The sequence below is a fragment of the Saccopteryx bilineata genome, chromosome 1, assembly GCF_036850765.1.
Source record: "Saccopteryx bilineata isolate mSacBil1 chromosome 1, mSacBil1_pri_phased_curated, whole genome shotgun sequence".
Taxonomy (NCBI): Eukaryota; Metazoa; Chordata; class Mammalia; order Chiroptera; family Emballonuridae; genus Saccopteryx; species Saccopteryx bilineata.
Window position 1 is genome coordinate 227,842,956 of NC_089490.1, and position 215,235 is coordinate 228,058,190.

The 215,235-nt window shown below is 45.2% G+C and overlaps 1 protein-coding gene, 1 long non-coding RNA gene and 1 other non-coding gene across 7 annotated transcripts; 1 reads left to right on the forward strand and 2 right to left on the reverse strand.

Annotated features, from left to right (window-relative positions):
- Positions 1 to 5,138: 5,138 nt before the first annotated feature.
- CNIH3 (cornichon family AMPA receptor auxiliary protein 3) lies at positions 5,139 to 146,160 on the reverse strand. 4 transcript variants are annotated; one of them, XM_066237509.1, is made up of 6 exons: positions 146,061 to 146,160; positions 44,457 to 44,525; positions 41,112 to 41,159; positions 13,964 to 14,076; positions 9,877 to 10,020; positions 5,144 to 6,462 (listed from the first exon to the last, which is right to left on the reverse strand). In XM_066237509.1, exons 1-6 carry the CDS (start codon positions 146,106 to 146,108, stop codon positions 6,435 to 6,437), a joined length of 450 nt encoding a protein of 149 aa, XP_066093606.1. In that variant the 5' UTR covers positions 146,109 to 146,160; the 3' UTR covers positions 5,144 to 6,434. The 4 variants fall into 4 exon arrangements, with proteins under 4 accessions (XP_066093608.1, XP_066093606.1, XP_066093607.1 ...); XM_066237510.1 differs by lacking the exon at positions 146,061 to 146,160 and adding an exon at positions 51,707 to 51,763 and having other exon boundaries at positions 5,145 to 6,462; XM_066237512.1 differs by lacking the exon at positions 146,061 to 146,160 and adding an exon at positions 86,735 to 87,245 and having other exon boundaries at positions 5,147 to 6,462.
- On the forward strand, positions 87,899 to 106,833 carry LOC136320319 (uncharacterized). 2 transcript variants are annotated; one of them, XR_010728304.1, is made up of 3 exons: positions 87,899 to 88,018; positions 89,756 to 89,893; positions 106,698 to 106,833. It is a non-coding gene; the product is annotated as an uncharacterized lncRNA (long non-coding RNA). The 2 variants fall into 2 exon arrangements; XR_010728305.1 differs by lacking the exon at positions 106,698 to 106,833 and adding an exon at positions 105,737 to 105,837.
- Positions 146,161 to 202,988: 56,828 nt separating the features above from the next.
- TRNAA-CGC (transfer RNA alanine (anticodon CGC)) lies at positions 202,989 to 203,064 on the reverse strand. The gene has a single exon. It is a non-coding gene; the product is annotated as a tRNA-Ala (tRNA).
- Positions 203,065 to 215,235: the final 12,171 nt, after the last annotated feature.

Here is a 215,235-nt window from a genome sequence, read left to right on the forward strand (position 1 = left end):
GAAATGCAAATCAAAACTACAATGAGATACCACCTCACCCCTGTTAGATTAGCTATTATCAACAAGACGGGTAATAGCAAATGTTGGAGAGGCTGTGGAGAAAAAGGAACCCTCATTCACTGTTGGTGGGACTGTAAAGTAGTACAACCATTATGGAGGAAAGTATGGTGGTTCCTCAAAAAACTGAAAATAGAACTACCTTATGACCCAGCAATCCCTCTACTGGGTATATACCCCAAAACCTCAGAAACATTGATACGTGAAGACACATGTAGCCCCATGTTCATTGCAGCACTGTTCACAGTGGCCAAGACATGGAAACAACCAAAAAGCCCTTCAATAGAAGACTGGATAAAGAAGATGTGGCACATATACACTATGGAATACTACTCAGCCATAAGAAATGATGACATCAGATCATTTACAGCAAAATGGTGGGATCTTGATAACATTATAAGGAGTGAAATAAGTAAATCAGAAAAAAACAAGAACTACATGATTCCATACATTGTTGGAACATAAAAATGAGACTAAGAGACATGGACAAGAGTGTGGTGGTTACCAGGGGTGGGGGGAGGGAGGACATGGGAGGGAGGGAGGGAGGGAGAGAGTTAGGGGGAGGGGGAGGGGCACAGAGAACTAGATAGAGGGTGGCGGTGGACAATCTGACTTTGGGCGAGGGGTACGCAACATAATTTAATGACAAAATAACCTAGACATGTTTTCTTTGAATATATGTACCCTGATTTATTAATGTCATCCCATTACCATTAATAAAAATTTATTTAAAAAATAAATAAATAAATAAATTTACTTGGTCTTTATTTTAAATATTGTATTTGTTCCTTTTTTTTTTTTTTTTTTTACTTTAAAATAAGATATGTGCAGTGTGCATAGGAATTTATTCATAGCTTTTTTTTTTATAGTCCGGCCCTCCAACAGTCTGAGGGACAGTGAACTGGCCCCCTGTGAAAAAAGTTTGGGGACCCCTGCTCTAGAGCTATCTGGGCAGAATTTAACAGGAGCGGAAATGATCATAGAGGGGGTGGGGGCAAAGCCTGGAAGATACTATTTTGTGGCTGTGTCAATCCTGGTTCTATCACTGATCACTAGAAGCAATAGAATTCCAATTCAAGGTGTCAGTACTAAGGTCTTTTTCCTGCACAAGCGCAGCCGTGCCAAATAATTCCATCATACACAGAGCTCCTGCAATGAGGAAACTGTTTCCTGCTCCCAACCGACACTAAGCTAACACATGTCCCCACCATCTTTCCCTAGGAACGTCAGGTTGTGTCCTGAAGAACCACCCCTCTGCCCACCTCAGTCTCCCCTCTGCCTAGGGTAAGACAAGTCCCAGGGCACATCCCAGGATACCACCCCAAACACCCACAGCAGTTACAGACATCTGCGCAAGCCTCAGGAGCAGAGGCAGCCCCGAGATGTCCATCCAGCTCGGATAGGCAGCCCTGAAAGCTGGATTGCATCTGCCTGAGCGCATCCCGCAGTACAGCAGCCCAAGGCCCAGAGAAGAAAGGGTACGGAAAGGGACCTGTTCAATGACACAGCGTGAGCACCATTCATTATTGTCAAAGCACTTTGCTGGCTGTATTCATCCTTTATGGAGAACAAAACTGTAATGACGGTGACAACTTTATTCAACATTGGTGCAATTACCAAGCCTAAAAATAGGGAGAGGGGAGATTTTCTCAAGAGGGCTGAGCTCTGTTACCCACCTCTTGTGTCTGGGACAATCTGCCCCCCAGGATTGAGCGCGGAACGGAAGGAATCTAAGATTCATTGAACACTGCCATCTGTTACTATGAGAAGCGTTTCACCGCATTATTCTACATAATCCTTTTAACTCCGTGTCTGGAGGGGGAGTGGAGAGGAGCACTGAGCACCAAGATGTGTTGAGCGGCCGTGATGAGTTACTTTAATTATCACAACCACACTCAAAGGGACGATGTCATTACCCCCACTTCAGAGCTGGGGAAGCTGGGTGTCAGGAAGGTTAAGAAGCTTGCATGGGGTCCCACAGCGCAAATCCTTCTGATCACAAAGGGCTGTGAAACACGAGGGGCGAGCAGAGCCGTGCTTCGGGGGCAGCCCACGCCCGCCGCTTTCTTACCCCCTTTCTCTTCTTCCTTGTGTCCCTTGCCCTCCCTGTACCATCTGACCCTTTCAGGAGTACAAAGTGGTCAAGGCCTGGAGTCCCAAAGACTCAGACTGGAGTCTATGCACCACGACTGACCAGGAAATATGACCTCGGCTCATCTGTCTAACCTCAATAAGCTTTAGGATTTCGACTATAAATTAGGGACAGTCATCGTTCCTACTCCATAATGTTGCTGTGGGGATGAGCTGAGAACATGCATGTCCTAGGCTTTGCACAGGGCCTGCCCTGTAGCAAATATTTGATGGTAATTATCATCACTGGCTAAAGAACACGCCAGTGAAAGAGGTCTCGGGTCCCAGCCTGCCCTCCACTCCAGACACTGTAGACGGGAACAGTGCATCAGGAAGGCAGGTGGGCCCAGGGTCTTCAGTCCTTTCCCACATGGCCAGGTGGCTCCCCTCTGTTCGGAGGACCTTGCCCTGGAGGGGCAGTGGGCACAGGAAGGATGACGAGGAAAACTCGACCCTGCAAAGAGTTGGGTAGTGCTTACTGTGGGTGGGGCTCTCTTCTAAGTTCTCTGTAAATACGGACTCATCTCATCTTTATAACAAGTCAGTGCCCTGGACACCAGTATGCACTTCACTTAGCCAAGTGAAAAGTGGGCTTCAGGGACGCCCCCCAGGTCCTGCTCTGAGTCTGTGGGCACAACCATGCCAGGTTTGCAGCTCTGTTTCCCTAAGGGGAGAGAAACCAGAGCACCAACACGGCCTTCAGGTACTGTCCGTGCCCCCCAAGAGACTCTCTCCTGGTGCCCAGACTCATGCTTGCCAGGGAGAGCTCTCTGTCACCCAAGGGGCCATTCCTTGTGTGATTCATCCATGGGGCCACTGCCTCACCTCTTTCCTCCCTTTGGTCATTCCTGTGCAATAAACAGGGAGAGACAAAGAGAGTCAAGCAGATGAAATTGTGTGAGAAGCAGCAGACCTGGGTTTAAGGTTCACCCCTGACTAGCAGTGGGTCTCTGCACGTGACTCATTATCACAGGGTTTCCTCATCTAGAGAGGCAATAACATTGACCTCACGGTATTGTTAGGAGGGTCAGACAAAAGCATATGATGTTTATAGAATAATTTATAACTACTGTTATTAATGGCCATTTATTTGTAGCACTGAGTTTACGTCTGGCTACATCACCTAGGGAAGACGCACTGGCCCTGAGCCTCCTCAGTTTCCTCATCTGTAAAGTGGGGGCAGAAATCTCCTGCTTTATAAGATCGTTGTGTCCGGTGAGATCATGCATAAAGAATTCACTTAGCACAGTGCCTGGCACATGACGTGGGCTCCACCAACTGTGCCCATTTTTCTGACTCTTATCACAGTGATTGGCTTCTCCAGGAGTTAAGAACTGGCTCAAACTCCAAACTAACTACTTGGGGATTTTGTTTTGTTTTGTCTTTTTTCTTTCCCCAGTGCAACCTGTGGGAGGGAAACCTCTGATGCTTCTCTTTTAGAAACATAAGAACTGCCTAAGAGGCTCTTGCAGCTCTTTTAAAAGCTTTCAAAGGACCACCTTGGAGAGCCTCCCACAACACAGCAAGTCTGGGGCTGGCACACCAAGGAAAAGAAAAGTAGGCACTTCCGCTATAGCTTTATTTTAAAAAATCTTTTCTCAAAAAGTTAATGTTACTAATCAAACCTTAATAAGACCCTGAGCTACTGTGCCAGCTTTCAGGCGCGATGGAAAGGACACAGGGTTTTTAAAGTCATGCGACCTGGCTTCAAAGGTGGGTCTGTGGCCCTGGCCGGTTGGCTCAGCGGTAGAGCGTCGGCCTAGCGTGCGGAGGACCTGGGTTCGATTCCCGGCCAGGGCACATAGGAGAAGCGCCCATTTGCTTCTCCACCCCTCCGCCGCGCCTTCCTCTCTGTCTCTCTCTTCCCCTCCCGCAGCCAAGGCTCCATTGGAGCAAAAGATGGCCCGGGCGCTGGGGATGGCTCTGTGGCCTCTGCCCCAGGCGCTAGAGTGGCTCTGGTCGCAATATGGCGACACCCAGGAGGGTCGCAACATGGCGACGCCCAGGATGGGCAGAGCATCGCCCCCTGGTGGGCAGAGCGTCGCCCCCTGGTGGGCGTGCCGGGTGGATCCCGGTCGGGCGCATGCGGGAGTCTGTCTGACTGTCTCTCCCTGTTTCCAGCTTCAGAAAAGATGAAAAAAAAAAAAAAAAAAAAAAGGTGGGTCTGTGACCTGCTGTGTTGACTATAGGTAAGTTACTTACCTTCTCTGTGCTTCCGCTGCCTTACTTAGAAAACAAGAAAAAGACCGGTATCGACTTCATAGGATTGTGAGGTGGGTCAATCCTGAGAAATAGTGAGAGCAATCTATAAAATGTTAAGCACGGTGTGAATGTGAATCGCTACTATTTGCTGTTTGCAGAGATATTGAATGTAATGCTCGGTCACCATACACAAAGTATCTCAGGAAGTCTGTGACCTCTTTTTTTAAGTTTGAATTTCCATATCCATTTTAAAGGTCTTTGTGTACTGGTGTTCGCTATTATAAGCTACTTAAAATCTTTCCAGAAGGAGGCAAACTATACCACAAACAAAACAGCTCCATAGTGAGGATTAACCTGGACCATGTGCCCCCTCCAGTCAGTTGTATTTGCGAGGTGGCTGTGGTGTTAGGTTTGCTCTCAGCAGCCTGGACACCAGGGCTTGTCTCTCTGGATGAAGGTAGCGGGTCTTCTCGGGAAAGGCGTTGAAGATAAGGCCAACCAGCCCTAATGGTAACTTTCTGTAGAGATTTAACGGCCGGGACCATGGGGACCGGCCAAGGGGAAGCCTGCTCCCCAAAATACCACTTCGGTTTCTCATGTTTTATATATTCAGCTAAGAGCAAAAGTCCGTATTTTGTTTTCTGCAGAATTTTTAGAAGCTGCCTTTTTGAAACTTTGCTTTTTTACATACCAGATTACCAACTATATGGCGACAAATGCAACCAATAATGAGGTTTAAATGAGACAGCCAGGTGGGCGAGACATTCAAGTTGTCACTGCGTTTTAAACATAGCACACGATGTGTTACACAAACACCATTCATAAGCCTGAGTCACAGGTTCCTACAGGAGCTGGGAACATGTATAAATAGCCTGTGTGTGTCACACAGAAAGAAAGAAGGGGACCCCCAGGGGACAGAAATCATTGTGCCCGATTTGAACATCAGAAACATCCTGGTCTCTCCATTATTTACAACCTCCCAGCACAAATTCCTACTCAAAAGGGAGAGAGAATGTCATATGGAAAATTCTAAATGAGCGGACATCCTCGCATTGAACTAAAATAAACAGTACAAATGATGCAGCATCATAAAATGAAACTGTGATTATGTTGTCTCATGTCTCAGCTGCTGATGTCCACAGTTCAGAACACCCATTCTAGCATCTTCTGACCTTGGAGCTGTGTGCGGGTACTTAAAGACAGTGACTTTGACCTGTGCTGACCAGTTGATTTGCATTCAATGACTCTGTGATGGCTCTAGGTGGCAACAGTTAGTTTGTTGCGCTAAAGGACTAACACCTTGAACATGTAGTAAATGTTTTTTAAAATCATTTTTTCCCTAGGATTACCCCTTCCCAGCCCAAGCCCCAACATCTGTGACTTTGGGCATAATTTATTACCAACATATTGCCCCAAACCCAGCTCAAGATATCACTCAGCTGAGCTCTCACAAAGCAGAGAACGAACAAGGACACCCTGCAGGCTCAAGATTGGCTACAGCTGAAAACAGTCCACACCTTCCAGACCCGCCCATTGAGGTGAAGGGCGTGGCCACGGGTTGGAAGAAAGACCAGAGTCTTGGTTATCCCGCGACGACCCTGAGGCCTTGGGTGGGTCTCACAGGCTCAGCCTTGGCTCTTGGTCACTGCGGTCCTTGGCAAGCACCTTCCAGCCCTCTGGCCCCTGCTCTCACGGTCGGGAAAGCGGAGTGAACTTGGTGGGAGATGTTTGACGAAGCAGATTTGGGAAGCAGCGATTCTTGCTCAAGGGCGGTGGAGTGTCCCTGTGTCCCTGCTGCTCTGAAGGGGCCTGCCACCCGAAGGGGGGTGTGGACACTGAAGCCAAGATACATGGGGCGACAACACAGGTGCGTGGTAAACTCAGCACAGCGGCTGCTGCCTGGTTCCCGTTCTGGGGCAGTCGGGTCCACCAGTGTCTTTCTCACACATCCCCACTCCGGTCCCTTCTCCCAGTGCCAGCAGCAGTGACTTCTCAGCCTCGCCTCTCTCCCATCCCCGCCTCTGGTGGCACACGTGGTCTTTGAGTTAGGAGCTCACTAGAGTGTAGATCATGCTGGATGCAAAAGGAAGGGGAGAGAAGCATTAGTGGGAACCCGCGGAGGACTCAGGTGGACCCTCCAAAGGGGGACCTGCGTCATTCCTATCACTTTCTCGTTCCTGTCCCTAGGGCATCTCATTGAACTAAACCTTTTTTTAGGAGGGCATACTGTGTCTCTTAGAAAAAGGACGTGCTTCTCTGCGTGCCTGTTATTCTCATTATGCCTGCTAGTCCTCTTTTCTGCGATTGCAGGCTGGTCCTGGCGTGGCGTGGCAGTGGAGTCCTAGCCCACAGCCCCACGTGCTGACAGTGTGGTTGCATCCAGCTGCTCCCTCCCGGCTTAGGCTGGACAAGAGGTTAGTGCATGCTAAGTCTGCAAGCCAGGAAATGCTTTGCATCAAAACACATACTTTGTTGATTTGGCAGAAAGAAAAACAGAGCCCTTTCACATGGTAAAGAGAAAAATGGACAATCTAAGAAAGAAAAGCAAAAGAAAAAACCTGAAGTGTTTTACTTCTGACCCCATCCTGCTGCCAAGCCCCAGGAAGCGCTCCTGAGTAGCTAGCCCCATTTTTGAGAACTTGGCAAGGCCTACTCCACCAAAGGCTGGGAAACAGTGGTGGGTGTGCAGCCCCATCCTCGCTTCCAGGGTGGCGAACACCCACCTGACAGCCACATCAAGGGTTCAGTGAGCACCTGCTGTGTGCACCCTGGCACTGCAGACACAGAGGGGAATAAAACAGGCGAGGTCTCCACCCTCAGGTAAACCGTAGGACTGGGCAGGAGGGTGGGGCTCCCTCAGCCAGGTGAGATGGGCCTGCTTCACACTCTTGACTCGAAAAGATCTTTATACTGAGTAGAAAGAGTCCATACTGGACTAACCAGCTAATATTAGTGCAAGTACATTAGTATTAATATCAGTATTAGCATTAGCTAGTCCCCATCCTGTGTAACCTGGAAGTTAAACATGTCTCCTGGTCTGAGGAGGGGGTGGCTCTGGGGACCAGGATGGTCAGTTAGTGCAGTATAGTGGGAAGAGCCCACGCTCTGGGGGACCAGATAAATAGCTGTCAGCTAGGCCCTTAGACACATTTCTTAACCTCCCTGAGGTCCTCAATAACCTCAACCCACATCGACAGCGTTCGTTCCCAGCTGCTGGCACTGGAGCTCCATACCCACGGGTCCCTTTCCCTCCCTAGGACGGTGGCCTGGGCTGACAGACCTGTGCTTCCACCAGCTCTGGGTCTGAGGGGCCAGGGTTCCTGCTGCAAGAGAACCCGGTCTTTGATGGCCCAGAAGAGCCCCCAGAAGGTCAAGTTCAACAAGGAACGGACTCTGGCAGCCACCAGGGGCCCAGTACGGCCCAAGGAGCAGTTGCTTCCAATACTGTTTTGGAAACAAAGTAATTAATGAATGTCACATGAAGCAGTGCCAAACTGAACTAAAAAACAGACAGTCAAACAGAATGTCTGGAACATCAGTTACATAATAATCACATCCAACACCATGCCACATGGCCCTCCGCCCCTCAGCCCAGCAGACAGAGTGGCTTTGTTCTGTCTGTGAATTTCTACGACTTCTTTCCCACAATGCCTTGGGCTCGGCAGTTACTGCAACAAAACTGAAATGAGAGAGATTGAACAGGGATCAGGTGGATTCCAGGCTAATGGGGCAGAAAATGTCCTTGTTCCTCTGTCTTTGAGGAAGGGCAGTGCTGCCTCTGGGGAAAGGCACCTCAGTCTGTTACTTTGCTGTAGGGAAAGAGGTTGAGCACATCCAGCAAAGGAACCTAACCTCCGGGTTAGCCCAGGAGTCATGATGCCAAGAGGGCTTGGGCTACTGCTAATAGGTTTCTCAAGACAGGAACCAGCCTAAGCAGGCTTTGGTGGCTGGACAGTTCAGACTTGAAGCCAGAGGACTTGGGGAACCTGCTGGTAGCTCAGAAATCTCCAGAGGGGCTTCAGAGACCCTCATGCTCCATGCAAATTGAAGCAGGTGATGTTTCAAGACACTCCATCTATCTAAGAGGAGGGAACAGGTCACCCTGAGCATGCACCAAGCCTTGACCCCAAGAAAAATGTGGTAAAATAACTGAGTCTCCTCCAAGCCTGAGTTATTCCAGGGGAAGCCACCAGGGCCTCTGGGTCTTCTGGGCACAGAACGGAGAGGGGAGAGGAGGCAGAGCCGCGCAGCAGCCCAAGGAGGCGGACCTTACCCTCAGGTGAGCTGCCAAGCTGCAGAATTCTGCATCAGCAGATCTAGGCCTAGGAATCTATTACATGTTAAGAAAGCATTCCCTCCTAACTCCCTGACTGTGATGCAGGAACTCCAAAGACCACACTAGGATCAACACTTTTCTACAGGTTTCCTAAGACAGGCAACAGTTAAGAGCTGAGTCATTGGGATCAGATTTGAGATGGACTTACAGCTGTGACACTATTAGCTGTCACTAGGAAAATCATCTAATTATCTCAGATTCCACTTCCTCATTGTTACTATATGGGCAATGATGGCATTTAGTTCATAAACTTAGCAATACACATCAAGCTCTTAGACCAAAGCCTGGCTCGTTTTTAAATGCCAGGCAAATGCAATCACTCCTCGGCCTATTCTAGCCCAACTCGAATACTGAGTCTTGGAGTCCAACACTCCCCACCCCTTCTTCCTCACCCAGTTACTGTCAGCCATGGCACGCTGGAGACAGCACAGGGATACGTGAAGATATCGTGCCCTGCCACAGGTACCACATGATAGCAAGGTGACAGGTGAGACGCCTCAGAGATGAGCCCAAAGAGGAACAGGAAGTAGGAAGAGATGTTTCCAGAAAAGGCACTCTCTGGGGTATGAAACCAGAAGACAGTCTGTTTATAGCCATCTGCTTAGCTCGGATGTTCGGGGGGGGGGGGGGGGGGGGCTGCCTGAAACAGAATTGCAAGGTCAGCATGTTTTACTTAATTAGATTATTGTTATGTAATATCGGGAGAATTGAAAGTGTAAGCATTTAACGACCCACATGCCCCTTTGTGAAGCGTGATTGCTGCCAGGGTCTCTGTTGTGGTCCCAAGAAGGCCTGCACACAGACATGGGGATGAGGGGCAATGGGGTGTGCACACAGACCAGAGGTGAGCTGACTGGCTGGACTTTGTAGCCGCCATGCCACGCCCTGTGGGGAGCGGGCCTGCAGTTCCCAGGGTCTCCTAAGAGCTGTTGGCAGGAGGTGTTCTTGGTGAGTGCCCTAAGGATGCACGTGTCAGCTGGCAAGGCCTCAGGTAGGACCTCTACCCCATCGCTGCTTCCTGCAGAAGCCCATGCTCCGAACCCCCATCAGACAGTGGGCATCATATCCAATGGGCTCACAGGCCACCTCCCAAGGCCTGAAATCCCCCCTTCCTGCAGGAGACAGCCCCACCAGGAGGGGTGCAAACTCACCAGTACAGGTAGTAGAAGAAGGAGAGGAGATAGAAGGCCAGCTTACACCAGGCCTCCTTCTGACAGTAGCTCAAGGTGTCTGCATTCATGACCACCGGCGGGTCGTAGGCTAGTTCGGAACTATCTGCTGGACAGTGGAAATACCTGCAGGGGAAGAGGACATTGGAAGTCATCTAGGCCAAGCCCTCCTGATGCTGGACGGCTCCCAGGAAGCTCTGCTAAGCAGGTGTCCGCCTTCTGCCTGAATCACAGACTGGGCACTGCTGAAAACAGCTCGGCCACCTTCCAGCAGGTGGTGACCCTCCAAGTACTCAGATCTGCCGGCATCCTGGCGATTTCGCCCACAGACACAGCCGCTCCAACAGAAGGAACACCTGTCACCTGGTGGTACCAGGGAGGCCCCTTTGCTCAGGGCTGTGGTGTACCTGCACAGCAGACACAGGCAGAGGCGTGGGTAGACGCAGAGTACGTCCCACTGCCTGGGACCACTGTACCACACTTCTACCCTAATCACTTTGGATTAAATATTGTCCTCTAGCCAGACCCTCTTTTAAAACCCTGAATACTCTAGAAGGGACATCGTATTCCCACTTGAGTGTAGAGTAGTTTACAGGTACCTTCCTTCTTGATAGAAGGACGAGAACAGCAACAAGAACACTGGCCATCGCGGGGAGAGAGCCACCAGAGGGATGCTGGGTGCACACAGACTAGTGTGGGGGAGACGGGACATGAGGGAGCAAACCTTACACTCTACCAAGTACCGTGTCAGCTCAGTGTGAACAGGCCTTGTTCACAGCAGGAGAGAACTCTTGGGAAACTGGGCAGGAGCCTCTTTGTAAGTGGTCAGGCAGGAGGTGAGGGCTGCCCACAGGATGTCCTCCGGCCCTTGGGTACTGCTACTGTCCGCCATGGCCCCCGGGGCCTCAGCCACAGCCTCCTTCAAAGGAACAAAGTGTGGCGAGATTGCTCAGAGTTTGTTTTTCTGTCTGTCTGATAAGGACATCTGGAGGCTGGGGAGCAAAGTAATAGCCCTGCAACTTGGGGACAGGCCATGGTTCTGGACAGTGGCAAGACCAGGAAAGCGGACTCTGACCAGATTAACCACACTGCTTTGGACCCTGAGATGCGGCAGCTTACGAAGCTGGTATTTCGGTTCCCTCTTCCCTCCCCTTCGCAGGATTGCACTGACGTGATCTGTCATCGCCACTATGCAGAGAGGAAATCACAAGCTGGGTACAATGACATCTGCCAGCTCCTACCCCACCAGGCCACTCGTCTCTCCTCTTCCCAGGGGCAGATTTCAAAACCTATTTGCTTTTGCAGTGGACTTGTTCCCAAGTGACCTCAATAAGTGGAGGCAAGGGTGTCAGGGTGGCCAGTGGCTGTGTGGAAAGAGCCAGGGCTCTGCTGCTCACTGGTCACGAGCCTGACCTTCTTCAGGTCAGTCATTACCCTCTCTGAGCCTCAACTTATCCATCTATAAAATGGGGATGGAGTTGATTACTCCAAAGGACTATTATGATCATTATATGAGGAGATGGAGTCAAATCATCTGCAAAGAACAGGTACTGACTTAAAGTTCTATGGTTCTACTTCTACTTAAGTGGAGAGGTGGATCAGAGGGGCTTTGTCTGCATGAGAAATGGCTGGGTGGGACCTGTTGGAGGGGGGACAGGTGGGAAACAGAAAAGAAAAATAGAGGGCATTTAAGGACTCCCTTGTTTATAAAGGACTCCTCCCTCCTTGTTCCTTTTTCTTTTATTTTCTGAGCATTTATGAATTTCCAGAACAAGGCTAGGCCCGGTCAGGGGTTCAAAACCAGTACGACATGGCCCCTACAGTGGCTCTCATGCCAAGGGAGCATTCCAAGTCTAACGTGTGGCTGCCTCTCCCCTTCTTCCTTTGCAGGGAGCAGCCCTAAGCAGCGATGCACAAGTCCAGATTCTATAAGTTAACTACATCTTTGAGACCCCAGGAGGATGGCACACTATTCCAATGACCTTGGGTTAGATTCCTTTTACAGGGAGAAGAGTCAGCCCTCTGGGCCAGCATGCCAGGTGACAAGGACACAAACTATAATCCTGAGGCTGATCCCTGGCCCTGTCATGTCATAGCTGAGCGACTCTGAGCAGGGACAACCTTTGTGAGTCTCTGTGTCCCCAAGTGTAAAACAGAAAAGGAACCCCTATGCACCCATCTATTGTGGATGCTGGGTGAGGGAAGGCATGGAAAGTTCCTCAGTGGTTATGCAGTACATTGCAACTGACAATGGCCCTGTTTGATGTCTCTCTAAGTTCAGATTTTAATGGACTACCTGTACGTAAAGCAGAGCTTTCCTGTGTTACCGAAGCATTTCCCTTCCTGCCTAAACCTCATCCCTTCTCTTCTGCTCTTGGCCAATGACAGTGTCCCCCGCCCAGCCACCCGGCTTATTGGCTCCCTCTCCCACACTGCCTGCCCCCTGTCATTGGCCAAGGCCCGTCCATATTACCTCCACGAACCCTCTCCACTCTCCATTCCAACTTCCACTCCCTGGCTCACATCTCCCTTATCTCTTCACCTGGAATTTCATCATAACCTCCTAACTGGATTGGGTCCCCAAAACTTCACTCTCCAACTCATCCTTCCCACTGCTGCCAGTGTCACCTTCCTAAAAAGCAGATTGGGGAATGTCATTTTCCTCTTCAAAAGTCTGAAGGCCACTCATTCACTACAGAATAAATTCATGCCAACATCCCCACCCAAGTGTTCAAACCTCCACGCCTGACCCCAGCTGTCTGCCAGCCTATCTCTGCTCACTGCCCTGCACCAGCCCTGCATCCAGCCACACCGAGCAGTTCCTCAAATTCACCAAGTGCCCTCTGACCTATGAGCCTTTGTTATGCTGGTCCCTCAACCTGGAACCTGCTTTTCCAGAATTTCTGGTATCCCCCTTCCAGTCTCATCTAAATGCTCATTTCCCTCTATTCCTATACAGATTCCTTATATAGGTTTCTCTCTGCGTCTAGGGTGTATATTCCTTGAGGGTAGAGATTACATTTTACATTCATCTTGGATTCCCCCACGATGTCTGGCATGTGGTATGTGTTCCCTACGGTTTGCTAAATGAAGGAGTGAATACTCAAGATGTGACTAAATACAGACTATATTTTATGGTGAAATGACAATGAAGAGATGTTTTGAGAGGCCATAGTTCTGGGAACAAGTGGTAAAAGAGTGGTTAATTTATCTGCACAATTGCATTCTTTGCTGCTTTTCTATCCCCTGCTGTCCTGCCTCCGATATCCATATGGTGACTATATTTCCCATACAGCCTAAATATCATGATCTGATGCACAGTCTTAGCAGGAAATAGAATATTTAAAATCAGAACTGTCCCAGAAAACCTAGCCCACCTGGTAATTGTTTTTCTGTGTGTCTGGTTGTTGTTTTTTAATTAAGATACGATTCACATACCAAAAAAATCCACCTTTTGAAAGTACACAATTCAGTAGTGTTTAGCATATTCATAGAGTTGTACAACCACCACCAGTATCAAATTGCAGAACATTTCCATCACACTAAAGAACAAAACCTGTCCCCATGAGCAATCACTTCCCACTCCCCCTCCCTTCCAGTCCCTGGCAATAGCCAATCCCCTTTCTGTCTCTATAGAATGGCATATTTTGGACATTTAATATCAATGGCCTTTTGTGACTGGCTTATGATGTTTTTGAGGTTCATGCGTGTTGCAGCACGTATCAATACTTCACTGTTTTTTATTGCCGGACAATATTCTGTTGTAAGGATAGACCACGTTTTGTTTATCCACTCATTGGTTGATAAACATTTGGGTTTTCCTACTTCTTGGCTATTTCAGATTAGGATTATGCTGCAGCTGCTACTTATACTGACTGACAGGGTAGAGCTGGAAAGGCCCATCTTTTGGTGGACTTGCTGCCCAAGAGTGGCGAGGGGTGAAGGCACTGGAGAAAGGTTCTCCCAAAGGGAGAGGTAAGAAGAAGACCTAGGTGGCCGGGCTGTGCGGTGGACCTCGCCTCTGGAGGGCAGAAGAGGGAAAGAACAGACCAGTCACAGGCTGACTTACCTCCAGAAGTGATAGAACAGCAGAGGGACATTCAGGCCCAGGGTGAGCCACTCCTGGGCACACAGGAACATGATGCAGAACAGGCTGTGGATGGAGTACTCTGGCAGCACCAGCTGGAGGGGGCAGAGACAGGGGACCACGTTAGAGAGAAGGGCAGTCCCTCCTGCTTCCATGGCAGTGGGGCCCAGAGACTGCCTCCAACATGCTGGGGACACAGACCCTCCCTGCAGCAGCCGTTACTGCCCGAGATGGTGATCCAGTTCTGGTAAATTCTCTTTATGGTGCCAGCCTAGGCTTTATACCCAACCCCAAATGGACACAAGCCCACAGCACCCTACTTCTGGGGGCAATGTGTTTCTGGGGTCACCCATGTGAAGCCTGGGCAGACCGGAAGAGCCTGCCCCACCCCTGTGAGGTCTGACCTGAGGCAGGCCCACTAGGAAAGCACTGGTAGGGGTTGTAGTGATGCCATGGCCACCCAGCCCTGTTTTTCTAGCCCGTGTCCCCCTACAATACAGGAACTCACAAACCTAAAGCAAATGTGTGTGTTTACTGCAAATAATAGGAGGGTTGGGGAAAAACTGGAAAACAGCATTTTGCTTGAGGATGCTTGGATTGAATGGAACCCAAGCGAAAGAACATGTCATGATGACCAAAGAGGGAAAATGCCCCCGGAGGAAGGGCATGGCCCAGACCGAGAAGGGTCACCTAGTAGAAGGTGGCCAGCAAGAACACTAAGCTCTGTCACCCCCAATCCACCCACACAGGTATAAATGGGTAAGAAGAGCTTGGAATGATTGTGAAGCCTCTCCCAAGGGTGTTCACATCTTAACAGACATCAAAGTTGTAGCAGAAATTGAAGTGACTGTAAAGGAGAAAGGTGGTCCAGCCCAGTCGTCAGGAATCCCGAAGATAGAGATACAAATGCACCATCATGCCCAATCACATAAGGGTGTGTGTGTGTGTGTGTGTGTGTGTGTGTGTATGTGTGTGTGTTTTAGCCTTTGTGCACTGCTTAGACTATCATGAATGCTTTGGTCTTCCTAGCAAAATCTTTCTACCCATCCTCCAAGGCCATCTCAAATGCCACTTTCTAATGGAGACTCTCCCCAGCCTACCCCACCCCGCCCTGCAACTCTGAGCCCACGCATGCTTTCTGACCCTCTCCTAGCGGGACTTTCCATACCTATCCACTACGGAGTCATTACCCCTCTCCCGCCTTCCAGCTCACATGGATCCATTCCCCTGTTACATAAGCTGTCTTGGCCAAGCCCTAGTCTTTACTCATCTCCATTTGCAAAGTGCTTTTTTGCATTGTTGACAAAATGATTTAAACTGACCAAGTGCATAGGTTGCAGCATGGCTGCCCAGTGTGTGGGATGCAGCCTGTGGTCCCAAAACAAGATCCCAAGGCACCAGGCTCCCTCCTCCCATTCAAAGAGTAAGCCCACATTCTTGGAGCTGGTCGTGCCAGCCCAGGAGGTGGTGGCAGTGACTGCTACTGTGCACATCTCTTCTTTTCCTAAATTGTCAGTTTCAGCCACTTATGCAGAGATAATTAACATGGTTAGAGACAGCCACCCTAGGCCTGAATCACCCGTGATGTCACCATCCCTGTCTCCAGCTCCAGGGACAAATCTCTGACTGATTACAGCTTGGATTTCAGGTCCCACTATTAATCACCACTGCTTCTCCCCTCTTCAGGGCTTGATTCATAGTGGAAGCGGCAACCTCCCGAGCAGGGTGGATTCGTCACTGTCACTGTCACTGTCTGTGCACAGGAAAACTGCTCAGCGGAGGCCAGCTAGTGCTGGAGGTCCCCAGCCTGTTGGAGGGGGAGGGGAGAAGCTGAAGAATTCATCCTGCTCTCCGAGTGGCTTCCCTCAACTGCCTCTTTCCATCACAGAGCAGTATCCTTACCAGTGGGAGCAGCTCCTCCAGTTCGTTCGGGAGACTTTGGGGAGCAATGATGCTCTTTGCACACACACACCAGTTTTGCTATCCGTGCCATGATGGTGTGGAAGCTGGAGGGGACCTATTCCTCCCTGACCAGCTGAAAAGCAGCCGGGCCATCCGCCCCAGGCCCGCAGGGTAGGGCACTACGGCTGCCCCCACACTTCCATAGCCCTGCCTTCGGGAACAGTGAGACCACATCACTAGGCTCCCCTCCTTGGGTGGGGCTGAAGGGTTGGGCAGAACGGATATGCAGAGAAGTCTGGAGCATTTACCAGCCCATGCAAAGCACTCCAGAGTCTCCCTCCCTCTCCCCTCTCCCCCCTGCCAGAGCGAGAATCTTGTAGGGTGGTGGGTAGGTATGCCATCATCCTGAAACTGTAAGTGAGGGGGAGAGGCCCCAGGGTGACCGGTGATGGACACAGAGCAAGAAACCTGGGGTTATTTTAAGCTACTGAGATTTGGGAGTTATTTCCTACCATGATATAATTTAACCCATCTTGTCAGATACAGGATGAGTCATCAGTGGGGAAATGTAGGTAGAGTTCATCTCTCTTTATCCTCCTCTGACCATCCACATCCAGACTTCCTTCCATGAGCACTGGACATGCGTGGGCAGGGCTGAATGACCACCGGGTGGGGATAATGCTTATTCATTTGTGGGGATGGTTGGACGAGATGTCCCCTCCCAATGCTGGGCTTACACACCTGTTGTATAAAGACCACCCCAGAACCCACCAGGCAAACTACAGAAACCCTGAGTGAAGCACTGGCCACCCCCCCCCACACACAACCCTCATCATCCCTCAGACCTGGAAAACACTAGGGCTTTTTTGGGGGGAAGATAAACTGTTGAATGGTGCTAATCTCATTCTTTCACACAATAAACAGAAACAATGACACACAGGCCGCGATCTATTAAATTCCCGTTTATTATGCTCTGCTTTATAGCGCTATTGATATTAAATAAGTGGTCTCAATATAGGTACTGTGGGACTGCTGGAAAGACTGCAATTCATTCCAACCCAGGGGCGCATGGAAGGTTGTTTGATCAAGGCGGAGTCAAGGAGGGTTTAAAGGGGGGGGGGGGTAAAGCCAGATCCTGCAAGGGAGGCAGAGGCCAGAATTTCCGGAAGAAAAAGCAATGGAGCAAAAGCAGAGAGGTGACAGTCACTGCCTGGGGGATGAGGTGGGGGTGGGGGGCTGGTAAATAAGTGGCCATGTTCACTGATGCTGGCATTACGGCCAGGCCAAACGAAAGCCAAGGGCTGAGTAAAAGTTAGTTTTATTCCCCTCCTGTATGAACCAACCTTCTCAGCTCCTGGTGCTGGGGCCTTTGTGTGCCACCATCATAAAATGAAGAGCAGGAGGATCTGTCAGGAGAGTGTGATGACAACACACCCTCCTCCTTCTGTCCCCCTGCCCTGATGCATGGCAGAGGTCAAATGCCAGGTCAGATTCGCAGAGCACACTAGCAAAGCTCATACACTTGGCAGTGAGGATCTCAAAGACTTCACCTACTGCTTGGCTTCTTCGTCACTTCTGAGAGGATGCATGTGGCCTTGCGAGAGGACCACCTGTTTTCATTTCCTGTCCAGATTTTCATCTTCAATTTCCATTTCCTGGCAGACATTTCCATCTGGAGAGTCCACAACCACTGCATACTGAAACCACTGCATTGCTAGAAGCTCCCCCAGCACCTGCAAACTATCTCCTAAATTACAATGTCTGCTAACAACAGCTGTCTCTGATTCTTCCTCTCATCAGTTTGCACATCTGTTTCCAAATGTTGCCATTTTCTCTTTACCTGCCACTTGTATTTGTATCTCCTTTTTTATCTCCACTGTCTCCTACTGGTCTGGGCCCCTGCACCTCCTCCCAAGGCTGGTACAAGGACCTCTGAGCCGGTTTCTAACCCTGTAGCCAATCTCCTGCCATCCAACAGAGCAGGCCCCTCCTCTCCCTGAGCAGCTCTAAGCCTTCATCCACATCCCTGTTTTACCAGGAATTTAACTTTTATTTGCATTCAAAATGTTTGATTTCTATTTATGCATCTTCTCAATTCATTCGTGTATCATTCATTCACTGCTTCGGCCCACAAATGATTTTCTATATGTATATATTGTGAGAGAATAATGTAACGATGCATCAGCATCTGCCTAACTTCACTGCTGTGGTGGAGAGGGGCATCAGGACTGGGGGGAGAACCCTCCTAACCCCCAAAGGGACAGCAGGGGTTGTCGGAGTTGAAGTGAAGGAATGAAGCTCCCAGGGGAGACTGAGGAGTCCTGAGACAAGGGGACAGGGAAGGTGGCAGAGACTGAGAGGAGTCGGCAGGTGGCCCTCGTGGTGGAGATCTGCTCCCGGCTCCCACCACGCATGCCAGGGGACAGCTTCTGAGGGGCTCATATAGGCATGCCTGGGACCAAACACAGTAAGAACCAAGTCACAGAAGCCATGGGCAAGGTCCCAGGGCTGAGTATAGCTTAAAACAGCAGTTCTCAACCTGTGGGTCACGACCCCAGCGGGGGTCGAACGACCAAAACACAGGGGTCGCGACCCACAGGTTGAGAACCGCTGGCTTAAAAGGAGTGGCAGTTGGGAAACCCAGCTCTCCATCCACCTCTGGATGGGCCCTGTCCACCCAGACCACAAGCTTTTCTGCTACTATCCACATTGGGCTAAAAACATTGGTCTGCTTTTGTAAGCAGCGCCCTGGGCATCCCTGAGAACTGGCTCCGCAGAGTGTGGTCCCAGGACCCGCAGGACCAGCACCTGGGTGCTTGCTAGAAAGGCACAGTATTAGCTCTACGCTAGACTCACCAAATCAGAACCTGCATTTTCACAAGATCCCCAGGTGGTTTATATGCACATTCAAGTTTAAGAAGTGGGTGCTCAGCCCTGATTCCCGAAATAGGGTTCACCAGCCACCTATATCCAAATCGCCGGGGGCCTTGGTTTAAAATACTGATTTCTGGGTTCCACCCCAGTCCACCCCAGTCCACCGAGATAGACTCTCTGGGCCAGCAATCTGCATTTCTTAGAAGCCTCCCCAACTATTTTGTTAAACATTTGAGCTGAAACTCATAGACCAGAGGTGTGAAGAGAACACAAGGCCGACACTTTCTGAAGATCTTGGGTACCAGTCCTCACCTCAGTCCCCCAGTAGGGTGACTATCCTGAGCTCATTGCTTACTGTTTGCTCATGGACAGGCAGCATCTGCAGGCAGGACCTGGAGTGTCTGCCCCCAGCTCTCCCAGCCATGACCACGTGGAAGAACACCTATGAGGCTCCCTGAGTCCCAATGACCAGCGGGCTCATCCTTGCAGGGTTGGCCTTGGCTTCTTCCCGGGATGCAGGTCAGCTCTCCAGGCCCTCCTGTGTTTGGAACCCACAGCCTGCAGGTCCTGCCACCTTCAGCCTGTCCTCCACGTCTGGTCCTCACAAGCTCCTTCTACCTGTCCCCGCCCCTGGGGCTCACAGGACCTTCCTGGGAAGGGACTGGTTCCTCTTAGGACCACACCTTGGGTTCTGGCTCTGCCTTGGCCACACCTCCAGCCTGTCTTTTATCATTGTTTTCATGCAACTTCAAGACACACTTGACTTTCAAAAGCCTGTCAGTTTCCTCACTAGCTTGTTCAATTGCTGAACTACCTAGGAGCCCACTCAGGGAGGAGGTGAGAATAAAAGGACGCTTTCCAGTGTGCCACATTTCTAAAGGTGCAGAATTTCCAGACAACCTGCTGGCAATTCAGAGACGACTTAAGCGAACACTAGCAGCTACCCACTCCTTTTCTTTCCTTCAAGCCAGGGATCTGGGAGGGGGAATCGTGTTCACAACACAGGGAACGATTAGGCAAAAGTTGCGATCGTTTGAGAGGAGAGACACCAGCAGAAGGGAATGTTCTAGAATAAGAGGGCAGAGGGGTAAGGGTTTAGCAGGCTTTCCAGTGCTGCAGAGCCCCACTACGGACTCCTCCACCGGACATTCACCATAAGCAATCACGGGGCGGTGGGTGCAGAGCCATCTAGCCGGGGGACCGCAGTGACGACGGTCATGTCTGTCATGGACTCTGTAGCATAACCAGACAGATGGGAACCAAAGCTCCGGCCAAGATAGCCCTGAGGCACGTGATGTGGGAAGAGGGGAGAGGGGGTCTGTTCCTTCTGAGGGAGGACAGGGGAGGGGGCTCTCACAGGAGAAGTGTCCCTGAGTGGAGGTCTGGAGGAGGAGCTGTGTGGGGGAGGCAGTGCGGAGGCTCAGGGCGTCCCCGGGGCTCTCACTGTCACCCTTCATGGAGATGTTTGAGAGAAGTGATTCCCCTCTGTGTCCCAGACAGATCTCAGATCTCTCACAGAAATGACACTGAGACCAGAATCCTCCACACCAGCCTCTTCTTACAGCAGGGGGGGCCTTCTAGGGAATAGTCACAATGACTTCACCTGTCCAGGGAAAGCCACATGACAGGAAGTGAGCCAAGGGCAGAAACAAGTCATCCTCCGCCTTTATTTGAACCATGGCCTGAGCACGCAGTACATAACAATTAGGGTCCACGTGGGACGCACCATCATCAAGTCCACCAGTGAATATCAGCACAGCTGCTGGACCTGCCCCCCTCCACTAGGTCCCACTTCTGCCCCCCCCCAGCTTGAGGGAAAGGAACCCCAATTCTTGTTGGGAGAAGAAGGTACCAAAGCCCCGAGGCCACACCTTTCTCATGCACTGCTCTCCTTGGTACTTCCAGGTGAGGCCTCGGATGCCACCCTGCTTCTGTGACAGGCAGCTGCTGTTGTCAGGTTCCGGGTGAGTTCATTGCACCCCGGATCCCTCCTTAACAAAGGAAGCCCAGCAGCAGCCTGGATCTTGAGCTGCACCACTAGCTTCCAAAGGAGAACCTTCCCCAGGCTAAAAAAAAAAGATGATTATCCTACTTAACAGCTATGAAGTGGTGTTAATTACCTGTTGCATTCAGCAGGTTGCAGAAATTTTGCTCCAAACAAGCAAAAGAGGGTGAGGAATGAGAAAACAAGTCTTGATACTTGGGAAAGGAGAGCACATTGTGACAGTCACGTCACTGTCAGCGAATGTTTATTGAGTGCCCACTGCTACGCCCAGGGGGAAGCAGGCCATTCGCGAAGGTGAGACCCGTGAACAAGCTCTCCCAGACCACCCAGGTGAGGGCCGTCCGAATGTGACGGTTCACAGGCGTCTCTCCAAAGTCAGCTGGCACGTGCCAAGCTTTCCCAAGAGCATAATTGAGCAAATGAACATTGGGAAGAAAAAACAAAATAATATTGTAACTTTTGCTTCCAGTAAGGGCCTGAGTGGCAGTCTTAGTGAAAAGGGTATTAGATTAAGAAACAAGAGATTCGGGCTCGAGACCTTGTAAACTACAGAAACTTGGGTAAGCCATGTCATTTCAGCGGGCTCAGTTTCCTTACCTATAAAATGGGAGTAATAATAACATCTACTTCATAGAACTTTTGTGAATATTAAATGAGATAATAAGTGTGAAGACCTTCAAATAGCATCTGGCACAGAGTAACGCTCCAGAAACAACAACTATATATTATCTATAAGACGCATTTGACCTGCACAATCCCTACTGTTCTTTTCAGCTCAAATATTCCAATTGGTCACTCGACCTAGAGCTTCAGTGGAGGCCAACTCATTCTTTCCATCCACTCATTCGACAGACAGACATCCTTGAGGGCCTCGCTCGCACCAGAGCCCCGTGCCAGTCAAACACCGGGCACAGTGAGGGTGGGTGGCACAAGCAATGCCTTCAGAGCACGGCCTCGCCCCCCAGGCAGTGCAAAGTGAGGGTCCACAGTGTGTGTCCACCCCCTTGCAGGGAGCAAAGGAAACAGGCCAGAATTATCACTACGGACCCCCTAGTACCTTGTACATTTTCCTTTGTGCTGTGTGAGAAATGGATGCTTTGTGCAGCCGTTCGGATAGAGAACTCTGGAAATGTTCAACTGGAAGATAGGACTACATGTTGGCTGTGGCTCCCAAGATAATTTCTGGCAGCAGTTTTAATCAGGAAGATCAGGCTGGTAGAGGCTGCTGAGGAGACACGTTGCATGAACGTGTCTTGTGTTCCAGACCAATGAAAAGTTCTCTGAAAGCAGAGCAACACCCAATCTGGGCAAAGTGCTAAAACAAACAGGGGAGGAGATAATGCGTGCTTTTCTTCTTCCTTCGATACAGCGGGGTGTGTGTGGATATGTTGGCTGATGATGACAATAATATAGCTAAGATTTCTCCAGCCCCAACCACTGCTGAGCGCTCTTTCTCATCTCATTCATTCCTCACAGTGACCTCTGAAGTTGGTGCTGCTCTAACCTAATCATTTTACAAAGCAGGAAACTAAGCTCAGAGAATTCAAAATAACTTGCCTGAGGTCATAGAACCCTTTAGTGACTCAGCCAGGACTGGTGAGTGTGGACTTACAGAGGCAAACCCCGCCATGTTCACATATCACACACCCATGGGTGAGGCACGCTGACCACACAGAAGGCAAGGGCTGTCACGTTCACAGTGCTATGCAGAACCGTGCATAGACTTAGCCACGACCGTCACATCCACACCTCCGTCTCAGAAGTCCCATGCTTTTTTCTTCTCCTGACTTTTCAATAAAACCAGAGACACATCAACAGTAATTGAAAATTTAAAAAAAAAATTTTTTTTAACACAGACATGTTCCGGAAGTCACAGGTACAGTGATTGTGTTTTAAATAAACTGTCAGTCTGCAGAGGAGGCTGCCGGGCAGCGTGTGCTGGAGAACTGGTTCACACACCACTGAAGATATTTCCCTGAAGATCAGGGTTCAGTACCAGTACCGTCATGAAAGGGACACGCAACAATGATGATAAGAATGCTGGGGCCTTTTGAAAATGTTTTAGGAGATGTAGTTAATTACACAAGATCACTTAAAGTTAGCCTCTCAGTCAGGACATGACTAAACACCAGTGTAGCAGCTAGAAAATCTGAGAAGTTTGGAAACTGAGGAGAGAGCCTTCCACACTTTCAAGGTGGTTGCTGGGACAACCTCAGGAACCAGATCCTGGAAGAGCTGAAACATTCTATTTTAAAAACACCCAGTTGATCATTAGAAAGCCAGACATGAAACAACCAAATAATAAGGTACACACTGGAAATTCTTACAAAGACGAACATGTTCCAGAAACTGGAAATAATTCAATCTGTGAAAAACATTTTGACCCTGCAAGCAAACAGATTTCAAAGTGACTCCACAGAGTCCTGATTATTACCTGCTTTTTGCACAAAATATTGAAATTAAAAGCTCCTCTGTCCACTTGAATTTGCCCTCAATTCCTGGCTACACTACAAGTGCCTCCTACCATTCACATTTCACCTCTCCACAGAAGTCCTTCATACATGCATGCATTCAATCATTCATTCATTCACTCAACAAACACTCTTTGAGTAATATATCATGTTACTGTGAGAGCTATCCTGCCAGGTGATCCCAAGGCAAGATGACACAAGGCCGCCTTTGGGAGGAGTCCAGAAGGAGAGATTAGGTAGATACATAAATACTTTCCAGTACAAGGCCCGATGAGATCCTATCAGGTGATGGTGGGGTCACTGGCTTCCCAAAGCTGCTGAACATCTGAATCTTTTGGTAGAGCTTTATAAAATGCAGATTTCCAGGCTCCACTTCAGAATTTTCAGAGGGTGGGGCCCAGGGATCTGTATTTTAAATGTTGTGCATCTGAGTCTGATGAGCTACCAGGTTTGGAAATAGCTGCTAAGGGCAAGAGGAAGAAGAACCTACCCCCCGGCTGAAATGATAGTTAATGATTTCATGGAAGCAGATGGGCTTTTTTTTTAAGTTTTTTTTAATTTTATTTATTCATTTTTAGAGAGGAGAGAGAGAGGGAGAGAGAGAAACAGAGAGAGAGAAGGGGGGAGGAGCTGGAAGCATCAACTCCCATATGTGCCTTGACCAGGCAAGCCCAGGGTTTCAAACCGGCGACCTCAGCATTTCCAGGTCGACGCTTTATACACTGTGCCACCACAGGTCAGGCCAGGTGGGCTTTAGGCGAGACTTTAGAGCCCAGGGAAGACGTGGCACCCAAACAGTGTGGGGTGTCACCTGGCTGGCCCGGGTCCGAGCCTGGGAGAAGTGAGACACCAGCCTAGGGAAGGCCCTGGGGAGGGTCATGAAGGTCACGAGAGGAAGTTGGGACTTGATACTACAGACAATGAAGAGCCACCAAAGGCCTCTGAGCGCAGGGGTAACATGCACAGCGATGTTCACAAAAATAACTTGGCAGAGGTGTGATAAATGGATTGGCAAAAATTGGCACCTGAATTTAGAGAAATCACTAAGGAAACCTCCATTCTTAAGACTAAACAGATGAAATAAAATCTATGTTGGTTGCAAGAAGGATGACAAGGAAGAGATGAAAAAACAGTATTGCACATTTCTATACACTGCTTGATTTATAGATAAATTGTCGGGGTTCACCAATATGTTGCTAATTAATTGTGACATAGTTGTCTCTGGGCAGCTATATTTAGTAATACGTAGGATCATGCTTTATTTGTTGTGTTTCAGAATCCTTTTCTCTGGGTTCATTCCATTTCCTACTTTGGCAAAAATGCAGTTTTGTAAACAGTCCTTGATCAAGTGCCTCCCTTGTGCTGCGACTGCAGAGATGCCACAGGGAACACTTGGTGAAGGTGCAGCTTTGGCCTCAGGTAGATTGCAGCCAGGTGAAGGAATCAGACATGCAGACAAGACACCACTATGTGGGAGACCATTAAAATAAAACAAAGAGATTATTTCCTGTTTGGTGGATTGGAGAAGGTTCATGGAAGAGGTAGCATTTGAAACTGAAAGATAATATTTTAGCCAACAGAGAAGAATGATCCAAGTGATAAAATAGTGTGAACAAAGGCGTCCACTCCTCCCCTCCTGTTGACAACGGCCTGCAGGATATGGTTCTGACAGTGCCAGATCCTGCACATTCTCTCCCAAAAGAAACTGCAAATCTGGATTTCTGTGTGAAATTTTCAGATTCTTAAAATATTAAATGGGTCAAACACAACAAAACTGCAGGTCCTACATGACCCACAGGCTGCTGATTGCAACTTTTATCAGAGAACAAGAAGAAAACAAGGTCAGGGGCAGAACAGGAGTGAACCTCTGTATTTGGGGTGTGAAGGAAGTCTAGTCAATGGAGACAGAAATGAACGTGCACAAGACAGAAAGAAAGCTAAGATGATCACATGCCAGGAAGCCAAAAAAGACAGCGGTGACTAGGATGTCACACTATAGCAAGGTGGAGGGGGTTGAGAAGAGAGAAGTCATTCCATTGGATCTGGGAATTGAAACATCATTGGTGACCTTCAAGATATCTTTCAATAGCATGAAAGGAGCATCTGCCACAATGCAAGGGATTCTGAGATGAGTAAGAGGAGAGGGAGTTTTGGCAAGGCAAGCCGATGACTCCCCGCTTCATGCTATATGAAAGAAAGAAGCAATGTGTGGGCTGGTAGCGTGCAGGGTTACCAAGGGCAATGAAAGATTGTAGAACAAGGAAGAGTAGATGTGTTGGAAGATGGGGAGAGAGCTGGAGAGCAATGAGAGAGAAGCTACTCCAGAAAGAGGGGGCTAGTTTGGGTCTGGTCCAGCTTGAGTCAGAAAGAAACCGAATTAAGGGACCTCGTGAAATGGGGCAGAGAGGGGACCTGAGACAGAAGAGGAGGATCCGGGAGACAAGGTTGTGAAGCAAAGAGGGAAGAGACAGGGAACCCAGCATCCCTGGCCCCCACTTACAGGCATACGTGATCCCTGTTGAGAAACAGCAGAGGAGTCGGGACACTTACGGATAGTCAGGAGCAGCCCACAGGTCAGTGTGACAGGACTGGGGGTGAGCAGGGGCATGAGTCACAGCCAGCTGCCAGCAGCGAGGACCGGCAGCAGTGAGAGGGCAGGAGGCGCGCAGAGAGAGGTGGCCTCTGGTGGAGCCCGGGGTTCACTCAGGAGAGGGGACCTGGCGCGTGGGAAGGGGAGGCTGATCAGGGTGAGGTGGTCTCCCTGCTGCACCTCCGACAAGGCTGCCTGCAGTGGGCACTCAGTTAGTGCCAGAGGCCAGTGCAGAGGTCAGCTCTCCCTCAGAGCCGGGCTCTTGGCCATTCTGCCCCAAACAGCATGCACACCCAACTCCTGGAGGTCTTGTTAAATGCCGAGTACAATCCCCTCAGTCTGCTGGGACCCAAGACTGTGCTTGTCACAAGCTCCCAGGTGATGCCACTGCAGCTGCTCCGTGGACCATGTCAACCGCAACATTCTAGGAGCGGTGCCCTCACCCCAGTGTGACCCTGCAGGACCATGGGAGTAGGCAGTGAGCGAGAGGCTGCCAGCCGAAGGGAAACCTGCTGTTTCTAGTAAAACTCCCACTGCCCTGCGAGGAGAGGACCCTGCAGAGGCGGGTAGGAGGGACGGGAGCGAGAGGCAGGTTAGGACACTGGGGTCTGCAGAGTCCCCCTCAGAAGCTCACAGGCCATTCGAATCCTCTGGGGAGCTTCTGAAACCACCTCTGCCCTTTCCCCCGGTGACACACCAAGACTCTCTAGGGTGGCACCTCATACCGCGATTTTAAAAGCTCCCCAGGAGATTTGAATGTGTGTCGACTGAGCACCTCAATTTTGCCTCCGCCCGGGATGCCCCAGGAACTGGGAACAGCAGGCCAGAATCGGGGCTCCCCGACAACTCATCATGGGGACAGCCATGTGGGAACAGATACCTCTTTCTCCACATGAGGAATAAAAATTGCGTCAACCATTTGGGGAAAGTAATCTAGCAATTTTTAGAAAAGTACACATTCACATACTCTTTAACCCAACGATCTCACTCCTGGGACACAAATGCATAGAGGTGTTTATTGTGGGTTACTGGTAGGGGCCTAATAAAACTACAGACTGATAGGGTGACCATAAATATGGAAACGACTCAATACATTATGGGTACTATGAACTAGTATGAAAGTGTCTGCAATTATTTTTAAGAGTTAGATCTATAGCTACTGAACTGGAGTGCTGCCTATGTAATGGTATGTGAGGCCAAAAACAAGTTATAGGAAACCAGCTTTTTCATTGTTGGGAAGAAGAAACAAACAAACAAACAAAAAGCCAACCCTAAGCAATTGTAAATGAATACAAGTGTGGGGATGTATTTGTGTATGAACATGCGTGGAGATGTCAGCAGGACGTGGACCCAAGCTTTTAACACGAGTCATGTTGGAGAGTTAGGAACAGAGAGAGGTAAAGAGCTTAGCAATATTTTCTTTATATTAGGTTTAAGTTGGTCAGTCAAAACGAGGACGTACTACCTTTATAATTAAAATGATTAATGAAAAATCAAAGAGTGAGCTCTGGGATGAGACTTCCTAGGTTCAAATCCTGCCTCTGCATGCACTAGCATTCGCCCCTCCACCCTGCTGCTCTCGCAATCCTTGTCTGTGGAAGGGGACCACAGTGATGTCCACACCGTAACGATGCCCACACCACAGGGAATTAAGTGAAATGATACATTTAGGTATTCTGCACAACGTCTGGCATATTCCAAACCACATAGGGTAACTCACACATTGTGTTTAAGGAGAAACCTTTTCCTAAGCCACTAAGAACCAACCTTCAAAGTCTAGGTAAGCTCGCCTCCTCCAGAAAAGAAAAATCCCCCGAGCCCCCTCTTTGCATGGCGCAGGGATGCCTCATGCCGGTCTTCCCTAGAGCCAGAGCCAGAGCCGGGATGTGATGATGACACTTTTTGTCCAGCCTGCACAGCACCATAGGTGGACGGTGCTCATTAGCACTTCCTCCAGCCCAGAAGAGGTCAGGCTGGGTACTAGCCAGTGACAATTTCTGGGCAGGGAAGCGCCTGGGAATCTCCTGGGAAGGGATGTCCTACAAACAAAGATAGTTACAATAATTGCATAACTTCAGACCACCTCAGCAATTGGCACTTCTGCAAAAGTTCACATCGCCCACATGGATTTGGTCCTGACTCTGGGCCTGCTGGGGAGTTAGGAGCCGCAGCTAATTAGAGCAATGAGCAGTCCATGCCTGTTCAGCGTGTGCTGAGTTAACTGTCCAAGCTTGGGGGATCAGCTTTGCACGCTGCTTCCTGCAAGGGATGTGGCACTATGAAGAGGCAGGGTCCAGTCCCCTGAGTTCGGTCCATCTTCCCTGGAAGGTGATCCTTTTTTTTCTTGACATATAATTGACCTACAATATCAGTTTCAGTTTTACAACATAAGGATTCAATATTTGTATATATTGCAAAATGATCACCACAACAAGTCTAGGTAACATACATAGTTACAGAACTTTTTCTTGTGATGAGAACTTTTAGGATCTACTCTCTTAGCAGATGCGTAGCAGATGCACGATACAGTGTTACTAACTGCTATACGTTGTCATGGCTTATTTATTTGATAACTGGAAGTTTGTATCTTTTGACTTCCTTCATCCATTTTTCCCCCAGGGCCCTGCCTCTGCCCTCTCTATCTATAATTTGGGTGTTTTGTTTTGGTTTTACATTCCACACATAAGTGAGATCCTACTGTATTTGTCTTTCTCTGTCTGGTTTATTTGACTTAATTTCATCAAGTTCCATCTATGTTGCAGCAAATGGCAAGATTCTGTTCTTTTTTATGGCTGAATAATATTCTATTGTATATATATGCCACATTTTCTTTATCTGTTCATCCTCAGATGGCCATTAAGGTTGTTTCTGTATCTTGGCTTTTGTAAATAAGTGATTCCTCATAGGCTTTGCTCACAATACGTTTGCTTTTTATTCTGACAAATGTACAATAATATCCAACAGAGGATCAAAGTCTTGCCCTCTTTTTCACAGGATCACACTGTGGATGATGGGAAACTACTAGTAAAGTCTAAACCAAGGGGCTCACTATCCACTCTACTTCCCATTCGTCAAAAAGCAGAATTCAAAGTCTACTGAGGAAAATAAACATTTTACGGACTGCCACACCTCTGACTTTCCCCTCTTACACTGCCTTCCCTTTAAAGTCCGGAGTAGTGGTGCTTGAAATATTTCATCAGTAACGTGAGACAACCCAATAGCCACTACCTGTGGTTTCTGTTAGCGGGTGGAGTCACCACAATCAGAAGACATTTGAAACCCCATGGCGGCATGTATGTACATCTCGCTTATACACGCAGGATTACACAGAGCCTCATAGGAGACGCACTGTTTGGCATTTGAGCAGCACATCCTGCTGACGTCATCTGAACAATATGTATATTCCCCGAGGAAGGAACCTTGCGTACGTGACTGTGTTATTTGGTTCCTATCAGGACACGGTGGCACTGGCGCCATTCCACGCTGAGTGCTAACAGCAGTGATGCCACTGCTCGAAGGCCACAAGAGCAGAACTGTGTCTGCTACTTGCTCCCCGGCCACCTCCCTGAGCTATAATCGGGGATCATTGTCCTCCAGGATTTCATCACGGCTGTGACCATGTGGCAGATACAGAAAGGGAACAGCATGCTTTTTCTGTCTTTTTGCATAATGGCACTTTGCATTTGTATAGCAAATTATACGTATTCGGTGCATTTTTCTTGTCTGCTGCCGGGTCTGATCCTAATGAAACAAAACTTCCTGTGTTTTGCAATTGTCTGTGCCACAGAGACAACAGGGCCAGTGACACTCTGTGTTGGAGGAGGACCAGTGCCCCAAATTACTTAAAGAATAACAAATCTCATGCAAGTTGCAAATGAAGGCAGCGTGATAACATAGCGGCACAGCTACTCCCTGGAGACACAGCTACTCCCTGAGGGGAGATACATCTGGAGCCTCCCAGTTGAGTCAGCAGAAGTCAGGAGTCCAGGGGAATGCTCTCTCTGTGGCCTCTGCCTGGGAACAGGCTGCTGCCTGGCTTTAACTCTAAGGAGAGGCAGAGACTGGGAATAAGAGGCTATTAGGTTTTGGCAATTATTGGCATATATTGTGGCCTAGAAACATAACCCAGAAATGTTTTTTGCTCTTTCAGCAGTCTGGGAAAGGGCACAAAAGGGGAGTATTTGGAGGGCTGAAAGATTTTTTTCTTTTACTTTTCATCACATTTTGGAGAAGAAAGCCTCTGGAAGCAAAGCTCCCACCAGAAAAAAACAAGTTGTCTGCGGATTACTTGCAATGAGTCATCCTGCTGGGTTGACCATCTCCCGAGGAAGTAGGAAGTTAGGGACTTGCTCCTTCGGTCCACTTAGGCACCCGTTAGCAAATTACTGCTTTTACTCTGGTACCATTTAGAAAATTATGGCTCTCTAAATCATACCCTAGAGAACCAAGCAAGGGAAAAGGCCTCCCACCTGCATTGCTGAAGTCTGGCAAACCCTCCAACTCAGTGATTTGCAGCCTCACTGCACATTAGAATCGCCAAGGGGGGGGGGGTGCTTTGTAAACCCCAATGCCCAGGCTGCAAACCAGACCAATGAAATAGCAGCTCTGGGGCTGGGACCCAGGAACAGTAGTATTGTTTTAGCTCCCCAGGGCATTCCAGCACAAGGCAATGCAACAGATACAAAAATTGGGCGGACGTGATGCCTGCCTTCAGGAATACAAATGTGTACAGTGCGTGTACAAGCGACTATACTATAGGAGCAGTGGGATCAGGGCTTTCAGAGACTCTTGAGCAGGAATTCAGAGGAAAAACCAGATTGCTTGTAGCTGTACTGAGCATGTGTACAGAGCACACACATACACACACACACACACTTATCCTCCTCAGCACGTAAAGTACATAGCAGGTGCTAAATGAATGGATTCCAATTGAATAAATGAATAAATTCAGAGCAGTGCTCATTGGAACCCAGCAAGGCCAACGCCAAGGACTCCATAGCGCCATCTCCAACCCCCATTTTTGCGCAGCCTCCTCCAAGTACCATCAAACATCATTCCCCCTCTAATGTCCAGTCTCTTCTCCCCTGTTCCCACACCCACCACCTCTGCCCAGGTGTTTCTGGGTGTGCATCGGCAGCTGTGTGCCCTGCACTGACTGCTCGGTGACCCAATTCCTCCCTGAGACCTGAAGGAATGCAACCCCTGAGCATATAGCTCTACAAAAGAAGACCAGGAGTGGCCACTTGCCTCCAATCTGGCCAATGAGCTAAGTGGACATGGTGTGTGCCAATTCTGGGCCACTACCTTCACGGAAATGGCCTTCTCCTCGTCTCCCCTCTGTCTTGCTGCTTGAAGGGGTGCCATGGTGTGATGCCCTCATAACCACGTGAACAAGAAAAGCCCTAATGGTGGCAGCGCTCCAAGAGCAGGAGGAGCCGGGGTCCCCAGGAGACCCTGTGAGGCGGTGCACCCTACATTCCCCCATCACCACAAGCTCCCTCGTCTCTTTTACTCAAGCAGAACCCGTATCCAATACACGCTCCTGCCACCCATCCCGCAATACCTCGAGTTACTTTTTATATTAATGAGAAGAGAAAGGCATTATGGAAAACCAAATTATTTCTGTCTGAATGGTCAATGGTTTGACGACTTCTCATAGTGAAACTGCCAAAAGTCCATAAATCTGTACTGCTTGGCAGGTCAGCCTGGGAGAACCAGCTTTGCTGATGAATGCAATAAGTTGACTGGCCTCTTTTCTCCTGGTCTGCAAAGTCTGTCGGGACTACCGGGGAAATCAGGTCATTCTTGGGTGGTGGCCTGCAGAGACTGGCCCGTCATGTAGAGGACAAGAAGCTCTGTGGACGGTATGGAAAGTCACTGGCTCCTGTGTCTAAAAAATAATGGAAACAGCAAGGGGCAGAGCGAGAGCATGAGCTCTGCAGCTAGACCCAGGGGCCAGTGACTGTGAGCAAGGTGAAGGCAGACAATTTCACCCAACTCACGGGGGTGCTGTGACGACTTCGCCACACAGCTGTCCCAGGCCCCTCTAACACTTGCTAAACCTGAGCTTCCCAGGACTGGGAGCGGGGGGAGTCTCAGTTAGGGCTCTCCAGGAAAACAGAACTGACAAGAAATAGCTATATCTACCTATATGTATCTTTCTATGTCTGTATGGGGGGGGAGGGTATTTCCAGAAATGGGCTTATGCAGTTTTGGTGGATTGGTAAGTGCTGTTCCGCAGGGTGGGCCAGCAGGCTGGGGACCCAGGAAAAGCCAATGTCACAGTTGAAGTCCAAAGGCTGTCTGCTGCACAATTCCTTGCATGGGGGTGGGGGATGGGGGTCGGTCTTTGTTCTATTGGGGCTTTCGACTGATTAGATGAAGCCCACCCACAGTAAACAGGGCAATCTGCTTCATTCCTAGTCCACCAACGGCACCGTCACAGTACCGTAGAGCACCACACACCTGCGCACTGTAGCCTACCAAGTAGACACGTGAAGTCAGCCATTATAGGGGATGGGCATTCAGAAATCCATATTTTTAATAACCTTTCCAGACACAATGTGAGCACAGCCAGGTTCGGGGCCACTCTCAGTGACACACTCTTAGGTCACTGACAGGTTCAGGGCTCTTTTCCTTACTGCCATGAGGGCTACTGGACCTCTTCCGTTTGTGGCGCTGGTTGTGCCAGCCCCATGCTTAGCTCAGAACCACTTCTCTGTCATGCCGTGGGCCAATGAACTGCTCCTCTCACACACAGCCAGGACACAGCAGGCTGGGGCCGGCTCCCCCAGTCCTGGGCTCAGCTCACCTTGAGCGGTCTTCAATGGAGTTGGCAGCTGTCCACGTCTGCCAGCTGACTGCCAACCTCTGTGGTTTGAAGTCCTTCTCTCTTTCTTCTCTTCCTCAGCAGATCCATTCTTCAGACCCCAGGTAGGCATTTTGGGAGCTGCTTTAGAGTCATCAGCACATCCGTCGACCATTGAAGTCACCTATGACTCCCCAGGGTGTTTCTCTACCTCAGCCACCCATGAGAAGCACATGTGCAGCACTTTGAAAATACAGACAACTGGACCTTCCCTCTAGCCACACCCTTTGTCCTGTAACACTGTAGTCCCGCCCCCTATGACCATGTGGCTCACTTTGATGAATAGGTCACTAAACTAAAGCTTGGAAACTAAAGTTTGAAAAAGAGCTTGAGTGTGTCCCCATCTCCTTTGGCTGGAGGACGAGATGCAGAACAGAACCCAACACCCTACCTGAGGACACCATGGATTCACTAATGGTCTCTGGATGGCCAGACATCTGAATAAGCCCCAACCAGGGCTAGAAGAACATGTCCTTCTCCACATAAGCCCAGGATCTGTGGAACCAACCAGATGACCCATACACTGGTGAGAAATATAAATGATGGTTGTTGCACACGGGTTTAATGCTCTATTAGCATGGCAGTGGGGAACCAGCTGCCCAGCTCTCAGATGTTGAAGAGATGCTGGGAAGTCCTCGGTTCTACTGCAGCAGCCTCGGGAGCAAAGTGAGGAAACAGTCTTGCTCCAGCGCCCTCCAGTCGCTAGCTCAGCAACCCCGAGACAGAACCACTACTTAGACCACAAGTGAAATGTCCCATCCTCCCCTCTACTAACAAGGAGTCTGCCACAGAAAGTATCTGAAAATAAATTATACATGAGACACGTTTCTGAACTAGTTACGAGTTTTGTTTCAGGATATTTTTACTTTTCTTCAAACGTTCCCTCCAGGAGTGGTGAACTATCCTACCAAGAAGTTAAATGGAATTAGAAAAGAGCTGTAAAGGAATCCACATGGCCCCATCATGGTGAGCCAAGCATACTATCGGGTCCCCGAGGCCCTATGTGGCTCCTGGTATTTGTATCTTCCCTTTAAAATAGCTGAGCAATATTACTGTGGTAACGGTCCTTAAGGAGAATGCTTCAAAGAGAACCAATAATTTCCCCTATAATGTGGTTGATTAAAAAATGTGGACTCTGGTTAGATAGACTTGCCTTCAAATCCCAGTTCTACTAACTTAAGAAGTGTGAGACTCAGGGATACATGCTTAACCTCTCCCAGCCTTGACTGCTTCATCTGTTAAGTGGGGCTACTTCAAAGGGTTTTGAGGCTCAAAAGAGTTCATACTTTTTTTTTCAATAATTTTATTTTTTTAATGGGGTGACATCAATAAATCAGAGTTCATACTTTTAAAGGTGTGTAGTTGCTCAAGAAATGCAAGCATCGGTGACCACCACTATCACGCTTCAGAAATCCCCAGGAAACACAGAACTCGGACCTGGAAAACTTCTGGGTCAAGGCTGGCTCTCGAAGGTATTCCAAATGAGTGCCTCTGAGTTCATGTGTCTTTTCACTGTATTATGTCTCTCAAGTAAAATACACTATCCCATCCAGATGCCAGATGCCGGCAAGGAGGACTGCATTGAGCAGATAAAAGCACTGGCAATCAAGTCAGTCCCTGAGGCAAAGAGTCCCAGTAATTAGAGACAAGGCTCTTTCTTCACCATTTTTCCTACGTATTTGAATATTCCTGTGATAAACATTGTGCTCCAAAGCAACATGGGCCTTTCTGTGGGTTGTGGTAGATAAACACATTTTCTAGCTTCCTCTTAAGTCATGGGGACAGAGTTTGAAATGATCTACTTGTAAATTTGTACAGTTAGCAAATAGCTCATCTCTGGCACCAAATAAAATCACTTTTTTAAGAAAAAGTTTTCCCTCTTATAAAAGTAGCATGTGTTTATAGTATTAGCTAGCTATAGCCATAATAGTACTGCGTAACAAATCACTCCAAAAGTTCAGTGCCCTAAAACAATAATCATTTATACATGCTCACGCATCTAAAGGTTGACTAGCAATCATCTGATTAGTGGGCTTGGCTGGCTCCAAGCTACAAGTGGGTTCAGGACTATTCCCCATGCCTCTCATGGTCCTTGCACCTGTGGGTTGGCCTTGGTGATGTCAGAAGTGCAAGAGGAAGAGCAAAAACACCTGGTAACTCTTAACGCCCCCGACCACACTCATGTACCTGCTCACATTCCAGCAGACAAATCTCACCACATGCAGAAGCTGACATCAATGGGGAGGGAAATACACAAGAGGAACTACAAAGTCACATGCAAAGATCATGGACAGGGGCAGGGCAGCTTCGGGGGCATGTGACCTGTGCAGTTGCACACAGACCACACTCAGGAGGGCCCCACCTTTACTTGTACGTTCTGCCATCAACTGTAAAATCCTCAGTGTGACACAGAGCCTCACACTTTAATTTCCCAGTGGGCTTTGCAAATTGTCTAGCTGTAGCCAGTCCTGGATGTGGGGTGGGGGGCAGTGTGTGAAGAATTAGGAACAATACAGCTGTCCCTTGAACAACACAGGTTTGAACTGCGCAGGTCCACTTATATGTGGGTTTGTTTTTTTTTTCAATAAATACCTATAATGTCTTTGATCTGAGGCTGGAAGTCCGCAGATGCAGAGAGCTCACTATAGTATGCATTGATCTGCACCATTTCATATCGGGAACTTGAGCATCTGCAGATTTTAGTATCCGTGAGGGGACCAATCCCCTTTGAATACCAAGGGACAACTTAAGTTTGAGGGAAGTCAAAATTACATGCAGAATTTCAACTGTGTGAAAGGTTGGCACCCCTAACCCCCACCTTGTTCAAGGGTCACCCCATCTCCTCCAATAATTCTGTACAATTGCAGAATTGTCACGCCAGAAAGGACATCCCAAACTATGCAACTAGGAACCACCCCCTATCAGGTAGGCTCTCTCTAACCCCAAACCATCTCAGATGGGAGGTTGTCTCCCCTGCTCTAAGGGAGTGAACAGTTCATAGCCAAAGACTTGAGGACTGCCGCTTATAAAGAAACGTTCTCCTTCTCATTCTAATCGCGGGCTTTCACGTAAGTAAGTTCATTTCCTCTCACCATACCCTGAACTTAGAGGTGCAACAGGAGACCCCTCGTCAGTCTACTCCCCACGAGGACCCTCTAAGTGCCTGAAAGCAGCCCTCGAACCACCCTCTGCGTTCCTGGGGCCTCTTGCTCCCTAATCTGCGTTCACAGGGACCCACGCTGCTGCCGCACGCTGGGGGGAAGAGCAGCACAAGAAGCAAGTGGCTCTTACCACCAAAATAAATGAATCATGAATACAAGCTGACACATGACTCCTGCAGTTCAGATAATTACCCAGAGAACACACTTTCTGATAATTACGAAGCTAAAAATGGATCCATTTTGCAAATCCCTTCCTTTCTCCAGAGAAAGCTGAGGAGGTGGTTTAACGACAGTCAACTGCTGGGCTGCATCACGTTCTGGGGTGTTGTGGAGATGAGTTTCAATACATTTCTTGGAAGATATGCTTCCCAGAAGGTGGTGATGCTAACTAGACCCATTAACCCTCCCTACCATCCCCAGCAGGCACTCAGGGCTCATTCAGAATGAAAGAGACGGGAAGGAGGAGGCTGGGCCCATTCTGCCTTATGACACTACTCAGACATCAACACTTCCCTAAGAGACTGGGAGGGGGCATGAGGGGGATGCCATCAGCCAAGGATGACCCCAGCCTGCTTGAAGGCCAAGTCTGTGATCAGGGACGTTATAAGGAGGTTTGGGCAGCAACTAAGGGTCAGGATGATGATAAAGATTATGTTTAATACGTGCTGAGCGTTTATAAGCTAGATGTGCATATATTATCTCATTTAATTCTCACAAGTCTTTGAGGGGGAGGTTGGCTGTTCACATTACCCCCACGTTAGAGTCACACTGAGGAGTGTTTAGCTCATCAGGGCAAAGGCAGCAGAAGCCTAAGTACCTGACCACCTCCCTGCACCACTTTCAGAAGGAAGGAACCAGAATTGGCAGAGAGAAGACACTGATAAGGTTAACACACCAACAACAAAGAGGGCAGGAGGCAGAAGCACCAAGGAAAGGAAACAGATGGAGAAACTGTAGGTTAGAGACCTGTGTCCACAATGAATACAGCAGAGTTCTAAGTGATTGCAAAATACAAACTGACTTAAGTAGTAAATGTACTAAAATATGTAAGTTGTATGCAATGTTACAGACACTACTGAAAGGATAAAGTAAAAGATTATTGATACCTGGCCTGTGGTGGCACAGTGTCGACTTGGAATATTGAGGTCACCGGTTCAAAACCCTGGGCTTGCCTGGTCAAGGTACATACGAGAAGCAACTACTATAAGTTGATGCTTCCCACTCTTCCAACCACCCACTTCTCTCTTTCTCCTCTCTTCTCTCTCTAGAGCCAATAAATAAAATCTTTTTTAAAATATATTTTTTAAGAGAAGTGAAGGCAAAAATTAATGAATGGGACTACATCAGACTAAGAATTTTTGCTCAGCAAGAGAAACTGATAACAAAATAAACAGACGGCCAACTAAATGGGAAATGATATTTTCAAACAACAGCTCAGAAAGAGCCTAATATCCAAAATATACAAAGAACTCATAAAACTCAACAACAAACAAACAAACAATCCAATAAAAAATGGGAAGAGGACATGAACAGACACTTCTCCCAGGAAGAAATACAAATGGCCAACAGATATATGAAAAGATGCTCATCTTCTTTAGTTATTAGAGAAATGCAAATCAAAACTGCAATGAGATACCACCTCACACCTGTTAGATTAGCTATTATTAACAAGACAGGTAATAGCAAATGTTGGAGAGGCTGTGGAGAAAAAGGAACCCTCATACACTGTTGGTGGGAATGTAAAGTAGTACAACCATTATGGAAGAAAGTATGGTGGTTCCTCAAAAAACTGAAAATAGAATTACCTTATGACCCAGCAATCCCTCTACTGGATATATACCCCAAAAACTCAGAAATATTGATACGTAAAGGCACATGCAGCCCCATGTTCATTGCAGCATTGTTCACAGTGGCCAGGACATGGAAACAACCAAAAAGCCCGTCAATAGATGACTGGATAAAGAAGATGTGGCACATATACACTATGGAAAACTACTCAGCCATAAGAAATGATGACATCGGATCATTTACAGCAAAATGGTGGGATCTTGATAACATGATACAAAGTGAAATAAGTAAATCAGAAAAAAACAGGAACTGCATTATTCCATATGTAGGTGGGACATAAAAGTGAAACTAAGAGACATTGATAAGAGTGTGGTGGTTACGGGGGTGGGGGGGAAGGGGGAGAGGGAAAGGGGAGGGGGAGGGGGAGGGGCACAAAGAAAACTAGATAGAAGGTGACAGAGGGCAATCTGACTTTGGGTGATGGGTATGCAACAAAAGTGAATGACAAGATAACCTGGAGTTGTTATCTTTGAATATATGTATCCTGATTTATTGATGTCGCCCCATTAAAAATAAAATTATTAAAATATATATATATATTTTTTAAAGATTAATGATTATCCCAGGTTTCCCAGCAAGGATGCAGGTTATAGAAGGGCCAGAAAGCTAGCTTCAGTCATTAACTCACTGAAAAAACATTCACTGCACACCAAGGGCAGGCTCTCTCTGTTCTTCCCATCAATGAAAACAGCCTTGAGGATCCAGGGCACAGAGACACAGAGGTGAAGAGCTAACAGAGCCAGCTGAGTGGCAAAAAGATGGGCATGCTCACAGCAAGAGGACTGGGGCAGGAAGGAAAGCTGCAGGCATGTGGCTCGTTGCTGCCCCAACATGGTCCAGAGGTGCCCGCCACCCCGGGGCGCTGCGTGGGAGCCAGAACGCTGTCAGGCTGCAGAACATGTGATCAGGTACAGTTACAACACCTAGAGTCTCCAAGTGAGTGTTGCTTCAACCTTGAACTTTCCTCCCTGGCATTTCCCACTACAACAAACAGCATTCACGTGTGACATCACAGAAGCAGCAGAGGCAGCAGTGTGGGAAGGAGGAGGATGGGTAAATAAAAAGGGGAAAAAGCGTCAGCCTGGCATGCGGAAGTCCCAGGTTCGATTCCCGGCCAGGGCACACAGGAGAAGCGCCCATCTGCTTCTCCACCCCTCCCCCTCTCCTTCCTCTCTGTCTCTCTCTTCCTCTCCCACAGCCAAGGCTCCATTGGAGCAAAGATGGCCCGGATGCTGGGGATGGCTCCATGGCCTCTGCCTCAGGCGCTAGAGTGGCTCTGGTCGCAACAGAGCAACGCCCCGAAGGGGCAGAGTATCGCCCCCTGGTGGGCATGCCAGGTGGTTCCCGGTCCGGCACATGCGGGAGTCTGTCTGCCTCCCCGTTTTCAGCTTCAGAAAAAAAAGGGGGGGGGGACAAACACCAGGAAAAGGTACGTGCAGCACTGTTTCCTGCAGTAAAATGCCTCAGTCTACTGTTTATAGAAACTTATGCAAAGTATATGCAAATTTGCAAGTGATAATGCTAGTGCTTGCACCGCCTGCCTACTTTGATATTCTTGGCTTTGACTCTGAAAGGTCTAAGGGTGTGGAGGGCAGGACCCTGGCAGAAGCAGCCACAGGCCATTGCCTACTGTCTGGCCAGAGTCAACGGTGAAGCCATTCAGAAGGATGAGCAGAGCTAAGATGTAATGTGCATGGCCTAACACTCAGCCAGAAAATTCAAGAAGGTATATTCAGCATGGGGGGCAAAGAGCAACTTGTAGTGGGAAAGACACTTAGAGTCTTTTTTTTAAAGCAAGAGAGACAGAGAGAGGGACAGATAGGGACAGACAGACAAGAAAGAAGAGAGATGAAAAGCATTAATTCTTCGTTGCGGCATCTTAGTTGTTTACTGATTGCCTTCTCATATGTGCCTTGACTGGGGAGCTACAGCAGAGTGAGTGACCCCTTGCTCAAGCCAGCAACCTTGGGCTTCAAGCCAGAGATCTTTGGGCTCAAGCCAGTGACCATGGGGTCATGTCTATGATCCCACGCTCAAGCCAGAGACCCTGAACTCAAGCTGGTGACTCCATGCTCAAGCTGGATGAACCCATGCTCAAGCCGGTGACCTCGGGGCTTTGAACCTGGGTCCTCAGCATCCCAGATCAATGCTCTATCCATTGAGCCACTGCCTGGTCAGGTGACACTTAGAGTCTTAAAGAACAAACCAGAGACTACAGAAGTGACAGCTGGAGTGGGTTAATGGTGACCAAGATATCATCTGAGAAAATAACTTACAAATTCGTGAATTATCCTTAATACCAAAGGTCGTATGTTATTTCTTCATCACTCTTTATTCCTGGGACCACTAGTATATTCATATGGACTTTCATTCTCTGAACAAACCATCCCTGCTATGACCCACGAGATGTGGAACTCCGACAGATTGAGTTTAAAGGGATGAGGAATAGCTAGAAAAATTATCTATTTCCCGATTAAGTTCGCTTTCCTAATGAAAACCATCATTGCTGAAACAAAAAATTTCAAAAGCTTGCAAAATTGTTTCCCTTCTATCAGCATTGGCCTGGCATTTGGTTTCTTTTCTATTCAAATGAGGCTCAAAAAACTCCCTTTGAGTTGACAGGTAGCTTTCCTATGGCCTGTAGCCCATCTGCTCTGGACAGAGGTCAGGGATGTGCTTTGGCTCAAGCCTATAGACATTGCTTATTTTACCTGCAAGTTGCTGTTTTCTATACTTTGCTGCAAAAGACACAGATTTTCCTGACTGGAGAGTGACAGACTGGTCTCTCTAGCCCTCCAGCAATGTCACAGAGTTGTGTTAAATACCAAGCTTGAGCTGTGCACACACACACGTGAACATGTGTGCACACGTGTGCTTCCTGAATGTGTTCAGGGAAGTTGTGACCCGTGGCCAATCCATTTAGAGCAACACTCTGAACACTTGGCTCCGCTTTTAATAACACTTCCCATCCCACCCCTCCGACACTCCCAATGGTGCTGCCAATCAAATTGCAAAGCTGAGTGGCAGGTGGAAACCTCAAAGGAAACCCGTCACCCAGTGACAAACTCTCCTAAATCGGGCAGGAGTGTTTCTGAGCCCAGTTCCACCAGGAACAAAGGCTGTGAGGCAACGTCAGCTGTAAATGCCAACCATTGTTACGCCAAGATAAAGAACCTCTGAATCCAACCAGAGAGCACTTTAAACATCCAGGGCTGTCCTGACACTTTGATTGATGGCCACCCCTTTTAATTAGCTCCTCCTGTCTCTGGAGGCTTCCGAAGAGCCCATCACTGCCCCCCCCTTCCCTGCCACCATTTGCCCTCCTAGGGAGACAGCACAGGTGCAGACGTTGAGCCTCGCTGGCCCCTGTCACTGCAGAACCACACATGACCACGGGGCTCTTGAACTGACCTTTCGCAGAAGGAAACAGATGCGCTCGATGTTTCTCAGTCGTTCCCTCTAGCAAGAGGCACAAGAAAGAAAGGAGAGGGAGGATTAGTGCAGGAGAAGCCCCCACATTCAGGCCCCATAGTGGAGGCAGAACGCATGCTCCCACCAATGGCTTACCCTAACGAGTTTTTCCATCCAACTGGTTATAGCCACTTGCTCTTAGCAGAACCCTATCAGCAAACAGTGTGTGCTCGGCTTCCTCTCAGCCCAGCAGAGAGGTCTCTCTCAGCCCCCACGTGCCCGTGAGCTGGCACCTGCTGATCCAGCACCATGTGTTCACTGAATGTCCTAAAGCCTCCAGCCAACCCTCCCGGGGGACTCCCACTGGGGTCCCAAAGAGCATGTGTGCCCTGACTAGTGTCTAAGGAAGGGACGTTCTCTGCCCGTTGGCTTTATTTTTCTAAAGTGTTCTAAAGAGTGTTTAAAGGAAGTAATCTCCCCACTAAATTAGGTACCAGCAGTGACCCTGGGCTAAGACTTTTTAAGACGTCCAAGTTCCTCTCTGGGGTCCGGCTCACGGCGGAGGGAAGATGCTAGATGGGTGACGATTTCATCACATGCTAAATGCCCTCTCCCCTTTCCTGCAGGGACTTGCTTGGTTTCTGAGCATCCTTTAAACCCAGAGGGAAGAGCGCACATCAAGACAAATTAGTGTCCACATGGCTAGGAAGAGAGATCATGTTCTCTTCAACACATATGGATGCACACACATGTGCAACATGCACACGCAAACGTACACACAGAACCGGGCAGCAAGACTGCCTACATGCAGAATAATGGGCAATGGTATGGGGTATGAGGCATGAGGCAGGGTGGTGTGGGACACACACCAGCCCCTTCCCCAGCAAGCCAGGTCCTCTGACAGACAACTCTCGTCGCTTAACAGTGATATTGAATGCCCGGTTGGTACAAGGAAGGGGAAAGAATAAACAAGAGAAACTGGGAGTAAAACAGAGCATTTTTCCTGCTTTCCACCTCCTGGAAAGGGTCCACCCAGAAGGTCCAGCAATATCTGGAGCTTTAAGGGGTCTTAGCCCAAAGAACCAGCAGACTTTGTGCTCGGTCATTTAGAAATGCACCACACCATTCACAATGACTTATAACACAGGCTCTCCTGTGGCTGTTGTTACCAACCAGTGAGGTAGCTTTTCCAAGCCACTTTGTCCTGAAATGCCACTTCTGGGGCTTGACAGAGGCCTAAAGATCTTGAGGATGAGTTAAATGAGACCATCCAGAGCATTTCACTTCCTGCCGGGGCGTATTATCATCAGAACTGGGAAAATGTATCTAATATTCTTCCATTTAGAGTTTTTATGAACTATTTTAAAATCTCAGGCAAGAGTCCTTCCCTGGTGGTTCCAATGTGCCCATGAGAAGGCTGGCCTTCAGGAGCCCAGGTGACTTAATTAGTTCACTAACTAATTAGAAGTGTAGCTTTAATAACAGGAGTAAGAAATTGAGATCCAGCTTCTACATTCATTCATTCATTCTTTCTCTCTCTTCAATGAATAGTTGCTGCGTGTGGTTCTGACCTGGCCCTGACCTTTCCGAGCAGGTGCCATGGGACTTGTGCAAGTCCCAGTCTCTTTGTGCCGTGTGAACAAAGAGACTCGGCACAGTGAGAGGAAATCAGGCTCCGTGAAAACGTCTCATGGCTTCACCCATCACCCCCAACCCAGTGTGGAACCGGCACGACGGAACTGAGCGGCAAGACAAATTTCTCCACTCGCATTTGCCTTGGGGTCATTCGGGAAGGTGCTGGGTGTTCTAAGTGAGCTGCTTTCTAACTGGAGCCCAAACAGCCAGGAGAAAGGAAGGCTGGCGCTTGGCTGCCCCGCAGTTCCGCGATGGAGGGGCTCTCCCAGACAAGAGCAGCTCTGGGCACATGGCAGATGCCAACAAGCCAGACATGCCATGTTGGTGCCAAACACAGAAACATCTAGAAAGAAATGAGGCCTGGGCAACCCCTTCAGGTCTAGGGGAGCCACATCTTTACAGGTGGGTAATGAAACCAAAATGATGTTAATAATGATATATGTCACAAAATATACTAAGTGTTCACGTGAACTTAGGAATGTGTTCAAGCAATGAAATTCTGCTTTGCACAAGTAACCCTGAAAAGAATTGTCTCCGTGTTGGAGAATCAAAGGACATGATGCCGAGGGGGACTCAGGTCTTAGAACACCAAGTCTCCTAAAGGGATAGCATTGAGTAGATAGGAACACAGGCTTTAGGGACAGGCAAGGCTGGCTTCCAATGCTGCCTAAGAGTACTACCCTTCTTCAGGGGGCCTGCAGCTAAGAATAGACCACTTTATCCCTGTCACTAAAAAATACTGCCATTAGCCTTCCAGGTTTAGGTGGCATTACACTAGAAAAGCCTGGTGCTCTTGCTCTAACTTCCGACCGAAAAAGTCAACAGAGTTATTGAAAAAACAACTTGCCTTAGACTAGCTCTGGGAACCACGGCCTGGATGGGACTGCAGCTGAACGTGGAAGACACATGCTTGAATGGACTGAGTGAGTGAGTGTGTAGATGTGTGCATGTCATCCTGTGAGCCCAGCAGGGCTGGTCTGGACTGAGTCTGGAAAAGGCTCTGTTCACACTCATGGTGGGTCCCTGTCTCTGGAACATGGGCTGGCATGACAAGAGAAGCAGAGAGCCCACACCCACCCCATTCCATAGAGGTGACATCATCCTCCTTCCCCAGCATTCATGCCTCTTTCCACATCCGTTCCAGGATAGAGCAGCACACACAGCCTGAGGAGCAAGATGGGGCAGTGAGACCCCGGGAACAGCACATGCCGGGGCAGGAAGTCTCTACCATGCTGAATGTGGACCAGACAACCAGACTTCATTAGACCCCCGTGGGAGACAGCCTCGGGCCCACATACCTTCTCCACATGATCCTTCATGGTGATGGATATGGGGCGAGGAGCTTTGTGCATTACCCCTACAAGAATGGGGACGAGCACTAACGATGCTCCAATACCCTGCCCAACGTGGGGACAACATGGAGCTCCCCTTGTTCAAGGACAAGTAACCAAAACACACTAACACGAAGCCTTAAAGTCACAACAGCCAGAGCACAGCAGACCTTTCCCATCTGCATTATCAGGACCTCCATACTCGACTTGTAGCCTCAAGAACAAAAAGTCTCCTCAACAGCCTTGAGCCAGGAGGTCCAATTAGGGCCAAGAATGTTCTTTATGCATGCCACTCATCGAAAGCTCGCCCTCATTCCCAGGCCCTAGGTCACCTGTGGTGACACCACCCTTCCCACCACCACCAACACCCTCTACTTACCGCATGAACAGGGTTGCACTGGTCAATGGGGCTCTTAAAATCCGTTCTTAACTCATCAAAGGCAATGATCTGAAATGAAATACACGGAATGGAGACGTTTATGCAAAGGTGAGTCAATATGACATGTCAAAAGCTACCTGGAGATTTGCTTCAAAGTAAGAGGGGAGAAAGCAAAAGGGCATCGATGACACAAGACCGGCCAGAAGTCCGTCGCTGCCCAAGCTGGTGATGGGCACTGGGGTGGATTACACCCTTCTACTGCTGTGTTTACCTAAAAAACCCCAAACAGGAAAGGGGAGAGGTCTTACAACTAGTAGATAAGTAAGTCCTGGAATCTAATACCCAGTACAGTGATTCTAGACAACAAAACTCTATCATAATAACAATAAACGAGTATTTTTGAATTGTTCCCTATGCTAGAAGAAATGATAATTATGGGATGGCCCAGAGGTGTTAGCTAATGCTACAGTGGCAGCCAATTGCAATGCAATGTATCACCTTAAACTTACACGATGTTGTATGTTAGATATAGCTCAGCTTTTTAAATCCCCCAAATAAAATTTTGTAAGCATTCTGTGCTTTCCCAACACGATGGTGAGCGCAGGGTGCGGGTAGGGTAAGGGCACAGAAAACACACTTTCAGCTTCTCATTAAGGAGGATGCTGTTGATTTCTGTTGTTGTTTATTTTGGCAGAGATGCTGATTGGAAGTAAAAGGAACAGAAATCAGGCAAAGAAGGAGGAAAAAACAACAAGACAACAGAGTTGACGAAAATAGAAATAACTCCATCTCCACCTGCCACAGGCTGGACCACCAAGTCCTGGACAGTCAAGACTTCACAGCATGGTCCAGAGAGGTAAATTCATTCTGGACAGAGACTCATAGCTCCCGGAGAGCAACGGTTTCCCCACTTGTCTGGAGGGGAGAATGCTAGAGGTGACCTTCTCCAGTTATGGAACAAGGCGTGGTATAGCCACAGAAAGAAATAACTAGAGGTGATGCTCCCTGACTCTGGCCACCTTCTCCCCAGAAGGGTGACTCAGAACAAGGTGGCATTTGGCCAGTGGAGATAATGACTCCCCATGACTGTACAACCCAGGGGTCTGAACTCTTGGACAGAATCGCCAAAGCAGTGAAGTCAGCCTACCACCCCTGAATGTCCCTGTCCCAGCAACACAGGGCTGAGAGTAAGTGCCACGTGAGTGAAAAAAACTTATTTCTCTCTACAAAGCGGGTCTAATTTCAAAGCAGTCACATGTCATCCTGATTTCAATTCTCCTGCAGAATTAGGAGAAAATTCTAGCATAATGTGTATTCAATAGACACATTCCCCTACCACCCCTTGCCAGGCACTTAATTATCCAGCCTGTACTTGAGCCCTTTAGTAACAAGAAACTCGTCACTGACTGATGATGCTTATTCCATTCCTGGTTACCTCTAATTACTCATTGTCTTCCTGTATCAAAGTTACATGAATCCCCGAGGATCCCGTCCACAGTCCAAGCCAGGGTCAGCAAACCACAGCCTGCAGGCCAAATCCAGCCTGCCACACATTTTTGTACAAACTGTGAGCTAATAATGGCTTTTACACTTTTAAAATAATTGAGAAAATCAAAATAAGAATATTTTGTAACATGTAAAAATTATATTCAAAGTTCAGCTTCCATAAAATTTTATCAGAACATGGACACATTCTTTCTTTTTTTTTCTTTTTCTTTTCTTTTTCTTCTTTACCAAGTGAGAAAAGGGGAGATAGACAAATTCTCGCATGTGCCCTGACTGGGATCCACCTGGCAACCCCCGTCTGGGGCCAATGCTCTGCCCATCTAGGGCCATGCTCACAACCAAACTATTTTTAGTGCCTGAGGTGGAGGCTCCACGAACCCATTCTCAGCACCCAGGGCCGCTTGCTCAAACTAATCGAGCCATGGCTACAGGAGAAGAAGAGAAAGAGAGAGAGAGAGAGATAAGTGAGGGGGGAAGGGTGGAGAAGCAAATAGATGGTTATCCTGTGTGCCCTGGCTAGGAATTAAACTCAGGATATCCACACGCTGGGCTGATGCTCTACCACTGAACCAGGCGGCCAGGACTATAACACAAACACATTCATTCTTTTATATACTGTTCCTGTATGTATACTTTCATACTACAAGGGCAAAGGTGAGCAGTTACAACAGACACCACAAAGCCCCAAATAGTTGCTATCTTGCCTTTTACAGAAAGAAATTGCCAATCCTGGTCTATTCTTTTATTTGCCCTTAGAGCTGCACTATCCAATATGGTGGTCACATTTGGCTAAAAAATTTTAATTTTAATTAGTTAAAATTAAATTTAAAATTCAGTTCCCACAGTTCAATTGCTCAAAACCACACCTGTCTAGCAGCTATTAGCACAGATATAAGACACTTTCATCATCACAGAAAGTTTAATTGGACAACACTACTTTAGAGGCCCACACAATAGCTCAAATCACTCACTTGGAAGGAACCCAGCTAATCGTTCTTCTTTGAGTTAAACCTCTCCAGCCTTTATTTATATAAACTGGCACCAAGTTGCCTCATCATCCTAATAGCCCTTCATTGACATTACAGGTAAATGTCTATACTAAAATATGTATTAACACCACATTCAAGGTGAGGTCAGCCTGCACAGAGTAAAAGTATCAATCAACTCCTGTATTCTGTAACCTATGCCTTTGTTAATGCAACCCAATAGCATTAGCTCTTTGAGGACCACATCACATCCCTGGCTTCATATTGGCCTTGCATTGCCTAAAAGCCCTGGGTCTTTCTTTATGTGCTTGAGTTAAACCCAGTCCACTTTATTCTGCAATACACATGTTAGATTTGGGGACCTAGGAGCAGAAACTGACTTTTAGCCCCTTAATTCTTCCCTATTCAGATTGGTCCATTGGTCCAGCCTGATGAGAAATGATCTATCCCCTGACTACAAATCCTAATGAGCATAATGTTCTCAGTATCCATACCCACATTCATCCTGATATAAACGCAAAGTGAGCAGGACCCAGGCATGGCAAGCTCCCGGCTCTGCCCTGGGTCCCACGAGCCAGGCATCAGCAAGCCTTTCACCTATTATTTATCCAACTATAAAGATAATTTACCGTGTTTTGATCTAATCAACTGAAAATGAGTCCCTGGGTGGCTTTAGAACCCCTTACTAGGTGAACCACCTAGTCTTATAAGCTCCCCAAAGAGACTAGGAACCCATGGGGGAAGTCCAGCTATAACTGGAGACATACCTATACAGCTCCCAGGCCCGGTCCTGACCTGTGCCCATGTCCCTGTATAAGAGCTGGGAGGTGGGTCTGGAGCGAAAGGTAGAGGAGTCCCTGGGGATTCCGAGCTGCTGAACAAGTAGGAGAACAAGTGACTCCGGCCCCCTCAGCTCAGCCCACAAGTATAGCCTATGCTTCTGAGTTCCATGAGAAAACAGGTCCTTCAGAGTGCTTCCTGCAAGTGGAGCTGGGCAGGCACACAACGAGGATAAAGACTCTCAGCATCCCCGCCTCCACATGGTAACCACTCACTACAGGACAATCATTCAACTTCAGTGAGCATCTACTACACACAGGCACTGGGCGAGGCCCTGCAGAGACAAAGACCCAACAAGACACAGCTCCTGTCCTCAGCAGCGTCCTGGGCCAGAGGGGGAGAGAAGCAGGTACACAGATCATTTCAATGATGACAATAACAGCCACCTCATATCACCACATGCTCACTGTGTCGGGCACTGGGCTTCATACTGCGCTTGCTTTTGATGGTTTGACACACCATGAGGTAGGTCCTATCACTACCCCCATTTTAGAGATGAAGAAACTGAAACCAAACATCGTTCAATTATTTGTCCAAGATCACTACTCTGGTGCCAGGAGTCAATCCAAGGCCTCATGTGTCATTGCAATGAGGATGAAATGAAATCATGATCGTAAGGCACTAGGTATGATGTAAGTCACGATAATGATTATTCCTGTTGGTACTGTACTTATTAGCATCGTGCAGATGTCTGGGCCTCACCTGCCCAGCCTCCCTGCCCTCAGCCGTCTTTGGCATCACATACTCCAGAAGAATGTGGACACTGTACAGGGGAGTGGGGCAGGAGGAAGTGGGTAGGAACCATGGACAGCAGCACCATGTGGCCGCAGCGGGCGTCCTGTCACAGGTGGGAGACACAGCAACGATGCTAGAAGGAGGCTGGAATTGGCAGGTGAGCTGGGAAGGGAGGCCCCAGCGGCCCCAGGATTAGATCATATCAGTCCCCAGACCTGAATGATGAGTACAAATTGGGGAACACAGGGTACGGCTCCTGTACCATTGTCTCTGCCGGAATTTGCAGACGCAGCTGGTCCTGACACTGCTTCGCTGGTCCCCTTCTAGTTAACGAAAAACAAAGACACCCCAGAGCCGTGCACTTCTGGTACAGAAGCCAGGAGAGTGGAAGAAGGGGACAGGTCCAGCCAGCTCCCGCTGCCACACAGGGGAGCGCCGCAGACTCCAGCTAGCAGCCATCCTGGTCAGGGTCAAATCCAGAGAGGAGGGGGCGAGAAGGCCCACACACCTTGCTGAGATGTGGGGGGAGGGGGGACAGGCACTCTGAAGAATACAAGCCATGAGAGAGGGCAGCGGAGAGCATGGCAGCCGACAGCCCTCTGTGACCTTCCTAGTCCCCTCCAGGCCACAGCCCCCTGCCCCACCCGTCCCCAACTCAGCCGGCCCACTGAACACACAGCTGCCACTTCAAGCAAGTCGGGAACCTCAGAGCCTACTGTTCCCGTCACTGTTCCAGCCTCAGGCTCCACTTCCTCCCACAAGCATGTGCTTGCTCTGGCATCCTCAGTTCTCAAACATGAGATTTCAGGAGCAATGTCTGGCTCAAATGGTTTGGAATCCCCCAGACATCCTCTGGAGTCTTGGCCTTCAGACCCACACCAGCTCTTGGAATCATTCCTCCTGGTCCCAATGTCCTCTGCTCCTTTGGGTAAGCAAGTGCCTCCTCTAGCTCCCAGGCCTGCAATGCCACTGGCCCTTCCCCTCCATCCTAGGTGGTTGCTGGTTTATGTTTGATATGTTTAATGTGTGCCTTTCCTGGTTGCGTTCTTACAAAGCATGGGTATGTCTGTGTGCATGTCATTTTAATCTACCTAACTCGTACCTCCTTCTTTTACCTTTTGTACTTAGCAGCGTGGCCAAGTGTGCCCACTATATTTTGTCTATACAATGAGAGACAGACTGATTTTACCTTTGCACCTCAAATAATTCTAGAAAATCCCCAAGCAGGTTCCCTTAGGGATTGGTGTGCAATCTCGGGGGGATTTGTACCTAAGCATGGAACTGCTGCGTCATGAGGTGTATGGATTTTTTCATTGAACCAAGTACCCCTCAACTGCACCCCCACATCCCTGCCAACACTTGGCAGCATCCAGCTTCTAGTTTTCACAGCCTAATAGATTTGAAGTGATCTCTTTGTTGTTTTAACCTGCATGTCTCCAGTTAGACTCTAACTGTTAGAGCGTCTCTTCATATAATGGTTAGTCTTTGGGGTTTCCTTTCCTGTAAAGTGCCTGCTTGGCTGCTCTGCCCACTTTTTTATGGGATCACTACCTTGATCTTTTCTGATCTGCATTGGTTGCTGGTGTATCATAGATGTGAGTCCCCCTTCAGTTTCAGACACATTCAACACCTCCTCTCGTCTATCCCGTTAATTAGCTCTAGCTGTAGTATCCTTTGTTGAACGGAAATCATCCATTTTTGCCTTATGTTTTATACTTTTTAAAGTGTTAAGAATTCCTTCCTTGCCCCTGAGACACAAAGAACCCTGCTAGGTTATGAGCGCCTCTGGGGTTAGGATGCTACGCTCCAGAAGAGGCACTTTGTTCCGGCCACTGCCACATCCCTAGCATCTGGGTCGGGGCCAGGTATACAATAGTTGCTCAGTAAATACCTATTGCAAGAATGAATAAATGAATGAGTTTAGCCATCTTTGTATCCGTGGCCTAGTGTTTGCAATAAATGTTAAATGATTACATGGACAAATATGATATATTTTAAACTTCTCACAATATTTTCATAAATATGTCATGAGTGGATCACAACCACCCACTTTTGTCTGATCTTCTTGCAGACAAAGTGGGAGACATCCTTCCCCTATGCCACACTGTCCTTCTAGGTGGGAATGTGCATGCCTAACAACAAACCATCCCCACACCCAAGATGTAGCCCAGGCGGAATACCGCGTGCAGTGCCGCAGCTCTGAGTCTCGTGCCCACCATCACACAGCAGGTCTCAAGATTCAGAACCTCTGTCCAGACCTGTCACCTCCAGATCCACTAATTAACCAACTGAACTTACCCGTAATCAGGGGTGTGTGAGGATGTTCTGCCTTATAAAAGCATTTACTTCAGGTGGTATACCAGAAATATATAAAATAGTGAAAAATATTTAAGAATGAAAATTAGATTCAGTAAAAAAATGTAAAAATTTAGAGAAGGAAACACACACACACACACACACATACCAAAGAGCCAAGTTAGTCGGCTTGAAACGTCTGAGTTGCCCAGAAGCTAAAGTGGACAGAGAAATCAGCTACATAGTTCTTAATATCCATAAAGAAAAAGCATACTAGTTCCTAGGGGGAAACAAACTACCCCCAACACTCACATCTAAAAGCCATTTACTGCACATACTTTAACTCCAGTGGGGCACACACACAACACAGCTGACACAGTGATAGGTATGGATTTTTATTGCAACATCCCTCAGTCAAGGCTGAGAATTCAACACAAAGTGGGACCCAATAAAAACACTCTCCAGGGGAGGCGAGACAAGACACTACGGTCCTGGTTTTGAAAGTCCTTCAAATAATCTTCCACTGATATATCCCCCAAGCTGACATTTCACAATGGAGAGCAAGCAAGTGCAGCTGAGCTTCTTCAGCAAAGACTTAGACCACAGTCTTGCTTGGTAGCAATGGCTCCTTACAGCTTGGAGGCCCAATGGGCCAACAGTGACATTGACAATGAGTTGTGAAAATTGAGGAGTCTAACCAGGCTTCTCCCTCCTGCCTGGATGTCCACTTTGCTTCTGCCCAAAGGTTAGCTGTGCTGAACAGTCTCCAGTGACCTGTTCAGACCCCTCTCCACCCTGCTGTCTCTTTGTCCTCTGGCTTCCATTGTTGTTAGGCCCATAGGAGGCACGAGCAGAAGACTGCAGGGTCCTCGTAGGTTACTTACTCACCTTCCTGCTGGATGGTGGCTTGGCAGTGCCTCTCTCCTTCATATGAGGCCACAGCTCCCGTCTGGGGACCCCTCATTCATCCCTCTCATGAAGTTCCGGGACTGCCCCTCCCCTGCCCCTTTACACCTAAACTGCTAACACCTTCCCCATCCGCTAGACGCTGCCTCTCCTCAGTGAATAGTCCTTCCATGAAGCTTTCCCCATCACCCCTAGTGAATGTGCCATCTGTTGGGACCCGAACTGTTACAAAAGCCTGCAAGAGACCTGAAGGTTGGGCCACAGTGCTTGTCCTAAAAATTAAATAAATATGGAGGCATGTCACCATGTGAACAGATGATGGACCAAGTCCTCAACATTCTGCACCAAGAGAAGGAAATTATTTTGGCCTGAAAAAATTACAAAGCAAGCACTGCTGGTTACTACTGTCTCTAGTCGCTCAGCAAAGGGTCTTTTGGTTTATTTGGGTTTGTTTTTTGTAGTTCTCAGTAATGCTGCTTTGGAATACCTGGCTGTGAGCAATATGGCTTCCTAATGAATTCTCCAGGTTGAACTGTTTGCAAAGTGCGCCCCTAAGAAACAATAGGAAGTGACAAGATGTAGGCAGTAATGGGATACAACCAATTAAAGTTTGCAAGACATCTGCTGATCCTGGTTTCAGAAGCAGGTTTCAGACAATGGCTAAAATAAGTGTCTACAGAGGCCACTCTTAGCTTATGACTGAATAGAAAGAAAATCAGCATGTAGAAGATCCTCTTTATTAAAAAATAAAATACCCACAGCAATCAGACAAGAAAAAGAAATAAAAGGCATCTGAATTGGAAAAGAAGAAGTAAAACTATCATTATTTGCAGATGATATGATATTGTATATAGAAAACCCTAAAGTCTCAGTCAAAAAACTACTAGACCTGATAAATGAATTCGGCAAGGTGGCAGGATATAAAATCAATACTCAGAAATCAGAGGCATTTTTATACACTAATAATGAACGGTCAGAAAGAGAAATCAAGGAATCAATCCACTTTACCACTGCAAACAAAAAAATAAAGTACCTAGGAATAAATCTAACCAAGGAGATTAAAGACTTGTACTCGGAAAATTATAAAACATTGATAAAAGAAATCAGGGAAGATAAGAATAAGTGGAGGCATATACCTTGCTCATGGTTAGGAAGAATAAACATCATTAAAATGTCTATATTACCCAAAGCAATTTATAAATTCAATGGAATACCAATTAAAATACCAATGACTTACTTCAAAGATATAGAACACATATTCCAAAAATTTATATGGAACCAAAAGAGAACACGAATAGCCTCAGCAATCTTGAAAAGGAAGAATAAAGTGGGAGGTATCACACTTCCAGATATCAAGTTATATTATAAGGCCATTGTACTCAAAACAGCATGGTACTGGCATAAGAACAGGCACATAGATCAATGGAACAGAACAGAGAACCCAGAAATAAACCCACACTTTTATGGACAACTGATATTTGACAAAGGAGGTAAGAGCATACATACGAGTAAAGACAGCCTCTTCAACAAATGGTGTGGGGAAAATTGGACAGCTACCTGCAAAAAAATGAAACTAGACCACCAACTTACACCACTCACAAAAATAAACTCTAAATGGATAAACGACTTAAATGTAAGCCCTGAAACCATAAGCATCTTAGAAGAAAACATAGGCAGTAAGCTCTCTGACATCTCTCGCAGCAATATATTTGCTGATTTTTCTCCACGGGGAAGTGAAATAAAAGACAGGATAAACAAATGGGACTTTATCAAACTAAAAAGCTTCTGCACAGCTAAAGACAATAAGAACAGAATAAAAAGACAAACTACACAATGGGAGAATATATTTGACATTGCATCTGATAAGGGGTTAATAACCAAAATTTATAAAGAACTTGTAAAACTTAATACCAGGAAGACAAAAAGTCCAATCCAAAAATGGGCAAAAGAAATGAATAGACACTTCTCCAAAGAGGACACACAGATGGCCAATAGGCATATGAAAAAATGTTCAACATCACTAATGATTAGAGAAATGCAAATTAAAACCACAATGAGATATCACCTCACACTAGTCAGAATGGCGCTCATCAATAAAACAACACAGAATAAGTGCTGGCGATGATGTGGAGAAAAGGGAACCCTCCTGCACTGCTGGTGGGAATGCAGACTGGTGCAGCCACTGTGGAAAACAGTATGGAGATTCCTCAAGAAATTAAAAATCCAACTGTCTTTCGACCCAGCTATACCACTGTTAGGAATATACCCCAAGAACACCATAGCACTGTTTCAAAAGAAGAAATGCACCCCCATGTTTATGGCAGCATTGTTCACAATAGCAAAGATCTGGAAACAGCCCAAGTGTCCATCAGAGGACGAGTGGATTAAAAAGCTTTGGTATATATATACTATGGAATACTACTCAGCCATAAGAAATGATGACATAGGATCTTTTACAACAACATGGATGGGCCTTGATAACATTATACTGAGCGAAAGAAGTAAATCAGAAAAAACTAAGAACTATATGATTCCATACATAGGTGAGACATAAAGATGAGACTCAGAGACATGGACAACAGTATTGGGGTTACAGGGTGGGGGGAGGAGAGGGAGGGGGTTGGGGGAGGGGAGGGGCACAAAGATCATGGCTTTTCAGTATTTACCATATTCCCCCCCTAATCTATAGACAGACAGCAAATATTTACTTATGGTGTTTCCACTATAAAGACTGCTATTTTAGGGACAAATGCTGATGAACCATTTCAGCAGTTCCTCCTTCTTCAAAGATTTACATGTCAACATAGAGCTCCATGTTTCATAGGACATACTCAAGCTCACTCCATGCTCCCTGGAGCTTTAGCACAAGGCAATACCCTTTTTTTGTTTGTTTGTTTTTGTTGTTATTGTTGTTGTTGTATTTTTTCTTTTATTTATCTATTTTTTGTATTTTTCTGAAGATGGAAATGGGGAGGCAGTAGACAGACTCCTGCATGCGCCTGACGGGGATCCGCCTGGCATGCCTACGGGGGGGGGGGGGGGGGGAATGCTCTGCCCATCTGGGGTGTTGCTCTGTTGCAACCAGAGCCATTCTAGCGCCTGAGGCAGAGGCCATGGGGCCATCCTTAGTGCCCCGGGTGGCTTTGCTCTGGTGGAGCGTTGACTGCGGGAGGGGAAGAGAGAGACAGAGAGGAAGGAGAGGGGGAGGGGTGGAGAAGTAGATGGGCGCTTCTTCTGTGTGCTCTGACTGGGAATCGAACCCGGGAATCCTGCACACCAAGCCAATGCTCTACCACTGAGCCAACCGGCCAGGGCCTAGGAATGCCCTTGTTGAGCAAGCTACCCAAAAGAAAATTATATGGAGCAACCATGACAGACCGAGCAAGTCAGTCTCATACTATTCATCACCAGAACGCTGCAGCCCGGTGTAAACAGTTTCAACTTTCTTGGGAAGCAGCACGGCAGATTGGGAAATCCTGTCCAAGGGGTCCTATACTGCCCCTTCATTTGGAGTTAACCCTCAAGGACCCCTACCAGGACAACTTTGGCAAATGCATGTTACTCATATACCTTCATTTGGCAAACAGTCGTATGTCCACATTACAGTGGACACATATTCCAGGTCTATAGTAACCTCTGTCAGAACAGGAGAGGCTGCTAAGCATGTTATAGCTCATTGTCTGTATGCATTGTTCTATTATTGGATTTCCTAAACTGGCTAAACTGAAAATGCTCCTGCATATGGAGCAAAAGCATTTACTGTATTTTGTCATGCTTACAATCTTTAAAGTTAAGGTATTATTAAAGGGTACTCAGCAAACATTTTAAGGTCAATTTAAAAAAAAAATTTTTAAGGGGGTAGTCATATCCTGGAACTCCTACGGGTCTACCATATCATGCTTCTTATTTTAAAAAAATTTACATTTCTTTTGAATGCTGATGAACAGGAGACACCAAATCTTTTTCGCCTGCAAACTACTACCTTCTTTATTAGATCCAGCTAATAACACTGTTTTGTCTTTTTCCAAATAGCTCCAGATATATGGAAAAGATTTATATAGGCAGATGGGGATCCTCAAACCCCTCAGCGAGATCTTCTGAGCATGGCTTTTAAGATACCTAGAGGCAGAAAAAGCCCAATAGAGATCAGGGGAACTACCAGCTTTTAGGATATACCCTTAAAGGCTCCAACGCCCCAAAGGGGTCTCATAGGATGCCATCTGGGTCCTGCTTCAATAGTGGAAAGGAAGGTCATTGAGCTAAAGCCTGCCAGGTTTACATGCCTCTGCTGTGAGGAAACAGGGACACTGGAAGGTAGGCTTCCCCCTCGCTCCTCTAAGGGAGTGTTCTGTCTCTTCCAGCCCTGCTCCAGCCACCTATTTCCTAACCTTGCCCAGAATGCTGGGGTTAGCCACTGAAGACTGAAGGTGCCCAGGGCCGTCGGCCCCATCTACGACACTGTGGACAAGCCTAGGGTATTTCTTCCAAGAAGTAGGTAAACTGATCTCATTTGCACAAAGGCCACTTAACTATGTTTTGCCTGAATAGTCAGGTTTTTTATTCTTCCCTCAAAGATCTCTGTTGTGGGTGTTGATAGTCCTATTTTCTGCTGCTTTGCTTAATATATAGTGTCTCCTTTATCCCTCCTACCTCAATGCCCCACTCATATTTCAGGCTGGGACCTACTCCTAATTTAGAGCTCTCTTTCCCCCTTTTGCCAACTTCTATTATGAATCTACCTGGATACAGCTTAGTGTATCCCAAGGTTCTCTTTACCATGCCACAGTCGCAGAGCTCGAAGGAAAAGCAACCTGGTCTCATCTCTCCAGGCAGAGGAGAACAGAAGCTCCATATCCACGCATGCTGCAAATGGCTTTTCCAGTCTACCTGAATCATTACCAGCTAGAAGCAGTGGTCATTGGGACTTGGACATGAGCTACAAAGTATAGAATGGTGACAATTCCAGTGCCATGAGGACTTTTCCTGGATGTGGACTTTTTCTGGACTCCTGCTCCCTGTGACAGCTCCTAACAGACTGAACTGTAGTTGGGTTGCATTTTTCAGGAATTTGGCATGGTGATGGGGCCAACTTGGACTTGGTGAACATGTTAAGGACACTATTCTTTTATGGATTTTTGCTGTTTTGGCCAAGAGTTTTCTTAAAGGCTTTTATTCACTGTAAAAAAAATAGAAGACTGGATAAAGAAGATGGGGCACATATACACCATGGTATATACTATTCAGCTAGAAGAAATGATGACATCGGATCACTTACAGCAGAATGGTGGAATCTTGATAACATTATGTGGAGTGAAATAAGTGAATCAGAAAAAAAACAAGAACTGCAGGATTCCATACATTGGTGGGACACAAAAATGAGAGTAAGAGACATGGACAGGCGTGGGGTGGTTACGGGGGATGGGGGGAGGGGGAGGGGGAGGGGTACAAAGAAAACTGGATAGAGGGTGACAGAGGACGATCTCTTTGGGTGATGGGTATGCAACAGAACTAAATGACAAGATAACCTGGAAATGTTTTCTTTGAATATATGTACCCTGATTTATTGATGTCACCCCATTAAAATAAAAATTTATTTATAAAAACAAAAAATAAAATAAAATAAAATAAAATAGAAACCTATAGCACAGGATGGAGGGGCTTCTGGAGTGGTTACTCAGTGAGGAAGGCATGATCTACAGAAACACTGTCAACCAAAGCCCTACAACAGGTATTTCTTTTTGACTATGATTATATGGCCATAAAGAAATTACGTGAAGGGTGTAAACCCAGCCATTAACTCTGGTGACCCTGAGTGTGGGAGGGGACAGTCATGGGGTGGGAATCGAGTTCCCGTGGGTTGAGGGAGTAGTTAAGAAAGAACAACAACAAAAACCACAACTTTTTAAAGTGGTTGAAAACTGGAATGTCTGCTATAACCCTTATCATTCCATTTATAGAAAACAGGTATGTGGGGTCCATAAAAACAATGCAGGAAAGTGTAATCACCAGGACACTAACAGAGGTTGTCACCAAGGGCTTTCCCTACACAGCCGATCTTGCGCTGTTTGCAAATTTACAATAAGTATGAATTATTCATGTAATCTGGAAAATACCCCCCGAAGCTATGTATTTTACTGTTTATTGTTGTTTTTAATTTCCCTGCTTTTCTAACTCTGTCGTCAATCCAAACTCACTACTTCCAACTGAATAAACCACAGCACCGTGGCCACTGTCCACCACACTTGCTCGGGCTTACTAGTATTGCCGTGGGTGTGTGTGTGTGTGTGTGTGTGTGGTCTTTATCTATCTCTGTGTTCCTCTTCTTCCTCCCTCTCTTTCACTCCTCAGGTCACCAGCACCTGAACAAGTGCATGGGACACCGAGGACCCGTGCCAGAAGACCCCATCAGGCCAGTGTCTATACCGAACACAGGGGCCACATACCTTCCTCCTTGCCCAGGCCCCAGGAGCCCAGATCTTAAACCAGGCTGTGGGCGGCCCGGCCTGCATTCAGGCAGCATCCACAGGGTCCCACCAGACAGCCAAAGAGCCTTCTCTTCCATTATCATCTCAGGAGTTGGGTCCTGACAAATCTTTTCCTAACCTCTCACTCCCCAGAAGAGAGGTTGTGAGGCCTCTAAAACCTCATGTGACTAGCAAGCAGTTTGTGAACAGCCTGCCAATTTGCTAAAAGAATTTTTGTTATCGTGTCAGTTTAAATTGGAACAGTCCTTCCTAATGCTGCCCACCCTGAGTGTGTTTTGCCAAAAACAACATCCCCAGAGTCCCAGAGCCCAAAACAGAACTGAACATTGGGGCAGCCGTTGTCCTGAGTTGAGAAAACAGGGCCAGGCCACTTGGCTCTAGTGCTTATTTGCATATAATTTTACATAAATTTACATATTGGACTCCAGAGGCCTAACTCCAAGTATTTAAAATCAAATTGGTTAGTTTGTGCAACTTCTTGGAAGTCTGTATCCAATTAGCCTCTCTCCTTGGTCTGAGTCCAGGGACACATCCATCCTATTACAAAGTGTGCCATGCGGGACTCTGCTTCCACCATCACAGCTCCTTCTCTGACCCGAACCCTCCTGCTTCCCTCTTAAAAGGACCTTCGTGATTATATTGGGTCCGCCCAGATAATTCCCCAACCCCATCTCAATAGCCAGAATTTAGTCATATCTGCAAAGTCCTTTTCCTGCGTAAGGTAACACAGTCACGGGTTCCAGGGATAGTTCTCTGCCCTAAAAATCCCCCGTGCTCTCCCTGTCTGTCCCTCTCTCTCCCCAGATCCTGGCAACCACTGATCTTTTATGTCTCCATCGTTTGCCTTTTCCCAAACATCACAGTTGGAATTATAGAGTATGTAGACTTTTCCAATTGGCTTCCTCCACTCAGCAACATGCAGGTAAGGTTCCTTCAAGTCTTTTCATGGCTTGATAGCTCATTTCTTCTCAGTTCTGCCAAGTTTTTGAGCTTCACTTTCTCCTAAGGGTTCTGACCCAGCTCGCTGCTTTGGTTCTTGTCCTAGCTTTCAGTTTTGTATGGGAACTTCCTGCAGCGGCCTTGGCACACAGAACCAGGTCCTGTGAGTAACCGGTTAACCAACTTCTGCCAACCCCTGGTCCTGATCCCAGGCCCAGGCAAGGGGGTGGCCAGACATTCCCTAATCAATGTTCACACTCCATGGACAAACCAAGCCAGACGACTTACAAGTTCTCCCCAAAGCATCCTAACCATGTGAACTACCCCTTCCATCTTTCTCCTCTTCTCCATCTGTCAAAATGCCCAGGCCCAGACAAATGTCACTCTCCACGATGCCTTCATCCAATGACCTCTGATTAGAACCTCCATCCCAGACCTCTGTGCCTTACATTAGAGTTACTATGTATCTTAGACTTTTATGATCCTTGAGGACTGGGCCTTTATCTTATATATTTCCTATAAGTCCAAACGTGGTGATTGACAAATGGATCCTCAATAATAAATATGAATAGAATTAAATACAACTGGTTTCCCTAAAGGGCTATGCTACATAGAGCCAAAAATATCCTGTACATTGCCAAGGGCAAGAGATTATCCGATTTATGAATTAAACATGATCTGTGCTCCTCTCTTGCATCTTCCCATGGCTTTTAGCCTGTTGGCCTGCTCAGTCCTCCTCAGCTCTCGGGGGGAAGGGTGGTGGGGAAAAGAGAACGCACTATAATAATAAATTCCTCCACTTGGGGGTGGGGTGGGGGGTGGTCGAAATTGAACTGGATTTGGGGTGTGCTTTTCTTTAGATTCTTAAGCAACAGATGTAAATATCCACTGGCCACAATTGCCACAAGGTCACATGCTGCCATGGCAGAACCTTCCAGACGGGGACTGCTCCATGTGACCCTCACTAGCCTCCAGACTCGGAGACAGGCTGGGTCACGTGCGTATCCAGGCGCGAGCTGCACCACACGGACTCTGGAGCTGGCTGAACCGCCCCCACACTGTCGGCTCTGCCTCCTCGTGCAGGTTCCACGAGGGTGTACTGTCCACCCAGGGCTGAACCCACAGCTCTACGTTTCTGTGTCACTTCTCTATGGACTTCCACCTTTGGGGACCTGAGTACTCACAGCGGCACCCAGCAATGACCGCACACCAAACACGGCAACTCCTGAAAAAGGAACCAGGAGAGAGGAGGATAGGGCAGAACAAGAGGCACCAAGGAGAGGCTGGGCGGAGGGGCGGTGGTGACAGTCAAGAGAAGGGTGGAGGGGAGATATAGAAAGGAGCCTACCAGTTTTTTTCCTGGTGAAGACCTCACGCCCTTCTGAGTGTTTCTGCTCCTTTAAGATAAAATAAGCCCAGCAGCAAAAAGAAAGAGAGAAGTGTCCTACTGTTCACTGCTCCACGTGGTGAGGCAGCCCCCCTTTAATGGTGAAAGCCCTATTCTCCTTGGCCACACGGAGACCTCACCTACAGCCTGCACGAGTTAGTACAGGCGCGCCACACTTCTGCGTCCCCAGCTCAGGTGTGCGGGCTGCTTGAGCAGCCATTGCTTGAGCAAGTTTTCAGGACTGGCACCGGTCTTCCCTCCCGCTTCCCAGAGCTTTGAACTGGAGGAAGCCTCGCGTCGCGCAAACCCTCGGCCCTCTAGTGGCAGCGCTGAGCATTACAGCTTAGTAGAGAAAAAAACGGCTCCCCATTTCAGACCAGGCTGTTCAGAACAGGCAGGTATCAGAGGGATAATGGATAATAATCACTACTTTAAGCAGCCAGGAGAAACCCAGCTAAGAATGGATGATAACAAAGACAAATGGGTTAGGGTTAAGATGCTTTTCTCCCCTCTCTATCATTGTAGAATTTGTTTCAATTCAACAAATATGGCATGCCTTATACCAGGCAGAATGTTAGAGCTGCAAGGTCCCTCACACACCATCCAGTCCGACCCCTCTCTCTCTAGTACTGTGCAGTCTATCTCCATAGCTACCGCTCTGGATGTGGAATTATCCAGGAGAGACATTACAGTCTCTTCCACACATCCGGTCGCCACGCATGTGCTAAGTGCCTGCTGAGTGCGGGACCGGGCTAGGTGCTGGGGCAGCAGCTGAAAACGAGTCAGACCTGGGTTCTGTCTTCCGGAGCTTGGGGTCCAAGAGGTCCCCAAGGTCCTTTGGCCTCTATCACATCACAAACACCCCACTAGATTTCCCAGGGTTGCAACCACACCCACCTGCCAGCTTTGGAGACACTAGGTTGTGCCTTGCCTGGTCTTGGCTCTCTCTCTAGGTGCCCCAAGCATCTGGGCCACAGGGCAATGGCTATCTGGTTTTCATTCCCGAAACCTGCCCCACCTGGTCTTACTTCCACAATCCCGCCTGGGTCACTCCAGTCAAGCTGATTGGCCTGCAGGGGCCAAAGCAGGACCCTGTGCTTGTATTTCACCACTTAGTGCATTTCTTCCAGTTTCCCAAAGTATAGATGAGCCTCTGCATAGATGGGGCTGGGGCCAGTGTCCTAGCCACATGTGTCCCATGTCCACATATGGACACAGCAGCCACCACAGTGGAGGGGACTGCTCATGTTACTGGTATTTTCCCCAATGGACAGGCCTGGGTTTGTTCCTCCTACATCCCCAAGGCCCGGGGCCCTTGACAGACACTGATGTAGTGGGAAGAGTCGATGTATTTGAGAACAGGAATCTAAGAGCTAAAACCAAATGCATCTTTTCCAATTGCATGCCTACAGCCACCAACAAGAGGACAGACGGCCCTCAGACATGTCTGAGCACAGCTGATGGACACAGACAGAAATCAGGGACCCTTCGGGAGCCTCTGAGGAGAAAGGACTCTATCCTGTCTTTTATGTTCAGCTGCATTAACAAGCATCCCTTCAACACTCTCTCGGGGCAGGGGAAGCCCCAACTGCTTATATCACAGGGTCAGCCTTCTATCCTGACATGGAAGACCTAACCATCTTTGAGGTTTCTTTTATCAGAGATACTCTGATACACATGTAGTTCTAGGACTCTAAGAAATCAGAAATACCATTCATTCCCTCTCTCTTTTTAATCTACCTACAGAGCACAGGATGCTGAAACAGTTACCCGGGACGTGTGGCAGAGAGGTAGGGGAACACAGTGGTAAGGAGCGTGCTCAGAGATCAGACTGCCTGGAAGGAGGTCAGTCCTGGCTCTGCCACTTGTTCTCCGTGTCCCCATGGGCAGCCTTTCTGTGCCTCCATCTCCTCACCTGGAAAATAGAGATAATAACAGGGTCTGCATAATGGGACACTGCGGGGGTTAAATGAGTCGCTAGATTTATTACCATGCTTGGTAGAGTACACGTTCAGTCAATATTAGCTGTTATTACAGCCTTGTCTTGCACAAAATAGCAATATAGGTAAAATATCATTGTTTAACAAACCTATCTGTCCAAACTGAGTATGGCCAGCCCTCCCACTCAAACCAGAGTCGCCAATGGCAGAAATTAATCTGAATTTTGTAAAAATTTCATGTTGATTCATGTGCCCCCTGAGGTTTGAGAACCACTGGTCTCATCAAATACCTATAGGAAGACCCTAAATGGAACTACAGCAAGAGGCGGGATGAACAGAACTGTTCACTGCTTTTACAAAGACACCTCAATTTCCCATCTCTCATCAATGCTCCATTGTCAGAGCATGACAGCAGGGAGGAGACAGCAGACAGGCCGGGATAGCTCAGGTGACATTCAGGTGATTTAGCTGTGGCTGGGAGTCTCACAACCAACAAGCCACTTATGTTCCATTAACCAATGATGGGACCGGGAAGTAGCAGGCTGGCAGCTTCAGGAAATCCTGAAGAAAGGGGACCGGCCAATCTCCCCATCCTGTTGGAGAGATGCTAGAACATGCCAAGAGGACATGGCAGAGAAAAAAGGAAGTGTGTCGTGGGCAGCCGCCCCACCTCTGCAAGTTGGCTGTCTTCCTTTTGAGAAATGTGCCCAGGCTCAAAATAGACCCCGAAACCCAGCCAGAGTCGCCCGAGCAGAGGCTGTGCCTGGGCAGATTGTGCTCTTAGCAATATGTTCCACTCAGACATTGTGATAGCGATTAGTCACGGGGTGGGTGGTCTCTGGCTTCCTTCGGGGCCTGAGGAATCAGGGTCCTGGGCTGGTGGCTGGAAGGAGAAAGCAAAGGCCGGAAGCAATAGACAAGGCCGTGCTTCTCCACTGATGGGACGGGACGGAGAGGCAAGGGAGAGTTCTCCGGGGAGCATGCAGGGCTCTGAGGCTGGGTGCTGGGGATGAGGACTGCACCACTGAACAAAGGTGGGGCATCGAGCAGGCAGGACAGATGACAATGGAGGGGAGGGTTCCCAGCCGGGCTGCACATGGGGGACAAGGAGGTGCGCTCCCTCAGAGAGAAGCTTCTGGTCCCCTCTCTTCTCCTTGCTCCTGCAGGTGGACCTAAGCCACTTGTGATGCAGCAGGTGTCAGCTCAGGCCAGCGATGGGGTGGAGCCAGTGTCTGCCACTCTGCCACCACCTGGTGCCTCAAAGACTCTAATATCACAGTGTCTTTGTGTCCCAATTACTCTAAAAGGGAGTCTCAGAGGCCCTGGAGAATTGTACTGGCCTGGCCAAGGAGGCAAATATAGCACAGGTGAAGTAAAATAATTCATCGTAATCTTTGCCGAATGTCAACTATCTCACGGGAAATGTGTCACCTCCACTCTTCCTCCCAATCGATTGCTCCTTCTTCCTTCACCGTGGGACCTGCTGCTTAGGAAACACTGAGCAGTGGCCTTCAGCCCACACCAAATGGCCCGACCCCTTAACAACCACTCAGCGATCCCAGGTGACAACACACACAAAGGGCATCTTGGCAGATGGTGGCCAAGGTCCCGTCCCGTCGTCACCCAAACATCTTGTCCATGGTCTCTGTGCTGCCCGACACACGGCACAGAGCAGGGCCCTGTCACTGGCTCCTCCAGCCCCTGCCACTCTGGGCACACACTAATGTGCAGAGGATAGATGGGAAAGGCAGAGGGGAGGCTGAGGGTGAATAAATTATTCAGACAATCAGATGCGGCTTCCCCAGGCAAACCTGACACCAATATCCTTTGCAAAGAAAGGGGCTTTTCTAAGCAGCACCCAGCACACGGCCTCTGGGGCACCTGTTGCTGTGGACAAAGCAGTGAGGCCAGGAAATGGGGCTTGTCTTCAGCACAAGAGCCCAAAGGGGCTTCAGCGGGTACCTGCCCCACCTCGCTTTGCAGGTAGGAAAAGCGCAGCCAGGATGGTGCGGTGCAGAAGGCCCACAGTGTCACAAAGCAGGGGGTGGAGAAAGGTTGCAGCATGCTCTACACAACAATAAAGAACGAAAGGAACGGAAACCGAGGGTCCAGCACAGGCAGCAGACGGTGATCCTGTTCAGCCCCATCCCACTCCGACTCAAGCCAGGGACCCCATCAAGGTCAGAATCACAAAACCATCAGATAATGGGGCAACTTAGAAATCCACTACTAGGAGAGTGCTAGGCAGGGGCAGTCAATGTCCCCTTGAGGACAAAGATCAAAGATAAGTATTCACTGGCCCCACGGGGCTCTTTGCTGAGAGAGGAGGTCGGACAGTCAGAAGTTTACCTTCTTTCTCATGAGGGAAAGAAAGTTCACAAATCAGACAACCAAGGAATTATATTTCCTGAGCAAAACAGTATGGAATTCTCTCTGGTGTGAGAGAAATATATCACCTGGAGGATAGCTGGGAGCCCTGTATCAAAAGGGAAATGAGCGAGCAAGAAGCAAATCCTGGGGGACTTCCTGGAGAAGGCAAGAAATTGGAAATACAGATTGGTAAAAAACAGAACTGCAAATAAAGGGAAGGATGGCATGCTAGAGGGACACAGGTGGGACCAAAGGGAGTGTGAAAGAATGGCAAGGTGATTCACTGTTTGACGTGGGATCCTGGGAAACAATCATGAGGGAATAAGGTTCAAAACAGCGTGAATGTCAGAGATCCCCAGCCCAGTGCCTCCTGGAGCTGTGGGCATGTGTGAGTCATCTAGAGCTTTCTAAACACTCAGGATCCTGGACCCTGCCCTAGACCTTCAAAGAAATATGGCTAGGGGTCAGGCAGCTATGGGAACCACCAACCTTGCCTCCCCTGCTATTACACAGTGGGAAACTGAAGCCCAGAGCAGTGGCACAAGGTGGTGAATCAGGACAGGTCAACAGGAGGAGAATTCTAGAGCCCAATTCAGAAGGTCAGGGCTGGAACGGCACAGGGGAGACTGGTCCACAATAGGCAGAAGAGAGTCCACTGACTGCGGGACCAGCATCCCGGTGGACAGGGCCCGGAGGCGGGGTGCGGGAACTCCTGGAGGCTCCCAAAAACGCTGACTCTGTCCAGCCTGAAGGCAGGGACTGGGCCACAGGCCTGCACCTTCCCTCACCACCACCAGCCCCCCGCCCCAGCCCTGAGAATCTCCTCTGGCTTTCACCCTTGACCTGCATCCCTTGCAGACACTCAAAGGCAGTTAAGAGCCCCACCTCGTCCTCCAGCATGGGCACGTCCTCTAAGACCGGCCCGCAAAGCACTCTTCCCAGCTCACGTGTGAGCGTGTTCTCTCTTGTGCAGTTTGGGCAGGGAATATTGTGCTTGAGTTACACACAAATACAGGGTTTGTATCTTAGAAAGGATATAAACCAGCAGTGTCATTGCTTTGTAGTTTTTCTTTCTTATCCATCCATTTGAAAAGCATGGAAGCCACCAGCAAATCTGACAGACCTCTACAAAGCTGAGTCACCTGTGCGCCCAGGAGGGAGAAGAGCCTGGGGAGGGGCAGGGCTGGGGGCACACGCAGATAAAAGTGTCGGTTGGCCAAAGGGATCTGCTGCGAGGCTAGGAGAGCAAAGGGCCTTGGAGGGGGCTGACCAGAACATGTCACACTGTGAGCAACAAGAACTCAACTGACCACACGGTGACAAGTCTGCCATTACCCAACTCATGACCTCCTGTCCTTTAAGACTGTACTAAGTCAGAGGACAGACGCCATGACAAAGGGAGAAAGGGCATGGCATCCTTGGGGGTTTACAGTGACCTTCGGAAGAGAAGGGAGGGGCCAGTGCTAAACCAGATCTCTCCTGAAAATGCGTGATGACCACGATGTCTTGCACAAAAGCTAAACTGAACCAGGAGAGAGAGTGACCCCCCTCCCAATTTGAACACCAGGAGAAAGAATAGACCCTTCCATTTGATGATTAAAGAGACTAGAGCCCAAAGAGAGGTGCACTGATTTGCAGGGGTTTGGGGACAGGCACCAGGGGACAGCATGTGTTCTGTCTTACGGCCCAGAATTAGGATGTCGTGTGTGTGTGTGTGTGTGTGTGTGCCAGGCCTCTTAGATGGAAACCTCTGTCCACAAGTAGCAAGTGCTCAAAGAGAAATAAATAAATGAACGATTTAAACAACTCAGTCTAATTCACTTCTTCCTCAGGACTATAGACTATCTTGAATGTGAGAATTGGCAGAATGTGAAGTGTGTCCCTCTTTTCTTAAGCTGATCAGCTCTGTTTACTTTAGCCCCGTCTAGAAAACAATTCAAAGTCACAAAATCCAATGGTGAGTTGTGGAGGAAGCACCTCAGGTCCTCAAGAAACACTGTTTCCTTATAGGGTTGATGAGGTGCCATTGGAGCCTAGTCTGGTTTATGTCAATTAGCCCATGGTAACATTGATTTCCTGATACATCATCTCCCTTAAAGTCACAGAACTTACAGATGACATTAAGTGAGGACTTCCTATGTGAATCTTCTGTCTGCACAGTGGCCAAGATCAAGCAGGCACACTTTTACTCTAGATTCCAGAACACAAGATGAAAACTCCTAGCACTGGAGGACGAGCACTGGTCTGGAAACCTAATGATCTGCCCTGGGCTCTGCCATGAACGGACTGTGCAGCTGCAGCCACGCCCCTCCTGCCTCTCCAGGGTCCAGCACCCCCATTTCCAAGTGTGAAGACAGACCCTCTGGGAGTCAGGATTTCAGGACTGCATGGCTGTATGACTCTATCCCCTTTCATCAGTGTAAGACAAGTTAAAAGAACACAGATCAGCAAACCGTCAAGCAAACTCACGCACACTGTCAGCTGAGCGCAGGGCGCTATGTGTCCACACGGAGCAGCACACAGAACTGCCAGCAGTGCCAGCTGAGCCCTTGACCCTCTGCTGGATTGGGCTTTGGTTTGTTTTCTCATTTTCTTTTCTTCAATAACATGTTCGTCTTAATGTTATAAGAAAGGAAAAGCTGAAAACCTGAGCAAAACAGTATGGAATTCTCTCAAAACAGAGAGGACCTAGATTAAGTAGCGCCTGGCAACCACACTCTGTGTGCCACTGCTGGGTGCCCTCCCTCGGTGGCCAGGGTGTCCCTGTTCCAGCCCAGAGCTGCCCTTGTCCCACCGTGGCTCCATGGGACTGACTTCTGGAGAACATTATGCTGTTCCAGGGTCATTTCTCCCTGGGCTTTAATAATCCTGCCACATCAAACTTTATTTTGCTCCTTTATGACAACCCTAGGACGGTGAGGAGCTCATTGTCAAGAGGGTGCCAGCACACAGTGTAGCTCTGAGCCATCATGTCCCCAGTCCCTAGAGAGACAACTGATGCTGCCTGCCATTCACAGAGCAGAACTTCCTGCACACAGCGGTGGGCGCTGCTGGCTTCACCAATTATAAGAGAGTGGCTCCTGGTGGGAATGAAGGGAGCGCAGACTGAGCGCGCTGAGAGGCTTCCAGGAGCCTCCTGCCTGCACCGTTTGAAGCAGTGGACCAAAATGGGCACGTCTGCTCGGCACAGTCGAGATGTGGGGCGATGAGAGGACTTCTTGGGAAGAGCAGGGGGTTGGGGGGGAGGTGTTTGCTTTTCCAAGAGGAAAAGGGAGGCTGGTTTTCACATTACCACTCACATCTCCTAGAATTTGGGGCGAAGCAGGCTGGGAGACACAACAGGCAAGACATCATTTGCTTTATTCTGGAGTCAAGCAGGCTGCTGCTCCTTCCGTGGGCTTCCTAAGTCCACGCCAAGCCTGCATCCAGGGGTCTCTGTCAAAGCTGGAGGCTCCGAAGGCAAGTCATGGGCTACGGAAGCAGGTCACACTGTTTTAATGATGAGGAGATGGGGGCCTGGCTCAGAGGCAGTGGACAGCATCACCTAGGTGGGAAAACATGTTCTGGGCAACAAGACCAGTGAGTCCAGCCTCCTGGCCAGGGCACAGCTGCTCCTCACAAGCTGCTCACACGGGATAACAAACACATCGCAGGGTCTGTGGCAACAAGTGAACCCGAATACAGGTGAGGGGACAGTTACCGAAGAGCTGTGCCAGGGAACATCTGTCACTTTGGCGTCACTGAACATCTATGTCCCCTTCCTACGCTGCTGTGATTTCTTCTGGGGAATTATCTGCATGCAGTCCAGGGGAACCCAGGTGCCTGTCCGTCCACTGGGGAGGCCAAAAGGATGCCTGGCGCTCCCTGTCACACTCACCACTCGGGACAGCCAGCAGGGCCACCGCCCCAGCTTAGCCTGGAAGGCTCTCTCCAACCTCAGCAGCAGAAATTCAAGGACAAAAGAAAGAGATGCAACGATCTAAGTCTGGTCTCTTCTGTAGTGACAAGTCTTGCTTCCTAGACTTCCCATCTATTCTACGGGCACCCCGTCCCCTTTCCCTGACTCCTTCTCTGGGTATAGGTGGCCAGAACTGATTTCTAAGAACCATAACAGATACTTTCTCTACACTGATCTCAGACACTGTGTGCGCAGGAAAGCCATCAGAAAAGAAAAGCCCGGACAGGAGAACAGGAAAAGAACCAGACGCACATAGTGAGCAGTGAGGAAGCTGCCCACCCTGAGCTGGACCGGAGCTTAGAGACCTCTTTGTTTGGCTCCTTTATTTTATACACACAACAACAAAAGGCCCAGGTGGTGCACAGATGTGTCTAAATCCAGGGGTCAGGTTGCTGGGAGCGCCACTCAGCAGGAGCCCCATTAGCAGCCAGCCTCTTTCTGGAGCATGACTCTGGTTCTAAAACTGTCAGCCGAGTGACGTCACGGAAATGGCGCCGTGAGAAGCGCGTCCGACAGCTCTCCCCTAAATCACAACAAATTTATCAACTAGAAACAGAAAAATTTATCCTCGGAGCATTCCGGAGTTCCACACAAACTGAAAGCAAAAGGACTGTTATCACTTGAATCTGAGAGACGAGGGTGTGGAGGAAGCTACCGCAGCGACGCTCATTCAAGCCGCGAGGGAGTGCGCCTGCGTGCTATCAATAAGACCACCCTCAGATGCCGATAAGAAAGAGGAAATCGAATATTATGGATACAAAAGAAAGAGAGGTAACACAAATAGATGTGGAAAAATCTATGGAGAAAAGACTTAACATATTGGAAGCCTTGGAGCTAAATGACAGAGAATTTAAAATAGAAATCTTAAAAATACTCAGAGATATACAAGAAAACACAGAAAGGCAATATAGGGAGATCAGAAAACAACTCAATGAACACAAAGAATATATTACCAAGGAAATTGAAACTATAAAAACAAATCAAACAGAAATGAAAAACTCAATTCACGAGCTGAAAAACGAGGTAACAAGCTTAGCTAACAGAACAGCCCAGATTGAAGATAGGATTAGTGAAATAGAAGACAAACAACTTGAGGCACAACAGAGAGAAGAAGAAAGAGACTCAAAAATAATAAAAAATGAGAAAGCCCTACAGGAATTGTCTGACTCCATCAGAAAGAATAACATAAGAATAATAGGTATATCAGAGGGAGAAGAGAAAGAAAATGGAATGGAGAATATACTCAAACAAATAATAGACGAGAACTTCCCAAGCCTGTGGAAGGAACTAAAGCCTCAAATTCAAGAAGCAAACAGAACACCAAGTTTTCTTATCCCCAACAAACCCACTCCAAGGCACATCATAATAAAGATGACACAAACCAATGACAAAGAAAAAATTCTCAAGGCAGCCAGGGAAAAGAAGAGTACAACATATAAAGGAAGGCCTATTAGATTATCATCAGATTTCTCAGCAGAAACTCTACAAGCTAGAAGAGAGTGGACCCCAATATTTAAAGCCCTGAAAGAGAGGAACTTTCAGCCAAGAATACTATACCCATCAAAGCTATCCTTTAAGTATGAAGGAGATATAAAAACATTCACAAATACAGAAAAGATGAGAGAATTTATCAACAGAAAGCCCCCACTCCAGGAAATACTAAGGGGGGTTTTCCAACCAGATTCAAAGAACAAAAGAAAACAACACCACAAGTAACAGCTCCACCAAGAACACAATAAAACCAAACTTAAACTGTGACAACAAAGGAAAAAAAGGGGGGAGAGGATGGAGATTAACAGTAGCAAAGGATGATGAAGTGCAGAAATACTTATAAGATAGGGTACTACAATGAATATGGTAGGTACCCTTTTCATTACTTAATGGTAACCACCCTTAAAAAAGCCACCACAAAAACACTTGACTTAAAAAAGGTAGTAACAGAGGAAAGAAGTATGGAACACAAACAAACAAAAACAAATGATAGAAAAACAAAAGAGAAGAATCAAACTAGATACAAAACTAACAGAAAGCAATTTATAAAATGGCAGTAGGGAACCCACAAGTGTCAATAATTACACTAAATGTAAATGGATTAAACTTACCAATAAAAAGACACAGAGTAGCAGAATGGATTAAAAAAGAAAATCCAACTATATGCTGCCTACAAGAAACACATCTAAGCAACAAGGATAAAAACAAATTCAAAGTGAAAGGCTGGAAAACAATACTCCAAGCAAACAACACCCAAAAAAAAGCAGGTGTAGCAATACTCATATCTAATAATGCTGACTACAAGACAGAAAAAGTACTCAGAGACAAAAATGGTCATTTCATAATGATTAAGGGGAAGTTGAATCAAGAAGACATAACAATCCTTAATATATATGCACCAAACCAAGGAGCACCAAAATATATAAGACAGCTACTTATTGACCTTAAAACAAAAACTAACAAAAATACAATCATACTTGGAGACCTCAATACACTGCTGACGGCTCTAGATCGGTCATCCAAACAGAGAATCAATAAAGATATAGTGGCCTTAAACGAAATACTAGAACACCTGGATATGATAGACATCTACAGGACACTTCATCCCAAAGCGACAGAGTATACATTTTTCTCTAGTGTACATGGAACATTCTCAAGAATTGACCATATGTTGGGCCACAAAGACAATATCAGCAAATTTAGAAAAATTGAAATTGTACCAAGCATATTTTCTGATCATAAAGCCTTGAAACTAGAATTCAACTGCAAAAAAGAGGGGGAAAAACCCACAAAAACGTGGAAACTAAACAACATACTTCTAAAAAATGAATGGGTCAAAGAAGAAATAAGCGCAGAGATCAAAAGATATATACAGACAAATGAAAATGAAAATACGACATATCAGAATCTCTGGGATGCAGCAAAAGCAGTAATAAGAGGAAAGTTCATATCACTTCAGGCCTATATGAACAAACAAGAGAGAGCCGAAGTAAACCACTTAACTTCACACCTTAAGGAACTAGAAAAAGAAGAACAAAGACAACCCAAAACCAGCCGAAGAAAGGAGATAATAAAAATCAGAGCAGAAATAAATGAAATAGAGAACAGAAAAACTATAGAAAAAATCAATAAAACAAGGAGCTGGTTCTTTGAAAAGATCAACAAAATTGACAAACCCTTGGCAAGACTCACCAAGGAAAAAAGACATAGGACTCAAATAAATAAAATCCAAAATGAAAGAGGAGAGATCACCACAGACATCATAGAAATACAAAGAATTATTGTAGAATACTATGAAAAATTATATGCCACCAAATACAACAATCTAGAAGAAATGGATAAATTCCTAGAACAATACAACCTTTTAGACTGAGTCATGAAGAAGCAGAAAGCCTAAACAGACCAATCAGCAGGGAGGAAATAGAAAAAACTATTAAAAATCTCCCCAAAAATAAAAGTCCAGGCCCAGACGGTTATACTAGTGAATTCTATCAAACATTCAAAGAAGACTTGGTTCCTATTCTACTCAAAGTCTTCCAAAAAATTGAAGAAGAAGCAATACTTCCAAACACATTTTATGAGGCCAACATAACCTTCATACCAAAACCTGGCAAGGATGGCACAAAGAAAGAAAACTACAGACCAATATCTCTAATGAATACAGATGCTAAAATACTAAACAAAATACTGGCAAACCGAATACAACAACATATTAAAAAAATAATACATCATGATCAAGTGGGATTCATCCCAGAATCTCAAGGATGGTTCAACATACGCAAAACGGTTAACGTAATACACCATATCAACAAAACAAAGAACAAAAACCACATGATCTTATCAATAGATGCAGAAAAGGCTTTTGATAAAATACAACACAATTTTATGTTTAAGACTCTCAACAAAATGGGTATAGAAGGAAAAGATCTCAACATGATAAAGGCCATATATGATAAACCATCAGCCAACATCCTATTAAACGGCATAAAACTGAGGACTTTCTACCTTAAATCAGGAACAAGACAGGGTTGTCCACTCTCTCCACTCTTATTCAGCGTGGTGCTAGAAGTTCTGGCCAGAGCAATCAGACAAGACAAAGAAATAAAAGGCATCCATATCGGAAAAGAAGAAGTAAAGCTATCACTTTTTGCTGATGATATGATCCTATACATCGAAAACCCGAAGGACTCCACAAAAAGATTATTAGAAACAATAAACCAATACAGTAAGGTCGCAGGATACAAAATTAACATACAAAAGTCCATAGCCTTTCTATATGCCAACAATGAAATATTAGAAAACGAACTCAAAAAAATAATCCCCTTCACGATTGCAACAAAAAAAAATAAAATACCTAGGAATAAACATAACAAAGAACGTAAAGGACCTATATAATGAAAATTACAAAGCATTGTTAAGGGAAATCGAAAAAGATACAATGAGATGGAAAAATATTCCTTGTTCTTGGATAGGAAGAATAAATATAATCAAAATGGCCATATTACCCAAAGCAATATACAAATTTAATGCAATTCCCATCAAAATCCCTATGAGATTTTTTAAAGAAATGGAGCAAAAAATCATCAGATTTATATGGAACTATAAAAAACCCCGAATAGCCAAAACAATCCTAAGGAAAAAGAATGAAGCTGGGGGCATTACAATACCTGACTTTAAACTATATTATAGGGCCACGATAATCAAAACAGCATGGTATTGGCAAAAAAATAGACACTCAGACCAATGGAACAGAATAGAAAGCCCAGAAATAAAACCACATATATATGGTCAAATAATCTTTGATAAAGGGGCCAACAACACACAATGGAGAAAAGAAAGCCTCTTCAACAAATGGTGTTGGGAAAACTGGAAAGCCACATGCAAAAGAATGAAACTCGACTATAGCCTGTCCCCGTGTACTAAAATTAATTCAAAATGGATCAAAGACCTAAATATAAGACCTGAAACAATAAAGTACATAGAAGAAGACATAGGTACTAAAATCATGGACCTGGGTTTTAAAGAACATTTTATGAACTTGACTCCAATGGCAAGAGAAGTGAAGGCAAAGATAAATGAATGGGACTACATCAGAATTAAAAGTTTTTGCTCAGCAAGAGAAACTGATAACAAAATAAACAGACAGCCAACTATATGGGAACTGATATTTTCAAACGACAGCTCAGATAAGGGCCTAATATCCAAAATTTACAAAGAACTCATAAAACTCAACAACAAACAAACAAACAATCCAATAAAAAAATGGGAAGAGGACATGAACAGACACTTCTCCCAGGAAGAGATACAAATGGCCAACAGATATATGAAAAGATGCTCAGCTTCATTAGTTATTAGAGAAATGCAAATCAAAACTACAATGAGATACCACCTCACTCCTGTTAGATTAGCTATTATCAACAAGACGGGTAATAGCAAATGTTGGAGAGGCTGTGGAGAAAAAGGAACCCTCATTCACTGTTGGTGGGACTGTAAAGTAGTACAACCATTATGGAGGAAAGTATGGTGGTTCCTCAAAAAACTGAAAATAGAACTACCTTATGACCCAGCAATCCCTCTACTGGGTATATACCCCAAAACCTCAGAAACATTGATACGTGAAGACACATGTAGCCCCATGTTCATTGCAGCACTGTTCACAGTGGCCAAGACATGGAAACAACCAAAAAGCCCTTCAATAGAAGACTGGATAAAGAAGATGTGGCACATATACACTATGGAATACTACTCAGCCATAAGAAATGATGACATCAGATCATTTACAGCAAAATGGTGGGATCTTGATAACATTATAAGGAGTGAAATAAGTAAATCAGAAAAAAACAAGAACTACATGATTCCATACATTGGTGGAACATAGAAATGAGACTAAGAGACATGGACAAGAGTGTGGTGGTTACCAAGGGTGGGGGGGGAGGGAGGACATGGGAGGGAGGGAGGGAGGGAGAGAGTTAGGGGGAGGGGGAGGGGCACAGAGAACTAGATAGAGGGTGACGGAGGACAATCTGACTTTGGGCGAGGGGTTTGCAACATAATTTGATGACAAAATAACCTATACATGTTTTCTTTGAATATATGTACCCTGATTTATTAATGTCATCCCATTACCATTAATAAAAAATAAATAAATAAAATAAAAAAAATAAATAAAAAAATAAAACTGTCAGCCAATGAGAGAAAGGGATGTCAGGACCGAACACATTTCCCTCCAGTCTGCACATATTGTTTGTTGTTGCTCTGTTGGCCTTTGTTCAGCTCCCTCATCACTCTATGGAATCTCCAAAAAAAATGACTCTGGGACATGTCATCATCCAGCGGTGACAAAGTGGCCCTAGGTCCTGCAACATTTAATGCCCATTCCCAGCCCCAGATAATGACCCCACATGTTCTAGGAGACTGTCTATCTCTGCCCACTGCCACTCACACACTCTCCAGCTCAGTGGCTGTAACAGCCCCTTCCCAATGTCCCCTCTATCCTCACCAAGTGACCATCGGCAGCTTGATGTTACCACCATTCAGAACCCCTATTGGATAAGGATTTCTGAGCCTGATTCAGTGGTCTGCTTAGGATGGAGGAAGATGAGGACAGTGAATGTTCTGTAAGGATCTTAGGCACGCCTGTGAGATTCACTGAGCCAAACATTTCTAGACAAACACAGAGAAAGGAAGGAGAAAGGAAGCAGGATCGTCTGTGTATTGGCTCAGTGTAGGATTTAGAAATGGTTGGCACAAGTTGACTCTCTTAGGCCCTGGTCTGCCCACAGCTGCTATGAAGCCCCTCCCACCTCCAGCTGGTTTGTATCTGGGTGGACACGTAGCACCATCCACACATGCGAACATGCGTGTGTGCACCCAGACTGGACCCTCTGCCCATGGTGTAGCTGAGGGTGGGTTATCTCAGGCCTACAGATGTGCAGTGTGGCACCCTCAGAATCCATCTCCCCTCATTGAACTCCCCTGATAACTGGCCTTACACCTCCCAGTTCCTCTTTCTTAATCTCTACACTCTAGGGGAACCAGAATCATTTGATTATTTCCATACTCACAACCCTTGAATGCAGTTGCTAATTCCTTTTCCAGTAAGGTGCACAGAACACATTTCAATATTTCTTATCCCAGATACAAATGCCTCTATTATATAGGGGACCATCTGGGCTGTGATGGCTAGCTGGGATGTTGCTATCAACTCCTTTTTTAGTGTTTGTGAAGCAGTTGCCAATAAGGGGGAAAAGAAAAAAGGAAGTCGGCTCCAAGATTCTGCCTTCCTCCCCTGCATTTTCCCCAGCGGGAGAGCTATATTCCATAGTCCAAACGGACCATGTGACATAGAAGCAGAAGAGATACCGAAGACTGATGCCCTGGAAATGTCTTGGGGGAGGGAGGAGGCAGCATCAGCCAACCTCCCAACCCTTGGGCCCTCCGCTGGGCTAAGTAACACTGTGCAGCCTCACGCAGACCTAGGATGTGCAGAGGAGAGGGATAAAAGGAGGTCAAAAACAACAGAGGAGGAGGAACGGAAGAAGGAAGAAGAAAGAAAAAGCAGCCTAGGCCTCAGGAGTCCTTAATGCGGGACTCCCCTGACAACCTTAGACTTCTGAACAAGCCAACCAGCTGGAGCACCTGCTAGGCAGGGGTGGGGCACTGAGCTCGGGAGGTAGATGGCCCAAACCTTCAAAGAATATGGATTCACAATGGCCTAGCCTCTGTGGTTCCTCCTTCCCTAGCAGGGAGGGGGCCGGAGAAAGGGAGTCAGTGTGTCATTCAGTCAGAAACATGTCCCTGTGGATGAAAAAGGGGCCACATATTAAACCCAAATAGCTCACAGTAGGCCTGTCTGGTGGCCTTACAAAGCCAGAGACCTAACCATACAGATGGTCTGACATTAAAACTTCCTAGCTAAACGGCAGGTCAGGGCGGGTAGTCATGTCCCAGGCTGGTATCTTTCTTGAGAAAGGTCAATCTTTGCCTTAACTGAGCCATCCATTGTCTTTTGCATCTAGATAACGTGCCTTTGGGTTGTCCGGGAAATTTCCTCCCCCCACCAGACCCTTCAGGGCACAACCAGCGGGGCAGAGACTAGAAGTCCCTTCATTGTCCTTATCATGTTCATTGTTGATTCTTAACTATCCTGTACCCACCAATGTAAAAAAAAGTGCGTCTATTCATTTTACTTTTATTCATTAATCTCAGAGATTGCCCCCCTTTGCTTTCTCCTGCCTCCCTAATCTATCACCGATGGGTTCCATGTATCCCCTTTCCTCTTCCCCTTTGATTCAGACGTGTAAAATAAGTGGGGAAACTGCCATTTTCTGGAGCACTTTCTCAATTGTTGAGATTTTCCTTCCTGGCAACTGTCAGTTTGGCTCAAATAAACGCATAAAAATTCTTACAGGTCTGGACGTTCCTTACATTGACATCCTGAACATCTTCCAGTTCGTACAGACTCTGCGAAAGGCCAGAAGTCAGACAGCATCGTAGAAACCAGCCCCACCGAGGGTACCTCCTGGTGCTGGTCACACTCAAGGGCAGACCCAAGGCAGACCATGCAAACAGCACAGGGGCTCTTGTCCCCAGCCTCTGGTGCTGAGGAGCAAGCAATGGTGCCGTGAATGTGTGTGGCCAACTGCGCCCGAACCATGTTGACAGCAAATGGAAACGCAGGTGTTCCCTACCCCCCACCCCCACCTCCCCCTAACCCCAGGAGGACGGAGAAAAGCATACTTCATCATCCCCAAATGTATGGCCAGGCAAGTGTGGCATTTTCACTGCAATGGAGTATTTTTCGTTGTGGTACTAATTGCATGTGTGTGCGTGTGCATGCATGAAATGACATTTTTACAAATCCAGCTTGTTTTTTAAACCATTTTTGTGACTAAAGGCAGCTTAAAGAAAGTAGAAAATGGAGCCATCCTCCCAATGGTCCCCCAGAGAGCTGACAGCCTGCTCCTGGCCTGCCCCAATAGTTCCCAGCTTAAGGGCAAAAATGAAAGTGAGAGGCTACGCTCCCCTGTCACCCAGGTAAGCCTGCCTAGCCCCCCCCTCCGGCAGCCACCAAAGGAAGTGCTAGAAATCAGGGCCTCCCATTGATTGGAGAACAGAAATACAAATAAGGTTTTAATAAACAACAACAATAAAGTTATTCTCGCATGATCCCTTTGTTCTTAATGTTGGACGCATTTCTCACTCTCACACTCCCAGAACATTCTCAGGTCTAAAATTCCGAAAAATTCTGCCATCTCTTCCTGATGCATCCACTGGGAAGAAATGACTAGGATCACGGGATAATCTCCCTGGCAAAGCCCCAGATCTGCTAAAACCTGTTTAAGGAGTATTTATAACTTTCAACAACGAGAACCCAACACTAAGACTTGGAGAAAGATTCTCTAAGTACTTCATTCACCTAAAAGACTTGAGGATTCCAGAGTGATGTAGCCAACAGACCAGATATTTAAGCAAACAAGCACACTTGTAATGGGGCTGCCAGTGCACCCTAGAGGGAGGCAGCGGGCAGCCCACAGGAGCAGAGGGTCAGGAAAGGGCAGAGAGTTCCTGTCCCAGAGACTGAGCTCCAAATGAGTTTCTGCTTGTCAAATTAGAGGAGCCACAAAGAAATTCAACAGAGAATTATATTTTCATTAAAATAGCATTTCCACTTTTGGGTATAGACAAGAAAGAATGAAAAACAGGTAGTTGTGCACTCATATGCACAGCACTGTTCACAGTAATAGCCAAAAGGAGGGACTGACGGATGAATGGACAAACAGAATGTGGACTGGACAGCCAATGGGATATTTTTCAACCTTAAAAAGTAATAAAATTCTGACACACACTACATGTACGAACCTGATGTTGAGAACATTACGCTGAGTGAAATAAGCCAGTCCCACAGGGACAAATATTGTGTGATACCATGTATAAGAGGTACCCGGAATAGTCAAATTCATAGAGACAGAAAGCAGAATGGTGGTTGCACAGGGGAGTCAGTGTCTAATGGGTGTGGCGTTTCCATTTGAAACAATGAGAAGGTTCTGGAGATGGATGGTGGTAATGACTTTACCACCATGTGAATATACTTAAAGCCACTGAACTGTACACTTACAAATGGTTTAAAAATGGTAAATTTTATGTTACGTGTATTTTACCACAATAGAAAATTAAAATTAGAGGAGCCAGACAGAGCCCGAAGAAGAAACCACGGGGCTAGGTGAGTTCCTTTTCTCTCAGGTAGCCAGGGCTACACACAGGCAGGTGGGCAAAAGGCAGCAACAGGCTGGAATGAGAGGAAACAGCTGGACAAGGCAGCCTGAGCCAAGACCTGGGCTGGGCTCATGAAATGATGGCGACTGGACAGAAATACCCGGTCCAATTCAATGGACACTTAATTAGCATCTAAACGAGTCACGGTCAAACAGAAGTAAAGACAGCTCTGCCCTCTCTGTGCCAACAGGCTGAGGCCATAGAAACCCTTCAACTAGCGTAATTTAATTGTTCACTTAGGCCCATGGCCTGGCAAGCAGGTAGTGACAGAGGTGCTGTTCTCAGAGCTCCGTCAGGAGCACCCAGGCCTATGGCGGTGGGGATCCCCCAATGAGTGGGGCTTTTTCCTCTGACAGTGGTGCCCGATGTGCAGACTGCCCAGTGGGTCCTCCACACTGTATGCCGTTGTCACCGTCATGTCGAGTCTCAGAGCAGATGGCAGGAGCCTCTCAGTCCCCCAGAGCTCTGCCAGCTCCCACAGGGCACAGCCCACCACAGCTGGGCACCCCCGTCCCCAACATCACAGCCTCCCCTTCCTTCCGTGGGATGAGACCTGCATGCTCTGCGTCCACAAGCTAAAGGAGACTGCCACAGAGGTGACCTGCATTCCTGTCACCCCAGTCTGAGAGCCACTGACCAGCGGCCACTGCTCCATGTGTCCCCCTAGGTTTTGCAAACACGTGACCTGGACAGTAAGGGCACGTCTTTCAGCAGCTGTGACTTCACTCAGAGATCCCTGGTGTGCCCACACAAGTGTGTACTGCCACAAGGTCACCTGTGCAGCGGAGCTGAGTGACGATGCTCAGACGTGGGCCAGGCAGTGGAAGGCTGTGCAGGAGTTAGATGCACAGTGATGGAAGTGTTTCCTTCTGGAGAGATGGAACAGAAACACCTGTCTAGGAGGCAATGGCGTCTACCTGTGGAGCTGGGGCTAGGAGATGGGGGCGGGGAGAGGTACCTACTGCAAAGGTAGGTAGATATGACATGGTAATAGACCTCCAACACCAAATTGATGTAGCCATTATCCTAAGACAGTGATTTTCAACCACATGCCACAAGAATGTTTAAAACATACAATACCTGACTAGTTACTCCAGTGCACTGACCTCTCTTCCCTTAATCTGTCAAATAAAAAAAATGACAACAGCCAACACAACAATAGCCTCTCGGTATGAATGGATCAAAATTATATATATTATTTTTTGGTCAAATCAGCAAAAATTTCTATTTTTTGGTGTGCCGTAGCATTCTAGTAATTAGTTTACATGTGCCATGAGATGAAAAAGGTTGAAACTCGCTGTCTTGGGAGATCCATGAGACCCACCCTTAGTCCTCAGTCCCTGCGCCCTGTAGCAGGGACCATTCCAATCAAGACACTGGCGTCTTTCAATCCTGTGACACTGCGCACAGAGGTGTTGGTGACTCTGTTCCAGTCTACCAGCTTCATCGTGATTTAGATATCTCTTTCAGTGTTCCACAGTTTGGCTCTATTGTAGCATATGTAAGGATGTCTCATGGTCGCCTCTCTTTCTATGCCAAATTAAAAATACCTGCCAGCCGCCTCATTCAGTTCTGGGTTGGTATTCAGAGACCAATTCAGGATTTAATTGTGCACTTGAAGTTTTCAGTGACCTTTATGGGAATTAATTAAGAGTCCAGGTGCCATCACAAGAAGCGCAGGCAAGTCTGAGGCATGCAGGCAAAGCTGCGGAAGCCTTGCTTAGGAAGATCCCGACGGCAACTGCCGTCAATCCCGCAGAGCTGAGTGTGGAACCCTCCGCATGACCTCACTGTGTGAACCAGGGTTGACTTAATGCCTCTCCTCTGACACAGCGCATTTTCTTTCCCTAAAGACCGTCCAGTAACCAGAAGAGGAAGCAGCCCAGAAGCAATCGGACTGGTGAACCTATCAGCTTGGAATTGAGTATCTAACTTACGAAGCCACAAGGGACTATCTATCCCTGGCCATCGAAGGATGGGAGATGGGTGTATTTCACTGTCATCTCTGATCAAAAATGCATCTGATGACACAGGGCAGGAACTAAATCTTTCCCTCAAAGCCTGAGATGTCAAGGAGAAATGGTCAGTTACAATGACTGCCAGAAGCAGGGCAGCAGAGTGTGGGAGTGAGGAAGCCCAGGGCTCACACCTGAAAGGCAGATCCAGGTGTGGGCCCAGAGGGAAGGAAGTGGTCACTGGTGGTGACCATCACCAACAGACATAGGATGAATGATGTAGGATAGGGAGACATGACTGTGACCAGATGCCTAGTCCTCGGTGGATCCAGACAGCACATCTCCAAGAGAGTGAGGCACCAAAGGAAACCGCCTGCAGACTCCCTGGGAGGGAGAGCAGTGACAGAGCACAAGGACAGAGATGGCAGCGCGCAGCCATGCGCACAGAGGGGAGAGACTGGCCAGGCAGCCAGAGTGGCGGGAAATGAGGCACGTGAGGTCATTGGGCCCCGAAATCCAGGAAGGAACTCTGCCCAGGCACGGCTTCAGCGCCAACAAGGGCGGACGCTCTGATAACCCAGTGAAGGCCTCCACTGCCTTCCATGTTTGCTCAGCACCTCTAACGTCAAAGTCAAATGTTACGGCACCCTACAACATCAACCCCAGCGAGGCCTTGTACCCTCACCGAGCAGTTCGGTCATCCCTGAATGCTACATCCTTCTCTCCTCTCTATCGACCTGACTGGTAGGCATATGATCACAACACAAGCCTTCTCTTTCAAGGACGATTTCTGAAAAATCACCAGCCAGCAAGGGTACAGTGGCCCAGACTGCACAGACACCACACCTTAACGAGGGCATTTCCTCCGGGTAGAGCCGGTACTGCTCCCCATGCTGTGCCTCTGCAGGAGGTCAGCTCCACTGCATGGTGATGGCCAGCCCTCTTTTGTGTGTCAACTTAAGTTTTCAAGGGTATGAAGCACCAGGGTACAGCAGAAAATGCATGTATTCCCAATGCCTACGGACCAGGCCCTGAGAAGTAGCCAAAAGTCAAATCAGAAATGAGTTACCATGTCAGCCAGCAGTGGGCCAAGGCCGAGGGGAACAAGGTATTATACAGGTATTTACTGAGCCTCCTCTCTGCGCCAGGCACTGTTCTGGGCTCCAGAGCAACAATGGGAAGCAGGTGAGTCATAGCTCTCGTGGAGCCTCCCTGAACCAGGGCCGTGAGGCAGGAGAATGAGGGGGAGGGTAACAGAAAGGAGGAGAAGAGCAGGGAAGGGCAGAGGTCACATCTGAGAGTGTGATGCCAGAGAAGGGCAGGGAAGTCTAAAACAACAAAAAGTGGAGATCAGGTAAGGCATGGCCAAAGGAGGGACTTAAAGAGGCTGCTGCCAACCCCAGGCCTCCAATCATTTCATAGAAACTCATTTCTCTCTAGATGGATCATTTGAGAAACTGAGCAGTTTACTCAGTTTCCAGTGGCTGACATTGGTGGCACAGGGGAGCCGACGGAAAGGCTCAGCTATCAGTACATCTCACCTAGCAAAGCTGCCTCTCGGTAACTACGTATTGGTCAGCATCAGTCCGGACCCATTAAAACTTTCTGGTAACAAGTGCTGCTGAGAATACAAAGAAATATTGCTGGGAATTTAGTCTACTTGTACATCACCATAACTCAAAGTTTTAAAATGTGACACTACAGATTAAAAAAAAAACTTTAAAAGTTAAAAACCTGAAAGAACTGGAAGTGAACTTTTAATCTTTTCAAAGGATGGTTTCATCTGTTTGTATAAACAAGAGAATATGCAAACAGGCTCAACCACGCTGGAGTTAAGAGAGCTCATGAGGGAAAACATTGTTCATTTTATACTGGCTGGAAATAGACATCACTTCATGTCTCAAACCCATTAGAACACTTTGCTTTACTTTCCGAACATCCAGATGCAATTTTTAGAAATATGCACATACACAATGATACCTGAAGTTTTCTAGATGGTAAGCATAGTGGTGATTTTGTATTTTATGTCCTTATATTTTCAAATTTTTCAACAATGAAACTGTATCATTTTATAAGCAGAAAAAAAGTGATTTTGAAAAAAATTAAATACATTTTCTCTTTTAAAGAAGAATATAGCCCTGGCTGGCTAGCTCAGTTGGTTAGAGCATCGTCCCGAAGCACAGAGGTTGCCGGTTTTATCCCCAGTCAGGGCACATACAGGAACAGATTGATGCTCCTGTCTCTCTCTCTCCCTCTCTCCCTTCCTCTCTCTAAAAGCAATAATAAAAAAAGAATGTAGGTTGTGTTTTAGTACCGTCTTCTTGTTGTTATAACTCCAACCAGAAATTCTAACTCCAAATAATTTGTTTATACAGTGAAAGGTTTCTAACCAAGGGATAGAAACATTATCCACTGTTATTAAAGTTAAACAATCCAATGACAGTCACTAGAGATAGAAGGACATGGGCATAAGAGTTCTCGAACTCAGCTTAAATCCCAGCTCCAATACATAACAGCTATGCAACCTCAAGCAAGTTTCATAACCTCTCTGATCCAGTTTCCTCATTTGTAAAAGGTCAGTTGTGAGGATTAAGGGCTGCCTGGACAGTAAGAGGCCACGTGCCTGAAGGTGCCTAAAGGTATGCAAAGCCTCCCACCCCCACACAAACGACTTAGTTTTATTCTGCAGCTTCCAAATGTGACAAGTGTATGCAAAGACAGTGGCTAACATAAAATAAATTTATTGGTGATTTGAAACACTTTCATTTGAAAACAAACGCAGATGAATTGTCAAAGTAAACAAGACTTGAAAAAAAATGTGTGCTTATGGTTGGCCACACCCATCCTTGCTCCCTGCCCTCCAGTGGAAGAGTGGGGGTAAGAAGCTGGAGGTCCATCTGGGAGGTCCTTAGCATGCCTAGAACTGGCCTACTGTAGACGTTCAATTAATGGTAGCTACTATTATTAACCCTAAGTAGGAATGTACAATTAAATAAGAAAAACATGTCATATCCTCATATCTCATAGCCTAGACATGGCAGTGGGGTCTTTAAATTGTTGTATATTATTCAGTGCCCAATTCCTTATTTGGGATATCAGTGTACGCAAAGCAATCAATATGGCACATCAGATCAAGTACATACATGGGATACAGGAAGCTGGAGAGAAAGCAGACAGAGTCTAATATAGAACTCACTCTCCTAAATTTTGGTTGAAATAATTTCCACCTTATGACCAACACACACGCACACACACACGCACACACGCTGTGTGCACTGAAATCAATGAGTCTCGGATTTCCCCTTTCAATGGTCAGGAACCAACCAATGCGGTGGGGCTTCAGGTTGTTGGAGTTGGAGAGGGAGAAGGGAAAGGCTCCGAAAGGAAGAGGGCTGAGACTTTGAAAGTATTCCTGTAATTTGAATTTAAAAAGCACAGATTCTTTTTAGTCTTAGAAACTGGAATCTTGCCACTTCCCCTGGTATCAGGACCAGAGCCAGGCTTGGATTCCGACCTTCCAGCTGCCCCTGGCCACAGGGGTGAATGTCGGAGACCCACAGAGCAGGAGTCAACACAGGACAACAGCCATGCCTGGTTTTCATTCAAATGTCTATTAGCCAACCAGTGGCGCAAACTGTCCATTTAATGAACCTGTTCTTGAATTATTTATAGTCGTTCCCTGAGTGAGAGGAAATTATTCTTTCTGGTTACCTGTTCTGCTTCAGAGGCTAGTTTAGCGAATTCCACCTCCGGCAGCTTGTCGGAGCTCTCTGGTGCCTGCACCCTCTAGCCAAAGCAATCACATAAAGAACTAGCACATGGAGTTATTCTGGGGAAAGGGGGTACTGTAGTTAGCCCCCCAGAATGCAGGAAAAGTCCCAAATCCAAAGAAGCAGAGGAAGCTCCTTTAAGACACATGAGCAAGGGTCTGCTGCTCTGCTTGGGCATGATCTGTTCCGCACCCCTTTTTATTCTAAATCAGGTGAGGTTTCACCTGCCAACAACTCAGTTTTAGTCTGCATCTCCCAAATGTGACAAGTATACTCAAAGAGAGTAGCTGATATAAAATAAACACATTTGGTGATTCTCCACTGTAGAGTAGACCCAGCAGTTTCAACCCAGAATTCCAGGCAGAGGAAAAGAGACTGCAAAATCCCAATACTTCTCACTGGAAGGATTTTTGATCAGCCAGGAAATTGCCGTGTCTGAACTCCTTCTCTCTTGCCCTCAGGTTCCTATATCCACTGACTTCCCGACTTACACCATCTTAGACATAAGGGCAGCTGGGAGATCATCCAGGTCACTTTTAAGATGTGGAAAGTGACATACAAGTCTCTTTCCTAAGATGTCATGGTTAGAAGCCTTCCTCCTCTTGGGAGTTCCCTCTCCTCCTTGTAATAGGAGATGCTCTAGCTCCTTAGTTGTATTTAAGATAAATACTTTCACCCCAGAAACCACTTATACTAGACACCACATCTCACCCACCCTGCAACTTCCCTCTGGTCTTCATTCCAGGTCATCTCTCACTGCATGTGTGCTCTCTAAGCTTCCTCAGAACCATGCCTTAAGGAATTCATCTCAGGGTCCTCCCTTGTCACCCAGACTTGCAGGGCAGGGCAACGCTGTTAACAGTAGGAGATTATAAGCACTGTGGGCTCCTTTCAAATTGCTTGGCCTTAGCCATTCTGGCCACCAACTCTCTGATGGTGAGAGCTGAGAGCCTAACAGCCTGGAAGAAAGAAGCCCTGAGTCTAATGGACCTGCTGGATGCTGCACAGTCTTGAGAGGACCAGTGCTCCTCCATCCTGTTCTCTGCCTCTTCCTGCATCTACTCAGAAGCATCCATCTCCTGTTCCCAGGGCACACCTGCATGATTGAGACTCACCATGCCTACCCTGAACCTGGACAGACCCCCCCCCCTTGAAGGATGAGAAGAAAGCTGGTGCCCACCAGGGATGCTGGGGGCCATGCATGGTCGGTCTGCCACCTGCAGATGGTCTTCAGGAGTTGGATGGCTCAGGCCCCAGAAGAACAAAGAAAATAGCTTGCTGTCTTGGCCTCTCCCAGCCTGACTTCTCTCCATGGCCTCATTCATTCCTGTCCTTCCCTCACCTCCTCGTTTTTCTCTGCAGCCTTCCACATCAACCCCCACGACCTGGCGGTCCCTCCCCTACCCAGCCCAGCTTCTCCCTACTTTCTCCTACAAGGCACTACCGTCATCTTTTCCACTTTGTCTCCAATTACCTTAAACGCAACCTACCACAGATGCTGACATTTTAAATGTTTAGTTGTTATAGTTACTTGACTAATTGCTGGCCTCACCACTGCGCTTCTTCCCTGAGGACAGGAGAGGAGGGAACAGGGGAAATAGGGGGGTACGGGGTTGTCACCACCACTCCCCGGGTCCCAGAGGTTGGCCAGGCCCTGGCATAGGTGCCTTGCCTGGGAACCAACGGTCCCTGCGCCTCCATCAGCGGCCAGGTCACCGGGGACGAGCCCAGCGCCCCTGGCTCGGACGCCACGAACTGTTCCTGCCCCGGGACAGGGAGCGAGAGAGGGTCTAACCTGCAGATGCGCCATGGCTGGCCTCCCAGGCCGCCCACACTCTCAATGTAGAGGCAGTGAGATGGCATTTTAGAGAAACTGGGAAAGGAGGTGGACAGGAGTGCGTTTGGGAAGAAAGAGTTAGAAGCCGCTGCTGGTTACTCACGTGCCAGATGGCGAAGAAGATGAGCGCAGCGCACAGCACCAGGGACAGCATGTAGCAGAAAGCCGCGAAAGTGAAGGCCATGGCCGGCGGTCGGGCCGCCTGCACCCCAATCCTACCACTCACAGAGCCGCCCCTACGAGGCCAATGTCCCTCTCCAGGACTGCGCTCCCTCCAAAGAGGGAGAGAAGGGACCCACGCCTGCAACCTCCTTTCAAGGCCAGTGGCTGGGAGGCGGCACGCCACACAGAGAGACGCGAAGATCAGTGAAGAGGAACAGGACTCCACAGGCTCCGGCGACCTGCGAGGCCGGCCAGCTGGACAAACAGGAAAAGGTGCGTTGAGCGTCGTTGGCGGGAACTGTCTCCAAATTGAAGAAGAAATCAGATCAGTAGAGAACTCCTGCAGATTGATGCCAACCAGCGAACCCCTCCAGACAAGCACAGCGAAGGGTGCGAGGACTCCGCCGAGGACGGAGCAAGAATCTCCGGTCTCCCGGAATCCCAGGGAAGAGCCCTATGCTTTCCGCTCCTACGCCGAAGTGGGGAGGCGAGCGCACCGCTCAGAACCCTCCCGTGCCACCGAGGCGTGATCGGACATCGTCCAGCGAGGTGCCCGGGCGCACTCCGAGCTCCTCTCCAATCCCAGAGCCGGCAGCGGATCTTTTCCGGGAGAGCAGCTCTTCAGGTAGCCGGGCCGAGCTAGGTCCCCCACCCTGAGCTCCGAACGCAGCTTCCAGGGCAGCTGTGCGCCCCTAGGCGCGCCCCATCCCAGCTGCGGCCCCGGTCCGCCGGCCTAGGTCACCAAAGTTCCCCAAAACTAAGGATCGGACCCTAGGAGGCACGGGCTCCAGCCCTGTGGGCCTTCTCCCGCCCGGGCGGCTACAGTGGCGGATTCCAAGGCCAAGAGCTGCTCGCCGTGTAGCTCATTCCACCTGCTGCTGCCGCCACCTCTACCGCTACCAGCACATTAGCTGCTCGCCCGGGGTTCCCTCCCTCTCGGCGCCCCACCCTCGGCTCTCGCGCCGCCGAGCACGCCCTTCCCGGCGGGCGGAGACTGCGGCGGCAGGGACTGGGAAAGGTGGGTGGCGGGGCGCCGCCGAGCGCTGGGGCGCCGTCGCAGCTGCAGTTGTGCGCGCCGGCCTCTCAGAGGAAAGTTGAGACTAGCGGCTTAAGGAGGCCCGGCTTTGGTGGGGAGGGATGAAGCGGACCAGGGACTTTTTAAACACGTGCGTCTGGAGAAGGTGGGAAGCTGCGGAAGGGTATGGTGTGTTCCTCGCGCCTAAAGGTATCAGCCACCTCTCTCAGTTTTTGCAGTTTCGCCTGAGTGGGAAATGTGAAGGCACAGGGGTTGGTCTTCTATTGGTTGGGGTATTGGACAAACCCTTGGACCCCATGATTGCTCGGTGGGCTTCCCCAAATGGTAATAATGCTCTTAGTGCATCGTAATGCGTCTGCAGCACGGCTCCCAGCCCCTACAAAATTCTCCATTAGCGTCTTTCCCTCGCAACCTCCACTCTCCCCCACCGTCTGACCTTGGGATTGGGGAAACTAGACTTTGTGCACTACTCTGGGCTGAAGCAGCAGCAATGGCTTTCCGTTACTGGTGTTGGTCTGGCACTGTCAAGAGCATGTGCTTTTGGAGTCAGACCCCTTTACTAACTGCACGTTTCTTAGCCTCTTTAAACCTTGGTTTCTTTACTAAAAAAATAAGGATAAGAGTGCTTCCAATTAAATGCGAAAATAAATAAGGAACCTAGCACAGAGACTGGCACTTGGTACACGTTCAATAAATGTTAAGCATTATTATCTGCACACATTGCCCCGTGGCACCATGTTTCCTTATATAGGATTTCTTATATGGCAGAGAACGAGGTTGCAATCATTCCAGACAGAACATGGGTTTCAGATAAGCCAGGAAATCCAGAAAGAAAGGAGAAATATTCTGAAAAACGACTGGCAGATCCACTAATGGTTTGGAGTGCATCTCAGAGCACCTGGTCTCTTGCACTGAATAGGCACTGAGTAAAATAGCTGATTGATGCTCATCCTGATGTGGTAGCTGCACTGTTCACAGATGTGATTCCAGTGGCTTTAAGAGCAGGAAGGAAGGAATTACAGGGAGCTGGCTAGTCATGCAACTAGCTAATGACAGAACCAGAATCAGGTCTGTAGACTCCTGATCCAGGCTCTGTCCACTGCACCCCAACATTCTTGCAACTGTTTGGCTGCACCTCCAGCCTGGAAATGATGTCTTTCCGTGGGAAGTGGAGAAACTAGAGCAAGTCCAGTGGCTGTTGACAAAGTGGTCAACAGATCAGCATTTAATTGCCTCTGGATTAAGACTGGCTACATGTAGCTGTGCCGAGTGCAATATGAAAATATAGGACTTCTTTTATTAAAAAAAAAAATATATATATATATACACACACATACACACACGAAGAATTTTAAGATAGCAGCAGCAGGGCCAATAAGCCAAGTGTGTAACCCTTCAGAGTACAGAACCCTGGGCAACTGCAGAGGTTGCATACTTGTGAATCCAGCCCTGCTCTGGGTATACTCCTTATCAATTACTCTTTTACATAAATATGTCTGTCTTCTCACATAAATACTCATTTAAAAATTTTGGGAAATACAGAAATGAAAAAAGGGGAGACAAACACCATAGTCTGACATTCTCATATACCACCAACACAATAGTAATATATTTCTAGCTCTGTGTTTTGTGGTTTATTTTCTATCAATCACTTCTTTTAATTGTTATAATTAAACTGAATACATTTTTGTGACATCAAAATAGTAAGATAATATCACAGGAAAATTTGATAATCAAATATTTTGAGTCCTTTTAGGGCTGACCTATTATTATTTTTTGTTCCTGCTGGTACTCACAGAGCCACAGCTCCTTGTGTGTCTAGTAATTTTTTATTGTATGTCAAACATTTTTTAAAAATCCTTTGCAGAAATATGAAATCTAAGATAATTTCTTTCTTTAAGGAGGATTTTCTACCTCTTTTGACAGGTGTCTGGGGGAAATAAGCACTCTAGGATTGTATTAATCCAAATCCAGGGTTTGAAATTTTCTGGCTAACCATATGACTGCAGTCTGGTTCACCCTTATTTACATGGAGAAATGCTTCTGGATCCCAGGCCAAAGAAGGTAGGTAATCAGTTCCCACACTTTGGTGGTCCTTGGACTCTGACTTTTGCTCCTAGTCTTATAAAGCACTAAAGCCACAGTTTAGCCCCTAGGTTACCTCCTTCAGATTAGCAAATGCCTGAAGGCAAAACTGGCCTGAGTACAAGGCTAACTTCTCTGAATTCCCAACCACTCTCAGAACTTGGCCCCAGTAATTCCTTACTCTCTTAAGTCTTTTTGATTCTTTTAAAAAGGTGTTTTTATGTTTTGCTCAGCTTTTTAAAAAATTTCTATTTACTGAGTTCAGAAAAGGAGAGAGAACAAAAACAGAAACCTCCATCTGTTTCTGTATTTTCCTTGACTGAGGGATCGAACCCAAAACCTTTGCATGAGGGATGAGACTCTACTCAACCAAGCTATCTGGTCAGGGCTTGCTCAGCTTTTTAAATTGTGCTCAGTGTGTGTGTGTGTATGGGGTAGGGGTGGGGGATTGGTCTGAATTACCTTGTCCAGCATTACCAGAATTAGGAGTCTCTACATCAAAAGAAAGTTTCAAACAAACAAAAAAGGATTCATTATCCTACCACTCTGACTTCCAAGTCTCCATCCATACCAGAGCCTCTATTGTTCTTGCCTTTCCCTAGCCCTGCTTTCTCTTGTTTTATCAGATGCAGAATGGTATCTCAGTCAAGGTGACTAAAGCAATAGAATTTCAGAAAGCAGAAAACCCAGGCAGTTATAGTTTTATTAATTCAACAAATGTTATTTAGTTGTTATAATTATGCTACCCTACCAGCCTGAAATTTTTATTCCCCGATTTCTTGTTGAACAAGCCAATAAAACTTCTCACTTTTGAAAGCCATGGAAGTAAGAAATTCAGTTACTTCTAAGTGAGCAGTTTTTCAACTATACTATGGTTGAATAAAGTGGTTGTTTTCCTGATTTGACAGAAAATCAGGACAATCAGTTCATGGCTGGTATAGTACCTCCATGATACTATTGCTGTCCCCAGCCCCTTTTACCTTCCTGACTTGCTATCCTTAGCTTGTGGATTTGGTTCTCATGGTCATAAGAAGGCTACTGCACCTTCAGGCCTCATGTTCATTCTGCAAGCAGGAAGAAAATAAAAGAGCCCAAAGATTTCAGCTCATGAGGCATGTCTTTTGGGGAGAGTAAAGGATGACCCCTCCAGCGATTGCCTACATCTCATTGGTCAGAACTCTAATACTTGGCCACCTCTACCTGGTTGCAATATTTATTTTTAAGGTATAGAAAAGTAGAAAAAATAGTATAGTGAGCATTCATCTATGTACCACCCAGATTAACGTTCTGCCATACATGTTTCCTGGCTTCACAAAATTGCTCTCTACATCTGGGTTGCTCAAACCAGGATCTAAAGCTTTCCCCTCACCCTTCATCCCCACCCCAGAATATCTGAACCTTTTTCTTGCATATAATTTAGTCAGCAATATATATTTTTTAAGTTGGGTGTCTGCCATTGACACTCTGTACTGAGCACAATGACTCGATTCACTGGTGGCCAGTGTTTGCTGCTCTGCCTGCCCTCATATATCTAAGTTGGCATTGTCTAGCTTAGGACTGTGCTTACTTAACTTGCTAGGCACACATTCACCATGGAGAGAAGCTAGATATGAATTGCCGACTCCCAAGTGCTGAAAAAAATCATCTCTTGGTTTTCTTTAAAATAACTTAAATCTAACTGTGCACCCCTTTCTTGCTTGGGTAGCAGGAAATTCAGTATCAGCCTTCGCTGGGGCTCCCCACGAGACTGGGCAAAGCTTCTGGGGACGTACCTAGCACCAGGCTACTGGGCAGTTCCTCCTAATATTGGTCATTGTGGCACTGGTTCCTGCTGAGACATCCCAGCTAGCTAGTCTTGGTCCTTTTACCTCTGACCTTCTGCTCTGTCCTAGCTGGATGCCTGGGAGCCCACTGCCTGGGTCCAGCCTCTTGGGCACCACCATGTATCGGAGGTCTTGCCTCCCCTACGAGTCACTGACTCAAAGCAGCATATGGGTCGCTTCTCCTCCAGAGCCTGGCCCTCAGCCTTCTCCCAGTGTACGGGAAATTGCTTCCTGCTGTCCTCTTGCCGTTGGCAGAGCCACTCTCCCCCCATCTCCCAGGATCTCTCTAAAACCAGAAGTAACCTTTGAGTTCAAATATCTTCTTTCCGTGTTGCAATTTATTCAATCAATGATTATCCGTAAAACAACAGTGACTGTGATAACATTGAAAGATTTCTGTTTGGCTTGGTAAATAGTATAGTCATCATAGTAGCAGACAGTAAAATTAATAAATAATTAAAAATTCTAAATTAAGCCCATCCATTCAGGCTCCCTGCCATAGGCTGTAACAGGGGCCACCAATAAACAGGCTTCGCATATGCTTATTAATCACAGAGCACACCACGCTGTTTACCCTGGTATATCACTGTGCTGAAATCATGTGCATGCCACTTATTCTCTATAGTTGCAACATATTTGTGCACTGTGGTTTCTGTATAAGTAGTAGCGTAGTGTTTCAATACTTATCAGCTGAAGAATTTATAAATAAAATATTAAAACCAAACTCACAGCACAAGGAGACAGTCAAGTGTGGATATGCATATTAATGGTCCACTTAAATATCATTCCCCCTGCCAAGATTCTCAATCTGATGAGAATAAGGATGATATTAACAATGAAATAAACCTAGAGTACCTTCTGTTACTGTGCGAAGTCCACATAACCCGAGCATCTTTTGCACTGTGCAAGAATCCTACAATGTGTTTTATTTCTTCAGTACAAAATAATTTGATTATTTTAACAAAAAATGTGTTTCATCATTGCTAGGGATGTAAAAAAGGGATGAAAATGGTACTCAGAGTTGTTTGTTAAAAGATAAATTCATCATAATAGCAGTAGTATTCTGGCAAAGTTCACTGTTTAATAAAAAGAAATTGTAATTATCAATGAGAAAAACAATCCAAAGATCAGTTTCCCACAATAATGCATCTGAAAGAACAAAATCCTTTAAATTTAGAAATTTATACTTTCTTCAACATTACTTATAAAATAAGAGTAAACATGTTGAATATAAAAGGATTTAGGAAGACAATATGGCGATGGAGTAGGCGGACGTACCAACTTCCACCTCCCGGAACCAAAGTGGATTACAAACTAATTTTAAGAACCATCATCTGGAAAAGCCAACTTTGGACTAAACTAAGAGGAGACTTCAACCAAGGAACACTGAAGAAGCCATACTAAGACTGGTAGGAAAAGCGGAAATGCGGAGAGGGCTGCCCATCTCCCCGGAGTGAACGGCAGCCAGGAGAGACTCGTGTGGCGGGAAGTGAGTTTAGCAGAGAGGAGAGGGTCCTGAGTCCCAGGAACAAAGCCCCAGCCTGCAACCCCAGAGCCTAGAAGAGGTGTATGGACAGTATTTAGCTGGAAACAAGACAGGATACTGTTTGTAAGAAAGAGATTGATTTCTCAGACCCAGGATTCTTCTTAAAGGGACCATTCAGAAAACCTCTCTCACAACCACTCACCTGGGGCTCCGGGGGATGGGGAGAGAGGAGAGGACCGGAGTAGCAGGAAGAGAGTGTAATCTAGGAGGCACAGGGAGAAACACTTTGAGAGACAGCCACCCTAACTCTTGGGATGAGTCACTCCCCAAATCTGAAGTGAATATTTCCCTTGGAAACAGCAATACCAGCAAAGGGAAGCAGGACACCAGCCAAACAAGCTCTCCCGCCGCACTCAGAGCACAGTCGCTTAGAAGGAGAGAGCTTTCAGGACTACAGTAGTGAGTCTTAGGGTCTGAGCTGCAGCACCCCCACCCACATGGCTGAGGCCTTGCTGAGGGCAGGCAACAGTGGGACACAGAAGCCGGTTCTGTTGGCAAGGGCGAAAGCCGGCTAGCCACCACTAGGCCCAAGCGTGAGCTCAGTCTTGCCCGGCTGGGGAGGAGGGAGTGTGCAAAAGTGGTCAAGCCCAGCTGCGGGCAGCCTGCAATCCAGCCTGTGGGAAAAGGGCGGGAACCCCAGAAGGGGTGGAGACCAGGGGTGGAGACCAGACCTTGAGCAAGGGCTCAGGAGCACAGCCTTGCCGTGCCTGTGGAACCAAGGCTTGTGGCCTGACTTGGGAGCTGGCTCCTCCTGCGGGGGTGGAGCCAAAAACCCAGAACAGGCAGAGTCTCGCTACTGAGAGTGGGCATGCAGTCCTGCCTGGTGTGTGGAGTCAAGGCTTGCAGCCATCCCATGAGTGGGCTCCTCCTGCAAGGGCAAACAAAAGCCTGGAAACAGGCGGAAACCCGCAGCTGAGCAAAGGTGCTCGCCACTGTCCTCAGAGCCAAGCATAACACCAGCCACGAGGGTGGGGCAAAGGCCAAGGCCACCAAGGCTTGTACACCCTATCATGTGATCACAGCCACTCCCATGAAGGAGAGGCAGAAACCAAAGCAACAGCCCCAGTGGGCAGGCACCGGCAATGCCCATACCCAAACACCCTAGGCAGCAACAGCAGAGGGGATGGCGGGCCTGCAGACAGACCATACCTAGGGAACAGAGGCCACACCCAGTGGACTTCAGTGGCCAAAACCTTCTTTTACACAGACAAAATGAGAAGGCAGAGAAATGCAACACAAATGAATTAAGAGAAATCCCCAGCAAAGGACCTGCATGAATCAGATATAACCAAATTACCAGATGCAGAGTTTAAAATAATGATTGTAAGGATTCTCAATGATATTAGAACAACAATAGACGGTCATTACAAACAGCTAAATAAAGAGATAGCAAATATAAAAAAGGACATTGAAATAATAAAAAAGAATCAGTCAGAAATGACAAATACAATATCAGAAATGAAGAACACAATGGAAGGAATTAAAATCAGGATGGATGAAGCTGAGAATTAAATCAGCAAGTGAGAGGACAAGATAAATAAAGACACGGAAGCAGAGCAGAAAAAAGAAAAGAGACTCAAAAAGTCTGAGGAAACTCTAAGAGAGCTCTGTGACAACATGAAGAGAAATAACATCCACATCATAGGGGTTCCTGAAGAAGAAGAGAAAGAACAAGGGATAGAGACTTTGTTTAAGCATATCATAGCTGAAACTTCCCTCAAATAAGGCAGGAAAACATCTCACATATTCAAGAAGCACAGAGAACTCCATTAAAGAGAAACCCAAATAAATCAACACCAAGACACATCATAATTAAAATACCAAAGCTAAGTGATAAAGAGAAAATATTAAAAGCTGCTAGAGAAAAAAAGACTATCACCTACAAAGGAGCCCCCATAAGGATGACTTCTGACTTCTCAACAGAAACACTTGAGGCCAGAAGGGAATGGCAAGAAATATTCAAAGTAATGCAGAACAAGAGCCTACAACCAAGACTACTTTATCCAGCAAGTCTATCATTTAAAATTGAAGGAGAAATAAAAAGCTTTTCAGACAAAAAAAACCTCAAGGAATTCACTACAACCAAACCAAGGCTGCAAGAAGTGCTAAGGGGCCTGTTGTAAACAGATCAAAGGAGAAAAAGAATATAGCAAAAGCGGAATACAGTTTTAAAGAATAAAATGGCAATAAACAATTACATATCAATAATAACCTTAAATGTAAATGGATTAAAGGATCTGATCAAAAGACATAGGGTAGCTGCGTGGATAAGAAAACAAGACACATACATATGCTGTCTACAAGAGACACACCTTAAAACAAAAGATGCACGTAGACTGAAGATAAAAGGATGGAAAAAAAATATTTCATGCAAATGGAAATGAAATAAAAGCTGGGGTACCAATACTTATATCAGACAAAATGGACTTTAAAACAAAGACTATAGTAAGAGAAAAAGAAGGTCACTACATAATGTTAAAGGGAGCAATCCAACAGGAAGATATAACCGTTATAAATATCTACGCACCTAATATAGGAGCACCTAAATATATAAAGCAGACTTTGATGGATTTAAAGGGTGAGATCAACAGCAATACTATAATAGTAGGGGATTTCAATACCCCACTAACATCACTAGATAGATCCTCAAGAAAGAAAATTAACAAAGAAACAGCTAACTTAAAGGACATACTAGATCAACTTGATTTAATAGATATCCTCAGAACCTTTCACCCTAAAACAGCAGAATATACATTCTTTTCAAGCACTCATGGTACATTCTCTAGAATAGACCACATGTTAGGGTACAAAAGCGGTCTCAACAAATTTAAGAAGATTGAAATCATATTGAGCACTTTCTCTGATCACAATGGCATGAAACTAGAAATCAACCACAACAGAAAAACTGAAAAATACTCAAACACTTGGAAACTAAATAGCATGTTATTAAATAATGAATGGGTAAACAATGAGATCAAAGAAGAAATTTAAAAATTCCTAGAAACGAATGATAATAAGCATACATCAACTCAAAATTTATGGGACACAGCAAAAGCAGTTCTGAGAGGGAAGTTCATAGCATTACAGGCATAGCTCAGGAAGCTACAAAAAGCTCAAATAAACAACTTGACTCTACATCTAAAAGAACTAGAAAAAGAACAGCAAGTAAAGCCCAGAGGTAGTAGAAGGAAGGAAATAATAAAGATCAGAGCAGAAATAAATGACATAGAGACTAAAGAAACAATACAGAATGAAAACAGGAGCTGGTTCTTTGAAAAGGTAAACAAGATTGATGAACCTTTAACCAGACACATCAAGAAAAAAAAGAGAGAGGACTCAAATAAATAAAATTAAAAATGAAAGTGGAGAAATAACAACTCACACAACAGAAATACAAAATATTGTAAGAAAATACTATGAAGAACTGTACGCCAAAAAACTAGACAACTGAGATGAAATGGACAAATTCCTTGAAACATATAATCTTCCAAAAATTAATCTGGAAGAATCAGAAAACCTAAACAGACCAATTACAACAAATGAGATTGAAACAGTTATCAAAAAACTCCCAAAAAAGAAAAGTCCTGGGCCTGATGCCTTCACAAGTGAATTCTACCAAATATTCAAAGAAGAACTTACTCCTATCCTTCTCAAGCTATTTCAAAAAACTCAAGAGAAAGGAAGACTTCCAAACTCCTTTTATGAGGCAAGCATAATTCTGACTCCAAAACCAGGCAAAGACAACACAAAAAAAGAAAATTATAAGCCAATATCCCTGATGAATTTAGATGCTAAAATCCTCAACAAAATATTAGCAAACCAGATCCAGCAATATATGAAAAAAATCATACACCATGATCAAGTGGGATTTATTCTGGGGAGGCAAGGCTGATACAATATTCACAAATCAATCAATGTGATTCATCACATAAACAAAAGGAAGGAGAAAAACCACATGATAATTTCAATAGATGCAGAAAAAGCATTTGATAAAATTCAGCACCCATTCATGATCAAAACTCTCAGCAAAGTGGGAATACAGGGAACATACCTCAACATGATAAAGACCATCTATGAAACCCACAGCCAAAATCATACTCAATGGGCAAAAATTAAAAGCAATCCCCTTAATATCAGGAACAAGGCATGGGTGCCCCCTTTCACCACTCCTATTCAACATAGTTCTAGAAATCCTAGCCACAGCAATCAGACAAGAAAAAGAAATAAAAGACATCGAAATTGGAAAACAAGTAAAACTATCATTATTTGCAGATGATATGACATTGTATATAGAAAACCCTAAAGTCTCAGTCAAAAAACTACTCGACCTGATAAATGAATTCAGCAAGGTGGCAGGATATAAAATTAATACTCAGAAATTAGAGGCATTTTTATACACTAACAATGAACTGTCAGAAAGAAAAATTAAGGAAGCAATCCCCTTTACCATTGTAACCAAAAAAATAAAGTACCTAGGAATAAATTTAACCAAGGAGATTAAAGACTTGTACTCAGAAAATTATAAAACATTGATAAGAGAAATCAGGGAAGATACAAACAAGTGGAAGCATATACCGTGCTCATGGTTAGGAAGAATAAACATCATTAAAATGTCTATATTACCCAAAGCAATTTATAAATTCAATGCAATACCGATTAAAATACCAATGACTTACTTCAAAGATATAGAACACATATTCCAAAAATTTATATGGAACCAAAAAAGAACATGAAGAGCCTCAGCAATCTTGAAAAGGAAGAATAAAGCGGGAGGTATCACACTTCCGGATATCAAGTTATATTATAAGGCCATTGTACTCAAAACAGCATGGTACTGGCATAAGAACAGACATATGGAACAGAACTGAGAACCCAGAAATAAACCCACACTTTTATGGACAACTGATATTTGACAAAGGAGGTAAGAGCATACATTGGAATAAAGACAGCCTCTTCAACAAATGGTGTTGGGAAAATTGGACAGCTACCTGCAAAAAAATGAAACTAGACCACCAACTTATACCATTCACAAAAATAAACTCAAAATGGACAAAAGACTTAAATGTAAGCTGTAAAACCATAAGCATATTAGAAGAAAACATAGGCAGTAAGCTCTCTGACATCTCTCGCACCAATATATTGGCCGATTTTTCTCCACAGGCAAGTGAAATAAAAGACAGGATAAACAAATGGGACTTTATCAAACTAAAAAGCTTTTGCACAGCTAAAGACAATAAGAACAGAATAAAAAGACAAACTACACAATGGGAGGATATATTTGACAATACATCTGATAAGGGGTTAATAACCAAAATTTATAAAGAACTTGTAAAACTTAATACCAGGAAGACAAAAAATCCAATCCAAAAATGGGCAAAAGAAATGAATAGACACTTCTCCAAAGAGGACTTACAGATGGCCAATAGGCATATGAAAAAATGCTCAACATCACTAATCATTAGAGAAATGCAAATTAAAACCACAATGAGATATCATCTCACACCAGTCAGAATGGCGCTCATCAACAAAACAACACAGAATAAGTGCTGGCGAGGGTGTGGAGAAAAGGGAACCCTCCTGCACTGCTGGTGAGAATGCAGACTGGTGCCGCCACTGTGGAAAACAGTATGGAGATTCCTCAAGAAATTAAAAATCGAACTGTATTTTGACCCAGATATACCACTTTTAGGAATATACCCCAAGAACACCATAGCACTGTTTCAAAAGAAGAAATGCACCCCCATGTTTATGGCAGCATTGTTCACAATAGCGAAGATCTGGAAACAGCCCAAGTGTCCATCAGAGGACGAGTGGATTAAAAAGCTTTGGTACATATATACTATGGAATACTACTCAGCCATAAGAAATGATGACATCAGATCATTTACAACAACATGGATCGACCTTGATAACATAATACTGAGCGAAATAAGTATATCAGAAAAAACTAAGAACTATATGATTCCATACATACGTGGGACATAAAAATGAGATTCAGAGACATGGAGAAGAGTGTGGGGGTTACAGGGTGAGGGAGAGGAGAGGGAAGGGGTCGGGGGAGGGGAGGGGCACAAAGGAAACCAATTGGAAGGTGACGGAAGACAATTGGACTTTGGATGATGGAATGCAGCATAATCAAATGTCAAAATAACCTAGAGATGTTTTCTCTGAACATATGTACCCTGATTTATCAATGTCACCCCATTAAAATTAATTTTAAAAAAGTATTTAGAGAATTAGCCTTAATAAACAACATTCTAATAGTGATATCTACACTTTCTGTGGCTTTCTAAGAAATAACTGTTTCTGGTAAATCAATTTAATTTGAGAATCTATAAAAGCAATTAAGCATATAAGGATAAGTAAAAGAAACTGTATAGCAGCAAAGGAATATGATACAACACTTGAAACAAACAAATTAGAAATCCTAAGAAAACTATTACAATGTCTAATGAATTATGTAAAATGGCTGATGGCAAAGTGAAAAGCATAATGAATGTTTTTGGGGGGGTTTTTCCCCAGAGAGACAGAGAGAGAGAGAGAGAGGGATAGACAGGGACAGACAGACTGGAACGAAGAGATGAAAAGCATCAATCATTAGTTTTTCGTTGCACGAAAAACACCTTATTGTTCATTGATTGCTTTCTCATACATGCCTTGACCGTGGGCCTTCAGCAGACTGAGTAACCCCTTGCTTGAGCCAGCGACCTTGGGCTGAAGCTGCTGAGCTTTGCTCAAACCAGATGATCCCGTGCTCAAGCTGGTGACCCTGGGGTCTCGAACCTGGGACTTCTGCATCCCAGTCCGACGCTCTAGCCACTGCGCCACCACCTGGTCAAGCCATAATGAATGTTTTGAGTTGTTTATTTATTAATTGCTGCAACTCTGCCAAATGATGTTTGCAAATCTCCATGGATTAAAGACAATCAAAATGTAATAAAAATCAATCCAACTCATTAAATATGCTGTTTCACGGGGTTGAGAGGCCCAGCCAGCCCTCTATCATGCATCTGAGGCACCATACACATTGGGTGGCCATCCTGACTCTTTCAAGGCTCCTCTTACCTAGGGCCCCAAACCCCTAGGTTTGGGGTTCTTTGTTAGGCAGAGAACAACAACTGCAAATGTTCTTTATTTACTGAGTGACCTTTTTAATTTTGGGTCCCCAATGTGGACTGAACTCATGGATTCTGGAGAGGGAAAGTGTGAAATAAAGCAAACTGTCCCACAGCTTAGATAAAATATGCCTCCAAATCCTACACTTCCATTTGCTCTAATTCCTCCAGCCTCCCAACACTTCCTCCAGGTAAGCAGGGGCACACTGGTTCTGAGGTTCAGGGCAGGTTGTAGTGTCCATGCCACCTGGGCCAGGCTTGGTCTGAATTACCTGATCCAGCATTACCAGAATTAGGAGTCTCTACATCAAAAGAAAGTTTCAAACAAACAAAAAAGGATTCATTATCCTACCACTCTGACTTCCAAGTCTCCATCCATACCAGAGCCTCTATTGTTCTTGCCTTTCCCTAGCCCTGCTTTCTCTTGTTTTATCAGATGCAGAATGGTATCTCAGTCAAGGTGACTAAAGCAATAGAATTTCAGAAAGCAGAAAACCCAGGCAGTTATAGTTTTATTAATTCAACAAATGTTATTTAGTTGTTATAATTATGCTACTCTACCAGCCTGAAATTTTTATTCCCCGATTTCTTGTTGAACAAGCCAATAAAACTTCTCACTTTTGAAAGCCATGGAAGTAAGAAATTCAGTTACTTCTAAGTGAGCAGTTTTTCAACTATACTATGGTTGAATAAAGTGGTTGTTTTCCTGATTTGACAGAAAATCAGGACAATCAGTTCATGGCTGGTATAGTACCTCCATGATACTATTGCTGTCCCCAGCCCCTTTTACCTTCCTGACTTGCTATCCTTAGCTTGTGGATTTGGTTCTCATGGTCATAAGAAGGCTACTGCACCTTCAGGCCTCATGTCCATTCTGCAAGCAGGAAGAAAATAAAAGAGCCCAAAGATTTCAGCTTCACTTGTCCTTACTCACTAGCACTTATGGCCCTGTTTGGGGTTTCTTTTTGTGATAGAATATACATGACATAAAATTCACCATTTTAACCATTTCTGAGTGTACAGTTTAGTGGCATTAAGTATATTCACATTATTGGGCAACCATCACCACTGTCCATCTCTAGACATTGTTCACCTTCCTAAAGTGAATCTCTGTACCCATTAAACAGTGAATCCCAAATCCCCTAGCCCCTGATGACCACCACTCTGCTTTCTTTCTCTGTGAATTTTACTACCCTAGATATCATATAAGTGGAATATCACCCTGTCTTATAATTCAACTCTTTGCATGGTTCTCTCCCTCTATAAACTAGGAAGTCCTTGATATTAGAGACTTTTTATTTGTCTTTGAATTGTAGCTATCCTTCACTGTGCCTAGCATATAATAGGTGCCCAATAAATGTTCGATCAATGGATGGACGGACAATGGACAGACGGATGGATGGATGGATGGATGGATGGATGGATGGATGGATGGATAGACAGATGGATGGATGGATGGATGGATGGATGGATGGATGGATGGATGGATGGATGGATAAATGGATGAGTGGATGGATGAATGGATGGATAGATGGATGGGTAGATGGATGAGTGGATGGATGGATGGATAGATGGATGGACGGATGGATGGACGGACGGACGGACGGACGGATGGATGGATGGATGGGTGGGTGAATGGATGGGTGGGTGGATGGATAGATGACGGACAGATGGGTGGATGAATGGGTAGATAGATGGGTGGATGGATGGGTGGGTGGATGAATGCAGTTGTCACAGTCTGACTGGTACTGTAGTTGACTTAAGCAAGTCTGCCCCACTAGATGATGAGCAAATGCAGGATTGTGTCTACCTTTCACTTCACTACCTTGAAGCACTTACTACTCTGTAGACACAATAAGCAGGGCAGAGCCCATACATGGAAGGAGTTACAAATCCAACAGAGTGGCACAGAGCCACTACGACTTTGAGAAAAACAACAGAGGAATGCAGATGTCGAGGAGGCATCTAGCACAGGTTTCTGACATCATGTACATTCAACAGACATATTTCTTATCAAATGGAATCAGATGACAAACTAGTTGGAAACTTTGGGTTTAATTCCCACTTTCAAGCTGTGCTGGCTTTGTGCCAGTAACTTTACCATTCCACATCCTGCTGCTGCATATCACTTCTGATGTGAAACCCAGGGACAGGCCAGCTCACCTGTGTGAGCAGGACACAGCAAAGGTAGGAGCCCCGTTTTCATCAGAGAAGCAGTTGGGAGAAGGGCAGGGGGGACATAAGTGACAATTTCAGAGAGCCCTTGGGTCAGGCAGGCAGAGTAGTGAGATGCAGCTTCCTGCTAGTGTTCCTAACTTGTCTTAGGTCATCTTCCCACGATTGCCACTTTCTGTGGAAATTAATAAGTGATTTTTCTATTATTGGCACCGTTAAGCAGATACTGTAAACAGATCATGAAGAGCGAGCCTTTATTAGAAACACCCGGTTTCGTTCTGGGACCCGGCTCCTTCCACACCTGTAGATGTAGCATCTATTTTAACAATACTGCTGAAGAGACAGCTGTCCTGTCAGGGGAAATCACTGTCCTCAGAAACTGCTGAGCTTTGTGGGGGAGCTTACTGGTGCACACCAGAGATTCGCACTGCCCACAGCCTCTCCATGGCCGGTCTCAAACTCGGCACCTCTGTTTGGTCCTTTATCCTCCTAAAACATCAGTGGCAGATGCCTCAGCAGACAGCACTGGCATGATTAATAACATGATAACTCTGTGATACCATTATTTTTTATTTCCTATTCACTGATCCAAATAGGAAACTTGAGGGCCTAAGCTTTTCCGTCACATGTGAAATATCTTCCCGAGCTTCCTCGTGCAGAGGGTGAGTGTGCCATTCGTAATAACAATGTCAGTTGTCCTGGGGAAAATCTGAGGCTATTAAGTTTAGCCCCACAGCTAATGAGTCTGTAACTCACAAGATTAATGTTGGATCTAATTTTACAGAGTCTGCATGTTACTGCCACGATTCCATTTCCTCCCAGGTCCTGACTCCAGCACTCCCGGGGAGGCCCTTCCCTGCTTGCTGAGTGTTTGCCATCTGCTCCACACTGCCCTGCGCTGCCCCACCAGAACTGTAGTTTTGAAAAGCTGTGGCACTTAATTAGTCCATTTTCTCAGTTCATTTAAAGGATGTCTGAAACCATGATAAAGATCACTGTCTGCACACAGGTACACACGCACGCAGTGTCTGTACACATACACACACACACACACACACACAAACAGGGATGAAAGAAGCTCTTTCACATTTGAACAAAAAGCAATTCTCGAAGCTTCACCTGCATGAGCACCATATGTCCTATGAGGAGCCCACCAGATAATGACAGCAAATGTCTAGGTGTTCTGTGAAAGCCGTTGGTAAATAGTGGTTATTAATAACTGATGTTGATTGCTCACTGGGCACTGGACCCTGGGCAAGCCCTAGCCCGGCACCAACTCCTTTAACTCTCACACTACAAGTGGGTGCTCTCGGCTCCACTTTACCAAGAAGAAACCAGGTTCAGAGAGGTCAGGCGCTTACCTGAGGTCACACAGTAAGTAGCAGGATTCATGTCCAGATCTAGCTGATTCTAAAGCCCTAAGTCCCCTTCACTGGACCCCAGAGGGGAAGGCAGAGGGAAGCTGGCTTCCTGGAGAGAGACTGAAGAAACCAGGCAGCCAAGTCTCTGAGAGTAAAACGGTTGTTTTACAGTTTGGGGTCTGGGATCTATAAAAACATAAGCTCTCCAGCTGAGACCACACCAACCATCTGTCCTGGTGTGCAGGGCAAGGAATGGACACTAAGATAGTTGGACCTGATTAGTCTGTGGTCGCTCTTGATCCTTTGAAATAGGTCTTCAAGAAACCCATCTCTCCAGTGAGTCCAAGCTCACACAATCCATTGGGAGGGCCCAGACATATAGAAAAAAAGTGAGGCAACTTTGTCAAGGACACATTAGTAAATAGAAGGGTCGGGATTCAAACCCAGTCTGACCACAGAGCTGTCTCCCAAACTCTACACTTCACAAAGGGCTTGGACTAACTGCCCAGAGTTATGCCAATCGTAAATGACTTCACAGTTCAGAGAGAACAGAGGCTGGGAGAGAGGAGAAAGTTGACAGGAGAGGTGACCCTCAAACCACACCCGGAAGAGCAGGTCGGGTGGAGGGAAGTGATGATGGGTGCCAACACACGTTATTTCATTTGTCAGTGAACAGGGCTGTTTGGCTATGAGTTAACACAGGCATTAGCTGATAAGAAAAGGTAGGTTTAGCCCTGGCCGGTTGGCTCAGCGGTAGAGCATTGGCCTAGCGTGCAGAGGACCCAGGTTCGATTCCCAGCCAGGGCACATAGGAGAAGCACCCATTTGCTTCTCCACCCCTCCGCCGCGCTTTCCTCTCTGTCTCTCTCTTCCCCTCCCGCAGCCAAGGCTCCATTGGAGCAAAGATGGCCCGGGCGCTGGGGATGGCTCCTTGGCCTCTGCCCCAGGCACTAGAGTGGCTCTGGTCGCAACATGGCGACACCCAGGATGGGCTGAGCATCGCCCCCTGGTGGGCATGCCGGGTGGATCCCGGTCGGGCGCATGCGGGAGACTGTCTTGACTGTCTCTCCCTGTTTCCAGCTTCAGAAAAATGAAAAAAAAAAAAGGAAAAAAAAGAAAAGGTAGGTTTGGGGGCCTTGAATGCCGACCTGGATTAAATTCAAGAGAACGTAGGGTCTGCCTTTTCCAGTCTGCCTCCCACATCACATTTCTGTGCGTGTAACTTTAGGGAAGAAGCTGTTTCTGCAGCAAGACCCCTAAAAACCTCACAGGAAAAATGCACAAATAAAGCACCAGCAGTCCCACAGGCTTCAGACACAGTTATCACAAATTCAGCCGAGGTCCGTCACCTGGGAGAGGTGGGGAGGGACGGCCAAGGCTCCGTGCTCACGGATAAGATGGAGACCAGTCACAGCGAGAGGGTAGGATGTCACAGGGGCAAACAGCCCAAGGAAACCAATCATCCAAGAATCTTTTATAAGGTCATTTGGTGGAATTTGGGCTTCAATTATTATTTATCTATTTATTTAGCAAGCATTTATTCACGATCTACCATATGCCAAGTATTATGTTAGGATCTAAAAGCAAGTATGTTGATATCCTGGTAATTCTCAGCCCTCCCAGCCAAACAGAAGGTCCCACTGACAAACCCCCACTTGGAAGGAACTAGAAAGCCCTTCCTGCTCCAGGGATTTCCTCAGGCAGCTGAATGTGTGTGTGTGTGTGTGTGTGTGTGTGTGTGTGTATGTGTGTTTTCTAGATTTAAATCGTTTCTGGGGCAGAAATATCACTTTAACCTACAGATCAGCCTTCAGAGATAAAAAGTGTCCAAACCCAGACCAAACCCTCCAGGATCAGCTTCGAGAAGATGCTGCAGCCTTCAGCTCAGCCAGGATGAAATCACAGTCACTTTTTCCTGCACACGGAGAGGCATGTAACTTCTAGTTCATGGAACCCCACGGAGTCCATCTCATCCAGGGAGACTAAACCATTACTTTGATTCAGCATGCAGAATGTGTTACACCTTTGAGTGCCCTTGAACCCAATGTGAACACAGAGATGCTGGGAATTCAGTGACCTTCTGTGGCACAGCCAGTGGATAGCAGATAGCAGAGTCCCTTAGAATTTTCCAATGGCCCTGACTAACGTCCAGGCAAAGGTGAGGCGAAAGCAGATCCCACCTTAGAAAAAGAAGCTTGGACTGGTGCACTTTGGGATTTTTCTGGACAGCAACGACTGTGCTCACTTAGCCACTTACATCTCCAGAGCTTAGGTCTTTAATCAGTTCTCACAGAGATCTGGACAGTTGATCCCCTGTACAATGGCTCCAAAAAAAAGTGGGTCAGGAGAAGCTGGTGGCTTGGCCCAAGGCTTAATGCTAAATCATCCTCAGAGTTGAGAAAAGAAGTTTCTAAGGCCATAAGTTCCATAGCAGGAGAAGCCTGCCACTAAGATCCAGAAATCTCCTTTTTAGCTCCTAGAAGCGGCCCCATCAAATTGGAGCTAAGAAATAAGTTGAGTGTTGCCTGGTGCTCCCAGGAAAATGAAATGAATGCAGAAAGCTAGTTAATTACTCAGGACATGTTGGCAGACACCTCTGCTTGTCAAATTCCTGGTTGTCTGAATGGTTATTTACATCTGAATTAATTTACACTGTGGGAGTTTTAACTACTATATATATATATTTAAGTAGCAGCAAAGATCCTGCCAGAAACTGTGCTATAGCCAAAAAATTACTCTCCCTCTTCCCTGATTTATTCACAGACATAGGAGACCCTGACACAGAGCTAGGACTCCTGTACTTAGAGAGACCCTAAGTGGGAACTCTCACTCAGACATCAGAACCGGAGCCCCCGCCACCCTCCCGGATCCTCCTGGTCCCCTGTGCCTGCTCCCCGACCTCACAGTCCTGTGATGTGCAGGTCTAAGGCAAGAGCACTAAGAAAACCTGAAGTCTTTAAAACTTGGAAAAAAAATGTGGAAGGTGATCGAAAGATACAAACTTCTGGTTCTTGAATGAATAAGTTCTGAGGATGTAATGTGCACCATGGTGACTATTGTTAAGGGTACTGCACTGTACATTTAAAAGTTGTTAGGAAAGTAAATCTTGAAAGTTCTCAGCACAAGAAAAAGAATTTGTAATTATTTGAGATGATGGATGTTACTGTGATGTTATTGTGATGTTACTGTGGTGGTCATTTTGCAATATGTACATATATATGATGTACACCTTGGACTAATACAATGTCTTGTGTAATTATATCTCAATAAAACTAGAAAAATAATTTTAAAAGACTTGAAAGACACTGAGGAAAAATAAAGGAAAATGTTATTTATACAATTTGAATTTTCTCATTCATTCAGTAACTATTTAATGAGATCAAACAAGGTGTCATGATTGTCTCATTAGGTCTTAGGGACACAGTCATTTGAAAATATATGACATCATCTCTATACCCACAAGGTGTTCATGTTCAGTGGAGGAAACAAACACAGAAAATGGCAAATATTTAAGGGTAGAGTGGAACTGAGGTTGCCATTTATATACTAGAAGTCAAATATGCAAAAATTATAAAAATATTTTCTATTCTTATTTTGTGTTCAATCCCCAATGATAACACAAATCTTAAATCTTCCAATGAAAAACTGGGGCTTTTCTAAGTTAGAAACATTCCTTTCAGGTAAATATTCACTCACTTCCAAGTTCAAATTCCCTATCAGGTCTGCTTCTCCTTCCCAAAGGCGCTTGGGCTACATGCCCACTGGTGTACACGCTCAAGGTGGCATTGGGGTACAGGGGAAAACCTGGTATCCTAATGGCATCCAGCATGGATCTGTGGTCCACATGCTGTGCCCTGGCCTCTACTGTGGTGTCCTGATCTCTTCCAGAACCTGATGTCCTCCTCAGTGTCCGCCGCTGTGGCTGATCCCTCTTGGTGTTCTGATGTGCTGTGCCCCGAGGACAAAAGTCCTGGGTCTCTGGTTCTTCTCCATGGTTTCCTTTGTCCTGATGCCTAATCTTCTCTATCACCAGCTTTTTTCTTTATTAAGGGGAAGCAGGGAAACAGATTCCTGCATGCACCCCAACCAGGATCCATCTGGAAAACCCTCTATGGAGCGATGCTCTGCCTATCTGGGACACATTCCTCCATTGCTTGGCAACCAAACTATTTTAGCACCTGAGGTGAAGCTATGGACCCATCCTCAGTGCCCTAGGTCAACTTGCTTAAACCATTACAGCCATGGCTGTGGGTAGGGGAGAGAGGGAGAGACAAAGAGAGAAAAGGAGGGTGGAGAAAGAGGGATGGAGAAGCAGATAGTAGCTTCTCCTGTGTGCCCTGACTGAGAATCAAACCTGGAACTTCGACATGCCAGGACGATGTTCTACCGCTGAGCCAACCAGCCACGGCCTATCACCAGCTTCTTCAGCATACTGGCATTCCCACTCAGGCTATGAAAATCCTGAACTCTGTTGGCAGCATGCCTGGGGGTGGACAAGCAGGAGCACCGCCCAAAACACCAACACTGCCCTGCCGCGGACCAGCGCAGCTTCCAAATAACGGTGCAGAATTAAGGAAACACACTTTGTCAGAACAAAACCGATGGGACCGGGAGGACTCTTCAAACTGCCTGGCAGTATCTGAGTGCCTCACAGCCCCAGTTCGCTTTATTATATGGACCTATGCAAATCAAGGACCCTGATACAAAGTTGCACATCAAAGGCTAAGACAGGAATTCTCCCAAGGCAACAACAGGATACATTAGTGAAATTTACAAACAACTGAAACAAACAGTCAGAGTCAGAGGAAGGGCATGTATATTGCTTCCTGCAACCCAGGGAAGGAAGTGGAGTGGGTGCAAACACTTAGCATCAAAGCCAAATATGGAGATGGAGGGGGGAGAACTTAGCCTTTTGCTAAGCCTTGAATCTATAATGGCTTCCTGCCATTAACGGTCCACAACACTGCCCCCACTGCGTTTACTTCCTGGGACCACCCTGACAAACTACCACAAACAGATGACTTAAAACAACGGAAGTTCATTCTCTCACTGTTCTGGGAGCTTGAAATCTGAAATTAGGTGTGTAACGCCAGTGGCCGAGGCCAGGGAGGTCCACATTGGATTTGAGCAGTCAGTAGAGGAACTGCAGAGCCAGAAAGTGCAGGGCCATTCCTGTTTAATAGAGTCTCTCAACAGCCAAAGAGCAAACAGGCAGGGAAGCTGCTTCTCAGGCAAACGAACAGCAAAAAAATGACCCCTCACAGAGATGGGCAGGCAGTCTGCCCTCCGCCCTGAGAGTGAGCACCCAGAGCCTTACAGAGACTATACACATGTGGTCCTGCCACATCCTCATGCACTAGCCAGGCAAAGTGCTTGCAGCTGGTAAACCAGTGAGCAAGCCAACAACATGTCACATCTTAGGACAAGCAGTGCAGGCCACCAGCCATGAAAACTGAGTACATCCAGTACATGGCTGGAGAAAAAAAAAAAAAAAAGATAAACAACCGTTAGAAATGTAGCAATATTTTCCACAGAACTCTATGTACCCAACGTCAAGAAAGCCCTACCCTAGAGACTTAGCTAAGAACAAGGTCAGCTAATTGCACCTCTCCCGCCCTGTAAACACTGCTTGCTTGCTCAGCCTAGATAGCCATCCTATAAAAAGGAGCCATTTTAGAAGCTCAGGGCTGCAGTGTTCCCTTGCATGGGTTGCCTGCAGTCCCTGTGCAGGTTTTCAATAAAACATAAAATTCACTTTGGGTTTGCTGTGGTCTGTCTCCTGGGATGTAACACATGGAGGCCCCAGCGAGATTGGCCGTGTAAGACCCCTCCTCACGGAGTGGGCTGCAGCAGACGTTGGTAGCTGGCCAGCCTCCGGCAGTTGCCATTTGGAAACTGAATTTGGTTGATTCGAAACATTTGGAGTCTCGAGACTGTTTGGTAAGGAAGCTTCCTCTTTGAATATTTGGAAACAGAGCTCTAGTTAGAAAAGGGTGTAGTGGAGCAGGCGGGACGCCACCTGATTTCTCCCCACCCGGTCGGTTGGGGAATGCAGGACGCTGCCTTCTCCCTTTGGTTTTGGTTTAGAAGTTTTGTTTGTTTTGTGTGCATATTTGGTTTGTTTGTCTGCTTCACCCATTGCTTCCTCACAGGATTCCTTCAAGAGTCAAGGACCATGGGTCGGGGGCAATCTGCTGCCCTAATGCCTCTTCAGTACTTGCTTGATAACTTTTCTGATTTCTCTCGCAGGGCACGAGACTATGGGACTTCTGTTGATTCCGCCACATTGCGGACTCTTTGTGAACTAGAATAGCCAACTTAAGAGCAGACTGGCCAAACCAAGGATTGCTAGACCCATAGAAAACATAGAGAGTTTAGTGTACTATCACCAGCACCCACCTGCAGGCAGGTGGCACGGTCAGTATGCAGCCCAGTATAGCAGCAGAGGTAGAGAAAGAAAAGGCAGCCAGGCTGCAGCTGGCTGCAGGAGAAGCGGCAGGTTCCCCTCACAGTTTCAGGCACTTGCCCCTCCCCCTTGGGCACCGGCTCAAGGGCTGAGCCACTGCTTGGTCAGGCAAAGATAACAGTGCAGTAAGCTAGAGGTTATCATCATCTTGCTATACAGCCCCTGCCCTTCTCTGCTTTGGCTCCGGGAAATCTCCGCCTCCATGTGGAGCCAGACCAGAGGAGAAGATTTAGGGAATTATAGGGTTTCTATGTCCCTGAGAAAATTGAAGACCTTATGTAAACTAGAATACCCCACTGTTAAGAAAATAAGTTTATAAAATTGTGTGTTTTTTTAGTTTACTACCCCGACCCTTATAATGACTTAATGTTGTAAAGCTCTATAGGTCAAAAAGAGGGTTAGCATCTCTTTGCCAGCTGAGAAGCCACAAAATAGTAACTACATTTTGACCATTCCTTATTTTTCTCTGAAAAATCAGTAGTTCATTAGGAATAGTAGTTTATAATCTTTTATTGTAAATCATACTAAATTTGTACTAATAGTAAAGCATATGGAATTGTATAGTCTGTCAAATACAGACTTCCTTTTTGTACCAAGGATCTGTTGTTGTAAAAAAAAAACACAAAACATTTTCTATGTTAGAAATGTATATTAGGCCCTGGCCGGTTGGCTCAGCAGTAGAGCGTCAGCCTGGCGTGCGGGGACCCGGGTTCGATTCCTGGCCAAGGCACATAGGAGAAGCACCCATTTGCTTCTCCATCCCCCCCTTCCTCTCTGTCTCTCTCTTCTTCCCCTCCCGAAGCCAAGGCTCCATTGGAGCAAAGATGGCCCAGGCGCTGGGGATGGCTCCTTGGCCTCTGCCCCAGGCGCTAGAGTGGCTCTGATCTCAGCAGAGCGACACCCCGGAGGGGCAGAGCATCACCCCCTGGTGGGCAGAGCGTAGCCCCTGGTGGGCGTGCCGGGTGGATCCCAGTCAGGCACATGCGGGAGTCTGTCTGACTGTCTCTCCCCATTTCCAGCTTCAGAAAAATACAAAAACAAAAAAAGAAATGTATATGTTATTTCAACAGTCTTTTGTTAATTCTCCTTTTCATTTGCTATTTCATAGCCTGTGATGTTAAAATTTTAGTTTAAATATTAGGAAATATATAATAATTCAGTAATTGGGGTTTGTTTTTGTTTTTGTTTTTTTGTATTTTTCCGAAGCTGGAAACAGGGAGAGACAGTCAGACAGACTCCCACATGCACTCGACCGGGATCCACCCGGCATGCCCACCATGGGGCGATGCTCTGCCCCTCTGGGGCATCGCTCTGTTGTGACCAGAGCCACTCTAGCACCTGGGGCAGAGGCCAAGGAGCCATCCCCAGCACCCGGGCCATCTTTGCTCCAATGGAGCCTCGCTGCGGGAGGGGAAGAGAGAGACAGAGAGGAAGGAGAGGGGGAGGGGTGGAGAAGCAGATGGGCGCTTCTCCTGTGTGCCCTGGCCGGGAATCGAACCAGGGACCCCTTGCACACCAGGCCGATGCTCTACCACTGAGCCAACCGGCCAGGTCCCAGTAATTGTTAATTGTTCAATGTTAGGTCACAAAACCCAGAGTAACAAATATTACTATTGATCGGCTTAATAGAAGAATTCTTAACATAATAGGTAGAAAGGAGAACTCTAGAAACATAATCCTGAACCTCCACTGATTTACCACCCTAGATCAAACTCAGACCCTCCACAGTCTCCAACCACCTACCACCACAGATCAAATCTTTTCTTTCCTCAGTCTAATAGGCTTCTTTAAATACAGGATTCCCAATTTTGCTCTCTTAGTCAAGCCCCTCAGTGAGATCTTCTGAGCATGGCTTTTAAGGTCTATAATGACCAAGGAAGTAACAGAAAAGGCAAATAAGGCCCAAAAGAAGTCAGGAAACACCAACTTTTGGCCCCAGTGCCCTAAGGGGCTTCATAGCATTTCATCAAGGCCCTACTTCAAGAGTGGAAAGAAAGGTCATTGAACTGAAGCCTGCCAGGCTTCTCAGCCCCACTGGTTGACACATCTGTGCTATGGAAAGGGGGACATGAGAAGGTAAGCTGCCCCCTTGCTCCATGGAGGGAGGGTTCAGTCTCTTCTAGCCCTGCTCCAGCTACCTGTGACCTGACCTTGCCCAGAGTGCTGGGAATTGCCACTGAAGGCCCAAGGACATCGTTCACGAGCCTAAGGTATTTCTTCCAAGTAGCAGATAAGCTAATCTCATTTCTTGTAAACACAAGGGCCATCTACTATGCCTTGCTTGAATATTTAAGTTTATTTATCACTCAAAGATCTCTACTGTGGGTATTGACAGTCTGATTTTATTGCTTTATTTAATGCTTAGTATCTCCTTTATTTCTCTTATCTCAATGCCCCATGCCTATTATAGGCTGGGACCTGCTGCTAATTCCAGCTAGAAGCAGTAGTCACTAGGACTTAAACTCTAACTACAAAGTGTAGAAATGTAACTCCCTTTCCCTAAGTACTTATAGGTTTTATAGGTTACTCAGAAAACTGTTCAAAGACTGTCCAAGAGGCACTTCTAGCAATACACCACCCAAGGACTAGCTCCCATGTAGACGAGTCCACACACCATGATCCTGACCACTCCCACTACTGCCAAGGTAGAGGGCATACCCGCCTGGGTCCACCGCAACCGGCTGAAGCTTGCAGTCCCAGCAGAGACACCTTTGTAGACAGCGAAGACTGACCCCACCAACCCTTGTAAGCTGACCCTGAGAAGGACGGCATGCCCTGCTTCAGCCACAAACCAGAAGTTAACTGGCCCACGCATGGCTAATGCCTAGAGAAAAAAACTAAGGACTCTTTTAATCAGGCTTTAGGAAAAGGGAAACTAGGATAAAAAGAAATTCAACTTAATTGTCACTAAAGGTTAAAGATTTTTAAATCAAGAGTTCTGACTAGAAAGGAATTGTATGGTTTTGATAATAGAAGATATAAGGTATAGAAATACTTTTGAAAGAAAAAGGAAAAGCAAGTTGTTATGAAGGCCAGTTATTTCTAGATAAGAAAGTGCATAAAAATTAAAGGTTTATATAAGTTGCAGAAGGTTTGTGCAAGTTGTAAGAAGTTAGTGCAGAGAAGAAAAATACAAGGCAGGACACGTTCCTTGTGTATCAGCCCTGCAGATATTGCAGGAAAGTAGTTTATTATCTTAAAACAGTGTGTGCTTGTGTACTTTTGCAAAAATATTATACAAATGTGCTGAAAACATTGTAACCTTGTAGGTTTCACCTATAAATACCCCTCTCCCCCTGAGCTCATCGCTGACCATTGTGAGAGGCGTAGTAGGCTAATCACTGGTCAGTGAATAAAACCCAAATTGATTACATCAGTTTAGGGTCCAGTTCCAGTTTGTTGCGGTTGCACCACAGCATTTGTTCGAGAAAGAATAGATATTATAAGATTTATGGTCTTAGCTCAGCCCTACCAGATTATACCCAGTTTGGATGAGCAATACCAAAGTTCAATGATTTGAACTAGTAAGAAGAAAACGGGGGAATGTGACATCTTAGGATAAGCGGTGCAGGCCACCAGCCATGAAAACAGTACATCCAGTACATGGTTGGAGGAAAAAAAAAAAAAAGATAAACAACCGTTAGAAATGTAGCAATATTTTCCACAGAACTCTATGTACCCAACGTCAAGGAAGCCCTACCCTAGAGACTTAGCTAAGAACAAGGTCAGCTAATCGCACCTCTCCCGTCTTGTAAACACTGCTTGCTTGCTCAGCCTAGATAGCCACCCTATAAAAAGGAGCCATTTTAGAAGCTGGGGGCTGCAGTGTTCCCTTGCGTGGATTGCCTGCAGTCCCTGCGCGGGTTTGCAATAAAACTTATAAAATTCACTTTGGGTTTGCTGTGGTCTGTCTCCTGGGATGTAACACAACACAACTGCTTTCCCAACAAATCATCACTAGGGTTGTTTCCCTTCCAAGTCTCTCCTGAAGAATCCTTCTGTATCTCCTCCAGTTTCCAGTTGTCCTTGGTGTTCCTTGGTTTGTGGCAGCATAAATTCAACCTCTGCCCACCCCTTCACATGGCATTCTCCCTGTGTCACTGTGTCCTCTCCCTTCTATAAGGACACCAGTCATTGGATATAGGGCCTGCCTTAAATCCAGGATGTTTCACCCTGAGGTCCTTAACTATTCACATCTACAAAGTCCCTAATTCCAAATAGCATCACATTCTGAGGTTCTAAATGAACACGAATTATGGGGAAAGGGGCACTATTCAACCCGCTACTCAAAATGCTCTCAAAACGGTCATGCCAAAATCCAGACTTTCTCCAACAGACTCAGCCTCTCAGGGATGCAGAATAGTTTCCCTCAAGTTTCCAGAGTCCCCAGGTCATCTGGATGTTACAAGAGCCCCTTTAGAGGTTCCAGGTTCAGATCCTACAGGGAGAACCAGATCGTCAATGTGTAAACTTCCCTTTCTGCCCGACAAGGAAAAGTCTGCTTTCACTCTGCCACAAGGAATACTCTCTGAGTACTGTTGGTACTTCTGATCACCAAATGCTTGGGGGAGGGAGAGCTAGGGGGGATCGTGGGGATTTCCACACACCAAGCAATTCTGTGACACCCACTGGGTTAGTTCTGATGCTGTCTACCTAAAGATAGTGTCAAATCCCATAAGACCCCCCAACTTGAGACACCAATCACAAGTCCAGGTTGTTACCTATGCTTCTGATCAACTGACTACACAGAAAGCCCAGGTTCCAACCCCTCCTCATGGGTTTGATTAATTGACTAGAGTAGCACATTGAACACAGGAAACCAGTTTACTCACTAGACTACTGGTTTGTTACAGAGGATAATAAAGGAGACAAGTGAACAGTCAGATGAAGACGTACAAAGGGCGAGGTCCAGAGGATCCCCGAGCACAGGACCTTCTTCCCCAGGGAGTCTGGGCAAACCAACCTCCTGGAATGTGAATGTCTTCTGGTTAACCAGTGAGGAAGATCTCCGAGCCTAGCCCTTTTGGATTTTTCTGGAGGCTTCATGACCTAGATATGATTGATTACATCACTGACCATCAATTATTGAACTCATCTCCAGCCCTCTCCCATCACAGAGGTGGGGAGGGGGCACTGCAAATTCCAATCCACCAATCATGATTGGTTCCCTGGCAACCAGCCTTCATCCTTAAGTTACCTAGGGGCTTTCCAGAGTCACCTCTTTAACATAAACTCAAGTGTGGTTGAAAAGGGCTTGTTGTGAACAATAAGACATTCATTTCACCTTCATGACTTAGAAGCTATTTCAGGAACTAAGAACAACAACAACAAAAAAGAACAAATATTATAACAAAAGATGTTCCCATTGTTTTAGCACTCAGGAAATGCCAAAGGTTTGGGGAGCCATGAGGCAGAAACTGTGGATAAAGACCAAATGTATATGCCTTATCATAAATCACAGTCTCACACCACACCTTTCCCCACCCTCCCTCAAGCCACCGGTTCCTGTGTGAGAACTGGAAACTGGGACTTTCAGGACTGAGAGAGCTGTGCTCTGGTTTGACTCTGCCAGCACACTACCTGGAGCAGCCCACTGTGCGGGCTGCAGAGCACATATGTGGTCCCCTGAAGGGACTGTGTCATATGTGTCTCTATTCACAACATCAGCATCACACCTGGCATATGGCAGGTGCTCATTCTGTGTGTGTTGAATGACTGTGGGGGCCTGGAAGGCTTCAGGATAGAGGTGACATTGAGTCAGGCTTTGGAAAATAAATGAGTAGGATTCTGACTGAGGGAAACGGGCAAGAAAGGCATAATAAGCAAAAAGCGAAAGAACAAAGGCATGGAGGTGTGAAAGAGCGGCATCTTCAGGAATGGGGAGCCCGGCCAGATAAACTGAGGCAACCACTAACGGGCTTGAGTGATATGCCGGGGAACTGGGCTTTTAATAGAAAGGAAGTGGACAGAGGTGACTTAGGCTGAAAACAGTGTGCTTCCGGGGTTGTTCATACAAATGTACACTTTATTGGTTGGTGCCAGGTGAGGGAGGAAGCCAGCATGGCTGGGGTTCTTCCCCGACCTTTTGAGACTGATATTAGCAGATATAACTGCATCCTTCCCATTCCCAAACATGTCCCTTGGTCTTATCTTCATAGGCCTCATGCTGGGCCAGCCCACACTGGCGTTTCTGAGGCCCCCATGTTCTTATCTGACACCAAGGCTAAGGAAAACACCACACAGTCAGTCAACGGGGCCACAAACTAGAAATACTCCAAAGAAACGCATGTCACTACCAAGAAATGTTTCTTTTTTTTTTTTCAAAACGGTCACTGCTAATCAAAATGCTGAATCATGTAGCAAAAAAAAAAAAATCAAATGATAAGTATGTCTGTTCATCAGATTTGAGTTTTGCAATCCTAATGACTGAATGTGAATATTTTTACCCGTCTTTGTTCTATGACAAAAAGGATCAGCTTCCCAAAAAAGAAAGGTCTACATCAGCACATTCTCTTTGCCTTTTAATGAAACATTGTCTGTTCTGGCATAAAGGGTTTATGATAGAACCAGTTATTATTATTTTCTAGTCCCCAAAGAAGAATTAGATCCAGTTTGTTCAGGACCAGGAAGTCCCTTGCTATCATCATGATCACGAGGCACAACACTGTCTCTGAGTCTCCTGTTATCCTAGGGATGTTCAAGGACAAATTAGATGTGTAGTGTTTATGGGGACTGTGCACCTCTATGCAGTAGAAACTTGGGGATATTTTTCTGATGCCTTTTTAAAAATTGTCCACTAAGATCGTAAAGAATTGTGGCATTGTCTCCCAGGAAAGGGTTATACATGAGGTTAACACAGTTACAAATGAGTTGGGGAGCCCAGCACATGCTCATGCAGACAGGGCATGGGATAGATGGCAGGAGATGGTTCAGATCACCACATGCATTAGAGCAGGGCATGCTCTAATACCAAGTCACATCCTTCTTATTCTCTTACAAAGTCTTTTCAAAGTGAAACCTTCCTTTCCATTTCCATTGCCACTGCCCTGAATCCATGCTTCATGACATTAAAAGTAAACTATTGCAATCACCTCCCATTTCAGGGTTTTTAACAAGGGAATGCAACACAATTGCTGAAGAGTGTTTTCCGAATGTGGATTTCCTGGGCTCCACACCAAACCTCCGGAATTAGAACCTCCAATTGTGGGGCCCCAGCTCCGGCAGTTAAAATGCTCCGTGGGCGATTCTGAAGTGCACCTCTAAGTAGGAATCACTTAACCTAGTGGTTCTCAAAGTGTGCGCCAGGGCACACTGGTACGCCCTAGAAGATTTCCAGGTGCACCCTATGGTATTCCAGAGAAATATGTGCCTGTTGGGGACCAAAGAACCAACAGGGTTTTTGGAGTTTAGATTTTTGGGGGACAGAGGTGTGGGGAATTGGCTGTAAGCTGACAGTCTGCCCAACCCCCCACCTCACTTGCCTGATTAGGTTGCAAAAGGCTGTTAAGCTGTGTGCTGGATTGTTTACACTACCCCCCATGTTCCCCAGAAAGACTGGAGGCAAGTTTCTTCTATCCTTTGTTTGGTGTAAAGTTAAGATGATATGTATGGTGGGGGTTTTCTGCGCTCAACACAATTAAGAGTAAAAAGAGGGGAATTCTTCAATGTATTGACGAGGAAATGAGAGTTTGCCTTTCAAATATATGCCCAAACATTTGTGCTGGGACCTGCCGAATTTACTAAATCTTACTAAGAATGTGTATATATATATACATACACAGATAACTTTTTGAATTTTTTAATCTTTTTAACTCTTCTTTTTTATGAATTCTAAAAAGCATAACTCAAAAAATGTAACATAAAAATGTTTTTTAATGTCAGAATAAATTTATTTTGTTTACCATAAAAGAGCACTTGGACTTTATATTTTTTTCTTTAATATTTGACTTAATTATTATAATATATTTCTCAGAAATTTGTATATAGTTGAGCCTACAATTACTTGTAGGATTTTAAATGCACCCTGACTTCAAAAAGTTTGAGAACCACTGACTTAACCAAACGACCTGGTCTCTAAACTCACCTCCACCGTTCCATATATTCCCCCAGTTAGCCTCCCAAAAGCATCTCTTTGATGATATCCAACATCATCAGACATTCCCAATAATGAACAGGATAGTTGATCTTTGGTACTGGCCCACTGATCCCCATAGGCAATTCAGATCTGACCCCTCACTCTTCTGCAGCTTGGCCACACTGCTGCACTGCCTGGCTGGCATTTCCACCCTTGGGCTGAGACTCATGTAGTCCCTTTGCCTGGCATGTCCCCCCTCACCCCAAGCCCCATATGAATCACTCCCTAGCAAATATGCCCAGCCCTCCAAGACTTGCCTCAAGTCCTGCCCCCAGAAAGCCTCCTGTGGTTGCTCATGACTTTGTAACTACCAGAAAGCCTCCCTCTGTCCTTGGATTCTCACAGCATATTGTGTGTGCCTGGGGAAGATAAACACACAGTCTAGTGGTGGGGGAAATATCTAAAAGCATAGACTCAAGTGACCCAGAGCAATTTTTTAGTTTAATGCTTTTAAAAATGTATGTGTGTGATTTTTTTTTTACTTCTCCACAATCTCTCTATGAAGACCACCGATCCACCAGAAATGGAGAGTGTCCTGTTTATTGTCACCCCTGTAGACCCCCATGATCCGTCAGTTGAAATGATATGGGCGAGTAGCACAGAGAGAAGGGACTCAATAAAGATGTTTGAGATAATGAATAGATCAATGAAAACATAAAGTCAAATTTTTCTCAGCTCCACTGTTGAAGGCAGTGTAGGCACAGGACAGCTTCCCAACTTCCAAGTTTGGAGACCTGACCATCTCAGTAACCAGAAAAACAAGGTCCCCTGCTGAGCAGGACTCATCCTCCTCAGAAGTCCTCTGCAACACCTTCTGGTTCCTACACATGTCATTTGGGGCATCCCACCCTGACCTCAACAGGCTTCTCAAAATATGCGTTCCAAACACATACTCCCTCTCTCCAAGGGGAACTGGGAGAATACATTTCCTCCCATTTCATGACTTACAGATGCAAGAAAGAAATCTGGCGATGGTTCATCCAGGTATTTGCACCCAGATATTTCAAGATCCATCACCACCACTCTTTCAGATTAAAAACTAGTTGGTAGCTATGGCAGGACGAAAAAAAGTGTCATGATTTGTTCTGTTCTGTTTTCATGTACCATGCTTGTCACAACCAAACCCTACAAAAGGAAGCCTGGACACATCCATCTCTACCTGTATTTTAGAGGCAAATGCAAATATTTGCCTCTAAAACTTTATGTTAACACACAATATACCTTAAGCCTGGCCATCTGTGGCTATCCACCGCTATAAAGGGTGGTTAAAAGAAAGAAACAAACCCAGGAACAGTGGGGGGGGGCACAAAGAGAGAGGATACAGGGCACCACAGGCTCTTGGCATATTAAAGCAGAACAGCCACACCATGTGTTAACGTTACGAATGAAAACTCACAGATCACCAGGGAAGAGCCAGTTTTTCAAATTCTCCCATGTCCCCTCTGCCCAACTTTTTTTATTAAGTGAGAGGAGGGGAGGCAGAGAGACAGACTCTTGCATTTGCCCCGACTGGGATCCACTCAGTGAGCCCCCTACAGGCTCTGCCCATCTGGGTTCGTCCTCATAACCGAGCTATTTTTAGCACCTAAGACAGAGGCCATGGAACCATCCTCAGCACCTGGGGCCAACTTTGGCTTGAACCAATTGAGCCATGACTGCGGGATGGAAAGCAAGAGAGAGAGAGAGAAAGGGGGTGTGAAGTAGTAGGTGGTTGCTTCTTCTAACCAGAAATCAAACCCGGGATATACATATGCCAGGCTGATGTTCTACCACTGAGCCAACTGGCCAGGACCTGTTGATGTCAGTCTTCTTCCTGTTTTGTGCACATACGCCCCATCGTCTGCATTGATAAGTGTCCCATGTTACTGCTGGCACACACAGCCTGAGTCCAAAGATGTCAGCAGGCGTCCAGGACAAGCTGTTCCAGCTACCGCCGGTCTGGGCTGATGGAGCCTGTATCCCATTGCAGTTTGGATACGAACAGTCTGTCTCTCGAATTCTAGGTTTATAAGTGACTCAAATGTTATCCCTAAAGATCCTTAGCAAAGCAGATGAGCTAAATATGACCTGAACAAGTCATCTTCCAAGAAAAGGAAAATGATGCCTGTCACCCTTAAAAGGCTAACCAGTCAATAACAAAATCATGGGCTCATAAGAAAGACGACTCTTTTTGTCCCCATGCTGCAAATAAACCATAACACTGTTTTGTTTTGTTTTTTGTTTGTTTGTTTTTTTGTTGGTTTTTTTTTTTGTATTTTTCTGAAGCTGGAAACAGGGAGGCAGTCAGAAAGACTCCCGCATGCGCCCAATCAGGATCCACCCGGTACGTCCACCAGGGGGCAATGCTCTGCCCATCCGGGGCGTCGCTCTGTCATGACCAGAGCCACTCTAGCACCTGGGGTAGAGGCCAAGGAGCCATCCGCAGCGCCCGGGCCATCTTTTGCTCCAATGGAGCCTCGGCTGTGGGAGGGGAAGAGAGAGACAGAAAGGAAGGAGAGGGGGAGGGGTGGAGAAGCAGATGGGCGCCTCTCATGTGTGCCCTGGCCAGGAATCAAACCCGGGACTTCCGCACGCCAGGCCGATGCTCTACCACTGAGCCAACCAGCCAGGGCCCATAACACTGTTTTTATAAGAAGAGTGCAATTTACTTCTCTTAAATCTTCATTTTGGGAGGTCATTTCAGGCTTTGGACTTAGCCCAGTCTCAAAAGCAATGAGCATTTTGCTATGTGTCTGATTATTATTTGTACCAGATTAACTAGCAGAGAGTAAAGACCTGTGAAATTTGGACCCCAAACTGAAGGCTGCTATATGAGGATTGGGAGGGAGTACAAACACTGGAGAATGATTTCCAGTCATTTCCCTATGAAGATGACCTTTTGCTTTCAAGAAATGTTAGGGCTTTGGTTAAAGATGGAAGACTAAACACAATCAGCAGCCTCTGCTCCTTCAAAAAAGCCCCACAGAAATGGAAAAGAGACGTGTGGTCAGGCTAAACCCCTGGATCAGAGAGAACAGGATAAGACAACCATGCAGTGATAGGAACTGGAGAGCTGATGGATGAGTGGTGGCCGATGTGAGGACCTAAGAGGCTGGACCCCGGATCAGCTCCAGGCACCTCTGGGAATGGAGACAGAGTGGGGGCTGAGCACAGGATCTGACTGAGCATCCATGTGAGAGACAGGAGCCCCCAACCCCACCCTACATTCCCCGAGCACCACCTTGGCTAAGACCAGAGGCTTACTCTCCAGAAGGGGCAGAAAAGCAGGACACTAGGGACAGCTGAGGCTAGGGACAGCATTTAAAAGATATGAAGGGGGGTGAGCCAAAGGTTTACACTCTGAATTTTGAGGCAGCACCACCTTCCCGTCGTGCCTACTTCCAACGCCCTCTGGGTGCCAGTGGTCAGATTTTTACCCCTTAGAAGCCCGAAGGGGCCTGCCTTGTCTAGAGCCCAGGGAGTCTCTACAATTTACAAAGAATTCCTACAAATCTATATGAAAAAGGCATAAATCCCAATAGAAAAATGTTTGGCGAAACACTTGAACTGGCTTTTCACAGAAGAAGAGGTATAAAAAGCCACAGCCAGATGACGTCAGAGTAATGGCGGGGTAGGAAGTGATACCGATAAATCTCCCCCAAAACTCAACAAGATCTTCAACCAGAAACAGAAAAACCTATCCTTGGAGCCTCCAGATGTTTCGCAATACACCCGAAGGTATGGTCGAGCGAAAAATTGGCTAAATATATAACCAAACCCCCAAGGAAATAGGGAGTAAGAAATGCTCCGCCTTCCTCACTAACCTAAACAGGGCGGCTTTCTCTGAGAACTGTGAATATAGAAACTGAGGAGGGCAAAGGGGGTGAATAGATCCAGGCCGTGGCACAAACGGCCGAACCAGGCTGTGGCACGGAGATCCAAGCCTAGGAAAAACTGTTCCTGTGGCAACCCGGGCAATACAAGCTAACACTCGCACCAAACCCAGACAAAGAAAGACAAGCGGGGCAGCCATTTTACCCGATCTCCTGGTCGGCGTGCGCAGATAGTGGGCAAGAGATTTCTTCCAAAGCCCCAGGAGTGGGTGCCCGTGTTACCCCACAGAGAGGCAGAGTCAGAGGCTTTTGTGTGGGCCGAAAGCAGAATCTCTGGGCAGCCCCAGCACCCTGGGAAAGCCGCGCACGGGAGGGAGCGAGAACTAATTCCAAAGGTGGAACTTTTCCGTGCTGGTGGCGGTTTCACTCAGAGGGAAACGCAGCCGGCCTGACATCCAGGTCTGCGCGTGCAGATAGCGAGAGATTCCTCCGAGTGCCTCGGCAGTGCACGCCCGTGTTATCGCACAGAGGGGCAGAGTCAGGGGCCTTTGTGTGGGCCAAAGTGGAATCTCAGGCTGCCCCAGCGCCTTGCAAAAGCCGCACACGGGGACGGAGCGAGAGCCAATTCCAGCGCTGGAACTTTTCCATGTGGTTGGGGGTTTCACTCAGAGCGTGAGGCTGCTGGCCGGATATCCTGGTCTGCGCGCGCAGATAGTGATCCAGAGTTTCCTCCAAGCGCCCCGGGGGTGGGCGCCCGCCTGTGTTACCAGACAGAGTGGCAGAGCCAGAGGTCTTTGAGTGGGCGGAAACCCCGCCTGATTATGCTAGCAGCTCTGACTGACTGAGCCTTACCCAGAGCCCTATGCTGAGTGGAAATAGAGTGGGGAGTTGCCAGCTCTTTGAGCCTCTTACTATCCAGGCAGAGGCAGCAGCAACCCCATAGCTGGGTTATCAGGCTACTAATTGAGGAAGGAAAGACTAGGAGAAAGGCTCCAGGAACACGGACTCTCTCACTGTTGGAGCCTATAAATGCTAATGAGCCCCGACTGCCAACGAGACTAAAGCACAATACATGACATCACCATAGAGACTTATCAACTGCAAACCTCTACCTGAGCATGCCAAAGGGGCAGAACCCGGGGTACAGAGTCACCGACCAGGAAGAGGGAGAGAAAAGAAAAAGCAAGAAGATAACCTCTCAAAATCAAGAATAATCTGCAGACTTTATAACCTATCCCATTTTATTATATTTGTTCGTTTGTTTCTCTTATCTTCATTCTTGATATTTTTTTTCCTCCTCCAATTTGGCCGATTAACTCTCTGCCGGTCTTACTCTCTCCTCTCCTTCAACTACACTACCCATAAGTGTTACATCTCCCATTATCTTTTCTTTCCTCTTCCTTTCTCTCTATGAGGGTTGCACTCCAAAACCCTTAACTCTCTCTCTCTCTCCCCTTTTTTCTTTTTTCTTCTTTTAGTGGTTCCCTCTTTTTTCTCTCTCTCTCTTTCTTTTCTCCCTCTATATTATTTTCTTCCTTTCTCCTTTACATCTCCTCTCATTCAAACCTCAATAACAAACAAATTATCTTATCTGGGACTCAAACTTATGTTTGTGGCATTTTGGGGGTTTTTTACTTCACCTTTTTAACTCACTAGCAGTGCTCCCATCTCTGGCTCTCCATTTTATCTAGTTCTTGTTCCACTAAATACAATAGTAATTTTTTAATTTGTCCCCCCATTTTTCTATTTGCCTCTTATTCCTCTCATCATAACTCTTAGTCAACCAACACCTAAAAGCAAATCATTTTATTCTTGACCCAAATTTTTTTCTTATTTGCTTTTTGTGGGTCCATACCCCCCTTCTTTTTTCTTTCTTTCTTTTTTTTGCCCCTTTATTATTTTTCCCCAATTTAGGCCCTCCATTACAGGCATTGTTTGTTATAATTCACAGTTCACCACAAGATTTTCCCAAGAAAGAGGGGAGAGGAGAGGAGAGGAAAAAGGAGGGGAGGAATAATTTCCTTTTTTTTTTTTTTTTTTTTTTTTTATTTATTTATTTATTTATTTATTTATTTTAATAAATTTTTATTAATGGTAATGGGATGACATTAATAAATCAGGGTACATATATTCAAAGAAAACATGTCTAGGTTATTTTGTCATCAAATTATGTTGCAAACCCCTCGCCCAAAGTCAGATTGTCCTCCGTCACCCTCTATCTAGTTCTCTGTGCCCCTCCCCCTCCCCCTAACTCTCCCTCCCTCCCTCCCATGTCCTCCCTCCCCCCCCCCCACCCTTGGTAACCACCACACTCTTGTCCATGTCTCTTAGTCTCAATTTTATGTTCCACCAATGTATGGAATCATGTAGTTCTTGTTTTTTTCTGCTTTGCTTATTTCACTCCTTATAATGTTATCAAGATCCCACCATTTTGCTGTAAATGATCTGATGTCATCATTTCTTATGGCTGAGTAGTATTCCATAGTGTATATGTGCCACATCTTCTTTATCCAGTCTTCTATTGAAGGGCTTTTTGGTTGTTTCCATGTCTTGGCCACTGTGAACAGTGCTGCAATGAACATGGGGCTACATGTGTCTTCACGTATCAATGTTTCTGAGGTTTTGGGGTATATACCCAGTAGAGGGATTGCTGGGTCATAAGGTAGTTCTATTTTCAGTTTTTTGAGGAACCACCATACTTTCCTCCATAATGGTTGTACTACTTTACAGTCCCACCAACAGTGAATGAGGGTTCCTTTTTCTCCACAGCCTCTCCAACATTTGCTATTACCCGTCTTGTTGATAATAGCTAATCTAACAGGGGTGAGGTGGTATCTCATTGTAGTTTTGATTTGCATTTCTCTAATAACTAATGAAGCTGAGCATCTTTTCATATATCTGTTGGCCATTTGTATCTCTTCCTGGGAGAAGTGTCTGTTCATGTCCTCTTCCCATTTTTTTATTGGATTGCTTGTTTGTTTGTTGTTGAGTTTTATGAGTTCTTTGTAAATTTTGGATATTAGGCCCTTATCTGAGCTGTCGTTTGAAAATATCAGTTCCCATATAGTTGGTTGTCTGTTTATTTTGATATCAGTTTCTCTTGCTGAGCAAAAACTTTTAATTCTGATGTAGTCCCATTCATTTATCTTTGCCTTCACTTCTCTTGCCATTGGAGTCAAGTTCATAAAATGTTCTTTAAAACCCAGGTCCATGATTTTAGTACCTATGTCTTCTTCTATATACTTTATTGTTTCAGGTCTTATATTTAGGTCTTTGATCCATTTTGAATTAATTTTAGTACACGGGGACAGGCTGTAGTCGAGTTTCATTCTTTTGCATGTGGCTTTCCAGTTTTCCCAACACCATTTGTTGAAGAGGCTTTCTTTTCTCCATTGTGTGTTGTTGGCCCCTTTATCAAAGATTATTTGACCATATATATGTGGTTTTATTTCTGGGCTTTCTATTCTGTTCCATTGGTCTGAGTGTCTATTTTTCTGCCAATACCATGCTGTTTTAATTATCGTGGCCCTATAATATAGTTTAAAGTCAGGTATTGTAATGCCCCCAGCTTCATTCTTTTTCCTTAGGATTGTTTTGGCTATTCGGGGTTTTTTATAGTTCCATATAAATCTGATGATTTTTTGTTCCATTTCTTTAAAAAATCTCATAGGGATTTTGATGGGAATTGCATTAAATTTGTATATTGCTTTGGGTAATATGGCCATTTTGATTATATTTATTCTTCCTATCCAAGAACAAGGAATATTTTTCCATCTCATTGTATCTTTTTCGATTTCCCTTAACAATGCTTTGTAATTTTCATTATATAGGTCCTTTACGTTCTTTGTTATGTTTATTCCTAAGTATTTTATTTTTTTTGTTGCAATCGTGAAGGGGATTATTTTTTTGAGTTCGTTTTCTAATATTTCATTGTTGGCATATAGAAAGGCTATGGACTTTTGTATGTTAATTTTGTATCCTGCGACCTTACTGTATTGGTTTATTGTTTCTAATAATCTTTTTGTGGAGTCCTTCGGGTTTTCGATGTATAGGATCATATCATCAGCAAAAAGTGATAGCTTTACTTCTTCTTTTCCGATATGGATGCCTTTTATTTCTTTGTCTTGTCTGATTGCTCTGGCCAGAACTTCTAGCACCATGTTGAATAAGAGTGGAGAGAGTGGACAACCCTGTCTTGTTCCTGATTTAAGGTAGAAAGTCCTCAGTTTTATGCGGTTTAATAGGATGTTGGCTGATGGTTTATCATATATGGCCTTTATCATGTTGAGATATTTTCCTTCTATACCCATTTTGTTGAGAGTCTTAAACATAAAATTGTGTTGTATTTTATCAAAAGCCTTTTCTGCATCTATTGATAAGATCATGTGGTTTTTGTTCTTTGTTTTGTTGATATGGTGTATTACGTTAACCGTTTTGCGTATGTTGAACCATCCTTGAGATTCTGGGATGAATCCCACTTGATCATGATGTATTATTTTTTTAATATGTTGTTGTATTCGGTTTGCCAGTATTTTGTTTAGTATTTTAGCATCTGTATTCATTAGAGATATTGGTCTGTAGTTTTCTTTCTTTGTGCCATCCTTGCCAGGTTTTGGTATGAGGGTTATGTTGGCCTCATAAAATGTGTTTGGAAGTATTGCTTCTTCTTCAATTTTTTGGAAGACTTTGAGTAGAATAGGAACCAAGTCTTCTTTGAATGTTTGATAGAATTCACTAGTATAACCGTCTGGGCCTGGACTTTTATTTTTGGGGAGATTTTTAATAGTTTTTTCTATTTCCTCCTTGCTGATTGGTCTGTTTAGGCTTTCTGCTTCTTCATGACTCAGTCTAGGAAGGTTGTATTGTTCTAGGAATTTATCCATTTCTTCTAGGTTGTTGTATTTGGTGGCATATAATTTTTCATAGTATTCTACAATAATTCTTTGTATTTCTATGATGTCTGTGGTGATCTCTCCTCTTTCATTTTGGATTTTATTTATTTGAGTCCTGTGTCTTTTTTCCTTGGTGAGTCTTGCCAAGGGTTTGTCAATTTTGTTGATCTTTTCAAAGAACCAGCTCCTTGTTTTATTGATTTTTTCTATAGTTTTTCTGTTCTCTATTTCATTTATTTCTGCTCTGATTTTTATTATCTCCTTTCTTCGGCTGGTTTTGGGTTGTCTTTGTTCTTCTTTTTCTAGTTCCTTAAGGTGTGAAGTTAAGTGGTTTACTTCGGCTCTCTCTTGTTTGTTCATATAGGCCTGAAGTGATATGAACTTTCCTCTTATTACTGCTTTTGCTGCATCCCAGAGATTCTGATATGTCGTATTTTCATTTTCATTTGTCTGTATATATCTTTTGATCTCTGCACTTATTTCTTCTTTGACCCATTCATTTTTTAGAAGTATGTTGTTTAGTTTCCACATTTTTGTGGGTTTTTCCCCCTCTTTTTTGCAGTTGAATTCTAGTTTCAGGGCTTTATGATCAGAAAATATGCTTGGTACAATTTCAATTTTTCTGAATTTGCTGATATTGTTTTTGTGGCCCAACATATGGTCAATTCTTGAGAATGTTCCATGTACACTAGAGAAAAATGTATACTCTGTCGCTTTGGGATGAAGTGTCCTGTAGATGTCTATCATATCCAGGTGTTCTAGTATTTCGTTTAAGGCCACTATATCTTTATTGATTCTCTGTTTGGATGACCGATCTAGAGCCGTCAGCGGTGTATTGAGGTCTCCAAGTATGATTGTATTTTTGTTAGTTTTTGTTTTAAGATCAATAAGTAGCTGTCTTATATATTTTGGTGCTCCTTGGTTTGGTGCATATATATTAAGGATTGTTATGTCTTCTTGATTCAACTTCCCCTTAATCATTATGAAATGACCATTTTTGTCTCTGAGTACTTTTTCTGTCTTGTAGTCAGCATTATTAGATATGAGTATTGCTACACCTGCTTTTTTTTGGGTGTTGTTTGCTTGGAGTATTGTTTTCCAGCCTTTCACTTTGAATTTGTTTTTATCCTTGTTGCTTAGATGTGTTTCTTGTAGGCAGCATATAGTTGGATTTTCTTTTTTAATCCATTCTGCTACTCTGTGTCTTTTTATTGGTAAGTTTAATCCATTTACATTTAGTGTAATTATTGACACTTGTGGGTTCCCTACTGCCATTTTATAAATTGCTTTCTGTTAGTTTTGTATCTAGTTTGATTCTTCTCTTTTGTTTTTCTATCATTTGTTTTTGTTTGTTTGTGTTCCATACTTCTTTCCTCTGTTGCTACCTTTTTTAAGTCAAGTGTTTTTGTGGTGGTTTTTTTAAGGGTGGTTACCATTAAGTAATGAAAAGGGTACCTACCATATTCATTGTAGTACCCTATCTTATAAGTATTTCTGCACTTCATCATCCTTTGCTACTGTTAATCTCCATTCTCTCCCCCCTTTTTTTCCTTTGTTGTCACAGTTTAAGTTTGGTTTTATTGTGTTCTTGGTGGAGCTGTTACTTGTGGTGTTGTTTTCTTTTGTTCTTTGAATCTGGTTGGAAAACCCCCTTTAGTATTTCCTGGAGTGGGGGCTTTCTGTTGATAAATTCTCTCATCTTTTCTGTATTTGTGAATGTTTTTATATCTCCTTCATACTTGAAGGATAGCTTTGATGGGTATAGTATTCTTGGCTGAAAGTTCCTCTCTTTCAGGGCTTTAAATATTGGGGTCCACTCTCTTCTAGCTTGTAGAGTTTCTGCTGAGAAATCTGATGATAATCTAATAGGCCTTCCTTTATATGTTGTACTCTTCTTTTCCCTGGCTGCCTTGAGAATTTTTTCTTTGTCATTGGTTTGTGTCATCTTTATTATGATGTGCCTTGGAGTGGGTTTGTTGGGGTTAAGAAAACTTGGTGTTCTGTTTGCTTCTTGGATTTGAGGCTTTAGTTCCTTCCACAGGCTTGGGAAGTTCTCGTCTATTATTTGTTTGAGTATATTCTCCATTCCATTTTCTTTCTCTTCTCCCTCTGATATACCTATTATTCTTATGTTATTCTTTCTGATGGAGTCAGACAATTCCTGTAGGGCTTTCTCGTTTTTTATTATTTTTGAGTCTCTTTCTTCTTCTCTCTGTTGTGCCTCAAGTTGTTTGTCTTCTATTTCACTAATCCTATCTTCAATCTGGCCTGTTCTGTTAGCTAAGCTTGTTACCTCGTTTTTCAGCTCGTGAATTGAGTTTTTCATTTCTGTTTGATTTGTTTTTATAGTTTCAATTTCCTTGGTAATATATTCTTTGTGTTCATTGAGTTGTTTTCTGATCTCCCTATATTGCCTTTCTGTGTTTTCTTGTATATCTCTGAGTATTTTTAAGATTTCTAATTTAAATTCTCTGTCATTTAGCTCCAAGGCTTCCAATATGTTAAGTCTTTTCTCCATAGATTTTTCCACATCTATTTGTGTTACCTCTCTTTCTTTTGTATCCATAATATTCGATTTCCTCTTTCTTATCGGCATCTGAGGGTGGTCTTATTGATAGCACGCGGGCGCACTCCCTGGCGGCTTGAATGAGCGTCGCTGCGGTAGCTTCCTCCACACCCTCGTCTCTCAGATTCAAGTGATAACAGTCCTTTTGCTTTCAGTTTGTGTGGAACTCCGGAATGCTCCGAGGATAAATTTTTCTGTTTCTAGTTGATAAATTTGTTGTGATTTAGGGGAGAGCTGTCGGACGCGCTTCTCACGGCGCCATTTCCGTGACGTCAATAATTTCCTTTTTTAAAAATTTTTATTTTATTTTTCTTTATTTCATTATTAATTTTTTAAAAAAAAACAACTCTTCAATTTTTTATTTTTTTAACTTTTTATTCTTTATTAAATCTCATTAATACTATCAACAAAACCACCCTCAGATGCCATTAAGGAAGAGAAAATTGAGTATCATGGATACAAAAGAAAGAGAGGTAACACAGCTAGATGAGGAAAAATCTATGGAGAAAAAATTTAATATATTGGAAAACTTGGAGCTAAATGACAGAGAATTCAAGATAGAAATCCTAAAAATACTCAGAGATATACAAGAAAACACAGAAAGGCAATTTAGGGAGCTCAGAAAACAACTCAATGAACACAAAGAATATATGTCCAAGGAAATTGAAACTATAAAAACAAATCAAACAGAGATGAAAAACTCAATTCACGAGCTGAAAAACGAAGTAACAAGCTTAGCTAATAGAACAGGTCAGATAGAAGAGAGAATTAGTGAAATAGAAGACAAGCAACTCGAGGCACAATAGAGAGAAGAAGAAAGAGACTCAAAAATTAAAAGAAAATGAGATAGCCCTACAAGAATTATCTGACTCCATCAAAAAGAATAACATAAGAATAATAGGTATATCAGAGGGAGAAGAGAGAGAAAATGGAATGGAGAACATACTCAAACAAATAATAGATGAGAACTTCCCAAGCCTGTGGAAAGAACTAAAGCCTCAAGTTCAAGAAGCAAACAGAACTCCGAGTTTTCTTAACCCCAACAAACCTACTCCAAGGCACATCATAATGAAATTGGCACAAACCAACAGCAAAGAAAAAATTCTCAAGGCAGCCAGGGAAAAGAAGAATACAACATATAAAGGAAGGCCCATTAGATTATCATCAGATTTCTCAGCAGAAACTCTACAAGCTAGAACAGAGTGGACCCCAATATTTAAAGTCCTGAAAGAGAGGAACTTTCAACCACAAATACTATACCCATCAAAGCTATCCTTCAAATATGAAGGAGAAATAAAAACATTCACAGATACAGAAAAGATGAGGGAATTTATCATCAGAAAACCCCCACTCCAGGAATTACTAAAGGGGGTTCTCCAATCAGATACAAAGAACAAAAAAAACCAGATCCACAAGTAAAAGCTCCAAGAAGAACACAATAAAACCAAATTTAAACTGTGACAACAACAAAAAGAAAGGGGGGGAGAAGATGGAGATTAACAGTAGCAAAGGACGATGGACTGCAAAAGTACTCACAAAATAGTTCACTACAATGAACAGGGTAGGAACCCTTTTCATTACTTAAAGGTAACCACCATTGAAAGAACCACCACAGAAGCACATGAGATAAAAAAGATAGCAACAGAGGAAAGATGTATGGAATACAACCAAATAAAAACAAAAGATAGAAAAACGAAAGAGAAGAATCAAACAAAACACAAAACTAACAGAAAGCAAGATATAAAATGGCAATAGGGAACTCACAAGTGTCAATAATTACACTAAATATAAACGGATTAAACTCACCAATAAAAAGGCACAGAGTAGCAGAATGGATTAAAAAAGAAAATCCAACTGTATGCTGCCTACAGGAAACTCATCTAAGTAACAAGGATAAAAACAAATTCAAAGTGAAAGGCTGGAAAACAATACTCCAAGCAAATAACATCCAAAAAAAAGCAGGCGTAACAATACTCATATCTGATAATGCTGACTACAAGACAGTAAAAGTACTCAGAGACAAAAATGGCCATTTCATAATGGCTAAGGGGACACTGAATCAAGAAGACATAACAATCCTTAATATATATGCACCAAACCAAGGAGCACCAAAATATATAAGACAGCTACTTATTGACCTTAAAACAAAAACTGACAAAAATACAATCATACATGGAGACCTCAATACACCGCTGACGGCTCTAGATCGGTCATCCAAACAGAGAATCAACAAAGACATAGTGGCCTTAAACAAAACACTAGAGCACCTGGATATGATAGACATCTACAGGACATTTCATCCCAAAGTGACTGAGTATACATTTTTCTCCAGTGTACATGGATCATTCTCAAGAATTGACCATATGTTGGGCTACAAAAACAACATTAGCAAATTCAGAAAAATCAAAGTTGTACCAAGCATATTTTCTGATCATAAAGCCTTGAAACTAGAATTCAACTGCAAAAAAGAGGAAAAACATCCCACAAAAATGTGGAAACTAAACAACATACTTTTAAAAAATGAATGGGTCAAAGAAGAAATAAGCACAGAGATCAAAATATATATACAGACTAATGAAAATGGCAATACGACATATCAGAATCTATGGGATGCAGCAAAAGCAGTGATAAGAGGGAAGTTCATACCACTTCAGGCCTATATGAACAAACAAGAGAGAGCCCAAGTGAACCACTTAACTTCATACCTTAAGGAACTAGAAAAAGAAGAACAAAGACAACCCAAAACCAGCCGAAGAAAGGAGATAATAAAAATCAGAGCAGAAATAAATGAATTAGAGAACAGAAAAACTATAGAAAAAATTAATAGAACAAGGAGCTGGTTCTTTGAAAAGATCAACAAAATTGACAAACCCTTGGCAAGACTTACCAAGGAAAAAAGAGAAAGAACTCATATAAACAAAATCCAAAATGAAAGAGGAAAATCACCACGGACACCGTAGATATACAAAGAATTATTGTAGAATACTATGAAAAACTTTATGCCACTAAATTCAACAACCTAGAAGAAATGGATAAATTCCTAGAACAATACAACCTTCCTAGACTGAGTCAAGAAGAAGCAGAAAGCCTAAACAGACCTATCAGTAGAGAAGAAATAGAAAAAAACATTAAAAACCTCCCCAAAAATAAAAGTCCAGGCCCTGACAGCTATACCAGCGAATTTTATCAAACATTCAAAGAAGACTTGGTTCCTATTCTACTCAAAGTCTTCCAAAAAATTGAAGAAGAAGCAATACTTCCAAACACATTTTATGAGGCCAACATAACCCTCATACCAAAACCAGGCAAGGATGGCACAAAAAAAGAAAACTACAGACCAATATCTCTAATGAATACAGATGCTAAAATACTAAACAAAATACTAGCAAATCGAATACAACAACATATTAAAAAAATAATACATCATGATCAAGTGGGATTCATCCCAGAATCTCAAGGATGGTTCAACATACATAAAACAGTTAACGTAATACACCATATCAACTAAACAAAGAACAAAAACCACATGATCTTATCAATAGACGCAGAAAAGGCTTTTGATAAAATACAACACAATTTTATGTTTAAGACTCTCAACAAAATGGGTATAGAAGGAAAATATCTCAACATGATAAAGGCCATATATGATAAACCATCAGCTAACATCATATTTAATGGCACTAAACTGAAGGCTTTCCCCCTTAAATCAGGAACAAGACAGGGTTGTCCACTCTCTTCACTCTTATTTAATGTGGTACTAGAGGTTCTAGCCAGAGCAATCAGACAAGACAAAGAAATAAAAGGCATCCATATCGGAAAAGAAGAAGTAAAGGTATCACTTTTTGCAGATGATATGATCCTATACATCGAAAACCCCAAAGAATCCACAAAAAGACTACTAGAAACAATAAGCCAATACAGTAAGGTCGCAGGATACAAAATTAACATTCAGAAGTCAATAGCCTTTCTATATGCCAACAATGAAACAATTGAGAACGAACTCAAAAGAATAATCCCCTTCACGATTGCAACAAAAAAAATAAAATACTTAGGAATAAACATAACAAAGAATGTAAAGGACTTATATAATGAAAACTATAAACCATTGTTAAGGGAAATCGAAAAAGATATAATGAGATGGAAGAATATACCTTGTTCTTGGTTAGGAAGAATAAATATAATCAAGATGGCTATATTATCCAAAGCAATATACAAATTTAATACAATTCCCATCAAACTTCCAATGACATTTTTTAAAGAAATAGAGCAAAAAATCATCAGATTTATATGGAACTATAAAAAACCCCGAATAGCCAAAGCAATCCTAAAGAAAAAGAATGAAGCTGGGGGCATTACAATACCTGACTTCAAACTATATTATAGGGCCACGACAATCAAAACAGCATGGTATTGGCAGAAAAATAGACACTCAGACCAATGGAACAGAATAGAAAACCCAGAAATAAAACCACATATATATAGTCAAATAATTTTTGATAAAGGGGTCAACAATATACAATGGAGAAAAGAAAGCCTCTTCAAAAAATGGTGCTGGGAAAACTGGAAAGCCACATGCAAAAGAATGAAACTCGACTACAGTTTGTCCCCCTGTACTAAAATTAACTCAAAATGGATCAAAGATCTAAACATAAGACCTGAAACAATTAAGTACATAGAAGAAGACATAGGTACTCAACTCATGGACCTGGGTTTTAAAGAGCATTTTATGAATTTGACTCCACAGGCAAGAGAAGTGAAGGCAAAAATTAATGAATGGGACTACATCAGACTAAGAAGTTTTTGCTCAGCAAGAGAAACTGATAACAAAATAAACAGAAAGCCAACTAAATGGGAAATGATATTTTCAAACAACAGCTCAGATAAGGGCCTAATATCCAAAATATACAAAGAACTCATAAAACTCAACAACAAACAAACAAACAATCCAATAAAAAAATGGGAAGAGGATATGAACAGACACTTCTCCCAGGAAGAAATACAAATGGCCAACAGATATATGAAAAGATGCTCATCTTCTTTAGCTATTAGAGAAATGCAAATCAAAACTGCAATGAGATACCACCTCACACCTGTTCGATTAGCTATTATTAGCAAGACAGGTAATAGCAAATGTTGGAGAGGCTGTGGAGAAAAAGGGACCCTCATCCACTGTTGGTGGGAATGTAAAGTAGTACAACCATTATGGAAGAAAGTATGGTGGTTCCTCAAAAAACTGAAAATAGAATTACCTTATGACCCTTTACTGGGTATATACCCCAAAAACTCAGAAACATTGATACGTAAAGACACATGCAGCCCCATGTTTATTGCAGCATTGTTCACAGTGACCAGGACATGGAAACAACCAAAAAGCCCGTCAATAGATGACTGGATAAAGAAGATGTGGCACATATACACTATGGAATACTACTCAGCCATAAGAAATGATGACATCGGATCATTTACAGCAAAATGGTGGGATCTTGATAATATGATACGAAGCGAAATAAGTAAATCAGAAAAAAACAGGAACTGCATTATTCCATACATAGGTGGGACATAAAAGTGAAACTAAGAGACATTGATAAGAGTGTGGTGGTTACGGGGGGAGGGGGGAAAGGGAGAGGGAAAGGGGGAGGGGGAGGGGCACAAAGAAAACTAGATAGAAGGTGACAGAGGACAATCTGACTTTGGGTGATGGGTATGCAACATAATTGAATGACAAGATAAGATGGACTTGTTATCTTTGAATATATGTATCCTGATTTATTGATGTTGCCCCATTAAAAAAATAAAATTATTTAAAAAAAAAGCCACAGCCAAATGAAAACATACTCCACCTCATTTGTAATCAGGGAAAAGCAAAATTAATACCAGAGTGGAGTATTATTTCACACCTACCAGACTGGCAAAAGTTCAAAGGTGTGACATAATCGAGTGCTGGCTATGATGCAGTGAAACCAGAACACTTACAGTATACACAGCTGGTGGCGATGGGGGTATAAATTGGTACAAACAGTTGGAAAACCATTTGGAATTATCTAGTAAGACTGAAGGTGCACACAGCCTGTGACCCAGCCGTTCCGCAACTAGGATCATACCTTTGAAATTCTGACCACGTGCATCAGGGACACATATGAGAATAAATTACAGAAATGGAAGCAATCCAAACATCCATCCATATTAAAACAAATAGATAGGCTGCAGCATATTCCTACAATCCAACACAGCATAAGAGAGGTCAGGAGTCAGTCACAGTGGCAAGCTGCAGCATGGACAATGTCACAAGCAAACATTTCACTGAAAAATGCAAGTTGTGCAGAATACATACAGTATGACTCCATTTCTATCAAGTGCAAAAACATGCAAAACTACATGTTTTGGGATATAATGAAAGGTAAGAAAAAAAAGCATTTTTTAAAAGAAAGCAAAAGTGGTAAACACAATATTTAAGAGACTGGCTACCTTCCAGGAAGGAGGAGGATGGGCTTTCAAAAGTGAAGCTGAACACAGGTGTTTCCTCTCTGGCAATTCTGTCCATGTCACATGTGTTTCATGAATATCCTTTTGAAGCCATTCAATATTTAATCAAAACAATTAAATGAGATGATGACTAAGTACAGGACACAGTGCATCAGGTAGCATATGGTGGGGTGCCCATTCTTCTAATTCTTTTCATTCTTATTTCACTAGAAATATTTTAGAACACATTTGAGCAAAACTGGACAGTGGCTTTCCCGCAACTCCAGCAGTTGCTGGTAGACTGAAGAATGCCCCGGGATCGGGTTCCAGGTCTGTGCAAAGTCAAGGACTAACACGTCTCCACCGCAACTGGCTCTCCACCTGCCAACACCCCACCCCTGTTACTTAGGCCAACTTTATTAAAAATAAACATCTAATGGGTTTCACAGTGATTTCTTTTTATTAATAGAAAATGCCTTTTGGGAACCCATTCTGAGAGAAGCCACAGCCCGGTGATGGAGGATATAAAAGTCGAGGCACAGGGGACACCTGCAAGCCAGCGCACGCTGTCCCACCTGGGGGATTCCATCATTACTGGGTCTCTAACAGGCAAACAAGGAGTAGAGATAATGGCTTGCTCACTGCCTGCCTTGGATTATCCTCTGGTCCAAACGTTATAAATCCCTAAATCAATTTGAAAGCATCTGTCACATGAAAGGACCCCACACCAAAAACAGCTGCCGATAATGCTGACATTCCAGCAATAAAGGCTCTGATGCTGGGCTTCCCCCTACGGCTTTGCTTTTCTCTATTGCAGTTTGCAATTTGGGGGGAAAAACAAACACGTGTGCAAGGTTTTATTATTTCATCCAAATAGCCTTCAGAGAAGGGGCACCTAGGTACGATACAGAAAAGAACAGTGGAGATTTCTGAGTTAATTAAAACAAAGAGGACGAGAAAACAGGCCAGGCAAGGGCTGTGTTCCCACTGCTGGTTGGAAGAGGGAGGGAGGGAATGAAGGAACTGAGGAAAAGAAGGTGGGCTGCCCAGACCCCAGCCATGTCAGGGTAGCAAAGGACAACAGAGAGGGTTCATTCATTCACTCAGTAATTGAGCACCTACTGTATGCTGGGCTCTGTGCTGGGGAAAACAAGCACAGTCCCTGGCTCGTGGAGAAGACAGCTTAGTAATGGAAAGAAAGAAGCAAACGTGACAAATAGTGTGACAAAATAAGCAGGGGCTGCCGCAAGAGCACACAGCACCAGGTCCCGGGGAGCAACTATTCCTCAGACTCCAAAGAGGAGGTGGGGTTCGCCACACACAGTGGAGTTGGGGGAACAAGGAGCAGAAAGCCCCAGGCTGGCAAACAGCAGGTGTGGAGGCTCAGGGACAAACACAGTGCACAGGACAAGGACACTAGATCAAAAGGCCTAGAGCAAAGAATGCAAGAAGGGCAGAACTGGGCTCACACTCTCCACAACTTACGCCCACTGGACAAGCCCAGGAGATGCTCACTCAGCCTGTCCCTAAGAGCAGAGCCTCACGACTCGCACACCATGCCTATATTTTCCACCTTGGGTGCAGAGGTGACACAGGTTAGGAGGTACACCTGGGACACTGGAACATGGCAGTGACTCAGGCACGCAGCTGGACAATAAAAACTGAAATCACAATTCCGAGACTTGTTTAAGATTTCTGCAGGAAAAAATATTTGCACCAAGTTCCCTTTTGCACATACACATACACTCAGGCCTGCTGCTCCTAAAACTCCCCTGTCGAATGCTAAGAGGAGCTTCTAAGCATTGCAAAATCATTCTGGGGTATGGTTATCAGTTTTATAGCCTGCCTATTGGTATTGGGAAAACCTCTGATGAATTAAATCAACTGGACTTCCCAGTTCCAAATCTGCTCACACACAGCCTTGGGGGCATATGTAACGTGAGACTCAAGCGGGCTCAGATGCAGAGTGGTGAGCGCTCTGTGCCCACCACTTGTTTAGTCTGGAATCATCCACCCTCCCCATGCAGTCCCACAGCTGCCGCAGCCAGACACCAGACAGGAATGGGCTGAGCCATACCCATCCAGGCAATGACATATGTCTTTTTCAACTCCAATGATTCCTTCTGGTACACAGAGGCATCCTGGTGTAAGGCCCATCCAGGTGTGTGGACCAGGCAGCAGGTGGGATGCAGTGAGATGTGTGGTGAGGTGACTCTGCATCTGGTGCAGAGAAGAAAGGGCCTGAGACTCCCCACCCCACTCCCCCTTAACTCCAGACTTTCCACAGCAAAGCAAGTGGTAAAGTCTCCTTTCAAATCTATTCAACCCCTCTGGTCACATGGGTCCACTTTATGACTTTTTACCCTCTTCCTGTTAGTCCTTCACATTCATTTTGGCCTGATCTGTGAGGGTAAAAATGCTGGGTTGTCAGGGACAGGCACCGAGAGTGAGAAACAGAGAAAATTTATACTGTGGTTTGTCTTGAGGTCTCTACAAGACCCTGGCCAGAGACGGTCTTGATAGAAATAATAATAGATTATTTCCCTAAAAATAACTAATGTTATGGTGAAAACTAACCAGGGGTATGTTCCAAACTGGTAGTGACTGTTTCTTCTCCCACTGTGGGCCACCAGTGCCTTGCACGTAGCAGGCATTTGTAAACATTTATTGATGCTGGATCATGGCTAATAGGTAGCAGTTGGTGTGTGAAGAAAAGGAAGTTTCAGGAAGCAAAGACCTTGAAGCACAGGCACAGACTACCCCGTACAGGGTACACATCACCATGTGACCGCTCAAGAGGGTTCACTTCATGAAATCAAACATAAATCTGACTCCCATCCCATGGACCTTTTCAATGTGGGAACCTATTCCTCTCTAAGATCCCACCTGGGGATTCCTGTTCGAAAAACATATATTCATTTTATAGAGGTTTTGTTTGAGACTACACCCTCTCTGTAGGAAGACAACATTCACCAGTAGAGACTTAGGGGGACCAGATGGCTGGTAAGCGAGAGGCTATTCTTAATCCAGGGCCAACGGGAAAGCTGAAAGCCAGGGCCCAAATTTAGTTTGAAACCTGGTACCCAACAAGATAAAGTTAGAAACTCCCTTGAACCATCTGGCTCCTTTAAATAAATACCTGTCTGTCCAATCCTAGAATGGAAAAGAAGCTTCAAAGTCTAGCTCCCTTTCCAGACACAACATCTGCGCGATGGACAGCGCCCAGCAGCCGAGGGAAATGCTGAGTGTGGGCTAGCGGACTGAGCCCAGGTTAATGGCTCCCAATCCGGAGATTCTTAAAGGTTCTTTGGAATTTTTCTGATTCCACACCTCTTGCACTCTTTTTTTTCCTTCCACCAAACTATTTTGTAATTACCTTACCTGTGGCTAGAATGAACACACACACACACACACACAGTATGTATCCCTATCTAAAATGTTTCAATGCTCCACCTCCTTGACACAATGGTTTTGTCCTGATCTTAGAGCCATCTTCAACCTAACCCCTCCCCTGCCCTCCACACTGCCAGGCACAAGTTTCCATTCATTATTCTTTCAGGAAGTCCTTCAATCTAGTCTCCTTATCCATTCTCTTTTGACCTGAACTTAGCCCTGTGTCACCTTGACACTGAAGTAGGACTCTCTCTCTTACTCTAGGATCTACCCACTCTAGGTCTGTTCAGGTCCTCCAAGAAGCAGATGCCAAAACAGGAGTTGATATGCAAGATGTTGGCTGAGGTGGAGGGCGATTGAGGGGAGTGTCTGTGAAGGATAAAGAGAGAGGGAGGAGGAGGGGGCAGGGAGAGCCTTCAGACCCAATGCAGGTCTGACACCTGTGATAGGTGGAAGGGAGATTGCGTAGGAAGAGCCTCAAACCACAGTGCAGTCCTGATAGAATCTCAGTTGACAGATGGGTGATCTCCAAGCAAAGGTCAGCACTGGATGAGTCCCATGTGGGGAGGGAATGGTCCAGCTTTAGTACCCTCGCCATGCTCAGTCATTGACAGGGGACGGACCAGGGGAAGTGTGGCCTCAGCATTGATATTGGAGTAATACATGAGGGAAAAAAACTAAAACCCAACTTCCTGTCACACCATTCACAAAACTCAGTCCCAAGTGGACTGTAAAACTAGAATAAATTTAAAACAAAAGGCAGCTTTTATAAAATGATGCAGAAGAATGCATTTATGACTAACAAAGGAAACCTCCAAACCTTAAAGGAAAAGAGAGATTGGTTGGAATAATATATATATCATTAGCAAATTTTATTTTCTAATAAAATAGAGAAGCATCAATCATTAGTTTTTCATTGCGACACCTTATTTGTTCATTGATTGCTCTCTCATATGTGCCTTGACCGTGGGGCTACAGCAGACTGAATAACTTCTTGCTCAAGCCAGTGACCTTGGGTCCAAGCTGGTGAGCTTTGCTCAAACCAGATGAGCCCGTGCTCAAGCTGGTGACCTCGGGGTCTCAAACCTGGGTCCTCTGCATCCCAATCTGACGCTCTATCCACTGCACCACCGCCTGGTCAGGCAGTTAGAATAATTTTAATTGAGAACTTTCAGTTATCAAAATCAAGAACTTTTGTTTTGACAAGTAGAAGAGTATAAAAAGACAAATCAGAGTGAGAGAACATGGTTTTAACACATATAACTAATGAGGGGGCTCATAACCAGACTATATATTGAAAAAAAAAAGCTTGTACAACAATTCCACAAAGGAAAATACACAAATGACAAATGAACCATGAGAAGGTTCTCAGTGCTGTTAAATCATGAGGGAAAACACATTAAAACTACAATGAGATATCACTAAACACTCACCTGCATGGTTAAAATTCAACAGTCAGAGAACAGCAAGTTTTGGGAAGAATGTGGAGCAACAGAAGTCCTGTGTGTTACTGATGGGGGTGTAAATGGTTCGATCATTTTGGAAATTTGTTTCCAAGATGACTACCATGTTCTCCCTGTGACCCAGAAATTCTACTCCTAAATATGGAAGTACCTAGAAGGGGCATTACATAGTACATAATATATATACCAATAGACATGTATAAGAATGTTCATAGCAGGGCCCTGGCCAGTTAGCTCAGTGGTAGAGCATCAGCCTGGCTTGCGGGAGTTCCAGGTTCGATTCCTGGCCAGGGCACACAGGAGAAGTGCCCATCTGCTTCTCCACCCTTCCCCCTCTCCTTCCTCTCTGTCTCTCTCTTCCCCTCCCGCAGCCAAGGCTCCATTGGAGCAAAGTTTGCCCGGGTGCTGAGGATGGCTCCATGGCCTCTGCCTCAGGTGCTAGAATGGCTCTGGTTGCAACAGAGCAACGCCCCAGATGGGCAGAGCATCGTCCCCTGGTGGGTATGCCGGGTGGATCCCGGTCGGGCACATGCGGGAGTCTGTCTGACTGCCTCCCCGTTTCCAACTTAAGAAAAAAAAAATACAAGAATGTTCATAGCGGCATTATCAGTATGAAGCCAACATCCACAAAGAGTCAAATGGGTAAATAAATTGTGGTATATTCATTCCAGGGCATACCATGGTGAAAATTAATGCATCAGAGCTACATCCGGCACTATGGATAAATTTCACAAATGCGGTGCTACATGAAATATACTCTTTGATCATATAAAGTTCAAAACAGGTGAAACTGAAATTTGGTGTTGAGGGAGTCATACTGAAGTGATAAAAAAATCAAAGATATATATGATTATCGTAAAAGTCAGAACAGTGGTTACCTTTAGGAAGAGGAAAAATACATAATTAGAAGAGGTGCTCAGAGGCTCTGGGATTCTGGCAACAGTCTGTTGTGATCTGAAAATTTGCTTTATAATAATTTGAAAATCTTACTATTTATTTATTTATTTATTATTGTGACAGAGACAGAGAGAGGGATAGATAGGGACAGACAGACCAGAAGGGAGATGAGAAGCATCAATTCTTCGTCGTGGCACCTTAGTTTCTCTCATTGATTGCTTTCTCATACGTGCCTTGATGGGGGGGGGGGGGGTAGAAGGGGTACAGCAGACCAAGTGACTCTATTCAAGCCAGTGACCTTGGCTCAAGCTGGGGAGCCTTGCTCAAACCAGATGAGCCTGTGCTCAAGCTGGCAACTTCAGGGTTTCAAACCTGGTTTCTCTGAGTCCCAGTCCGACACTCTATCCACTGCGCCACTGCCTGGTCAGGCCCTTACTATTATTTTATGCATTTTTCTTAATTGTTTCATATTTTGCAATATTTTTTAAAATAGTTTTAATTAAAACAATAATAATAGGAACCAGATTGAGAGACCTATGTCCTGCCCCAATGAGCTTACACACCTAATTGATGGAAATATTGGAAAATCCTAGTGAGATATAGGAAAGAGAAGATAAAATCACAAATAACTTTATTTCATAATATGATAAAGCATTTTCATCTCTTTTGTTTTTAAAAAAAAGAAGTAGAAAACAGAAGGTATTAATAAAAACATCCTTTGCCCCAACTGTATAGAGCCAAGCAGTCTCTGCCTCTACCCCTACCAGGTAAGGGCTCCTGGCTGGCAGTTTGAATACCAAGGGAAAATGGCACCATGACTCACATTGGCAAGAGATGATGGATGGTTAATTTTACCAAAGTACTTTTGGTGCCGTCTTGCAGTACTCTGATAATTAATGGGTAAGCCGGTAGGCACTTTTTCATTTAGAGACGTGTATTTCTTAATTAAAGCGACACGCAAATGTTAACATTTATTAATTATTTTACTAGCTCAAAGCAGTGTAATTAAGTGCCTTTAAAAGCTGAAAACGATGCTACCACCTTTCAGAAGCTGCTGCGTCGGGGCTACATGGAAATGGGAAGTAGGAAAAGTCGTTCTCAATGCCTCCTCCTTCCACTGAATCCTTCCCACATCTCAGCCCTGTGAGTGCTCACAAAGTGGGCTGGAGGCATTCTTCCTGACCCTGCGCACACCAGGAGCTCAGTAGCCGGAGGCGTGTGGGAGTGGTTTGCTGGGGAGCAGGAGCCTAGCATTGCATGTTTAGAATTGGCAGCACACGATGATGATTAAAACTTTTAGTTACTTATTATTGTATTTCAGTTCTCTACAATGATTTACTGAAGTGAGAGAGGCTGCTGACATCAAATGGCCAAGGCATCCCACCTCTTCTGTAGTGGATGCTGTGAGCCAGACCTGGGCCGGGACTACATTATTACCTGGCTTCTCTGTGCTCCCCCAACCTGACAGAGAGCCCTGACAACACTTTGGGGTTCGAAGATTCTATCTCAACTCCGGCCATGTATGGAGCTTTCATTGAGATGTTAGAACATTTCCTTCTCCCCAGTGAACAGTTAGTAACTTAAGTAAGTGACAAAAGGTCACTGTGGGGAAGGGCTGGGAGAATCGGAACCATCTGCCCTTGCCGCAGGGTTGCAGGGTCCTTCTATGAAGAGACCACAGAAACCTGGCCTCTTCCTCAGTCAGTTTTGAGTCTGAAAATTGGCTCATATCTGGGAATTAGGCAAAATATTATGACTTCTTAAACTGTGGCAGTGGTCCTCAGCCTCCTGGTCCCCCAGCCTTGGTTGCTTCGACTGTGTATACTGAGCAACATCTGTGGCACTGTCTCTCTTGCCCCTAGGGGTACAAGTTCTGTTAACCAACATAATCTGAAGTGTCCCCAGGGCTGTCACTCAACCTTGCCTCTCATTACAGTAATAACTATGCTCCATCTTTCTCTGACAAATACAGGTCACCTCTTGGCCTCTATTATTTTGGGAGTCTACTACCCTATTTCTAGAGGAGAGCTCAGCTCTGTAATGGCCTCTCCTAGGGTCACCCTTGCCTATAGAGCCACCACTGAGCTTCTCAGCAATGCTGCTGCCCCTCTCCTCCTTGCTCATTACTTTGGTAAACATTCAGACCTGCACACCAAATATGATCATTGGTGAGTTTTCCAGCTTTAGACGGTATCTCCACTCTAGCATGCCCACTTCTCTGAGCCTTCTGGTCCCTTCTTTCACTGTCTGCCACAGCATTTCTGACATTTCTACTTCAGTTAATATGAACCATTGCTTCTTCCAAGCTTCCAAGTGCCATTTTAGTAGCATCTTGGCTCCGTTTCCCAGGATCTTTGCCAAGACATTAAATCCTGTGTCATGTAAGTGTAGTCCCATATTGATAAACTTCCATCACCCAACAGATTTGCTCCTTTGATCTAGAACCCTCAGACCTTTCCCATATACACCCTCCCGGCTCCTGCCAATGAATACTCTTGTAGCTCCCTTAGGACACAGTCTCTGCCCTGCCTTAGCTGCCCCCAAAAGTTGTCCAGCCAGGCAATGTCATGACCCAACCCTATCTATCAGCCCAATGGCATCATCTTAAAGTAAAAGGGAGTGTTGTTCTTTCACAGAGAGGGGTGGGTTACTTCTGTGGGCCCAGAGCTTCAGAGGGATAGAAAGAGTCCAGATTTTATCCACTCTGATGTCCCCATTGCATGGCTCAGGATTTCAGTCTGCCCTACCCAAGGCCCTGACCTTGGAGTAGCAGACTTGACAAAATTGAGAACTCAACTTCCTTGGGGACATTGCTACTCTTATCATTAAGATCTGAGGTCAGTGGCACAGTGGATAGAGCGTCGGACTGGGATGTGGAAGATCTGAGCCTGGGCCTCAGATTCATTCCACCATCTGGCTACAGCTTTCACACTTAGCCTTTAATTGGTGGTTAATATACTTAGCATTCATTGACTTTCTCCAATGCCTTGATCACTCTTATCTACAGCCCTCCAACTCCATCTTCCTTCTTTACTTACTATTTCCCACTTAATTGGCAAATGCCTGACATATTACCCTGGCCAATGTATTAATTTCCTTTGGTGCCTGACCAGGCAGTGGCGCAGTGGATAGAGCATTGGACTGGGATGCCGAGGACCCGGATTCGAGACCCCAAGGTCGCCAGCTTGGGTGAGGGTTCATCTGGTTTGAGCAAAGCTCACCAGCTTGAGCCCAGGGTTGCTGGCTCAAGCAAGGGGTCACTCAGTCTGCTGTAGCATCTGAGTCAAAGCACATATGGGAAAGCAATCAATGAACAGCTAAGGTGCTGCAACAAAGAATTGATGCTTCTCATCTCTCTCCCTTCCTGTCTGTTTGTCCCTATCTGTCCCTCTCTCTGATTCTCTCTCTCTCTCTGTGTCACAAAAATAAAAAATAAAATAAAAATAAAATAAAAAATTTCCTTTGGTATGTTCCAGTTCACTCAGTGAGAACTTGAGAACTGTGTCACTACAGCATGCCAGGGACAGACAGTTCACGCTTCCTTCTCTCAGTGATGGGGATCTCACTGCCAGTCTGATGAGGGTGATCAACATGGGTCTTCAATACAGGTTTGGTGAATGGATGGTTCATAGGGTAGATGTATAGATTGGAGAAAGGGAGGGAGACAATGGAGGGATGGAGGGAGGGATGGATAGAGTTCTACTAAGTCCCACTTGGTTAGCCTGAGAAGTAGCTGAAAACCACTGCCATTTTCTAACCAAGGATTTTCCTTTAACAAGGATAGAAAAGGCAATTCTGTGGGCAAGTCTGAATTCTCAGTAATTAATAATAAGTCATTGAAATTACAGTTGAAATGAACAATCATTAACCAAATATAAGATGACAACTCAACACTAAATTCTAATAAATTTCAGTTGGATTCAACATTCAGTCAGAGGAGACCCTCTTTGGGATCTGAGGTCTCCCTGCCCTCCGGGCCCGGAAACCAGTGATTCTGAGGATCTAGGTCACTTTCAGCACTGCTTCCCTTAGGATACTTACAGTACAATTACCAGGCAAAGCCGAAGAAAGTGAAGGGAAAGGGAGCATTTCTTAATATCAGACCTCTGACACTGTTTTCGGGTCAATTCAGGATTACAGGGCACTCTGTGTTCTTCCCTATCATCTGTCAAGTTGCCAGAAGGGCTGGGGCATCTCCAGTCATCAGGGAAACTTGCAATCCTGGAGATCGATATCCTTTTGTTCACTTGGCCTGCAGTATGGCAACAACCTGGCAGGTGTGGACGCAGGTAGGCCCGTTCGGGGCTCATCCATCTTGTAGCTAGCAATTGTCACTTCAGCAGTCCAATGAAGTGGTGGAACGCCTGTTTCTGGCTTATGATTGTCATCGGCTTTGTCACTAAAAATATGTGCTCCATCCAGAGTCCTGCTGTGTCCTGAGTCTAATTTACCCCATCACGACTGGGAAGAGACTAGAAAGTAGGAGGAAAAGAGAAGTCATCTCTTTTTCCTGAATCTAGGGTTGGCAGCAGCAACAGGGGCAGTGACAGCAGTGACCAAAGCAACAATAGTGGTGGCGGAAGCAATGGCAGGAGCGAGCAAGGCCTCTGGCAGCCAGTTCCAGCAGCAGCCTCAGCAGTAAGGAAGTCCTGAGCTCTGGGGACACCATGTCCTCTGTGCACCCAGCTCTAGTGGCAGACTGGCTCTGTGATGACCAAGCTTTGGGGACTCAGCCCCCTTTCGGCTCTTCCACTGTTCCAAGACCTTTGTTACCAATTTCCTGTGCTCAATTCCCTCTGTTTAAAAACCCTAGAGTGGTTTTTATTTCCCAACTAAACTGATGCTTGACTTCTAAAACAGCCCCAGGAAACTGACTCAAAGCCAGAAATCTGGATTGGTTATCAGAGCCAACTTCACTGGAAGGCAGTGATTGTCTCCATGCCAGTGGGAAGTGGAATGCTGGTAGTCTGGTAGGCAGTAGCAACCGGGTACCTAAGTGACCACTTCTGACTGCTTGGGACGAAGTGCTTAGAGAAGGCAAGGCACAAGGAGATCAAAGGGAAGGTGTGAATGGCCACACTGATGGGCATGATAAATATAAAGGCTCTGTTTGGGCTGGCTGCTTATGAACACACTTGTGAGTTCACAGACAAAATAAATAAAAAGATAAACTCAGGGCTTTAATATCTCAGCAGATGTCGAAGTTAGAGAACCATAAAGCTTCTATGACAGCAAAAGAGAACCTTTTGTCCCCTATAGCTATAGAGCTAAAAAGTCAAATCTCACATTTGATCCTGCTGGTTGAAGAATTCTGATGAACAGATTCAGTGGGTGTCTCATGGGATCTATGCACCTACAATCAATCGGCCAATTAAGTGACTGTTCTCAGTCTTGGGTATAGAGGTGAACAAGACCAACAGCACTTCAACCCCCAGAGAAGTCCCTGCAAAGATCTGCAGGAAGAGCATCCCAAGCAGAGGGAAGAGCAAGTGCCAGGCACTGACATGGAGCCGTGAGTGCATGGGCGTGACTAGGAAGGGTAAGGTCATATCCATGGGGGCCCGGAGCTCTGGCAGAAAAGTAAGTCTGATGAATCTACATCATGGTAGCAAGTTGGACCGCAGGGGATGGTGATAAAGAGTGAGAGGTAGATACAGTTTTTAAAAAGAATACAGCAGTTTACGGAAAACAAAAAAGGAACAGATCTCAATACTCATAAAATTCAAAGTTGCTAATGAGATTAAAAAACCAAACACCCTAGTAAATCTCAAAGCTACAATTTGTGAATACTGTATCCCACAAAACAGGACAGGCAGTGGCACCTCGTGCTTGCCCTTCTCTGCTTTTTCTGAGGTCATGCCTACCTTCCAGGAGGCACCAGCCTGGCCTGTTGTGAGCAGGGAAACTCTCAGACCTCATGAATGAATGGCTTTTTCTTCTTTAAGGGGAGTCGGCATTTTTGCTGACTCGGCTCAACTTCACTCATGCGGGAAATTTATTTTTCATATGCACACACCCTTCTTGCTCTTTCTTCTCATGCAGTTTTTGCTCAATTACCCCCAGGAAAACACCTCTCTCTTTTGTCCCTTTTTCCTTCAATTGGGAGCCAAAGAAAAAGAGCCCTGATGTGAGTGATAGGTTTAAAGTAGCACCAGTTATGATACATCCACACAAGGAAAAAGGAAGGTCCCATATTAGGAAGTGAGATTGAATGTCAGAGAGAACCAACAGCATCAAATTAGAAAGCCTGGGAAAGAGCCCAAGTTCCCCTTTAGACTCTCCACTCCAGTACCAATCTATATTTCCATCTCTCTTTAATTAAATCTTTTTTTCCACAGGCATTATCATTTAGTAAAAATGAAAGACTTTTTTGAGCAATTTCAGGGATGAGAGAGTAATTTACTTACCTAAATGCTAACATTGCAATGGAAATGGGTTGTTTTTTTTACTAATTTTTCTTGCGAAGATACAATATGGCATCAATGTTATGAGTTTCAACGGCTTCAGTGGGCAGCCTGGGTGAGAAACTTTGTTATAGCTCTAAACAAACAGACTTTCGAGTTGATTTCTGAAAATTCAGGTTTTGAAAAGTGAACACTGCTTAACTCAATAAGAGATTCTAATGAGAAATATGAAGTTATATAGTCATTTTAAGTATAGCAATGCAGGATTTCAACGTGCATGTTTAATGCATGTGACTTCCTTCTCTCATTATTTAATTGGTTTTGGGTAGCAGCAGTTCTTTGTTTTTCTTCATCTGTCATCATGAATTCTGCTAGCTCATAAAATGAAAAAAAATGGGCTGCAGGTATAAGTTATGTATGGTGCATGAGTTTTCTAAATATATTTATTAATGCTCCTTAAATTATCCTCAAGGCTGGGTGTCTCTCTCAATTTAGAGCACCCTCTCACTTGGTTTAGCACTATAATTTCACTTTTATTGTTCATATAGCCAGATGCAGCTGCATTTATTTACATTTTTTAAATGAATGAAATGCTTAACATGTTGACATATTGGGGATTCTAAAAATGGCCCATCTCACGTCATCCGCCACACCACATCTGCAGGGGGACGGCTGGATTAGGCCCACTTTGTAGTGGAGTTGATTTTCAAGAGAAATGTTTGGAGTGAAAATGAAGGGCTTTAGAAAGCCTTATTATTGAGTGACACAGAAGAAACTATTTTCGTTGCATTTCAAGCTTCCAACTGGAATTTCGAGTCAAGGCCACGAGACAAAACCACAGGAGCAAAATGGGATGAGAGTGCAGCTGCACTTCCGTTTCAGACCTCCCCCACCCCACCCCCCACGACTTCTCCAGTAACTAGATTATCTTCCTTTGAACTGTGTGTGTGTGTGTGTGTGTGTGTGTGTGTGTGTGTGTGTGGCAGAGACAGAGAGGACAGACAGACAGGAAGGAAGAGAGATGAGAAGCATCAATTCCTCATTGCGGCATCCCAATTGTTCATTGATTGCTCTCTCATATGTGCCCTGACTGGGGGGTGGGAGAGCTACAACAGACCTAGTGACCCCTTGCTGAAGCCAGCGACCTTGGGCCCAAGCTGGTGAGCCTTGCTCAAAGCAGATGAGCCCACGTTCAAGCCGGCGACCTCAGGGTTTTGAACCTGGGTCCTCTGCATCCCAGTCGATGCTTTATCCACTGCGCCACTGCCTGGTCAGGCTGAACTTTTGGCGATGGTGAAGAAAGATCAGAAATTCTGAAGCTACGATACATAGACTTCAAGGCCAGCCTCTCAATTATCCATATTGTATGGTCTTAATAGTATCCATTCATTAACATTTACCAAGACCCCACTATGTGTAAAGCCACAGGGACACAGGTGAATAAAACTCAGTGGCTGTCCCTGAAAGCTCAGGATCCGAGGGAAGACAATTAGCTGTAATATAAAGCAAAGAGACAAAATGTTCTATAGTAGAGGAGTAAGCAAAATACTGTGGGAGGTGAAGTAGGGGATGATTAATTCCGACAGGGTGGCTCAGTGGAACCTACATGGAGAGGTGGATTTGAATGGAAGTGAGGGTGATTCCACAGACCGTACAAAAACACAGAGGTCTGAAGCAAGTTCAGGGAAGCCTGAGGGGTGCCGTGTGGCAAGAATGGGAGCAAAGACAAAGCACAGTGGATGATTAAGCCAGAAAGATAGGTTGGAGATAAATCCAGAGAGCCTTAGAGCCGCAACCAAGAATTGAAACAAAACTTTGGGCAAGAAGAGCCACTTAAGATTTGGAGAGGGTAACACCTTCTGACCTGTGTTATAGGAAGATAACTCATGACAATGAAGAAAATGGGCTAGAAATACGTCAAATATGTCAAAGCTCCTTAAATAATCCAGAGAAGTATTAGTAAGTACTTAAACTAAAGCAGAACCAAGACAATCCCTGCCTCTGATCTAACAAGATCTGTCCCATTGCCTGTCCCATTTTTGTTAAGTTTCTCTCCCCCCATCTCCACCCTATCATCCTTAAGCATTAAAAGAATCTATATTAGGACTTAGCATTAAGATACTGCTATTTCCCACAACAATAAAAGGTGCCAAAGTGCAAATAGGCTTGAAAAGGGCACTTTTCATACTAGGCATATCCGTGGACAAGCAAATCCAAGTTGTAGAGGGGCTGTGGGCTGCCGATGGCTGACTCCCGGCCCCATCGGGCACGTTCAGTACACATCCCCCATACCCACCCCTTCCTGGGAACTGTACCCTTCTCCAACCTTCTCTGTACAACATGGAGAACAACCTTTATAGCATGCAGCTAAGGCTCTCCTGTCCTCCAGCTCTGGCTGGGTGAAGCTAACAGAAATCAAAGTGTAGGAGGATAATCCCCCCTGGCCCCGTACCTGCTGTGTGGAAGGTGACAGTGATCCCGTGCCTTTACAGAAGGCCACAGCTCCCTTCGGGTAGCCAGCTCCTACAGCCACAGCTACCGCTCTCCCTGGCTCTGGGAACTGTCCTTATCCTGCCTCCTTCAGGCCAAGAGCGGTAATGACACCCTCTATTACTAGCCCCATTTGGTTGTAGCCATTCCTCACCAGCCCTGTTAGTTCCCTTACTCCTGTCCACACCATGTGTGTCCCTTTATTCAACTCTCCTCAATACCACATCTGTGGTGACCTGCCAAACAAGGTCCCTTTACAGAACATGCAGTGCTTGGCACTCCCCATGCACCCCATGCTGCCATCAACTGCAAACACCATAGTAATGATTAGTTTGCTAAGCTAAGCCAAGAGTACAAGGACAGAAGGGAACTCAAGACAGGTAAACTGGGATGAAGAGAACAGTGAGTTCATTTTTTAGGGCGGCCATAACAAAATATACATATTACAAACTGGGGGACTTAAGCCAACAGAAATGTATTCTCTCACAGTCCTGGCAGCTAGAAGCCTGAAATCGAGGTGTTGGTGGGGCCATGCTCCCTCTTAAACCTGTAGGGGAGACTCCTTCCCTGCCTCTTCTAGCTTCTGGCATTTTCTGGCAATGTTCAGTCTTCCGTGGCCCGTGCTACTGCCCTTCAATCCCTGTCTCTATCTACACATGGTGTTCTCTCTGTGTCTGTATGCAAAAGGATACCAGTCGTACTGGCTTATGGTTCACTTGAATGGTTACATCTCTACTTCATTACATCTACAAAGACCCTGTTTCCCAAAATGTCCCCATTCTGAGGTCCTGGAGCTTAGGATTGAAATGTATCTTTGGGGGGAGCACAATTCAACTCAGAACAGGTGGGTTCAGAAGCATAAGCTGCTGGGTATGTTTATGAATGTCTCATAAGTTTCTACAGAGGCTGAATCAGCAATGCACGCTGCCTACAGCTGATTACTACCTGCCAGCATAGCACCTGTGCCCGCCGCTGAGGGACTGATATGGAGACTCATGAAGAAACCAGCCTCCTGACTTGTTCATTAGAGATTCAGTCCTACTGGTGAGCCAAAATACCAGCCCCTCTAATGAAGCTGCAGGAAGGTGCGGAATGTAATGTAATGGGCACTATTTGTGGAAAGACCAAGGAGGCGCAGGGGAAGGCGCTGTCGAAGGTGTTGATATATGACCATGGAAGCTATATTTAGACTGTCTCTGTAGAAAATGACAGCGCATTCATGATGGTCTCACCACTGGCTTTTTCCATGTTTGCTTTCCTGAGTCCATTACTGCTACTATCAAAGACTTTAGCTGAGAAAAATAATCTCTGTTTTGAGACCACACACTTGCTACGTGGATATTCCAAGCAGGCAAATGCTATTTTTAATATTTTTTAATGGAATCAAGGGACAAAAATCTGGTGATATCTTTAGGCAGATTGAAGATCTAAAATTTTTAAATCTCAAACTATTAACTATAACTCTCCAGTGCCTGGCCCTATCAAATCAACTCAACACTTCAATTAACAAGATTTACTACCCAAAGTGACGCATTGTCCAAGCTCCACCTGACATTTAAGACCCTCACATGACCATGTACACATCTTATGTCCAATACATGTCACTCATTTTATTTATTCATTCAATAAGTAATAATTAATTATCTATTATTTGCTTCACAGATGTTATGAGTCGAACTGTGTCCAAAAAGATATGTTGAAGTTCTAACTGAATCAGTACCTGTAAGGTATCTGGTACCTGTGAATGCAGTTAGGAAATGGGATCTTGGCAGATGTAATGGAGTTAAGATAAGGTCATACTGAATGAGGGTGGGCCCTAATCCAATAGGACTGGTATCCCTGTAAGACAGGGGTCCCCAAACTATGGCCCGCGGGCCGCATGTGGCCCCCTGAGGCCATTTATCGGGCCCCCGCCGCACTTCCAGAAGGAGCACTTCTTTCATTGGTGGTCAGTGAGAGGAGCATAGTTCCCATTGAAATACTGGTCAGTTTGTTGATTTAAATTTACTTGTTCTTTATTTTAAATATTGTATTTGTTCCCGTTTTTTGTTTTTTTTTTTACTTTAAAATAAGATATGTGCAGTGTGCATAGGGATTTGTTCATAGTTTTTTTTTATAGTCCAGCCCTCCAACAGTCTGAGGGACAGTGAACTGGCCCCCTGTGTAAAAAGTTTGGGGACCCTTGCCCTGGCCGGTTGGCTCAGCGGTAGAGCGTCGGCCTAGCGTGCGGAGGACCCAGGTTCGATTCCCGGCCAGGGCACACAGGAGAAGCGCCCATTTGCTTCTCCACCCCTCCGCCGCGCTTTCCTCTCTGTCTCTCTCTTCCCCTCCCGCAGCCAAGGCTCCATTGGAGCAGAGATGGCCCGGGCGCTGGGGATGGCTCTGTGGCCTCTGCCTCAGGCGCTAGAGTGGCTCTGGTCGCAATATGGCGACGCCCAGGATGGGCAGAGCATCGCCCCCTGGTGGGCAGAGCATCGCCCCTGGTGGGTGTGCCGGGTGGATCCCAGTCGGGCGCATGCGGGAGTCTGTCTGACTGTCTCTCCCCATTTCCAGCTTCAGAAAAATGAAAAAATGAAAAAAAAAAAAAAAAAAGTTTGGGGACCCCTGCTATAAGAGGACAAGAGACACCAAGACAGACACATCAGAGACAACACATGTGATGACAAGGAGGCACAGATTGGAATGATGCAACTACACAGTGAGGAATGCCAGGAATTGCTGGCAACACTAAATGCTAAGAGAAGAGCATGGGACAGATGCCCCTCTGAAGCCTTCAGAAAGCATGGCCCTGTTGACACCTTGACTTGGACTAGCTTCCAGACTGAGAGAATAAATTTCTGTTGTCTTAAGTCACCCAGCTTGTGGTAACTTGTTACAGCAGCCACAGACAACTAAGACAACTAATACAGCAAGTGAACCTCTAAGTTTAGCCAGACTGGTCCCCCATGCCCTTTCCAATGCTCTTATCTCTATCCCAACCCCGTGACTTTGCAAGAACATCTCCCTCTATTTAAAATGTCCTCTTTTCTACTCTCCACTGCTAAAAGTCAGTGGAGTCTAGCTTTTTCTCAAACCCAATTCAGGTGCTCAGCAAAGCTGCACACAGCAGGTGCTTCGTAGGGTCAAGACGGCTCCCCTCTGTGGTTCTTCAGGTAAACTTTTGTTGAAACAGTCTTGCTTCCCATGCTTACATCAGCAGGTAGAAATTGAGAATTATATCTCTAACCCCTCCTTGTATCCATCACATCTGGTAGAGTCCATGATCAGAAAGGAGATCTACTTTGAGCAGGTTTGGCCTAACTAGCATTAAAGGAGTCTTTACTTTCACCATGGAGTCCAAGCAGAAAACTCATCAGATGGGCACTGGAAAATCACCTCCCCTCTCTGCTTCCCCACCCCTTCTGCCCCATAGTTTCCTTCTGTCCTGTCCCACAAACTCTCCACCAGTAGGGCCCAAGCTTCATCTTGGAGGGCAGCGTAAGTTCATTGAGGTTCTGTATGAATCGGAGGAGGTGCTGGGTCCTTCTGATCACTTGGATTGGCATACCTCCAAGACAACACTTTCTTTTTTGCTAATATTGACCACTTGATAGCACTTTTTTGCCTCACATCAAAATCTATGGCCTAATAAGACAGAATAACGTAATTATGCATCCACCCACCACACGTAACTGAATTCATTCCTTTTGCCACACTTTCTTTTGCATACATGCTTTCCTGCAAATATACTGGTAGATAAATACAGCAGCAGGTTGACACAGATTTATGTATCACAAGGAAGACTCAGTTTTTCTGTGTCAGTGAATGATTGGATCCCAGTGCAACACAAGCAAGGGAAGCACATGGCTGAACAGTTGCTCTGAACTAAAACAAGCTGGTGACCAATCTTCAGGAGGCCATGTGACAAATCAGACTCGCCCAGCTCTCCCATTTCAGGTGGGGGCTGCCTGGAGGTGGTTTCCCGGAAGACACCCCCTGCTGCTCCCAACATCTCCTTCCAGCCACACTCACACCACCAGTAAGTGATGTCAGCAGGCTGCCTCGCTCAGGCACATGGGCAAGGGCTCCCGGAAGACAGCAAAGAACCTCAAAGTTCTCCAAACCTAATTTTCAATTCCACCATTAGCTTCCTGGATGACACAAGGTGGGTATGGTCACCTTGGGATGACCAAAATGTGGGATGTTTGATATGACCCACATATGGCATTATCAAATACAATATCACTGTTTATAGGTTTCAGTTAATTCGCTATTAAAAAAACAATTTTTGTCTTCATATTCTAATCATAAAATATGTAATTATGTTTAAAAATGCATAATTATTATAGAACATTTGGAAATACAAAGGAAGAAAGCCCAAACCACTTATAATCCCATGACCTAAAGGTAACCACTATTAACATAGAGCATTTTCCAGTTAGTTGTGTGGGTGTATGTATAGATAAATAGAGATATAGATAAATGTGTAAATATGTTTGTGTTTGTGTATATATGTATGCATACATATAATTGTTTTATAGGCCCCATGTATGGTAACCTATTTTAATTGCCTAACATTATATCAAGGTCACTTTTCTATTACTTTAAAAGCCTTTTTAGAAATTACGTTGTATGAAATTCCACATAACATCCATCATAGGCTTTCATAAACCATGCCGTATTATAAATACAATGGGGTTGCTAGTAACAAAGTGTTCATCAAACAGAGCCTGTTATCAACGCCTGTTTTATTGGTACCAACCCTTATTTTACTCAGTATTTATCAGTGTCTGTCCGTATTTTAGGGTTTGTTGCCTTAGTGACAACCATCGGGCCAAATTCACAATTTCATCCAACAGACATCTCACGGATATTTTTATGAAATGAAGGTCAAGTCTCCTGCAGTAAGAAACAGTACTTTCTTTTTGTCAGGATTAAAAAATCATCATAAGGGCTCCCAGGATTCCTTGAACAGATGGGAATAAGTATTATAAATAAAAGCCGTTGTTGACTATGTCAGTCAGCCATAGGATTGACAGCAGGCTCAAAACCTCTCGTGCACCTCCCCTCGCCAGCACAAGCCCCAGTGGGCAGACCTTGGTTGAGCTCATCTCCACCCACCACCCACCCCCACCCCCGGCACCTACCTGACACTCACTGCACACACACACCTAGTGAAACTTTAACTCGACAAGCTTCTCTGTGCACCTACTTTTGGTCCACACTGTGCCAGATGCTGAGGAGGAGCTCTGACTTCAAATTTGGTGGAAAGATAAGACACATTCATAATAGGAAAAACCATGAGAGGTAACTGGCCAAGCCAATCTGCTATTCCCCAGCCCTGGTCCTCATATGATGTCACACAACCCCATCAGCTGAACCACGTGATGTCACACAGCCCCTCAGCAGGAGTCATCCTTCTTTAATGTCACTGTTCCACCCTTGTTCCTCAGCCTGGATCTGAGGCCACAGATCCTGACCCTGAGCACCACTGTTGTTGTTATATCCCATGTGTCCCTAGGTCTAACGGTGATGGTCAACAAAGCTACTGCTGTCAGCCCTCTTCCCTGAGTAGAATGTGCTGCTGACACATGGGTGTGCAAAGCAGAACACAGCACCGTCATTGTGACATGCGTGCATCTGTGGACTGACTCAGCTGTGATTCATAATGACACACTGACTGCGGAAGGTCGGATATCCTTCACTTGGGAGGGCAGATACTTACTACCAAGCAATGTGTTAGCAATGTGCTATAGGACAAGTCCTCTAAGGCCTTGGATGCCAAGCCAGAAAAACACAAGAACGTATTCAACTAGGTCATCCCTTGACCGTGTTAATTCCTGAAAGTTCAACATTTCAGTAAAAGCTGCTGTCATCCCACTTAGTTCAGGAAAGCTGCTGAGCACCAAACACACCCAAAGCATATGGGAGTGCTTATGCATTTCTCAAAGCTGATCTCGCTACAGGATTCTAAGCTGAAAGTCTTCGAAACCCAACTTACATGGTCTCAAGCAAACTATAAGATATTTTTTGGCTGGTGCAACTAAAGGCACAGGAATGTAATGGTCATCAGAGCTTGGATGAACACACAAAGCTTGGTCTCTCGCTATCTCCTGCCCTATATTCATCTTTATCAGCTATGTTTAGGTAGACATTTCCTGTGCATTGCTAAGACAGCCCCCAGCGGCTCCAGGCTTGTATCCTACCACCTTAACACCACCAGTGGAAAGGGAGCTTCTCTCTCCCAGAAGATTCTTAAAGTTCAGAGACTAGATCTCATGGCTTGGGCCCTCAGTCACTCACCTATCTCTGAATCAACACTGTGGCCAAGGGAGAGGGATAAATCACACAGTCCTAGGGTTGGGAAGAGGCTGGTTTGGTTCTCCAAAAGGAAATTGGGGTGCTATTATCATAAGAAGAGGAAATTGACACCTGAAGGCAAATGTGCACTATGATCCACCCCTTACCCTCTCATTATCTACACACCCTTCCTTCCATTTGTGCAATTTCAATAAAGTCTCTAGCTAACATAATTAGTTATGCCACATATATACAAAAATTAAATCTCTCCCTCTCTGGTCATAGACCGTCCAAAATTATGTACTGTTTTTGTATCAAACTGCAAGAGCAGGGTCTCTGGGCCATGTAGATTCCTCTCACTGGAGTCCAGATGAGGCACCTCATAGTTTGACACCCATTAGACCACTGATAGATGTAAGCATCCCCAACATATACAACAGTGCTCTTGTGTACAAGAGTGAAAACAGGATAACACACAGCATTTCCTGTTTGGAAATGAAAGGGGAAACAGGATGTGACGTCAGCAGCCCTTCACCTGTTCCATGTTCCATCAGACAAGAACAGCAAGGACGTGGGCACTAGCAGTGAGGGAGGCCCTGAGCCAGCCTCTGACCGCCTGGTTCTGCTCTTTCAGAGGCTCCCCTCGACCCATGTCCTCCGTTTCCGCACCTGAGGGGGGACACTGGGGAGGCTCCTGTAGGGACCCACTTCCAGATGGCGCAGGGTTGGGAACAAGAACTTTCCTCCAGCCTGACCCATCACAGGCCAGTGCTAGCCGGGCAAAACAACTCCCTTAGAAACTCAGTACTGTACTTATTCCTCTTCCAGTCGGTTTGCATTCGGTCATTTCATGGGATAGTAACAAAAGCAACAGATAGCATCCTTAATCTAGACTCTGGCCAGGGAGCCCTGTTTCTTAGCAGCAGCCTCTCCCTCCTTCCCCACTTAATGGCCTCTGTGGTCTCCCCTGTGCCTGGGATATTCCAAGCTGCCTGGAATGAGAAGGCTCGGTGGGCCACCTCCTGCCCCTCAGCCCATGGGGAAAGGAATATTCTATTGAATCAGGGGTTCGTACCCTCATCTCTCTTCTTCCATGGTCTATGATTAGAAGACTTTTAAAAAGTGTTATTGACACACAGAGAAGTGTAGACATCAGACATCGACCACAGAATGAATGTCACAAGGTGAGCACAGCAGCGAATCATCACCAGGTCAAAAAACAGATCACCACCGGGACCCTAACAGCCCATTGTGCCCCTCCCAATCCCTATCCCACTCCCCTCCCACCAGAGGACAGCCTGTGGCCACCTTTGGTGAGAGCCGGCTCCCCTGCTACAGTCTTCCAATGACCTATGAGTTCAGTTCTCAAGTGCACAAACCACGGGCCTGCAAACATTACAGACGGACTTGCCCCCAGTCTGCAAATGACAGCAGGGGACCACTGCAGCGCCAACCGGCCACTTCCCAGGGGATGGGGCCACATATCAGGTTTATGACAAGGTCCAGTCTGGCCCCCAGCCCCTTTCAAACCCATCCATCATCCTCATGGCCTAGTAGTCATGACATCTTTACTGGATTGTCAATAATGTCAATGTTTCTCCTCAGCAAAGATCTGCTCAGAAACAGAAACACGAGCCTGTGTTTCCCTTTGGAGAGGAAAGGCCTAGAAGCTGAGGTACCAAACACCAATTTCTGGGAGTCTGGGAACTGTAGCAGGGCTGAGAGAGGCCACCCCACCCCAGCCTGACAGGAGCGCCGTGCCAGCCTGAGTTCATGCAGCTTGGCTGTGGTTCAAGCCCCAGCCAGGGCACACACAGGAACAGACTGATGTTTCTGTCTCTCTCTCTCCCCCTCCCCCTCTCTCTCAAATCAATAAGTAAATTTTTTTAAAAAAAAAAAAAAAGGAAGCTGTCACAGACTCTAAGCAAAAGACCTACCCGTGTGACCAGACTGTTGCTTCCGAGCCATGGCCATGTGTCAGAGAGGAAACAGCCAGCTGAGTCCAGCTCTGTGGCTCAGAGAGATCTGGGGCGAGTCCCACCAGTGCCACCCATGCAGAATAAAGGAGGTGTCCTAGGTGCTTTTATTTCAATGTTAGTTCTTTCTCTTAATGTGTATTTTAAAAATACTACTTTTCTATTCATGATAGTAGTTTTCTTTTAAAAATCAATTTATGTGAGTTCTATATAGTGGATGTTAAAATAATAAGCAAATAATTTAGCTGGAGTGCAGAGCCTTATGTGAAAACTGGAGAGGAGGGATGTAAATTATGTGGATTAGAGGGCTTTTATCTAGTGCCCTGGTCTGAAACAATGATTGTGCTGACCTCAAACAGATATAAACTAAAACACTGTAAAGCCCATATAGCAGATAACAGGACGTGGACAATTACACTTCAGTTCAGGTTTTGCCCCACGTCTTAGTCTATTCATGCTCCTATAACAAAAACACCATCCATTGAGCAGCTTAAACAACAAACATTTACCTCTCACAGTTCTGGAAGCTGGAAGGTTCAAGGTCAAGGTGCCGGCTGGTTTGGTGTATAGAGAGGGCTTCCCAGGTCTTCCTGTTGTGTCCTCAGATGGTGGAAGGGGCAAGGAAGCTCCACTCATCCCACTGGTGAGGGTTCTGCCTTCATGATGTAATCACCCCCACAGGCCCTACATCCAAATACCATCCCATTGGGGTTACAGCTCAACATATACGTTTGGGGGACATGAGCATTCAGTCCATCGCACTTGGTCTCTGGCTCCTGATTTAAAATGAACACATACAGGCCCTGGCCGGTTTGCTCAGCAGTAGAGCGTTGGCCTGGCGTGCGGGGGACCCGGGTTCGATTCCCGGCCAGGGCACACAGGAGAAGCGCCCATTTGCTTCTCCACCCCCTCCCCTCCTTCCTCTCTGTCTCTCTCTTCCCCTCCTGCAGCCAAGGCTCCATTGGAGCAAAGATGGCTCGGGCGCTGGGGATGGCTCCTTGGCCTCTGCCCCAGGCGCTAGAGTGGCTCTGGTCGCAGCAAAGCGACGCCCCAGAGGGGCAGAGCATCGCCCCCTGGTGGGCAGAGCGTCGCCCCTGGTGAGCGTGCCAGGTGGATCCCGGTCGGGTGCATGCGGGAGTCTGTCTGACTGTCTCTCCCCATTTCCAGCTTCAGAAAAAAAAAAATACAAAAAAAAAAAAATGAACACATACAAATAAACGGATGATGAATAAGGTGGCTTCTTGTGGTGACAGCTTCTGCTGCTTGGAGGGAGGGCCCCTGACCTCTGAGACCAGGCCCCTCCTGGGGATTCCTACAATCTCTGGGCAGCTTTTTGTTTCTTTGTTCAGAAGCATCTAGGGAGGAGTAGTGCAGGGACAAGGGCATGGGTTTGCTTGTCGTTTCCACAAAGAACATTCCCTGCTGCCTCGCTGTGGAATCTGACTATTACGGAAAGAAGTGACCAAAGCCCAGGAAAGAGAGTGATGAGCATACAGACTAATAGAAACCTGAGTCTGAAGGCCTGCGGCTCACCCAGGCTCATCTCCAGGCAGAACTATGCGGATTTGGCGCCCCCTGCTGTCCCTTTCCTGCCTTTGTCTGTGTCTTTGTTCTGCGTCCTCAGTCCTGGGCTCCCCGTGCCCTGTTTCCCATGTGTTGCCAGAGACAGACATCCCGACCATGGTGGGCAGGGTGGATCACTGCAGAATGAGCACCTAACAGTGGAGAGGGCACATGTGTCACTGTAAAATCCAGGACTATTAAGAAAATCAAGTGCAAAGAGGTGGCTCTGCATCACCCTACCACCACCACCACTGCCACCACCACCGCCATGGCTGTCGCCACCGTCACCACTACCACACTGAGTTACTGTGCAACCCACAGAGATGACAGCAGAACCTGGCCAGTGTCCTCAGCTAGCCTGCCCCAAAGTTCCCCTGGGCATGCTGGGAACAGAACAACTTTGTACCAGCCATTGAGTGGATCTGAACTGAGGCTGAGAGCAGGGCGGTCACACAGGGGACACAGGACACAGGAACACTGGACAATCATTCCTTCAAGGAACAATTACTAAGCTTCCACACTGAGTGAGGAGGCACTGTCCGTACAAAGGGTATCTGATACAGGCTGAGGGCAGGACCCCTGCACTCAAAGGGCAGAAAGAAAGAGATTAAAACCATAATGGTCGCCTGACCAGGCGGTGGCGTAGTGGATAGAGCGTCAGACTGGGATGCGGAGGACCCAAGTTTAAGACCCCGAGGTCACCAGCTTGAGTGTGGGCTCATCTGGTTTGAGCAAAAGCTCACAAGCTTGGGCCCAAAGTCACTGGCTGGAGCAAAGGGTTACTCCGTCTGCTGAAGGCCCACGGTCAAGGCACATATGAGAAAGCAATCAATGAACAACTAAGATGTCGCCACAAAAAACTGATGATTGATGCTTCTCATCTCTCTGTTCCTGTCTGTCTGTCCCTATCTATCCCTCGCTCTGACTCTCTGTCTCTGTAAAAACAAACAAACAAAAAACCCATAACGGTTAAATGATATTAGTTGTCATGTATTGAACAAGCCACTGTGCCATTGTCTCTAGTGTTAACAATGACACTAAACTAATCATCACCAGGTTACACCTGGGGAAACTGAGGATTGAGGAAGCCAAGAACACAGGCCAGAAGTGGTCAAGGCAGGTTTCAAACCCTGGTCCTCCTGACTCCAAACCCCATCCCCATGCTCTGTACACTCATGCCATCTATAACTTGGTTCTGCTACATACAGGGAAAATCTACAGCTACCCACGGGCACACTCCATGGATAGGGAGGCGCAATCCATGACAGCATCACCTCTGGGGATGGAAGAGGACAAAGGGATGAGACGGGCTATACGAATGTGTTATTTCTTTGATTTTAAAAACAAACAAGGTTTAAAAGTCACACATAACTCAAAGTGTGTGGTTATATAAAAAATATTTTAAATGCTAATCAAAATTGCTCATTGCAAAAAAAATATATTTGTTTATTCTGATTGGTGGATACATCGCCATTATTTCTATCAATACAGCTCCATATTTTTTTGTTGTTGTTTTTGTTTTTTCTGAAGCTGGAAATGGGGAGGCAGTCAGACAGACTCCCACATGCGCCTGACCGGGATCCACCCGGCAAGCCCACCAGGGGGCAATGCTCTGCCCATCCGGGGCGTCGCTCTGTCGCGACCAGAGCCACTCTAGCGCCTGGGGCAGAGGCCAAGGAGCCATCCCCAGCGCCCGGGCCATCTTTTTGCTCCAATGGAGCCTTGGCTGAGGGAGGGGAAGAGAGAGACAGAGAGGAAGGAGAGGGGGAGGGGTGGAGAAGCAGATGGGCGCATCTCCTGTGTGCCCTGGCCGGGAATCGAACCCGGGACTTCTGCACGCCAGGCCGACGCTCTACCACTGAGCCAACTGGCCAGGGCCACAGCTCCATATTTTAAAAGAATTTTCCTAAAGAATATTTTGAAAAAAGGAGGAAAGAAAGTGGAAGGAAGGAAGTACCCTCCAAGAAGCTGACTCTGAAATCATGAAAACCACTCTCCCTACTCAGTAACCACACGAGCAAGGCTGTAAAACCACAGGTCCCATCTGCGTGGAGGAAATTCAGCAGTTCACCCAGTGGCTTTCGTCTGGGGACCTCTGAGTGCTCCACAAACACAAATTAATTGCACCTCCTGTCACTTTCTAAAAGATGGAGGAGTGTTTTACAGGTGATTAAGGAGAGCCTGGGAAAATGAAGTGTCCTGTCTAACAGCACACTGAGTTACAGACAGAATCGGGACTAGAGATTTAGAAACTTGACGAGCAGTCCTGTGGCCTAACCACAACTGTAATAAAGACAAAACCTACAGCACCAGCCATCCCCTCTCTGCCCCTGAGATGTTACAATGTACCATGCCTTTAAGGAGCAGCCCCTACAGAGAGGTCGGCCTCCCTTTTTGCACATTAAGCCTCATCTAAAATATCCTTCCACACATAAATAGAGATCTTTTCCAGGGACAGCCCAAACCACATCCTCTAGCTCATACGATATGCAGCCCGCAGGCTTTTTACAGCACTGGGCCTATGGCGGATCGCAACGGCTCCCCTCTACCTTTCCCCTTCTCTTGGCAGATGGGGCCTGGGGACAGGGAAAGCAGTCAGCAGAGGCCTCCCCACCCGAGGACCCTAGCCCCTCTAGGGCCAGCACAGGGACCACGGGCTCAGGAGTCCCCTTGGAAGTGGCAAAACACCTCTCTGGTTGTCAATCCTGGAACCTGCTTCCTTTCACAGTGCCTCTTACCACCACCACCCCCGCCCCCATTCCCACAGCACTAGGACACTATGAAGGGCCCAGTCCTTGTCATCTCACACCTCAATTCTTTCGCCTCTAACTTTCTTGTCCTCTGCAGCTCCTGGTTACTGATGGTGACCGTTCTAAGACATAAATCTGACCCTGTCTAGCTCCCCCAGAAAGCCCTCTGCCTCCCCACTACTGAGGACGATGTCTCCACTCCGCATGGACTGTGTGACAGTGCAGCTCCCACTGAGCCCTCCAGCCTCTCCTCCATCTGTTCACTTTTTCCAGAAGCACAGTCCCCCACAGGGCAATTCCCCATAGAATACCCCTAGACTCCTGAGTCAACCAAGAGGCAGGGAGCCAGAGTTCAGTCATCGAGTCTGGATGAGGCCACAGGAAAGGGTGGGCAAGCAGCAACGCCTGGAGTTCCAGACCATGGGAGCCATGGGAAGCAGGCTTAGGAAAGCAAGGCCTGGAGCCCAGAAGTGGAGGCTTCTCTCTGTGTTTTCTGAAGCCCAAAGCAGGGAAGCACTCAGGAGGGGACACTGCCACCTTCTCAGGCCCCCATCCCAGGTCAGGGAGCCCCGGCTTCCCTGGATTGCCCACCAGAAGACACTGGTACAGTCCACTGGAGTTCTGAGGATGCAACGTGAGGCCTCAGGACACTCTTCAGGCTGGAGGTGCCCTGAAGGCCAGGCTGAGGCTTGGCCATGACTCCAGCCCTGAGAGGCCCCTAGGCACAGCCCACACAGCAGTGCCCAGAGCCTGAGCTTTGGGTCCACCTTGTGGCCAAGAGGGAGCCTAAAGGACATGGCTTGGGGACCCACACCATCACATGGGCTTTACAGTGAGGCCTCTCTGGCAGTTGCTTGGGGACAGGGAGACAACTTGGGAGATGATGACAGGAGCCCTGCAGGAGATGACAAGAGCACGACTGTGGCCAGGAGCACACGCAGGGAGAAGGGGCTGTTTGTAATCCATTGCTGGGCATCCAGGAAGAGCTGAAGACATACGAGGTGGAACAGAGTGTGGAGCCAGGATGGGCAGGGGAAGATGAGAGGAATATTCATAGCCCAGAACCAGCAGTGATCAGACTGTTAATTATACCAGAAAGTATGGGCAACTCTGCTCTTAGAGCATACGACACATTTTATCTCCAGTTCTTCCTCAAAGGCCTTGTTCTATGACTGAACTATAAGTTACTTTTTTTTTTTTTTACAGAGACAGAGAGAGAGTCAGAGAGAGGGATAGATAGGGACAGACAGACAGGAACGGAGAGAGATGAGAAGCATTAATCATTAGTTTTTTGTTGCAACACCTTAGTTGTTCATTGATTGCTTTCTCATATGTGCCTTGACCATGGTACTACAGTAGACCAAGTAACCCCTTGCTCGAGCCAGTGACCTTGGGTCCAAGCCGGTGAGCTTTTGCTCAAACCAGATGAGCCCGCACTCAAACTGGCGATCTCGGGGTCTTGAACCTGGGTCCTCCGCATCCCAGTCCGACGCTCTATCCCCTGCGCCACCGCCTGGTCAGGCTATAAGTTATTTTATGATAAAAAACAACAACAACAACAAACTTTATCTTTGAACCCTCAAGGTCTAACACTGTACTGCACATATAATAAGTGGTTAATACATGAGGTCTATAGGGGCTCCCTGGCCAGAGTACAGGAGTATACATATATATAAAATTAGTGGGAGGGGCTGGAAGATAGACTTAGGCCATGTTTTAAAGGATGTTGTGGCCCTGGCCAGTGGCTCTGTGGATAGAGGGTCAGCCTGGTATATGGACATCCTGGGTTTGATTCCTGGTTAGGGCACACAGAAGTGACCATATGCTTCTTCTCCTTTCCTCTCCCTCTTCTCTCCCTCTTTCCCTCCCACAACTAGTGGCTCAATTGGTTTGAGTGTGGCCCCAGGCACTGAAGATAGCTCAGCTGATCTGAATGTTGGCCTCAGGCAGTAAAAATAGCTTGCTACTCAAGCATCGGCCCCAGACATGGTTGCAGGTAGATCCCGGTTGGGGCGCATGTGGGAGTCTCTCTATCTCCCCTCCTCTCACTTAAAAATAATAATAATAATAATAATAATAATAGTAAATGATGTTGCATTAAGGGTACACAGTTATTTGTACACTTGATACTGTAGGTAATAGTGAGTCACTGAAGTTATATGAAAGTAATTTGATCAGAGTTATGCTTAGAAAAACTAAGCTAGCAAATATGTGTTTAATGGGTTAGAGCAGGGAGGAGCTGGAAGTCACATCAGTCAGAAAACTATAGCAATATATTATCATAAAGAGTTCCTACAGAGAGTGTCACTAATGGTCCATGGCCCCATTCTACAGAGTGCAAGCTAAGTCACTAACCATTAAATTGAAAATCACATCTCAGGAGTTCCAATTAAGACAGACACAAATACAGTACAAGATCCAACTGGCTGGCTGGGAAAACCTGTTCCTTCCAATGCCAAAAGCATTTACCACTCTCGCAAGGCTGAGCTTGTGTCATGCTGTAAGTTTGAACAGGCACACATCTGGCTTTAATGACCATCGTTTAAAAAGAAACATATCTGGAGAACTGGAAAGGAAGGAAAAGCTTGAGTTTGAGGGGAATAGGGGTGCATATGTTTTATCTCAAAGCATCTAGCTTCTATTTTCTAAAACTTGCCATTGCCAAACGCATTTCAGGCCTGGATTCTCACAATGCTTACATATAATAGAAAATTGGGACTTAAAACATAAATGCCTCCCGTTTGTTACCCTCGTGTGGCAGATGGCTCTCTCCTGGTGTTCAGGAAAATGGACTTTGCTTTCAGAGAAAAAAACCTGTAAAACAATGAAGAGTTGTCCAGGAATGCCTAACCCCTGCACAGGCAGCAAACGTGGATAGCAGGTCCTCGAGGAACGTCGTTTCATTCAATGTTATCTGGTTATAACATTGCTAAGATGTCACAGGAATTTAACTCTTGCTTATAGCGAATAGCCCTTAGTAAAACTGGTTTCATTATACATCATCTTGCTTAAAGTTGCAGAACCTGCTGACAACCTTGAGAAAGGACTTACTATATATAAAATCTCAGCAGCGTTCCTGAGCAGGGACAGGGACCAGTTTGCCTTCATATAGCCGCAGTCCGCTGCACATAGCAATGTGACTGCATATGTAGTCAGTTTAATGAGGAGTCTCAAGTCTTGAGGCATAAATATAAACTGGTCTCTCGCACTGGTAAGTCTACGAGGTCTCTGCAGTTCAGTAAAAATCCAACCCGGAATCCCAATGCCAGGTACTCCCATGTTGTCAACGCCCTTGATAACAGAGCAGGAATGGGGAACGGGAGTGGGGAGATTTTTGGATTTAGAATATGTTATACTCAAAGCCTTTTGGTTTAACATGGGCCCTAGTTGACAGATCAGGCTGTAGTAGCTAACGTCACGGAGAGAAAAATGAAAGATCAAATACCTATGTATATTTGACAAACATTTATATAAAAGTTACTATATGCCAGCCACTAATTTCATCACTTTTAAATTATTAATTCACTTAACTTAGTGCTCAGAATAAACCCAGAAGACATATAGTATAATTATCCTTACTTACAAATGAGAAAATTGAAGCATGAAGAATATACTATACTTAACCTGTCTGGAGTCACCCAATCTGCCTGAACCCAAATTCTGGGTCTTAATGGTAACCCCCTGGCCTCTTTTCTGGGTTGCTACAACCATTCCCTATTTGATTTATTCTTTCTGGGATGATAAACACTGGATATGTTTTGCGAATTGGAGCCTCCCTTGTTTTAGGAATAAGAGCACTTATTGCGAATGAAAATGGGATCATTTTCTCCCTAGTCCAAGGCTAGGCACGATCTGATTGCTCAGTACATGTACAATTCCAGTCTAGAAAAGGGTTTTCTGTAAAAACATTCCCAAGGGTGGCTGCTACACTTGGTAGCTGGTGACCTCGCCTTCTGATCTTATACTGCCCTAGAAGAGCAAAACCGGGTTGAACTTCAGGGCAGGCCCTTCACCCTTTCCCCAGTGCAAATGCCCCAGGGAGGAACATGGAAGAAAAATGCAGGCCGCCCAGCATCTGAGTCCATGACTGCCGGTGCAGCCTCGGGGCCAGGAGGAGGGTGTCTCGGAGCAGAGTCTTCATGCTGGGAGAGCAGAGACCAAGCTTACCAGGGTGGGGGTTGGGGTGAGGAGCAGAGGCAGTAAAGATGGAATGTGCTAGCTTCAGATCTCTGCCTGAAGTGTTTCACATTCCACTGTTCCTGGACAAAGACGAGTGGCGTGTGCAGAGGGAGCGTTTGTGTGCCCTGAATGAGAATGTGGCCCGTCCTGGTGACTCACACCAGCAGCACCTCACTGCTGAGTCTGTGGTTGTGTTTACCACCCAGCTGCCTCCGTCACAAAGAAAGTTCATTCCCAAGAGACTGGCTAGTCCCTAAAGATTCGTTCCCAGAAGGTCACTAGAGGTCAATATTCTATGAACCTACCCTCCATAAAATAAGGAAAATGCCCATGAACCTTGTGCACCAAAATCCTTTCAAATGGGGGCAGGAGGGAGAGTGCACGTCCAAAGTGGTAAACAAGATTTAAGCCAATCATTTCACGAGAAATAACCGAACTTTCAGTGCAATGGGTCACCGGGACCAAAGTACTGACTTCAGTTAGAGCTGTGGCCTGTTCAAAGTACTCTGTACCTGCAGATTTTTGTAATCAATTGACCAGTTTATCAATGTTGTTGAACACCAAGAGCTTGTATGGCGTCAGTATAACCAGCAAATAAAGTTTGGAGTCTGTTTTGCAAAGACAATGTGACTGAAAGGCACAAACAAGATAAATAAAACGAGACAAGACCTCAGACTCACACAGACCTGAGTTGGAGTCCCAGTCCGGGCAGCTGTGCCACACAGGTCAAGCTACTCAATCTCTTTGCACCCTGGTTTTCTCATTGGTCAAATGGGAATAATCATACCTGCCCTAGGGATTTGATGCTCTTGTGGAAGTTAAACGAGGTAATGTGTAAAAGAGCCCAGCACTATACCACATAAATAGGAAGTGGTTCTCTTCCCCGTCAATGTATAGAAAACCAATGTGCATCATTGCAAAGTAGCGTCATTTAGCAATTTACAAATGAGTCAAACAAAATGGGGAAAAACATGTTCAAAGTATTTATTGAGTACCCAATGCACGTATACAATTCATAATATCATTTCTGTAGACAGTCAGGGAGTGCCAGGGAGTCTTCCCCATTGACCAAGAGGGCTGCAGGGGGCCCTGACTGGATAGCTCGGTTGGTTGGAGCGTTGTCCCAAAGTGCAGAGGGTTGCTGGTTCGATTCCTGGTCAGGGCACATACAGAAACAGCTCAAAGTTCCTGTCTCTCTCCCTCTCTCCCTTCTTTGCTCACTGAAATCAATTTTTTTAAAAAACAACAAAACAAAAAAGCTCTTTCCAGATAGCTCGGTTGGTTAAAGCGTCATCCCGAAGCACAGAGGTTGCTGGTTTGATTCTTATCCAGGGCACACACACAGGAACAGCTTGATGTTCCTGTCTCTCGCTTCCTCTCTCACTAAAATCAATAAATATTTAAAAATTTTAAATTAAAAAAAAAGAGTGCTGCAGAGGGAGGTTCTTACACTGAGCAATGCCAAAATCTGGAAACATCAATGGACAGGGCCCAAGCCCACCCAAAACTAGCAAGATAACTGGGTAGGAAGAGAACCCTCCCTCCCCATCCTTACAAAAACCCCAGGCTTGAGCAGGAAGGGGAGATGGTCTATGAGATGGAGTTTGCCATTCTCCTGGGTCGGGCACCTGAATAAACCTCTGCCCTTCTGCACCAGCACTTGTCTTATCTTGACTTTTGTTGCAGCACGCAGCTGAACTGCATTTGTGGTTTTGTTTGATTTCAATATGGTGAGAAAACAGAAGACATGGCCAGTTTTACACTCCAACAGGGAGGCAAAAGGTTCACATTAGACACTCAGCAGCATGAAAGTCATAACAAATCCCTACTGAGAACTCACAGTCTGCTATCACATCATGCTGACCAGGAATAGGCTCGTCTGATCCTCTTAACAACCCAATGAAGTAGCTACTGTTATTCTATTTTACAATGAGGAGACTGAGGCTTAGCAAGTGTCAGTTACTTACCCAGAGCTCAAATGGGGGCTTTGAACTTAGGCAATCTGAACCTATAAATACTGGCAGGTGAGGGTTAGTTACAACTGCCTTGGGAGAACTCACTAGAAGATAAAGGCAGGGTTGGACTAGTGACACAGACACCTTGGAGAATGAGTTTTAAAGGAAACATGGGCCATGGACGGGCGGCGGGAGGTAGGGAAGCTGAATGAGGAAACTGCAGGAGAAGCCTCCGCTGAGGGGAAGAAACCACGTGAAGGGAAAACTTTCTTAGCAGAAAGGAGACTGGGAGGGGAATACTTTACAAATGCCTGCTGGGAACCCAGAATTTCCTTTTTTTTTTTTTTTTATAAATAAATTTTTATTTTAATGGGGTGACATCAATAAATCAGGGTACATATATTCAAAGAAAACACTTCCAGGTTATCTTGTCATTTAGTTCTGTTGCATACCCATCACCTAAAGAGAGATCGTCCTCCATCACCCTCCATCCAGTTCTCTCTTTACCCCTCCCCCTCTCCCTCTCCCTCCTTCCCTCCCCCCACCCCCTGTAACCACCACACTCCTGTCCATGTCTCTTAGTCTCGTTTTTATGTCCCACCAATGTATGGAATCCTGCAGTTCTTGTTTTTTTCTGATTCACTTATTTCACTCCGCATAATGTTATCAAGATTCCACCATTCTGCTGTAAGTGATCCAATGTCATTATTTCTTCTAGCTGAATAGTATATACCATGGTGTATATGTGCCCCATCTTCTTTATCCAGTCTTCTATATTTTTTTACAGTGATTAAAAGCCTTTAGGCAAACTCTTGGCCAATACAGCAAGAATCCATAAAAGAGTAGTGTCCTTAACATGTTCACCAAGTCCAAGTTGGCCCCATCACCATGCCAAATTCCTGAAAAATGCAACCCAACCACAGTTCAGTCTGTTAGGAGCTGTCACAGGGAGCAGGAGTCCAGGAAAAATCCACATCTAGGAAAAGTCCTCATGGCACTGGAATTGTTGTCACCATTCCATACTTTGCAGCTCATGTCCAAGTCCCAGTGACCGCTGCTTCTAGCTGGTAATGATTCAGGTAGACTGGAAAAACCATTTGCAGCATGCATGGATATAGAGCTTCTGTTCTCCTCTGCCTGAAGAGATGAGACCAGGTTGCTTTTCCCTGGAGCTCTGCAACTGTGGCATGGTCAAGAGAACCTTGGGATACAAAAAGCAGTCTCGTGTGGCTTCTTCAGTGTTCCTTGGTTGAAGAGTCCTCTTAGTTTAGTCCAAAGTTGGTTTTTCCAGATGATAGTTCATAAAATTAGTTTGTAATCCACTTTGGTTCTGGGAGGTAGATGTTAGTACGTCCACCTACTCCAGGGCCATCTTGTCTCTCTCATCTGGGAACCCAGAATTTCAACCAGAATTTCACCATGCATAAGAATAAGGTCCCACACTTTTAAAGAAAATACCAGTTTACAAAATGCTTACATAGCCTGATCAGTGGTGGCACAGTGGATTGAGAGTTGGTCTGGAATGCTGAGGGCCCTGGTTTGAAACCCCAAGGTCCATAGCTAGAGCGCAGGCTCATCATCTTGAGCACAAGGTCCATGGCTAGAGCGCAGTATCATCGACATGATCCCAAGGTCACTGGCTTGAACAAGGTGTCACAGACTTGGCTTGAGCCCCTCCCCCCATCAAGCCACGTATGAGAAGCAATCAGTAAACAACCAAAGTGAGGCAACTATGAGTTGATACTTCTCATCTCTCTCCTCCCCCTTCCTATCTTTCTCTCTAAAAAGAAAAAAAAAAAATGCTTACACATAATTTTCTCACTTGATGATGATGAGAGGTAATAGTTATTGAGCAATGTGTTATAACCCAGGCACTGAACTAAGCTCATTTCAGCCTCAAATGACCCTATGAGGTAGGCTCTAGTATTGCCCCTCCTAGATGAAAAAACAGGCCAAGGTAAGCTAATATGGTAGGGTCCCAACCCGGCTCTGGCTCTAGGAAGCGCCACTCGGCCATACAGTCCTCAAAACAACCTAGTTAGTGAGCAGGCCAAGGAGCAGTACCATTTTTCAGATGCAGAAACTGAGTCTGAATGAGAGCCAGAAACTTGAGCAAGTTCACCTCCACTAATAACCAAACCGGTTTCATGACACTTATTCCTCAACTCCCCTCCCCCACCCCCCATGAGGACAGGCCACCCAGGAGCCTTCCTTTTCCCTATACACCCCACACACACACCATGTAAAATGAGACTCCTAAAGGCACAGGAAGCACTTGTGTGCTTTTTAGGACTGGGGGTTTCTGGGGGCCCCCTGCGCCACACCCTCCTGGAACCGGTCTGCGGCCACACCAGAGCCATGTTTGTGCCCACTGGGCGGGGCCTGGTACTTCACAGGGGCCCTGCGGCTGCAGCCAAGGCCATGTTTGTGCCCGCTGGGCCAGGCCTGCTACTCCACAGGGGCTGGCACTGCCACTACCGCCACTGCCAGAGGGCTGGGTCGGTTTCCCATCTATCTCCTCTGCAGCAGCTGTGTTTTCAACAGGGAGAGTCTCCTGCTTGCTTCTCCCTGTGGGAGGACCCACTCCAACTCCACTCATTAAGTACCAGGCTCCCTCCCGTGTGCATAGTCAGGGTTGTGTGAGGATAAGATTAGGAGGGCGGCCCCACCTTGTGCAGCGGGTGGGCACCCAGGTGCTGAGCAGGGGCCCTTGGCTGGACAACCTCCCCACACAGGCCACCCAGAGGCCACAGCCGATGCCCCTTCAGGGACCAGGAAGCACAGGCTGGGAACCTCAGCACCCGGAGATCCTCTCGGTTCTGGGCAGCAACAGCCTTCCCACTCTGGGACCACTGACATGGACTTTGTCAGTGCAGATGCCTGAGACTCTACGAGGAAGAAAAGGAAAAGGAGGTGGGAGCCAGAGACAGAGGGAATGAAGACAGAAACATGGAAAGAAAGAAGTTCAGGGCCAAAGACCAACATGGGAGAAAGTGAGCCAGTCCCGGCTTCCAAACAGTATGAGATCCATGTCCCAGACCCTGCTTAACAAGGATTAACTGCATTTACACAAAATTCAATCATATACAAAATTGAGTCCATTACGGGCTCAATCGTGTACTAGCTTCTAATACAAAATAAACACCATCCTCTTTCATATCCTCCTCCCAAAAGGGTGGTGGCTTCATCCTTGCTGGTCTCCCAGGTTTCCCGCACCTGTGTGCATTAGAACAGGTGGGTGTTCCCCTGCCCCTCTCTGGGGTGGGCACCAAGTGGTCCTCCCCTCCGCTCCCCTCACCTCTGCAGTTCCCACCCCTTCACCTTGGTGCTGGCTCACCCCACCACTCACAAGTTCTCATCCCCCATCTCACCCTCCCTTCCTTCCACCTTCTCTGTCTCTGGCTCTGTTCCTCGCCATCCACATGGTTTTTAAATCCACCCCTTCCTTTCCATGGTTAGAGAAGGGATAAAAAGCTTTCCTTTATTTTTACCAGTGTTTAAATTGCTTCTGAAAACACCCAGGGGGTAAAGGCTATGAAAAGGGGACAGTCTCTTTCAGCAGATTGTTTATGAAGCACTTAGCAGGGAATCTAGACAGGGTGCTGAGGAATGAGTGGTCCCATTCCCCTGCTCACAGCCATGCTTCTCCTAACTCCTCATGGTGGAATATCAACCCACCTCCCCAGCACGGCCAGGCCAAGCACAGTGCCCTGGCCAGGAGCAGGGGTATGCCCTCCGCTCTCCGCCCCGGTGTACTGGGCAGCAGGCAAAGTGGGTTAAGCTGTGAAGAAATGGGCAGCAGGCCTGCAGAAAAAGGTTTTCGACTCCCTCCGGCCCTGCCTCACCTTCCAGGAGGCCCCTGGGGGCCATCCTCCTCCCTGTCCACGCAGGTCCTTCAGCTGCATTCTCCTGGGTCGTTTCTGGCCAGTCTCCCACAGCACATGTCATTCTGGCAGACGTCTGCTTGGTAAAATGGCCTGATTCCCTCCATTTCTGAGGGCCTCAAGGAGATACGGGCCTCAGTCTTCGGTGCCATGCTCAGCAGCACTCTGGGATTCACCCACAAGTGGTCTCCTGATGAAGACCCTCTTCTCCCTGTGCCGCCTGCCCTCCCCAACTCTCCCCAGCACCACCCTACGCGGTCTCAGCTCCCTGCCCCTCACCCTGCCTTCCTCCAATCAAGTCACAGCCCATGGGGCTCATCTTCCAGGAGACTATCATTGGCAGACCAATTTTAGCGTGAAATACGACAATGCTTAAGGACATGAACTTCGGAGTAAAAAAAAATCTAGCCTCAAGTCTCTAGACTACTGTCTGCGAAGCACCCGGGTCCTTGTCCCTAGACTGGGGATGGTAATACCTTGACCTCAGAGTGCTATTGCCCAGACTGAATGTGAGGAAATGAAATTAGGCAAGAAACGCTTTTAACAAAGTGCCTATCCCACAGCAAGCCTCGATAGTGATATGATTGTCACTCATGACCGGTTATTCAACACTCTTAAGCCCCTATAATGAACGAAGGATGTATCCTCCTCCCTTATGGGTCTTTCTGTTCAATGGAAGAACCAGGTTTTTAAAAATGAGTATAACACTGTAAAATAATAAGAAAAAAATAGATACCTTTGCCGCCAGTTCCTGTTCATGTTTGGTTTTTGACCCCAGTTCCTGACGCAGACCTCTTAAAGCCCTGTGACTGCCCGAGAGGAGCATCTGACACACAGCTCTAGCATTTCCCAGGTGGTAGGTGTGACTTCTGTTGTAATAAGTGACTCTGGGTGGGCTCTGGACCAGGAGCTGGTCGCCAGAAAGATCAAACTGTGATTAGAGGCTTGGAACTTCCTGCCCCACCCCCATTCTCTGGAGGGGGGCTGGAAATTGAGTTGCCAATTGATCATGCCTGCATGATGACCCTTCCATAAATATTCCCAAAGAATGGGTTTCTGAGAGCGTCCAGGTCAGTGGCACATCTGTGTGCCAGGAGGGTGGAGCATCCCACTCCATAGGGACAGAAGCACCTGTGCTCGGGCCTTTCTGGACCTCGCCCTGAGCACCTCTGCACTTGGCTGGTCATCTGTATCCTTCACCATGTCCTTTATAATGAACAGCAAATGTAAGTCTGTGTTTTCATGGATTCTGTGAGCCATTCTAGCAAATTACTGAACCCAATGAGAGGTCATGTGAACCCCAATTTACAGTCAGGTGGTCAGAAGTATGTGACAACCTGGGAGTTACAACTGGCATCTGAAGTGGGACAGTCTTGTTGGAATAAGCCGTTAACCTGTGGGATCTGATGCCAACTCAAGGTAGATAGTGTCAGACTGAATTGAATTATAGGATACCCAGTTGGTGTCAAAGAATTAGTCTGCGTAGGAAAATAAAACAAAACCATACATATACACATCTTTGTCAGAAGTATTGTGTGTGTGAGAGTAAAGACAAACACAATACATTTTTCCCAGACAAATGCAGAGCAGAATTAATAGACGCAGTTACACACGAGTAGGAAGCATGGTGCGCTCTGGGGAATGGGGGGAGGGAAGCAGTTGTCTAAGCAGAACAGAAGAGACATCGCAGTAGAGGTGGCACTTGAGCAAGGTTTGAAGCATGAGCAGAACTGATCAGTGGACACAGATGGCACATTCCAGGAAACAGCAGCAGGGAAGGCACGGAAAGGTGAAGGTTCAGTGTGAGGGGGGTGAGCAAATGCCTGGTGCTTCTGTGGGTCTCAGCCCTCCTTCCTCCCACCCACAGCCCCAATGTCCATTTAGGTATCCACTCAATTCTGGGGAAACTCTTGATGCAAGGGGGGATCTGGCACCAGTCAACCAGTCAGCATGTCCCACTGGCCACAGGGATTGGTGCAGGGATAGGCATGTGACGTAAACAGGTTTAATCAGAAAAAAAAAATGGGTTAGGAATCCTGGGGCAAGACGTTTTCTCTTTTTTTGGAGACATGAACAAAGAAGCCCAAAGCCCAAGAGTTGCTGGCAACCATTAGATAGAAATTAGGTTCTTGGGGAAATTGCTGATTGTTGAGCTTCTTGATCAAACCTTGCCTGAAGCTCACCCTGATAATGGACCTCTTTAAATCCCTGTATTATATAAGCCAGTTTGAGCGAAGCTTTCCCATTTCCTGGTGTACAAGAAATGACTTAAAATCATGGAAAGCAGAAACTGTGGGTACGTGAAGGGTTATAAAAGACATTGAACCCAGAAAGGATCTAACGGTGAAATCAGGAGAGGCTTCCCTGGCCTTGGGCTAAGGCGCTGCACTTTATGCAGGCAGTGGGGCACCCACTGAAAACAGCTGAGGAGGGGAGGTGACATGGTTGAATCTGTTTTAGAAAATTAATTCTGATGGCAGCGTGAATGAAAGATGGAAAGGAGATTAGAAGCAGAAAGTGTGATTAGTAATGAGTATGGGAAAAGGACGTTATCAAATACTCCCAGAGGCACACTGCTGGGAGCAGGGAGGGTAGGCAACCTCTCTTCTTATTAGTGCCAGAGGCCCTGCCTGGGCCCTTCGGGGCGCAGAGCCTGATCCCAATATTGCACTACATACTTCAGAAGGCTATCCAGGTGTCTTAGAAGTTTCAAACACCAGGACATTGTTCTTTCATCTGAAAGTTAATTTTAATTTCCTTATATATTTTTTAAACTAATGATATTTTTTAAAGTGTGGTCCGGGGAAAAGAATACACCCCAAAACAACAAGCTACTTCAAAGTGTCTCCACCCCCAAAAGTTCATGAATCACTGCTCTAAACCATGAGGCTCCCCGCTCCCCTCGCTAGTGGAGGGGCCTGTGATGGCATGAGTTCCCAGCCCCTGGCCAGGGTGCTGGAGCCTTCTAGAGCCTGCAGACAGCAGGGGGCCTCCAGAGCTCACAGGGCTCCATCCCTGACATCCTAGAGAAAATGAACATCTTCCAGAACCATGTGTGAGCAGAGAGCACTTGCTCCCTCCCTGCTGCCAGTGCTGCCAGGCCCAGCCCTGCCACCCCCACCCCTTCCACCACTGCCTTAGGCAGATAGTGATGGCAGCCAGGGCTCCACCTCCCCACCCCCATCGCACCCCTGCCTTGCAGCTTCCTCCCCTGTGTGTACCGAAGCTTGAGAAACTGGCTGTTCCCCTTCTGACTTGCTCCTGGTCTTTCCCACAGGCCCAATGCCACCTGCATTCCCAACTGTTTAATTTACATAATTCCAACAGTGTTCATCGCCAGCTTCCTGTTTTTGTAAACTCCTGTATGATTTTTTTTTTTTTTCATTTTATAAGAAACAAGAGTTCTGGCTCACATTCATCCTCTACCAACCCGGTCCCTCTGCCTCAAAGGAGACAGGGAAGTGGCTAGCTGATGATTTCCCTTCTTGTTTTAGAAACAGAAGCTTAAAAAACACCCAGTGGTTTCCAATTCAGCGCGTTTCATGTAGGCTTCTGACTTCACTGGTCACTGGCTTCCTGTGAGCAGAAAGGAGTTTCAAGCAGAGTCAGAGGAGAGCCAGGCCCAGTGGTGATTCATTAGTGTTGCCAACGACACCCCTGCCACCACTGACAACCCCCGTCAGTGCTGCCTCTCCCAGAGCCTCCATGTTAGTCTAACCCTGGGAGCGCAAGAAATGAAAGCCGTTTTCCTGTTTTTCTCTCCCAGACAGTGAGCAGTAGCAGCAGCAAGCATAGGCCGAGCAAGGCTGGCTTTAAGATACCAGATGGGCCCCAAATGGGGTGATTTGGGGAGGCCCGGGAAGGCCCTGCTGCTTCAGAGTAACTTCCCACTCTCCTCCTCACCCTCCCTTTCCACAAGGCCTGCAGACTCCTCCTTCTGAGCTTTGCTGGTCTTCCTGAAAGATACAAATATAGCTTAAACAGGCCATCTACACCCTAATATGATTAATGTGATGAGTTCACTCTGGAAAATATTCATCACTTGAGAGAAGCAGATGGAAGAGATGAGGAAATGATAACCCAAAGACAAGAAGGACAGAAAGAGAGGCAGGGACAGACACCAGTGTCAACTATTTCTCAGTTTTGCCCAGAACCAAGCTGGGATACAGGGTCAGCAATGGGGAAATCCTTTCCCCTTTCACCACAACTCAAATTGGGGGATTTCTCCTGATTCCAGAATTCTCTCAAAGAGCCTCAACAAATAACAACCCACACAGAGGATACTTTTAACATGTATGGATAAAAAAGGGGGTTCCCAACCGTGCTGTAACCACAACAAAGCATGCTTACAGGTCTTCACACAGCATGTCTGCCATCACTTGCATTCTCTCATTTAAGCTTCGCAGCAACTGAGGAGATGTGGCTTCTCCTGATGCTGGGGGGGGGGGGGGGGGCAACTCCACAAGTAAATATGACCCAGCTTTTCTAACACAAAGTATCATAACACATCACAGTATAACTGATTAATTCCTAGATTTATTAAAAATCAAGATGTAACTCACCTAACATAAAATCCATCATTTTAAAACATTCTGGGCCCTGGCCGGTTGGCTCAGTGGTAGAGCATCAGCCTGGCGTGCAGAAGTCCCGGGTTCGATTCCCGGCCAAGGCACACAGGAGAAGCGCCCATCTGCTTCTCCACCCCTCCCCCTCTCCTTCCTCTTTGTCTCTTTCTTCCCCTCCCGCAGCCGAGGCTCCACTGGAGCAAAGATGGCCCAGGCACTGGGGATGGCTCCTTGGCCACTGCCCCAGGCGCTAGAGTGGCTCTGGTCGCAACAGAGCGACGCCCCGGAGGGGCAGAGCATCGCCCCTGGTGGGCATGCCGGGTGGATCCCGGTCGGGCACATGCAGGAGTCTGTCTGACTGTCTCTCCCTGTTTCCAGCTTCAGAAAAATACAAAAAAAAACCAAAAACACAACATTCTGGTCAGTAGGTTTCAGCAGATTCACTGTTTTGTGCAACTACCATACTACCTAATTCCATGTCCCAGCTATACTGCAATAGGCATGTGGGAAAGTCCTCCCCACAGGCCTCATCCCAGGGAGGAATGGGCCAGTCAGATCCTCCTCCTCAGGAGGATGACAGTGGGTAGATGCCAGAAGACACTGGAGAGGAGGCCATAAGCAGAAGCCTGAAGAAGCAGAAGACCTGAGGTCCCAGGACAAAGGGAAGGTAAAGGTAGTTTCTTGGTAACTACTGTGTTGGCACAGGAGACAAATACCGACAACTGGGAGGAGGACAAGGGGCCTAGTCGCTGAACTACTCAAGATCCCGAATATTATTTCACTTTCCAGATCATGAACCACTCCACATGACAATAGCACATCCTCATGCTTACTTGGGATCTCTCTCCCCACGAATATCTATCTTATAAGAATCTTAACCTTGACCAGGCATGGCCAACATATGGCCCACAGGCCGGATACGGCCTGCATAATGAGTTTATGCAGCCCGTGATTAAATTTTTAATATTCTCCACTACTTTAAAATCTCAGCTACTCAGAAGCGGAAGCATCTTTGATGATTGGAAATTGAGATATTTAAGAAGATAGTGATACGCAGAAAAGAATTCCACGTGTGATTAATCTAGGGTTAACTTCCAATAATTGGTCGAATGGATTCGCGATGCTTCTTTATTTTTTTTAAAAATTCCATTACTGTATAAAGATTTACAACTTTTGTACTCATCTGTACTCAATATGAACTGTTTGACATTTAGCAGCGATGTGAAACCCATATTCTTTTAGGTGGAGATTGCCAGTGCACACCCAAGGTCAAACAATTCATTATTTTTGTGGTCAAGTGTGCTTGAATCAAGTGGCATTGTAGCATAGACAATAGCTGCAGTTGATAACTGAAAACATGTCCAAGCTGTTTGTAAAATGAAATAATTGTTTTATTTGCGAGATAACCCCTTCAAGCTCATTCTATTAATTAAATATTGTTTCGATTGATTGTGATACAGTTTGGATATTTATATGGTATGTAATTATATTTTTATTAAAATAATATTGTATATTAAAATTTTTTTCACTCACATTTATTCATAAACAGATTACATAATAAAATTTTGTTTACTTAAATAAATCATTTTTGTATTTAACATTTTTAAAATTATTTTTATTTATTCATTTTAGAGAGAGACAGAGAAAGAGAGAGAGAGAGAAGGGCGGAAGAGCAGGAAGCATCAACTCCCATTATGTGCTTTGACCAGGCAAGCCCAGGGTTTTGAACTGGCGACTTCATGGTTCCAGGTCAATGCTTGATCCACTGCGCCACCACAGGTCAGGCATATTTAACATTTTTTAATTTTAATATTTCGTCTGGCCTGTGAAAAAAGTTTTCTTTTTAATCTGGCCCGGGGGCAAAAACTGTTGGCCACATCTGACCTTGACTATATGCAAACTAAAATTCTTTATTTTTCTCCTCCATGTCATCTCCCTTTTCCCCTTCCCATTCCATCTTTGTCCTGCTCTTCCCATGCCAGAGAATGTGCTTGGGTTGAGCTCTCCACCGGAAATGCTGCTCCCTCTGTTTCCCTGGGCTCTTCTTCTCCCCAGTACTCAACTGAGCTTCACCGAGAATGCCTGCTCGTCTGAGAAACTCAGCTCAGCAGCACCGCCTCAGCGAGGACCCTGTAGCAGCAACGCCTCCCTTCTATGCTCTCATGGCTGCTCAGGCCCAGCTTCTTTGTAACCCTCACACTGCTGTTATAGGACACAGATAGTGCAATTGCCTCATTAATGTCCACAGAGACCCCATCTATTTTGGCTGGGGAGCACCTCACACAAAGCCTGACACTGAGCAGCGCAATAAATATAAGATGAACAAATGAATTCAATTTTGTCTTTTTATTTTGTATTATTTAGTGTTTAATTGAACTATAATTGACATGTAACATTTTATTACTTTCAGGTGTACAACATAATGATTTGCTATTCATATATGCTACAAAACAATCATATTTAGCTAGTTAGACAGAATCCCTAAGAGTTTTCTAGGATAGAGTGACTGCAAAAACAACCTTTAAAGAACCACAGAAATTGGCCCTGGCCGGTTGGCTCAGTGGTAGAGCATCGGCCTGGCGTGTGAGGGACCCGGGTTCGATTCCCGGCCAGGGCACATAAGAGAAGCGCCCATCTGCTTCTCCACTGCTCCCCCCCCCTTCCTCTCTGTCTCTCTCTTCCCCTCCCGCAACCAAGGCTCCATAGGAGCAAAGATGGCCCGGGTGCTGGGGATGGCTCCTTGGCCTCTGCCCCAGGCGCTAGAGTGGCTCTGGTCGCGGCAGAGCGATGCCCCCTGGTGGGCAGAGCGTTGCCCCTGCTGGGCGTTCCGGGTGGATCCCGGTCGGGTGCATGCGGGAGTCTGTATGACTGTCTCTCCCCATTTCCAGCTTCAGAAAAATACAAAAAGTAAAAAAAAAAAGAACCACAGAAATTAAACAACAGAAACTAGTATTTAGTACCATCAAGCTGGTTACCATGTTGCTTCAGCCACAAGCAAATGTTTGGCAAAAATAGGAATAGTCAGGCAGTAGACTTGATAAACCAGTTACTACTTTTGGTCTACTCTCTCATCCTCCCCTTTCTGCTTTCAAAATGTAGGCTGAAGGAGGATCTAAGTATGTGACAGTGACTCTTTTGAGATACATATTCTCTCAGAGGTCTGAGGGCACCGAAAGACACAGGGACAAATCGGGAGGATTTGGCATACCAAAGAGATGTGAACAGAATTAGTTCATTCTAATCACTGGAACTAGATAGCATTTCAAGGGGCTCAGTGATTTTTTTTAATCCTGTATGAAATTAATATAAGATCTTATTTTTCAAGGTCCTTTGAGAGTCAATTTTATCAATAAGGGATGTGAAATACCAACTTTGCTAATAACATATTCAGAAATTCTGTTACCACCACTTTAGACCCAACATTTGTGATAAGACATATTTAGAAATTGTCCCTGGTGGCTTCTAAGGCTAAAAGACTGAAAGGCATTATTAGTGATTCCGCAGTTAATGTGTGAAGAACCACATCTGATTCTACATTGTCCTTTCTCATCAGATCGATACATTCAAGTATACTATCTGATAAAATGCTGCAACACTGTAGCTAATTCACATAGCATTTTGGTTCTGTGCTAATAGTAGCACACAAAGTGGTGTTAATGGAGGAACTCTGGCCTGTGCAGACTGAAGAGGAAGTTAGGGCATCTCATCTAGGGGTGAGAGAAAGGAATTGTATTCCTCCCCACTCTCATCTCCAAACTCCACATATAGCTTTTGTCTCACCCTTGCTACTGGGCTCCCAAGAAGCACTCCCATGTGCCAGGGAATGTGATCCACCTGAATTATCTCCAATACATGATGAAAGCAAATTATCCCCCAATTTACAACATTTTATTTATTATAATGGACACAAATCACTTGTGACACACTTTGCAACTCATCTGGACACCTGGTTGAAAAACTAAATCAGGAGTTGATTGCTTTCCTGGAAAAAAGAGTCATCGGTTTTCCAGCCCATGTTTACACATTACCTGCTCACCAAGGTTTCAGCCTCTCTGTGGGTCTATCTGACCTAACACGATCGCTGTTCCTAGAAACCTGTGTGCATTTGAACAGTGCCTGATGTGAATGGCACTAAGAGAGCTTCATATTTAAAGGAACTCCACATTAAGCAAACAGTAAAACTATGGCTATAAAGACCTGTGGCAACATAAAAAATGCTTAAGACTTGGCATTAAGAGGAAAACGCCATAATCAAAATTGTACACTACAATTAAAATTTTTAAGTAACATATGTGATAAAATTCTGAAATAAAATTTCTCAAAAATAATAATATTGTGATACATTAGAGTGATGGAATACTTCTCATTCTCCCTTCCAAACTTTCTGGAATGATGCTTCTAAAACTAACAATGTCAATTGAAAGAATTCTGTAATCACTTTATTTAAAAAGATGAACAGCCTGACCAGGCAGTGGTGCAGTGGATAGAGCGTCGGACTGGGATGTGGAAGGACCCAGGTTCGAGACCCCGAGGTCACCAGTTTGAGCGCGGGCTCATCTGGTTTGAGCAAAGCTCACCAGCTTGGACCCAAGGTCGCTGGCTTGAGCAAGGGGTTACTCGGTCTGCTAAAGGCCCGTGGTCAAGGCACATATGAGAAAGCAATCAATGAACAACTAAGGTGTTGCAACAAAAACTGATGATTGATGCTTCTCATCTCTCTCTCTGTTCCTGTCTGTCTGTCCCTATCTATCCCTCTCTCTGTCTCTGAAAAAAAAAAAAAAAAAAAGATGAACAATTTTTGAATTGTTTATCCATCAATCTGGATCTTTCCATGGTGCCCTTCATCTAAATTGGGGTAAATCTGAATTTCAAAGGTTTTAAAACCATTAATATTTCCCATTAAAATAAAATTTAAATTTAACAATCAGAACAATCCTAAAATCAACCAAAATTAAGATGTAAAGAAGAAAAATGCTAGTAAATGAGTAAAGGACTCTCTTTGTCTGTGTGGAGTTCCCTACAGTTTCTGCGCCCAGGACAAGCTAAAACAGGACTCTTTCTCACCTTTGTGCTTTGTTCTGCACTGGGAACCGCCCTTCCTCCACCTCCCTGGATGTTTACCTTTGGTTACTTTTGCTAAGAGCAATTATATCCCTTCCTGAGCATCAAGGCATTCAAAGAAGCCTCCAGTTGTCCCCACATACCCCTAAAATATGTACATAAACAAACAAACACACACACACACACACACACACACACACACCTTCCACCTTTCAGAGCCCCAGGCAGGTTTCTCTGACTTTTTGGTTTGCTAAGGATAATTTTAAATGCCAGAAAAGAAAAGAAAGGAGGGGGACTTGTAAACATCCTTTATGTTCTGCAAATATAAAATTCCTACATAAAAATAATAAAATAAAACTTCCTGCATACTTATTGCACAAATCAGTCACCTACCCAACAGTCTCTTTCATTACCTACTACGTCAAATTTATATACAAAGACTCACCAAAAACTTCCAACAAATTGTTTGCTTTAAAAAAATAAAAAGAAGCCTGACCTGTGGTGGCGCAGTGGATAAAGGGTTGACCTGGAAATGCTGAGGTCGCCGGTTCGAAACCCTGGGCTTGCCTGGTCAAGGCACATATGGGAGTTGATGCTTCCAGCTCCTCCCCCCTTCTCTCTCTCTGTCTCTCTCTCCTCTCTCTCTCTGTCTGTCTGTCTCTCTCCTCTCTAAAAATGAATAAATAAATTAATTAAAAGAAGAAAGATCTCTAGGCTTTATACCCTTGTCAACTGGTGACAAATAAACACCATTCTGTGGGATGAATTAAAAGTCCTGGGGTCAATGCCCTCACTATCCAGGAAAATCATTGACTTAATCCCTGTAAGATGATTAGCTAGCTCACCTCTATTCTGACACTGTTGGACGTTATATACTGCTCACAAAAATTAGGGGGTATTTCAAAATTAATATAAAGCAATAAAAAAAAGAAGCACTTGATTTTTTTATTAAACCTGATCATCAGAAAAGCAAACAACAAGTCAAAGAAAGTTGTTCGATTATGCAAATGAGATGCAAAACCAACCTTTATTTTATTGATGAAAATGCACCATACAAAAGGCTGACAGTTCCTGACCAGGCGGTGGCACAGTGGATAGAGCGTCGGACTGGGATGCGGAGGACCCAGGTTCGAGATCCCGAGGTCGCCAGCTTGAGCGCGGGCTCATCTGGTTTGAGCAAAAGCTCACCAGCTTGGACCCAAGGTCACTGGCTCGAGCAGGGCGTTACTTGGTCTGCTGAAGGCCCACAGTCAAGGCACATATGAGAAAGCAATCAATGAACAACTAAGGTGTCACAACGAAAAACTGATGATTGATGCTTCTCATCTCTCTCCGTTCCTGTCTGTCTGTCCCTATCTATCCTTCTTTCTGACTCTCTGTCAAAAAAACAAACAAAAAAAAAAAAACCTGCAAAGAAAGGCTGAAAGTACTAGAGTATCTGCACGTTCTCGGACCCCCTAATTTTTGTGAGCAAAAATGGCCAAAGTCACTCAGTGTTGCTATCAACAGATAGGGTCTGCTTTTCCCTCATACTTGCATAAAGTCTTCTGCTATAAACAAAATTAAAACATTTGGAAGCGACCTCAGAAAAAGATGCAGTAAACACTGAGGCAAGTACTCCAAATTCTTGATGTTACAATGACATACTCCTGAGTTCAGGCTTCCCTGTCAGAACTGGCTTCACTTCCACAGACACCTGTCCCATCTGTATCGAGGGACTTACTTAGTCGGGATTTCCAGAACTCCTGGCACAGAAAACAGACTTCATGAAAGTAGACTGCTCGGCCCAAGATTGGAAAATAAATTAATTTCCTGGGATTAAGTAAACTGATTTAACTGTGATTAATGTTCCATTTTGAGTAAATATATAAGGAAATATTTTCTTTCTCCTTTATCCCTAACCATCAGTTTAACAGGACATACTTTTATAAACTATATAGAGTGAAACATTCTTTAAGTGATATATTATTCCCATATCACTCCTTAGAATTCAGGGGGGAAAAAAACTTTTGAAAATTCTGAGTATATATTTTAAACTAGGAAATTAGAAGAAAAACTTAAAAAGTGATTCTTTATATATTTTTTTTATTTATTTTTTCTGAAGTGAGAAGTGGGGAGGCAGAGAGACAGACTCCTACATGCGCCCAACTGGGATCCACCTGGCATGCCCACCAGGGGGTGATGCTCTGTCCATCTGGGCCGTTGCTCTATTGCAACTGGAGCCATTCTAGTGCCTTAGGTGAAGGCCACAGAGCCATCTTTAGTGCCTGGGCCAACTTTGCTCCATTGGAGCCTTGACTGCAAGAGGGAAAGAAAGAGATAGAGAGGAAGGAAAGAGGGAAGGGTAGAGAAGCAGATGGGTGCTTCTCCTGTGTGCCCTGGCCGGGAATCAAACCCAGGACTTCCACATGCCGGGCCAACACTCTACCACTGAGCCAACCGGCCAGGACCGATTCTTTATAATATATTAACAGACTTTATCAACAAACTACCCAAGACAATGGTAACAATGGTTAAATATTATTCAAAATGCTTTAACTAAGTACTTTAATTTTCATGATCATATATAGTTATTTACATAGGCTTGATAAAAACCCTAAGATTTCTCTTTTCCATAAGATTAAGCTGGATAAAAATTTGCCATTAAGCAAGACACAAGCCATTAGATATGACAAGCTACTACTAGGACCAAGGACTATGCTTTATCATTTAAAAAGAAATGTCTACAAATAATAAGGCGTTGGTAAGTGTTTAATAACCAGCTCTCCAAAGAGAAAAGAAGCATTGCTTTGTAACATTTGTCCATTTCTGCAGTGTAAATACTCCCATTACAGCCAATTTCAAGCAGATATTGTTAGGTTCGGGGAGGTGTGCTGTGGCTGCCAGAGTCTAACTCTTGGAGGAGCAGGAACAGGGAAGTGCTGACAGGGTCCCTGTGAGGCCGAGAACAAAGAGATCAGCACCACGTTGGGCAAACATCCTGCATTCTATTGGTCAGAGACCCTTATCAGAAGTTTATGTTTGGCTTTGGCCGGTTGTATAATGCTTGCTCACTTAGGATATATAAGGACCTAGTTGTAAGCGCCAGGCGTGACTCTCGTTTGCAGCCCCTTGTGGGTACAGTGTCTCTGGACGCCTTGAGAGTTCATCCCTGCGCAGGTTAAACTTGACCAATAAAGTAAGATCTAAACCCCTGAAAGTCTCCGACCTTTGTTCTCGCACTTGGTGGATGCAACATTATCACTGAGCATGGAGCTGGGAAGAGATACACAATAGCACACTATTATATAATATTTCCATCACAAAGATACAATAGCTGTAAATAACCTCAAGGGCATACATAAAAATAAAATTTCACACAATAACTAAGAAGTGGTGGGTTTTGAATATTTATTGCCACTTATTCAAATACAATTTATTTAATTATAAGTTATAAAGTTTAATTTCTAGTAATGGCTATGTTTAACAAGCAGCTTACAAAATTCCTACAAATTTAACAATCAGCTCTGTGGGCCAGTGTGAGCCACTCCTAGGAAACTGTCCTGGAACCTATCCTATGGCTTACAGAATACTCTCAGGAAATAAAGAATTTCCTACCAGCTGAGGAAATGGCAAACTTGAGGCTCTCAGACAGAGGAGACTCTTATATAGGCTACCTCATGGAAGCAAATTCGATGGCCATTGTTTCTCAGCTCATTGAATGAGATGATACAGGCAATTACATAATTCTGATACGTACAAGTAAATTACAACTGCAGAGGATTTACAAGTTAACTCTTAAACCAGAACTGCTCTGGTTTTATTAATACATAACAAGGATGGCCTGACCTGTGGTGGTGCAGTGGATACAGCATCGACCTGGAACACTGAGGTCGCCGGTTCAAATCCCTGGGCTTGCCTGGTCAAGGCACATACAAGGAGCAACTACTACGAGTTGACACTTCCTGTTTCTCCCCCCTCTTTCCTTCTCTCTATCTCTCTCCCCCCCTCTCTAAAAATTAATAAATAAAGAAAAAAAAATTTTTTTTAATAATTTTTTTTGTATTTTTCTGAAGCTGGAAACGGGGAGAGACAGTCAGACAGACTCCTGCATGCTTCCGACCAGGATCCACCCAGCACGCCCACCAGGGGGCGACGCTCTGCCCACCAGGGGGCGATGCTCTGCCCCTCCGGGGCTTCGCTCTGCCGCGACCAGAGCCACTCTAGCACCTGGGGCAGAGGCCAAGGAGCCATCCCCAGCACCCGGGCCATCCTCGCTCCAATGGAGCCCTGGCTGCGGGAGGGGAAGAGAGAGACAGAGAGGAAGGGGGGGGGGTGGAGAAGCAAATGGGCACCTCTCCTATGAGCCCTGGCCGGGAATCGAACCCGGGTCCCCCGCAAGCCAGGCCGACGCTCCACTGCTGAGCCAACCGGCCAGGGCCAAGAAAAATTTTTTTTAAAAAAGAAAAGAATTTGATTAAAAAAATACATAACTGGCCTGACCTGTGGTGGCGCAGTGGATAAAGCGTCGACCTGGAAATGCTGAGGTCGCCGGTTCAAAACCCTGGGCTTGCCTGGTCAAGGCACATATGGGAGTTGATGCTTCCTGCTCCTCCCCCTCTTCTCTCTCTCTGTCTCTCCTCTCTCTCTCTCTCTCTCTCTCTCTCTCTCTGTCTCTCCCTCTCTAAAATGAATAAATTAAAAAAAAAATTAAAACTTAAAAAAAAAATACATAACAAGGATGACTTTGCATATTAACACCTTTTATATACTGTGTACACAAAACAAAATATCAAATGAGTTATCTTGAATCAGAAAATCTCAACACAATTTGAGGTCAAATCTGCACGTTAGAGGGAGACTTTGACCATAAGGACAGAGTATGAAAACACCACTAACATCCTGCTGAGCCACCTCCCATCCCAAAAACCAGTGGAGAGGGGTCCACTTTGCCCTCCAAAGGAAAAAAAAACAAATAAACCAAAAATACCCACAAAAACATAATCACCCTGTTTAATTCTAACCCCTAAAATATGTAAACCTTGAGCCTCTCCTTTAGGTCACTGACTCCCTAACAAAAACATCTCATTCTCTAATTTTTATAATGTTGATATCTGAAGATATTAATCAACATTGTAAATATTAACATCTTGCAAGAAAATGACTTTTTCTGTCACGAACACACAGACAGTAAACTCCATTATTTGATAATTCTTTTACTTTAAATATTTCTGGCATTTTTTATTTGATGAGCCTATCTTTCTAAGGCCTAGCCTCCCTTGCAAACCTTTTTTTTTTTTTTTTTTTTTTTTTTTTTTTTTTACAGAGGCAGAGATAGACAGGGACAGACAGACAGGAACAGAGAGAGATGAGAAGCATCAATCATCAGTTTCTCGTTGCGCATTGCGACTTCTTAGTTGTTCATTGATTGCTTTCTCACATGTGCCTTGACCTGCCTTGACCGTGGGCCTTCAGCAGACCGAGTAACCCCTTGCTGGAGCCAGCGACCTTGGGTCCAAGCTGGCGAGATCTTTGCTCAAGCCAGCTGAGCCCGCGCGCGACCTCAGAGTCTCGAACCTGGGTACTTCCGCATCCCAGTCCGACGCTCTATCCACTGCGCCACCGCCTGGTCAGGCGCAAACCTTTTTATAAGTCCTTTTCTTTTCTCTGAGTCTTCCTTTGACAGCAACTTGCTTATTTGTCCCTGTTTTTGGTTTTTTGTTTGGGTTTTTTTTTGGTCCTACATAACTATCTAGTTTCTGCTCCTAGTCATGGCCACGTGACTCCTGTCAGACCAAACTTCTTACAGATAATGACTATAAACTCCACATAAAATATAAAAATAACTATCAGAAGACATTGGAGAGCAACCAAAAACAGAGATGCAGGAAGGGAGTCAATATCTGGGAGAAGAAAAAAGCACTGGGTGAATTTCCTATTTTTTATGGCTCTTGGCCTGAGGGGAAAACCTCAAATTACCCTATGCAAGGCAATTAAAAGCCAGAGAGAAAACCCAAAGTCTTACTGGCTTGAAGAATCAGAGGACAAAGTTTACAGAAAACACAACTGCTGGAAAGTAAAGAGGGAAGTCCTAAAACATAGAGTCAGAAAGGAGGAGCCCAAACCACGTGTATAAATTTTGCCCAAATCTCTCAAGAAGCAACCAATTAATGCATAACTAAGTGAAACAGCAAATTTGGGGTTTTTTGTTGTTTTTTTACAGAGACACAGAGAGAGGGATAGATAGCAATACAGACAGAAACAGAGAGAGATGAGAAGCATCAATTATCAGTTTTTCGTTGCGACACCTTAGTTATTCATTGATTGCTTTCTCATACGTGCCTTGACCGTGGGCCTTCAGCAGACTGAGTAACCCCTTGCTCAAGCCAGCGACCTTGGGTCCAAGCTGGTGAGCTTTGCTCAAACCAGGTGAGCCTGCACTCAAGTTGGCGACCTTGGGGTCTTGAACCTGGGTCCTCCGCATCCTAGTCCAATGCTTTATCCACTGCACCACCACCTGGTCAGGCGAAACAGCAAATTGATGTTTCTCCCCCTCTCTCTTTCTCTCTCTCTCTCGCGTGCGCACGCGCTCCTCTCCCTTCTTCTTGCTCTCCCTAAAATCAATCAATCAATAATATTATTCAGGGATACATAGCACAATTGAAAATTGCTATAATGTATCATTCACAATGTCTAGCATACAGTTCAAAATTATGTAACATTCCAAAAAACAGGCAACTATTACCTATATACTCAAGGGAAAAAAAAGTCAATGAAGATCAACCCTGAAATAATTAATGTATTGGAATTAGCAAAGTTATAAAGCAATTATTATATTTAAGCTCAACAATATGAAGAAAAATATGCTTGTAATAAATGAAAAAAATAGAACATATCTGCAGGTAACTAGAAACTATAAAAAAAACTAAATAGAAATTTTAGAACTGAGGCCTTGGCCGATTGGCTCAGCAGTGGATCATTAGCCCAGCATGTGAAAGTCCCGGGTTCAATTCTTGGTCAGGGCACACAGGAGAAGTGACCATCTGCTTCTCCAACTCTTTCCTTTCTCTCTCCCTTTCTTTCTTTCTCTCTCTCTCTCTCCCCCTCCCACAGCAAAGGTTCAAGTGGTTTGAGCAAGTTGGCCCCGGGTGCTGAGGATGGCTTCATGGCCTTGCCTCAGGTGCTAAAATAGCTTGGTTGCTGAGCAATGGAGCAGCAGCCCTAGATGGGCAGAGCATCACCCAACAGGGGACTTGCCAGGTGGATCCTGGTCAGGGTGCCTGTAGGAGCCTGTCTGTATGTCTCCCTGCCTCTCACTTAATAAAAAAAAAATCTTGGAACTAAAAAAGATATCTGAAATGTTAGAAAAAAATCACTGGATGGGTTAACAACAGAATGAAAATGACTGAAGAGTCAGTGAGTTTTAAAATAGATTAAAGGATTAATTATCTAATCTGAAGAGCAGAGAAAAAGAGATTTTAAAATTAACAGAGCTTAGGCCCTGGCCAGTTGGCTCAGTGGTAGAGTGTCAGCCTGGCGTGCAGGAGTCCTGGGTTCGATTTCCAGCCAGGGCACACAGGAGAGGCGCCCATCTGCTTCTCCACCCCTCCCCCTCTCCTTCCCCTCTGTCTCTCTCTTCCCCTCCCTCAGCCAGGGCTCCATTGGAGCAAAGTTGGCCCAGGCGCTGGGGGTGGCTCTATGGTCTCTGCCTCAGGCGCTAGAATGACTCTGGTTGCAACAGAGCGACGCCCCAGATGGGCAGAGCATCACCCCCCGGTGGGCATGCCGGGTGGATCCCGGTCGGGCGCATGCGGGAGTCTGTCTGACTGCCTCCCTATTTCCAACTTCAGAAAAATACAATAAATAAATAAATAAATAATAAAATAAAATTAACAGAGCTTGCCTGACCTGTGGTGGCACAGTGGATAAAGCATCAACCTGGAATGCTGAGGTCACTGGTTAAAAATCCTGGGCTTGCCTGGTCAAGGCACATATGACAAGCAACTACTATGAGCTGATGCTTCCTGCTCCTTCCCCCCTTTCTCTATTCCTACTCTCTCTAAAATCAATAAATAAAGTCTTTTTAAAAAAATTGACAGAGCTTCAGGAACCTATGGAACAATATAAAAAGGACAACATATGCAAAATTGGAGTCCCAGGAAGAAAAGAGGAATAAAATTAAACAGATAAAATATCTGCAGCAATAATGGCCAAATATTTCTCAAAATTGCTATGCCTGAATCCAGATTGCTAGATCAATGAAAGCAAGGAATCTTGAGTGAAAACTTTCTTTAGTAGTCCACACAGCAAGTAACACTCTGCCTAGTAGACTCTCAAATAACACCTGTTTATACATTCAGCATCCAGAAAAATTATTTGAGTGCATATTGCATGTAAAGCACAAGAAAGGTACAAGAGACATGGTGCTGCCTTAGTTACAGCCACTGTTCTGAGTGAAGGAACAAAGGTCTGAAAAAGATACGATGACGAAGCCCTATCGCTTCTTTTTGAGGAAAGGTTTTCAATGGTTTCTGTTTGGTTTTTTTTTACTATGTACTTGTGAAGCAATTTGTCACAACTTGATTTGATTTTACTGGCTGATAATGAGCCCTGCTGAAGGAGACTGGAACGCTGTGAGTCCCGAGTGAGAAGAGACCTCACATCCGCAGCCCATGGCTACAACGGGTGGGACCTTTCCAGAGCCCTCCAAACAGTCCTCTTCCCTAATTTTGTTCGTTTTAGGACAAATGGGGTGGGGGAGCCTCTTCTACACAATTTTCACTATTTTTGCTTAAAGTTGCCTTTAGCTTTTTGGCAGAACTTAATGTCCTCTAGATATTTACAGATGATTAACCATGACATATTTGGATACTTTAGTAAAATATGGGGAAAACATCTGAGAAAGGCCATTTCTCTACTTTGGGGAGAACAAACAGAGGTATGCCTACCTCTCCAGAACCCAAACAACGTTAGATCAAAAGGAGTAAGCGTGGCATGTGTGTGCATTTCTGACTCCCTTGTCTCTCTTACACACACACGCACACACCACACACACTGCTAACACTTCTTCTCCGTGTGTGAAACCTGAAGCACTTCCTCCAGTCTGTTTTATAAACTCTCCACTGACACTCAGTGGCCCTGAGAACCAGCCTGTCCACACATAAATTCAGCACAGCACCCCCACAGAGATGGACTGGTCTCATAGGCCCATTTCAAGTAGTACTACGGATATAAAGACATGGTTTTAGGCACAAAAGCCCAAACTGGATGCCTGGAATCACAAACGTAGTAAATCCCCTAGAACTGAGCTGCTGGAAATATCTTGCTTCTGTTATAAAATAGAATTCCCCCATAAAGATATAAGCAGAAATTGGATTCTAGGATGTTTGCAGGAGCCCCAGTCCGGAAAGTGGCTTTTATGAGTTTGGTTACAGATCTGTCATCGGCTCTTCAAGTGATTACAGTCAGTATCTCAGTCTCTTGGTGCCTGTTTCCTTGGTCAGCTGGGGGAAACACTCTTTGTTATCCACTTCACAGCTGTGCTGCATCCATCACAATCACAATAGCTGTTGTTTATTAAGTTACTACTACCATCTGGCACTGTGACAAGCTCTCTAGTTGCATTATGTCTAACCCTAACAATCATCCTGGAGGTGGGTGTTATTAAATTTACAGGTGATGATACTGAACCTCAGAGACGGTTAGCAACTTGGAAAAAGTCTCACCAACCAGTAGCGGGGTCAGAATCCTGTAGGATGCCTCTCACTACATGATGCCAGTTGCCTTTGATTCATTAAGCACAGTTGATACCTAAAGAACACTCGAGGTACGTATAGACCCAGGAAAGAAAAGAAGACAGCCTAGGAACTGCATTGGAGGAGTGTGAACCTAGATGAAACACAGGATCTGGTCTAAATCGACTACAGACTATAAACAAAACCCAGAGTAAAAGTTACAGGTTGAACTTTTAAGGATTATGCATAACAGACAAAGTGAGAGAGCATTGGAACACTTGGGGTCTGTCCTGGAAATCACGGGAGACTCTGAGTGTGTCTGTGTGTATGCCTCCTAACCTGGATAATAAGTCAAGACTCCTACACACACGCCCCACAAGGTATAAAGGGTTGTGTATCCCCCAACACATCACTTTTGATGCAACTTGAAAATAAGTCTCTGACATTTGCAAATCAGAAACCTTAGGAAAGTGCGGTTTAACAAGATGATGGTTGTTGACGGGTACGTGGGAGCTCACTGTATCAATCTCTCTCTATTTTTTCAGGCTTAAAATTTTTCATAATCAGAGTTTCAAAAGAAAGAAAGGGGATATGGAAAAAAAGAAGAAGAATGGCATCTGCCTGGGATGGGAGAAGAGGGATGTCTAAAAACAAGGAAGAGATTCTGATACAATAAATGAATGATGAGGAAGCTTCTTCCCCTGTTGGACAGCAGTTGTAGGATTTTAAGAGGAAAAAAACCTCAGGGAAGAGAGAGAAAGATCCACCGGTTCAAACCTGAGAGTGTTCTTATAAAAGTAGTGGTTTCTGAATGACCAAGAAAAGCCTTGGTCTTGGAAGATACAGTGGCCCAACATGGAAGAGCTACAAGGGGCTTTATAAGGAGCTCATGACCAAAGGCCAGGCATGTAGCAGAGAAGTGTTTCCAGTGAACTTAACTGCATCCCAGCACAAAGTTTTAAAATGTTAATAGACTATATTAAAATATATATCAAAATATGTCTACACTGATGCCTCTGTGAGGTAGCTACCAGGGCCCACATAGTTCTGTCTTTTGACCTAGCTGACGCTGTTGTTTGCTGCCACTGGCATGAAATGGCCAATGGCAGCTGTTACAGCTGTTCTTTCATTCAGCTGTGACTTGTAAACTAGTGGTTCTCCATCCTTTTCAAAGTAAGGCACTTTACCAGTGCTTATTTCATTTTACAAAACTTGTTCTTTTTTCCCCCAAAGAAAGACAAGCTTTACGACATATTTATGGCACTAACTGCCAATGTTAAAAAAGAAAGGTCTCAGATCAATAACCTCAGCTTCCACCTTATGAAACTAGAGAACAAAGAGCAAATAAAACCAAAAGAGAATATAGGAAATAATAAAGATCAAAGGGGAAATCAATGAAACGGAAAGCAGAAAATCAATATATAGAATCAATAAAACCAAAGTGGTCTTTGGGAATATCAATAAAATTAGTAACTCTCTAGCCAGACTAATCAGGAAAAAAAAGAGAAGACACAAACTATCAATATCAGGAATAAGAGGAATGCCATCACTACAGGTTCTACAGATATTAACAGGACAAGAGAATATTATGAAAAACACTATTCCTGTAAATTTGACAACTTAGATAAAATGGATGATTCCAAGATACAAACTACCAACGCTTATCCAAGAAGAAATAAATCACTTGAATAGACCTATATCTATTAAAGACATGAAAGCTATGGTCTAAACCTATAGTACAGATAGCTTTACTAGTGAATTCTACCAAAATCTTAAAGGAAAAAATAATAGCAAGTCTACAAAGTCTTTCAGAAATATGAAGAGTGAACATTTTGTAACTCATTCTGAACCAGCACTTCTCTGATACCAAGCCAAAAACATTCTAAGAAAAGAAGCTACAGACCAATATCCATCATGAGCATAGATACAAAAATTCTAAATAAATTTTAACAAATAGAATATAACAATTACTTTTTAAAATAATACATGACCAAGTATGGTATTATTCCAAGAATGCAGCATTGGTTTAACATTCAAAAATCAATGTAAGTCAATATGTTAACAAACTTACATGAAAAACCAGGTGAACATCTCAATAAATGCAGAAAGAGCATTTGAAAAAAATCCAACACCTTTTCATGATAAAAAAATAAAATAAAACATTCAACAAAGTAGGAATAAAAGGGAACGTTCTCAACCTGATAAAGGGCACCTATAACAAACCTACAGCTAACACCTTACTTAATGGTTAAAGACTGAATGCTTCCCCATGTGATCAGGAACAATACAAGGATGTTCCTTCTCATTTCTTTTTTTTTTTAAAGATTTTATTTATTCATTTTAGGAAGGAGAGAGAGATAAAAAGATAGAGATAGATAGAGAGAGAGAAAGAGAGAGAGAAGGGGGGAGGAGCAGGAAGCATCAACTCCCACATGCGCCTTGACCAGGCAAGCCCAGAGTCTCAAACCAGCGACCTCAGCATTCCAGGTCGATGTTTTATCCACTGCGCCACCACAGGTCAGGCCCCTCTCATTTCTTCTGTTCAGTATTGTACGAGAGGTTCTAGTCACACAAGAAAAGGAAATAAAAGGCATCCAGATTGGAAAAGAAACATACCACTGTCTTTATTCACAGACAATATAAATATCTAAGCAGAAATTGCAATGGAATCTGCTAAAATGCTGCTAGTTTAGTAAGTCTGCAGAATACTAGGTCAATATAACACATCAATTGTATTTCTGCAACAGAAAATCAGAAATTGAAATTTAAAAAAACTGCTACTTACAATAAAAAATATAAAACAGTAGGAATAAATCACATAAAAATGATATTAAAAGCAGATATACTCTAAACCAGTGGTTTTCAGCTGCCGGTCCACAGACAGGCACCTGAAACCGCTGCTCTCAACCTCAAGATATTGCCTTCAGAAATTAAAGGTGACAAAAAGAGGGGAGGCTTTCAGGTCAGAAAACTCAATATTACTAAGAAGTCCATTCTGCTCTCCAAACTGTTCCATAGATTCAGCACAATCCTAATGAAAATCCCAGTGGAGCTTTCTGTAGAAAATGACAAGGTGAATTTTAAATTTATCTGAACAAAGAACTTGAAATACCCAAAACAACTTTGTAAAAGAACAAAGTTGGGGAACTCACTTCAAGATTTATTTAAAGGCTACAGGAATCAAAACAGTGTGGTTGGGTGTAAATAAGGCAAATAGGAAATGGAGCAGAATAGAGACCCAGAAATAGACCCAATACATACATGGCAACTAATTTTTAAGAGAGGTGCCAAGGCGATCCAGTTGTCTTTTTATCATACAGTGCTAAAACAATCGAAAAGCCCTAAGAGTAGATCACTAGGGCTGAACCATCCTCTGGGTACAAGAACCAACAGTTGAATGCAGTGCTAAGGTTCTCTTTCTCTGGGGAGCTATAGGAAGGCTCTGGTCCAGCGCCCTGACCCAACCCTTTCGCACTGCATTACAGGTGCAAGACAGGACCACCCCTCCCTGTGGACCAAACCTGACACATCTTCTTGAGGCCAACCGGCCACCCAGTGTTTCTGGGCTACGGTGCTCAGTGGGTGAATGGATGCAGCCAAGCAAGAGAAGTGTTTGCTGTTTCTGAGCAGAGTTAAAGTGGTTCTGCTCAACAAATTCATAAAAGTAGCTGTGTTCTCCATAGAGGGACCCATGGGAAAGCAGCGGGAATGCTGGTCAATGGTGGAAAGAAAGGCTGGCATCAGACAGTAAGAAGCATACAAAAGGTGGTCCAAAGGTGGTTGCTTTCATCAGACCTAGCCTTCCTGCCAGCTAGCTGTGGGCCACATAGGCCCCAAGCCCTGCTCTCTGATGTTAGGACCCATGGAGCATCTGCCTCGCACCCTGAGTGGCCTCACCATTCCTTGTGAAATTTGCTCCTGGTGGCCTCACACCTGTGAGGCACTGGAAATCTGAACAAGGGGTTGGCTCTCCAACTGCAGCCCCCCACTGAGTACGACCTTAGGATGAGGACAGCTGACTCCGGACCTGGACCCAAATGCTGCTGCCTCCACCAAAAGAGCTGGGAATGTTTCTGGCGTTGGTCACACACTCCCCAGAGCCAGCCTCTGCTCAACTGCTGACTCCTCAGCCAACCCTCTCCGTCAGGGAACAAGATCAAAGTGAGTCCAATGTACTTCTCTCCCTCAAAACACACAGAAGCCCTGAAGGTCCCTTGACACGAAACGAGGAGACCATAGGAGCCTTGGAGAGGAACATCCTAGACTTCTGGGCCTCTTCCCGCATGAGGTACTTCAGCTTGAACACATTCTTTTTGTTAATAACAGATTTGAGAGAAACCAAAAGGGTATAAAGGAGAATGAGTCCCCTCCTCCCCACACCCAGCTGCACTCCTTAAGCACAATTTACAGTTTCTGGCAAGCCTTTATAGAAATCTTCTATCCAAGTATATTCTGTTGAATGTATTTGTAAGAACTTTATTTATAAATAATTAACTTCATAATAACTAGTGTACAAAGCACATCTTATTTACACTTAAATTGGAAGACAAAAAACTAAAACTAAAAATTATAAAAGTGGCTCCAGCCAGGTAGCTCAGTTGGTTAGAGCATTGTCCCAATAAGCCAAGGTTGAAGGTTTGATCCCCAGTCAGGACACATACAAGAATCAACCAATGAATGCATAAATAAGAGGAACAACTAATCGATGTTTCTCGCTCTCAAAATAAATTAAACAAGATAAAAGAGGATGCTCAATCTTTGTAGGGTACAGTTTTTGGAATGACCACCAGGTGGCAGAGTTACCAGTAGTATTCCCCAAAACATTAACTGGAAAGTTACAAGAAGGGAAAAGTACCTGGCTGGAAATGAGATGGCGAGATGACTCCCTAAAAAGAGATTATTTGGACCTTTGGGCCAATATTTTGTCTACTTAGAGTTGAGGGGAGGAAGTAAAGGGAGTTGCCGAAAAAATGTTAAATCCTCAGAGCATAGATTCCCATTCAGTTGGGTACCCTTTGGTGTCTAGAGGAGCTCTGCGCAGTGCTGGTAAACTTCACAACGGAGGTGTAAAAATGGCTGAGCAGCCACTCCTCCCACAGCTGCGAGGCTGCTTTTGGAAGCCAGAGCCATCTCTCTTGTCCCCAGTGGGGAGACCTGAAAGAGGGGTAAACGGACAAGGAGGACACATGCAAGAAGGGTGTTCAGCCACGGCCATCCTTGTTTAGAAAAGACCAATGCAGTTCTGCTGGAGGAACTCTTCCTACTTAACCTAACTTCGGAGTCTCTTACTCAGCTCCAGTTCCAGGTCCTCGCATACGCTGCCCTACCAGGCCTAACCTGGGAACCGTCTAGAGCTGCTGACCTAGAAAACATTTACCCTCCATGCTGGCGAGCAGGGGTGGGGCGTCTGACATCATGACTTTCAGGCGTCCACCCCGGGGCGGTTACCCTGCTCCTCCTCCAGGGGCTGAGCGCAAGGCTGCTGGCAGCTCGGCCCGGTCCCCTGGAGCTGACACCTCGCGCAGGCCTCTGGGAGCCGCCCAGGCAGCCTCCCCCATGTCTTCTCAGATCAACCAACATCCGCCCCGGCAGCAAGGGGGATGTCGCAGCGGTTACAACACAGACTTATGCAAGGAGAGGACAATGACCTTGTTTCCAGAATGAGCAAACCTCTTCCCTGGGAGGGCACAGCTGAAGAGTGTCAAAAGGAAAGGAGAATCTTTGCCACAAGCCCCAACTGGTGTTTGTCTAGCGCAGCGGTTTTCAACTAGTGTGCTACAAGAGGCGCTGACCTCTTTTCCCTTTTATGGTCACATAAAAAAATGATAGCAGCCAACACCACCATAGCCATCCAGTGTGAATGAATCAAAATTGTACCTATTTTCTTTTTTTTGTAAGATTGTAAAAAATATATTTTTGGGGGGTGTACTGCAGAATTTTAGTAATTAGTGTATGTGTGCCATGAGACCAAAGGGGCTGGGAATCACTGGGCGCAGCTGTTCCTGGAACCACATCCTGTTTCTGGCCCTGGGTCCAGGGAAGGGTTCAGAGAGGGTTTAGAACAGTGTTTCCCAACCTTTTTTGTGCCATGCCCCACCTTAACCTTTCTAAAATTTTTATGTCCCCCCCTATGTAACATACATAATTTTTAACATTAAAAAATTGATTTGTTCACTTAATAAACATAAATGATAGGTTCTAGGAAGAAATCACTATGAAATTGTTAACAAAACACAGTAAGTAAAATTTCAAAACATATAATGAAAAACAGAAATTTAAATTCCAAATAATTTTAATACAGATTTTTCTATATTAATTTATTATTTTAATTTAGTGTGATCCTTGCGCTTGATGCTTGCTGCACAGAGATTTTATATTAGGTTCCAATTTGGTTAGCTTTAGTCTCAAGTCTCCACGTTGTGTTATATCCAGCCGATTTCTTTTTTTTACCAGTAAATCATTTACAGCACTAAATCCACATTCAGCTAAAAATGAAGATGGAAACGGTAGCAATAGTTTTCTTGCACATTTGGTTGAATTTGGGAATTTGATTTCTGTTTCCTCACAAAGCCATGCCATCCCTCCTTTGATATTAAATAAAGCTTTAACTGACTCATCATTTTGCAATTCTGCGAGTTCTTCTTGATACTGCATATTTGATATATCAGACAAATCCACTAACATTGGCTGCATCATCCATGTTGGGAAATCAATTTGTTTTAAATCAGAAAATCTTTCTTTTCAATCAGCCAATAGAATATTCAAATGATTGACAATAACAAGTAAAGCGGTATCACTTACTTCACATTTTTGGAGCCAATGAAACTTTTTAAAGTTTTTGTTGTTAATATGTTTCTGACATAACTCAATATTGGTAATGAAACCAAATATCTTTGCTTTTGCATCGACAAGAGTTTTATTTGTTCCTTGAAGTTGCTTATTTAATTATTTAGTTTTTCAAAGATATCAGCTAAATAACTCACAAATGCTTTACCATCTATTGTTAACAGATACTTCATTTCAGGTTTGTCACTTAAAAAATCACTAAGAGTATCAAACAGTTCCATAAATCTTTTCAAACAGTTTCCTTTAGATAGCCATCTTACTTCAGTATGAAGTAAAAGTCTCACATGGTCTTCATTTTGTTCTTCACAAAATAGCTTGAAAAGACACTCACATTTGGCACTAGCTTTAATAGCATTAACACACTTTATTACTGTATGTAATACTTCATTCAGAACAGGCGAGATGTTTTTAGCTACCAAGTTTTCCCTATGAATAACACAATGCACAAGAATCATTTCTGGATTCACATCTTTCATCAATTTTAAGCAGCCATTTTTCTTGCCCATCATATTGGGAGCACCATCTGCAGCACAAGATATTATATTTTTCATTGGTATATCATTGACATCTAAGTAGTTTTTTAGCTTATTATATATATCTTTGGAGGTAGTGGTGCTTTCTAATCTTTTACAGAACAACATTTCTTCAGCAAAATGTCCTTTATCAATATATCTTACGTAAGTTATCAATACTGCCTCACTGTCTCTCAAAGTTGATTCATCCATTTGCAAGGAGAATTTTCTTGTTTTCAGCTTTTCAATAAGTTATTTTTCAATATCCTCACTCATTTCATCTATTCTTCTGCTAACAGTATTGTCACTGAGTGGCATAGCTTTTACATCTTTGTCATCTTTTTCAAGAACCGTTTTAAGAAATGCTGATATTGATGGTTTTATTAAATTCTCTCCTATAGTGTGATTTTCTCCAGTTTTAGCGATGAATAAAGAAATTTGATAACTAGCCTCAAGAACACGATTATTAGTTGAAGTATGAGCAGTAAATAGAGACTTTAATGTTGTTCTTTTTTCAAAATTTTTCTTTAAAGTTTTAAAGTAACTCAAATCTGAATATGAGCACTATGTTTCGCCTTCAAATGCGCCTCAAGACAACCTCGTTTCATTGATTCGTTGGTCAAGCATTGCTGGCATAAAAGACAAAAAGGAATCCGCTCATCGTGAACAGCGGGTATGAACCCAAATTTTAAATATTCCTGCGAATATTGACGAGTTTTTTTCTTGCTTGCACCACTCATTTTACTATGGGCTATAAGAAATAAAAATAAGATCAATTAAAAAATAATATTAAAATATGTGTTAAAATATATTCAATGTGACATAGAGTAAACGTATACTAAAAATTCATATTTATTTAAATGTATATAACACATTTACTACACTACCACTGCAAATCAAAAGGTATCTATATTTTTTCCACTTGACAAAATTTTCTGGAAAGTTATGCTTCTAAAATTAAAATTGTCGTGCATGCACTATTATAGCCCCAATAATATTTATAAAATATTATTGCTTTCTAGCCCCGATGCAAGAAGTACTTAATAAAGAGTTTAATATTGATAAAAATAAAATCAAATACTTACCAATTATATCTATACAATATATATATGTATATTTATTAAATCAACGAGCTTTTACAACAGTTTTGACTGACACTTATTTCAAATTAACACCAACTGAATGATGTGAAACACTACAGAAGTTGCGATGGGCCAATTAGGTGAGAATAACTGCGTTGTTTAGCGAGTTTTTAAAACATCCGGGGTTCCCCTCGGCAGACGGCACGCTCCGCGGTGAACCCAGGACGAAGTTTACTTGAGCACGCCAATCACCCAGTTGATATTTTGGTCTTGTCAAATGAAATTATACTTAATAATTATTTACCGCACTTATTTAAGAATTGCATTTTTTGTTAAATTTGGCACCGATATCTAGCATTGCATTTAAATGGCCTGGGGCGAAAGAGTTAAAGTCCTGTCGAGTCCATTTTCAAATTGCCCCCCTTAACTATCGAATTGCCCCCCTGTGGGGCGTGGGCCCCACGGTGGGAAACACCGGTTTAGAACCACGGCACACTGGGGCCTTTCCTAGGGGAAACTTGACTCTGCATGACAATGTCAAGCCTGCATGGGGGGGAGGTGGGTAAGGAAAGGGGAGGAGGCAGGAATAAAGCTGAACATTTCAAGGACAGTGCTATTGATATTTAAATACTAGTCCAGTCTTGCAGTTTCCATGAATTCTGACAGGCAGATTCAGGTGACCTTTTTATGTAATTTGAATGACCTCATCTGTTGAACTGGTACATTCTACATAGGCCACACAAAGCAACAGTAATTATTAAGTTGCTCTACACCTTAAATGCTGTATACATAATATGCCACACCTGTGGTGCCAAACACATAATAAAAATGCCAGTTATTATTAAACCATAAGTAGTATTCACATCCCAATATGACCATGTATTATGTTTGATGTTTAAACCTAATATACAAACCAAATGCTTCATCTGAAAATAAAGAGAGATAAAATAATGTTTATATAGGGACCTATACTAATTTACCATGACTGGTATAATAACTGTGCTTTGATGTGGCCAACACTATAAGAGGTGCAGAATCTCAAAATGCTAAGCAGACTACAGCCCTCATTATCTCAGAGGAAATGCTCTTCCCGAGGGGTCAGACTGAGTACAGTGGAGGAGCCATGTGCTCCATCCCCTCTAATCTGGTGTGTCCACCTCACAGAGGCCAGGTTGATGATGGGTCTCCCCTCAGGGCACTGAAGTCACTGTTTGGTGACTCCAGTAAAATCCTGGACCCACTAGGTCCTAACTAAGTCAAAGAGCTTCCCAACCCTGAGAAGCCTCGCTGTCTATGCAAGTTCTACTTCATTAGGCCACTCAGATGACAAGAGTTTCCCAAGTCCAGGACACGCGTCACCAGTCAAAATGTATCTTTTTATTTTTTTTTATTTTTTATTTTTTTTGTATTTTTCCGAAGCTGGAAAGGGGGAGAGACAGTCAGACAGACTCCCGCAGGCGCCCAACTGGGATCCACCCGGCACGCCCACCAGGGGCGAAGCTCTGCCCACCAGGGGGCGATGCTCTGCCCCTCTGGGGGTCGCTCTGTCTCGACCAGAGCCATTCTAGCGCCTGGGGCAGAGGCCAAGGAGCCATCCGCAGCCCCCGGGCCATCCTTGCTCCAATGGAGCCTCGCTGTGGGAGGGGAAGAGAGAGACAGAGAGGAAGGAGAGGGGGAGGGGTGGAGAAGCAGATGGGCGCTTCTCCTGTGTGCCCTGGCTGGGAATCGAACCCGGGACTTCCGCACGCGAGGCCAACGCTCTACCACTGAGCCAACCGGCCAGGGCTCAAGATGTATCTTGAGATCCCCAGGTTTATAGCTTGGCTAGAAAAGGAGCAACCACTGGGGTTGCAAGGATGGGAAGGACAAGGGGTCAGCCCTCCCCCAACACACACACACACAGAATCTAACACCTGCTTGCCACTCGCCCCCTCCAGTTTAATTATGCTTTGGGCAGGTAAGTCAGAGAGGAAATATGTGGTTATGTTTGGTTTTGCCATGTGTCTGGCATCCTAATGACAATGACTCCTCCCTCTACATAATCCTTCTTCTAGAAACTCGAACTTCAAAGCCCTCCTCATCTGTACCCGGGGCTGTTTCCCTTCCAAAAAGCCAGTAAGGAAACTGTGGATGTAGATACACAAAAATAAAAGACTTCCTGAATCAGATGTGAGTCTGGACACAGAGCAAGACCATGCTAAAACTCAGAGGTCACTGACCATAATTATCCTTCCCATAAAGGCAGCCTTCCTTACCCTTCGCCATGGAGCTTCTGAGGCAGTGACAAATAGCTGTACCTGTTGAAACTCCACAGGAAACATTCTTCCCCAGGTCTCCAGCCCAAGCTTCAGTGACAGGCACCAGGAAAGTAAACAGACTAAACCAGTAGAAACCAAAGAGAACTGGTTCTCCTACTCTCTGGGTGGCTCATGACACTTCAATTATGTTCAACACAATATAGCTGAATTATTTTTAAACCTTTACAGAGCCTCCTGTAGCTTACCTGCTGGCTTTGCCAGAGAAGTATTAGTTGGTAGAGCTGAAATATTAGAAATATTATCTGGGCAGCTAGAAGCAGAGACCAGCACATCCTCCACAGGCCGCCTAAAGCAGCAGTAATTCACACATAGAAATGAGCCTGGGAACTGTACTATTCACAATATTGGATAAATATGCATGGCATCTTCTATTCAAGGAACCACAAGTGTAGTATATATTTTTTTCTTTGTCATTTGTTGTGTGTAGAACATTTTGGGTATTGCTTATTTGCAATTTATTTCTCACAATAATATAGGGCATTTCCTTTAAGCAGTTTCACTGTTAGCTCAGCAAAGGGCAGAGGAACCTCCGTTCTGACTTCGCCAGTCACTCTGCTGCTGTGATGAGGACCAGACTGCAGCAGAACGAGTCAAGGTAAGCCTGCCAAAACTGTATAGGAAGAGTTCTTAATGTACAATCTTTGGGACAACCTAACTCAGTGTCACTCAGTGTCTAAACAAATAGATTTCACTTTTAATAGTTCTGCATGAGGCACAGGGAGAGAAGGGTCCATGTCCTCTCTTTGTTCTACTTTTCTTCTCAGGTCCCTGCTATGACAATCTCCTTTCAAATCTTGTCACAGGTATCACACAACCTCACGGTGAAAAGATGTATCCAAAGTTCTCCGATTATAGCATTAGGGTTTAGAACAGGAGCTGCAATTTCCAATGCCTTACAGGTGAAAATTTTAATAGATTTGTTTCCTAATATCTTCTTGAGCTGTATTCTTTTTGGCCCTGAAACACTTGGCTTTTTAAAATATCCATTCTTCCTGAAATACCACCCACTTTTAATAGAGATGTGAGCATGAGAAATAACTCACATTCCTCTTAATTCTACTATCAGAAATAAAACAGCACAAGCTTGACTATAAATGGAAAGCTGACAATCAACCTCAATGTTTGAGATGCAATAGGGAGTAGTGGAGGCTGTGGTGAACTGAAGAGCGTATAACCCATAGAAAAGGCACAAGCCATGCTTAACGCCAACAATTAGTCTTACAGAAGAGTGAACTCAAGTCTTTCTGGAGAAACCAGTGATCCAGATTCTTATGTATAATTTCCCAATATTTACATAAGGGTTACTGGCTTAAAAAAAAGTTATCAGGTCACCTCTTTGTACCTCCCTTTGATGACTAAAGGCAGTATGACTGGACACAGAAGAACTAACCTGGAAGTCAGGACACCAAGACTGTTAGACCTAGTTCTGACACCAACTTATTCTGTTCCTGGGCCTCAATTACCTTGTCTGAAATGTTTGGACATCCAATATTCCTTTCAATTCAAAATTATTATACTGCATAAACAAGCTTTCTACATGGTTCTTACAAGAATAACCAGAAACATTAAAAGGGGGAAAAAAACACCTGACCAGGTGGTGGTGCAGTGGCTAGAGCATCAGACTGGGATGCAGAAGGACCCAGGTTCAAGACCCCAAGGTCGCCAGCTTGAGCGTGGGCTCATCTGGTTTGAGCAAAAGCTCACCAGCTTCAACCCAAGGTCGCTGGCTTGAGCAAGGGGTTACTTGGTCTGCTGAAGGCCCGCAGTCAAGGCACATATGAGAAAGCAATCAATGAACAACTAAGGTGTTGCAACGCTCAATGAAAAACTAATGATTGATGCTTCTCATCTCTCCGTTCCTGTCTGTCTGTCCCTGTCTATCCCTCTTTCTGACTCTCTGTCTCTGTAAAATAAATAAATAAATAAAAACATAAAAAATGGTGGGGGAATCCCACAAATAATAGACCACTGTGCCTTCACAAGGCTTATTACACTGTCTAGACATGGCCTTGGTGTGGCCAAGCTGGTTGAAATAATCACAAAAACACGAACACTTTGGTCAGGCCAGATCTCCTCTGTGATAGCTACCCAGCCACTGAAGAAAATACGAATTGTATAACTGTCTATCTCCCGTCGATCCTGACTGTGGCAGAGATCACCTCTCTATGAAAAAGAACTCACTTGGGTCTTATTAACCCAAACCTTGGCTTTCAAGGGGACATTTTGAGTCAGAAAATAAAGCTGGCCAACAGGTTGCCCTAAGCCGTGAGTTCATGTTCAGCCTACCTGCAGTGAGATTGGTAGTTGCCACATCCTGGCCTTCTCCATGAGCCAACTGTACCCAGAACGGCTCCTGTTACATAACCGGGGCCATGGCCATGTGTGTGCAGAAGCGCGCACCGCCCCCCCCCCCCCCCCCCCCCCCCCCCCCCGGCGCATGGGCACACACATTTCAGATACGGCACCTTTCCTTTCCCAGGGGGCAGGGGAAGGGAATAAAAAATATTAAGCCTGAAAATAACAAAGGATGGGTAACTTATTGGCGTTTTCCCACTGTGAAGGTTAAAAAATAGACATGTTTCAGAGTAAATAAAAGTATTCACATTCTTGTGGTTATAAATGTGTGGCGTGGGCAAACTGGACACACGAAGGACAAAAAGCCAAGTGAACTGGCAGCTTCTTCTCGCAGGCCTTCCTGACACGGAAGGCTGGGCTCTAAGTCAAGTGAGGAGGGGGTCGGCACCTCCATTCCCAAGCGCTTCCAGGCACCACTGGTGAACAACAGGGCACTTTGGTTATGCCATTAGCAGCTGCCAATAGCGTTCAGGACGTTTTGCAGAATGAATTACCTTTGACTCCAAAACCAGCTGTGACCCACATCTCTTGGGTCCTGCCTCTTTTACAGGCATTCTCTTCACTGTACCCTGGCTCTAGGTAAGCTGGTTCTTTCCTAAGGCCCTTGTAATCTCTTCTGCCTGGAAGGTCCCTGATCTTCCCAGGGACAGCTCATTCAGATCTCAGCCTCCAGCGTGTCTTCAGAGTCCCTCTCTGGCCACCCAATAAAAGTTACCCATGCGTTCTGTGTCATCTGACCCTGCTTCAATTCTTGGCCTAGCATTCATATCACCTAACTTATTTTCTGTTTATTTCTTTCCTCATTGCCTGTCTTCTCCCACTAGTATATCAGCTCAGTGGAAATAAGAATTTTTCTTGTTCACTGCATATTTCTGGGAGCTGTTCAGTGATTTGGATATAGCAAATATCAGTATTAGTTGAAAGAATGAATGGATGGTTGGGTGAATGGAAGAATCCATCCAGCAAATGTCTGTGAAGTGCTTAGGGTGTCCTGGGAGAACAATAAGGCATCAGATTCTCCTTCAAGGACTCCACAGCCTACAAAGAAGACTAACATGTCTATGGTAACACATGGTAAGAGAAATGCTTTGTAGAAGCACATCAAGCCCTCTACCCACAATGAGTATGAGGATACTCTCTAAGGAAAGTTAAGAGTTGGCCAAAAGAGCAAAAGTGAGAATTGGGGTGGCAGAAGGCACATGGTTGAGAAATATCACAGCTAAAGCACCAAGTCTGAGAGCAGACCATGGTCCAGGCCACAGGTGATCTGCCAAGGTGAAAGAAGGAGGCAGATGGAGACACGAGAGAGGCCTAGGCCAGTTCCTGAGAAACGTCCTAGACCACTACCTGGACAACAGACTTCAATCCTCTAGCAACAGGAGCCACTGAGATCATTTTAAATAAGAAAGTGACATGACGGCTTTATGTTCTATAAAGATAACGTTGGTGTCAGTGACAGCAACTAACACAGAAAAAACAGAAAGCAGTCAGGAGGCTGCTGTCCGACCCAGGAGAAAGCATGACAGAGGTCCCGACTATTAGTGGCAATGTTGAAAAGACAGATTTGCTCTAGAAAGGGGAGAATCAATAGAGCACAGTGGCACACAAAACGTGGGAGGTGAGAGCAAGGAGGGAGTTAGAGAAAATTCCAGGTTGTGGTTTGTGTTATCAAAATGAATGGTTCTCATGTTCAGGCCTGGGAAGCCCTAAACTTGATTTGTCTGAGTCTGCTTGCTTCCGTGAGCCTGAGGACACTTGTTCAAGTGGATCTCTATGGTCCTAGCACAAAGGTTAGTTTATCTGCTTAAGAGGTCCAAGTGCAGGAAGCCCCTCTGCTGTGCGCACGTCAGATCTACAATGTGGACAATTCCCCAGTTCGCAAGGATATACTGTTAGTACTTCGACACACAGCCACTTTTGGAGGCACACTGATCCATCACCACAGAGGCATGACTATTGGTCTAAATATAGATGTGCCTGTCACTTCAGAAAAAGAACAGACCAGAAGTCATGATTCTACTTACTCTGAGGAAGTTCTAAAGTGATGAAATTGAAAAATAAATCAATGTAATATTTCTTCAGTCTGTAAATCTGATCCAAAGATCGAATTACGATTAGCTTAACTATGTGTCACTTCTCTTGGCCTAACCCCAGCCCCCTCTAAAGCAGCCTGTACTCCGACCCCAATATACTTCTCACAGTCCACAAGGGGCATCGCACAGGTGCTGGAAAGCAGGTCCACAGGTGGCTCTCTGGCCAGATGCCCTGCAGGGACGCCCAGTCTATTCCTGTTCTCCTACTGTAGCCCCCACCCACCTGCTGCTCCCACCTAAGGGGCTACAGAATGTTAAAAAGATGGGCTTTGGTGCCTGCCAGCTTGAGTTTGACTCCTGGATGTGCCATTTGTAAGCTGTGTGACTTGAGGAAAGTTATCCAGCCTCTCTGTGCCTTCGTTTCCACCCTTGTAAAAAAAGAATATCATCGAACCTACCTTATGGGGTAGTTGTGATGATTACGTAAATTAGTATTTATAAAGTACGTAGACTAGTAATTAACACAGAGCAAGCACCCAGTAAATGTAAACTATGCTTCCTCCTACAGCTGCCCTCACTGGCACTGGGAAGCTCTCTGTTGGTCCAAAGGAGGGTGTTTAAGTCTGACCCTTCAAAGGACTGAAAGAGTGCTGGAGTATTAATTACATGTATGTGAAAGGCAAGAATAAGCTGCAAAAACGTGCTACATTCAAGACTAAAGATTAGTTCTGATATGAACTTTTAATTTCTCTTTAATGATGAAGTACCTGTCAATAGCCTAGCATTAGGGCAGAGAGAAAATGACATTTTAAACATAACACCAATATGTTTACATTAGCATCAAAAACACCCAATATGTAGAAATTAGTCTAACGAAAGATGTGCAAGACCTACCCAGAAAAATCAGGAAACATTACCAGGAAAAATTAAAGAAGCCCCATATCAATGAAGAAATATGTCATAGTCCTAGATACAAAGATTCACTATTGTAGAGCTATTTATTCTCCCCCAAATCTATAGATTTTATTCAACTCCAAAGTCTCAGAAATTTTTTGTGGAAATTGACAAGATGATTCTATTTTTTTCTGTGAAATGCAAAAGGACTAGAATAGCCCAGATGATCTTGAAGAGAAACAGAGAGGAAGATTTACACGACCAGATGGCAAACTTAGAAAATTACAGCAACTAAGCCAGTATGGTATTTTTTTAATTGAATTTATTGGGGTATGGGTTTCAGGTGTGTAACTCAATAAAACATCATCTACACACTGTATGGCACACCCATCGCCCCAAGCAAAGTCTCTTTCTTTCCCCTCCCCCCCCCCAGTCAGTATGGTATTAACACAAACTTTTGTCAACTGAACCACAAACAGACCAATAGGACAAAGAGAGTTTGGAAACAGAGTCACATGCGTACAGTCCTCTAACTTAGGATAAAGACACCACTGTAGGATAGAGGGGATAGGGTGGTCTTTTCAAAATGGTTCTGGATTATCTAGAGAGGTACATGAAAAAACAAATAGCCCCTAGCTCCTCACAACCATCACCAAACTAAATTCTACAAGGGGTACAGTCATAAATGGGAAAGGCAAAACCTTCAAACTTCCAACGAATAACTAAGGAGAATATTCTCATGCCCTTGAGGACTGGGAATGACTTCTAAAGTAGGACATGAAAAGCACAAACCATAAAGGGAACAATTGATGAATTGGATTTCATTAAGAACTCCTGTTCATCAAGACACCATTAAGAGCGTGAAAGCAAACCACACAGAGGGAGAAGAAAACTGCAGCAGATCTCGCTAACTCAGGATTCGCAGGCAGAATTTATGAAGAAGGCCACAAATCAATAAGAAAGAGGAAACTCAATTTTAAAAGGGGAAGGAGAAAAAGACTTGAAAAGGCACTTCATAAAAAGAATATCCAAATGGCCCCCAAAATATATCTTAAAAGGGCTCAGCATCATTAGCCATTAGAGAAATGCAAATTAAAACTACAATAGGGTACTACTGGGGTTCTGGTAATGTTCTATTTCATGACATGGGCAGTGGTTTCATGGGAGAAAATTCACTGTAATGTATACTCAGGAATTTAAGCACTCTTCCCTATATAGTATATTTTTTTTTTAAACTTTTTTTTTTTTTTTAATTTATTTTTTTTTATTTTTTTATTATTTATTTATTTTGGAGAGGAGAGGGAGAGACAGAGAGAGAGAGGAGAGACAGAGAGAGAGAGAAGGGGGGAGGAGCTAGAAGCATCAACTCCCATATGTGCCTTGACCAGGCAAGCCCAGGGTTTCGAACCGGCGACCTCAGCATTTCCAGGTCGACGCTTTATCCACTGCACCACCACAGGTCAGGCTTATATAGTATATTTTAATAAAAATGCTTCCTAGAAAAGAGAGACTTTTGAAATACATCAGCCAAATGTAATGTGTAGGCCTCGTTTCGATCTTGCTTCACACAAGCCAATTGTCAAAAAGAATTGTGAGACAGCCAGGGGAATTTGAACTCTAACTGCCTATTTGATAATTAAGGGATTATCAGATTTTTAGGTATCATGATATTATTGTGGTGATGTTTTTCAAAAAGACTTCTCATCTTTTAGAACTACACACCAAGATGTAAATACATATATTATAAAGTACTACCTTGAATTTGCTTAAGAATAATCAGAAGTAGGACAATGGAAAACCCAATAGATGAGCCAGTGGTTACTATAGCTGGATGATGGTGTGTGAGAATCACTGTGCTGTTCTCTCTCTCTACCTCGGTGCATGTTTAAAATCTACATAAGAAAACCTTTTTAAAACTGTAGCAAATCCCTGGTTTTGTTTTTTGGCTATTTATGACTCCTCTCTTCTACCTTTCCCAACCTAATCAAGTAATATTATGCAGAGATGGTGAAAACCATAAACATTGACCCCTTAGGCTAACGGGACCTGAAGACATCATCTTGGCCATTCCTCCATTACCAAGCCAAGTATCTGAAGCAGAGGAGAACCCACACCACATGTGCACCCTGGCCAGCACAGGAGACAAAGTGTGCCTCTTCTCACAGCAGATAAATAAGAAATATTTCCAGGGGACCTGGATATGGAAGATTAATTATTTACCCATATTCTTTGGGGTATGTGCCAATGTGAGGTATCTAAGCAGCATGGTAGCCCACCCCAAAAGAGTTGACTTTTTTTATATATATGTCTTTGATTTTTTAAAATTTATTCATTTTAGAGGGGAGAGAGAGAAGAGAGAAGCAGGAAGCGTCAACTCCCATATGTGCCTTGACCAGGCAAACCTAGTGTTTCAAATCAGCAACCTCGGCATTCCAGGTTGATGCTTTATCCACTGTGCCACCACAGGCCAGGCAAAGAGTAGACTCTTAACAGAAGCTCCTGTGGCCTCCCTGAACTGATCCGCTTGCCATATCTCAGGTGTTCAACTTATGAAATCCAGCAGCATTTCAGCGACCTGTGGCTCCCCTGTGCCAGCTGACCTGACTGAAGCTGCTACTGTAATGATCAAGTATACATTTCTATATAAGTGAAGTCCGCCTCTTTCTTTTTTTTTAAGTAATATTTTTTAAGAGATCATTTTTAAATTTAATTTTTATTTATTTATTCATTTTAGAGAGGGAGAGAGAGAGAGAGAGAGAAAGAGAAAGAGGGGAGGAGCAGAAAGCATCAAGGCCCCTATGTGCCTTGACCAGGCAAGCCCAGGATTTTGAACCGGCGACCTCAGCGTTTCAGGTCAACGCTTTATCCACTGCACCACCACAGGACCAACAGAATATATGAAACTGAGAACAAGGAAAGCTGCCCAAAGGGCCTGTTGTCTGTTATGCAGGGACTCCAGGGGCTATTAATTATTTATCTACTTTTCAAAGTTAATAAATAGAAATGTGTTTTGCCCTTTATTCCCCAGATGAATTTAACCAAATGAGAGATAAGGGGTGTATACGTACAGAGTTAGCTGTCTGTGAACACAGGAGGTGCCAGTAATGGAAAAGGTATTTTTTAAAACCAAATATATTTAATGTCTATTAAATATGCACATCACTGCTTTATGTGGTATGTGTTTTATTGTGATTAAATTCTCAGGACTATTTTGATAATGTTAAAGTATACTTTAAAAACCATGTATGCTTTAAAAACAACACTTATTAATACAAAAAAAAGAAAAGCAAAATTCAAATAATATCATCACAAAAAATACTTATATAGAGTTAGAAAATGCAAACACTGAAGAAGAGGATCAAATGGAAAAATAAGAATCTCCTTCCTCACCAGCCCAGTTCTCCACCTAAAGGTAAACCACAGCTTACCCTTTCCCATACTACTAGGAAAAAGTGTGTGCATGTACCGTATTTCCCCATGTATAAGATGAATGGTTATTTTGAGGCCTGTAATTTGAAAGAAAATGTATTACATAAACTTACTGAATTCAAGTTTTATTCATCATAAAATTCACACAACTTCTCATCTGCACTAAAAAGCGGGAAATACAAGTAAAAAAAAAATCTACGACCACTGTATAAGACACACCCAGTTTTTAGACCCCAAATTTTTCCAGAAATGTGCATCTTATACATGGGGAAATACAGTATATTCATTTATTTACCAAAATGAATCCTATTGTGTACATGTTCTGTTACATGCTTTTTTACTTATATCTTGATACAATTTCCATATCAGCACATGTGATTGTCACATTGTTTGCTCTTACAATGCTTTCATGAGTATCATCTTTGCACACACAACCTAGTGTTAACATGTTTGAGGTGGTTGGAGGTTTTTTTTAGTGTGACCTACCACAAAAGTCAGTGCAGCAAGTACAAGCTACTTCAAGAGCCTATCCCAGCTGTGTGGTTACAAAAGAACAATCTAGTTTCCTGGTTTATTTTGGTTCCTTTAGGAAATTTCCTGAGACACTATGACTTACATCACATGGGTCTCACGAACAGCTTGAGGGGACTACTGAGAAAAGGGCCAATTTCGGGGCAGAGGAGGTGAATCTTTCTACCTGTTCACTTCTGAGCACAAAGGCTCATGGGGCAACACAGGAGCCCTGTCCTTGCATTTAGATCCACCTGGCAGCTACCCCTACCCCACTCCCAGGAGTCCTGAATACTCATGGCATGAGTGGAATGCTTATAGAAGGGAGGATATGAGCAAGCACTAGAGAGCTGTGCATGGAACCGCAGGTAAACTGACCAGATGGCCATGCCCTTCACTCTACTACGTTGCTATTGAGCACTGCCCATTTGTGGAAAACCAGTATTCAGAGATGTCTGTCTAGTGGTGCACAGGAACACATTTGAGTGGCAAGGCTGGGGTCAAAAAGTGACTCGAGTTCAGGCCCTGGCCGGTTGGCTCAGCAGTAGAGCATTGGCCCAGCATGTGGAAGTCCCGGGTTTGATTTCCGGTCAGGGCACACAGGAGGAGTGCCCATCTACTTCTCTACCCTTCCCTTCCCCATCTCCTTCCTCTCTGTCTCTCTCTTCCCCTCCCGCAGCCAAGGCTCCATGGGAGCAAAGGTGGCCAGGCACTGAGGATGGCCCCTTGGCCTCCACCTCAGGTGCTACAATGGCTCCCGCTGCAACGGAGTGATGACACCCCAGAGGGGCAAAGCATCGCCCCCTGGTGGGCATGCCGAGTGGATCCCGGCCGGGTACATGCGGGAATCTGTCTGACTGCCTCCCTGCTTCTAACTTAGGAGAAAAAAAAAGTGACTAGAGTTCAGAAATGTTAATAATAAAACCATCTTGTATCTTTGCACTTAGTGTCCTCAAATTCAATACACAGATCCTACTTCGAAGAATCTATACACTAGTTGCAAGTCTCAAATGTGTGTTGTTCACAGACATCTTATAGTTAGAAAGTCCCTATAGTTCAACTATACTGCTCACAAAAATTAGGGAATATTTCAAAATGAATATGAAGCTATAATTTTGTGAGCAGTGTATCTACTCTGATTTTACATCCCTGACAGAAGGTGATATACCTGAAAGAGCTTGAACATCTCTAGGACAAGAAGTTCCCTCTTATTTGGATCCAAGATGTAAGTTGGTTGGCTATAAAAAACCTTTTAAAACAGTACAGACCTTAAGTTAAATGAGTCAAATACCTGAATACACATTCCAATTCTTTCTCCATAAATACAACTCCAATCTTTTTTCCTAAATCCATCTCAGTCTTTTGCAAAAGGAGAGTGAAAAGGGGAAGGTAAATCAAAAGGAGAGAGATCTAGAAAGGCTTCTCTCTGGTGACTTAAAGAACGGGTATTAGCAAGTTAAAAACAAAACATTACAAGCAGCCTTCAAAATTGGAGGCCCAAATAAATGATACTCACGATGAGGGCTGGGAGGTGGAAGTCAGGAAAGGCTCCCCTAAGGAGGTCCCAAGTGAGCTGGATCTTGGAAGATTGACTATAATCAGAAGGGCGAAGAGTGGGAGGGTGCGATTAGAGTGCACATGGATTTCATAAATTCATATATTTTAAAAAATTATTTATTTATTCGTTTTAGAGAGGAGAGAGAATGGGGGGGGGGGCAGGAAGCATCAACTCCTATATGTGCCTTGACCGGGCAAGCCCAGGGTTTTGAATTGGCGACCTCATGGTTCCAGGTTGACACTTTATCCACTGCTCTACCACAGGTCAGGCAATAAATTCAGATTTTAATAAGGTCAGTCTTAGTCCCATAAAAAATGGAAAAGCTGAGCCATCTATACTGAGTTTAGATAGCAATTTTGTCCAGTTTCCTTTTTCTTCCATCCTTACTTTTCTTAAGGCAGTGTGAGCCCTATCTGTAGCTACCACTAAGTGACTGTTTCCTTGATAAACATTGTAGACTTGATTCAGAAGCTTGTCCTTAATGCTATGCGGAGCCCAGTAAGTTATTATGAACGATATTTTTTTTTGCCAAAGTTACATTCTGTATCAACAATGACAATAAAATGAATAAGAAGGTGGTTTAAAGTTAATATACAAACAGGGATCTCTGAGGTGTTAACTTGCTAGTAATTCAGGCTCTTCTGGATGCAATGACAGTGCCCTATGAACCTTAGCTAGAACTCACGTCTGTCTCAGGTGAATAAAGATATGGAATGTGAGTCACCTTGCAATTACACCGCCACCTGTCAGTATTTAAGAGGTGAGAACACCAAAGCTAAATCTGTAAGATCCTGCCCTGGTCTTCCTCTCCCTTCTTCCGGTCTGAGGATCCACAGAGCTCAGATTCTTGACTAATGTCT

What these genes read in the sequence shown, in the direction of transcription:
- CNIH3 (XM_066237512.1), bottom strand. Translation starts at nt 86,815, where the DNA reads ATGGCCTTCACTTTCGCGGCTTTCTGCTACATGCTGTCCCTGGTGCTG. An exon ending in TCTGTTTCCTTCTGCGAAAG is followed by an intron (nt 14,077 to 41,111) that starts GTCAGTTCAAGA and finishes TGCCCCCTCCAG; the next exon opens with CTGGTGCTGCCAGAGTACTC. An exon ending in TTCTTCTACTACCTGTACTG is followed by an intron (nt 6,463 to 9,876) that starts GTGAGTTTGCAC and finishes TTTTGCATCCAG; the next exon opens with CATGATCTACACTCTAGTGA.